The sequence below is a fragment of the Megalops cyprinoides genome, chromosome 1 (assembly GCF_013368585.1).
Source record: "Megalops cyprinoides isolate fMegCyp1 chromosome 1, fMegCyp1.pri, whole genome shotgun sequence".
In the NCBI taxonomy this organism is placed as follows: Eukaryota; Metazoa; Chordata; class Actinopteri; order Elopiformes; family Megalopidae; genus Megalops; species Megalops cyprinoides.
This window is the reverse complement of record NC_050583.1, coordinates 23670986-23900718: the sequence shown is the minus strand read 5'-3', so window position 1 is coordinate 23900718 and position 229733 is coordinate 23670986. Positions and strand designations below refer to the sequence as shown.

The 229733-nt window shown below is 40.4% G+C and overlaps 7 protein-coding genes across 14 annotated transcripts; 4 read left to right on the top strand and 3 right to left on the bottom strand.

The window, feature by feature from the left end:
* The first annotated feature begins 5783 nt into the window (after positions 1-5783).
* si:ch211-176g6.2 (ras-associating and dilute domain-containing protein) lies at positions 5784-41528 on the top strand. The gene is made up of 16 exons (XM_036538915.1): positions 5784-6236; positions 9030-9359; positions 11373-11608; positions 12882-13219; positions 18660-19343; positions 19506-19543; positions 19950-20131; positions 20534-20643; positions 27786-28005; positions 28677-28849; positions 35521-35665; positions 36454-36623; positions 36901-37345; positions 38175-38296; positions 39639-39778; positions 40103-41528. Exons 1-16 carry the CDS (start codon positions 6109-6111, stop codon positions 40194-40196), a joined length of 3555 nt encoding a protein of 1184 aa, XP_036394808.1. The 5' UTR covers positions 5784-6108; the 3' UTR covers positions 40197-41528.
* A 3364-nt stretch (positions 41529-44892) lies between these two features.
* On the top strand, positions 44893-88406 carry wu:fj29h11 (protein NO VEIN). The gene is made up of 47 exons (XM_036529312.1): positions 44893-44979; positions 46480-46734; positions 47695-48012; positions 50416-51015; positions 52711-53144; positions 53260-53388; positions 53700-53897; positions 54107-54247; positions 54366-54626; positions 55289-55472; positions 55641-55807; positions 56120-56248; positions 56554-56729; positions 57264-57433; positions 57821-58048; positions 58520-58626; positions 59144-59344; positions 59658-59811; positions 60056-60233; positions 60818-60965; positions 61192-61369; positions 62629-62806; positions 62898-63024; positions 63144-63275; positions 64991-65138; positions 65306-65418; positions 65898-66051; positions 66163-66411; positions 66611-66805; positions 68024-68202; positions 68362-68548; positions 69115-69257; positions 71700-71884; positions 73669-73934; positions 74163-74382; positions 74897-75077; positions 75270-75396; positions 75532-75612; positions 75893-76081; positions 77226-77491; positions 80369-80514; positions 81041-81125; positions 82638-82749; positions 84194-84331; positions 85515-85691; positions 86463-86664; positions 87815-88406. Exons 2-47 carry the CDS (start codon positions 46566-46568, stop codon positions 88404-88406), a joined length of 9042 nt encoding a protein of 3013 aa, XP_036385205.1. The 5' UTR covers positions 44893-44979; positions 46480-46565.
* A 3640-nt stretch (positions 88407-92046) lies between these two features.
* On the top strand, positions 92047-106217 carry bsk146 (brain specific kinase 146). The gene is made up of 4 exons (XM_036547042.1): positions 92047-92349; positions 100865-101090; positions 102985-103187; positions 103960-106217. Exons 2-4 carry the CDS (start codon positions 100919-100921, stop codon positions 104755-104757), a joined length of 1173 nt encoding a protein of 390 aa, XP_036402935.1. The 5' UTR covers positions 92047-92349; positions 100865-100918; the 3' UTR covers positions 104758-106217.
* Positions 106218-121684: 15467 nt separating this feature from the next.
* On the bottom strand, positions 121685-129543 carry LOC118787244 (transcription factor 20-like). Its single transcript, XM_036542740.1, has 5 exons — positions 127698-129543; positions 127229-127322; positions 126565-126614; positions 124250-124320; positions 121685-122172 (listed from the first exon to the last, which is right to left on the bottom strand). The coding sequence occupies exons 1-4, from the start codon at positions 129420-129422 to the stop codon at positions 124273-124275; spliced, it is 1917 nt and encodes a 638-aa protein (XP_036398633.1). The 5' UTR covers positions 129423-129543; the 3' UTR covers positions 121685-122172; positions 124250-124272.
* Positions 129485-131823, bottom strand: LOC118777902. The gene is made up of 3 exons (XM_036529188.1): positions 131630-131823; positions 129605-130378; positions 129485-129549 (listed from the first exon to the last, which is right to left on the bottom strand). The coding sequence occupies exons 2-3, from the start codon at positions 130371-130373 to the stop codon at positions 129485-129487; spliced, it is 834 nt and encodes a 277-aa protein (XP_036385081.1). The 5' UTR covers positions 130374-130378; positions 131630-131823.
* Positions 131824-133358: 1535 nt separating this feature from the next.
* Positions 133359-184092, bottom strand: LOC118793255 (myosin phosphatase Rho interacting protein). Of its 6 annotated transcripts, XM_036551369.1 has the most exons (25): positions 183181-184092; positions 172978-173055; positions 172323-172388; positions 164251-164402; positions 163579-163663; positions 163162-163336; positions 161560-162025; positions 160013-160139; positions 156378-156485; positions 153710-153766; positions 152335-152403; positions 152143-152232; positions 151815-151924; positions 151088-151661; positions 150799-150936; positions 146315-149077; positions 140959-141106; positions 140158-140275; positions 139223-139382; positions 138114-138224; positions 137907-137993; positions 137571-137733; positions 137309-137394; positions 136230-136295; positions 134320-134370 (listed from the first exon to the last, which is right to left on the bottom strand). In XM_036551369.1, exons 1-24 carry the CDS (start codon positions 183301-183303, stop codon positions 136263-136265), a joined length of 6087 nt encoding a protein of 2028 aa, XP_036407262.1. In that variant the 5' UTR covers positions 183304-184092; the 3' UTR covers positions 134320-134370; positions 136230-136262. The 6 variants fall into 6 exon arrangements, with proteins under 6 accessions (XP_036407255.1, XP_036407279.1, XP_036407262.1 ...); XM_036551362.1 differs by lacking the exon at positions 136230-136295 and having other exon boundaries at positions 133359-134370; XM_036551386.1 differs by lacking the exons at positions 136230-136295; positions 146315-149077 and having other exon boundaries at positions 133359-134370.
* Positions 184093-192317: 8225 nt separating this feature from the next.
* Positions 192318-198437, top strand: dhrs7cb (dehydrogenase/reductase (SDR family) member 7Cb). Of its 3 annotated transcripts, none has more exons than XM_036540973.1 (7): positions 192318-192444; positions 194400-194553; positions 195280-195392; positions 196259-196469; positions 197024-197116; positions 197376-197534; positions 197934-198437. In XM_036540973.1, exons 2-7 carry the CDS (start codon positions 194400-194402, stop codon positions 198140-198142), a joined length of 939 nt encoding a protein of 312 aa, XP_036396866.1. In that variant the 5' UTR covers positions 192318-192444; the 3' UTR covers positions 198143-198437. The 3 variants fall into 3 exon arrangements, with proteins under 3 accessions (XP_036396866.1, XP_036396848.1, XP_036396857.1); XM_036540955.1 differs by having other exon boundaries at positions 194397-194553; XM_036540964.1 differs by having other exon boundaries at positions 192318-192475; positions 194397-194553.
* The last annotated feature ends 31296 nt before the right edge of the window (positions 198438-229733 follow it).

Here is a 229733-nt window from a genome sequence, read left to right as displayed (position 1 = left end):
ATACTATACTACTGTAACCAAACATTTAAATTATTCTAGCTGCACAATGAGAGAGACACGTAAGCTGCCAAATGTGTCTTAATGTGTCAGATATTTGTTTTGTTTTGCAGAAACAACAGTTTTATTTTGAAAGTAATTTCTTTTTTTAAGATGCATATTTATTTTGTGTATAATGTTGTAATTGTATTACAAAAGACTAAAAGAACCCCACAACAAAATATTAATAGTGAAATAACACAGTAATAGGACATTTAGCTTTAATGTTTTCAGTTACTCACTGTGGTTTCTGGTTGTTATTTAAACATGGGGCTTTAAAGAAATATAAATATATTTGAATGCTGGTGTGGGATGTATCAAAATGTACAGGCACTCTGTGCCCATTAAAGTCTAATTTTCTTTTCCATATCCAATCACTAGCAGAATTGCCATGCCCCTGACCTCTTGTTCTGAAGCTGAAGAGTGCATTTACTGTACAAACATAGGTGTGTGCTTTTCAACAGACTCCAAGTAATCAGCAACTTCAGAGGGCCAGGCTTGGTTGGTATGTTAGATGTTGGAAAATTTTATCTTTGAAATTGGGGCAACTGTGGGGTGATCTTCCTCTGGGCCACGTCAAAACCAATGGTCAATTGGTAGACCTGGTCCTGACTCTCCATGGTCATTGAATATGCTGCGGTATTTGTCACAAAGGGTAGGGGTGTTAGTCTGGTGCGCTAGTCAACCTGCTGCTCTAATCTGTCTTTGTAATTATTCCCCAATCAGATTTACCTAACTAAGAATCCTTGTCTTTCCACTACAGCTGATGCCTGGTGAGAGTTCTAGCACAAAATGGCAGCCCTGCAATATTCAGATTGGAGCTTTGCATAAGCAGGTGGAGAGATTTAAAAGAAAGATTTTTTTTTTTATTATGGCAATAGTGATGATACAATTAACACAAACATGAAGTTCTGGGTAATGATCATAATTTGGAAACCCTGCAGTATCAATATAATCAGACAGGTGATTTTCCCCACACGTGACAGTATTTATTTTCAATTTTACCAGATATGACAACATCAAGAACTAAGCCATAGACATCTAAATAAGTTGTCACTTCAGCCACAGTTTCATTAGCAATGCATTTTATGTGGTGTGCAGTGCCAAGCCCTGAACCAAAATGGACATCAGCCACAATCATTAGCACTCAAAGTCCTCAAAACTGTATCAAGTACTGTTTGAGGTAACAAAACAGAATGATAATTGCATTATCACCCGCAGCTGCACAGCGTGAAAGCTGGCTTGAGCTGCATTGGGTATTTCAAGTCATGCTCACTGTTTTCTGTTGGTGGTGCTGGGGTCACCATGGAGTCCCCATGTTGAGCAGCACAGAAAAACTCCACGGATTCACTAGACAGACTCACTACTACAAAGCTTATTCACAGGATTCTCAAGAGATTGATCTCGACATCAATGGTCAAGGTCTCCTTATGAATGTCAGACTACAACATCTTTCCATCTTCCTCATTTGAAAGCAGCTGAACAGAAGAGAGGATGCTTTCACATAACATTCACATAGCAGCTCCTCTGGGATTCTTTTGGCCACTGCAGGACACTTGCATATTTCTGCCCTTTCTTCAATCAACGGAAGCTCAATGAGATCATTATAGCGACTGAATTTCCCCTCAGTGTATGTGTTAGGATTTCACCAATCAAGAGGCAATGTTTATGATGGATGTCCTGCCATTCATAACAGATGTGCACTCAGACGTGCACTTTGCCTGAGATAACGCCTACATGAGTAGAGAGCCGTCAGGCTGTTATCTCAGGCCAGGAGCAAAAAACACTGCCTCTAGGGGCTGAATATTTTCAACATCATCCTTGTAATCTGCCAGGGACATATGTCCTCATCAATGACTCGTTTTTTTTTTTTTTTTTAGCTCAAACTCAAAAGCAACACTGGACAACTTAACAGGTGGATCAAAAAGAGACATGTTAAGGTAATAAGCAAATATGTGTTGATTCACGCTGTTCTATTGTAAATGCTAAATAGTAGAAGCAAGATATAATTTCATGAGCAGTAACAGCTACCCATTGAACTGTTAAGAAGGAAGAAAGAGTGAACTGTAGAGGTATAACTAGAGAATAAAAATCAAAATGTATACTATCACAACATATTACATATAGCCAGTGACCACACCACCCTATGAATAGTAGGATGTCTTCTTGCATTCGCACCAAAGATGAGATGAATGATAGTGTACAGACTGGGACACTGTGCTGTAGGAGATGTCATCATTAAGATGGGATGTTAACCTGATGTAGTGAATTACGCTGACTCAATCACTAAGGTCATTAATGGTCCCATGGCATTTATCTAGGGTTTCCCTGATGTCCCGGATAAATTCCCAGTCATGTTCTTTTAGTCTGCGCATGTAATAATCCCCCAGTTTAATTGGTTGAATAATTCCCTCACTCACCTCCTCAGATGATGTGTGGCGAGTGTTCTGGTGCAAAATAACTGCTGTAGATCTCTCCAGCTGGGGCGACATATCGATGGCATTTGATGTGAGTCACCCGTCTTTCTTGGCAATGTGCTCTGAGACCCTTTAATGATATATGCTATGTATATGACATTACATAAATTATGTAATATATTAGCTTTGTTATTGTAACATTGGGGAGGCTGACAGATGGACATTACTTTTCTGTAATGTGTAATATACTGCCACTGGTATTAATTATATGTTGGCCTAAATTATATGCTCACAAAGAATATGGAGTTAGTAAATGTCTCCAAATGCCAGCAATATGGTATGAATGAACAATTGCATTTGCAGGGGGCTTAGAGTCATAAAATTGAATGATAGCACCACATGTATAAACATAGAAGAGCTGGAGTCTGAGGAAAACAGAAAAGAGATGATTTCCTGTTTCTGAAATTTTTAAAGTGAAATTTTAATGTAAGCATTACTGTTTAGGGGTGGCTAACCCTACCAAGAGTGTGCACGAGAATGGCCACTATCTACAGCAATGTGGGTTACAACATGGGTTATGCTTAACAAATTATTATTATTATTTTTAAATTGTAATATCCCATTCATTCATTGTGTTTAGGTCTGATAATGTTTTTATTGTCCGTCTATAATTCCATTTGTATTTGTAATCTGTTTTATTGTACACTTGACATAAGAGGGAGGAGGTGGAACAGCTGTTCCACTGGTTTACTCCTCTGGTGAGATGAGAGGGATAACCTGAATACTATCTGATCAAGAGCATTCCCTGTCAACAGTGCAACAGACTTTTATGCATTCCATATGATCAAAAAAAGAGACATTTTTAAAAAATACTCTAGCATTAATCCGGTTTGTAATGGATATGCACTCTTTTCAGAATCCATCCACACAAATTTCTGAGGGACTAGGGTCATCTGCAGCAATCATCTGTGGGATGATATAATCCATGATCTGGGTGCCCCTGGCAACACTCAACTGTAATGCTGTGCATTTTATGCTGTCAGGTGAAGTAAACTGTCAAACTGGTCAGCATACAGATCAGTTACTTTAAATTATTTTACAGAGATGGCAGTATGCAGAAAATGGTCTGTTTTTCAAAACATAGTTAATGTTATAACAACATTAGCCAAAACTGAATGAGCTACAGTACTTGTCTCATCTACAGTACCTTGGAAACTAAGAAAAGTGTGGTAGAAACAACTGTTGGCCACCAGATGGGGTGCCTTACATGTGAAAACTTTCTGAACACTTTCCAGGATTTAGTTTAGTGTTGAAAAAAGTGTAGGCCATTATAAATACTCTTTTCCACTGCAATGTGCATGTGTGCGCGCACACGCACGCACACAGACACACACACACACACACACACACACACACACACACACACACAAAGGAAATCCTCTGATTCCCACCCCTTCCTTTTCCGTTTTCTCCACCTTTTTTTTATTTCACACAATAACATAATTATAGTGAGCGATAAAATGCACACAGTTGTATATATTCGTTGAGGTTTAAAGGATTCTCATGTTTTTATTTTTTCTTTCTGTGAAAAATAAACTGTTTTGAGGCTCACACAAGGAATGTCAATAATGATAGCTGACATCATGATTTTGTGCAGTTAACAATTTCTCTTTCCTCTTTTTTAGTGTGTAGAGTTTTAGAATTCTATTATTTTTATTTCTTCTTATTGGTTTTAAGTTAATATCCAGGTTTGGACGGCTGCGCTGTATTTAACAAACAACAGCTGAAAACAATATCCTGAAGTCACAGAAGTTCAATGAAAAGTACACTGGCAGATTATTCACTGTGTATTTTGGATGTATAAAACACATTAGTTACACAGAATACATAGAATACTGAACTTAAAAAATGAGAATGGACTTAATGTATGCATATGGTGCCCAGCAAATACCAAAATATAAATTCCATGAGAAACTGTAGAGTCTCCAGGGGGTACAAAATGTACACAGCAGCAGAAACCGAGAGAATCATCTATATATATGTATATATATATATATATATATATATATATATATATAGTAGGTCTTATAATCGTGATGTGCTTTGCCCTTAGAGTAAGTGGTCAAAAAGTTATCAACGAAAGGCACATTTGAAAAAGAGCCAAATACGAAGTACGTGCAATTTGAGCATTTTGAGAATACTTCGACATTTTATTACAAAAACAGCGCACACAAAATATATATATATAAATACATATTTCACATGAACTGTTTGAGAATGATCTGGTAATCATTACAACTTCAGATTCACTTTATGGTTAATCATGATATCACACGATCTAATCAACGAGCAGATTACCTGTTGCAATTTGTTTATCTTTTTTGGCAACAAGCGAGTGATGCAGGCATATGAAGTGGAAATGATAATGTAAGTTGCCTACTAACAAAAAAGTAGTTTGTGTAACTCGATTGCAGCTGTTGGCAAAGACATTCCTTTACATCTACCAAATGTTTTTTCCACATTAAAGCATTAAAACAGCAAAACTGTTACTACTACACTAAAATCCATTGGACTGCGCGGCTCGGAGTTTTCTCCATTAATAAAATGTAGCTTTCATGTACGACAGAGTGTAACGTGGCAAGAAAGTGAAAAAAAGTTTCTAGGGTGATCAAGCTGTTTCTATTCAGCACAACTTGCTAGGTTTTATCCGCAAAAGTCAGCGGCACAAATAAGTTCATTGCGATCCAGTATTCCTCGTTTCACTTCTGCATCTGAAGTGGAAGCGTTCAAATCCTGCAGTTGGAGATGACGTAAGGGTGAAACCCAGCACATTTTGAACAGTTCTCACCGGCTACATAGAGGGAAGGAGTGGTAACGGGTCGGGGTTTGGGATGCAGTGCCGAGTTAACTTGACATAGTTGCTAGTTTATAACTCCGTGCTGTGGAGGCAAGATTCGAGTATATTACTTTTTGGAACAACGAAGTACATTTTGTAAATAGTCTTATATTTCTTCAGCCTGGTGAGAGGAAAAATGCGGTACATTGGCACGCTCAGCAGCTAGCGAGCTATAACTGGCTCAGTTCTAGCAAATAATTGCTTATAAACGAAAAGAACAGGTTGTAAGAGTAACGCGATGTAACTAACTTTTCTGTGAAACTGTTTTCGTCTGTTTTGGAGACTCTTTGAGAGAGAGTGGACAGTGCCACAGCGTGTATGTCATGGTTTTAGGTTTGTGAATCTGCTCTGCCTGCGATTTCGGCAGTACTTGCATCGATGGATGTTGTTGTAGGCTATAATTACAATTTAGTATGACTAAATTGCTGAAAAACTGCAGGCGAAGTTTTTCTTTTTATCCCCTTTCCTCATATTGGGGAGAGCCACACAGCAAGATAACGTCTATCGATCCTGGGCGCCAATCCATGGATAAAGAGGAGAGTGCTCCCTGGGTGGATTGGTTGCTAACTAACTAAAGTGCTAGTTTGTTTTGTTTTTGTTTTTGATGTTGGATTTTTAAACAATCCATATAGTTTAGATTATTGACAACGACTTTTCGCGAGACCTGGGAATGAGAAAAGGGGACTGTCGCTCCGAACTCGGGAGGCTTTAGCGACTTGCAAAGTAACAGGAAAAAGTACTTGGAATATTTAAAACAAAATGATTTCAGAGGAGCGAAGCACTCACATATCGAAGCAAGCCCTGACCTTTCCTGTGGGTTTACTGATCAACTCCCCGAAAAGACGACTTGCAAAGATAGGAAGAAAGCCAAGCAACGGTTCTTTGCAGTAAGTAATGGGTTAATACACCTGTTCTCTTTTTTGTTTATGTCACTGTCCGCTGTCATGGTAAAAAGCGAACTTGTTTTTAAATCCAGTTTGGAACGCATACAGACTGCGCCTCTGTCCCTCCATTGTAAAAGAAAATATAATCTAAAGAAAACCCAGCACCCTCATAATTTTACCTCAGGTGGCTGTGGCATGAACTTAAAGGAAACATTCTATGACCAGTAATTAAGATGTTTAGTGCAAATGTAATATGACATTTACTTATAAATATGACATCTAACTTAATACAGTGTAATTTCTTATCTTCACTGCAGTGTTCTATATATTATTGTTTTTCTGTGGAAGTGGGAATGTTATACTGTATGTGTAGAAATGCAGTTTCTCTTCACTGAGGATAATGTATAAAATCAAAATGCATTAGAAAACATATCTTAATTGCTCTTTATAGAGTCTTTATTGAGATAATTATCTCTGCTGACACCAAAAGTATGTGAATTATTCACCCAACCCATTCCCTAGACATTAAAAATAGATATCATTGCATCTGTGTGACCCACAGTATAACAGAGATGAGTGGGGGTGTAGGTTCTGAGAAAGAGGGGAGTCCTGCCCCCAGTGTGTACTTGAGACACTTGAATGGTAAAATGCTTCATGCCAACAGAATGAGGATAAGATCTCACCCTGTAAGTAATCCAGACTCAAACTCAGACTGTGGCTTTTGTGTCAAGTGCTGTATTGGAAGACTTGTGACCATGCACATGTCCTGACGGTAGAACAGATGTAGGCAGCTTGATAAAGATTAATTCGGCTTGTCTTGTCTTTCACCCTCAGCATACAGTTAGTCAAAGATGTATAACTGAATTGATTCCAAAACATAACCCCCATTCCACCAGTCTCCAGTCAGTCACAAATCTGAAACAATCAGCAGACCGTCAGTGGTTTGCCAAAAGACATCAATATGACAAGGGTCTGCCAACACATAGGGCCTAATGCTATCCTTTTTAGCCGTCCATAATCTTATATTCAACAAAGACCCTTTATAAAAGGGGTGCTTGGATCATTAATCCTGTTGGATTTTTCTAGTTCTGTAGATTAGTGGCACTCGCGGATTGCCCAGAAGATTATTCACCTCAAGCGGAAGAGCAGTCTGCTCTGTTATGCTTGCATGTGTGTATGAGATTGTGAAAGTGTGAGTGTTTTATTGTGGAGGGTATGCTTGTCTGTATAAGGATGACTTTGTGTCCAGAATCCATTTCGCAGGGAGAAAAGCTGTTAGGGTGTTATTAATCAGAACTATCCAAAGATGCTCAGACACCAGACTGAGGACACAAGATAAGGACATATTCATGACAAAATCCAGGAGAATAATTTTGCTTGCCATTTATCTGAAGCATTGCCGTACTGATACTGCGCATGGGATTTTCCTCTTTGCATTTTACTGTGATCATGTTGGGTGTTCTTAATCTCATTAATTTATTCTCTGTGTTTGGACTCTTTACTGTACTTTCAACACTGCACTCTGTTAATGTAAGGTTAAGAACTGTTAACAGGTTTAGGTTATATTTGGGACCATGTCATGATTTGTTGTGTTTTCTCATTAATGCTGGAAAAATACCTTTGGATTACAGGTGGAGTCTGTAATGGCTTTTGTATGCGTAGTGATAGCCACATTTTTCGTCAGGGTTGTCACCCTGAGACAGCAGCATTGAGGTTTCAGGACTGAGTGTAAGGTATTTCTTAAAGGCCTAAATGTACAATGGCAAATGGGATTTGACAGTTTCATGTTGGCAACTGTCAGCAGCTAATTCTGGGATTTTCTAGACTATGACGTCAGTGTAACAATGTTATTAAATTGTTTTTGCTGGTTTCCTGAATGTTAGGAACTGATATGTGTTGCAAAGGGGGAAATCAGTCAGTTCTGTTTCCTCTTAGGTTACACAGTAAGTCATAAAACCAACGGTATTTGTTTACCAATGTGATCTTTCTTCCTGCATAAATCCCCTCAGTGTTGGTTTAATCTCTGTCATACCTCCTTTAATATCATTAGTGGTCTCCAGACTGATTCTCTAAACTGAGTAAAATTAATGAGCTGGCATCTCTGTGAGCCAGTCTTTCATCGTGTTTCATGATTGACACATGCCGGCTGCTTGCTACAGCCAAAGAGCTTAGCTTCAGATATTTTTCTGTTAAACTAACAATGGTGAAATGAGTAAAATGTTCTGTATGTTCCTCTTGTGTATCCTTCACAGTGTATTAAGGTCAGTAAATGACCCCAAAAGTTGTCCCTGTTTTGTTAGCATGCTCTCCAAAGAATTTCAAATTTTTTAAAGTGAATTGTGTTTTTTCTGTTCCACACACTTGATAATTTTTCTTTATGGATTTTGAAATAAGAGTCTGACTCTGAAGAAGCTCTTTGTCCTGCTGAAATAAACAGATTATTGGAATGCTCTGTCACAGTATATTCTTTGTTTTATTATAAACGTGCGCTGCCAGGTACTGAGAGTATATACTTTTACAGCTCATCTGTTTGAAATTTTGCAGCCTGCTTTCAAAGGGTCCGTATTGCAGATGTTTATTAAGAAGAATTAACCGTTGATTAACGGCTCCAGTGGTGTGGGATAGGCTTGAAATGGAAACCTTTGCCTCCATTTGGAATTTCCAACAGTGAAAACAGCACAGTGTATGGGGCTATTATTGTCAGGGAAAAACTGTGCGGGTGTTTTGGAATATCTGCATCATTCTGCCGCTTTTTTCATAGTTGAATTGAGAAAGCTCTGTTCTCCCCCTCCGCAGGTCCAGCTCCTCCAGTGCCACCACCAAATCAGCAGAAAGTGTGGGTGTCAGGCAACCTGCCAAGAACAAGATCCGACGACACAACAACCGGCTTTCCACCGTCTTCAACCGGAGCCCCCAGTTGCGTGACAGCGGGCAGGGCCATGGCCACATGGCCAGCTCAGGGGACGTGTCAGCGGCAGATGATCCCTCTGAGCTGTCCAATCAGATATCTGCCCCAGGGATCCTGAAGATTTTTGGCAGTGACATATGCAAAGGTGCCAACTACAAGAGCGTCCTGGCCACTACACGCTCCAGTGCTAAGGAGCTTGTCAAAGAGGCCCTAGAGAGGTGAGGCGAGAAGGATGCAAGGATGGGTGTTATTGTGGGCAGTGTATGAGGAGTTTCTTTGTGCTGGTCAATGTAGCATGTAGACGCCATTACGTTCTGTTAACACCATTTCCTTTTTTTATACCCCCATATCAGCACATTGCTTCTTTTTTAGTCTCTTTTAATAATGTGTTTTCAATTTTATCTCGTACTGTTTATTCAGAGAAAAATGGTCTCAGAAAAAGGCTGGCTAATGTGTGCCTTGGCATGTTATTGGTAGTCATTGAGCTGCTCCCATAAATAACCTTCTGGAAGGAGGTAAGCATTGGGCTGTGTGCACAACGTTATGTGTTCTGTACCACACTTGGGGCAAAAAGCCAGTATTCCAGTCTGTAAGGATCTTTTTGTCTTGAGTAGTTGATATAATGTATGAGAACTTGGGTTTTAGGGCAGTAGAAGAAACTATTGCCTTTGTGGCCAGTGGCACATCCTCTCCGGTTATATAAAAAATATGCATGATAAATCACTCACATGTGACACATGGAAAATTCCACACTAACCAAATTCTTGGATGCATGCTAACCACTTTGGCAAACCAGATGTGACTACTATTGTACAGATCAAATTGATGTTATTTTTTTATTTTCATGAGCACACAGAAATGTAATGGGTGTGCTTTCTGGCCCATAAAACAGTTTGACAAAAATCTGGTGTTCATTCCATGTTGTGTCTCAGTTACTTTAAATGCACTTAATTCACACACTAATCTCTTGCTTCTCTCAGAACCTTCCATTCATGACAATGCTAAGAGAACCCTTACATACTTTATCATCACTCTATGGCAGACCAAGTTGATGTAACTTTACTTATGTGATGTAATGACTCTCTAGGAGTATGTCACAACTGTCTTTTGCAAGGGGGCAAGTAATAATCTCAGCATTTTCTCTATGGAAATAGTACACAGTAAGGTACTCTGTGACAATGTGACTTTAAAGGCTCTATACCAAATAAACATGATTGTAAAACTCATTGTGGCTCCAACAGATAAACTCAGAACTACATGTTTCATTTTGTATTGTAGATACAGTAGTTGTAATTGGTGAAATCACCAGTTGACACACAAAAACAAACTTTATGAAGGACAAACATACTTCTTAAAATACAAGTAGTGGAGTTTATGTTTATGTATGTATAATCCATAAGAGTAACATCTTAATTTTGCAGGAAGTATAAATTCTCAAGTATTAATGAAACTGTCCCCACAATTACTGTGAAATGCGAACACATTTTCTGTGTTTCGAAATAGCCACCTTGAGGTGCTGACAAGTGGTCATGAATAAAACAACAAAAAGCCTGATGATGTTGAAATGAAAAATTACATTTCAAGAATAAGATAAAGTATATGACAAGATAATGATAATGATCAATAAAAAATGTATTTTTTTCTGTTCTGTTGGTATGTTTTTAAACCTGTCACAGAGCTTGATGGATTATTGATCTTAACAGATATGGTTCCCTCTCTTACCTTCATTGCTTGGATGGAGACTTGAATCTCTGCTGATACTGGGGATCAGTGTCAGTTTGGAAAATCACGTTTTAAAGGTGTTAGATTGTGGATTTCTGCTATAATGGATATGTATATGGTTGTAGGTACTCTACTGTTTATAAATGTGTATCTAACAATGAAATAAGCGGTGCCTATATTAAGCCAGATAAGCCTGCCTGCTTTTTTAGGATCTTTGACTGGTAGAACGTTTTGAATGCAATTTCTAAGATGCGTGCCACACTTAAGGAAAAATGTGAAACTGAGGATTAACCAGTCCCATCACTAAAATCATTATCATAGTAATCTGCCTGCAAATAACCTTGGATATTTGGATAGATTTATGCTTTGTGTTTGAATTACTCTTTAACTGAGTCTATGGTGTGTATCTTATTACATCTCCCAGCAAAATCTCGCTAGTCCTCATCATATCATTAATTATCATGAATTTCTCATTTAACTGTATATTTCTGCTTGTTTCTGCTTCTTAGATATTCTCTTGACAAGGCTGAAGCTGGTGCCTATGTTTTGTGTGACGTGATTGGCCGCATTGGGGAGGACTGCCAGTGGACGATGGAGTGTTTTCGGGTTGTGGGTGACAACGAGAAGCCACTCATTTTGCAATCCTTGTGGAAACCCAAGGAAGGCTTTGCCCGGCGATTCGAGATTCAGAAGCGAGCTAGTGTGGAGGAGAAGAGTGCAGAGGAGAAAGACACAGTCACTGCAGGTATAACAGCCAGGGTGTGACACAACATGCCACAGAACTGATGCTACATATGGCCTCCACATTTTCACCCACATGGTAGTAATTTTTTTGCTGGAATTTTGTGTTGGTTCTATGTATACAGAATTGTAGCAATGGAATACAAGCAAGTATACATGTAAATACGTTTCATTCTTTTTTCCAGTTTTGCTGAGTGACACAAGCAGAAAATAAAAAATACAATGTACTAAAGAAACCTTTTACATTATTACAATACCTTACAATGCCTACTACTCTCAGCATAGTGATGCAATTATTTATAAGTCGCTCTGGGTAGAGCGTCTGCTAAATGATGTAATGTAATGTAATGTAATTACATTATTGGTGTTTAGCAGACGCTCTTATCCAGAGAGACTTCCATAGGTTACACTATGTAATGGAAATACTACACAGTAAGGTACCCTGTGTTACAGTATTTAAGGGTCATACTGGCAAATGCATACTAGAGTGGTCCGTGTTGGTCTGGTTCACAGTCCTAGTTGGAAAGCAAATGTTTATTTTCCCAGATATCATGCCAGCAGTATCATGGCAGACCACATAGGTCTATTCCAAGAATAAGAGATTGGGATAAATAAGTGAGGGTTTTGGTGGTATGTTTTAGATATGGGGAGACAAATGAAATCAAAGCTGTAAAGAAAAGCTGTTTGTCTTTGGGCCCCCTGTGTTCCCCAGAAGCTCCCCTGAGCGGGATGTTCTCACTGCGCCCTGGGAGCCAAACATGCCAACCGGTGGCTTGTTTTTTTTTCCATCAGAGTTTGCTTCCTGCACATTGGAGACTGCATGCTCCTGTTGACTTTGGCTTGCTCCTATTGTGTGTCTCTTCTCCAGCGAAACTGCACTAGGGAGTTGCCCCACTGCAGCGAAAACGGCATTGTGTCTTTGGCTGAACAATATGAAAAACGCCCATTTCCACTGCAGATAACACCTTACAAGCTGGGTGTGATGCTGCTGATATCTGCTTTGCAACAGTTTGGGGCAGTTCCCTCTAGCCCCAAATTCCCCAACTTGATCATTGCCATTGTAATGTAAATGACAGAAAATTAACTGTGCTGATTTTTGCAAGTGAATACTTTGTTTTTTTTTTCCAAATAGAACATGAGTGTTTTGCAGTTATTTTGATATTCCCACAAGGAGGCTTCAGCTCTCTGGAGACTAGACACAGAGTTCCAAAATCAAGGCAAGAAGTGCCCGGTGTGGTGTTGTTCCTCGTCAGCGTTTGTCTTCCCATGCTCCCCAGGCATTAACGCCCAGGCGCGGAAGTTGCAGAAGATCCGCTCGCGGGTCACCTCGGTCTTCATCGAGGGCAGCGGCTGCGGTGGGGAGGCGGACGGCGGTCTGGGGCTGTGGAAGAGCCTGAGCGAAATGGACTTGTCTGTGAGGGCCAAGGAGGGCCGGCAGAGCCACAAGGCCCTGCTGCAGGAGGACCTGGAGTCCGAGCCCGACAAAGAGGCTCACTGTGTGGCCCATGAAAAAGAGGAGACGGAGAGCAGCGACGACAACGCCACACAGTACTCCATTCACCCGCCCTTCGACTTCCCCTACTTCCTGCTGCTGCAGGGCTACAGTTACAGACAGGTAGGACAGACCCCCACTATGCCTCTCCCTTCTTTCTCCACTGAACTCTCCCCTCCCTGGGTGGGGTGCTCAGACTGGTACATATTTTCGCCAAGAATTTTGTGATGTGAAGATTTTATCGGAGGCCCACCATCTGTCACTGACAGCTCCCACTACTTAAAATGGTAGAGGGTTCTTTTCTGACAGAGGCCTATTGTGTATTCAGGTTGGATGCCCCTAGTATTACAGTGCTAGGATAATGCAAGGTGTCTTTTGTTCCAACAATCTAATCTATAGGTTAAAGCTTTCAACAGAATAGACTTGGGTTTTTTTGTTTTATTTCAGTATTTCGCCCTCCTTGGTAGTTTGTCTTAACTCCCTTTTTCCCAGTCTGAGCATTAGGGATGTTGCTGTGTTTTGCTATTCCTGAGTGCCAGATCACTTTAACACAGACTTTACATACAGCAACCCATTTTACCAGGATTTTCTTGTAAAAATGACAGAGCCCTCTTTTTCACATTAAGTCCTTTTCTAGAGGAGGGGTAAATAATAAGCAACATGCTATTACAATTTCAACCCCACCCTTTACACAGTGGAAAATATGGTTCCTTCAATGTAAATACAGTTGGAAATACTTAAGGACCCAGTCTCCTGAATGCTGCCAAATACTTTTGGTTTCACCACCCTTCTCCTACTTGCCATGAATCCTCTCCGAAACTGGATGTTGTTCCAGTTTGACTGTTTTCAGGGCAAAGTAACATGTGGGAAGGTCTCCATAAATCACCTCAAAATTCTTTGGACAATTGCCATTGAGAAGTAGAGTAAGTAAGTAAAAGCGATTGGTAAATGGTTGAAATTGGATACCACAGTGCTCACCAAACTGACAGTTTTTTTTTAACATAGCATTGTCTATGTTTAGATCCAGAGCAAGAAGAGGCAGAGAATGCTTACAATTGTGTTACTATAGTTTGGAAGTGTAGAGTCAGGGACTTTGCAATGGAAAGTACTGAACACTGAACTGTGTCTGTAAATCTACACACACTGAGAGAAAACTCCCAAACAGCTCATTTAGTGAAATGTTTGCTGTTTTAGGGCATTCCTGACATTGAAGACTTTCAAAAGTCAGCAGTTTTCTGTGTGCCTTCTAAGGATTCACAAGGCTGCTCGAACAGTAGATATGGATAGATGTGCAGCTGAATAGTCTTTAAGGGAGTGGTGAGGAAATACAAAGCTGTTTAAAGGGGTGAGTCTTCAGGTGATATAAAATAAGTTTAAACGAATCATAATTTATGTCTTGGCACAGTTTTTTAGTAGGAGCTTTGAAGCCATTAAATCATTTTCACACAAGAAGGTATTTGTGGAGCTGCTCTGAAAACAATGAAATAATGTATAGTAATGACAGTGGTGTAATTATCTCGTCATTTCTCCCCTCAATCACTTGGCTGACTGAAGCTTTACATTTGAGACTGTATCTGTGACCCATATACAGGAATTCAGCCCATATATTCCTTGTATTCCAATCCAGTGTCTTCCCCACAAGCCTATTTTTTATGAGTCCAGTCCAGCCACAGCAATTTCCAGAGGCATACACTGACAAAGAGATTGTATTTCCTCACTCTGTGGTTTTCTTGCTCCAGTTGGGATAGTAGCATGCCCAAACCCCTACTGCACTGTGTTCTGGGGACACTGAAAAACTGTCATGGTACTCACTTATGTTCTCCCTACTGCAGTGCCTGCTATTCTCTTTGATGTTGCTTCATTATAAGCACAGAAAAAACATCTTGACTGAAGTTGTTAGCTTACCTTACAGCAGGGATGTCATGTTTGATATGTACAGCTCTAAGGAGATTCTGTCTCTTCTCTTTCAGTCCTGCTATGACCTAAACATTAGATCATCTTGTTAGTTAGTGGAGGATTTTGGTATCCAGCTCCTCAGGTGATCAGTAAAAGCCAGGACATTCAGTTTACTCAGTATTAATCGGAATTCTAAAACTTCCGAGTCTGCAATTGAATTAAAAGAAAATGGAGATTACCCAGCAGACTAGAAAATCCCACATGAAAACATCATTGGCCTGGGGAAGGGGGGGGGGGTGAATAGCCAGCCATGGTTTAGGCAATAGTAGGAAACAGTGAAAGAGTTGAAACAGTGGTGATGTTTCCTGGCGGATTAGCGTGACTGCCGAGTGATTCCTACTGGAGTGCAGCAGACAGACATCAGAGGCACAGGTGACCCTCACGGTGGAGGAGGGCCCCTCTTGTCATTCAGGTGCACTCCACAGCTCCTGTCAGCCCCACTCTGTAGCAGCAGCTTAGTCCTCACATGGGAGCGGCCTTCTCTCACCAGAGCGCATTCAACGTGATTATGCTCCCTGTGTTGTTGAATCTCAGCGTGGCCTTGAAGCCAGGAGTCTGCCAATGACGCTGAATGCTTCCTGATTACAAGCACAAAGCTGAAAATATTTTTTAAAAGGCAGCTGTATTTGGTTGCATGTGTTATCACCCTTGAAACTGAGTCCTCAAAGCAAGCAGCACTGGAGGCTGAAATAAAGTTTTTAAGGGTTAGCTGAAAAGGTGAGAGTATTCACTCACTTCTGCTGTAGTGTTGGTGACCTACAGTTGAAACATGTTTTAGATTGCTGTGCTGTAGCTTATGAATGAGGCCCTTAGTATATGTATGTGTGTCTGTGTCCTCAGCCTCATGGCCAGCAAAGGCCTAGCATACACTCTTGTCGAAGGTGACTTACATAGCTTGCAGTTTTTACATTCATTTAAACAGCATTGATGCCCGTCTTCACAACTGCATATTTAATGAGAAAATCTGGGTTAGGTACCTTGCAGATGGATATAACAGCAGTGCCATACCAGAAAATCAGACCAGCAACCTTTCGGTCACAAGTCCTGTTCCTTACCATTATACCAGACTGTGGGTCCACAGCATGAAAATAATTCATAATATTCCAGCACAAGGCACAGATTGATTATCTGGAAATCCAGTATACACAGAGAGACATTTCTGTATTCTGATAGTAAGATATTGTTCATTTCCTTTCTGTCTTGTAGTACATTTATTTGCATAATTTGAGGTCAGGTTGCCAGTGTGTCAGCTGGCCAAACCCACTTTACAGCAGCAGTAAACTCAGCTTTGCAGTTTTTTTCTGCTCTATTGTGTATTCTGCTGAGGTTGCAGAGTAGACGGATTGCCACACAATTAAAAAGTAATGGATTTATTCACGTTGGTGACACAATTGTTGCAGGAAAGGCAGGTGGTCTCCTTGGGGAGATTTTTCATATATTTTTTATATTCATCAGATTTTCAATGTGTGTACAACCGCATGTTAATTATTGAACTGAGAAATATTTAGCATTCAAGTTTTTCAAGTTTGTTGGGTTCTCTTTTTCTAAGACCAGATTTTCCTGATTACTGTACATGGAAAGAACAATATTCACAGATAGTTGCTAGAGACAATTGCTAATGTAGTTAGACAAATAGAATGAGGTAACAAAAAATAAAACGAGCTCAGTGACAATTTATGGTCTTCACTTGGGTGAACTTGGGTACACAATCTATTTCTGTAAAGCTTCCCAACAAGGAAACTTCCCATCCATTTCTTCCTTTGTTTCACTGACATTTCCTCTGTTGGAGCTTAAGGTTTTTATTCATACAGCTCCACATTGTTTACGTGGGTTCTACTTTGTATGATAGTTTCAGGAATTTTAGACTGATTCCATGCCACATAATTTAAGGACTTGATATGGTGTAGGAGGACAGCCCCGAGGAATCTACTTCTCTAGGCCACAAGTCGACTCTCATTGTAGACTTGTGGCCTAACAAAGGTTGAATACATTCCACCAAAGATTTTAAATGTAAAATTCCTCTTTTCACAATGGATTATTCAACAGCATCATGAAGATAATTGGCAATAATGAATTTTAGCTCACATTTATTTCTGTGTCTCGTATTTAGCTGTAGCACTTAAAATGAGATGCAAAGTGGCCTAATAATGGGTTTCAGTCAAAGTTATGGCATGTAACCCACAGTGCTGTGTCTGGTCAAATATTGCACATTTAAAAGATAGAATTAGATCTCTCTATTTAATTTTTAGTGTTAATGATGAAATTGTCTAAGCCATTTTAAACTCCTGTTACACTGTCTTGAGATTACATTATTTTCCAAGCAACTTTTCCTAGTACACACTGTACTAAAACATTCTGTTTGGCATTGTGAAGCAGAGGATTCCCAGAAGTTCATAGAATATTTCCCATTTTTCCAGAATTACCCAAATTACCTGTGGAAATGCACCTGTCTGAAAACTGAGTAATTGTGCAACTCTAGTCCTATCTGCAGGAAGGACTTCGGAGTAGATTGCTTAGGAGCTGCTTGCTCCACACTCTCCACTCTCTGATGTATTGTACAAGAACCCAGCAGTTATCACAGAAGCATTATTTGTGGTGGCTCAAATGACTAATGACAAAATGGTTGGGGTTTCTTTAACAAACTGTAATGACTGGCTCTCCTATGCCGGTGAATGACAAACACTCCTGGTATTGTTGATGCTTAGTCTGGCCTATTATCTGGAACCTGCCTCTCTCAGCCTTTCCTGTGTAGTCCACTCAATCTCCTGTGTATTGACAGTGCAGACGGTATCTCTACTGTCCCCTGGTTCACACGGCACCATGAATCTGAGGAGCCGGAGACAGTACATCCATCAGACAGCATGTAGCACTCAGTCATCATCCTCCTCTTAGGCCCCAGTGCTCATACGTGTGACAGCCTTAATCCTTAAATTACCATTCACTGACCATCATCTTATTTATATATCAGGTCATTAGACTGACTGTTAATGGAACTGTACACATCCTGTCCCCGTACTGTCACCATACTTACTGTATGCACTTTTGTACGTCACTTTGGATAAAAGCATCTGCTAAATAAATAAATGTAAATGTAATTTGGTATTGTACTTTGCCTTTATTTTTCAAAACTGCATAAAAAGGCAGAAAATGCTTGGTGTTTTATACAAAGTATGAATTGGTTAGAAAAGACCTTATGACAAAAGTTGGCAATAGCAGACCCTCTGACTGGGTCTGCCAATCACAATCAGTGAATGGAACTATTCAACCCAGCTGTGATCAGAGTCAGGTGACTGTAATACTTTTGCTTGTATAACCTCACAATTGCAATTATACAACCACATTTGGGAATGAAATATCAGATTTGGAATGCCTTTTCATAAACTGTCCCCCACACCTTTTCTTCTTGATCAAGGAAGACGAAATTTGAATTTGCTGAAAGGAATGTAATATCTTTAAGAGCACTTCAGTGCCCTAAAAGCTGACTTTGCTGATTCGGTGTGTCATCATCGTTTTTTGTGTCTGATTGCAACACACCGTCCCTTTCATTACGCTGTCAGATTTAGCTCGGCTGTTGTGATTTGATCTGGTTTTCTGACACACCTTCCAGGATTTTGTCATCTACCTGATGAGTGGGATGACCACGATCTTCGGACGCTGCAGCGAGCACTCCACGGGGGAGGATGTGGAGAGGCTGAAGGTGGACATTCTGCTTTCGGCTCCAGACATCCTGCCCCAGCACTGCTGTGTGCGTCGTATGGAGGCCCCCAGCCAGGGGGACGGGAGGAGGACAGTCACCCTGATGAAACCTCTCCATGGTGCCTCAGTCACGTGTAACGGCATCCCTCTAAAGGACGAGTCTGAGCTCCGCCCGGGCGATCTCATTGGTCTGGGCGAGCACTACCTGTTCATGTTCAAAGACCCCACCGTGACCGTCGCCTGCCAGACACCGTCCTGGCTGAGCTGGTCATCTTCCTACCCAATGGCGTCTGTCTGTAAAATGTGTGGTTCCTCCCTCGCGGAGACCCAGGCGAGGCCCCGTGTGCAACGGGTCCCTGCGCCCTGTCTGAAGGACTCTGACGGCCAGGATCTCCTCTTGGTCTATGAGCTGGAACATGAGGATCACATCCTGAAGGAAATTATTGCAATGGCCGATCCTCATGGGGAGGACCCCAAATTGACCCCTGCCCTCCTCATGTGTCTGTGCATGCAGCACTCTGCCACGTGTTTCCGAATGGCTGACTTCCGTCGGCTTCTGCTCCGGATTGCCAGCCAAGTGCAGATGACCATGTGGGTAAGTATTCCATCCTGTCCCTTTTTCTCACTTCAGTCTAGCCAAAAGCACCAAATGTCTAGGCTTTGTCTGGACTAAAATTTCTGTTTGAGACAAAGTAAGATTAGCATTTTTTAAATCGGTTTTAAATCTTTAAACATTTGTTCCTTTGTCTGTGCACAGGAAAAGACCAAGGAGCTTGCGGCAATTCAGCCAGAAACGTGAGACATTTTATGTACTGCACTTGTTTTGCATTCTTGACTTTAGGCCAGCACTCATTTTCATTCATTTTATTTCTGAAATGTCCATGTTTGTGACATGTGCTCTGAGCAGCTGGACTTTTCAGAATGGCGTACAGCTGAACACCATTAATCTAGAGAGGAACCGCAAGAAGAACAGCAACAGCACAGTTCTTTTTATTGTGCGGTTTAAAGGAAATTTGTACTATAAATACAACTTTCTTCTGTTTTTTTTTTTTAATATTGATTTCTGAGAAGTAAAACTGAATGCATATGTTGGTGTGAGTATTGAAAGGAGGTCCTGAGCTGACTAAGCTTTTAAACAGCATTGAGGTGTAATGTATATGGATATGGGGGTTCATTGTGGGCGGGAACCTCTATGTTGCAGGAGCTCTGATGCAGGGCAACAGGACCCAGAGCAGCTGCAGCTGCTGACCATAGAAGAGCTGACCCCAGGTCTGCAGCCGCTGCTGCAGTGGATGGCCAACGCCATCGAGCTGCTTCACTTCATCCAGCAGGAGGTGCCCCAGCTGCTGCGCTGGATCCCTGAGGAGGATGATGAGAACATGTGTATGCTTTCTTGAACTAAACACTTGGGAACGATGACACTTTGTCCATTTCATTTTTTGTCAGACTCTTGTTAACAGCTCCTTGGATGAAAAAACATCCAAAATTCTGTACATAATAAAACTCTAAAATAATATTCTACCTAGTTCAGTTTCCTTGCACCATAATATTCCGTCTATGCAATGAAAATGGCAAGACGTGATCATTTGAAATTAGAGTAGGGACTTGAGTAGAGTCATTGGTGTCCAGGTAAGCAGAATCAGGGAGTCCTCAGACATCCTGCTTAAAAAAATCTTGTATTATTTGGTTATGGGCTGGGTTTCAATGGCATGTCTTTATGGTATAAGAAAATTCAGTGATCAAGTTTTATTGAACATATATATCTGTTTTTCTTCATGCTCACAGGCCTGGATTCTGACCTGACTTCCACGCAGTCAGCCAGCGAGGAGGCAATGACAGTCCTGGAGGAGGTGATCATGTTCACCTTCCAGCAGTCTGTCTACTACCTCACCAAAGTAAGTATCTCCCTCCCACCTCTCTGCCACTCCCAGTGGAAAAGAGCAGTCCTCTGCTGGGTCAGTAAGTAACATACCGTGTCTGGTAAGAGGATATGAGGTCTTATAAATAGTACACAAGTGAACTAGTAATGCCTCAGGCATGTCTAAAAACACCAGTGAGAATGTACACATTTTGTGCTATGGTGATCATTTCAGGCTTTGCTCTGGCGTGATAGGCTTTGCTTTTTGTCCCTTCCTTGAAATGTAGCCACAACAAACATGGAAAAAACTCTCTGCTTCTCAAGGCCACATACCTCACATATACAGTGAGTTTGGAGAAATGTTTAGGTGGAAATGTAGAGCAATGAGCAGCATGTGTTACAGCTCCAGTTACAGGTAATGCAATGGAAAAGCAATTGAGATGTTCCGTCTACACCAAGTTTGGTTCCAGCCTGTTGTAGGCTGTTTCCAGATCTACAATGGAAAAGGGGAACGGGTAGCTCCCTTCAGTTTGTGAGTCCAGGTCTGTGTGAAATTTTCTTGCCTTGATCTGAATCCAGTAGCAGGGTACTCTTGATTTATGCTGACCTTTGTCCTCTGTTAGGTAGTTTCTCCGAAGGCCAGAATGGGACCTCAATGGCTAAATTCTAGTCTTCACTGAGTGGATCGCAAACCTTATTTTCAGGAAGCTAGGGCAAAGACTTTAATACAGAATGTCTTTGACTATGTCTACTGTTACTTCCTGTGAACAGCAGACATTAGGTCTTTCTAAAAAACATACTAGTTGTAATTATCATTAGCTGAGAAGGAATTCTTCTTTTCTAAGAAAACCCAGTTGTGACCACTTTGCTAGGTTCTACTTGCTTACAGGTTTCCCTCTCATTTCCATTTTGGCTGGGTGGTTTCTGGTATGTCCTCAGTCATGGAGGAGTGTGCCTTGGCTGCAGTCTGGGAGTCTCGGGCCTGTGAAGTAGGTCAGGGCCATCAGCAGGGCAGGCGGGGGGTGTATTTGATGAGGAGGGTGCGTTGGGAGGGGTGTTGTCTCACTGGAGTCTGGAGAGGAGGGGTTTGTTCTCATTGGAGAGAGAGGCAGTTACTGACTGAACATGACCTGCTGGATGTCAAAATAATGACCCTGTGAGAGATTCCAGAGGGTGCTGAGTAAAGATTAATGGCATACTTTGTTGTTTTTCTGAATTATCACAAGTTTTTATTTTCACAGAATTAAGTGATCTTCAGGTCATTTTCTTTGTTTTTTTGATGCGGAAACATGTTTAACATGATACTATTAAGTATATGCCTGGGTCTTACCTAGTAAAGTGTCTTTTTAGATGACTTTGTACTGGTTAAAAAGGAGATATATCAGATAGGAATTAAAGTTTTGCTCACATTTTCCAAAGGTTACATATTTCCAATGGATTCTCTCTCACATAGCTCTGCGGTGGACAGAAAAGTAAAAAAAGTGACAGTGAATGATGAAAAATGTTGCACAATCATGTAGGAGAGAGAGTGAAATGTGAGGATAGCATGAAAATGTGTGCTTTTGTAGCCATGGGAAACTGAGCCTGTCTGGGCTCGCTTGCCATGTTTGTTAGCTGAGATACTCCGATCTAAAAACAACAATCAGTGGCTGGCCGTTTGAACAAAGAACTCAAGGAAGACACTCCCCAAGTAGCTCCCGAGTAACACTTGGAATAAATGGCGCATTGTTGCTGCCACACCGTGGCCCTGTGCTGAGAAAGGACCAGACAACAGGGGCATTGTGGAGCCCAGCTGCCATGCTGGCTCTGACTGACCCCCAGTGTGCCCTGGTCCTGTTGCTGGTCCTCAACAGGGTAGTGGCTGTGGGCAATAGTGAAAAATAAATAAATCAACAAACAATAACATCTGATTTTAGTTAGGCCTATAGTAATAGTAATACTGTAAGTGTAAGTAAGTATCTCAGCAAATAGCTGGGGTAAGTTTTGATGCTGTGAAGGGACGTGGTTTGGGGTTTCTGTGAAGGGACATGGTTTGGTTTGTGCTCGGTTAGTGCAAGCATTGTCCCCTCAATCTGGATAATGGTGCCCGCTGTGACTGATGGGGAACTTTTTTGTCATACTGGAAACAGTCTTTGGAAATGGTCAGCGATACTACATCCCTGGGGACTCTGAATGCCAAAACACACTGGAACAGATTTTTCATGTGCCCATAGTTATGCGGATGACGGTGGTTGACACACACCCTTTTTTTTTTTTTTACAATGTCGTTTGACCTGCGCTTTGCCAGGCCCAGAGGGTACATGTTCCCACCATATGGGAAAAATCACAGAGCAGTTGGCATTGCGTTCAGTGAGAAGGAAGCTTCACACAGCATTCATTGTGGGTTGATCCAATCAGGAAGCAGCTGTAGTCCAGAGAGGAGCAGAGAGCAGGCAGGAAAAGTGGTCTCACTGTCTGTTTCCTGCACAGGAAGAGGGCAGGAAAGTGAGCCAGTGTTGCCATGGCTCCAGAGAGCACCATTCACGCAGGAGGGAGGATTAGGTGCCTGTGTAGTGGACACAGTGTCAGAGGTCACCAGGCAAGCCTCAGAGTCATGTGGGCAACATGGAAAGGTGCAGCTGACAGTCACCACATAAACCAAGCCAGTCAAGTCCTTCCAGGCCTGTCAGCACATGTTTGTGATGTAAGGTGGTGTTGCTCAAAGTTCTACAGGGTAAACAGGGAGCATCATGTCACTCATGCATTAAAAGTTCAATCTGTTCTATGGATGGTGTTTAATTCACAGAACTCTTTAATGACATCAGCAGCTGCCTTTTACACACCCACTCTGGGGTGGAGGAGGTCATGTTCTGACTCATGCAACGAATTACTGTGGAGTGTTCTTCTCAATGCTGAGTTTACTGGCTGTCTGTGTATAGAGCCTCTTCCTCTTCCTGCTCTTCCTGTTTCACCTGTAATGGTGAGATGAAGGTGGCCTTAGAGACTCCTTAGTCAAGGCAAGGGATATGATGCCAGTGTGCAGTTCATCTACATCATTCTACTATTTGGAACCCACATTTAAGCAGCCATCACAGAGATTTAGGAATCTAGTTTAATCATCATACTATTTTTGTGTAATGTCATCTCCTTTGGGTTTTTGAAGTCTTTAGATCTTGTTTTCCTGCATTGGCTTTTCGTATAATTCTTGCTCTGGGCATGTTGTGTTACTGATATAAGAATGAGATAGAAAAATTAGATTGAGTTAAGTATATGCCACAACAGTCACATAATTATTGTTTATGCAGTTTATTTGTAATTAACATGTCTGTCAGACATAAAAATGTACTCTGTTAGTGCTTTTTAATTCTGTTTTTGTATACACTGGATTCTTTTTGATGTGAATATTTCAAAAATAAACCTTGATGAAGGTGGCATACAAGACAAATTATTTTTAGATATAGTTATTTAACAGAAAAAGCTGTACTTTTGCAGACCATTTGTATTTACAGCTACCTATGGCATATCAGGAAAGCAATGATTAACATTATGTGTAACCAGTGGTGTGTACCTTTTCTTAGAACATAAAATTGGTCTACAGGTAGAGCATAGCTGTGTATCCAAGCTTTAATTAATTTGAACAAATGTCTGGAAGAAATATGATATTCCATCGTTTTTTCTCTTCATGTTTGGCATCGTGACAGAGATTTTAACATTTCAATGAAAATTCCATGTCCACATGTCCTCTCAAGGCGCATTCTTTCAGTGGTGATTCATTTGATTACGTTTTTCTCTCCAGTTGTTCAGACAATGACCTTTGTTTTCATATTATGTGACTCTGTAATGACTTAATACATCACTAAAGGCAAAAAGGAAATTAGATCATTTTTCAGAACATTTCTTTTTTTCTCACCGCGTCACACTTTTTGTATTTGCCCTCAGTGGTTATCCTGCACAGGAATGTATAGTGCCTGCAATTGTATGGCAGTATTTCTTGATCCTCAAAGCTACTTCCCCTGCTGCGTTTGCCATGTGCTTGGCCCACGGATGCCAATGGCTGCAGCCATGACGGCCTCATTGGCTGGGATGCTGCAGAGGATGTGTCACCATTGCAGGGGATGAGAACCAAGCTTCGCCCGCGCACACAGGCCATGTTACTCACTGCGCTCATTCAGTGTGAACTGAAAGAAAAGCCGAGGCTTAGACCTCTCTTTGTGACCGCCCTGCCTCCAAGAGAGCCCTGTCTCCAGCGATGGCTCGGTGGAGCCTCCTCCTTTATGAGGCCAGGAAAAGGCGAGGTCTGAGACGGCGGGTACGTGTCCCACGCTGCTTATGGGAGTCGGGGGAAAAGGTCGGGGAAAACGTCGAAAAGAAGGAAGTGAGAGCGATCTCCTGTCACAGGTGTGCTATGGGTATCTGGCGATTTCTCGTCCACCATGTACCCGCTCACTCCCTTGTCAACACAATGCGTAGTGAAAGAATCCTTTCAACCCCCGATCAGTGGTGAATCCAGGGGGCCTGTCTGTTTATCTACAGTCCACCTCTGCCACAGAGTGGGGGTGGGGCGAGGGGCAGACTGCACCCCCTCCTCCTCCTCCCACACCCCCTCTGCTCTAATGAGACCACCCTTTCAGCAGTGTGACTGTAAAGTTCACCACAGCAGTTCCCACACTGTTAATCCCCCGCCGGGCAGGCTCTGCTGAGCTGACAATGGAACTGAACACAGGGCTGCCAGGGTCCCAAATCCACACTCGTGGAGGCTGGCGGAGGGAAAGGGCCATGTTTTGGGCACTTAAATGGCTGTTACATAATTTAATATTGAGTTCAGCTTCTAAACAGACGGTGCAGGGAATGGTCTGTTGTTTAGCTGCTTTCATTTTTCCAGTGCTTTAAAGGGTCTGCTTTCACAAAGCATGGACACGGTGGTTACAACTCGTGTAGGTACTTGAGTGTCTATTTCCAGTCTTTGTAAATGCTATTTCAACCCTGGGCCCTTCGGTATATAAGGGAGACCTGGCACTGCCCCCTATGTCACAAGCTTGTTTTTACTGAATAGGAAAGGCATTTTGCTGGAGATGGAGCAGTGTGAGTGTCACATGAGGGACATTTTCATCTTGCTTTAGCTCCTAACCCACTTGCAACAACCTCAGCTCCAGCTCGACCCTCCCTCTTTTACATTCATTCTGAAATAATCCTTTAAACCCAGAATTAAGATCGCTCTGTTCTTGGCAGTGGAATTCCTCAAAGTCCCGCCTTCTCTCTCCAAGTTTTAATTCACCATTGTACATGAACTTATCTTTAATTTCAAAGACCATTGACAGAGAGAGGTTGGGTAGAGGGGGGCAAGTTTTTTAGGTCACCGTTGTCACCTCTTTTTCTTTCACCATGTGCTTTCCCATATTTTTTTACAGTTCTCTGGGTCAGAACATGTTTTCATTGTGTTTGTGCAGGCACCATTTTCTGTCAGGATTCACTGTGATTTTTAGAGCAAATTTATATTGAAGGTAAACAGAGCCATGAATAAGGTTAACTGGCTCCGTTAACCTAAAATAACAAAGATTAAAGTCAATGTTTACCCTCAGTGAATTTCACACAGTTCCATCTGGTAGAAGAGGAAGCAGCTGCTAGTATTGCCCAGAAAACAAAAGCGTGTTTTGGTAGTTTGAGTTCCTGTTGAAGGAGATGTACTGACTCTAAGTCCAGGCTTTGGCCTCTTGATAGATGCTGTGGGGTGATGTGGCAAATTTCCTGTCAAGTGTTCTGTACTGTAGCATTCAAACTGTTAAGTAGGTGGTCAGCACTTTCTCTGCAAGCGTTATAAAACTTTACTTTTGTCAAATTTTACTGTTGTCAGATGTCTCCACTATATATCGGTATAATGAGGGTCTGTGTTTCAGTACGTGGTTGTGATTAGTATATGGCCCAGAAAAGAAAGTCAAATAACAACAAAACAACAGCCACAACATGGACTAACAGCAGGGTGTAAAACTGCACCCACACTGTGAACAAACAGCAGTTTGTAAAACTATGCCCACACAAGCAAGGCTGGGTGTCATAGGAATTTTATGTATAGGAGTTTTTCTTGGCAAGAGTTGCGAGTTTTTGGGTGAGAAGGGGGGCAGCTGCCTGTGTACAATTAGCAGGGCCAGGACAACGTTGGTGTTGTCAGGCCCTGCCAACATAAAGAGCCCTTCAGCAGCAGAGAGGCAGGGCTTCACCAAAGCGCCTTCCAAACTGCGATAATCTAATGCTGGATCCACTGCCTTCTCAAATGGCCTGGTCTCTGTAGGCAAATGCCATGGTGCCTTATAGAAAGTTTGATTTCAATTTGCATTATTGCCCTGGGTGGTATTAGTGCAGTATATCAGTTTGTTGTCTAACATGGGCATTACCTTTCTTTTTATCTTTAATTCCTTTCACAATTTCGGTCAGGAGTTTAGAACCATACAGGCATCTATGCCATGACAGAAAGCTGGCCACGAATGAGGGGTGTGTTACTAAAGATGTAAGTGGGAGTAGTGGGGTCAATGGGAGCAGAGGCTTTCGAAGGTGGGAAATGTGTCATTTTTACAGGAATCTGCTGGCATACCCATCCTCAGGGAAAATGGAATAGTACAAGTGGTGTAATCTTATCTCTGGCCCGTGACTCCATGAGATGCATTGACCATCTGCCATCAGAGGACAATGTCCAGACCCCTATGAGAAGTCCTTATCATCTTTATCAGAGGAAGTCAGCCACAGCTTGGTTTTTTTAACCCTCTAGTTGCTGAGTGTGGACAAAGAAGCAGGGAGCACGTCTTCTGTCTGAAATGACAGCTGCAACTCTGTTTGCATGCTCTACTGCTTACGTTATTTGGAGTTTCAACATTAAATGACAGTGGCCATTTACCCTCGATTCAGTGAAGAGCCTTATGTTTGATAAGTTCAACTCGGTGAAATGAAAAACAGTCTATCGACACTTAACTGTAATTTAAAAAGATGGCACAGTGTACTGTGTTCTGAATGTGCCCGCCAGCAAAGATGGTGTTTTAACTCTTTGTACATGAAAAAGTAGTTGGGCGTACTCAGCTAAAAGTCTGAAGGTTTCTTTGGGTAGTGAAGCACAATTAATATAGGGTATCATCAGCCAGTCAACAGTGGTTTGTTGGCTAACTCTTAGTAGAGTACACTGAGACTTTTTCTTCCCTGCCCTTCCTCCTGCAGACCCTATACACAGTGCTGCCTGGCCTGTTGGACTGTAACCCCTTTTCTGAGAGCGGGCAGCTGCTGGTGCCCGAGGGTGTCAGTGCTATCCTGGACATTCTGAAGCAGACATTGCAGCTACTCAACTCCTTCCAAGTGCACGCGGAGATTGCCTCCCAGCTCTTTGCCTATCTCTTCTTCTTCACCAATGCATCACTCTTCAACGCTCTCATGGAGAGAGGTGAGTATCCACCGCCTAGATGTGTTCTTGCTGTAACCTTGCTGTATAGCAGGATCACTCGCTTTTCATTAAAGGGAATAAATGTTGTTCTTGTTAATGGCTGAAAAACGTAACCTTAAAATTAAAGCTTCCTGCATTAGGCTAATATATGGCACATAGCAGCAGTCCTTGATATATGTATAATGGTTGGTGTTGCTATATTCATTATAATATATAACATTATATTGTTTACCTCTAGTCTAGTGCAGTACTGCACAACCAGCATAAAATAAACCATGTAATGGATATGTTGAGAATGTCAAACATAAATATGGACAAATTTCAAATCTGGTCTGTAAAAATGTAGTTGTTGAGGCTGTCTGCCATTGTACTAGGGGTGCCTCAAAACCTTTTTATGCTTAGTGTTTAGATGTTTGCATGTGAGAAAATCCAATAGCTGAGCTAGCTCTTCAATCAGGCTGCATCTGTTGTACTGTATGGTGGTATCTGCTGTCAGAAGCAGTAGAATTTGTAACAAATGTACAGAATTTCCAACAAATGTACCTCTTTACCTCATTTGTGGAAAAGCCTTTTCCTAAAATTGTGTCCTCTTCTCTGCTGTACATACTGTTATGCATTGCACTGTGAAATATTTTTGGAAAGTTGTTTTTATGATGCTGTTCTGCGTGCAGGCTCTGGAGGTGGATTTTATCAGTGGTCCCGAGGGGTTCAGATCCGGGCCAATCTGGACCTTCTGATGGACTGGATTCAGGGCACAGGGTTGGGTGATCTGGCCTCAGACTTCTTCCACAAGCTCTCCTCGGCAGTCAATCTGCTGGCCACTCCCAAAGAAAACCTGCTGCAGGTGGGTCATTAATCTCTGTGGAATTTCCCTCTACCTATGCTTGGTTTATTAGTCCATTCATTTGCCTTGACGTTATGCCAGGCGGTCCATTTTTACTTAATTACTATATTACAGCGCCTTCACCTTGATGTCATGTGTCTCTCAGGTGATAAGAGCTGTAAGAACAATGTGTGTGCATTCACGTGCTGTGTTTGCTTTGCACACCTACATGCCACAGCGCCAGAATTGTTGGGAGTGTGATATCAAGCATGGGGGTAAAAGAAAGTGTCAAGAATAGCAGTTAAGTATGTTGTTGAAAATGTACTTTGTCATGTATGGATTCAACACTGAATACCAATGGGTTATAAAATAAGTTATGGGATCTAGGTTTTCAGTTCTCTGACACATAATAAGTTGTTAACAGCAGATACGGAATTACTGTATTGTGTAGAACATCTTAGGAAATTCAGCTACATTGGTATGTGTTTTCACATCTTATCTACACTTAGGAAGGGCAGGCTATAAAATGAGCCTTCAGGAGTGACTGGCAAGAACTTAAACCTAGGACCCCACTCGTGTAACACAAAAAGAATTTAATTGCACAAATGTTGTTAAATTAGGCCATTGTAAATTGTGAAATTGTCCAGATAAAGACAGCCCAGATGTCCCAATAAAGGGAAAGCTATAATTGTGCATTGCAGTTCAAACAAGGAAACACTTCCCTCTCTGCTACAATGACACTGTGTCCAGTCCATTTTAGATATCTGTAGGCGCAGTCATTTGTAATGTTAACATTTAAGGCATGAATTCACATCTTGTCTACACTTCAACTAATTATGTCTCAAATTTTTGTGATACAGTTTGCTTTATTTTAGTTAAATCCTGCACAATGCAATAGCATTCCAGACATGTAGATTTTTTTCTCATGATGAATGATGTGTCTCAAACATGAATAAATTTTGAAATTTCAATGGCCTTAAATTCAAATTTTTAATTGCCAGCTTGATTATTGTTTCATATCTTATATAAATCTAAATCATATCTAATATAATATCTTTAATAAGATTAATGTCTCACGTAGACATTTTATTTTGTAAACATGCCCCTGCATTCTGCTGTTCCAGTGTTAAATAAAGTCTACTTCATGTTTTTATTTGCTTTATATTTTATGTAGATCTTACTGGCTGCAGTTAGCTATACAGTTTTAGTCTAATTAAGTAACATTATGCAAACATCGACAGGCTCACGCACAGCAGTTTTTTCTCTACTTTCTTCTGTGTTCTTCCTCTCTTTCCTGTCTGATATTGCACTGTCTCTGAAGTGGGCAGTTAACTGAAGAAATCATACAATGATATGATGTTAACATGAGTGGGCTGGCATGCCAGCTGTAAGGCATACATTTCTTACATAGAATCCCACAGTCCACCTTCCAGCACAACCAAGATGCATTGCACATACTCAAAGAGTCAGAAAATCAGGTGTTGCTGTAGTTTACTTAAAGTGCAGTATAAACTTGGTAATCCTCACCTGCACACCTCATTCTGCCTCATCCTGTAAAAGGGGGGGGGCTTCAGGAAGCACAGGATGATGTCTGTGTGATTGCAGTATGTTTGCAGGGTAGTTTGGGCAATAAAGCGAGGAAACCATAAAAGATTCCTGGCTACAACACAAACAAAGGTCAGAAAGTACCACACAAAGCAACCTGCTCTTTTAAAATTTATGAGGCTTGAAAAGTTCTTTGAGTGTTTTTTTCTTTGGGAAGGAGGCTGATGTCATGGTCATTGTAGTGGAAATAAAGTTTGCTGCTTGTACTGTGAATGGGCTCTGACTCCCTAACTCTCCTAACCTATTAACTTAGTGTATTTGACGTATGGCGTGGTTTACAACTCTGTCTCTCTCGACATGCAGATAAAGGAATGTCTTTTGGATTAGTGTGACCTCAGCGGTGACAAGTTATGAGATCATCCAGTAGTCATTCAGGTGCCCAAAAGGCATTATAACCAGGAGTTTTTTGTTTGGTTTTTGTTGTAATAGCATACCGATTCTGTAAGCATTTTACCATTGTCCCTCTTTTCAGTGGTGTGAACACAATGGGTGAATTTAAGTGGACACAAAAATATTTCAGTGGTGAGTGAAAGAATTTCTCCAATGAGGTGGTACAGTGTTGCTTGCATAGTGATTTATCACCACTTATAACAACAGTATTAAACAACTGAATGAAATTAAACTACATGTCATTGCTTATGCATGGTGTTAATGATCAGTCATCCAAGTACAATATCACAATGTTTCTCCTATCAGACCCCTTTGTTTTCTCATAAAATATGTCCATAGTGTATAGTCCATAGTATGCTCATCACAGAATGGCACCACCCTCCCCTCACCCTCTAGCAGTTCCTGAGAACTTCACTCCTCAATGGAAAAAAAAATCCTTGCAGACTGCTCTAACAACACAGACTGCATAAATAGTTGCTAGGAGGCAGGATTTGTGTGTTATTGCTTTGCATTAGTTCGCATTTTGTGGTTTTCTAAACAGAAGTTTTTTTGCACACACCCATGGTCACGCCCTTTAGATTACATTGCCACATGTGTGTCTGTCACACTCCCCGATATGTGCTCTATTCTAGGTAAAACATGTTACGTGGTCATGTTATTGTTCCATATATTAATTTGGAGGCTCAAATAGCCTCATTATAAATTTGTACCGAACCTATGTAATGTATTTTCGCATTCTAGAGAGGAACCTGTCCTGGCCATAGTTTATGAGAATTACATTATTACATTACATTATCGTCATTTAGCAGATGCTCTTATCCAGAGCCACTTATATAGGTTACAGTTTTTTACAATGTTATCCATTTATACAACTGGATATTTACTAAGGCTTTCTGTGGGTTAAGTACCTTGCCCAAGGGTACAACAGCAGTACCCCAGAGGGGACTCGAACCACTCGAACCTACTCCTTAACCACTATGCTACACTGCCACCCCAGTTATTAATTATGAGGTATGTTTATAACCATTACTAGCACTTTGGTGTAAGCATTTAGGTAGTTGTATCATCATCATCCATAGATCATAATTGAAACTAGACTGAGACAGGTTTCCTCATTGATTCATTCTTAATTCTTTCTCTTTTTCTACTTACAATTTTTTTTTCCACTTGTGCAGCCCACTGACATGAAATAAAATCCTGATCTGTTTTACATACCATGATCATCCTGTAATTTAAAAAGCATTCCTTTGGATCTGACAGTGCCTATGTAATTCTATCTCAGTGCATCTACAGTACTTCCTTAAATGTGGATGTGATTTATTTTTGGCAGCTGAGTGGTTAAAAATTAATTCCCTTTGTCCTTCTTACAATGCTGTCACATGAGGTGTGACACTTGTGACTAACGAGCAACACATCTTGTGCACAGAAAAGAGAATCTGCCATCTAATAATGAAACTTGAACAATACTCTGCATGACAGAGTTTCTATGGGAAAAAAACACCACCAACACCCATCATGGGTTTTGAGATAGAATAGCTTGTTACTGCTGCTTTTTTCCTGTTTCCCTCAGTGGGGGGTGAACTCACTCTGGGGGAGACTCATGATGTTTCTGGAGTGGAAATTTAGAGAGGAACCTAAAAGATTTATCCTCGTGTTTTCCTCCCTGCTGCCCCCTCACTCCCACCCTCCATTGCTCACTGATTTCACTGGATCACACAGCAGAGTGGGGCCATGTGGGAAGACAGAGCATGGTCATTGTAACCTTGTAATATTGCAAAACTATAGATGCAATAATTATGTGTTCCATATGAGTTTGCATTTGAAAAAGGTGTTTTATTCTATGTTTCTGTGAATGAATAGTGGGAAGCCAGAGATTTTTCTTGGTTTGTGCCAATTTGCTATGCAAGAGACCACAGGTATCTCTGAGGAGGTCAGCCTGACCAGATTCTGGGGCTGTAACAATGCCTGAAACTCATTTAAATTCACTTAGAAACAAAGTCCTGTTCTGTGACTAATGCACTTCTCAAAAATGGAGTTGAATCAAAAGGCGAAATCTGTGTTTTGAAGCCACAGTAACGAAGACTATAGACACATAATATGAGATGCAACCCACAGTAAAATACAGCATTCATTCCAGTGTGGAATAGTATTAAGTTGATGTTATATCAGCCAGAAAGCAGTGTTTTTTAAACTTAACTGGACTGTGTCCTGCACAGTTGTATCTTGGTTTGGAAAACTGAAATGGAAATCAATATGAGTCAGATTGTATATTTCAGAACATTTCAGGTTTAGCGCCAATGTTACTGTAAAAGTAAATCTGAAAAATAAGTGTGGAAACATAGGCAAAGGAATGTCATTAGAATGCAGCGGTGTAATGTTTTACCTAATGGAACAATTGACCTTAACAGAACGTGTCCAGAGTCCACATTTCTTTCATACCAAAACAGTTTTATTTATAGCCAAGTGGACTAAATTGGAACGTGCAAGTTCTGGAGTCAGTGCAAGTGGTAGAGTTAAAGGCATATAGTGTTACAGTGTTGAGTGGGCTTAGGTTAGGCCTTGTGAGATTGGGCATGGATAAGAAGTCGGGGGTCTGGTGAGTAGTGACTCAGGGTCGTGTTAACCTATTGGGCAACATGGGCTGCAGCCCAGGGCCCTGGCCACTAGGGGGCCCCGGGAACAGCAGATTATGTTGAATTTTTGAATGGGATTTTGATTGTATACCGAAACTTTTTGGTCCAGTTTCCCCAGTGTAGAGTAGCCTACATTGTCCTGTCGCTAATCGTCAGTGTCAGTGAGAGTGGAGTTTGTAGGCTAGTCACTTCACAGCGATGCCTCACGAGGTTATTAGAAAATATGATAAAAGGTTCTTTGGCACTTGCATTGATTCAGACTTGTGCCAATCTTCACTTATGCGTGAGGACTGTGATTCATTTATTTCGTCTTCAGTCTGTTGTTGGTATGTGGGGTAGCCACAGTAATTTGCAATTCTCAAGTATTATTCTAACAAAAACCTCATTATTTACCAAGCCCTTTACAACAGTTCAATTTGATGACCTCTTTGGGAAGTAGGCTACGTTAATCTGCATCAACTCAACCATAAGAAGCCAGCGTGTGTGTTCATCTGCTGCAAGACGAAAAGAACTCATGAAATGTAACCATTTCGCGCGTACGGTCACACCGATGTGATTAGCCGTTTAGCGCGTATGCTAAAACCGGTGTGTTTAGAAAACTAGATTGGAAAAATTCTAGCCAATTTTAGCTTTGAGGAAACAGCGATTTAACATAAAAAATAGCAATAACACAATGAACCATGTGCGCTACATAGCATAAAAAAATAAGTTACGTGCGAAACAGTTAAAGATTCAGTCCGCGATTGTGACAACCCGAATCATGACAACATGTGGTAAACACGTTTAAGAAACGCTTTTAACACGTTGGTATTCTGTCTAAAATCACACCACATAAGCACCTCTGATAAATGTTAGAAATAGGTTTCAGCTACGTTCATTATTTAGCGTTGTGTTTAACACTTATTTAGAACGTGTCAGTCACGTCGGTTATTGGGCTTCCTTGGTTGCTGTAAATTGACACCAAATTAACACTTTTGTTAAACATTGGAATCTGTGTGTCAGATGTGTTCATTTTTAAACTTGTGTTTAACACCCAATTGGAACGTTTAAGAAACATTTCTTATTGGGTTTCTTCCATTGGTGTCAACAAACACGTTTGGTGGACGTAGTTTACTCGTCGGTTTTGTTGAAAACCAAAATACAACCCAAATCAAACATTGGTTTTGGTTCAAATAACATGTTTTGCTACTTGCGTTTTAGTTTTCCGGTTGAAAATCGTGAACATAGGGCCCCGGGAGGTTTAATGCAGCCCTGAGTAGGCCTAGTGTTAATGGTTGTTAGTGACAAAGTGAAAGATTATGTGACAGTTAAGGATTTCTTTTTTTAAACACCTGTTATTTCTGCTCCACTCAAGAGTCATCAGTAGCTTATGTGTTGTGGTTGTGACTCACACCCCTTACCACAGCATGTCAAGCATCTCTGAACATACTGCACAGGAAATAGCTGACAGTATTGGTGCTGGAAAGTGATGGGGCCAGCAGCCCAGCAGTGAAAGTCAGCGAGAGGACCTCAGCCTGCAGTATAATCAAGGCCATTGCGTGCTGAGATGAGAGTAGTCTTGTGTAAATCCTCCTGGTCATGGCAGTATGACTGACTCTTTGGTGATGATGTTCTCCTCCAAATCCTCTGCTGCCCTCCCCTGTAGGGCTTCTGTTTCAATCTTAAAGTGCCAAATGCATGAGGATTCTGTGTGTGTTATTACCTTTGATGGTTCCTTTATTTGGCATTAATAATTTGATGATTCTCAATAATTGATGGACGATTCTCACTTCTTAGCTCTAGTGCTTAGGGCTACATATGAATTCTCTTATTTTTAGATGTTGGTATTTCAACAGTGTCAAAATCAAGATGGTCACAAGACTGCATTTGCTAAGTTGCATTCTACCAGCATCCCAACACAAGTAACAGCCAAAAGCATTTATTTCCTAAGTATAGTTAAAGTACTATTGTTATCATCCTACCAGTTTATAATTTTCCATCAGTAGGTTTATTCTCACAGGCTGGTGTGATCAGTTTGTTGTATTCTCTGTCCTCACTGGCTGGTGTGCTTGCGTCTTCCTGCAGGCCTCGTGGCGCTCTCTTCGGGCTGAGTTTGTGCACCTGAACCCGGCCCAGTTGCACCACATGCTGCGGGAGTATAATCCAGGACGGGCCTGTCCCGCCAGCTGGAGTCCCACGCCAGAGGAGGCTGACGCCGCCTTGAACACTGGTAAGCATGGTGGTACCCAGTACACTTCCCACCACTCTGTCAATTACACACATGCACACATGCATGCACGCACAAACGCACACACCCACACACACATGCACATGTACACAAACATAAACACAGACACACATACACCCACATACACACACTTGCTGTTGTGTACTCAGAATCACATATTGATATGCAAACATACACTCAACTTCTGTAATCACAGCTATTTCAAAGTCTATCTGACATACATTATATTTTAAAATAGTTCAGAAATTATCTGTTGTCCTTGATTTGACTGAGAAACTGATTTTGACGTAGCAAGACATTTTGGGGTACTCCTGAAGGTGACCCCACCATTGGTCTATTTGTGCCTAGCCCAGCACAAAACAGGTTCTGGGGCCAGAGTTACATGATTGGTTCTCACTTTGTTGGACAAACAGTAGGCAGAGATCTCCATGGGCCTGGGCAGGTTCATGGGATCCAGGCAGAACTGTTCATGGGCCAGTGAGTGTGGTTCCTGCATCACAGTATTTAGCCCTAGTCTAAGGCCTCAGAGCCAGACTAGCTCTTCCCACTGTAATCTCACTATTTTGGATGTTTGGTCTTTTTTGTACGCATATTTATTGTTTTGAAGGTTGTTTTAACAGTAACTTGGGTGAATATTAAGAGCAATAGAGAGGGAGTTTAACATACACTTTCAAAAATGAAATACAGAGTATTCAATCTCTTTTGATTCAGATTTTTGGAAGAAAAATCTTTGGTCTTTTTCCCTCTCATGACTTCCCTGCCTTCCATAGCTGATATCCTGGAAAGTTTCGACAACCATCCGCCCCTCATCCTGCCCAGCAGCAACTTTCACCTGGAGCTGGGAAAGCCTGTCAAGGATAGGAGTCTGTGTGGCCAGCTGGCCCGGCTCCAGGAATTTCTCCTGAGTCTCAGAGATCTACCTGCCAGCCCCAAGCTACAGGTAAAGGCCTCTTCGGCCTCAAAGCTCATGTTGTTGTAATCAGACCTCCACTTTTGGACATCCATCATTGTCAGAATTGTTTTTTGGCATGACCAACGCATCACACATTCTTTCCATTTTGTTGCTTTCATGTAACATGTTCTTCCACCTGAATGTTTACACAGCTGTATAAATGAGTGCATACACATACATAGAGGTGCCCTGTGAAGGTCACCCCACTCAGTAAGTCATTGAAAGCAAATTAATGTAATGTGTGTTTTTTTCTGATCTTGCTCAGAGTCGCCACCCAGAGCCAGAGAAGGAAGCCCAGTCAGAGTCCCTTCCTCCCATTGTTGGGAGCCAGGATTCCATGGTCCCAGTGGAGGCTGAGGTCGCCAAAGTGACAGCTCTTCTTGCAGAGGAAGAGGAGTCAGAGCGGAGAAAGACAGTCTCAGCCACACCCCCTCTCGTCAGGGCATTTCGCACAACTGGCACCGGTGACCTCAGCAGCTGTGAGGCGGTTCTGACGCAGAAGCTGAAGAACCTGGAGCTCCAGAGCACCCTGCCGGGAGAGCCGGACCTGAGCTGTCACAAGCGGCTCGCCCTGGACCCTTCCTGCCTCTTGACCCCACCCAACACGCCCCAGGGCCAGGAGCTGGCCGACCCAGAAGGTGACCCACAGGAGGGCACTGCGCGGCACACCCCACCCATCAGCCAGTGTGCTGTGGCCCATCGGGAGAAAGGTAATAGGAGGTGTCTGACTTGTTGAACTACTGAATTGACTACTGAATTGTTTGCATGGATTTCTTTATTGACTGGAAAAAAGATGAGATGCACAGGCACATTATTCGGTACAGGCTTATTTTGGTTCCTTAATTCCTCTGCATCTCCCTTACTTAATATGTCTTTGATGGGTAGATTCTTCCGGAAAAAGGATAACTAGACTCTGACATTGATGGGCTGATGCCTTACAAGTGTGGTGCACTGTTTTGTAGATCTTTCCCTGCAGAGACACACAGTGCTTCAAAGGACAGAGGAGGAGTCCTCTCTTCCTCTCATCTTTAGCTCCCCTTTGTTTCAGACACAAATATTTACTACAGGACGTGTTAAAAGCTTGGGCTCCTTTCAGGATGTAGGCCTGTTCCAAGTTCAAAAGGAAGCCATCCCCTCTTAGAGCTGTGGGTTTTAGAAGTCACAGTCTGGAGGTCATTGTGAGCAATTCTGTGTGAGCAGTTTGCTTTTTATCAACTTCTTTTGGCCATAAGACCGTTTTGAAATTCAGAAGGGAGTAAAAAGAGAACCTCAATTATCTTTTATGAGGCTTAGTACGAGTGCTGTTTTCACACTCTCCCATGTCAGGGTTAATAAGTGCAAAGCAAACAACCATAAAGCAGTGGAATTTTTACAAATCTCCTCCAAATGCCCATTATTTAGATCATGTTTGAGCCAGTGGCTGGTTTTGATCCAAGATATAAGGATCCAACAGTTATAAGGAACCTGACCTCAAATGTTTTCTCCATGCACATAAGAAATACTGTAAATATCCTGAGATGTTGCTGCTTGGATCCTCAGGTGAGAGTCGATTGCGAGACACCCTCAATGATAGGAGTGGAGAACAAGAGGAAGAAGAGGTGTTCACTGTAGAGCTGCAGAGGGGACCTCATGGACTTGGCCTGGCTCTGGTGGATGGAATGGTGAGTAGCTTGGGAATTTGTTTTCCTCTTCCTCTTCTTCCTCCTCCCTCCCATTGCGGTGTCTGTGCCCTTCCTTAGTATTCCGGGCTGTTTGTAGAGCTGAGACATTTAGATGTTGTAGTTAATGCATTGATCATTTCCAAATATAAATAACGGTCTGCGTCATTATTTATACTATTATTTGAAAGCTTCCCTTGCTGAAACATCTATCTGTATGGCTGTTATTCTGATAGTTCCATGCAGTGGCTTTATTTCTTGAACTCTGTGCTATGTAGTTAGAATCAGAAGCTGGCTCTATTCATGTTTCTCCTCTAAACAGACCTGTAATTGCAGATGGAGAGGAGAACAATGGGGGTACAGACACTGAAAGTCAATGGCCTGTACAATTTATGGGCGCATGCAACCAAACACTTTCCCTGTGCTTTATTTTGAGAACCAGCTTGGCACCTTTTACATGTGTCTGTGTGTGTTTGTATGTGTGTGTTTGTGTGTGTGTATGTGCATGCACGTACGTGTGGGAGAGAGAAATATTGCAAACTCATTCAGGGTGCATAAGGGAAGCCTTGATGGCAATGACCTTCCATTTACCTTGTCAGCCCCCTCCCTTCCAAACTCTTCTTTACACCCTCCATTAGACAGGTTTACTCCTGGCTGCACAATAGGAGGTAGATTGTTTATCTTGGCCTCTGTGCAACCCTTTTGAAGTAAGTAATAACCCAAATCTACTGCAGGGCCTCTGATCTACCATATCCTTGGTGGTTAGCAGTATCCCCTCTAGCTGTGCCATTTAAAGCCAGGGCAGTTCAGGTTCTCTGAGTCATTACAGATACTGGGCACCTCAGGGCTAGTCACATATATTTGAATTTGTCCTGATCAAGGTGATATTTTTAAAGACATGCAATCATCACCTTTACCTCCACACACCATCATTTATTGAAATTTCTCCAACAGTGTGCTTCAAGAGATTTCAGTCTGGCTTCACATATAAGAATACAAAATCTCAGGGCTGTATTCTATTATTTCTGTGCATTTTGGTAAATGTTTATATATATAAATATTTATCATCTCACTGTTGGGGAAAAAAAAGTTTTGGTTACTTGAAAAGTAAAAGTGCTTGCCTCAAATACTTTAATGATTTCTGTGGCAGACAGTGCCCCCTGTGGGTAGGAAGGGGAAGAAAACTGTGTTTCTCATTTATGTGAGGTTTACTTGCTGGTGGCTGTTTGCTGTACAGACTAACCTATACATGCGACTTCAGACTGTTAGCATGGTCAGTAACTTCACATTGTGCACTAACAAGCACCAAGCACCTAACAGACTTCTGTCTTTTTGTGATGGATAGAAAACGGCATTGAAAATGAGTGGGATTTACATCAAATCAGTGGTGCCAGAGTCGCCTGCCGCCTTGTGCCAGAAGCTGAGTCTGGGGGACCGCATCCTGGCGGTGAATGGCTTTAGCCTGGTGGGAATGGACTACCACACGTGAGTGCTGTGGACTTCAATCCTCCTTTTTTGTAGGACTGAAAAGAAAATGGATGCTGAGCAATTGTTATTGCTTTGCTTTTAAGTTTGAGAGTTGCATTTCAGCCTCATGTTTTGTTTACACTTTTTTGTATGATGTAATGTTCACATGTTCTGAAGCTTTGTGTCACAATCTTTATTCTGTGCAGAGGAAAACTATGTCAGACTGTGCTGAGATGCTCACATTAGGTTGTTACACATTGAATTCATGCTCAGAACTGTTGTTTATTTTCTCTCTCTTTCTCTTACTTTCATGCTCTCCCTCTTGCTCTTATTTTTTCACAGTGGAAGGGAACTGATTCGGACATCAGGAGACAGGCTGCGGTTACTGGTGGCCAAATCCGAATCGGCTGTCCAGAGCTCGTTTGCGAAATGCTGAGTGGACAAAAGAGAGACTAAGCTGCAGTTGCCTCCTCAGGAACAGGAAGTACACTTACAAGCTCAGGAGGGGCACTGTGTGGCAGCGCACGGGTTTGCCGTGTTTGAGGTTCTGTGATTGGTTATCAGAGATATATGCAGAGACGGATGCTACCTACTGAAGCACATCTGTGGGATGTGTCCTAAAACCAGAGGTACCTGTCTTCAGGAAGAAAAGACAAAAAGGTCACTTTGGTATTTTGATGTTGCCAATTTCTGTTTTCTTCGGAGCCTACTATTTCTGAAGCACATTTGGTGAAAATCATTAAATCCATTTTGCTTCCTTTATTCCCTGATTGAAAACATCAGCATTTTACAGTCTTTAAGATACATGTTGATCTGTTGCCCCTTGCTGCCTGTAACTAGGGTTGCAAGGTGTGTCTACTGGATTTGTTTGTATTACACAATGATCAGTATTATGTGGCAAAGGTAATGGAAGCAGTTTGGCTTATCTGAAATGGATGGTGTCAAAAACTCTCTGGAAGACTGCAGCGGGGAGAAAACAACGCAAACACAGTTAATTTTCGCTCAAGCATCAAGATGGAGTCCACATGAGAAAGTTCCTGCACCTTCCATTTCACGTTGCTATTTTTGCCACGTGTCAGATTTTGCCAGGAGCACAGGCAGCTGCACTAGAAGGAAGGGCTGTGGTTTAGGCCGTGAGAGAATTAAGAGGCCCGACAGCTGCTTGCATTAGTGTGCCATTTCATGGTCTTCCAGGGCACTAAGCATCTGCCACAAATGTATTGAAAATACTGTATGTCTGTCTGGACTGCACTGCCAAGCTTTTAAAACCATGTTTTACCCAGCCACAATATGCAAGCATAAGCAAACATGCATGATCTTTACTGTGTAAACAATAGTGAATCTCTTGTCTGTCCTTATTTAATTGGGAGAGTGCATTAAGAATCATAAAGTGTGTTGAGACTATAAGGTCCTTCTATTTTTGGAAATACCAGAACACTATCAAATTGCTTTTTGAGGGGTGAGTTCACCAGAGACCATTAAAATAACTCTCAAATTGACATTTTGGTATGGGGAAATGTACATTGTATCAAAGCAGTTTACTAAACCCATGCTGTATATGTACTCAAGAAAAACCTTATGCTACTCTTAATTACCATCTGACTGATTCAGTCCTAAGTCCAGGTTTTTGTGTGGAAAAACATGGCCCTTTTTGCTGTTGCCAGTAAGACAGTGTTATTTAATCAGTTTTAATGATAAAAAATCACCTTGATTTTGTCACAGTTATATTCAGTTATATCGGTATGTATGTTACATAAGTATTTCCTTTTTAAAGCAGGATAAGAACTGGATAACTCCCTATGTATCTTTGCAATAAAATTATTATGTTTTAATATTTATTCTTTAAAATGTTTGCGGCTTTTTTTTAACAAGTAGCTTGATGTTTCTCTTCTTGCAAGAACTTGTGTAATGAATGAAGCATTTACCAACATAACTTTATGCAGAATGTTGAGTTTGAGCTAAGCCTCTACAGGTTATCATTGCCATGAGCAATAAAGCTCCAGTGCACACTCCAAAGAGTTGGGCAGAGTCGAGTAGCAAGAACAGGCGAAAGAGCGGCAAGTATGGTCCTGGCTATAATGCTGCTCTCATCCTCATCAACATTATTAACGTCAGGACATTGTGGCCCAGTGATCCTTCTCCAGTATTTCCTTAAGGTCAGCTGAAAGGGGATCAAATGTATACAGCAATTTAATATGAGCCCATCGTGAATGACCACATTCAATACCTTAAAACACATAACTGAAATATGAAACACATAAATACATTTTGAAAAGACCATGTTTGCCAGAGTATCTTAGAACATGAGTTTTTATTGAATTTCCTCTTATGTCTGACATAAGTGTCCAGAACATTTGAGAGCATTATTAAGATGAGAAGAGTTCAGTTAAATATTTCTTTGTATCTGTTATCCTCATACTAATTAATGTTTAATTGAAATTTTGCACTGTATTATTACACATCCACATCTACAATTGAAGCAGAATCTGGTGTGAAAGGATGGGTCCTCAGGACTTATGAATCTGCATTTGCTAGGCATAACTGTTATTAAAAGCCTGGTGTTCTTGATCTTGACACTCACAGATCCTTTTGATCAGGCTCCAGATTTTCAGTTACATGGAAGTGCCTTCGGAAGCTTTTCAGATTCTGCATGTCTGAGCAAGGTTATTTCAATCATACACGTATACTTCTTACAAACTGCAGTCAAACACATATGCTCCCCCCACTGACTAAGAGCTTTCATTACAAAAGTGGTGAAGTCCATTTGAAACTTTTTTGTGTTTATTGTATAGATCAGCCAAGACAAACAAAATCAGACTATATAACACATTAACTTAAAAAGCACCCACAGAACTACCTTCGCATGTGTATGAGATGGTACACCATTATTGAAAAATAGGGAACTTGGAGTGTAGATAATGCCATTTTAGTACCTTTGTACCCTCCCTTAGACAGTGGGACCCAAGGCTGATAGGGAAGAATGGAAATTGGTCACAAAGTGAATAGAACTCAGGGCTCATTTTACCCTAATGTTCTTATCAGCAGCAGAGGAGGTCTAAGGTCTGTGTATTGTAGTCCAGGAACTGATTGCACTCTCCTCTTCAAGACAGGAGGCTTTCTTGCTTTCTCCAGGACTGCTTTGGAGTGACACAGCATCCAGAGAAGAGGCCAGTTTCATTTTGTCAGGCTTAAATGTTCACCATGACACCTACACACCAATATGATACGGTCAATTCCTCATATACCTTTCGTACTGAGTGTATGTTATTAAGTTTCTTATAGTTCTATGACTCATACATTGAACCCTGCTTTGTACCCACATTACGTGTATATTTTCAACCAAACTTGAGCATGGTTATTAATATTGTGGGATTACTCATGACACTGCAAATCTGGGAGCCTGTAGGGGTAGATATCTAGACAAGGTAGTCATTGGTAATTGAAACAGCACTCATCTTCTTCCAGACACAGGAAATCCTGTCTGGGGTGCGACAAGCTCAGTGTGGAGCCCTGCAGGGAGGGGCTCTCTTACTACACCTCACCTATTCCGGACATAATACCATTCCCCACTGGCATGGAGTGTAGCTGATTGTCAGAGGGGAGTGCAGCCTTGGGCAGTGACTGAAAGAGCCTAGATCAAACATCAAGACCTGCCCAACCCAGCTAACATAAAACTGACCTAAGGCAGCTACACAATTGTATTTGTGCTCGGTTTCAGTGTACCACCAGCTCATTTCATCCAGATATAGGCTTGATGACAATCATTTCCAAATGTGAATGTCTTAACTGGTGTTCACATTAAATTAAGACAGATAACTTTATTACCCTCTAAGGAAAATCAGCATACCTTTCACTTTAGAGCTATGCTTTCAGAAAGGAACATCACACCAAGTACCGTAGTCTTGAGGACAACATACAAATAAAGGTCTGTGTAACATCACCTGGCAAACTCAAGGACAGCATGTGAACACATTCTCAGAGAATCGTCAAAGATGGACTTTTTCTATGAAAAAAGTTTCATTTAAAAGTTGCATTCAGTTGTCTCGTTAAAACAGAAATTTTCATCATAATTATCAGATAAATCTTTTGTTGAAGGCACACTTTGTAATTGAGGCATGCTCCACAACGTGAAGAATGACAAGACGTAAAAGCTTTTTTTTTTCTACTGCCGGAGGAATTCATTTAGTATAGAGATCCTGAGTGACCGAGGAAAAGACCCATATGGTTAACAGTGTCACTGTCCATGTAACATCTCATTATCTGGGAAGGTCTCTATTTAATACTTACACCCGGACACGAAAATACATTCATTGTGTTGTCTTGCCACTCCTGTAGTTATTGGGTTCATTCTCTTGAAAATATACAGCAGAGAAAATATCAGAAAAAAACTGTGACAGTAATTGAGATATATATTGTTTTTAATGCCTTTTTTCCCTCAGTTATTTCTGGCAATCTGAATAGTCGTTACGCAGAAGCCCAGACATAATATTAGCAAAGAATACAGTTAGCCAAAAATGTTTAATGTTGAATTTATTCTGGAAACTCCATGCATGAAAACAATGTATTTAATTAACTGTATCTGTGAGGCTACAAATATAGGTAACTAGTCGAGCGATGATTGGTGTCACCCAGCGTGAATCATGCTAACAACTAACTAAAATAGCTACTGGTGCTACATATCGAGCTGCTGCATCAGGAATGCATCTTCCATCATTTTGTTATAAACTCCTACACGGCAGGAGGCGACAATGTTCCTTCTCCCTGATAATACAGTCGTAAGCTATTCAAAGATAGTCTACAGAACCAAGACCATCTGTGTGTCGCTCATCAGTGATTACATATGTGGTTTTCATATGACATACCATCTTTTGGGGATTAGAACGCGCAGCTCCCTCAAGCCAAGCTCCAGATGTGTGATTTTATTTCTTCTCTATGTTATTAGCTGAAAGTGAAGCTTCGCATCATAATATCATCATAATTAAGCACAGAAGTAACTACCTACACTGGTGGCAACACGCATGTGCAGTGAGCCTCAACCCAGATATATCCCTCCTCCCTCCCTGAACTCGTTAGCAAGACATTGTAGCTCTGAAACGAAACGCGGTGTCTGCGTTGTTGAGCCGACAGTTCCATCACAAGATTTTGCCGGAGATAGGAATTGTGTTGTGTCTCTAGCTAGCTAACGTAAATGGCTTCCGAAGTCACTTCCAAGAATCGAGGTACACAATTATCCAATTATCGTTTACAATGGATGCAAGACGCTTCGTTTGTGTGTGAAAAATGCACTTTATCGCCGTATATCCTGCTAGGTATAAATACTGGGGACCCATAGGTAGTTAACTAATAGCTATCTTACAGACACGGGTTTAAAGGTAGCTAGCTAAATGCAGTTAATAGCCATCTCATAATAAACACGGTTGGAATTTAGGTTCATTAGCTACATTGATAGAAAACAGTTCCTCTAACAAGCAACGTCTTTGCGTTTTAATTGGGAGAGTAATTGATTTAGGCAGCTTTCCTCTAGATCGGATCTACATCGCATATGTGAGGATCCACGATTTTTATGTAGCTAATTACATAGACGGCTTGTAATGCCCACCAGTCAGCTAGATACATCATCTGACCCATCACAATATGTGTGGATTAGCACACTTGCGCAGATCAAACCTAAACGAACGCGACTTGGTTGAGGCAGCTAGCTAGCCACAAAGTAGCTACACGAATGGTAGCGAACGAGCAGGTTTATTTAAAGTGCCTTGTGTTGAGCCACATGTAACCCAAAGGCGATGGTTGCCTATACGCATACGGTAAGAGAAAGTGTTGATCTCCAGTGTCATCCACTGTCGAAAAATGCCCCGCGTTAACGTCCCTTGTACATATAACCACAAATGGCCTATCAATTCTGAAGACAGTTATAAAAACCACAGATTGGCCGTGACTTTGTGATTCTGATGCTGTATGTAGGGAGTGCTTTCATTATGAGGAGGTTCTGGAGTTTCAGGGTAACATAAGTATAACAAACAGGACTTACTGCTTTCTTTTGCCGTTCATGCAGCTGTGTTTCGCAAACATTCTGGGCTCTTGTTTTCAATATTGTAACTGTTGATGTGTGCAAAAGAGTTTAACATAATTCTGATTAAAAACAACGTTTACCACTCTCAACCGTGCAATACCTAGATGAAGTGAATGTAATCTTGTAATTTGTTACATGAAATATACGCAGTAGGCGATTTGAGGGGGGATGCTATCCCCCTTGTTAGCAAAATGACCAAAATTCATCCCCCTTGTTAACCTGCCACCCCCCCTCTCCATCCCCTAGTTAGTAGCAGAGAGAGTGCTGCGTGTGCATCTGCCATCCCAGTTAAAAATTAACAAATCACCTACTGGATATACGTATTAATAAATGATAACATACCATCAATGTAGTTAGCACAGTGCATTCACTGTCACATCAGTTATATATTTCTTAGAACCTGCAATGTGGATCAGCTCTGTATCGGCCCACTTGTGGAACAAAATAAACATCCTGGTGGCGCTGAAATGATCCAGGTACTGTAGGGAGATGTGTGATGCAATTAGTGGCGTTTGCTATCAAAAAATTTAAAATCAATGGCAACCCACATCACTCTTTCTCTCCTTTTCACAACAGTTAGTGACCATGCACAAACTCAAAGAGGAGATTTTGAGCCTGTGCCGACCTTACCCTTTGTCCCTTACAGGGACTTCCTGCAATAGAGCAACCACTGCTTTTTAAGGTGGCGTACATGAAACTGGGTTGTCTGGACAGGAGGGACTGCCTGAAGCTATGGCGGATGAGCTCACTCTGCAGCATGGCCGGGTAGGCTTTAGTGGACGGCCTACTCAGTTTCAGCAGCCCCACTGGGATTCATCATCATCCCCCTCTAATCCCAAAGATTCAGCACAGGTGTCAGTTGGGTCCCCCCCTGCAGCCCCAATGGAAGCTTCTAATAAAGGTGAGATATGAAGCACTGTATACCTTCATTTCTGGTGAATTGCCTTTTTAAATGAATGAATAAGTGAATATGCAAGCTATCTGTGCTGATTGAATATTGTGTCAAACCTTTAGAACTAGATGCAAGTTTGTTTTTGGACAAAATAAGTCTAAAGTAGCCTAAAGTGGACACAATTCCAAATAATTGAAACCTTATGGTAGGCCCCCACATGAGTATAGAAAGAAACCATAATGGAAATGTGGATTGTTTCACTTGGCTGCTTTACATTCTGAGTTCCTGTTTAGTTTCAAGTTTTCAAGTGAAAGATAAATGAATGCCTGAGGCAAGTCCTGGTAAAGCACATTCAGACGTCCCTCCATTCTGAGACAAAGTCTTAAAATTATGGGTGCACAGATAGAGATTTTTTTGAGCCGATATCCATTGTCCGTCCAACCAAAGCTGTTGGTACTGCTATTTCAGAAAGGTTATCTAATGCAAGTACAGACAAATTCCCTGATAGCACTGCATAGGCTCTACCCCTATGCATAGGTAGGTTAGTGTAGGTTGTGCGGTTGCTAAGTTTGCATTGCGGTTTCACCGTCTTCATTGATTATTAACTATTGCTGTGTTTGAGCCTTGTTTTATGTTCAAAATGTTAGTGTGTAATACTGGACATTAAAATGGCACTGGCTGATAGCTGGTAGTGGATTTTCATAATGTGTTTTGGTCATTCCAATGTCTGGATGCACTTTTAGTTGAAACATATGGCTTCAAGTCCACAATAACAGTTTGTCTGAGTTTGGGAGACATGACAAAATGATGGAGTTGTTTGGTTCAAATGACAGATAATTCTCAAACTGTGTTTTGCCTGTTTTGCCCCCGTCAGCCCATGTTGACGCCATTTCTCACTAGAAAGAAGCTTACTGAGCTTGCATCAGAAAACATGAAACAAAGCAACACAACCCTGTTGTCCTTCCACAGAGGCTCTGCTGCAGCAGCTGCGAGGGGAGGTCCTGGACATGCTGCGCAATTCCCCAGAAGGCGTGGAGCTGCCCAAGCTGCGCAAACGGTACAGGCAGATGTACGGGCGGAAGTTAACCTTGTCTGACTATGGTCTGACGGGTCTGATGGAGCTTCGTTTGATATTGGGGGACCAGGTTTGCGTGGAGCGACTAAACAACAAGAATGTGGTGAGGGCAGCTGGTCAGGGGAACTGCAGGAACTTTCTGGCGGATACGGGTTTGAGTGGTAACAGGACATGCCTCTCAAAGACTACAGCCAAACCTCCTGACAGTGCAGGTAATTTCTGCTTTTTTTGCATGGATTTTTTACCCTATGAGTTAACATTAACATCTGTGAGATCTTTTTACTTTCTAAGTGAATGTGAACCAAAAAATAAGCACAATCAGAATCTACATTTTGATATTTTTACATTACATCATTTAGCAGACGCTCTTACCCAGAGCGACTTACAAATAAGTGCATCACTATGCTACGAGTAGACATCGTAAGGTATTACAAGAGGTCAGTAAGATACGGTTAAAATGCTAAGCTAGTGTGGAGTTTTTTTTTTTTTTAAACATAACAATACATGACAAACATAACAAACATAACAGTCGATAGGATGGAAAGACATACATGGGGGGAAGGTAGGCTACAGGTAGGCACAGCTTGAACACATGAGTTTTAAGTTTTTTCTTTAAGGCATCCAAGGAGTCTGTTGTCCAAATCTCGACAGGAAGCTCATCCCACCAGTGTGGAGCCAGTACTGGGAAGAGGCGGGTCCGAGAGACGCTTCCTGTAGTAATCTGTAGTGTAGTAATCTGTAGTGGAATGCATATTAAAAGTAACCCTCCCAACCCTGTGAAGGAGGTAATAGCATCCAGTTCGGTATGATCGTTCATACATGTTCTTGATATATATATGTATTAAAACATCAAATAATAGTTTTTGGCCTTTCATCTCCTTTATTGTAATTAATAATTTAGTGAGTTGTTTTGGAGAGAATATTAAAATCCTTTCAAAAAGAAGCATTTTATCAGTCGTTTGGTATAGTCATCATGAATGGTGTGGTGACAGTGAAACCTCACCCAGCATCACCAGAGTTTTTTTCTATAATAAGCTAAGACAGTTAATGCTATAGTAAATGTACTTCACGTCAAAGAAATGGCTGGCCTGTGAACAGAGAGCACTTCTATTCCCTCAGAACAAGCAATACCATAGTTGTCCACTGGGGCAAGCAGTTGCACTGCCAGTTCAGACTAGTGCTGATATTGCAACATTATTCCCTGTTACTGTTCTCTCAGAACTGAGTCATGGGACTTGCTTAGCAACAGCCAATGCCAAAAAGTGTGTGACAAACCAGGAAAGCAAAACCTAAGGCCTCTCTCTGCTCTAAGGCATAGACCACTCTCTCTCGATCAGTTTAAGTTTCTGTTTCGTTTCTGAAGAAGCTGGCTGATGAGTCATGTAGGCTGTGAGGCGCTGGCGTAAGCTTAGTTTTTGTATCCATTCTCTCAGCACTCGCCGTGTGGTCAAAATATGAACTGCAGAGGGTCTGTGCTCACTTACTGTGAGACCTTCCTCATGAATACAAAGACATGTCAGCAGCTAAGGACATGGAATATATAAACCTATATCTACTGATCTGTCTGCTCAGATTTAAAATTCTGTTTGACTGAACAGTGTCTGCTTCAGTTAAACTTTCTGTCATAAGAGAACAAGTACGTTTTTATTTGTATTGGCAACTTGGAGATTATCTTCAGTACCTGCATTGCATGCTTGTTGCATGTTTGTTCCGGGAAAGGGAGGGCTGTCCTCCATTTAGTTTCATTTTTCTTAAATCAGCTTTAATCAGATTGGATATTTATAGGAGAAAGGGGAAGAGAGTGATACACTGCTGTAGTATAAATAGCACATCAGGGGTTCTGCTTCACTTTAAAAACATCGCTTTTCAGACAGACATTCGAATTTGACATTACCTGTTACTGAAGGATTTGATCTTTGGCAAGGCAAACATTAGGTAGGTAGATTGTTAGCTTTAGTTTTGGCTTTAAATCGAAGGCTTTTTGTTTCTATTTTATTTTTTGTTGGTGTTTGTGTGTTTCTTGAGTGTTGGTTTTGACTGTTTTTACTTGCAATATTGTATGGTGACAGCTTTAGTGTGTATCTGTCAAAAAGTTATAAAAAGGTTAATGCCAAATAGCATGAAAACAGCAAATGACTTTTTAGGCTTGATGTCTTCAGATGTATGCCATGTTATTCTCCTTTTTCTTAGATTTGTTGGGAATTCTGTAAAAAAGATACCATTTTTGAATGCACTGACATTTAAGAGCAGAAGGGCTATATGTATTTTATAATTGCCTGTGTTTTGCCTTGTTTACTGATAATGGTCATTGTTTGTCTATGTCCACTTACCCCAGTACTGTCAGATTATGCAGTGTGATTTGCACATTGGAAGCATGTATGAGCTTGGAAATTGTTTTTTGTCTGCCGCAGTGTACAAAATCGTGTTTAATAGTGCTTAATTTTATATGCCTTGCATACTCACATTTTTTAAAGACATTACAGAATTTAGCTGACTACAGCTGAAATAAAGGATAAATAAATCTTTACAATAGCAGTCAGTATGTGGACATTTAATTTCTCTATATATAGAATCTATATCTTCTGTTGTGTAATTATTATAACTCTTGTTTGCAGTTTCAAAGATGGAGAAGGTGCGATCGGATGTCCTGGAGCTATTGAAACTGCATCCAGAGGGTATTCCGATCAAGACCCTGGCCAACACATTCAACAAGAGATATCAGAGAAACCTGGTGGTATCAGCGCTCGGGTTCTCTTCTGTGGCGAAATTTGTGGACTCCTTGAAGGATGAGGTAGTGGTGGAACAGGATATAGTCTTCCAAAGATCACACAAGTCTGACTCCGGCGGAGCCATGATGCCTGGGCCTCGAGGAAGTACACCTGTTGGGTCAGCACAAGCAGGTAATGACTCTGCATTGCCTCTCTCCAGCACACTGCTCCCTCTCCACTCAGCCTCTGGTCAGCCTAAGGAGGAGATGACCGAGACACAGCTTCTGAAGAATGTCACGGAGGTCATGAACGTCTACCCGCCTGCCCGCATGTCCATGGCTCAGCTGCAGAACGGCTACTTCCTCCACTTCCACACCCCGCTCCCTCTGGAGCTGTACATGTCACTGTATGATAAGCACACAGGGAAGAAAATCGCAGGCCCGACGGTCGCTCCCAGTCCACTGATTGCCCAGGGGCCGCCTGACCTGCAACCAGAGTCTCCTGCAGGTAAACAGAGATGATGTGTGGAGACTACATGTTACATAGGTTACTGTAGTCTTTGTTATGTTTATAGCGCTATTGCAGGGCGTGAAAAACTGTTTCATTGTCCCTTGTAAAATGGCCTCTTGGCAGTTATTCCCCTGCAGTGTTGCATAGAGGACCTTGAGAGATATAAAATTTTCTTGACACAGAATGTCTGATTTTCAAATCTATGTTATTCATTATTTATACATTATTGGATTAGTTTTGATTTTTGATTGTCAGATTGGCAAAAAACAACAGTTATGTCAAAAATTCAGTTGTGACAAGTAATGGCAAGGAGTAATAGGGAGCAGAGCTTGTAAGGTTGCTGGTTTAATTACAAGATGGGCCACTACTGTAGTACCCAGTTGCAAGGTGCTTACCCTGATTTGCCTCAGTAGATATCCAAGCTGTAAAAAATGATAACCCAGAAAAACTGTAAGCTATGTATGTTAATCTGGATGAGAGCATCTGCTAAGCAAATGTAATGTAATGGTTTTCATTACTATACTATATGCATGCAGTGTGACCTTTTTACTTTTTTCATCAAGGTTGAACTATTGATCTAATCAGTGTAGATAATTATACTCTTGTCTCTGTGTATTGGTCACGTTTGGAGTAAAAATATGCTACCTTGCAAGTTTTTTTTTTTCAGCATAATGAAAGTGAAGGATTTTTTGGCTGTCATTGCAGGATGCCCTACAAATGGTTATGTCCCTCCCTCACTGCTATGGGCACAAGGAGTTGACCAGTGTAAAAAAGTTTTGGTTATGTATTATATCTGCTCAGCAGATGTCCATATAGAGGGTGATGACTTAAGTATTATTCATTTATTTATGTGGAGATTTGTTGAGCCAAACAAATCAGGCTGAATGTACAGGCATAGCCTCCCTAGAGCATGTAGCTTTCAGCCAGTTGTGTGATGTGTGGTTATCAGTGAGGCACCAGAGCAGGACATTTTGAACACCACCTAGAAATCCATCTTGCAAGGATTTTTACAAGTTGAGCTGTAGGCTATTGAATGCTGAAGTGAAATTTTCTTTAATGAAATTTGAGATAGTTACCACCTTTTGATTAAAAAGGAAACATTTGAAACAGTATTACCCTCTTTTGATGACAAAGTGTTTTAATATTTGCAGTTTTTCCCCCAAATAGTGCCAGTGGCAAAAAGACTATGACAAACTTTGATTTTCATCTGTAACTTAGTGCCACTTGATGCAAAAGGGTATCTGGTGATGGAGTCTGTTGAAGGGAACTTTGGGCATTTCCTCCTTTCTTGGATGGATTTATAAATCTCAAATTACATGTAAAAATTATATAGGTAAAACACAGGAACCATATCAGCAGTATTCTTTTCTCCTCTGTCCTTTTTGGCTGCAGTGACTGTGTTATGCTTTTTGCCCTCTTGTGGCAAAAGGCTGCTATGGGAGCCATTCACTCAGGGGTGGAAGGTTCCTACTTGCTGCTTAAACCAACACAATGAAACTGTTTGAATACTAATTTCAGTATAACATAACCTGTAGCACTTTAAGGCATTTTGTTAACCAGCTTTGATAATTGTCTTCTTGTAACCCTGTCTGAATGAAATTATACACGTTGATTAATACATTTTTGCTGTAATATTTTCTGTGTGGTTGTAGAGTCACTATAATATCATGTCAACTGACACCTTTTCCACAGATGCACAGAGACAGAAACCTGTAGAAGAGAGAGGGGTGGCACAGGCCACGTGCGTGATGAATGGGGAGGCATGGTCTAAAGGAGCCTCTCCAATATTCCAGTTGCAGTCAGCCACCATACCCCCAGCACTTGCCACCGGACTTTCTGGGGCTGACTTCCCAGCCCTGGGTGTCAAACTCTCCAAGAGCCAGGAGAAGAGGCTGAAGGAGGAGGCCCTGAACAGAGAAGGGAACGCAGCCGTATTCAGAGATGCCTACCACTCCCAGCTGCGGGAGGTGCACCGTGCTACCATGCAAGCCGCAGAGGTGCTGGAGGAAGAGGGTGTGTCCAAAGAGAGGCGGAGGGGGAGAATTGGCGTGGAGGAGGTGAACAATCTGGCTGAGAACGTCATCCGCCTGATCGCAGCTGAGGGAGAGCTAGTCACTGTTGAGAAGGTGGGCTTCCCGTTGGCCTGCATCTCTGATCGCTAGTTCTAATTGCTTGCCTTACTCAGAACTGAGCTGAATTCTAATACTTTGGCTGTGCACTGTTTATGTTTGTGCTCCTCAGGTGATTTTCAGAGTCTGTCAGCTTCTAAAAGTTCAATCCTTGGAGTCTTTAAGGATTGACCCCCGAAGGCAACTGTCTGCCATAAAGGAGCTTCAGCGCACCCTCAGAGAGGTCAACATCTTCATTGAGGTGAGCATCACTTGAACTATTTTGCTGTACGCATTAGTAAAGCACTGGGTTCTTTTAAAGGTGTTTCACAGTGTGCAAAAAAAACAAATAAATGAAGCCAGGTTAGTACTCCAATTATGATTGTTTTTCTTGTTGACTGTATCAGGGCAGTGAAGTGCAGCAGCAGTTATCCAGCTGTTCTATTAACTAAAGTTAAAGTTTCCACGCTCTGATATTTTCCATTTAGAAGTCAACTTACAACAATTCAAAATTTAAGCAATACAACAGCTGTGACACTGCTTTGAGTTCAGTGTGTGTATCGTCCTTGACAGTCTGTTGAGGCCGTGCGCACAGTCTGCACCCTCTACGAGCTTGAGCAGGGTCTGGCAAGCCTGAAGAACAAGAAGCGATTTGAAGAGCTGAGCCTTGGACCTGTCTGCAAAATCCCACTCATCCACAAGATGTTTAAAGTTGACTGTAACACCAAGGATGATGACATTAACCAGATTGAAACTGTGGACATTTTAAGGGTAAGAGCTAAATACAGACTGGTTTTATACATTTAGAAAGAGTATAGCTGCAGCCATTCTCCAGAACCCTTATTCCACACAGCCTAAGAGTTATTTGAGATCTATTTGTTTGACTGTAATTGTGGGGGCTTTTATAGATTTGTAATTGTGAATATTCAGCAAGCACTAATCTGTTGCTCTGTTTGTCTGCCCATGTGTTTTATTTGTAGAGTCTGAGGGCATTCCGAAGGAAGCAGAGCAAAGAGAAAGTTGACCTCGCAGAGTTCATGAAGCACCTGGCTGACCAGTACAAGTGTGAAACACCCTACGAGCTCGGGATCAGGATCCAGAGCATTGCTCTGTCCATTTCGGTAAGAAAATTAATGCCGCTTGTGACAAATTTGCAGTGGTAATTGATCCAGTGTTTCCTTGCCTTAACGACACCCCTGGAACGATCTCCCTGTGTGCTGCGTCCACTGAATTCCCCAGACCCTGCAGAAAGCGATGAGGTCTGATCACGCCGCCATGGACAAGGCCCGAGACATCATCCAGAAAGAGATCGAGGAGGAGGTGCTGGGCAGGATGAGGAAGCTGAAGAAAAGCGTGCTGGAAGCGGTGCAGGGCGCCACGCCCTTCTCCGCGGCCACCGGCATGGACCTGAGGGGGATGTACGCCTCCCAGACTGCGGCTGAGGTCGTTCTGCAGGTCTTCGAACGCGCCGGGGGCGTCTTCAGCCCCCGCATGGCCAAGGTGTGAACTTGTGATTTACTGCATGTGTCAGAAAGCCACGGCATTTGAACTATGGGAGGTTTTGCGGTGTCTCTGTCCTGCAGAGATGTCCCATTATTTCTTCACTCTGTGCTTTTTAAAGGACAGCTTAACAGCAGTTTCCATGCAAGTTGCCAGACTGCAGTTTTAATCAGTGTTAGAATTGTGTGCTCTTGTCAGGTTTGTTTTTTTTTTTTGCGTTTTTTAATAAATGCCTAGCATGCCATTTATTTTCTGTTAGATTTTTGTGTAAAAGCGTAAATAATGAATCTTATAGGCAGCGGTTAAGGACAAGAGGGGTGACAGCCAAGTTTAGTGAAGGTATCAGGATGTCTGTGGAACTCAGCTCTTTAATATGATGTCTTACACTGGTAATCTTCTAAGCGCGGCCAAGGCTGAATGAAGGGTTGTTAATGCTCTGCCTCCTGCTGAAAGGAAGAAAAATCTGCCTAGATTTTATTCATTAAAGATTTCTTTTATCCTGTTCAAAGATGAAAGATTCTCTCACAGAATCTTCCCATTCCTCTTCACAATGCCTCTGTCTGATGCGTATGGTTTAGTCAATGTTGTAAGCAGAACGTGATGTTAGGAATGATTTATTTATAATTTTTATAACACTGCTCTTTTTTGTGTGTCATCTCCAGCATGTGCAGGGTTTCCTGACACATGTGTCAGGGGACCGGCTAGCCAGTGCCCTGTTCCAGCTAGCCATCTGTGGTGGGTCCCTGGAGGTCCCCCAGAACCTGGTGGCTAAGGAAAAGTCCAGCAAACCAGCTGAAGAGAAGAATAAAGGAGAGCAAAAAGCCACTATACCGCCCCCTAGTGAGAGTATGTGTAGTGTCCGGTTTTACCGTTTTTATGGATTTCTTTCCAGTCACGCTGCCTAAACTCAAATCTATATAAAATGTATTAAATTATGTATGTGTAATTTGTATTGTGGACAATATAATACGATCATCAGTTTTGACTGTATGCTGATATTCTTTTCTGTCACAGCTGCTGTAAAGAATTACCTGCAGGAGTGCATGTCAAGCTTCAGTGGTGTGCTCACCCTCCCCTACGTGTCCCGACTGGAGAGGAAGGTGGCGGAGCACTTCAAATTCACAGAGTTCAACCAGCTTGGACAGGGCACCTTCCTGGAATTCCTGGTGAAACAGTGTCAGGTAAGTGCTTTTCCAACACCTTTCAGCTGATTAGTGTTTGATCTTTGTAGAGCCCTTTGCACTCTTCGTACATCTTAATTATTTTAAAAACATTCTTAATTTACATTATTGGCATTAATTTGAGACATGTTAAAATAAGTAACATCCTTTATGGGTGCAATGTGCAAAACTGTAGCATAGAAGTGACGATGTGTTAGCATTAGTTAAGGTAACTTGAAGTCATATTGCAGTACTGCTGGGCTTTGCTGATCTGTCTGTGCCAGGTGATTGTGTGTGCGTGAGTGCGCTGAGCTGGGACCTCTCTGTCCGCAGATCCTGCAGGAAGCTGGAGGGGGCGCCCTTGTGCTGGATGCTCAGAACTCCAGGGCCTGCGGCTTCAGACCCAGTCAGCAGGATGTGTATGAGTTCATCAAGCAGTGCGGAGTACAAGATGAGGACAGAGTGAGAGAAATATGGAAAATGTTTATGATGTTCATGGTGTTCCTTATGGAAGATGTTTATGAAATTTAGCCTAAAGATGCTTCAGGCTATTTCAAGCTTGTTCAAGCTTATAGACAGAGACAGAGATGACCCAAACTGCTTAATGCATTGACAATGAACATGTTTAAATAAATAGTTGATTCAGGTTATGTATTTCTAATGCTTACGTTTAAAATCATCACAATTTCAGAGGAGAAAACATTTTGCACAGGGTGACATAAACCATATTGGAATGTGTTTTTGTCATTGTGGTTATTGTTTGGTAGCTCCCGTTTATTGAGTCTGCCTTGAGGAGTCACTACAAGATGAGGGACAGTCGAGAGCTGGGGTACGGCCCTCTTCACAACCTTGTGGCGAACGTGCAGCGGCAGAAACGTCTCAGTGACATTGACAAGGCCAGCCTGGTGCGCTACGAGTCTCCGCTTTTCGTCAAAGACTCCAGGTGAGAGACTCCTCTGCTCAGAGGCTTTTAGGTTTGTCCTTACTAAATAATGTCAGACACTCAGGAATGAATCACACTCACCTGAACACCTGAAACAGTACCGCCTAAAGCAATTTCTTATATCGTAAACTTTGTTTTCCGTAAAAAAAACAGTCCATGGTTTCATGCACTTATCTCTACCAGATGGCTTGTACCTTGTCTGGTCAACTGTTGACACTTGGTTGTTTGCTTGAGTTGTACTCTGCCTCACTTGTAAGTCGCCTTGGATAAAAGCATCTGCTAAATGAATAAATGTAAACATAAATGAAACACACCCCTCCAGTCAGGTGTCTAGCTTACCTTTGCAGTGGATGCCCTCTACTATTTTCTACTCACTACTGTACTATCTATCAACTGTCTGCTGTACTCTTTCTACTGTCTACTGTACCTGGCAGCCAGGTGATCATGGAACTGTGTTCTGGGGAATGGGTAGCAATTCTTTACATTAACACGTCACGTTGTCCTGTGGTGGTTGTCATTTCCCCTGGGTCTCAGAGGGTGTTTGGAAGAGACGGTTGGCCTGCTGGGGCCGGTGAGCCGAGAGGATGCTGTCGCCAGCCTGCTGTCCGCTCCCCTCCTGGAGGACCTCAGCGAGTGGTCTGAGTGGGAGCTGGTGTTCGAACCCCAACATGGCCTCCTGAAGGACTTCGTCGAGAGGAACTATGGTAGGAGCACCACTGCCACACCAAATGAAGAGTCAGAGAGAGAGGCGATCACTCTGACCTTCCTTAGACCCTGGCTTTGCCACGTATAACACACGTTGTAGTGGATGCATTTATCAGTATTGGATTCATGTATTATCAACATTGTTTGTTTAGTATAAATTCAGTAGTTTTGTTTTTATTCAGTATATGATTTTATTTTTATTTCAAGGCAGTATCAAGATGGGTTGTCTTATCACGTATGTGTGTGAACATATACATATGTACATTATGATTTTAGTAAATTGTATTGCCACTTCTGACTTGAATGATCCTGGAAAATTCTTCTTCATCCTTTACCATGTCTTCTGATGGTGATAGTATTAATCTGCGTGTGATTGTCTGTTCCAGCCGCTAATTCCGACCTTGCAGCGCTGGAGGTTAGGCCTGGCGTGCTGCTCCGGGTCACGACCTCCACCAGCGACAAGTCGTTTTCAGAGGCGGCGCTGGCTCTGGACCCTGTCGGCACAGCGGGACACCTGGTGTCTATCGTCGTGGCTGATGGGATATCCAACGCTCCAACAGCCCTTCTGGCCAATCACATGGAGGGCTCGCTGGCAGCGGCTGTTGCACAAGAAGGTGGGAGAGCTGTCATTTCCTGCCGTGGAGCAAAGCGTTTTTACACCCTGTCATCACCTTTTGCATTCTGTGTGTGTATCATCGTGGTAATGAACCACATAGGTAGTGATATTTTCTGCCTTTCTGGCTATTTTTATTTCTGTAGTGATATTTACGATTGGCCCAAATATTGTTGTTTTTTTTTATTCACTTGCATACATTTTATTTAATTCATCTGTCATTATTTTGGAGCTTTACTTCACTTAATACATGGGCTGCTGGGTTTTGACTTGCTACATGGTATGTTTTTTGGGCTATTCCTTAATATGTAAAATCCTTATAAAATATACAATTTATCATTTAATGCAATAATTTGTATGTAATTTGTACAATAATTTGTTATGTATGTAACTCCAGTAGCATTTTTTTCTTTCACTAACATAAGCATATACAGCGGTGTTAAACATGAAGCACTTTTTTCTGTTTTATCAGGTCTGTCAGTGACTGAGGACCCCACGTCTTACAGCAGAGTGGCCAAGTTTGTTCTCGACTGTCTGATCCGAATCCCAACAAGAATTTGCAAAGCCTTTTTGCAGCAGGTGAGCGCTCAGTATGTCGAGCTTCAGCAATTTTATGGCTTAGGTGCAGTGTGCCCAGGATGTGAGCTGTTGATTTAGCAGTGCTGTAGGGTCATAGGTGGGTGTGGGTGCAAGCGGCTGTGTTAGTGTTTGTTTGTTCAGTCAATTCCTGCGAGATCCTAGCAGTTCACTGTACTGTACCATTCAGCCATTTCTCTACTCTCTACTGCAGAGCTGCTGTTTTCAGGCATCAATTATTTAAAGGAGTATACAGTACATGCGTTTTACACTTATTTGGTCAAGGAGGCAAAGAAAGAGCACATTGTTGCTTTTTGGGTTTTTGTCCTCCAGTTATTTGTCTTTCAGGAATCATTCTACTCACAATTTATTTTCCATCTTTATCTTTGCTGATATTTGTGATAAGTGGGTGTGTCACATAATTGAACATCAACTGGTCAAATACACAAATCACTGGTAAACTGCAATATTTTGTGTGTGTGTTTTTTTACATCTGTATATTTTTTTTCTTTACTCCCAGGTGTTCCTGGAACCCCTGACCAGAGTGTTGGGCCAAGCCAAATCTAAGGCGGTGCTCCTGGACATGGCTAAAGCAGATAGCCGCTACCTGAACAGGCTTCACCACATGGGCCTCTTGCTAGGCATGACAGAATGGATGAAGGACTTTCATAGCAAGCTGAGTCCACCAAAGCAGCCTGTGATGCCTTCACAGATCAGAAAGGTGGGGTTTCTTTAATATAATTAACACACACACACACACCATTTTAATTGGATGTTGAGAGAGCTGAATTATGATTCCAACTAATTTTATCGTCTGTTTTCTGAAGGGTTTCTGAAGGGATTGTCATTTAATTTGATGGATTCTTTTCAGAACTAAATCATTTAAGAAATCATTATGGGTCAGCATTATGTTGATTCTGTGTTACATGATCAACAAGAAAGCCTAAATCATACAACCTTGTAAGGTTACATAGAGTGCTGCTAGGTCCTAGAGCTTTAAATGTTGACTACCTGCTTCTTTCTTGTTTCTGCAGCTTGTGTCAGCTGACACCATGTCCATGAGCAGCAGGTCTTCACCAGGGGACTTCAGCGAAGATGAGGACGAGGATGAGGACTTCCTGCGGGAGTCTAGGCCTGAACCGGAGTCCCGTTCAGAGACTTCCTCCCTGAGTCTGCCTGACCTGGATGGTGAGCTTCACACAAGTAATAGTCATTGTCACGGTTGGTGGCAGAATCATTTCACTGTAATTTCTGCGGTCGAATTAAAGTAATTAAAATAACTAGCTTTTTAAATTGGATTGAGTTTCATTCCTTTTTGCATTCAAGTCAATCCTTGCTGCTTGATTCAAAGAGCATGCACTTTAATGCAGTCCACGGCTGTCTACAGCCTCTGCACACCTGGTTTAACGTGCGGTGGTTTATGCTTGTGCAGATGATGAAGAGGAGAAGTATGAGCTTGTGCAGAATGGCGGGAGATGCAGTGCCGGAGAGAGTGCGGGCGACAGCGGGGAGGACGCGGGGGGCGACGAGTCACAGGAGGGAGCAGACCCCGCAGGAAAGCAAGCTGAGGACAGGCTGAGCCAGCACAAGGCCATCATCGATGACATCAGGTCTGCGCTCCCTCCATACACCTCATCGTTTCTGGGTGTTTGTGCAGCCTCTTCACTCTCACTCTCTTTATTCCTCAGTGAGAGAGGCAGTAACAAGCGTAAATAACTTGGTTTAGGCCAACAAGTTTCCCACCCTCTGCCTCCCACAGTTAAAATTAATTAGTCACCTGCTATTCATATGTGGATAATTCATCACCAAGGCAGCACTGGGGCAATAGCTTATGGTGTGTTGTGTTCTGAAGGTTCTGAAGAAAAAAACCAGTGTGACGTCAGGAAAACAAAAATGATTGACATGTTAAGCTTACAAAGCCTTAATATTGATAAAGTACTGATATAGGACACTCACACTGCTGCCTTAATGGTGATTACAGCACATTATAACGATGCAGTTGAACTCCAGATTACACCATTCAGAATGGCTTCATTTCATTGTTGGTTCACCTTAAATATGTTGCAGCTGTGTATAGTGCTCCATCAGAATCACAGAACATCTCCTCTTACTTGCAACTACTCTTTGAACAAGACTTACGGTTTACAGTTGCTTTACCAACTACTGGCAATTTTTTTGGCTGTTAATGATGTAGGAAAACCGAGTTTGGCATTGGGGTGGAGCTAAATGAAGAGGTCCAGAAGCTGATGAAGGTTCAGCAGGAGCGACTCGGCCGGAGCCTGGACCGGCTGTCCACTGAGTTATACAGCAAGGACACTCACTTTGTGCTGGAGCTTATTCAGGTCAGACACCACTGGATTGCTATATTAACATCATTCTGAAATATTCCAACAGACTGATGGGGAAACTTGATGCTTTAGCTGTGCTTGAGGTGAAGAACTACACTGTCTGCATAGAATGGCAAAGAAGTGCCTTAAATGACTTGGACAGATTTCAGGTGGCATTTCAGTTTCGTTTAAAATCCTGACACTTGTGCTGCCCTGTGTTGTCCTCATGCTGTGTATGCAGAATGCAGATGACAACAGCTATCCTTTGGACGGGGATGTCCAGCCAGCGCTTGCCTTTGTGTTGGAGAGGGACTGCATCACCATACTCAACAACGAGTGTGGCTTTGAGGAGAAGAACGTCCGAGCCATCTGCGACGTGGGTCGCAGCACCAAAGGAAAGCACAAATATGGCTACATAGGTAGGCAATCAGCAAAGCTCCCACTGAGTTTGTCCATGTGGCGAGGGTAAGCTGCACTGCCATATGCAGGTGCGTTAACACCTACATTAGTGTCCTCTTCAGATAGTTATTAAATCTTACCACATCACTTCACTGGTGGCAGGGGACTGGCAGGATTAGGCGCTGTTCTTTGATATATCCATTATCGACATTCACACGTCTAGTCAGGTTCTTCTCAGAGAGGCAGGAGAAGTCAGCTGGAGTCCCCCGCACTTCAACCGCTGGGCAGTTCTCATTTTAGAAGAGTTTTAAAGAACCCCGGTAGCACTGGATTTTGGAACAAGGAAAGGAACTCCCCCAAAGTGATATTCAAATCACAAAGTGGCAGAGCATTTTTTGGATTCCTTTTTATGTTCTTTTGATCATTTTTAATCTTAAAATATGGGAAAAGATTCTATTACATACTTGTGTAAGAAGTGTCAAGTGGCTGCTTCATAATCTCCTCCATTTGTCAGATCCCAGGCCTTTGAAGTTTCCTAACACATAGCCCTCTGTAGGTGATTATAAAAGCTGAGCACGATTCCGAATCACTTCCTGATGCACTGCATGTATGACTGTTTTTATGCTAACCTGCATTAAGGTATCCAGTTCTTTTAGTAGTTTCATACTGTACAATTACACCGACCTGCCATTTCCAGAAATATTGCTGTAAAATGTGCCTGGCGTATTTCATGTGCACAATCTTATAAAATTTTAAATGGAGTAGAACATTACTTTAATAAAGAACTGAAATGCACAACATAAGCAAAAAAAATGTAATAGTGACAATTTTTTCTGAAACTGAGTGACATCCCTGTTTTGTCCCATCAGAAAAATGCAGTGCCTCTGCTCAAAAATTGTATTCCATTTGAAGAAAACTGCTCACGGCGGCCATTTAGGAAAGATTACCAATAGGCAGCCCGTACAATTGCAGTGTTGGCTGTTGAGTCTGAGGATTTGTTTGACTGTATTACTTTCCTTTAAAAGGGTGCATTAGACAAACACACGTGCACACCACTGTTTGCAACAATATTTACCAAAGAAAATTGGTAGCAGCTGGCAGACACACTCAGACAAGTCAAGTTGAATCAGCTTTTATTCATAACTTTCAGGTAGCGTTTGTCCTTTCCAGGGCCTTTAGAACCCTTCTGTTGTAGATTTATGGTATTAAATATATGATATGACATCTGCTCCAAAAGGTTTCTATGATCCTCAGTAGGCAACTGCTTTTCTAAATGCAGGACAGAAGGGCATCGGCTTCAAGTCCGTGTTCAAAGTGACTGACTGCCCCGAAATTCACTCCAACGATTTCCACATCCGCTTTGACAAGAACAGCGGGCCCATGGGCTACATTCTGCCACACTGGCTGGAGGAGGAGAGGCCCCTGCAAGCAGACCTGCAGGAGCTCAAGCAGCACAGGTACGCTGGAGGGAGGTTCAGGGCACTGCTGGCTTTGGAAGCACCCAGATTCTTGGCAGTAGACATTCAGATCTCACGCTTGTCCACACAGCTGGACCACAAAGATTTCCCTGCCGCTTCGGTCGGAGAGCTACCAGACTAGGAACCTGTTCCACGACGTGCACCCCTCTCTGCTGCTGTTCCTGCACCGGCTGCGCTCCGTCACCATCGTCAACCAGGTGACCGATCCCCCCCTCGCGTCGTGACGCGACAGCTTAGGAGAACCGTGCTGTCACATCACTTGCTCTGATGCCGCGACCGTTGCAATCACCCGCCCCTGCTTTCTCCTTGTTCTCGGCATGTGTGTCAGAACGAGAAGCGGCAGGTGTCGATGACGCGGAGGGACCTGAGCCACAACGTCCTGGAGGTGCAGCACACGGACGGAGCGGAGCGATGGCTGGTGGTCAAACGCACTCTCTACCCGAAGAAGGCAAGTGACCGCTCCCGCTCAGGGCCTCTCTCGCTAGCTTTCCCCTCCTCCATTTGCCAGGTCTCTGTCTCCTTCTGTCATCTGGCGTGGGTGTTGTTTGGATGTGTTAAGTTTTCAGTTAACTCTTAAAAATGTGGCCTGGTAGCCACGTACCAATGTTCTAAGGACTGAGAGTAGCACTTACAGAAACTATGCGTGGAATAGAGTTGAAGGAAAAAAATGACTCACTCTTGTATGAAGACTGCTTGAAGATCCCTTACGTCCTTTGTGTCTAATTATGTGCTTATTGCGGATTATCAAATACAGGTGCAGTTAACTTTAATATTCAACTCAGGAAAAAAAAACAATTTAGTAATCATTTTAAACAATTGAGTATCCCTTGTAAATTGCTCTCATTGACATCACCTATGTTAAATTACCTTACAGTTTATGCCTGCACTGTCAAGATTGGCAGTGGTCACTGCATTCCCGTAGTGATAGGTCAATAGCAGACAGTCCAGAAACACTGACGATCAGACAGTTTTTGTACAAACCACAATAGTACAAAATTGTACAGTGTCTTAATTTCCCTGCTCTGGCTACAGTGCTCAAAAGTCCTTAGAGCATTCTGCATTCTGTTTAGTACTTCTACTTCTATATTGCTTTAATTGAGGTGCAATGGAAACAAAGCCTTTGCTTGTTTCCTCAGTCCTGGTGGTAGTTCAGGCAAGTAAGAAATCTGTTGGCCCTTTAACATCCTCTCTGTAGCCAGTTATTGCTTTTGTTGATCTGTCGCCATGTTTACATTTTCAACATTTCTAAGCTGCAGATGTGTAAGAAATGTTATCAGCGCAAACTGTACCACAAACAGGTGATCTGTAAATCAAATAATCCAGCCCTGGATAGTGCAACTCAAGAAACTGTTCTCCAAATATGTTTTTTGCCTGTCCTGTTTAAAAGGCGAAAAAACTCGGCAGATAGGGAAAGGAATCACGTAAATAAGTAGATAAATATTTAGACTGTATATTTCATACTTTTGGAAGCAAACAAATTCTTGAAGAGGTCTTTTTGAATAATCCCCATCCACTCTCTCCTCCCATTTGGACGCATTTCTTATTCTCCAAACTGACATGCAGTTGTCCTTGTAGAAAGTGCATAATTTATTTAAACCAGCTGGGTTCATATTTTAGTTTTTTTTTTTTGCAGGTTTGTTTTTTGGTGTTATGTAAGTGTTCCGAAGGCTTCTTCCATCAGAACAAAGGGCCTTTTTGCTCTGACCTCATTTAAACTTCATGAAAGCTGCCTTATTAACAAGGTGTAGTGAATTAATTTCCTCTGCTTGGAGCAAAATCAGACACAGCAGACGCACACAGAACTAGACGAGGGGTTGCCAAGGTAATAGGCTGAGTTAGATTGCTAGGTACCAGATAAGATGCTACGGTTCATTTTTTTTCCCTCCTTTATTCAAGGCTTCAGATTCTGTTGCAGTTCCCCAGAGAAGCCAAAGCACAGGGCTCAGTTAGCATCAGCTTGAACCCGGCGCTTCGGGTCATACCTTTCATGTCATCTCCTTCTTCGGAACATTTCAGAAGTCGGTCGGGTCCAGATTGTTGTCATCATCCCATGCGTTGTGTTTGTTTTCCCTCAACCTGCATTTCCTGAAGGGGGGGAAAACGATGCCAATACTAAAAATAATTTCCAATGCCCTGAGGACACATCCAACGATTCTTTTACAGATTAAAGAGGACGTGGAGTCGACCCAGCTGGCCCTGGCCTTCAAGCTGAAAGAGGACTCTTGCTCTGACATGAAGATCCAGCCTGAAAAGCAGCCCGTCTTTGCCTTCTTGCCACTCCGGAGCTTTGGGTTCCGTTTCATCGTCCAAGGTTAAGAGCCTCAGTTAGGCCTCAGTCCTCCAAGTCAGTTTCCATAGTGGCTGTGCTGAACCTGGCTTGTGTTTGATATGCAGATTTCATTAAGCAAGTACATGGAGGTTAGATAAGAGGTTAACAGATGGCTTTGCTCTGACGTAGCTGTCTTCCTCCCCCTGTAGGTGACTTTGACATCCCCTCCTCCAGAGAGGATGTGGACCGGGACAGTCACTGGAATCAGTGGCTCCGCTCTGAGGTCCCCCAGCTCTTCATGCACGCCCTGGATGTATTCGCTGTAAGTGATTAAAAAAACAGAACATCAAAGGCATTCAAGTTGTCGTTATATTTCATAGGATCTGATTTAGTTTTTGTCCTTTTACATGAATATACAAAGATCCAAGCAAACAACTCACCAGAGCAAGTGTATCAAATGCCAGAATTACAGAATTACACATTAGAAATGTACATTTGTCTAAATATATCAGTTCAAGGGTTAGAAATGCAAGGGTGGCAGTGTAGCACAGTGGTAAAGAGCAGGACTTGTAACCAAATGTTTGCTGGTTTGATTCCCCACTGGGGCACTGCTGTTGTACTCTTGCGCAAAGTACATAACCCATAATTGCCTCAGTAAATATCCAGCTGTGTAAATAGGTAACAAATTGCAACCTATGTAAGTCCCTCTGCATAAGAGTGTCTGCTAAATGCCAATTATCTAATGTAATGTATCTGGGAAATTAATTTTTCACACAGTTGCGGTCTGATTTAATTTTCCAGGAGCATCCAGAATTCACTGGTCTGCAAGGGTTGTGCCAATTCCTGCAATTTGTTCCACTACCTGAAGAGATCCTGGACTTCTTCAGTCCTGTGGCCAGCCAGATCATACAGCTGCTTAAGGGCAGGGCCTGTCTTCCCACCAAGGAGTGCAAAGGTAAGGCTGCCGGAACCCAGTGCTTTCCAGCCGAGACGCACCATATGGAACAAATTCATCAACCTTCAGCTCCGGCTGTGCACGGTTTACTCACTGCATGTTCATTTGCAGATGGAAGCGTGGAATACAAGCTGCCCTCACAGATTGCCGTGTCACATGACCCGCTCATCCAAGAGGTGATTGACGCAGAGCATCTCCACAAACACCTGAACCTGTCCTACCTGCACCCTGCCCTGCAGTCGGCCCTGCCCCTGTCTCTGGTGTCTGCTCTCGGTGTGCGCCGCCTGAGAGCAGCGGACGTCGCAGCCGTCACCTGGGCCATAGCTAAGGAGCTTGCCAAAGGTGATGGCACCCTGTCAGGTAACATATCTGTCCTTCCTGTGTTATGTTGAGACATATTGTGAGAGTGAGGTCGTTTAGCAGCCAGCCCATGGCCGTTGTTATCAATCTTCTTTGGCTTTATGCAAACAAAGGTTTAGCTCTAGAGAGGATAACCTAATTCTCCAAGAGTGTTGATGACTCACTTGAATGGTCATGTTGTGGTGATTCTGTGCTTCAGACTCTGGCCTGAAGAAGGTGGCCAAACTGCTAGTGTGTAACTTCCGTGCCCTGGAGCAGGAGTATAGTGAGGCAGACACCATATTGAAGACCCTCAGAGACATTCCCATCATCCCACTGGCTGATGGTCGCATGGTGGCTCTGAGTACACAGGGTGTCTTCTTCCCTCTAACAGATGGAAAGACTGTACACATGGGTAAGTACATGATCTATCTGCATGTGTCCTTCCATGCCTCAGTGCAGCTCCCATACACTTCCATACAACTTCACTTTTCATTAAAATATGTAATATGCTAAATATTATATCATAGAGTGTAAGGTATAAGAACACAGTGAGAATGCCGGGCTCAGATCTGATCACAACATCATAAAAGATGTAAAAGCTCTACAAAATGTACAGAGAAGGGCACAGTCTGAAAAGGCTGACTTTAAGGGTGATGCAGTCTCAATAAAAGGGAGCTCAAGGATATCTGAATGAAGTATTTTTTCAAAATAGCTTAATACTTTGAAGTTCTGAGGCTGTTTACGGTTATTGTACCTTGTGTAAGCCAATGGACACTGTGAATTTTTAACACAGAAATATAAATACATGACAACACTTGTCACTTGTGTTGTAGGGTCAGGGATGCTATGATCCTTGAAACAAAACTGGTGCAGCGATGAATTCACTCTCATTTATAAGCAAATGAAAAGCTAAGATGGCCAGAATGGCCCTTTTTTTAGGATTATGCTTTCCTATATTCACACGCTCTTTTCAGGATAAGACACAAAAGCACTTGACTGCCTGATGCAGCGACCCTATTTTCTTAGTAAACAGATGCAGCCGCCTCTCTGTGCTATGAATGCTTTACTTTATTTATGGGAACATCATCCAGCCACGGGCTAAGAAAAGATAATTCAACAGGGGTGATATTGGAACAGGTCGGTCACCTGCGTCATCTTTTCATGTGAGCCTGGCAAAGTGTTTTGGGAGGTTAGGAGTAAAAATTTATTTCTGTGCTGTGATCTATAGCGCTGCCAAGCCGTCTGCATTATTAATGAAAACAAAGTTGTTTAGAGTGGTATATCTAACACTTGAAGTGCCCCTGGCATTCCACACCACCTCTCTCACTACACATCAGTTCAGTCACCATCATACATGTAGTAATGCCTGTAGCTTCAACAAGACAGAGACTAAATCCCCACCTTCTGCCTTTAAAAAAATCATGGAAAATGATTTGGTTCTTAAAGAAGAAAAAAAAAAGGTTGACGAATTGTCTTAAGAGATCCCAGTCAACTCGCTCTTGTCGGGTGGAGTCGAAGCTCTCTGCTAAAAGCCCCGGCCTTTATGAATAAAACAGCTGAGCAGTGACGCACGCGAGCCGGAGGAAGTGGGTCATTGCTTTTCACCTCTTTCCCTTCCTCTGGCTCGCAGGCATGGAGGCGCTTTGCAGGGACCTGTGCACCATATCCCCCCGGCTGCTGGAGTGCCTGGACCCCCTGGGGAACTCCCAGGTGCGGGAGCTGCTGAAGAGGCTGGAGGTGCATGAGCTGGAGCCCCAGAAAGTCCTTCAGCAGCACATCTACCCCATCCTGAAGAGCGGGGCCTGGAAGGTGACGTAAAACTGTAAAGACATGGATTACACTGCAAGTGGTCTGAATCCAGTTTATTGTGATCAGACCCTTAATATTTCAGATATCCAGGTTGCAGAAGGACATAAAACCCAGACCCATGCATGTGCCTGAACAAATGTTCCACGTATATTTCCACAGATGAAGCCAGAGGACATTGTTGTGAGCTATGTGGTGTTCATCAAGCAGAACTCTCACAACCAGGACTACAGGAATTTAACTGCAGCATTCCCTGTGTTGACCAACAAGGGCTTCCTGTGCCCCAGAGAGCACAAAGTACAGTTTTCCAAGGAGTATGGCAACATTGACCTACCCAGCAAACTCCCAGGTAACCTGACTGTAGACAGACCTCTTCACTTGAAGTTTCCATTGGTCTTAAAACCGAGTGAGCCGGGCAGTCCAGAAGCATCTGATAATCTGGGATTATTAAAGAGGGCACAGATTCATAATTTATTTTACCCACATTGATTATGCAGGAGCTCTCAGTGCACCTTTACAGGAGATTTCAGTGCACCTGCCCAGTTCATGTCCTTATGACAACATGTACATCTTACAGACATTAGAGTACAGCTGACATGGTTAGGGGGCTGCTACAAATGCTTATGAAATGACCGTCATGGCCCTGGCATGTGTCGCGTTGCCTGCATTATAGAACACTTCCTGTCCCATCAGTCCTTTCAAAAACAGAAGTTTGTTGTTGTCCCCCGCTGCTGAAACCAGTGTGCCCCAGAGAGCCAGCAGTAAAAAGAGGAAAAGAGATGGGAATCCAGAGCGTTACATAACAGACAGAGGGTCTGACATGGCATGGAAAATGTGTTAACTTAGTTGACCTGGCACTGGAGAAGAGAATTGCTCTGAACGAACTGAGTCTCTCGACCGTCCTCTCCCTCACAGGTGTGGACTGGATCCTGCTGCATCCATGCTACCTGCAGGCTGACCGAGACCAGAGCGGCTGGAGAGAGTTCTTCGGCATTCTGGGGGTGCAGGACCTGCTCATTTTCAAAAAGAAAAAGCACACCATGTCATTAAACGAGCTGGTAAGAGACACAAACACCGCCCTGTGCTGTACTGCAGTCAGCCGTACCCAGTTCCACAGGCAAAGTGAATCACTGCAGTCAGACATGCTCAGTCTAAGGTTAAGGAGATGAAGCAGAGAATCAACAGATTAAAAGGGGGGAAAACTGGATGGATTGCGACCGCTTTGTACTGTACTGTGCTGCGCTGTACTGTGCTATGCTGACCTCGTGCGTGAGAGGGAGACGGCGCCAGCCAGTCCGCAACAGCGGAAGACAAGTGGTCAGCCGAGTGTTGCATAACATTCCGCTCTCTGCGCTGGACACATCAGCTTAATTAAGCATGCTGGCACTTAGTTTGGTTCTTTTGTTCTTGCAGAGCAGTGTTCTGGGGTGGGGTGGGGGTGTCGGCAGAGCAGAGCTGCAGAGGACGAGAGCGAGCGGATGGGGGAGCAGTAGCCCGGGAAGGCTTCCTCTCCGGTAGTCGGAGCAGGGTAACTGCAGCGAGCAGCAGTAACGTGCGCTGAGGGGCTGGGTGCCGGAAAGCTCTTCCTTTCAGAGGCCCCGCCTGTGTCCACAGCCGCTCAAGGAGAGAGAGCATTTCCGCAGCCCGGCGGAATCCAGTCAGCAAAACGTGCCCTCTGAATGTAATATTTAAGAGGAACGCGCAACTGCTTAACATTCTACACCCAACAGGCCCTTGTCCCCCCCCCATTCAGCTCTCTTGTTGTACTGCTGTTTTTGTGCTGCAAGGGCTCAGAGAACCATTACACCCACTGTGGTGTGGAGTGGAAATATCAGCTGGGTCTTTTAGGGCTCATGTGTCAATAACTGCAGTGAGCAATAATTCCACACTGGTTTTGTTTAATAGCAGGTAGCCGTAATGTGGTTTTATTTTTTTTGTGTTCAATATCACAGAGAATCAGATTGTGGGTGACAAAAAAAGTCTCCCTTCAGATTCCCTTTGATAAATGTGTTCTGAATACTGTCTTGGGATAGTGAGGCTGTGGACTGGGTATTTTCTGGCCTCGTAAAAGCTGAGGTAAAGATTAGGTTTGTTGAACCTGAGTTTCTGTGTAATTGCACAATATTGACTGGTTGCATAGACACTGTAAGCCTGTCATAAGGCCAGCATTAACTGTGCTTCATGTGGGTGGCGCTTCTAAGCCGTCATGAAAGTGACTGGCATAAACTATGTGTACTTTGCTGACACACGCTGAGGGCATGGCCCCTCAGATACCAGATAATATTTTCCATCGCCTGTTTATAGAATGAAGTGTACGAATGATATGTACGTATGTGCATGTGGTTAAACAATTTCTAAAATATTCATGTCACGTCATGTATTATGTTTACAGAAAATCATCATTATCTTTCTGTATTTTCTGTTTGTGTGGAAAAGATTGATTTATAACAGGAAAATAGTTAAATAAATAAAATGTACATAAAATTAAATATAAATACAAAAAAAATGAAACAATACTAAAAATAACAATGCTCTGGACATATAAAGTAAGCTTACATGGGAGCTCCATGTTATCATGAATTTTGACAGTTGTATTTAGTGTTATTTGAAGATCAAAGGACTAACAGGAAGTCCATAGTGGGCGACATTGGGTCCCTGGGCTGCTGGTTGAATTGGCCTTTTTTTAGGCGATCAGCCACATGTGTGAGCAATAGCACTGTCTCTTTTTCAACACTCTGTCTTCGGTCTCAGTACGACTTATCACAGTATCTTTTTTCTCAGGGAAAATGGTTCAAAGAGTGGAACACAAAATGTCGCTGCCTGGTTATAGATAGGTTTTGATAAAGGTTTTCCTGAGATTGTGAGGTTAGGTTTACAGTGTCTGAAAGGAATTCTTACCTGTGTGTCTGTGTGTCTGTATGTTAAATCAGGCTGATGCCCACATCTGTGAAAAATGATGATTCATTTGGTACAGATTACTGTGTGGCAAGCTGTTGCTGCTTCTCCTGCTGCTGTTCTGATCACAGATGGTACTGAAGGACCGCTGCCGTGCTATAATCCTGGGCCTAAACATCTTATTGGCCTGTTCCCACACTCATCCACCTCCCCTGCTACACTGAATCAGGACAGCGCTGCTCTGACGGCAGCAGGCGCTGACAGGAGCTTTGGTGTGCCCCCTCTCCTGTTTACAGAGAGGGCTTACCTCAGCTTCCTGTGCCTGGGGCTGAGCATGGATCCTCTGCTGGGTACAGAAATATCAATATCATAGGCTGGCGCAGTTTCCATTGCACATTAGATGGACATCGGGTTCTCTCTCTGAGTGTAATGTAGAACGGCTGGGATACGCACAAAAAAATAAAAAAATACGCACAAAAATGCCTCACTCTATAAGGAGCCCAACACTGCGTTTGAAGGAGGATGTGTGTGTGGGGTGCGCATATTTCTCGTTGCAGCAGTGCAGCTAACACTAATTCTGTGTCGCTCCCTGTACTCTCTTCTAGGCTTCCAGCCCCTGGGCTGCGGACAGCGAGCTGTGGCCGAGGACTGTGGATGGCATGTATGTCGTAGAGGATCAGGAGTGTGAGGAATTCCACTCGCTTGTCACAGCCAATCAGCTCCCGGACCAGCAGAAACAGGCGCAGAGGCTGGAGCTGCTGAAGTTGCTGGACAGTAACTGGGTCACTGGGTAAGTTTAGATGCGGAAACTCGCTTTATTAAAAAAAAAAAAAGCAAGGCAAGCGCCCCCACACCTCTGACGCCCACTGGGAGTGTCCCTGTGTGGTAGTCAGAAGGTCATATGGATAAGTTTGGAAATGTCAGTATAGCTGAGTCAGTCACAGCTGCTGGAGCTGGAGTTACCCCAAACTGGTCCAATGTGCGGAGACACCCACGTCAAGCACTTGCGCTGTGTGTCCAAGTTGGAAAGCTGCCTGACAGGCAGTCCTCTTCCCTGACAGGCCGCCCAATCCTGTGGGGTAACTATGGTGGATGAAATCATAAATACGTTTAGACCACAGGAAAAACACACTCTGCCAACTGGAAGACCTAATCCATTCCAATCCATGAAGGAGTGTAGAAATCCATTCGTCACGCGCCCAATCTGCAGATTACTCATTTATTTAATCTTGCACACATACTCACACGTTTTATTTCTCCCCACGCTTTCATTTTTCAAATACACATTATCATATGTGAGAAATTGGCTGTGGCAGTGTTTTAAAAGCTTATGTACCCAGTGCTCACACACAGTGCAGTTCACAGTGCAAAAGACATTGAATTGCAGTCGCAATTTTCAACATTATATAAACTCCTCTTCCGTCCACAGAAGGTTCGAAAAGGCTTTGCTTGAGCTGTCCCTTCATGCAGCTGCCAACAGCACACTGTAGCCTCAGCTTGGTTTTCAAAAGATGGAATAAAAAGGAAGGTCAGGCTGAATAGTGTATGCTTTTTCTTGTGGAAAGGTACAAACTGCACACAGATATACTTGCCGCCTTTATTCCATCAGTTGCATTAAAGGGATTCAAATGAGCCGATTTGGTGTTAAACTCGTGCTGATCAGATGTTCTGTCACTTAATCTTTTCTCTCATTAGACGGCTCCCACTGTCATTACACATGCCCCCTCCGGGTTTCTTCGCTGATACACTCACTTAGCATGGTCGCTTGCGTGACAGGGGAGAATATAGGACATTTAAGTGCACTTATTCTGTAGCAGGGTCTCAGCTGGGTTGACACCTCTGGCACTGACATTCAGTGTCCTATATATCAATGCGAAGCAAAGTTTCTGCAATCATTTTACTGCCTTTAAGAGTTCCGTCTTGTCTCCCTAACATGCAGGTTTGTATTCAAGATCCACCTATCAGATGCAAACAGGAATATAAATCTCCCAAGCATAAACCATCCAAACATTCTTGCTCAGATAGACAGTGATTGCTCATCCGGAGTGTTGCTTGAAGGGGTGTGTGCAAAAGAATCGTATCTCTATTGTCTTAGGAAAATGAGGGAGCTTTATCTAAACTGAATTTTACATGTCATGGGGGTATGTAGAGGGGTTAGAGCTATGTTAGTCATTTGAATTTATCTGGTGAGTTCTTAGCATGAAAAGAAATTATCTGATGGAAAATGATGAATTCCAGGCTACATGTCAGTGGCCTGAAGGTTTGTGAAACTCTGTTTTTGCTCATTTAACAGTCTCTAAGACAACAGCCTAGATATGAAAAAATTACCATTGATGTCTGTAATTTTATCACGCCATATACAGATGCAGGTTATTTGCTGTCAACCATTTTATTGATTTCATTCTCATGCTACATACCAAGTTAATCACACTGTAAATGAAAAGGTACAAAATAAGTTTTCCACTAGAAAAACCTGATGTTACTTTTGGAGAGCAAATAAGAAAATGAAGCTTTTCTCTCCCTTTAAACTCAATGCATATTGTAATTTTTTTCCCCATTCTGTCCTCTCTGCAGGGACAGGTATTCTCAATACCTGAGTGCCCAGGTGCTAGATAGCCAGGGACGGCACCTGAGGGATGCCAAGTCATCCTTCATCCACTACCTGACCACACTTCCGTGGGTGCCTGCTGTCAGGAGACAGCCAGGGAATTTGGACAAGACCATCATAGAGTACCTGTGTCCGAACGCTGTGCACCTGCACTCCCCTGAGCTCTACTCTCTGCTGGGAATTCATGTCAGTTATGTCTTCACAAACCCCAGTGACTTCACCGTCTGCATAGGTGAGCAATGACATCTGGATTCCTCATATGTCAGCCACTGTTTTCTGTATAAGGAATAGCTAGGTTGGCGTTACTGTGTTTATGCTACTTCACTAACAGGGAAAGAAGTTAATTGAGTGATGAGGTGTGACAGAAGGAAGCTTTTTCTGAACCTGATTTCAGTGTAAAAATGTCAAAAGAAGTACACTGGGCAGCTTCTAATCTCTCTTTTATACCATGCACGGTTAGGAATGAAGCACTCTGTCTCTGTGGATGAGATGATTGCACATTTGAAGGCGTGGTGCACAAAGGCGTCGGACAGCTGCCCTGGGGCGACAGACAGAGCAAGCTTCATCAGCACTGTGGAGCATGTGCACAATGTCTACAGCTATCTGCACGTTAACTGCAGTGCACGCCAGCTGAAAGATCTGTTCCAGCAGACTGCAGCTGTCTTCATTGAGAGTGAAAGGTCCGAAGAAGCACTGGGGGAAGTGGGGGGTCCGCACGGCCAGATGTGGATCTGATTTTAGTGTGCCAAGAATTAGTATTCTTTATTTGTCTGAACAGTAGAAGTATAACAAAAATAATTTACATTACATTATTGCCATGTAGCAGATGCTCTTATCCAGAGAAACCTACAATTTTGTCCATTTATAGAGCTGAACATTGACTGAGGCAATTGTGGGTTAAGTACCTTGCCCGAGGGTACAGCAGCAGTGTCCCAGCAGGGAATCAAACTGGCAACCTTTCGGTTTTGAGCCCTGCTCTACCACTACACCACACTGCTGCCCAATTTAAAACAAATATAGTGCATAAACATGGTAAAAAGTACACCATGAAAGTGCCCTTCCTCCCCATTCCAGAATATTTATTTACCTGTGCCATTGAAACAGGGTTACTGATTTTTTGTCCATTTTAGAGTGAGTTTAACATTTTGAGGTATCTTTCGCTGTAAGACTGGACTGTGTGTCTCTCTTTTGCAGAAAGGAGGAGTGGTGTTCAGGGCGATTCTACATGATGAAGGAGGTGTGCTGGAGTGACCCCACTGGAATGTTCCAGAGGTATAAGGAGGAGATCCGTAAATCAGCCAATGAGGTGCAGGAGCCCAGGGTGCTGGCCCCCTTCTATAGCCAGCTGGACAACATGAAGGACTTCTTCCTCAAGGTCTACCATTTGTCCATTTCCTGTTCATTGTGATTGTAATATTGCAATAGTAATACTGTAGTAATAACTTCATCATTACTGTTTTTATTGTTGCTTTTCATACATTCAGGCATTTATAGGGAAGTGATGATGACCTTGAACAATGTAGCCTCTCCACAGCCATGTCTTCTGACTTACATGCTCTCTTTGTAGTGTTTGGAAGTTGATCCCCACCCATCCATGAAGCAGTATGTGGACCTCCTGGAGCTCATCTGTACCTCGTGGCCGATTCCCACAGTAGACCTGCTGCAGGATGTCTCCACCATCTATGCAAAGCTGGGTAGGTCTCACCATCTGAGGTGTGGGTATGATACTCCTCTTTTTCAGTCTCACGAGTTGTGCATCTCAGGACAAGATGTTTCGCTGTTTCTTCTTGTCCTTAATCAAAGGTTGTGTTTTTTGGTCTTTGTATTAGCTGATAAATGCAAAATACCAGCACATGGAGAGCAGGACCATGAAGCTCAGCTGGCCCCTGGTTACTGTACATCTCTTAAGGGTGGGTATCTGGCGAGCTTTCCATTCCAGTTTTGAACCCTAGTTCTTGAGCTAATGGGGAAACTAAAAGTGACTTTATAAATCGACTAAATTAATTTCCACTGGCATACCTTGTACTTATATGCCTCGTTTATCTGTGAAGACATTTGAAGACTAATGTGCAGTTCATTTTTTTGAGGAATGTATTGATGCTGAAACACATTTGTATTATATAATCTAATATGATGTATAATTATATATACATATAATTAATTATGTAATAATTCTTTGTCTGCCATCAGAAATGCTGACTGACAAGAGGGTGTTCCCCACTAAGGATTCCCGCTGGGTGACTTTGTCTCAGAGGCCTCTAATCCCTGACAGCAAGACCCTGGAGAGGATGTTCAAATCACAGAGTGAAATATGTTTGCTCAACCTACCACCAGCTGACAAGAAACTACCCTTTAAGCCCAAGCCTGGATTCAAGCAAGGTACAATCCCATTTAGGGACAGCAAATTCAAAGTGTGCAGCTGAAGTGCATCTAAATGCAAGGGTATTTAATAAGAATATTTCCTTTTTGTTAAAAAGGAACAGGAGAAGCAGTCAAGTTTATTGTCCTGCTTCAGCTGCAGAAGGCCTGCGTGAGCCAGATGCAGATCTGTTCATAATGCAAGGAATTAATGAGGACAACTCAGCTGTCAGTCTGTGTTAAATTTCTCCCGCACTTTACACACTGCTAGTCAGGGAGCCATAATCCCTAAAATATGCGCCTACTGGGAGAGCGCTCTGCTGCTTTGTAAGTGAATAAGACACGGCCCTGTCCTGCCTCGTGATCTGTATACGTTTCTTCGTGTCAGAGTGAAAGATTGAAAGATTGTGTAATTGATTGAGATCAAACCGTAAGCGTTGTCCACCGTTCCTGTACATACCGATATGCTCACACAAGTTTTTCAGGCCTGCAGAACAAACATTGTATTTTTGTTTTGTCAGTCCACAGACACATTGTCTGTAACAACATGAATTCCTTCAGAATTTGAAATTTAAATGTAACTACTGTAAATGTATGTAGATGCATTAATATTGCATTAATATCTATCTGGGTCAAGGGCAACAAACACAATACCTGCAGAGCTTTGGGCTTGCTAGCTTTTGTTCCAACCGCTGCTCTTAAATACTAAATGAAAGAATACTAAATATTTCACAAAAGCCACACAGTTAACTATATGTTTCTTAAATCACTACTGAATTAATTTGTTTCCTATTACCATTATCTGTTTTTTCTAGAAAATATGTAGGGATTTACATTATGTTAATGCTAATTGAATTAAGTTGACTAATGTGGTCGCTTTATAATAACTGGCACATATCCAGCCCTCCAGGTATCAAGTGTAGATATAGTTTTTGTTTGTTTCTCTGTATCATCAAACACTCTGCAATGTTCTTATTTTAAGGATTGGGACAAAATACTAAATGTCTATAAAAGACACAGCTTTTGAGGCATTTTTGATTTTTTAATGCATAGTATCCATCAGTTCATCAAACAATCATGGGGTGTAATGTATATGATATCTGTAATTGGCTGTCTGAGTGTGATGCAGACTGGGCCTCTAAGACCCTCACGGTTATGTTAACAGGCAGGAGCAACAAGCAGGCAACGTTCAGCGAGAAGGACAGGGAGCTGTTTCTGGAGATCTGTGGGGTGAAGAAGCTCTCCCAGTGTGTCACTCAAGAGGCCCAGACAGAGAACTACAGACCGTGTGCCCCTGTGCAGGCCTTGGTCCGCAGAGTGGTCCCTTACATCCAGAAATTCCTTTTCCACCGTGAAGAGTTCAGCGACATCTATGAAGAGCTAAAGGAGAACAATATCACCCAGTTGATCAAGGGGCTGTCTTTTGGCCAGGTACACCATGTCACTCTCTCAAGGTGTCTGAAGTCACCATATAAGAATAGGTGGTGAGTTAGAGTTAGTCACAATCAACCTGATAGGTTTGCAGTCAGCCTTTTACACCATATAAATGATATGATAATTTATGTGCAATAGAAAAGCAAATGTTAATTTAAAATAGTTTTTCATCAGACAAGCTGCAGACCAAAAATATACTTGTGACAGGGCAGTATGAGAAAATGAATGAGTGCATTACATTTAAAATATCAATTCACACTTCTACATATTGTCAGTTCTTCCCTCCTCTTGAGCTTTGAGCTTAGTGGGGGATGTAAGGCTTCTAGCTTAACCCCTGGATTGACAGCCACTCCCAAACACTAGAGACAGAGAAATGGAAAGGGACATGGAAAGGTATTGTTAATACCTTTTGTTATTTTATGTGAATATAATATTTAAAGAATTGAAAACGACTGCGGAAATGTACAGTATTTCTCATGGTCTAGTTATCAGTTATATGACTCTCACTGCAGATTTAAAGCGCTGCAGTTTAAATGTTACGCACACCTTAATGAATGAGACAAAAAAAAATTGTGTTGGGTGTGCTTGGTCTGCTGTTCATGGTGTCTTGGGTTCAATTCAAGCCTTTCATGAACTCTAATGAACTTCCAGATTCAGTGGAAACAGAATGTTCCAATGGTACGTATGGACTGGCTGAGAGCCAGGTCTTTTCAGACCCGGGGCCACTTCAGCCGGCAGCTTTTAAAGCCTTGTAATAACATTAGCTATGGTTATTCACCTTGTGGAGTCCCCTGCCATGCTAACACTGATCAGACGTGAGACTGCTGGCATGGTGTCTGCAAAGCTGAACATGGTCACATTGTTTTATCAAGCCTTTTGATGTTCTAGAACAGGACTTTATGTGTCCCAGCACTGTTTAAATTACAAAAGCTGACAGAATGGGGCGCAACCGCTAAATTATTGTTAATCGAGGCAGCAGTTAGTTGAAAAAAAAAAAAAAATTTTGCATGACTGCAAACATAGTCATAAACTCTTCTGATGCATAGAAACCAGTATTGAAGGTGAACAATTATCAAAGTTTAGCCAAGAATTTATGTAGAAGACATTACTGGAAAGGGATTGAGTCTATGAATATTGCAAAAGGTATAGCAGTACATCAGTGAAAAAATATGTAGAGAATAAGGAGGATTTCTGGGTAGCCACCATGTTTTAATCAGTGCGAAAACATTATAGACTCTGATTTAAAGAGGTCAGTGGAAGTGAACAAAATTGTAGGAAGATACTAGAAAGGTAAAAATGGGGAGAATGCTTTCAGAGGGAGATGCCTGATAAGCATGCTGAAATTAAATGAGGAATCTGAAGATTAGGAAGGGAGTAGAGAGAAGCCATGCAGCACCAGCATAGAAGTGGAAGGAGAAACCATAAGAAGCTCAGAGAACCCAGTGAACAGATGTGTATAGCGAATGGATGTGAATTCAGAACATGGTCCTGAGGTCTTCAGAAGAAAGAGGCTAATGGGTGGAGATAGAATTTCCAGATAAATGTGATTAGCAAAGGGAAGAACTAAATCTGTTCAGGTCACATTTCCCTAGATCAGCAAGAATCAATAGAGGAATTGGGAGACTTAGGCCTATAGAGACAAATGCAGAAGTGTGTATCAAAAAGGCCACAAGTCTGCTAGTAGAGGCCTCAGTAGAGAATATATTTTTAGCACAGTAAGTATACTTAAAATATGTAAATGGAAGGCAGTGTAGCATAGTGGTTAAGGAGTAGGACTCTTAACCGAAAGGTTGCCGGTTCGATCCCTGCTGGGACACTGCTGCTGTACCCTCTGGCAAGGTACTTAACCTATAATTGCCTTAGTACATATCCAGCTGTATAAATGGATAACATTGTAAAGAACTGTAACCTATGTAAGTCACTTTGGATAAAAGTCTCTGCCAAATGAATAAATGTAAATTATTGCTGTTTTGGTATATTGCAATATATTTCTGATTTGAATATATTTTAATTGTATTCCCAATATATTCTTTGGCTGGGCAACATATTGCTTTGTATATTGCAATATATCATTTCTGTGTGGGACAGTTGCAAAATAATTAACTGAAAGAAATTCAGAATTGAAAATATTACTTATTTGTCAGAGTATTTATCAGAGACCAGTGAAAAACATAATGATGAGGTGGGATGATGAGCGACAGGCAACCAAGTTAGATGTTTGTCTGTATCTTCTTGGTTTGATTTTGCCAAGCTGCCTTCTGCTGAGGCCCACATAGAAGTTAGCCAGTGTTGAGAAGAAGAGGCACAAGCTGCACTAGCAATAAGCAGAAAGAGATCTGATGAGAAGTCATAAAGGGTCAAAAGGGAGTGAAAACAGTGCTGTCAGAAGATGGATCCGAAAAAGAATCCTTTTGTGGAAGATCTGAAAGGACAAAGATAGGAAAGGTTGGTATGGATGAAGAGGAGTTGGGACAGTAGTTGGTGGGAATCGTAGAGAAAAAGGAGATAAAGAATCTCAGAATAATCTGACAGAGAAATTTGCTGGTGTGCAGTTAGTAGGAAAAAATGAACCAGCACAGACAGACTACATTAGGAAGATCATTGCCAGAGAGTGACGTCTGTGCCCTTGAACAAGGTACTTGAGCAGAATTCAATGGAATCCCAGCTGTCTTAATAGCTTCTGAATATATGTGAGATGTAGAAAATTGCTTGGGGGAAAGTGGGTCTCCCTGGCAAATTAATCAAAATGAAGATCACTGAAAATGAAACCTATTCAATGTGTGACTGACAGCTTCTGTTGAGTCCTGCAGTCCTTTAAAATTGCTGAACTCTTCCGAAGATGAAGTTATTCCATATTTTTGTGTTGCTGTACAGGTTGGCAAGTTGTATATCCAGTATCAGCTGAGTGTGCCTGATAAGGATCCTATCTTTGAAAGAGAGGATGTCATCTGCCTTTTGAAGGACAAGAAGGAGTTCTACATCCAGAAGGACCACCTCTCAGCCAAACTGGACATCTGCAGGCAAGATAGAGTCTTTTGCAATGGGCCAGCTTATTTAACTTTGGTGTGGTGTGAATGTTAATAAGCCTTTCTTGGGCTGTATATACTTGAAATCAGTCAAAATGCCTCTGAGTAATGGTTTTGTGATTGGTAAAGCACTCCACAGTGATTGTGTTCAAGGCTTCTCATTTGGGATATTTGTAATTTGAACATAATGGAGTTCAAATCTGTCTGTAACCAACTGATGCAAATGATCAACAAGTACAATATTATAAACAATACACTAGAAGTGAAACAAAATAGCACTTGCAATGCAGTCATAACCAAAAAAATATTTTTAAGTTTTAAGTTTTTAAAGTTACTCATATGTCTGCACGTTTAAATCCTAAAAATTTAAGAGGGAAAAACAGACTAAATCTCTATTTCTCGTGAGAAAAACCCTGTGCATCATGACAAGTGTGAATAGGACTTTCATGAACAATGATATTTGGAAATGCAAACTATTTTTGAGACTCCTCATGAATGCTTGTGTTGCTGTATGTTTCAGAGAGATGGTGAAGCTCTTCCGCACAGACAGCAGCTATGGGAAGGAACTGGAAAATTTCCTACAGTGTCTCATGACCTGTCTGGAGGTAAGTAGTGGACCAGTGCTCCTCTTGTCCCCTTATGACCAGTGTCACAGAAACTAGCGATTTGTTTGCAGTTTTGAAGTCAAATCTGCCCTTTTCAATGCTGTTCTATGTATCAACAGCTTGTTATCACCGAGCAAGAACATTGAAATTTACCATCCAGGTTCAGAAAATAAGTCATTATTCATAGCTACTTCCATATTCTGACCACTGACAAGGTATAAAACGATACTGAATAATTACAGCATGCGGCACACTAAAAGTAATTAAACTATGCGTTTTGTAAGGCTTGGGACAGAATGATGCTTAATTTAGCGATTGCAGTGCAGGGGATTTACTTTTTCATATTATGTCAAGCTGACAGCACTTATACCTTGAAGCCCTGCTTCGTGCTCAGATCTCCTGGGCTGGCATTAAGCATTCTGTTTCAATGTGTCATGTGCTATAGGGCTGCAGGTGACTCACACACTGAGCCATCTAGAGATCAGACTAGAAGCTCAGATTAGTGTGCCATTTTACTGGGGATCACTGCCTGAATTTATTAGGGCTTAAATGGCAGTGGCCATTGATACTGACTTTTTGTATGTGCTAAATATGGGACATATACAGACCGTGATTAGCTATGATGTGGGACAAAATAACTTATTGTGAGTTATCACTTATTTGTGATGTAGTAATGGGTTCTGAATGATATCAGTATCTGAAGTATCCCTTCTATGCATTTGTGTTTGTGACATATAAATGATGATTCATCATATGCAGTACATGTACTCAGATCAGGCTCGAATAACGTTTTTTAAAAAGTCGAATTGGAGCACTGAGTGGGAAGCCGCTTCTGTCACAGTTGCTGGAACGGTGATTTACAAGACAGTGTTTCTGTGAGGTATCAGGATGCACAGTGCTGAAGCTTCTGCTGGTGTCTCATATTGTTTGCTCTCAGGAAAGAACCTTGGGACCTCATTATTCTCATTTCAAGGGAATTTATCAAACAGTGCATTGCACCAGAATCTGGTAATTAGTCCCGCAGTACTGTAATTAAAGAAAATGTCTCAAAACTCTAACGCAAGAGAAGAATTCATTTCCAGAACAGCCTTCTGGTACAGTATTTGTATTAAGATTTCCCTAGAACTTTAAAGCTGGCGCTGTTTTATGTGTTTTACTTCCCATGGTGTTCTCCACTCCCGTAACTGAGGGGAGTGTATACCTGTAGCTAATGGGCACTCAGGCATGATGTTGACTTGTTATTGTAGGAGCATTTCATGAATGTGAATAAATCTAATAAATCTAGAACAATACATACTTGCCATTTGCTGTCCCATATAAATACACGTAGGCCCCTTTCATGCTACATTTAAATGTAAGTTCATAATCAAGAGCAGGAATCTGTCTTGACTACAGGCAATGTTTTGATGTGAAACATGACAATGGTGTGTTTTGACTTAAATAAAGGAAATAAGGGCGTTTAGAGGAACTCCCAGAACAGTTCCCTGTGAGGTCTCTGTGTTTGGTAAACAGGATGGTCGTGCTTTAGAACGCTTCCTGAAGAACGAGGACATCAAAGACCTGCCAGACAATGAGGAGAGATGGGAGGTTCCAGAACCTTTGGAGCTGAAGCCAGAACCTGCAGGTATCCCACTGCAACTCCCAGAATGGCAGGAATGAATTCAGTACTAAAACATAGAAACCATAATCAAGGCACCATTTGAACGTGTCATTTTTTCCTTTCTTTAATGTTTTTCGTTTCACTTTTTTTGTCTCCAAAAGGGAAATTACATTTGTCACCAACAGCAGACATCGACAGGTGGCACAGACACAGACATACTTTAGAACACAGAGACATGGTTACTGATGCCTGGGAAATAAAAGTACATAATGTGGCACATGCACACAAATGAAGATACACAATAAAAGAGTGCATCCTCATGGAAAAAAAAACACTGCACTTACAAATGCATAACTAGTGCCACAGTGCATAAAGAATAGAGAATTACACATCACTGTTGTTACAAAATCTTATTTCTTTTTAATTGGACAAGCAGAAGCACTCTGTTCCTGTTCAGGACCTTTACCGTGGGGAAAAAAAGAAAATGTTATTTGAATCTCTCCTGTTGGTGCTCTGCATGTGAAATATTCGCTTGTGCTACCAGAGGTCTAGGCTGCTCGTTTTTTATGTCAGTGTTCTGTTAGGTATTTTCATTCCTCTTCAGTTTTGGTCTGGACTGAGTCAGGCTCATGTGTTGGTCAAACCTGTGAGCTCTCACTGCCTCTGCAGCCTTCTGCGGCATTCAGACGAGCCAAACGCAGTCGTTTGTGGCCATGCCTCCTCCTTTCCCTAATTTCTTCGCACACTTGCACATCCAAGGGATTGTGCATATGCTAATTTGGGTTTGTTAGCCATTCTGTTCTGCAACATGAAAGAGCAGCTGTTGCCGGAGCTCAGAGAGCAACTATAGAAAATCCCTCACTGCATAGCAAAACGAGACTTGTCACAGACACTGACATGGGCTGGGTTATGCGCGTCCTCTTCTGTCTGAGGACACTCTGTACCCTACCTCGTGTTTGAGGCTTCGGCAATGGATCCACACAGATCTAATAAATTCACTGACTTTCCTCAAAGCAGTAAGCCATGGTGCATTTATTTTTCCCAACAAGAACAAATCATGAGTAAGGTATGGCATGGACAGGCATTAGTCTAACTGCAGTAATTACACTGGCAATCTGGTCAGGCGTACATGTATTTCTACCGTATCGGTCCTTCGTGTGGATTACTGCATTGTAATCCAGTTCTTACCAGTTACCTCACAGAAAACCTTTCATGTATGTATTTCTGTCTGGTGGGCGCTTATAGGAAGGAAGGCCTCCTCAGAGTAATTAAACATTACTCTGTAAATAAAAATTGGAAAGAAAGGAGAATTTGGCTTTGTAGCATGGAAACAGGGAACAGGGAAACAAAAAGCCTGCCCATACATTTTGTGATATCATGATGTCTCTTATTACCACTTAAAGACGACCGATACAGAAGCTGTAATGCTGACCTGTGTGTGTCTGACCCTCCTCGTTCATATCTCCAGTGCTGTCTGGGATGCAGTTCAGCCGAGCCATGAGCGTAGCTGAAGAGGAGCACAAAGATGAGCAGGACGATGGGGAAAAGACCTTGGCCTGCTGGCCGCCCAAGTCTTCCTTTCACAAGGTTTCAGGCGGTCACACAGGTAAGCTCATGACTGCTCATGCTGCCATGCAAACAGCTTTCAAATATAGAAGCTATAGACAGGAAGGATATAGACACTCAGTACTCAAACTAAAGACTGATTTGATAATCCTAGAATCAGTGATTCCAAGATTTATTTCTCTTGTGAAAAGCGCTACATGCTGCTAAGATTTTGTTTGGCCACCCAAAGTTATAATAATTTTAGTCTCGAAGATTATATCTTTTCAGCTTCACTGAAATGATAACCTGGAAAAAAATTCATAACAATTGTCATACTGTATGCATGACACCCACTAACTGATCACCTAAAACTAAGAGTGAAGATTGATGTGTAATGTTGCTCTTATGAATCATTGATAGGTTCTGTTTGTATTTTATAAGGAAACACAATATTACTTTTATAATATTTGTTAGGCTCTGTTTGTATGCTAAATTTTTGCTTATATAGTTTCACCTTGTTTTTCACCGTGGTGTGTAATCACTGAATTACTAGTTATTATGTACAGTACCTTAGCTCTTAATGATATGCATTAAATGCCATGATGGCCTTACATTGCGCTGGCATCTTCCAAATAAATAAACAGTAGATAATACAATCTTAGATTATGCAAGTAACATAAGAAAATCATTTTAACTTTTGAAGTCAATAGATAAGGTAATAGAAATATATGTTTACAGATGTTAATATAAAGCATATATAATTATTTGAACATATATTAAGTATATTCATGCTTTTATATTAATTCAGCTATATTCATACTTTTATACAGTGAGAAATTTTACCCAGATGATGAAAGTTTTTTGTTGAATTGTAATAAATATAGTTTTGATATTATATCTGAACTCTGTGGGCTTTGTTGTGCTCATCTACTCTCACTTAATTGTAAGAACACTTATAAATGACACAATGTTTGCCATCAAAGGTTGCTGCTCTTCAGTAATTTTCATTTTGGAGCAGTGGATGGTCATGCAACAGTATGTTTACAAGAGGATTACATTTAATTGCCACCAGACCAGACAGGATTTAACATTTGCCGTTAGGAGTGAGACGGCAGGGGGGGGATTGCAGTGTGTTTGCATAACAGGGATGGAGGTTGATGCGATGTGTTGGAAAGGCTGCAGTAATGATGATGCCTGTTTGCCTGACCTTGGTGTGCTGTGTGTGTGGCTGTGTGTGGACACAGGGCAGGCGGTGGAAGCGGTGATGAAGATGTGGCCCCCTCCGGCCCAGCCCACCGGCGATGGGGAAACCTCGCAGGGCCTCAGCCGTGACAGCGGGGCGGAGCATCCATTACGCAGGGAGCAGGGACACATGCACCTGCATGGCAGTACGCCAAGCGGCTATAGCCCACACTCTACAGGTCTGCCCACAGATCTTCACATCCTTAATTTAATGCATATCTGATTCAGTTAAAACGCTGTAATTACAGAATTGTTCACATTAATTACACTACGGGTACCTGTTTATGAGATACGTAGCTAAACAAAGTGTTGTGAACAGGAAACCATGAAAAGAAATGTGATGGTCTTTGGCTACATCATGAACCCTGGAGCTAACAACTTAGTAAATGGGCATTTAACAAGTAACTTATCCATAACCCTCATGCCTGCTCTCTGTGATAACACTGTAGTTTGGCCACAGATCTCTACATGTGAAGCAGCTTCCCCGTCGTCTTGCCTCTCTCTGCAGACAGGCAGTGACAGCAGGGAGTCAGCATGTGGGTGATACACAAAACAGCAGATTTTTCTCTAGTCAGTCTTGAGCCAGCATTTCCAGGAAATCTCACTCTGAGCATCTATTTTCAGTGACATGTTAATCAGGAAAGGAAATGTAGATCCGCTTAACGCATAACGGCAACAGTCTGGTTGGGTCTCACAGGATTCAAGTCTTATATACAGTCTTTGCAAGTGGCTCCCGTCCCGCAGAATGTATGTTTTCAGTCCGCCTAAGCTGTGGAGTTTATGCATATAATAATGAAACCAAGTATGGCAGAGATGACTTTTCAAAAACATTAAGGCAAACTGCAGACCCGCTATAAAGTGGTGTCCCTTTATGAACCGTGACAGCTGTTTTTCAGAACAGTGTTTTGTTCTGTAAGTTATTTTTCACTTGGCTTGCTCTCTGTCCTCAGAAAAGAGCCACGAGTCTGGCGTGCAAATGGGCCGGTCCTCTAACTCACAGAGGCAGGAAGCAAGTGAAAGTAGCAGTACAGAAGCAAGGCTGGAAGCCATGAGGCCTGAGGCCACAAGGCCCGAAGTCACAAGTCCCCACATAAATAGACCTGCTGAGCACCCTGCAGCTCCAGAGCAACAAGAACCCGACTCCTCGCATCTGTAAGATCCTTCTGCCCTTCTACCGTGTATAACATTTATGTGTACTGGTCCTTATCTCTGTCTTTATTGTCCTGTTCTCACCAATACAAAATGGAAAATTGCATTGTGTAGTATTGGCAATATGCATCAGTCGATCAACTGGTATAGCACCCTTTGCTGTTAGATTGCCACAGAGTGCTTTACAGAGAACTATTTCCAGAGGGAATAAAAAACAAAGTAAGCCTAAATAGGAAGAACAGAAGAATTATTCCTTGACCCCTTGCAATGGAAATGTGTGAGAATAGACATGTTACATGTATATGTATAGTATATGAGTAATTTATGAATCATAAAATGATAGTCCACCATAGTGAAGTGTGGTACGCTGTAAGAACTCTGGTCATGTCCTCAGGGCTGTGAGTGGATGGGCCAGAGAAGGTGACAGAGCTGGATGGCAGATCAGAGTTCAGATCCCTTTTGCTGTTCCAGGTCATTGACTAGTCCTGATTCTCAGTGCAGTCCGTGATGTCCGGGGGCCCATTAGCCAGTGGGAATGCAGATAGGAATGCAGGCATGAGAAAGTCAGAGGTATTCACAGTGTCAGTTGTGCAAGTTTAATTTATGCACATTGCAGTACAGTATTTTAGATCCCATAATGCAACGTGCATGTGCCTGAGAGCTGTGAGATGAGCTAACCATGCTGAAATATGCACCCCCGCCCTGTGAAATGAAGCCAATTTGTTTTGCTGCGGTGGGCTCTTCGTCATTGTCAGCTGATGACACGGCTTGGTTCAAAACCAGGCCATAAGGGTCAGCCTGCACTCAATCCATTCACCTTACTGACTGCACCTTTCAGGAGCCCACTGGCTCAGTTTTAGGACACACAGATACACAGAGTTTTTAATCCAGATTTAAAGATTGAATCAATTTATCATAAACAGGCAGGATATTCCAGAACTGTGGGGCTTTGAAAGGGAGAGTCCTGTGACCTGTTTTACTTTTAGTTACCTTAGGGAGAATGAGGTAGCCAGCTCTTTGTGACTGAAGCAGGCATGTAGGGTTATAAAGAGATAAAAGATAAGTCTACGTCTCAACTAAGCTTGATGGATGTGCTGTAAACACCTACACAGGCTGTTGTTTGCCATGCCTCACTTCTGTCCTTTGTGTCCAGAGACCAAAAGGAGCCTGCAGTGCCAGAGGTGGTGTCCACCTCATTCCAGGGGAATGGGAGCGTTCAACGTGCACCTCTGGTGCTGGATAATCCGGTGTGGGCCAAACAGCTCCCCCCACAAGCGGTTCTGGAAGACCTGGTTCTGGACTGCTCCCGGCCCAAAACCATGGTGTTCACTGAGGACAAGGGAGACACAATGAGCATCGGGGAGTGGGGTGAGCAGCTGGTTAATGCCTTCCTCACGCACTGGAGGGACAGTGGCAGCCCTGACGGCCCCAGGGACATAGTCTGGTACAACCGCAATGGTGAAAGTGGGCACCCGTGCGACTTCAAGGTCACATTTGCTATAGATGGAGATGGGGATGGGAGCTTTCACGAGGTCTTTGTGGAGGTCAAGTCCACGGTGAAAACCGAGAAGCACTTTATCCATCTCTCTGCCAATGAGCTGGATCTCGCCCTAAGGGAGAAGGAGAGGTACCACATCTACAGAGTGTACAACGCCGGAGACTCGCTAAATGTCCGTCTCTGTCGCATCAAAAACCTGGCCCAACATCTACATTCCAAGGAGCTGGAGTTGTTTTTGTTTGTGTAGGAGTTTTTATATGATAATTCATGTTTTCATTTTATTTTTGTAACCTTTTTAGATTGTCTAAGAAATGTGTTTGATGAGTTGAAATTCTATTTGTCTTTTTAGGTAAGAGGTTTTAATATCTATGAAAAACATCTCCTACATGACACTTTTATACTTGTAAACCTATTGCACTAATGTTCTATGGCGTGTAGTCCTTGCAGCAGCATCTGTGAGACTATAATACTGGCTGTATCCTTTTATGTTCCTTGTTTTATACCATTGGTGTTTTCTTGTGATTTAGGTCACCTTGATTTTATGTTACCAATACATGAAACATTTTAGTGGTAACTTGATCTGATTAATATCAATTACATTTATATTTACACTTTTTCTGTTTGTGGTTGTCATGACTTCATATGTAAAATGTTGCAACACAAATAAATAAATGGGTATGGCATTTGGAGATTCAGGTAATATTTTATTTTTTCATTCTTTTAAATGACCAAAGTGTAAACTAAACATACCCTTTTCTTTTCCATGTTCTCTGAACCCAGCCTCTTGTATTAAACTAATAAAAGTGTTACAAACATAGTGACACAATACAATCATTGTTCAGCCTGTGTGAGATATTTATTCTTATTTAAAGTGATGCTTCAGAAATGTTTAACTTTAACGCACACGAATATATTTCTACTCTGTCTTTATATATTCACGCGGTTTTTATCTTCTCTGCCTATCCTGCTTTGAAAAGTAATCACGGACCCTAATCTGTTTTGAAACAAGTCTGCCCACCAGCAGAATACTAAACTAGTGCAGTGACGCAGTTCCTGCGTCTGAAAGCCGAATGGAAGGATAAAAGGAATTGGATCTGGGGAAACAAATAAAAACTTGCATACACTTTTGAACTACTCTTGGTCTTTATCCAAGCAATTGATAGCTTTGGAAGAATAAGTGATTTTAGTCTTTGTTAGTAGTGCACGCATAGTGTCTCGGCATTTTAATATAGCCAGGGCACGTTGTAGTTCATGATGAGATTTATAATGTTGTTTCTCACGGCTGATATGACATGGGCAGTTATGCAGTACAGTTTCAAAGCCGACGCACTTCGCAAGACAAAACCAAGACGACCAGCAATCTTTCAGTGTACTGTCCCGCGTAAAGCGTTCTGTGCATATTCCCCTTATGTACGATGAATCAAAATACACGTGAGCAAATGACACGTTTTCGTTCACAAATATATCTTTGAAAAGGCACCTCTATCCTCGATGTCTTGCGGCTGTTGCTCCACACTAAGCTCTGGATCATCTACGCAGCACGCATGCGGTCGTTTGAAGGAGCCTGTCAACACAGACGCATGGAATGGCTGAGTCATAAGGGTTCGTTGCCAAAGCAGCGCTTGCCATGGATATTGCGATCTATATATTCATGTGTTTAGTTATTCTGTTCTCTTTCTCTCTCTCTCTCTCTCATATATATATATATATATATATATATATATATATATATATATATATATATATACACACACACACACACACACACACACACACACACACACACAAGGTAGGTTAAAGTTAAAAATAAATAGTAAATAAACAGTTCAGGGTGAAATGAGAATTCGTAAACAAGGTAGACTGTTTTGGTGTTAATCTGCAAATTCCAGAAAATACGGAAAGAGGAAGGAGCTCTCAGGAGCTCCCAAACTCCCAAACATATTCGTAAAATATAAAATGTCATATCATAAAAAATGGATATTTGATACTTGAATCGTTGTTAGACTGAACACATACATTGTGGTTTCTAGAAGCACATTCATATTTAGGACAACTTAGAACTGCATAATATTCAACATCTAGAATGAAATACTGGACAGTGTAAACATTAAAGTTAATTCATTTCCTTGAATTCCCTAAAATTAGAAGTAAAAACTATTATGTTTTTTGTTAGGAATAATAGTATCAGGAGATACTGAAATGTGTAACAAAAAATCACAAAGAGCCAGTTTGAAGGGTTCTAGTAAAATCGGTATTAGAAAATAGCACACACCAAGAAAATGCCCCCTTTATGGAAGGTCTATGGCCGGGACCTCCATCCTAACGTTTTCCTTGCATTTTATTTCAAGAAACACAGAAATATTTTAACATGTCGTTAGACTGTGTTTAATAATAAGTAGGAAGAGACCAAACGCTACAGCTATGTTCTTCTCAGTTCAAGAAGATGAGGAGCCATGGATTCCCAAAACAGCGTTTCTTGTGATGACAGCATCTCATTGATAAAGTCCAAGATCACTAATGATAACGCTCGGGAATATGTACGATACGACTTTAACACTGGACGAGGTGTTAGCTTTCTAAATAATTACTCTACACTGGTAGGGCTCAAGGCAAATTCAGCTCTCTGTTGCTGGTCTATGTTGATGATTTCCCATCGGTTTCTGATATGAAAACTTGGACTATGCAACTTTTAAATCAGCTGTTACTCAAGACAAACAAAAAGTTTTAGAATTTTGCCAAATTTTAAACTTCAAAGCTAAAACTTCAAAAAATGTGGGAAATATTAATGGTTATAACGTGAATTTTATCATTTGATTGTAATGCTTTCATTTGTTTATTTTAAAGAAATTATGTGATTGCAATATGGTACTTGAATGTTTAGATTTTTTATTTTGTGTCTATTATTTGCTGAAGTGTGTTATTACGATCAGAGAAAGCCTAGAGTTCAATAAGCATGACATATAAAAACAATAATTAAAGAACACGGATTGCTTTCATATAATTGTAAATGGCTTAACAGTTACCCAACGGTTTTCCAGTTTATCGACAACGTGTATGAGTGAGCGCTGCAGCAGGATGTGTGGAAAACAGCCGGGAGAGAAAGTCTTACAATAAATGTGACGCAATTTATCTGTAATAATTCGCAACAAATATTTGAAACTATATCAAGGTATACAAGGAGAGGACACTGTCTTGCGATTCCACCTTTCATGAACAATGGACAAAACTCCAGTTCGGTTTGACGCAGATCGACGGGTTTTAACCGGCAAGCCTACTCAGGGGAATAATGCCAACCTCTGCTGGCCAATCCCTGGTCAGCGGCTCATGTGGAACACCATAATGTATGTAGGGCGTTTCAGCAACTAATAGCCTTGTACATTAGAAACGAGCTAATGCAGAAGTAGCTGAAATTAAAATCAAAATGCTTAAGGCATGCCAAGTTTTCATAAAACTCATTCATGTTTAGTTTGCATTGAATAAGCACTGCAATATTTGCACTGACATGCTTAGTTTCTCTGTAATCATTATTTTTTGCATGACTGCGAATGTTAGGGTTACCTATCTATTGCGGGAAATCATGTTTTAATACCACTTCACCCATCTTAGTTCCTTTAATTAGTTTCTTATTTCCCAGTGACCAAATTATAGTTCACGTTAATTAGTTTTCATGCTGCTCGGGGGTAAGGGCTGTTTCATTGAAATCGACGCACTGGGTAAGAATGCTGTGTTTTGCATTACATGTTTCGATTTAAATGCCCAGTGCCGTGCAGATTTATTCCCAATTCATTACGCATAGTGATGCGTTGAGCGTTCCTAATCTGGACGGAGACAGAAGACCGTTCCTGGAGGAAGCGAGCAGGCAGGGTTCGCCACTGCTTGATCTGCGCTGCTATTGGCCGACGGACGCGGGGGGCTGGAGGTTTCGCAGCTTCTTTGCTTGGCTGCGATCTTCATCCAGGAGCGATGCGGAGACAATAGGGCAGCGCAAGGAAGCCTGACAGAGGCATCGGCTCTCGAGCAAGGTGAAATTGTGCTAGACTGTGCTTCAATCAATATAATTATCTGGAGCCGCAAAGGCAGATACATGAGAGGGAAGACCATAACCGCCTAATGTCCCTTGTAAATTGGCTACATATTCTGTTTTAAATGGAGAGACAGTGAGAAGCCCCGTGTTTGTTACGGATCGAATGGTAAGTAACCGGGTGAATAACAATCATATAATCAGCTATACTGTGTTATTTTAAATCGCCATTGTTAATAGCATACTCGTATGAACCGCCGCTTGTGAATTTGGTTTGGATTTAATATACATTTACCTGTCCATGGGTTACGTAATGTAATATTAATGCAATGCATCATTAATTCGTAATTTTTATGTTAAGATATGTGGTTGTACCTGATGTTCATTTTGAACTGTTTTTTTTTTTTCCCAAAAAACATCATAATATCAACGATTGGATTTAATTCGTCAGCAGTGGATGCGATTTAAGAGAATGTATCGATGCAGTTTTGAATATTTATTTGGTCTTTATTGTTTGCATTTGCATGCATGTTTACAATGGCAGTGTAAAATGTGAAGCAAGCAGTCTAGTTGAGAACAATGGCTGTCTCTAACCGAAGTTGTGCAACATTAACAATTACACCATGAAAATTATATAGCTAGATTACATGAACTTCCTTGTAATAATTTACATATTTTAATGTTCACAGGGACATAACCTGCAAAAAAGCAAAAACGTTATTTATTGAGACTCGCATACAAAGGTAATCCAGTGGGCATTGATATTTGATGACAAAAGGGTTGTTTATTTCACCATTTGTCACACACATATGTACAAACAAATACCCACACTAGTGCAAACCAAAAACTGTACAGGTGACTGCGTCCCCTGTGACGGGCTGTACATATACACTCAATGCTCTCACAATCTCTCAGTCCCTCCCTCTCTCCTGCTCCTGCTGTCTCTCCCTCTTCCTTCTTCCCCACCTCTTTCTCAGACACACAGAATCTCTCACACATTTCCAATTACATACTTGTACAAACACTCACACTGATGGTCAAACACATTCCCTCCCTACCACCCACTGTCTCTCTTACACATTACACACACACACACACACACACACACACACGCGCACACACACACACAAACACATAAACTGGTACATTCTAATGCAGTGATACAGTCACTTTGCTCTGTATTGTAATTACACTGCATTGACAGTGTGTGTGTGTGTGTCCTCACATTCTGCCGTCTGAGCAGTCAGCACAGCCTAATCAGTAGCTGTCTCCTTCTCCATCTGTGTTTATACCCTGTTCCGGGGACTGGAAATACTGCCAAGCTGGTTGTGCTATGGGCATTCTTGCTCAGCTGCGAGGGCTCTGTCCAGGCCTGGTGGTGGCTGTGGGTCATGTCTGCCCTTGGGGTGGGTTGAGCTGCTTCGACACCCAACAAACAGAGGAAGAACAGAGCAAAGCCTTGGCTCTGAGGAGCTGTTTGCTGTGATCTGTCCTCTCCTCAAACAAGGGGCTTATTCCTGAATGGCCTCTAGCGGACAGAAGCCTGCAGCACACCACACTAACCGATCTGCTTAACACAGGGTGCAGATCGCTGGCAGCACATTTGCTTACTTGTCTACATGTTGCTTTACACATAACAGGCAGGAAAATGAAGAAAAAGAGTGAAAAAAACATGAGTGGCTGACATAAAAAACTATTGAAAGGACAGTGCTTTTCCTTTAAAAAAAAAAAGGACCACCTTTCGGATCATCACATTGATTCTATGCGCCAGAGCAAACATCTTTAGTGACCGCATTGATTGGCTGCTGGTTTTCTATGGCTCCTGTGTCCTTGGTTTTTTGGGTGAACACTCTCTGTGGCAGCAGAGATCAGGCAGAACAGCTACTGTCTCCCCTGATCTGTGACTGAGCAAACACAAAGGAGGTGCAGCCAGGCCAGACCCTTTGATGTGCTTCAGAACTCCACAAATGCTCCAGGGGCATCACCACCCAGAGCCAGCAGCCCACAGGCCAGCACAGACGCCACAGAGAGGAGCAGGGGGACCAGGGGCTTCCTAGACTGGAGGGGCTGTCTAAAGGTCCCCAGGACCCCGGTGCGGTGGTCTTACACATGCTCAGCTGGGTGCAGTGAAAGTGCACAATGTTATTACCAGGAAATGGATTTAATTTAAGCCTAGTAACGATACCTGCACCTGTATTTTACAGAATCAAGGTTAACGCCCCTGCACCCCTAATGATAACATACCACACATGCCTCCAGTAATAAATATATATCAAATGTACTTTTGAACTTTGAACATTATATGAAATTTTAGCAGTTAATATCCACTGAAAAATCTAGTTTATTTGAAATAGCTCAAATTAATTGTTGTTTGAGAAAATAAGTGTCACGGACAGCAATACATTTGTGGTGAAGTAGGAAATAATGAAGATAATTTGGATGTCTTTCTGTTACTTGTTTTTTTAAAGGTATTGGAAATGGAGGCCTGGCAGTTCTGTTTGTCTTACCTGACCTCATACAAAGCCAATATTCCTGTGTTATACTGTACTTCCTAATGAAATTACAATGCATTAGCAAGTCATTTGAAACAGTTCAAGTTTAAGGTGGGGAATTATTAACAGAAGCTGTGGGGAAGGAATGATTTGTATGATGAACAGATCACATGGGTTCTTAGAGAGCCCATTTATCTGAATGCATTAAATGAGCTGCATCTAGTAGAAACAAAACCGAAGTTGATACAAATATTGTATGTTTTTAAAATAGTATTGAGAAAGACTGCATATGATATGCTGAAGTGCATTGAGTGAGATCTGATGTTGCTGGGCAACTCCTTCCATGACACCTTTTATTTAATTAATTTATTTATGTATTCATTTATTTATTTTTATCAAAGCTCTTGATTTCACATTCGGCATCTCTTTTTATAAAACAATATTGAACGTAGTGATTTATGTTTCAGGCTTCCAGAGGAGTATTTTCTCATTCCATGCTCTTCTCCATTATGTATCTGATGAGTTCTTCAGATACATCTACTGAAGAAAGCCCTTGTGCTCTAAATCATTAAGATTGCTAATATAATAAAAAAAAAGGCTTATGACACATTCTGTACTGGATAAGAATCTAGGTCAGTTATAGTGTTTACTGCCACAAAATGAATACACAATGTTTCAGTATGATGTTTTATTTTCCTATTTAGCATCACCATATAAAAAATATGACCTCTTCCTACAGAGTAAAAAAAACTAATTCACCTGCTGCCAAATAGGCGTGTTATTGTAATTGTGTATGTACTATCCTGTGAGAGTGGTGAATTCTGTCCTGTTGGACTAAACTCATTCTGGTGGTTTCCATCAAGGCTCTTCATTATCTGTGTTCTCGCAGTGACAAAGAGTCATTGTGCTGGGCCGCCTCACTGTGGTTCTGTAGTCTTGGTGGCGCTCTGCTTCCTCATTAATTCTGGTGTGTGTTCGTATGAGCACGCTCATCAAACGAACATGGAAGCGCAGGCAGGATTCCTCATTTAGCCGCTCACTTTCACACCCCTGTGGTCTGAACACAGCACAGTGGAGATGAGGCTCCATCCCCTCCATCAAGGTGCTAAAAAGCAGCACACATTGCTGCTAAATGAATTCCACACGATTGGCCGCTGAGGGTCAAAGCCATTTCGCAAATCGCTGTTTATCAAATGGTTTTAATGTAATGGAGGACAAGCTGAAGCATGAATCCTTTTTTTCTGTATACATAGACAAGTAGCCACTGCAGTGGAGGAGCTGTCAGACTGGCTGCTATTTGCAGAGATTTGGGATCAGGGAGGTTGCCTGGAGAGGGAGGTGCGGGTTTAGCTTCAGAAGTGGTGTGCAATCTCCATGACAGGTTTTTGAATCTCATGTGTGTGTCTGTCAATTGTTTCTTGAAAGCTACCTCAGGTGTCTTTAGAGATGGGCTCTTTAGAGAGCTGGAGAGGGAGCCAGCCAGGGATCACACCAACAGCAGGCACACATTAGCTTTTGCTAATTGTTACAGTTGATCACAGACTTGTGTACTTGAGCTGACGTGTTTTTCAATATTGGTGATAACATCATTATGTGGGAGTCTAGTGGATGTAACTATTACCCATGGGTTGAATTTCCAGGTGACAGCAATTGTTCATTGACTGGTATGAGTCCAACCGCCACAGTACACTGAGGATTGCCATTTATTCTCCAATGTGGTGCTAAAGATGTCATAGGTTGTTTCTGGTGACATTACCATTAATAGCATTATGAGGCGTGGCAACTCTTTTCTATGCTGCAGTATATATAGATGAAAAAATGCTCACATTTTAAGTGCTTGTTTTCAACTAACCCACAATAATGAAATGGAAATATACCAGACCAACATGTTTATCAATTCAATAACAACAAATTATGTAATATACTTGAGAGCACAAAAAATAAACCAGGTTATTGGAAAAGCATTAAAAAGGCAATTTGCAAAGAGGACTAGTTCTCCAACAGCATGTTGGATGTTTTGATGTGGATTAATCTGCCTGTAGTAATATTACTGACTGAATAATCCTTACAGGATTTATCCAGATGTATTATAGTAATCTGGAATGCAGTGATGACAAAAAAACTACCATGTCTCATTTCTTAATGGAAGAGAGTCAATTATGAACCTGTTTGAGACACCTGCAGTAGGGTTGTTGTTGTTCAATGCACAGACATTTTCTCATTTTTATTGCCCCAAACAGTCCTGCATTTATTGATTTAACTGTAGAGATGATTATTAGTACTAAATGCTGGTGTTGTCAACCGCACTTGCTACAGGATGGGATTTGGCAAACATCAAAGGTCGATTTGCCGTTACTGTGAAGATTCTTCCAGCATTGTTCCTTTTTGGGTGTGGGGAGGGGAGGGGGGTGCTGGTGGCTGTGAATAAGCAGGAAGCAGACGCCCATTGCTCAGCAGTTTTAGAGCTGGCCCTGCTTTTATCTCAGCCTCATCATGATCTCACCAGAATCTCTAATGAGGCTCTCATTTAATGTGAAGTTTGCCCTAAAATCATGAAGAGAGGCCATAAAACTGAACACAAATGTGCCTGTGTGATGCTGTGTCCACACCCACAGTGTTGATGCAGAACACGCCATGATTCAACTGTCAAAGCAAGTCGCCGCACACGGTCTGTGCTCGCTCCAGCCGCAGTGTGAATGCACATTTCCCTTTCACTGAACGTGACTCATTGGTTCACCGCTGTCGAGCTTCTGTCTTTTTATAAAATATAAACTGACGTGTTTTGACATATTGAAGACCAACAGTGCTTGTTCAGCCCAGCTAAAGCTACATCATAATATGTCAATGTCAGCATCAATACAGCAAATGGGGAGAAGACACACAATGCATTGTTTCACACTATAACAAATGCTGAAAACCTGGTGCACAGCTTCAGCCAGTGCAACATTGTTTCTCCGAAATCAAGTGGTGTTAGGTCAGCTTGTGTGAGCTTACCCACATTAGATTAAATATAATATTAGAGTAAACTCCGTCTTGCTTGAAGAGTCAGGATATGAACAGAATGCCACAGCTTGAAATTGGCCCTCTTTTCAAAGGCAGAGGCACTGGGACCTCCTCACCCTGGGATTCTCGCTATGCCTCCAGCAGTCATTTCAAATGTAAGCGACTGTGTAGCGCTCACATCCTGACACCCACCAAAAAAAGAGCATAGTACAGAACTCAAAGGATACCATTTAGCAGTACACAACTTTTTTTGTGAAGTACCTTCATTACTGCGAGCGCGTGCACTCAGGTACACAGGTAGCAATGCTGTTGCTGGGGTGGCATGCAAATAAGCTGATGCCCATTGAGGAAAACAGCCAGTGCCTCCCTCCGTAATGAGCACAGCTCAGTACTCTCAGAAGCCCTCCTGGGGACTGTAGCGACATGAATATTCCAGTGACAAAGCCATCTGCCAGCATTGGCTTAGTCTGCAGCAAAGACATGCTTTTTAATTGCCTTGCTTGGCTTGCTTTTTTTTTTTTTCTCTCTCTCTCATCTTAAGCCCTTGATTTGTCAGAGCAGCAGTGGCACGGGGTCTGGCTCACAGCTGCGGCTGTGCACGTGTGAGGTTACCTGGCGCTCCTTAATCCCAGTGGGAAGGTGCAGGGCTGAATGAGGGTGGTCTGTGTGTGTGTGTGTGTGTGTGTGTGTGTGTGTGTGTGTGTGTGGGGGGGGGGTGTCAGCAGCCAGCAGGGGGTCCGCAGCTCCATACTCCTTGAATGATCCTCACACACAAACAGCACAAACAGAAGGGATGTGTCAGACACTTCCTGCCTCATTCAGCTCGCGCTCCCTTTCATAATGAGAATTTACATTAATGGTAATTCTGCACAGCCACCATGGCTGTTAATTGGTTGTTTATTCATTCAGAGATCTGTTAACCCTGTGCGCTAGAGGAAGGGTACTGCAGAACTGTCAGCAAAGTGCAGTGTTGTGGGTGATGAAGATCAGTGGGAACATAGGCCAGTGGGTAAATGTCATTGGATACAAGAAGCAGATAGTGACTCTGGCTCCCAGGTCTGTGAATGATGCACGCCCTCTGAATGAAAGGCTGTGGGTGGAGTCCCTGGGTCACACCAAAGGACCTCAAAATGGTACATACCGTTTCCCTGCTTGGCACTCAGCATTACGGAGATGGATTGGGGGTAATGGCCCTGTGACAGACTGGCATCCTCTACTGCTGTGTGAAGTTGTTTTTTACGGCACAGAAGCTGGAATAAGCTCTGACCCTATGAATCATAATGGCAGGAACACAGCTTCCATTTTGTTTTGGACAGAGATGTGCCTGTACACACAGTGAAAGGAGCGCTTATAATAGCTGCCAACACTGTTGGAAGTCTGTTTAATAAGTCCACCTCCAGGTTATTGGATTGTTGGCTTCAAATAGAAAGCGATCTCAAATATAAGAATCAAGATTTTGTTGGTCTGCCGGAAAGAACTGAAGGGTAAGGTTGATGTATTTCTATGGAATAGAAAACAAAAAAAGAGAAAACAGAACAATCTCTTCAAAACCAACATGGCTGTCATGTGCTGTAACCTGCGGTGCAAACTAAGCGCTTCTGATGTCTAGCAGTAACAAATGTTTTCCAATGTACACGGCAGCTGCAGTGCTCACCACACTGTGGCCTGGAGAGGAGACCACTGCCTGTTGCCACCGCAGCCGTCTTTTCATCTTCAACGTAGCCCTGCATCACCTCAATCATACTTTGCAATAGCCAGGTGATATATGGTCTTATGTAACAAGGGCCAGATTTTCAGTTAAAGGACACAGCCTGGTTTTGTAGAAGGTTACAAATAAATAAATAAAACCCTTGAAGATGACAGATTGTTTTCCAGGAAAGGCAGTTATATTGTTGTATTTCTTTGTTTTTGCCTTTTTCTTCCTGAATTTTTCTGAGCTGGAAATGCTTTGAAGTTTCAGCTGCAAACCACAACAGAAGGCAAAGGTTAAATCAGTATACAGGAAGTTGGACTTATGAAAGAGTAGCTTAACTGAAGCTAAAATTTGTTTATTACAACAACAGAAAGAAATAATCATCCACTCTTTAAAAGGAGCAGTGGAAATAATTCTTGGTGATGTGTAGATGGGAAGAATAGAATGTATGGCCTTGTTTTTTGATAGTACTGCAGCTGAGTGAGCTTACCACATGTACAACATTTTCAATGACATAATGCTGAGTTGTACTTTGTCTCACCCACAGAAAAATAATCATTGAACTGTGAGATGCCAGGCTGACGAATAGGTCAGAACATCAAGGCAGAGAAAATCTTGTTCATTTGCAAAAAACTTTCCTCCAAAGCTAAAAATAACTATACTGCAGCATGCAGGGGCAATACAAGGGCAAATGTTGTGTACATACAATGCCCTCAAGAGCATGCTGACTAATTATTCTTAACAACTAACAAATAACATGAAAAAATTACTGTGGTTTGTTGAATGGCAACTAAACTGTATGTTATGTGTACATGGTAAAATATATTTGTGAACAATTTTGTGAAATTTTCTGTTGTTTCATTGAGGTGTTGTGAATTTGTTGTGAATATTGTCCCAATATTGCTTATTTATGAAATATTAAATTCTTTTTGGTATTTTCTTTTAAACCACCTAAATTTTGCTAAGCTGATGGTGCCCTATGATTTGAGAGAGAAGATATTTGCCATTTTGTGTGTGTTTCAGCAGAGTGCATTTTTAGATGTATTACTGAATGAAGTCAAAGTTCTGACTAGTGCTGCTTTAATGATTCTTGGAGGCTGAAGATGAAATATTAATAATATGGTTGTATCAAAAAAGTGCATCATGCACATTTTGTGGGGAGATTTTGAGTTAAAATGTTAAATGCGTACTTTAATAAGCATTTCCCCAAAATGGAAGGTATAATAATAAATACATTATAAATGGATCCACATTAACCTGTAATTTGCTCTAAAATGTAAATGTAGCATTCTCCTGTTATTTCACTATAGTATAGTAAAATGCTTGAATGTATATAACATAACTTCACTATTGCTATGACCATCTAACCATACATGTTTATTGAGCAGTGGATGCCTTCATTTTCATAATGTGGTGACTTGTGCAGTGCCAGTTAAACACCTTTTTTGCCATGATCTTGTAGCAAAGCATGTTTTTTTTTCTCCTTTCCTGCCCAGTAACATCAACCAGCTGATCAACCTCCTCCACTCCCGGCCTATCCTTCTGTGAGAATGAGCTCCTCTCCCCTTGTGTCTCGGGCGTCCATTGACATTCTGGAGGAACTGCAGCTCATTGCAGCCCAGAACCTAGAGAAGCTAGAGGTCAACAAATACTATGAGGTCATCCGAGAGCTGGGCAAGGGCACCTACGGCAAGGTGGACCTGGTTATCCATAAAATCAGGGGTGAGTTTGGTCCATCGAGTGACGTGAAAACACACATGTTCAACATATAACATTAAACATTTTTGACATTTTTGAACATGGTTTTCATTTTGTGAAATTTTGGAAACCTTTCTGTATGCGCGTTTTGTATGCATCAGTTTTAATCTTTCTAAGAAGAGCACTTTCAGGAATTAATTAAAGCTCAAATCTAGGAAATACATAGATGGGTGTTTTAAAGATAGGCACTGATGCAAGAGTAATTTCTAGATTGCATATCACATTATATCAATGCACATCTGTCCAAACAGTGGCAGAGAGGTGAGAAAGAATTGTTATTTGCTGGTTGTGACAGTCTGAATCATAGCCCCTCAGAAACAAATACGTGAGCCATGCTCTGCATTAGGCTTGCTTTTTGAAGCAAATAATTAAAACTGTAGTCATTTGTCCATGAATGTAATTCAACAGTAAGCCATGATATTGACGTCAGGCCAGTGTACAGTATTTAGCAAATCTGTCTACGCTGCTTTCGTAGAGCAGTGAAAGAGCAGGCTTTCAGTTGTGACATGGCTCCCAGCCAGCCTCCGCTTTTACACTGACATGCGCTGTCCGCAGCCTGCTGCAGTCCTGGACATGGAACGTTTAGTGGAAAACCTGGAAGGCTGTACTGTTAGCCTCCTGAATCCCATGGCTGAGCTCTTTATATCCATTCCAGTTGACAGACTCAAAAATTCTCTCCCAGTCATCTGAGATCAGTTGAACTGTATTTGTGGTATGAGCAGCTTTACTGCCTAATGTTTCCATTACGCAGCCTTGCAGTATCACTGAAGCGGACTGGCTTGTAACAGAGAATAACAGCCTTCATGCTAGAGACATGCTGGCTTTATAATGCAAATTTATTATGACAACAAGATATGACTGTGAAACATATGTTAAAGATTTGTTATTTTTAGTTATAGCAACCGCCAATTGCTGTGATATTAAGAACTGATAATATGATAAAAAGATTTTAATATGATTGCATGATTTTAGCTCCCATACAAAGGCAACTTCTGACTCTTTCAAAATCTTAATTTAAGGAACAAAGAATCTAGTGGCTTATTCTTTGATGTATTATAGATTAGCCCATGACATAATTCATCCATTTTATTATGAAGGCATTTGGCACACAGAGGCAATCTAAAGAATCCTACTGTACGCTGCGAACATTGATCGCTGCAGTTGCTTGTTGTGAAGGGTGTGAAGCAGAGACTGGATTGAAGCATGAGAGAAGTGTTTTGGGAACAGAGGCTGACATGAAAAAGCTTCATTGGATGCCTGGTAATTTTCCAAAGGTTCTTTGAGCAGATTTCCTCCCAAGACTTCTCTTGATACGGTAATTCCTAGAGTTCCTGTCACTTTGTACAAAGAGACTGCAGTTGTGGAGTGCGAGGATTTGCTGTCATCTTCTTTTTATTACTTTCCCCCAGTCAATTCAATCTATCTCAAGTTCCCAGAGCCTGTACACTACACATATATATATGAAGCCAAAGAGTTTACTGGCAGAGAATGGAAAAGTGTGTGCTTTCTAGAGTATTTCGTAGTTCTGCAGAGAAGCCTCTAATTCAAGTCTGTGTTTTGAAGAATGACTGATCTTGTGGTCTTATCTTTCAAATTATTATTCTGCTGTTATGTAAAGAATGACTTCTGTAAAGACTGCTGGGTTGTTATGCCAGGGGCCTTAAATATAATTTTACAATTCAATTTCATTTTAATTAAAATATAACAGTTTCATAAAAGTCAGTTTATTTCAGCTGTTTAACTCACTTTATCATTTGTTGTTAAATCATGTGTAGAGCACATTATGACAAACACAATATAGACACTCAGCCATCACAGTGGAAAGAGGCTTGATTACAAAAAAGTTGTTCATTTTCAGGCACAAAGATGGCCCTAAAATTCTTACGAAAGAAAACCACAAAGCTGAAGAGTTTCCTGAGGGAGTACAGCATCTCCCTCTACCTCTCCCCCTGCCCCTTCATCATCAACATGTTCGGCATTGCCTTCGAAACGGACGAGTACTATGTCTTCGCCCAGGAGTATGCCCTAGCTGGAGATCTTTTCGACATCATTCCACCACAGGTGAGGACAGCTGGATGTCAGTTCAGTTCAGTGAGAAGTCAATCTAATAAAGCTCTCTTAATAAGAGGGTAGGAGAGCATATAGATTGCAAGTATTCCTTTGTGTATAATGTATGCCTTCTGTTGAAACCCATCCAGGGGAGCATTGGAAAATAGCACAAGCTTTAAATGCTGTGATACATTGCATTACATTGTTGTTCACCAAATTTCTTTGTTTATATGTCTCCCTGTCAGAACATAAAATAAAAATAAAAGAGTATTATATTCACATTTTTTCATGTTGTTTTAGTTGAGGTAGCTGGAACTGATGATTCCTAGAGAGGTTTCTGTTATATGTTGATGATGACTACTCATATCACTATGAAATAAATTCACACCCGCTAGAGTATTTATAGAAATTTCCATTGTGACCAGGGTATAACAATAGAGTCCACTATCCTAAAGATGAGTTTGAACAGCTGCGTACAGTTTTTGCTTTGCTAAGTCTTGTTTAGCCAAGAGTACATTCAGAAAATGGTTTAATTCGAGCAGCACGTACAGAATTTCTGTGCATGTTTATGATTAAGGAACACTGCATATGGAATTATATCCTGAAAATCATACAGTGGGTCAGTATATTGTGTAGTGTTGTATAATGTTTGTCAGCATTGTCCCATACCCGAAGAGTATATTCCTCCCTTAAATGCAAGGCAAGCCCTGAATTCTGTTTTTACTGGTCTTTCTTTCTGGCATTGTTTCTTTATGTTTTATACTGTTCCTCCATTGCCTCACAGGTGGGTCTCCCTGAGACTGTGGCCAAGCGCTGTGTCCACCAGGTGGCTATAGCCCTGGACTACCTGCACTGCAAGAAGCTGGTGCACCGCGACATCAAGCCAGAGAACATCCTCATTTTCGACAAGGAATGCCGCAAGGTGAAGCTGTCGGACTTCGGCATGACGCGCCGGGCGGGCTCGCCGGTGAAGCGGGTGAGCGGCACCATCCCCTACACAGCCCCGGAGCTGTGCGACGCCTCGAAGCACGAGGGCTTCTGCGTGGACTACAGCACTGACGTCTGGGCCTTCGGGGTGCTGCTCTTCTGCATGCTGACCGGCAACTTCCCCTGGGAGAAGGCCTTGCCCTCGGACACCTTCTACGAGGAGTTTGTGCGGTGGCAGCGGCGTCGGACGGGCTCCGTCCCCTCGCAGTGGCGCCGATTCACGGACGAGGCCCTGCGCATGTTCCGCAAGCTGCTGGCCATTGAGCAGGAGCGCCGCTGCAGCGTCAAGGAGGTCTTCAGCTACTTCAACCACTGCTGGATGCTGGACAACGAGAACGGCAACGTCCACCCGGCTGAGCTCAGCTCCTCCTCCTCTGAAGAGGACCTGCTGGTGGACCGCATGAAGCAGCAGACGCTGTCCCCTGTCTGTGGCGTGGCGAAAGGTGGAATCATCGTGGAGCCAGCCTCCCACCACTTCTCCTCCGTCTCCACCAACAGCTCCCTGTCCTCCACTAACAGCTATGAGCGTGTGCCCCGCGACAATTCTGCCGGCGGCCGAATCCTGGTGGCCACGCCCATTGAGATCTGTGTGTAGGGGCGCGAGTGCACAGAGGCAGGGGGGTCATCCCCCTCCGTGGCTTCTCACACGTACATGTACACGCACACGCTACAGCAGTCCTTCAACCAATCAGAAACAAAATGCCCTCGGAAAACGAAAACAACTTCAGGACCATTCTGTGGGGGAAAACACAGAACGAGAGCAAACGAGGAGACGGGTGCCTCTGATTGAAGCTGGTTTGGCATTGGAATCCATGTGTGACTGTCCAGAAGAAAGAGGTTGCATACAAACATTCCCGATAGCAACGCTAGCCTTTGGACCAGAAACCCAGCGCTACCACTCTGAAGGAGAGCAATCAGCCAGTTCCATGCGTGTCACAATACCCATACATCTCACTGCGTTCAGTCAGATTACATGAGAAACAAACCAACAAAGGAATGAAGAAAAGAAAGAAACCATGGGAATGGAAGAATGAAACAGCAATCTCAAAAGAAATATGACAGTGGTGTCATTACAGCTAAGAGGTTGACCAAAACTTATTTCTTAAAGCAATATGTTTAACATTTTCCTGCAAAAAAAAAAGGAAAAGCAGAATCTGAAATGAATTTAACTTTGTAGAAAGTGGAATCGTGAAATATGATTAGTTGGTGGAGAAAATTGGTGAAGTTCTGAAGGACAAATGTGATAAGACTATTTGTATGTATTTTTGAGGCTGTTTGAAATACAGCACTTTAAAAAAGATAACATTGTAGAATGTTTCCTGATGAAAAAAACACAAGAAGTGAACATCAGTTGTGACGTTTACTGTACATGCAATGTGAACTCTGGTACTAAGTGTGTGTGTGGGTGTGCGTGTGTGTGTGTGTGTGTGTGTGCTTGTGTGTATGTGCATGTTTGCACATATTTGTATGTCTGTTCTGTGTGTATGGACTGAACATTCACTAAGGTAGAGCAACAGTTTTTTTGCCTTGGGTTTAATTTATTTATCTGAATCCTGAATTCTCAGAAATATATTTTTTCTATTGATTTTGTAAAGTAGCTTTAGATGTTGGGCGTTTGACTTATTTTAATATCTAGGTTTGCTAATGCTCTTGTGCCAAATTTATTTGGCATTGTGCAGCCTTTCTGCAATGTGAGACCTATCTTCCCTCTTGGCAATGTGAGTACTCCCCACGGTTTTGGAGATCTTTGTCATTAACAAAAGAATACTTTTAATTGTTGGAGGCATTAGCCATTCTTTAAGAAGGCATTTGTAACACAGGCCGTTAATTATGAGTTGGAATGGATGGGATAATCACCCGAATGTTGTCTTCGTTTGACCGCCAGCACAGATGCCCTGCATGGCTGGCATCACAATGTAATGGATGTGCATGTGTGCTCTCAGATGCCACTCATTTCTGCTGAGTGTGGTGAGACAGAGAGGGAGGAAGTGTTGTGTCCACATGATCAAACATGATTCCACATGATATATATATGTGTGTGTGTGTATATATATATATATACACACACACACACATAATTATTCCATAAAGATAAATACATGTATGTTTTTAACACATATCATAGAGGATGGTTAGAGCTGTGATAGTCCATTTGTATTTACCATTTCATTCCTCTCAGGCTTGCTTCATCACAAATATATTTTTCATCTTTTCTGCATCATTCTGTTGATGCAGTTTTCACCCAGACTTTGCTGACAGATGCTAAAATTGACGTACAAATATTTCATTTGTTTACTGGGGAATATGAATATGTTAGATTTGTTTCAAGTTCTTTATTGGCTTTGGGTAAATCTCCATATCAAATCAGACTAAGGTAAGGCTTGCCTGTATTCTTAAATATGTTTCCCAAAATATGACAGCTGTGAAATTTGACAGCAGAGGTTCCGCTTTTACCTGAATAGTCTTAGACGGGCTAACAGTAAGCCATAAGAAATTCATACTCCTGTTTAATTTGCCTTGCTGCTGGAGGTCTCCCAATTATTTCACTTTTGCTCTCAAGTTGGCTGGAACACAGTATGTGCACCTGAAGTAAGAAGAGCCTTAAAAATCATCTGAAGGCCTCAAGGAGCCAACAGTAGCATTATTTAAGGACTGTTACTTTGTGTTGTTGAACGCTGCTACTGAAATGATGTTTTTTTTTTTTTTTTGCTAAGCCAAATAAAAGTGTCCATATACAGATATGAGACTTCTAAAATTGCAGGCTCATTTCAGACATGTGTGGTGTCAGAAAAAAAGCTGCCAACATATGTATGGCATTTTACATAAAATACTTGAAAGTTGTGAAGTTACAGTGTGCAGAAGCCTTTTCTCCTAAATTGTGATAAAAAAAATTAAATATCACTATTGCATTTCATAATGTTAGAAAAGATCTGCCTCCATCGACTGGAATATAACATAAAAGTACAATCAGTACGGTACGGCATTTTACAGTGTTCACTGGCCATGAGTCACTTCTTTTGAAAGCTACCATCCCGCTAAGACTGCTGTCCTGCCATCTCTTTTCATTGTTTGGCATCTGAAATGTAATTCCTTTCTCAATGATACTTGATGATTAAAGGGGAAGTATGTAGTTTCCATTGCAGAAACACCAGGCTGCACAATCTCTTCTTGTACTTGGTAACATACATATCTGTTTAAAATACGTTTGAAGAGATGTATTTTTACATGTTCTCTTAATTTGTTTGTTTTTTTTTTCTCAAGATGATAATGCTGATTAATGATGCATTGTTGCAAATCATAATTTTGTACAGCAGAAAAGGTTGGTGAAGATGTATGAAAGTGCATTTTTAAATTGCATGGAGATTACCAAACATATCTTTATGAAAATTGAACTGTGTTTATTAAAGATATGTGCAGATTGTTGTGATGTGAAATTTTGCTGTAGCACAATTTCTTGCATAATGTTCCAGAGTGAAAATTGTCATAAAGACTTCTCGAAACAATCTAGGGCTAAAAAAATATAAAAAACAATAATTGTTAGTTTTTATTAAATGTGTTGTATTTGTATGCTGTTGTTCTTGTGTTACTGTCTAACCAAAATCAAGGGAGTACCTGTAGAGATTAGCTGCTGATTGTGTGGGTGTATTAGAGAGAGAGAGAGACTTTCTATTGTAATATTACAAGGAAATGTGATTTTCCAAAAAATGTGCTTTGATGGGATTTACCTTCCAGAAAATCACCATGACTGAAAGAGGTAAACTTGGAAGAGGTGAAGCAGATAAGAGTTTTCTTACTTCAGGAAAAGGCTGAATGAATTTCCTGCTGCAAGTACTTATGCCTCATTATAAAAAAAAGAAAAAAAATGAAAAATGGGACATTTTGGAATAGACTTCTTGTGTTTTGTGTTTTCCAGACATATTTGCATGAATTTAGGATACTGTTCTGGAAATACATTGTGGAAAAATACATACCTTTAGCTGTTGCAAGCTGCAGTACCCCGTTCATCTGACACTGTAGAAATGGGTCTCCTAATAGCAGGTGCACGACTGCATTTTTCATTTTTGAGACTTTTCTCTTCTATGGTGTAGACTATTTCCCAGTGACGGAATCACCATTTCCACATCTACATGTTGCATAGTTGGTAGTGTTCTTCTCCAGTGTTAAAGACAAGGCAGAATACTCCATCTTGTAATGATTCACTTTGACCTCAGTATGTCTCAGACTGAAAGAGTTTTAACAGCTTTAACTGTTCAGTCTTGATGTGAAGAGCATTGCTGATGGTGTTTTCATATGCCGTTGAACGATGGGGTTGAACAAAGAGGTCTCAGCAAACTGTCATGATGTAACGTGTTGCCAGTAATGTGATGAACTACCTTGTCTATCTGTAAAGTGACATATTTTGATGCACCATGTTTTTAGTGGAGTTTTAGCCAGTAGGTAACACAAACGCTAGAACTCGTGTCCAATGCAGTCATTGCAATACAACTTGTCTTCCTGTAAGTTCCTTCTAATTTAATCAACAATAAAATAAAAGAAAAAACTAGAAGTGTTGCTTGAATTTGTTCCCTTTGAAGTGCGAGATGCTCTTGAGGGCTGTCGGCAGCCTGGTGGAAACAGGAAATGCAACATGCTGGCAGAACAGACATTGAGAAGATTGCCACTAATTACATCATATATGAATACAGGAAGCCAGCTGGTAGCAGTAACAAGTACACTGTCACATGGCCTCATCTTTACAGCAGTCTCTGGGGCTTTGATTGCCTGCTTAAATTAAATGCTACATATAAGTGCTTATTATGGCCTCTTCTTGAAAATGTGGCTACCGGTGTCTGCAATCTTAGCAACGTACAGTTTAACTCTTGATCCTCAGTACGAATTTAAATGGAAACACTGTATTTAATTTGTTATTTCTCTCTTTTTAAATAAGAGGAGAGAAGAAGCAAGCCAAGGGAGAGGCCCATAACCCCAGTGCAAAATTACTAGTGTATATATTCCACACACTCCTGGTCTCATAAAATGGAAAAGGGCCCTTCATCCAGCTGGTCTCTTGTATTTAATCAGCAGCTAGGATACAGGGAAACCGACTGAAGCCAGCCACTGCCGTGAAGTTCTGCAGAGCATTGAATACCCCGCATAGCAATTACTTCAAAGCAGTGTGTGCTCTAGCTGGTCCACAGTCAAGTTATTTACACTCCACAGCCAGTACTAATTGGATAGAAGAGACAGGAGAACACAGAATCTGACACACTACCCAATCCATGTATGTATTCACGCACATGCACAGACATATATGTGCACACACCCTCCGCGGGGGAAACAAGAAAAAGGGGAAACGGCACAACCTGGGCTAAGACTGCGCTGCAGAAAAGGAAAGAAAAACTCAAAGTTGGGCATTCTTGCTTGTGTGCTTTTGCACCGTGGGTGAGGACACACCGGGGAGGAGAAATTGAAGTCACTGTTCAAACCAAATGCTTAGCCCTAAAATATTGCATTCTCAGAAATATCAAAATGTATTATTTGATTGTACAGTATATTTATTATGCTGTTTTATGCTCAGGTTTGAACTGTATTCATTTGTCACTGAATTTACTCTTTATTTATTTATTCTTTTTTAAGTCCCATCATGATTGAACTGTTGCAATGATATTACACATTTCCTTAGAGGATACTCATATCCAGAGCTTACTTTTTTACATTACATATCCATTTATACAGGTGGATATTTGCTGAGGCAATTCAGGTACCTTGTACCTTGCCCAAGGGCACAACAACAGTGCCCTTCTGAGAAATCATACCAGAAACCTTACCAGGGTTACAAGCCCTGTTCCTTAAAACAACACAGAACTGGTGCTGTTTGTAAGTGTTAAAAAAAATTACTAGCATAAGGACATACAATCCGACAAGCCTTATTTAGCCTATGCTATCCTTTGCACTTGTCTTTGCACATGAAACCACCAGGTAGTTTATCTTTTAGATGTATAAATTAAGCTTGATGGAATTCGTACAGAATTAGTTGTACCGTGAAAACCGTGGATCATTACATTTTCAGATTGTGCCTGCATGATCCTCAGATGAGGGCAGAAATGATTCAGACCGTCATGAGTTTGAAGAGGAAGAGGCTGACTGAAGTGTCGCTGAGGACTCTTGCTGCTCAGATACCTCCTGGTGTGTTTGTTCTACTGTCGTTGTTCCCAGTGTGCTGCCCACACATTGCGTGTGTATCTGGTTCAAGAGGCTGCAACATTTCCCGCTTATGATGACAGGTATGACTCGAGTCTTATCATTCTTAGCATGGATTATTTTACCTTGATACCACATGTGTTAGATGTGCACTTGATACCCTTCTGAGGGTACATGCCTCTTTGCTCTGTGCTTGCATATACAGGAATTACACTTCCAGTTTGCCTGTGTTTGTAACTCAGAAATGAAAAATAAAAACCCTCTACATGTCCTGGCATATTGAAACATGCACAGCAAAGACAAAGGGTACATTATAAAATATGGTGGGGGGTGGGAGTAGGAATAAAGTCCCTGGCTGCATTACAATCCAAGTACACATATGAAGTGTGAGGGAGCCCTTACATCTTGTGTTTCACATGTATTATGCTCTATACTTAGAAAGAGACACTTCATTCTCTCATTCTGGCGCCTTTACTTATGATACAACAAAAGCAACTGTACGTGCAACCATGGAGACTGGAGAAAAAATGACATTTACTAGAAACCTTACCAAGGCCAGGGTTTCCTGCACTAGGTGCTCTTGAGTGGCTGTGTCAGTTAAGATGCTGGTTCTGGGTGCAGACTGAGCCCCACAAACGATGACACAGAGATGCACATATCCTACATTCAGCACCCACTCTTTCCTGGGGTACTGTAGGACTTGTAACGTGAAAAAAATTCTAAAGACATAATGCCTATTGTGTTTCCTAGCAAGCAGATTATTACAAATGAAAGACACAATTTTAGATGAGTTGTGGCAAACTCAATAAAAAGCCATGTCCATACCTGGGTGTCTGTGTACAAACTCCATTTTCCCTAACATCTCATATTTGACAACTGGTAAATTGTTGAAAAGATTTATACCTATATTTTCCATAGCATTTCATATCATCCCACTCACAAAAGCTTTCAGACTGACTAAACGAATACTGTTCAGGACTGCAATTTCCAGCCTTTTTTCATGTAGTTGGTCTTTCTTTAGTCTCTCTGTAGCCAAACTACTCCCGCATTACATAAAAATGCATAGACTCCTCATTATTTGTTTACCCCTTAAAATCGCTTCAGTTTTCAAGAGTAGCATTTAGCTGAGTGGGTTAGATTGTACCTCTTTATTGAGAGTAAAATTACTCCTGAAGCTAAAAGCTCTACAAGAAATGTCCTCTTAGCTGTCTTGCTAAATTTCACAACTCCTTTTTCGCCGTCCTGATTTTACCTTAATGGAAAAGGCAATGATTCTCTCATCCCTGCAGTTGTGACCACCCAGCAAATCGAGTCTCTAAACACTCTAGTGATTGTGAGTTCCTTCTCCTCAAAGACACTAACAAGTGTGATCAAGTATAAAAAAGCCTTTTTGCATATGATAGCTACCACTAGAGCGTAGTAAGAAGTTGAAACTCATGTACACTAACTGGTCCTTACAGCTATATTCTAATGTGGTATTTTACCAGTTGAAATACCATTTTCAATGTTCCTCTTTTAAATTCACCAGGGTCACAACCTTCTTAGAGACACATTTTCCTCCTCGGCGAATCTCCATTCCATTTAATTTTGGATCCCAATGTGGAAATGATTTCTTTCCTCTTGTCACAGTGTTGATAAACTTTAAAATAAAACCATTTCATTTAATCTCCCTTATAATCTTGATATGCATTACCATATCAGCTCTTGTTTTATTTTGAATCATTTATGATAAATAAGATGGTGTTGACTTTTACTTTGTAGCAGGTAGCAGAGCAAAGTTCTGGGGGCTATCATCTTGCATTCACCATCTGTGGCAGAAGGCAGACAGGTAAGTTTCTGGCTTCCCTCACAAGCATTCACTCCTTACAGCAAACTGACATACTTCGCTATGCTGCATCAGATACACCCCGCTGATTTATCTGATGTAGGCTGTATTCATTGTCTGCTGCTCAGAGGCAGCCGAATAAACATTTGGTAATTGAACTGAACCTGACCCCTCCTTGCCTCCACTCTGCTGTTCATTTTAGAGCTGGCCTCCTCTAGTTACTTGTAGCAACAGTGGGTGTCCCTGCTGTGAACTGTATTCCTCACCCTCCTGGGCAAGGCCACAGAGCTGGGTACTGGCAGTTTGAATCTGGTATCCTTCTACCTTTTACTTGTTGGTGTGTGTCAGCACTTTACTAGCTTGCAAGCTACCTAAAACGGTTGACCAAAACCAGGTTAGTCTAGTGAAAAATAAAATAACAAGCTTACTATTGCCTACCCTGTATTCATTGTAATTTGGCTGAAGGTGATGGTATTAATGACTCAGGAAACTTCTCTTCAGATCCCATTAGTTACAATATGAAGGGCTGAAAACACTACCATGCTCTAGCAATTGAGCGTTGTTTTAAAATAATACTGAAAGCTATAAGCAAATAGGTTATTCACACTAGTTTGTTGTATTTCTGCCTCATCTGAAAAAGTCATTATATGAACCTGCTGTGCTGTTTCAGCTGCTTGATGTATGGATGGATCCAAATTGTGAGAGTCAACAGATCAGCAGTTTGTCAGCAGAGCAAGTTCCTTCCAGATTTCCCCACTGAAATATAACAGTGGTCCATCTGGTATTTGTGTAAACTGGGCCTCCAGGACAGCCTTATTGCACTTGACTTTTCAAATTGGTGTTACCCCTCCTGAAGCTGTAGCCTCTGATAGCCTCATACAAATCATTTGCCCTCTACTGTGTCCCCTTTAAGAGTTGGTACAGTCAATCGGCAAAGTATTTCCCTTCATTATATAACCACCAGAGAAACATACTTGGTTACAGAGGCCTCAGTGGTCACTTCACCCATTTTAATACAAGCAACTGCAAAGTTCTACACGTTCCACACGCTAATTGTAGTTCTGACTTGACCTCTATATGATAATAAGCTGATGCTGAGCAAGTGATGGAACGAACTCCCGGTCTCGCTACGGACAGCTTCTTCACCCCAGTCCTTCAGACGGGGCCTGAAGACGCACCTCTTCAGACTCTACCTGGACTGACCCAGCACACAATAGCTGCCCCCCCCCCCCGCCCATCAGTGCTGTCGTAAATTACTGTGCTTTTTAAATTGTGCTTTTATATTTCTCTTGTTGCCGCCTTTACCCTGACGCTCATTGTGCCGTTTGAAGTTGTTGAATTTTGCCGTTTGAAAGTGTATCGTATTAGTTGCCCTATAGGCTGTAATTGTACAAATCTGATAGTACTGCGTCCTCAAACAGACCTTGCTCTCAGCTGAGAACTGTCTCATTATGGAACTGTACACATCCTGTCCCCGTACTGTCGCTGTACTTACTGTATGCACTTTTGTAAGTCGCTTTGGATAAAAGCGTCTGCTAAATAAATAAATGTAAATGTAAATGTAAAGAAAAAGAACCTTTACGATAAGAATTGCACAAGCATGGATCTGGAACAGCAGCCTATTGCATTCTAATAATTTACCAATACTGAACTTAGTTTTCTTCTTATATGTACTTGGCCTAACTGGGATAAACATCAAATAATTAGGGTTGTTTTTTTAGGGTTAGGGTTAGGGTTAAGGTCTGCTGATGTAGTGGACCATCTGACCCTGTAACTTCGTATAGAGCCCAGGCCAGGAATACCTTCCTAGGGTTCTGAAAATGTAGACTATGCATCTGCTAATCCCATTTGGCAACGATACAGTAATAAACAATATGGATGCACTGCTGGTTGACACTGAGACATTTAGGTTCTTGCGATCAGCTAATACCAGGCACACCTCTGAGTGTACTGATGTGATGAAATGCGGCTTATTTGTTCTATTTATGGCTTCTTTAGTCAAGGTGGGGAGAAATATTCTTGTGAAGAATTTCACCTTTAAGCTCTGGCTGCTTCTCTGTCCAGCTATATTGATCGTAAAAGCGCAAAGTCATTTAATCTCTGTTCCAAACAGGCAACGATGTCAGATGGTGAACAATCTATGAGACAGCACAAGAGCAGCTCACAACTTTATTAATAATCACAATCTTAACCATAATAATGGACTGCATTTTTATAGTGCCTTGCATGGATCTCAAGGTGCTTTACAGTGAAGACAGCTTACTACAACCATCAGCATCACTCAACAATTGACTGCACAGTAATGAGAGCCTGTTTGCCTTTTCATACAGAAGTCCATATGTTTGGACTGTACAAATGAGTCTGTTGCTGTGCATGTTCATGTCTATGTGTGTTGATGTAAGCAAGGTGGTGACTACTCTAGTAATCCCTGACCGGAACTGAGGGATGTCTGAGGAAACACAAGGGTCTGCTGGGATACTTTGCTCTCATGCTGTCTAGGCTCAGCAGAGCATGCAAAATTCAGAATCCCGGGTCCCCATTCAGGTCACTTATTCAGGGGACGGTGCCTTCTAGCAACAAACCTGGGGTGACATTACCAGCCATGAAGGCACACTATGCCATACCCTGTTCCCTTATTCATGACATTCCGTTCTAGATCACGGTGTGGTTCACAGACTTCTTTAACAACCTGGAAGGCTAAAGATGAATTAAGTGTTGGTGGACTTGGTGAAACACCAAACCGACAATGGATTGTGGCGTTTAGCTTTTTTGGAACCAGCAAGATGCAACCTGCACAGAAAAAAAGTTGGATTTTCTTTTAGGCTTGGGCAGTGATAATGATCGAATCAGACTGTCTGACTTCAGAAGGCTGGATAATGCTGTCCCCAGAGGCAATCCAATGTGTACAGAAGAAGGCGTGATGTAAGTGAAAGGCCTATATAGGAGAGCAGTGTAATGACGCAAACTAGGTTTTTATCTTCCCATCTCCTTTAATGCGCTACTCAAACACAAGTGATATGATATCTCGTCATGGACAATAGTGGCACAGATACAGCCAGCACAAAAGTTCCGTGTGAATCAAAACACATCTGAATGAAACAACCTGAATGAAAAGCTTAACTGCTTTTGGGTACTACACACCATGAAATATCCATTGTAAAAATGCCTCTTCCGAGGTAACAACCTTTAGTTTCAAATGCTTAGCAATAACTGCTTGTGGCAATGCTAAAACTCATTAAAATAGTACTAGTCCTCCTACACTTATGGTTATCATTGTTGCAGGGGCAGGAGCCAGCCTACAGTAACAGTTTGAAACTGACTAGGTGAATGGACTTGAAATGTGATTTGGCAGCACGGATTTTACAGCAATACTGCAAGTGGTGCACAGCACTATAAAACAATGGTAACAATGTGAGTCTGGGAGAAAAAGCTCTGCCACCACTAGCTTACACACTTCAATTTGTGGTACCCACTGCTAGCTCTAACCCTCCCTGAAGAGTAGTCAAACATGCCCCTTTTCTTCTTAAATCCCATCAGTTGCTATGCCATCACTTCAATACTGCAGCCACTTTTCTTGTATGCACCATTGGCAAATCGACCAAAGTACAGGGAGTGGCTTTACCGAGGCACTCGCTGTTCCAAATCTGAACACACTCCAATACTATATAAGTGTACTCACTATTCATGTACTGGTACAGTACTTCACATCAGAATTCCTACTATTCTCTCGTTTTTGCATTCACCGCTTACATATCTCAGAATTTACATTTTGGGAATTATGCTGGAAATAACACTAATCTCTCTGACAATCTCACAGCCAAAAGATAGTTCCCTGGGTTGCTGCATAAGACAGTAGTACTCAGTGTCCTCCAAACAAAAATTGCAGATTAATTCCCTTTGCAAGTACTTATGTCCACAGGATGGCGCCAAATCATTCATTACAATGACTGCTGAAGAAACATCAGGTACCTACAGTGGGTTAAACACCCTCGAACTACAGCTTCAGAAACAGCTTGCCAAACAGCAGATCTTTAAAAACATGAATTTGAAGGCAGAAGTCCTTTTCTGGAGGTTATCAATGTTCAACAATTATAACTGCAAACGTATATATTTTTTAAAAAAATAACTCACTGTGAAGTAAAGAGGCTACATGCAAGACACCATTAATGCCTCACAGGGAAGGCTTGTTTTAGTTTTGTAACACAGCTTCACCCTTACAGATATATACGAGACTGAACAGAACTCCTACATTTTCTACAGTACCTTCCCGAACCCGGACCTTTTCGTTCAGGATTCATGGCAAGATGTGAACACTGCAGAAGAAATTGATTCAGAGATTACAAAACAACCCAGTTATTCCTCAGCACCCACGGAAAAATCAATAGAAGTGATGCAAGTTAAAGGGCAGAACCTTTCTGCCTGCTCTGCAGATACCGCTGCATAAATAAAATCCTGTCCTGCTGATGACACAAGACAGTTTAGTGACACTCCGGATCACTGAAGGAGGCAGAATAAGTATCACTAACTTTCCACACATTAACAAACACATGATAACTACTACGATGGTTACGGTCTCTGATTGAAGCTCAACATCCAGATATTACAGTCCCATTTCTTCAGCCTACCAGAGACAAATCACACAGGTACAAACTTGACAAGTGGAAGATTGCGAACACTTTATTTAACAGTACAATGATAATTGTATAAAAAGCAGTAAATTACAATGTAAAGTGATTCATGAAGTGGTTTCAGAATACTCTAAATTTGTAATTCCCCCATTGATTTCCAGCCACAGCATATCCACAATAAGAAATGTGAATTGTACAATTTAACACCTGATTCTTTGCTAGAAAAAGGATGGAGAACCTACAGGGAAGATGACTGTTTGCCTATGTGGGACTTTATCCCATATGTGGTGTCTATCCATGCACAGCACTAAAAATTAACTCTTTCGAAATGAGAAAAGCAAAATGGAGACTAAACAGTACCATAGAGTACTATCTCAGAATCCCAGAAAGGAGGGTATAATTGCCATTTATAGCAAGAATGTCTGTGCTTCTGTTGAGATCCATGTAAGCATATCCATTGAAAAGGAAAATAGAATAAAATTGCCCCATATGGACATCAGAATGCTCCTATTCAAGCATACTGAGCTGATATTATGGACTAAATAAAAGTAGTTTATTCATTATATTATATATCTATATTTCTTCATTTTATATATATATATATATATATATATATATATATATGAAGAAAAAGAATCAAGAGGACTTACAAATCAGCCGAAAAGTATTAATGAGCGAAATGCAGTCACCTTTTTATAATACTAAATGGTATGCAAAAGACGATTCATTGCACACTAAGAATAGTCAATTCCTTCTTCTACTTAAGAAGAGGGGAAAACGTGTGTGTTATGTGTGTCATTTAGTCCCTAAAAAAGCTCTTCCAAACTAAATTCAATCAATTCAATTCATACTCTAATACTAGCAAAGAGCACTGTCCAGTCCAACAGATACTTAAAGACCTAGATATCCCTCACTTCCCAACAGAAGCACAATGATTTTGTTTTCTGAATCCCAAACTGATACTGGGATATAAACTATGCCGCAATTTGTTTTTCTCCAATTATTGTAAACAGCACATATGATCCAAAGATTTATCAGAATAATTTTACTGTAACTTGGTATTAGGGTCACTTTTCAAATTTTGTGTCTTTGGTTGAAAGCTTTAATTACTGTATCTCCCCGTGCACTGTCATCTCAAAATATGTATTCATCAGTTCAAGGGGCAACTAATCTTAAAACCTATGGTGTATCACAATATGATGTTTATTTGTACAAATGGCAGTTTGTGAAATGACTGGCTTTACCGGTCTTAAAAAAATATTTGTTTTAAGCATTAGCATGAGAGATACATATGCCAATGAGTGAGAACCTGCTTCAGTCATAAGCTGGTCAGCAACAAGACCAAAGCATCTGATGCAAAGACAAAAGATGTTGGACAAGATATTCATTTTACAAGTGCTACACGTATTTAACACTTACCTCTGCACATAGCACACAATGCTGGTCATGATTTTTAATTACACACAAAAACAGACATTTGTACAGATGGCTTAAAATAACAGGGAAAACAATGTGCTGACAGCCATTTTTCCAAATATAAAAACACACACACACACACAAAACCAAACAAAAATCCCAATATAAAAAAAGGTAGGCAGGAATGTGAACTGAATAGCTCAAAACAATTGGCAGAGCCTCCTATTCAGCAAGGTTCCAGTTAATAAAATGGAGAGAGAACTTAGCAGGCCAAAAAACAAAAAATGATAATTATTGAGACTCAACCCTGAGTTTTAGATTTGAAGATTTTAGAAATCCATTAAAATATCCACTGGGGGAAAAAAAAAACCTCATTTCCTACAACAAGTAGGCTCTCAAGGGATGAACTCTGGTATGCTATGAAACTACGAAATACATATGCATTTGGATCGTTTCTGTGTAGCTACAAGACTGTTTAAGTCCATTCCACTGTAAAACAGTAATGAAGACAGATGCAACAGGTCTGGTTGAATGTGAACATACAATCAGGGGTTATGACTCAGGGGTACTTAAACACTTTAACGTACATAATGTGTAACACAAGGCTACTGAATGAGAGGAGCAGTTTATGCAGGTTACGTAAACATTTCATCAAAAAGTGATCAACATCAATTTGACTTCACACAGACCTTCACAATAGAAGACTGTACATTGCAATGCAGAATACAATTCAGTTAACATACATGACAAACAACCATTTAAATGCACAAGATCCTCTAGGTACCCTCTTTTAAAGCTGCTGCTGTTTAACTGCAGTGCATCTGAAGAATGGAAAAAAAAAAACAAATAAACCCATGCCACCTGGCAAACTGAGTCTTATTAAATGAATCACTGTTAATTGAGAGGATATACACATCTAATGAAATGGCTCCAACCAGGTTCACATTAGGTTAGAATTCATTCAATTATGATGCAGATCATACCATCATAACCTCCAGTTCCTTTTTAAATGGATAATAGAAGAAAACAGAACACGGCTGGATTGCCAAACATATTAAAGGACAGCAACATACTGTCCAGAGACTGCACCCCCTCACCAAGATACATCAAGTTTGAATGCTGACGCTGAATACCACCTTTCCACATCAGTTTTTTTTTAGGTCAAAATAAAGTGTAAAGAAAACAAAAGGTTTCATATTATTGCCTTACAGCTATTAGAATGTAAGTATTCTACATAGAATGTAAGGACATGTTAGTATTGTTGCCAGTGACCAAATGTTTTGTGGAGGGAGGGAATAAAGAAAACACCTTCTGTGCCAAACACATATGACTTCTCTCCCCGGTCAGGGACTCGAACATGGGACAGCTCAGGGGAGCAACATCAGAATATTTATGCTGATATTGCTGGGGAGTTCGGGTGGTTGGGAAAAGTGATTTCATCAGACAATGTAATGCCACTCTCCTTCTCTTCCATGTTTGTGGTACTGTGGGCATTTTATCCACTTACAGGAGTACAGGACAGCCACACATTCATAAATAAAAAAAACTTATCAGTATGGGAGGATTTTTGCTCAAACCTTCCTCCCACTCAGGGGGGGAAAAAAAAAAAAAAAAAAAAATCAAGCTTGTGCTCTTTTGTAGCACTCCACTGAAGTTAAACTGACCAGCTTTTACATTACTAAAGACATACTGGTTTCTCTTCTTAACCTTCCTGGCACAGCAGATAGTCATAAAGATACATAAATGCATATTAGTATGAATACCCTCTTAGTACACAGGACAATACCAAGTTACCATGAAGACTTACACTCTTTGTCTTATAACATTCCAACAGGAATAGGAACTGCACAGGGAGAAAATAGAAGAATGGTGACAATGCACATTTAGGCCAGAATTTTGTCACTAAATCCTGAGCAAAAAACTGCACACAGAGATACGCATGCACACACAAATGTGTGTGCGAGTGTGTTAGAATTACATGACTGATCATCTTTTTATTAGGGCTGTAGGGGAGTTATGTTACACAGAATGATAATTAAGTTTTCTTTAACTTACTGCATCAGCTTGTGCCATGGCACTGGGGTTGAATTAATCCATGTGTAATTTTATAGTACCATTATAAATGTTGTGACAAATGGTTTTCCTAGAGTGCCAATCTGGGCACCCATTGAAATGTTAAAGGTGGCATATTCACTGCAACATGTGCCATGGTATATGGGTAAGTTTGTATGAGCACACAACCTACCACTACAATTTCATGAACTAATATGTTGTCAAGATAAGCAAAATGACCAAAATACTCAAACACAATGAAACTACTCCAATGAACATGAGTAAAAGGCAGATTGTTAAAACTCTGAGAATATGAACAGCCATGTCTTCTACACAAAACCAGTTGTCTCAAGCAATTTTGAAAAATATTTGAAGCAGGAGTGAAGCTTAATCTACTTGGTACGCAAGATACCAGAAGCCAAAGTTTTTGATCTCCCACAAAAAAGAAAATTTACCTTAGGCAAAAGGTTTTGATTTTCCAAAGTAATTAACTCAACTTTCGTTCAGTTTCTGTTTGAACTATTGAAACTGTTACCACATTAAGAATTAAAACCTCCAATTCATGAAGAGCAATTCCATACATGGTAAAGACAGAAAGCTCTACAACACTTATATTAAAGTTGTTTTGGGCACCGATTGATGGTGAGCCTTTTTTAGTATCAACGCCACACATTAGACACAACCAGAGACTGGTGGACTCCTTAATTTTATATTAATATATAAATATGGTGCATTTTCAAATAATTTCTGGTGGAAGATGAAAAGGTAATGTTATCTGGAAAGGTATGCTGCATCTAATCTTAACTGCTGTTCCCAATTGTAAAAAAGAAAAAAAGTCTACGTCAGAGGAAGTAAGGACATAAGCGGTTTATTGTGTAAATGCAATTCAGTCTGAATATCATTGGCAATAGAATAATTCATTTTGGGATCTTATTTTCTGCCTGTGCAGGGAATTAAATAACTTAAGGTTTTAAGTGCCTCTTCAAAGTGCTTTCAGGTACCCCTCCCTCCATAAAAGTAACTAAAACATTTTTTGTAAGGACAGGAAGTACATTCATGAGGTGAATATATAAACATCAATCAAAGCGTTCCACAGAACTAGTATTTAAACCAGCAGTTCCTGCACTAGTAGAGCTGTAGAACACAGCTGGATGAAAACGGGCAGACTCAAAATGACAATGAAGAGCCCAATCGTATTTTTTCTTTGAAAGTTTTAGCCTTCTGCAGCATTATGATCACCAATCTTTTTAAATAAATGTTCACACAAATACGTATATATATATAAATGTATAAATATGTATATATACACACCTCAATGTATCAACTGCAAATCAAGAGAGGATCAAAGGTAAAATATAAATAAGCCCATGGCTGAAAAACGTTCGTAACTGTACAAAAATATCATTTGTCCAAGTGAGATACAAACTTGGCCATCTAAATTTAACAGGAAGCCTTTTGAAACCATTTCAGCTTCAACTCACCACACATCGTTGATGTAAAATGGCATTTGCTTTAGCCTTTTCTTAAGGTCAACCACGTTCATTAATTTGGGGCTGAGTCTACAATCCTTATTTGCAATTCTGGGGTGGCTGCAACGAGATCCTGATTTATTTCAACCTCTGCTACAGGCAGCAGTGGCCTCATCCAAACATCTGAACGACCTAAGTGGGCAGACAATTCATTGAGGTCTATAGAGAGATGTGAAAAATCCATACCCTGCTCTACTGGAGCAACTAGTTATGAAAGCAGTACACAAACAGTAGATAAAATAAACAAATCTGAATTAAGGTTTGTGGGTGTTTGCATTCAGCTGAACCTTGCTGCCAAACCAAAGGACATTCTTCCAAAATCATGAAGGTTGCAGGACTCACTGGAAAGGAATCCTTCTGCAGACTGAAGTGGAGCTCATCTGGTAGGGGAAGGCACAAGCTTGTTAATGATGCTAGTGTTTGGAGATGCTTACAGACAGATTTTACAATACATCTACAATTTTTAAAATAAATCACCTAATTGATGTCCTTCTACTTTTCTACAAGTAATGAAGACTTAAGTCTTACTTTCTGAATTATTTTCAATGTAATCAGTGGACAAATGTAGATGGAATCAAATTACAAATATCATCAAGTCAAAATGCAGTCAAAAAAAAAAAATCACATTCAGAGGGAATCTGTGTTTTAAAAACAATTACTTTCATTATAAGTGGCAATCTATTCAATAAATCAACCCTTCCAGGCATAAAGGTTGTCTGTCATAGACCAACCCATTTTATTATTTTGGTAAAGTGGATGGTTTCTTGTCATCACAAGTATGCTCATTTGAAAATAACAATCTAACTATCCTCTGTCAATCTGTTTATTATTGTTACTTGGCAGATACTATTATCCAGAGGGACTCACATAGGGTACAATTTTATCCATTTATACAGTAGGATATTTGGTCAGACGATTGTGGGTTAAGTACCTTGCCCAAGGATACAACAGCAGTGCCCCAATGTGAAACATGCACCATTTTGGAACATGCAACATTTTGGTTGCAAACCCTGCACCTTACCACTACAGCACACTGCTGCCTAATCAACACCTGCATGGCTAATAGTAATGACAAACTAAACAGAACCTCCCCCTCAAGTGCTCTTTCTTTACATGTGGAATGATATTAGGTTATTATTAATGTGGGTTTAGAGCTTTCTCTACATTGGGGGAAATCAGAAAGGTGAGATGATTTCACCTCATAACATAAGTAAAAAAAAAAAAAAATCACTGCACTGTATCTACAAACTGTATTAGACAATGTGCCACATAGATTCTTAGGAGGTTCTAATATATTAATTAGGGATGCACCGATTGTGAAATTCTGGGCTGCTGCCGATACCGACGTTTAAAATAACAATTTGGCCGATAGCTGATGCAGATTTTTTTTGTTTGTTTATTTTGTTTTTGTTGTTATTTATTCCCCCTTTTGCCAGGAAAAAAAAGAAAAATTTTTTATAAAAAAAAAAAAAAAAAAAAAAAACTTTAAAAAGTCTTTCAGCCCTTCATCACACTATCTTTGAATGAGCACAAATTCAATCATACAAATTTATGAAACAACCTTTAATATATGAGGCTTTGTTAGTTTGACAGCTAGCTGGCTCTTAGTAATATGACAGTTGAGCAAAGTGCGTGAAAGCCAAATTACCTAGCAAGCTATCTAGCTTACTACGTGGTTTTTATTGTAGCTAGCTAGCTAGATTTGTCTTTGTAAGGTGCTATTTGTACTTTTCAGCTGAATGTGCAAGTAGCTACCTAGCTAGCTAATCTGGCTTTCATGCAGTTTGCTAGCTATCAAACTAATACAGCTTCATCATGTCTCTTATGAACAAATAGTTAATTTTAACATTTGTATGGCAAACCAAGGTATTGACTTCTGATCTTAAGTACTGTTTGCTAGCTAGCTAGCAACTTAACGTTAGTTAGCTGACTAGCTAGCGTTAAGTGCGCCAGGTCATTCATTCATTAGCGGATATAACTTTAAATCCAGCATCTTTATCTCTTGAATTCTTTTAGGGATCTTTGCTGACCCATCTGGGCATTTTTTGTTTTATTTCTTCAAAAGGTAGATACAGACACGTGTCAAACTTTTCATCCACTTTGCCATAGATGCTGATTGAAGAGTTACCCTGCTCCCACCCTGAGCGTGACGTAAAAGCAAAATGGTCACCATCTGAGTCAGACTGCAATAACCCACACAGCATTTAGCCAGCGCAAAATTGATGCGACACAACAGATAAACATCGCCCACGGCCATCGGTGAATGCCATCTTATTTGCCGATAGGCCCATGGCAGTCAATACCGGTCAGCCAATACCGATGTACAGCCGATAAATCAGTGCATCCCTCATATTAATGTGTTTTACACAGTTATAAAAACAAACGCAACTGAACCTTTATCTCTGTATTCATAAGACAATGACATGCATGCAATAGGCCTAGCTGAAAACTACAAACCTTCCACAGCATCTCCTCTCCTGTCACCTGTCATCCTGTCTGTTCACAGAAGAACCTCTGAATGATTTATTCTGCAGAAAAAAATACATGAAAAAAATACTAACATTAGGTGATGCCACAGAAATTTGTTTATATAATTAGAAATCAACAGCCTGCATTGCCTATGAACACCAGTAGACAGATCTACATTGGTTAAATTACCTTTCAAACAAAGACATGAAAAAATGGTAAGCGTAAGATTCAGCATGGTGGTAGAGTTGCCAATAGAGCTTTATCTTCAGAACCCAACAGATCTTTAAATGCCTCTCTCTGGATTACAAAATACTTGGCTACATGTCAAAATCCACTGTAATGGTGGAATGTGCTTCTCCTGTTGTGAAATGACTCTTTATTACTGAGGTTAGAACTAAACTTTGCATAGCCAGTGTATTCACTGATATTTTGGGTCTTGCATTGAGTAAAACAAGTAAAAAAAAAAAAAAAAAGCTTATATGGACAAATGACATATTCAGAAGTGACTGCACTACAAAGCAACCCAGGTCACACAGAGATCAGGGCCCCCATCTAATTTATTTGTCAGTAAAAAGCCCAATGCCAACACAAGGTACTGATGGTGCACAGCAAAGCCCTGGGTCTGTTATCTACATTCATATATGGAGAATAAGATTCATCTCAAGGGTTGCACAATCAATGGGTAGAAGAAGCAATGTTAGCAATCTTAATTATATTATTTGTTGGACTTGAAAAGACTTCAAAAATCCTCTCTCATGGGACAGAAAAACCCTGACCTTCTCACAAGAACCAATCAGAAGAGAAATGTAAGCAATCTATGCTCAACAGCCCAGGACCTAATGGAGCTGATCGATTTACAGCTGTGGAGAAGTAGAAAGGAAAGATTGTTCTGTTGACAAAATAACATGAGCAATTATTAGGCTGAAAGTCAAGTCCCAGCTAATGTTCCTGCAAGCAGTAAGGGAGGCAGCCTCTCCCTTTTTCCACCCTTTTTCATGTTCTCTTCAAAGTCTATGACAGTACATCCTCTCTCAGTGCCAAATTTAAATGCACGCCACCCACTGAAATGCAAACCACTATTATCTCAGTTAATGCCTACAAACTATACGTATATATATATTTGTACAACATGACTGTAGCAAGTCATCTTATTTAGCCACGTACACATCCTAAATGTACTCAGCTATGACTCTGTACTAGCATGACTTTCATGTAAGTCTTGAGAGCTAGCTACACTTGGCTGCAAGAGTACAAACGAATATCTTGAAAGTTACCAAGCCTGTTTCAAGCCTGATTCTATACCTGCAACTATGGCAGCAGAACTACCCTGTGTTCCACCTTCTGGTCAAGGCTACTGAACCAAATGTAGTCACCACACATTTCAGTCAGAGGAAGAGAGCAGACATAAATGGAACAAAACAATAAAAATAGAAGTTGCAAACACAGGGGGATAAGCAACAAAAAGGAAATGAACATATTCCACTACAAATAACTGCCTATTTTAATTGTAGTAATTTTTTTTTCCAAATGGAAATAATCTGTCAATGACTTGTAAAGAGGGGCCCCCACAAAAGAAACTGTATGTAAGGATGTCAAGCAGTCCAGACCTCAAGCGCTACATGTAACATGTAATAACAATCAGCAAAACAGATTAAATACAAAGGCTGATGGTTGCCATACTTCTAATAGTATCGTCAATAAAATTCAAAGTGTTGGCTTACTGCGACTAGAGTACGTATGTGTGGACAAGGAGGAACAACACCGGCACCAGAGGAGCTGCACACAACAAATCTGTGTCCTTTTCTGGTTAAAATCTCCCAAGTGCTGGAATGAATGACCTACCAACAGACGTGTGCACTCTATATTCTGTTGTCCTACAGCAGACCTACAGGAAACATTTTCCTGGCAGAGTCACTACTTGGGTGTTTAAATATAATTAATGCATCTTAATTAACTGGTCCCAATTTACTGAACATTATTCTACATTTTACATTGTGATTTGTTACACTCTTACTCTAGTTTTTCCCCACACTCCTTTTGCGATTTTCTGAATTTCCAGGAAAGTACAATGCAACATATAGGTATCCAAATGTATCATGATCATGACTGGACTATACTACACTTTTGGTGCTGTATGTTTGTTATGCACATAATTATTTACATGCAAGTCATTTGCAAAAGAACGTTCTGCAAATTTATGATATAAAAAAAAAACAGACAGATAAGGGTTAACATTATTTCTAATGCGTGTATAATCTTAAACTGGCATATAGGTAGCATTGCAAATAAGACTGCATTTCTACCTTGTGCTTTGTACATTTCATGGAGAAGTTGTCCTCATTGAGTACACAGTCTGCAAAGATAAAAGCATGAATCAATAAAACTGCACCAAATGGCAGCACAGTTTCTGCACAGATTGCCATCAACAGCAGGCATGGGAAGTCAGATTTCCCACATGCAGGAACAAAGAGCAGACAGGAACAAAAAGCACTGGAGCTCAGGACATCTCACATACTGGTTATACACTGAGCAAACAGACTGAGCGCCATGCCCATGGCAGAAATATTCTTCAGAAACAAGCTCCTGATCAGGTATGGCGCAAGACTTAATACTGTGATCCACAACACATAAAGCAACTTGTAAGTCTGCTTCTTTCAAACTCCCAGTTCTGGTAATACAAACAGTCTGCTGTTAAAATCATATCAGTGCATTCTTGTCTCTCTGCATGCTGCCAGTCTCAAGCTTGAACATGTTTGCCATGCAGAGCCAGTGAGTGCGGCAGCTGTTGACAGGCTGTCGCATGAAGGGGCAAGCAGGTGTTAATAACCCCTGTCTCACCATTTAAATACATACAAAGTATCCACCTTGTCAATGTCTCTCCTATACTTTGTCCAACAGAGCAGACCAGGAAGGGTCAAGTAGGCCCATCTATAAACACAAATTAATGGTTTGGATGGTGCCACTCACCTGACTGTTTTGCACAAGTGTAGTGATATTTATTTGGGCATCCTTTGAAAAAGCATCCCAGTGTGGCACCGACTCTCTGGCATGTGGAACAAGACTGAAAATATATAAAACGTATTAAGAATTGGACAGCACATTCACTGGTTTGAGCAACAGAGCTCTGCAGAGGTAATCAGCTTTCATGAAATATTGCAGCAAATCATTAAAATAATTATACTGCAGCAACTGGTAAACCCAGTACAAAACATTACATGGAAAATCATTACTGCATCTGAAAAACATACAAGGTCCACAAGAATAAAAAAAATTAAATTTAAATTTATTAAATTCAAACTGTAAAACTAATGTTTATATATCTTATAATATCCTGTATTAAGTGAGAGAGCCTTTATAGAATTACAGCATAAAGAAACAACTGGCTAAATGTGTAGCTGCATATAAAACACAGTAGTGCCTCAAGCTGAAATCTTACCGTCTCCTTTGCCTGCCTTACAGCTTCTTCCAGCCCATAGAGCTTTCCTTTCACCAGAAAGACACCTGCCGACCATATGCAACAGTCCTCGTGAACCCAGTACTCGCTGGTGTCTAGGGGCACCACAGGGGGGCTGTACCAGTCATCTGCCACAAAGTCTGCCCGGGGCTTCTTGGCTAAATGGCTCTGGGAGCTGTCACTGTCACTGGCCCATCTGTGGCAAGGCCCCAGAACAGCCTCCCGCTTCACCCTGTGACACGGTCTTTGGGGCCAGCTACCAGCAGCCCGGGTGCGCTTCCTGCCTTGCTCACTGTAGGACGAGTCAGAGTCACTGTCGTCCTCTCCCTTCAGGCCCTGCAGGTTGCTGTGGGGCTTGAGGGCAGGCTTGAAGCCCTCAGGATAGTAAGGTCCGTGAAGGTCCCCCAGATCCAAGGCGTTGGCCGACCTGCCGCACACGCAGCAGACCAGAGAGCTCTGTCGCTTGCTTTCAGAGCTGAGGCGGCCCAGCTGCACACAAGAGGTCGTGGGAACCGCGCCGGAAATAAAGCCAGGGCATACCTGCTGCTGTCCTTTCTTGAGTCGTGCATTCTCCTCCTCAGGATAGTTGATGACGGTGCAGGTAGAGTACTCATTGACCTCAAGGCGTATGAAAGGTGAGAAGGTGTCTGCTTTAATATCCCTTTTCTCTTCCTTATAGTTCACATATTTCAATTTGATCTCTGGCTCCTTTGGAGAAAACATGCAGGATTGCCCAGATTTGCGTTTCTTTCGCTTTCTTTTCGGAGTATGGGCTTTCTTGGCAGGGGGTGTGGTTTTGCTGCCAGGTGAAGCCCTCAGATGCTTAGCAGGGCTTTTGTTGCATGCTTTTGGCATAGGTGGTGTCCTCAGTTTCTCCTGCCTTAGAGAGCACTTAGTTGGTGAACTGAAGGATTGTCCTTTTCCTGTTTCCTTTACATAAGCATCTGGTGACCCAGATGGTTTTGGAGATGTGCTGCAGTGTTGAGATTTGGAAATGATTGTGTGTTCAGAATCTGAGGTAGACTTGCTGGTGTGATGGTCCTTGTGAATGTCATCTGCGTCTTCCTGTAAGCATACTGCCTTAAAAGTTGGCTCCTTTTCTGAAACTGCTTCCCTTTGGATGCCTTGGTTGTCCCCAGAATGCAACATACTGTGGTCTAAACTTGCAGGATGAGTTTCATTGGTTTGTGTTTTAGGAGCATAGTGTTTTTTTGTGGAATGGGTATTACTTGTCACTTTAAACCTCGAAGGGGTGATATTCTGAACAATGGCCTCTAATCTCATTCCCCTCCTGGAACGAGGTGGAAGTTTTTTCCTTTCAAAGGTCCTGTCATTCACCAGTGCATTTCCATTTAGAAGGGGATCATGCACCCTTGACTTTTTCTGGACACCAGACATCCTTCCCTTGCTTTTTGATGGACCGTCACTTGGCTCTGATGGTGCCGTGCACAGTTCCAGTGCAGCTGCTGGCAGTGTGTGTATTCCATTTGTACTGATGGGCATTTCTGAGACATCTGTACTACTACAGTTGTTCTGCAGAGAATATGACCCTCCTGCACATGCAACAGTAGACTCTGGCAAAGGGACAGCAGCACTAGGGTCCTCCTCCACCAGCTTCTCCCCTGTGGTGTCAGCTACTTCATCACAGAAAGAATTCTCTCCACTGGGAGAGCTTAATGTCTGAGGCAAAATGAAAACATCTTCCATCTCATCCACTGAGGTAGTAGAGGGGGACAGTGGATCCTCTAAAGGACTAACATATTCTCCATTTAAAGAACTACACAGAAAGTTCCTAGAACCTCTGTTGTCTTGTAAATAGACTGGATCGTCAGTTCTGGAAATCATTAAAAGCACTTCAGAATCACTCTTTTTCTGGTCCCCCTCTGTACCTGCAATCAGGTTCTCAGAGGATTTTTCCTCATGTGATCCAAGATTCCACAGGCCACTGCCTGTACCATTTCGAACACAACCATCTCCATCCCTTTCCTGAGATGGCACGCACTCTGTGGGGCTGCCTCCAAGTTGTGGCTCAGGTTTGTCCATACCCCAAGGATCGGCATCATGCTTCCCATTCACCTCAGGAACTTGCTGCATAAAGTGGGCTACTGTTGCACTCTCTAATAACTGAGCCTGTGATTCAGTCTCACACAGGTCGGACTCTGATGCCAATCCAACAGACCTAGCAGTGTTATGCAAGAGGCCCTGGTCAAGGCCCATGCAAAGCCCCCCTCTGCCAGCCTCATTTAACATTGTGTCTGCTTCACAGGAGGGAGTGTGCCGCGAGAGTTTTCTGCTGATGGACGGGACACCGCAGAGTGGGTGCAGCTGCGAGAGGGAGTCATGGGAGGAAAGGACATGAGACCTGCTCACATAGGAGAGTGTGACAGTTGTGTTGGAGAAGGCATCATCCGGCTGGATTTGCTCACTAGGCTGGGGAGCATGGTCAGAATCATTCTCTGAGAAAACTATTCCCTTGTTGCTCACAGGATTAATGTTGTACCAGCTGGATGCCTTGACCACATGCAGGGCATCCATGGAGTTAGCTTTCAGCAGACTTTCTTCGCCTTTCCTGCTCAAGTCGAACACAGTGGTGAGGCTGCAGGGGGAGAGGTCTTGAGGATGTACACCACCTGACTGGCTGGGAGGTGGAGGCTCCATTTCAACTATAAAAACACAAGCACATGCAGAGATGGTTTAAACCATTCTGACCAGAATCCTTCTTTAAAATCTGTGCTGTTAGGTCCCATGAAATCACACAAGACTAATTAAAAATTATTGTAAATGAGAGCACAGGGCATACGCAGAATGATCCACTTGATGTCATCAGAGGCTTGGGTCATTAATACAAGTACTAATTAAGATATTTATACTTTGAAATAAAACACAATTCTTACGAAAAGTCACTTTGTGTAACAGAGATTGCTTAGAAAGTTAGTTAAACATACCAGATAACCCTATCCAAAACGTATTCAAAAAGAAAGCTGGGTAAGAGTTCGATGCGGCTCCATCTAATCAGTAGCTAACTAGCTACATAGCTACTGCAAACAGCATGGATGACCTGGCAACCTCACGGGACAATAAGGTTTCTTCTGTGATCATTTAAGTGAAATATAAATCTAGCCCAGCCAACAGAACTAAAAAGTAAAGAACACAGTGAACGTCACTGTCAATTTGAACACCACTGCGTACAGTGACTAGCTAGGTAGCTCAAGATAACGCTGCTCTGGCTAATGAGCTAGCCAGTTACTTTACTATGGTCCTATCCTGTAAATAACCCTTACAGTGAGTTATCTACTTGGCAAGCTACACAGCTATCATTTGTCTGCCTAGCTTGTTAGCTAATATTACATTGACACGTCACAAATTAACATATCTGACGAAAATAGAACATTATATGTAAGGCTAGTTAGCTAACTGACGTTTCATCAAACGTAGCTAAATCTGATACACTACGACAGCGAGCTGGCTAACAGTAGTCAGATTACAATTACCTAGCTAGCTTCCATGTTCGAAGACCTTCAAAGTACCTAGCCAGTTAGTGAGACCTAGCTAGAAAGGTACCTAACGCTACCAACTGTCTCTACTGCGCTACTTATTAGCAACATCGTTTCTTGTTAGTAAATATCTAACGTTAATTATTGTCATGTGGCTCACAAACTAGCTATACGTTTCATACCGTTCAAACAACCCAAATCTCGGCGTGAAGACAAACGTGAGGAACTCTCCTCACACTAGCGTGCTAAGCGTGAGCTGACAGGTTAAATAGCCTATCTGGTCCCCATCATCCTTCACAATCTATATAGCTAGCTAGTTAGCTAGCTTCCTTGGTCTCGGATCCACACTAGCTAGGCCCTTCGTCGCTGAAACAAAAGAAGCGGTACAGTGTGTGTTGACTAAGCTAGCAAGAAACTTACCGAAACGAGGAGGGTGGGAGATTCTAAAACGCACAAATTAACCAGGAATCAGTAACACTCCACATCTCGTAAGAGATCCATTCTCCACCTGACAGCCTAGACACCACTACCAGGTGTGTATCATTTATCTCAGTTCAGACAAAGAAAATACGTAAAGGATTGAAAACGCCGCACTTTTTCGCACCCTTTTTCAATCCTAGCGTGAGCCGCACTTCAAGAACAGCACTAGTCAGCTGGTAGCCACAGTGAGGCATCATGGGAGACAGGGGAGGGATTATTGTGAGAAAACTAAATTGAGATTCATATCCTAATAGAATTTGATATCGGTTTTTATCAGTGTTATGCGCATTTAAGTAACATTGCAATAAAACAAATATATAGCCCACAGACTGCAATATAGATCGTAAGAGTTCGAAGAATCAAATGCGTAAAGGCTGTAGCTATAGGGGCTGAACACAACCTGAATTGCGATTTCCATGAATCAAAATATGTCATATGGACTTATGTAATCGTTTTCACAATAGGCGGATTTCATGAGGAGAACAGTACTGCAGGGGAAACAGGCTAAACTGTGTTTCTTATTGTTGCTGTCTTACAAGAGCTATGTCCCACTGGCCAGTGTTTTCAATGCTAGAAAAATACAATTCCCATGAGGCTTCTTGATGACGCATTTGCACGGACTCGGGAAGTTTGAGGTGAGGTGCTCTTAATTCAGAAATTTACGTTTTAGCAAATTGCGTTTAAACGACTAGGTGTTTGAAGTCTGAAGCAGAACACACCCTGTTGTTTATAGGGTGCAATGCAATGCAATACAATTATTGTATACGCGTACATTAACCTACTAAAATAATCCCTTTGCTCTGCCAAACGGAGACGAAATTTACTAAATATCACAATTCTGCACAGTATGATGCCCTCACTTAAAACACACCTTACACCTCCTACTGACCATTGTCAGTTCACTAGAGGCTTTTCAGATTCACCGATGTCCACGCTGTTTGGATGGGCTGACGCTTAGCATACAGATGCCTTTTGGTTAATTTTTTGTTCCTGTAATTCTGGGGACAATTGCACACCGGTCAGTGTTTTCGATGAAATATTCGTTCATAACTGAATTTTCAAGTCATATTGTTTAAAATGTATATTAATGTTTAATAATATAAAATTTAAGCAATGACTTAAATTGACTTAATATTTAATAGGTCAATTTTAAGTCATACTGCTTAAATTTACAATGTTTGCCAAATTTTAGCAAAATGTACATTTTTCACTGTACCCTTTCATTTTTGGACCTCATATTCTGGAGTTTATGTAATGTTATGCTTAAGTGAATGTGTTAGTGTTTTGCAAACAGAGGCTATTGAATGAAAAAGTTACATTGAAAAGCATATGAGGTGGTGATATGATTTTTTAAATAATAATAATAATAATAATAATGATAATAATAAATTTTTTTTTTTTTTTTGGGGGGGGGGGGGGGGGGGGGGGTACTTTTGTAATCACAGGCATGCCTTGAAGAAAAAAGAGGAGTGAAACCCCTTTAAATGGGATCACATCACCTGTCATCATGATCTATTATGACATACATGACATGGAATTGCAAGCATGATTGTGTTTTACAATGTGCAACGCAGTAAAACAAGTAATCTTCTGGACATTATGCTTGTAGTTTTCCAGACCTGCATACTAATCTGAAACTGTCCAAACACAACAAGAGAAAATCAGGGTGCAAAAATATTTATTGCTAATAAACCTGTAGTCAGTTGGTGTACATTTGCTGTATATTTACAATGACAGAGTACAGAAGAATGAGAACGTGAGACAAAATCCAAAACATTTAAATAAATACAAAGGGACTGCCAACGAAGGACACTACAAACATCCAACTTAAAAAATGTACTCCCATACAGCTGAGCGAATCATTATGATTACAGAAAGAAAAAATATATATAAATTTTTATATATATTATACCAGCAATTTCAATCCATGTGAATTCAGCCATTGCCTTCATGGGTCCTTATATTTCTGAATTTTATTTATTTTTTTCTGTGAACCTCCACTAAGACGTTAAACACCATATATGTACAAGCCAATACTACCCAGGCAAACAAGCAAAGATCAACCTTAATATGTTAAACTTGTAAGATGATGCACGCAAATGTTTTATTTTGAAAGCCTGTTTGTAAAGCTAGCAAATATCTGCACTGAAATGATAAGGGGCATGGAGAGAGACTTTAAAAATGTGCATACAGTCCAAACCTACCATTATACACACTGGGCCGAAGGCAAAACATTGCTACTGCTGGCTATGAAGTAATATTCAATCATCAGTATTTTGTCATGTTTAGCCATTACAAACTGACTTATTCCTTTGGCTATTCACACATACTAAGAGCATGTTTAAAACAGTAGCTTACACAGTAGTGTTTAGAATATGCATTATAGATGCTTAATTAAAAACAATATAGAATATTTACAGTAAGACGTGGCAATGAAAAAAGTCACAGTAACTGAAGTGCATGAAATGCAGACTCTAGACATAAAATTCAAACTCCATACCATGTTTAATATAAGACTTATGTGACCAGTGTGTCTCTAGGTGATTAATTACTGGGCTAAAATATAGTGTGTCTCTAAACATGCAGCAAGGCTGGTTGATGTTTCGGTGTTAAAACTCCTTTATTTCCTTGTTGTCAAACAAGTGGAGTCTTTGCTCAGCAGTCAGGCCCTCCTTAAGACTCTAAAGAGGGAGACAAAAATATACAAAAGACCATCAGCATTCATAAAAAAATTCTTTGACGGCCTAAATGCCTTTCCTGTGATTTCAGAAATAGTAACATACTTGAAGATGTACAGGTTATAGCAAAGGCTGAATTAGACCTTCTGTGATTCACAGTTGTTGTATCACCTCATGGTGCACTTTCATTGGTCTCCAGTTGTAATTTCATAGCACACTGCATTCATTACATTAACTGGCCCCCGAGACACAAATGTGCCAGAAGCTGAAGGAAATTCTTTTATAAAAACTAAATAGTATTCAGTTTCATTGAAAAGGTTTTTTTGTCTTCATGCCTCCTGTCTGAACATCCAGTCAAAACATGATTGCATATGGACCAAAGCAATTCATGTAATTGATTACACGAGTCAGCCAAAATGAAACATGAGAATCCATTCTGCACAGCTATCAAGATTGTGATAGTTGTCATATTAGTGATATGGTACAAATCACCATTTTTGCTTTGTCATACTTGATCATCCATCAAAAAAATAAACAAATTAATGAGAGAGTTAAGAACTGTCTGGCATCAACACATTTCCCAGATATGCACAGGATGGCCCATTATAGGGAACAGCATAAAATGTGCATGCCCTGCCTCTTGTATAAAAGTGGTGTTTATAAAACACAGGTCTTCAGCTCCTCCATTACTGCTGCTGCAAAGACAGGATGTGAGTCTTGCTCAGACCATTCATAAATATGATGATACACCTAGTAATTTCAAGTCTAGACACATACCTTCTTTCAGAAAGCAAGCGTATGCCAAGTTTATGATGAATGTGTATGCTATCATTGCGCAATAGTTAATTCTATAATCATAACCTAAGAGACTAAGACCAGCCAGAAAACAGGCATGCACATTTAAAGCCAGAGATGCTGAAACCTCCACACACAGTTACTCACACAGTACATTGCTTAATAAAATCTTGCATGTATTACTGGCAGTGACTCTACACTGAGGTTGACCCTGTTTGACAGAGACAGATATGTCAGGCAAAGAATACGAGAACTACTGTACAGTAGCTTGACCTTGCTGGTTTGTGGTGCATGACACACTTTTATTCCTCCTTACCTTTTGGTTTTTCCTGGAAACTTACTAAACACATAAAACGTTCTGCACACGTAACATTAAATGTTGTGTGAGTTGGTGTCATTAAAGGACTCTAACGTAAATGAAGTACAAGGGCACTCGTAAAACCACACCAGCACCACATGTGACTTCAATAAAGCATGTTAGCCTACACAAGTCACATCCTCCTCAGCTGTGGTTTTCCTGGTTGTGACGTATTCACAGGAGCTGTATCTGTGTTAGTGAAGAAATGTACACCATAGATCCAATGAAACTGGACATAAGAGAATGCAGTGCATCTTTATGGTACAGATACTGTGGCAGATGGGAGGATGTGCTCTGTATTAATACACCTGAAAGCCCAACACTGTGTCAAAAATACCCTCTGTGAAAGAAACATCAGACCACAAGTGGTGACAGCCTTCAATAACCTTCAATTAAGAGGAGTGTGAAAAGGAATGGCACCTGCTTTTATTTACATTCAGTGATACACATAAAAAACTGGAGTGACCTTGAGGAAAGACTGCAAGCATTGGACCTGTGAGTTTTGCACAGACATGGCAGCCCGTTTGAAAACCTATACTCTTTTATACAGGCAGCTACCTTATGCAAATGATAAACCAAAAGGAAAATGGAGAAAACTCAAGTGGATGAGACATTCCAAACACAGCCCTCATAAAAAGAACAGCATTCAGTAAGCAAATGGATGCACGGGTCTCTCCAACAGGCAGTGGTCTTTTTCCATAGGATTTACCTAAAGGAGGAGTCAATAGGTCTTCAGGCAGCCTTAGCTGTCCCAGGGCATGTCACGATTCACAGACTGAGGACAGAAGGAGGAAACACACCAGGGTGTGTTAGACAGAAAAAAGCAACATGCCTCTCCACACTAACCCCCGCCTTTTCCTGTCAGATGTAAATAGGATGCGTATCCTTTACACTCAATTTCTATATTCAATATTCAACCTCAAAACTGAGCATGCGGGATTCATGCACTGAATGTCCACATACAGTTATATTCATAGGACATAGGTGCTCTGTGGTGACAGATGTCTCCACATTGGAGATCATGTCCCACTAAACCTCCCAAGGGCTTCATGGACGTCACAACATCCTCATCTTGGGCGAGTTTCTAAACCTGAGCACCAGATGGTGCTTATGTCAACCCACATTCACATAGTACCAACACTGAAGCCAATGCTTATCACACTGAAACAGCTGGTTACAAAACAATGTCAAGATCCTCGGAAAAAATACGTTCTGTGTGTGAAGGTACACTAAATTAAACATAACCTTAATGAAAACTATACTGCTCATAAATAGAGGAAGTCTCCATAAACCTATTAAAACTTCTCTTGCAGTCTGTACTTTCATAGAGTTGCAGTTGCAGGCTTTGAGGATTTAAAAGCAAAGCAGCAAAGCATATTGGCAGTGTGACCTCACTGCACTAAAAACAGGAGGTAAATATGAGGTGACGTGTATGAGACCTGCAGGTGGAATGGTACCATTGACCTGTAGGTGGCAGCGTGACAGCACTCTACAGGAGGTAGAAGCTTCTGCCCAAATATGCTGTTGGAAGAGTGAGGCCTAGGCAGCACTGCTGTTACATTAAACAAACTCTTATCTATTTGTCAAGTTTGCATAAAAAATGCCTTAGCCGTAGGAAGCACACATCAGTCCAGTGCCTTGTTAATGGAACTGTTTATATTACAAAAACAGTGGCACACCACTGCCTTAGCTTCTGGTGTCTTATTTGCCATTAATGAACATTTTCATGCCTTTGCTTAACATTTGAGGGCTAAGGTCGTATGGGGACTGGTGCTTTTGGATGCTCACCTTTGACCTCATTGTGCGCTCCGAACGTTTGGCTGCTGCGGCTGCCATCTTGAGGATGTCTGGGTTGCTTTTGGACTTCATGATGTCTGACGGGAGATGAGAGCCATCAGAACACATTCAGGATCCGTAAACTGCAAACTCCTTGCAAACTGTGATGCGAGGAAGGCTCTATGCGTGTGACATCCATCAAAGCTGACGGATCAAACGGAGGTGACCTCCTGCCCTGGGCGGGGCACAAGCAGGGAGAGGCGTGCGTTCATACCATAGCCGCTGCGCTCCACGTCCTCCATGGAGGGCTCTCCCAGTGCCTCGTGGGCGAGCTGCAGCTGCTCCCGAAGCCGTCCCAGATCCCGCTCCGCTTTGGCTCTCACGATGCTCAGCTCTGTGTAGATGTCCTTGTACTTGTCTGTCGCATATTTCTTGTCCTGGAAGACACAAATAGGTCATAATCATATCTTACTATCCAACTCTGTGCCCAAATGCCTGATTAAACCTTGACTCAGTCACAGAAGAATAATGGGTGAGTGGAACAGTTAACAGGCAACTTATATTTCCTCTGGGAAATAACGACACTGTTCTTTCGTCTCTCAGTACTCACTCTTTGGGCTGCCTGGAGCTCATCCTTCAAGGAGTTAATCTCCTGCTTCAGGTACTGTACTTCTGACTCCTTCACTCGCAACATCACCTGAGCACAGAGGAACAGGGTGAGGTGCAGTCACCAGTCTACCAATTACCTCAACACACGGCTGTGTGCCGACAATGACCAACGATCACAGAAACAAGCAGGAGGGAAGAGACAGCTAACCTCCAGCTTGTACAGCTCCTTTCCCTGGATATGGGTGCAGGTGTCACCCCCATCCTCGCTCGTCATCGACCGCAGCTTGGTGATCTCTGCAGCAAGGCGGTTGTTCAGCTCCTGTGAACACAATAAACATTGGTCTCTTTGAGACAGTAAACACAGAGGGTTCATGCGGGAGAAGAAAAAAATTAGGGAATCAGTTCGTTTATACCCCTGGGGAAGTAGGAATTCTAGTCATTGCAGACACCAAACCACATACAGGATGTATTTGAAAGAATAGACACAATATGAACACAAAACATAAAAATAATTCTCCTGTCAAAGTAAACACTCGTCTCTATTTTAAATGCAAAGCATGGTGCAATGCTGCCACCTGCTGTGCACTGTTTTCCCATATTAAGACATATTCAGAACTTCAGAGGTTTTAAATCATAACAGGTTTTACCTGGTTCAGTTTATCGTGCCACTTTTATCTTAAAATACATAGTCTAAGTAACTCCCCACAACTAATCTCATTAGGTCAACACAGGTCTCCTTGGCATACAGTGACCCTTAGAGGTACTGCCTCAATATACCTCACTTTCTGGTTGGTGCTTTTCCCCCCATTTTTTATGTGACCTAGTTTTGGAATCAGCTATTGTACATCACCTCACCACAACAACCTGAAGTTAGAAGAGTGCTAATCTCCAATGCACTCACATGCAGCCAATGGGTATTCTTCCCACTACACGTCACACAGTGCACTCCCATGGAGTGGATGCTCACTGGAGGACAGGTGCTCCTCCACTGCTGTCACCTGAGTAATTTGGTGGTGTCTGACAAAATGCAGGGCACCCGAGTGTGGTGATACAAAGAAGCCCTGGCTGACCAACCCACCCCTATCTCTGCAGAAAGAATCCAATTTGTTCCACCAGTGTAGGATTCCATGGAAACAGGCCGGTTTCAAACCCAGGCCACATGCTCAGCCTGCACTGAAAGTGAACATCTAGCCCACCAACAAACTCAGGACTTGTACAACCAGTGTTTTAGTTCTCAATGTCAGTGCCTTTACTGTAAGTGATAGTCTTTAGCGTTACCCCCTTTAAGGCCTAGTTAGAGCTCAAAGAGGTGCTCACCTGGTTGTGCGAGTTGAGGTCCTGGTTCTCCCGCTGGCACTGCCGTAGTGCCTGTCTCTCAGCCTCCAGTGCCTGTGCCAGGTGCGCATTTTCCAGGCACTTCTGAGAATACTGCTCCGACAGCACCTCAATCTCCCGCTGAAAAGAACACAGCTCCTCTCTGCCACACAAAGAAAAACGGGGGGGGCACACTATAAGCTACAACTTGTTGTTGGTTGACTTTAATTTACACACCATTTCTCTTTTTAAGCCTGAGGTAAAAAGCTCAGCTGCAATGGCTAGACAGAGCAAGAGCCAAGATGGCATTTGAGGGCAGATTACATGTGGCCAAGCAAACTGTTCTCAAACCATACAGCTTTGTGCTTCCAGGTCAAGCAAGTTCACCACCACTGTACTTCGTTGGCCAGGCTATAACTGGCAGCCAAGCCCAGTCACACTCAACAGCTTTACCCATTCATTTAAAGCCCTCCATTCAGTCTGCACTGCATTCCAGAGCGGATCTAAGCACTCTCTTAGCGCTGCTAATTTGTTAAAATAGCTGAGAAAAACCTGCCTTACATTAACACCTGCAGTTACACTCGCGACACAAAGCAGTGTCTCATGTGCGAGGATCCATTTGGAAGAAAGACGCAATGCATCAGTAACTGTATTACAACCTGATGGAGTAAGGATGATCAAATGCTATGAAAACTCATTACATGTTCTTCCCACTTTGCACTGATACAAGCACTCTTTCCCCCACACAAATTCCATTTGTTTTACTAATCTCCTCGGTGTGTTGTGCTTAGCAGAAATCCAGATGTCACAGAGAAAGTAAAGACCCCTCTCGGTCGGATTAGGGAAGTTCTGCTTGTTAGATGACATTCTTAGGACGACAGAGGCCACTGGAAAATAAAGAAAGGCCTCAGGAGCGACGAGGAAGGGGAACGACTTACTCGTGTTGCCTGCGGATTTCTTCGATGTCGGCATTCTCTGTGTTGCTGTTGGCTTTGCGGGCCTTCTCCAGCTCCCGCTCGAGCTCCGTACGGTGTGCGTTTTTCATCGCCTCAATCGCTGAGGCAACAAAAACATAAGGGCCTTAGTTGAGAGGAGGACATCTGGTCTGGCACGCCTGTGTGTTCTTTGTCCATCACTGCTCTTTCAAAAGGCACATTCCTCTACTGTATACTTAAGTCCTACAGACTGAAAAGAACATTTTTTTCTTCACGCTTAAGAAACCTACCATAGATCTTGCATTGCAATTACATGTGTCTGTAATCCCAACATGATGTTTATCATTAGAAGCTTAACTGTAATAACCAGTCTGAAGATTTTTTTTTCCCCTCCCCATCTCACTCACAGCTAGAAACCAGAAAGATCAGGTCATGTACAGACACTGACAATGGCTGTATAGAAGAATGCACCACAAAATGACATTAATTTTGAATAGACCATCAACACCAGAATAGCATTGTATTCTCTCATCCACAGAATGAACAGATTCAATGGCAGTATGATCCAATACATGAGAGAGGAGCATGATAACCTTTAACAATATGGCATGGCCAGGCTTTATATAACACTGATTGGCTGGGGGAAAAAAACATAGTTGACTGCTGAGCACCCAGAACAGTGGGCAAAGGATATAAAATTGGTCAGAGTCTCTGATGAAGCACAGCATCTGAACACCACTGTTTAGGTGTAAACTGGCACTTGTAGACCACCTACACCCCAAAGGGCTGGCTCTACCCCCTTACCAGCAATAGTGGCAGCTGTCTCCTCTGCCAGCAGCCTCTCCTTCTCCTCCTGCAGGTTCTCCAGTTCCCGCTGGTGCTTTCGCTGCAGCTCATCGATCACCTTCTGGTGCGACTCCTCCATGGCGGCAAAGCCCCTCTCACATGTGGCCTGCAAGGGGGAAGCGGGGCATTTCAGGACATTTAATCCCTGTCACTTTACTGTAAGAGTCAGCCATCCCAATTCCTCTGCAACAATGACAATCGCGAAAACACCACGTCACATCTACAAAATAATCTTGTGCAGGGGGTGCCTATAACAGATTGAAGGGCAGAAAATACAAATAGGTATAAGTGAACAAATGAAAGAAACAAATAGCTGATGGAGGGAGTTACCAGGGGAAGGTTGGCTCTGCTCTGATGGCTCTGCTTCCCCCAAAAAGAGAAGAATGTTTTGTTCACACCCAGTTACTCCACACATTCATTTTGGGTATATCCACATGACAACTTTATCTGCATCTCTACATTGTATGTATAGAGTGCTGCTTGCTGCAGTCTTTATAATCAAGTGGAACATAAGAATGCAAAAAAATCTACCTCTTCAGTCTTTAATGGAATGCAGGGATCAGCTGAGATGTTTGCAAATGAATGAATGGCTTGGTTTTCCAAATGGTGGCAGGAAAAAAGCACTACATATAATGGGTAGTGGCTGACTGAAATCACATCCCTCTTACAAATCTCAGCCTTTTGTTTGACTGGTGTATTCTGACAAGCAGAGACAGCCTGGAATAATGTATACACTGCACTGTGACCATGACCATTTCCAACAAAATATAACAGGCACTCATCTTGACAGTTAAGATCAACAAGGTTTTGGAAAGGGACATTTGCACTGCTATTATAATTACCGTGCACGTTTCCACAAGAAAGGATTTGAATGGCCTTCCGACTGTGTCAAGCCAAATCGACTTCCGTCCTCCATTCAACTACACTAATCTCAGTTCTCTGTCAACAGTGCTGTTGAACACTCTCTGAATCTGACCAAACAAGCTCACGGCGACATGTTTTCACAAGGGTAAGTCCCTGGGCCTGGAACTCTAGTGTGCATAACCACAACTCAATTCCAGCACCCACAACACAACACCACCTGTGCTTGTTTATAAACCCCCACCTCCGCATTGGAAACCTCATTTCCTTGCCAATTTATGCCATGATTAGAGAGCCTGTTAATAATACTATTTCAGTGTTCAATTCTCATTTGACATAATACATACAACTATATGTTGACATAAGCAGATTTCAGAAGGCTAACTGCTACCACACTGCATCCAGCAGCTCAAAACTTTTCACACATGAACACAACACAGTTAAAAAACACATAAGTATAACTATCAGGAATGCAAGTGGGATAAATATTTGTCAGACAATATGCCCTAGTTTTTGAGTTTTTTTTTTTTTTTTTTTACTAAGCACCTTAAAATGTACAAAGCGCATTACCGCTACAAGCGTAATCTACAAACGCTGCTAAACAAATGGTAAAAGCTGTCACACAACACTGTTGCAATAAAATTTATAAATATGAATCCCAAGCTCAAAACCCTGGCACAGACTAATAAAGACTTGAGGCTTGATTAATTCCTTAAGTATCCTTGCATACTTACATGCTTGCATACTGTCTGATATTTGTTTTAATGATTTTATACTTTTGTTTACAAGTTAAATACTTGTTTGTCAACTTGAAAGTAAGAAAAAGGTACATGGTACAGATACGGGTACAGGCGGATCTAATCAGCTCTATGCCAAAACATTAACCTTCTGAATAGCCACAGCTTCCTCTGAGACAAGCAGGCTCCAATCTATGAATAGGCAACATCAAGTGTAAAATATTTAGAATTTAAGCTTTTGAGAGTTTCTCCAAAAATGTAGATTTCTACATTGATTAGACCCGCCCTCAGTAACTGAATTTAATTCCAGTAAGTAACCAGTATCATGTTCAATTTCTCACATTTATAACAAACCAGATTTCATGAAAACAGGTTCAGTATTAAGCGAGTTACAGTAGATTTTGTAGAGAAGTCTGCATCTCTCAATACACATTGTATTTGTTTACTAGCGGATCTTGACCGCTCCAATATGGCGACCACGCAGATGCATAGCGGCGACATACAGCAGCAGCCAATGAGGTATCTATGTTTCTATATCTATGGGTGTAGCCATGCTGTCGATCCAAGTCAAACCCACCAATAGAAACTCTTCTCTCATCCATCAGGATAGACCCCGCCCATTGCGTCCAGTTCAACTTGCAAGCAAAACTTTTTGACCCATAAGCAAAACTTTTTGACTTGCAACAAAAGAGGACTGATTCGCAATCAAAACTTTTTGTGATGCAAAGACAAACTTCATTTTTGATTGCAGTGCGAGAAGTTTGCTCTCAAAACTGTCTTTTATGCTTGCATTAAAAAGACACAAAAATAACTTCATATACTGCCATTTCCCAGAAAACAGACAGAAAAGCGCTCAATTATGGCAATGGTTAGCGGATAGGTCAGTGAAAAGGCAATGTAGGTTTTCATTACTCCAAACAGTTCTCCATCATACAGCTGCACAAATATTCAATATTTTGCCAAAACATGCATAGGTAACTTGAGAGAGACACACCGGTGTAGAGAAATCATTTTTATAATTTATCTGCATGCGAGACCTAGGGTTCTAGAAAATACAAAAAAGGAGAGCCATCTTTACATTTCAAAACATTTTCGTGTACTGAAGAACATTAATCATTAGATTGTGCTTGCTTTCCAGCAAACGCACATTGTCTTTCAAAATTAGGAAGCACTGAGGTGTGTTTGTGATGCCATGTGTTTACACAAAAGCTTCCATTTTCACTATCCATTTCATTTCTGGCCCTGATTTCTGAGCACTGAGAAAAATGAAGCCTAAGCTGATGTATGACATACAAACAAATGTACATATTTTAAAATGAAAAGGCTGCACACTGGAGATTCTTTTATGGATTATTCTGCTGCCTTTCTGACCGGTGCAAGCACTTTCACTGGTGGGGCACTCTGTCTGTGAGTGTTTCAATTTAATCTGTTAACATTAAAGAAAAAAGTCTTCACGTTCCTAGTTTTGAGCATCTTGGTGTCAACTGAATGAACAGTGACATCAACTACATTTCTCAACTTACAGCAAAGCTACATGTGCCAGTGTAGGTATAAATACCTTGCACATGCACAAACACAACCCATTAAACCACAGTTTAAATTATTCAATCTCCAGTGGCTATCTGATTATTCTCTTCTTTAGCTGCACTGTGGTGGAATGAACAGCCTGCAGGCACCATTACCTCTAAATTCTTATCACTGTTCTGCTGTCTCCTTAATACACAATAAATATCATGGAGACAAAAAAATTACATTTTTCTTCCACTCTGTAATTATGACATATAGCTTATAGAATGTGATCCTACACATGCATGCACACACATACGCACATGCAAACACACACACGCACACACACCATATGCCAATGCTTTTTCAACAAGAAATGTTTTAAACTGCTGGCTTGATAAGTCAACATGTCAACAACATACAAGTAAAAAATAATGTCAACATGAACACTCATATCGACATTTATCATTATAGTTCTATTATAATAGTTCCATACTAATGAGAATACGCAGTAGTAAAGAAAGGAGTAAAGCTATGAATACAAATAACAGAAATATGGTTGGAGGAAGAGGAAGTAGCAGAGGATGAGAAAAAAGTGGAAGTAAATGAGGAAGAGGAATAAAGATGAAAAAGAAAGAAGGTGGTGGATCAGGTTGGTAGAGTGTCTGGCCATATTTTCAAGTTTTCTTTTTTATATTATAACATGAAATGAACAAGAACAACAACTACGCAGATAATTTTACTCTTGTCATATGAAATTAAAAGCATATTACTGTTTAAAGACCAAAGATATGCCTCATACAACACAAACTTCTCAAAGAATAAACTGCAAATATAAAAAGGATCTGAAATGAATGTGATGTATGTACTTTTTTGGCAAGACACAGTGGAGAAAATGACCAAAAGAGAGGAACGCAAACAAATCCTTACTTGATCATAGGAGGTCTACAACACCTTACTAAAAATCTTAAATCACAGTACAAATAGTTCGCTGATGGACACTGATGACATATCAAATACTGTGAAAAATATATTGAGTTAAAAGTGTTTTTGCATTACTTAAACTTCACTGTAAATACAAGATGCAACACTTGCAATGAGCGGATGGCAATCTGCTTGATGTTAGAATTTATGGTTATTTGCTAAGACTTGTATTCAGTTATACCGAAGAATTAATTCAATGGCAGAGACAACTGCTTTGAACGGGGTAAGGTTGCATGTGTTAAGCATAACAGCACTGAAATCAAAAACATAACAGGTGAACCCGTAATACAACTGCTTATTCCGATATAATTTGTTAAATTATATTGGAATTAAAAAATTACTTCATTAAAACATAATTTGTAGGGAAGTTCAGCTTGAGGTTGCATATGGAAGTTGTATCATCTTAAGGGGCCATAAGACAACAGATCATAAAGAGAACAAAAAGTCATACTGTTACACTATATCTGGGTTCAGCTGCATGTTTTTGAGAATTCTGGTATACACAGTAGCCAAGGAAGGAGTTAGTGTGCTCAGAACATAGATACAAAGCATACTGGGTTGTGTCTGTGGAACCCATTTCACTAGCAGCAGGACTTACACAAGATGTGCAACCAAACACAATATGTTCAGTTTTAAAACTGTGTGACAGTATCACTAAGATATACTTTGATTAAACTACTACAACTATGTGTACTTACTGTGGTACAAAACCTAATAAATTTCTTCCCTTACATGTCACCTGTGGTTACTCTCTGAAGAAATAGTTTACTGTGTGAATATTACTTGAAATAGAAATCTACTGGGACCTTCTAAATGATTTCAAGTCATTGGAAAATCAGTAAGTATTTGAAATAAATCCCTAGTGAAAGTGTCTAACTGGATACATCAAGCATGGGCAAAGTACAGCCCACATACAGCAGCTTGGCACTATATCTCCAAGCAAACCTTTTCAATGCCTTTGACTTTCTCATAGCAAAACGCTCCTTACAGCTCAACAATAGAGTATGCAAAATGTTTCTTTGTGAAGCCAGTCGAATGGGTTCCTCAGTGAACACTAAGAGACATCAAGGACTATCACGTACGTGGAGCGTTAAACACATGCAACACCTCAGGATGTTGGTTACAGAAGCAGAGCTGGATAAGGGTGAACGGGCACGGGGAAGGGGGTTAGCACAAGGAAGTTACAAGGCAACACGAAGAAAAGCAGAGACAAGGAACACCTCCACCTTCAGGTTTTCAAGGTCTTTCTCGTATTTCATCCGGAGAGAGGCCATGTCCCCTTCCCGATCACGCAGCTTCATCTCCTCTGTCATGACGGAGACCTGGGACTCAAGCTCCTGTATGCGCTCTTTCAGTGAGGATACGGAGTGTGCTGTGCCGTGCTCAGAGGGGCCCGCTTCCTCAGGTGCTACCGTGCGTCTAAGCTCCCCCAGCTCCCTCTCAAAGCGCTCCTCCAGGGCAGACCTCTCCATCTCATGCTTCTTCTTCATGTTCTCCATGCAGATGGTCAAAGAGTCTATCTCCTTGATGTTCTCCTCAGATCTAAGCCTGAGGGTCTCCCCTGCCTTCACCACCTCTTTCCTTAGCTTCTCCGCCTCTTGTTCATAGGCATCCTTCACCTCCCGCAGCTCTTTCTTGTGCTTCGCAACCATGTCCTGCAGCTGGATGGCCTTATCCAGGGAATCAATGGGCTCTCCCTCAATCTGGATGTGTGTCATTGGCCTATCTCCCACACTCATTGGGCTTGGGTGGTCTGACCCCTCCCTCTGCTTAGTCTCCAGTTTGATTCTGAGCTCCTCGTTCTGCCTCTTCAGTTCTGCGCAATTTCTGCAGCCCGTTTCAAAGGCACGTAATCCTAACTGCAGCTCTTCCACCTCTTTTTGATGTTGAACATCAAGTCTTTTCAACAGATAGCATGAGTGGGCTTCCAAAGATGCCTCCTGAACATACGCAACCCAACCTTTCTTCGGGTTCCTAGAATCAAAAAGCCTTAGAACCAAGGACTGGAGCTCCTCATCTGAAGAGGCTTGAACAAGGGAGGCAATCTTGTTTAGTAATGAAATTTTACCTTGTAGAGTCTTCAGGAGATCTTTCCAAATGAGAGCATTGGTCTCATTATCAAGCCAGCTGCGCAAATTCAAAATGCATTCTTTTTGAGCTTCTGTTATTTCATCTCCAACATTCTCCCTGACTTTTGAATTAACATGTGTCTTGCTTGCTTCTGTCATTCTCTCCATATTTTCAATATCTTTGTTGCTCATCTGTAATTCCATCTTAGACAGAGGGAAGAGCCTATTTGCTAAAAGTAACATTCTCTTGTCAATTACTCTGCGCTCTGCCACATCACGCACAAAACTACCAATACTCTCGCTGTCATTCAACTGGGTTGGACTCTCCTCAAAAGCACTCAACAGTCTTCCCCAAAACTCTCCTTCTAGGAGTAACGTTCTACATACCTGCAGATTCACATCCACATTCTCTTCTTCAGAATGCACTAGGCTAGATATACCTCCACAGACAACATTCATCCACTCCTCAAATACTGGCTCAGCATTCACATCCACCTTCGCTATCACCTCAGATACTTTGCGGAGGGCCTCTGACTTCATTTTTATCTCTTCAACCATTTCCTGAATACTTTTCTCCTCTGAAAAGAGTCTTTCAGAACTAGGCTTTTCCTCCTCACACCCATGCACGTCTCCTTTCCCTCTGTCTGACTTCCTCACTCCCTCAATGTTCTCTTGTAGCATCTCAACAAGCCTTTGATTGTACGTGTTTTCCATTTTTTGGTTGCTGGCTTTGAGCTCTGCATTCTGAGCCTGTAGGTCTCTGTAGGACTGCTCAGCAGAACAGAGCTGCCTCTCCATCTCACACAGCCTGGCCTCTGCTGCCTCCAGCTGTTGACAGAGCTGTTCCTTCTCCAGGAGAATCTCATTGTCATCGTCTTTAGCCACCTGGAAGCCCAGCCCCTGCAGAGTGGCCTCCTTTAGGTGCAGCTTCCTCTCTGTATCCTTCAGACTGCTGCCCAACACCTCCAGTCTGATCAGGGCCTCCTGAAGTTTTTGAGACTTCTTGTTTAGCTCCCTCTCATAAAAATCCCTGTCAATGGTGTCAGCCTCCTTTTCAGCCAGCTTAGCTTTGACCTGGTTCAGCTCCTCCACCACAAGCAAGTGCTGCTGACCACCTTGCTGGTTGAAGAGCTCAGCCTTTAGCCTCTCTATCTCCCTATCAGCCTCTGTCAGTTGATTTAATATCTCTTGATAACGCTGGTTCAGAACCTCATTCTCGTTGGTCAGCAGCTCTACCTCCTGAGACAGCCTCCTGATCTCATTTGTTTCAGCATACTCATCAGGTTGGTATGGTGGCCCACAGTGGCTCTTCAAGTTTTCCATCCTCTGGCGCTGTGCCCTTCCCAGCATGCCCTCCATGCTCAGTATTCGCACTTCATAGTCACGGATGCTCTCCCCAGCCTTGGTCAGGTTTCTCCTCAGGGACTCATTCTCCAATTCCTGCTGATATTTTAAGTTCTCAAACACCTTTTGACAGCAGGTCCTATCACCAAATTTGCCCTGTTCATGGCCTTCCCTACTGTGAAGATCTTCAGAGCGGAATTCACTGTGAGAGCCCAGCAACCTCACCAGCCCTCTCACAGTTAATGGGCTATTAGAAATCAAGTTCTCTAACTCCTGAAGCTTGCTCTCACTATCCTGCAGCAATATACTGAATGCTTTTGTACGAACTGGTTGAGAAGGCTGGGTTTCAGAGAAGTCTGAGCTTTGACCTTTGGTTAGATAGGGTTCCTTGCTGGACAGGGGTGACAGAGAAAGGCCAAGCTGTGCCTGCATGCTGCGCTTTTTCAGTTCTTGCTGTTGCAGGAGCTCTTTGGTTTCCTGGTACTTCTTTTTTAGGGTTTGAGCTTGAGAACTAACCAGTTCTTGTCTCTTCTTCTGGGACTCAAGTTCAGCCTCAAGACCCAAAGGGGACTCCAGCTTGGAAAAGGGGACCAGACAGTTGGTTAACATTTGGCAGAGGTGAATGATGCTCATTATATTGTAGCTTATTTTGCTATGATTTTCCCCCAATTTCTTTTTTTGCATTTGCAGTAATTTAACATTAAGAAAATTACAATTCTGACCAACTTCAAGAAGTCTGAAATACTGTAACTAAGAAAAACAAAACGAAGTTTCCAGATTCTTTCAGAAAATGCTGCAAACACAGAAAGTGCTGGAAAAAAAGAGATTTAATTGCTCAAGTTAGTAGATCACAACAGAACATGCACATTAATTGTTAAGGAGTTATTTCATGGTGTAAGTAATGCAAAATTAGTACTCAGTAGTTTACTTTGAGATGGGAAGCATACCGTAGTTAAGCATGTACAGCGGCGCTGAAAACGCGTCTACTTTCTTTGTCCTGAGTCTTCCATGTCTTATCGAACAATCAAAAATAATTACACTTCTCCGTTTTCATTACTCAATAGTTGTGGTGCACAAAGTATTTCGAAAATGTCATACCAGGAGAATCAGGATCAGGAGCATCTAACAGCACATAGTTTGGCATTGTAGCAATTGCAGAATTCAAATACAATGATCAAGAGGTGAATGCCCTTACAAAACTTGATCAGTGAGCAGAAAACCATGCATGGCACATACTATAGACTATATAAGCCATTTTCCTGGCCTTCTTGAGGCTTAATAAAATACATTTCCTTTCAAATTTAATAAATAACACTGCCAGCACAACTGTAATTTATTAGAACGCACAGACTTTGTAACACAAAAGCAGCCTTTTCTTTATTAAAAAAAAAAAAAACTTTCAAATATGGCTGCCATAACCTTTTGACAACAGACATGCCACCACACCTTCACTGGCATAACTCAAGTAAATCCATAGATGAGATAATCTACATGCTCTTACTTATAGTCACTTTAAGAACCTTCACACACTGTGGATGAGGATGACAACACATTCAGCATATCTAATTCCACTTGTGGATGACAACATAACTTAGATGCTACTACAGAAAAGGCTTTCAGGATTCATAAATTAAAGATAAAGACTATACAATATCAGCACACAAGATGTCAACAGCAATGACACCACGCTGAATGTGACTTGAACATTATACTCAGATATGTCTAACAAAGCACATTTACGCAAGTATGAATGGTCTGTCTAGTTGTTAATAAACATGAATAATCAAAGCAGCATGCAACTTTCCAAACAAGGTTCCTAAGTATGGTTCTCATACATTTATTCTATACCACACTTTTTGATATTTCCACACATCAAACTGTTGTATGGGGAAACTCACCATGCTCTTTCAGTGTTAGAGCAACCGCTTTCACAAATGAGTCTATTAATAATCACATTAATAATTAATGTATGTAGCATGTACATTTTACATTTTTAAGTGCTGGCATGACTTGTCTGCCATACTCATAGAAAATGGCAAGAGGAGATGAACAAATAGAAGCCAAAAGCTTAAAAAAAAGATCCACATCTTTTCTTTGACATGCAACTGGCTCATGCAAGCCAATTTTTGTTGGTTTGTAGCTTCAATAAGATGTCAGTTTGTTTTTCTTTTAAAAAAATTAAAGCATGCAAAGACTGTTTTAATGGAAAGAATGCCAACCCATCCCCAAATACAAACACTACACACTTCTGCCCTTTGAGTGACAGTGGAAATGACACTGGAGTAGCTCCAGCTTACCGGTGAGATGTAACCAGAACGGATCTGCTGCTCACGCTCCAGCGCTGTTCTCAGCTGGACCTCCAGCTCCTGCTTGTGGAGGTTGGAGTCTGCCAGCTGCTGGTGACAAGTCTCCAGCTGCAGCTTCAGCTCTTCTACCTGCAATAAAAAACATATGGTGCACATGCATCCCACCAACAGCCCATGGTCTCATCAGAACTTGTCAGCAAGCATTCATCTTTTAGCTATTCTGATTATTCATTCCCTGCACAGTTTTCCTCTTGCCAATGGAGCTGAGATTCTGACTCACCCCTTTCTTGTAGCTCTCCAACAGCTTCTCCAGCTCTGCAGTCTCCCTGCCCTGCAGCGTGGAGGACAACGGGACCCTCCGCTCCTCCCGAATGGGAGTCTTCTCCACCTGCTGCCAGTGCTGCTCGATCTCATCTTGTACCCTCTGCTGTCTCTCCAGCGAGGGAGGTTGAGCGTCACCAGCGCCGCCACCGCCACCGCCACCGCCTCCGCCTCCGCCGCTCTCAACATCCATCTTGCTACCGTCGGTGCTGGGTTCAAGCGAGGAGCCCGTCACCGACTCATACCTCTTCCGGCGCTCCTCCCTCCTCTTGCTGCGCTCTAGGTCGCCAAGCTCGCCATGAAGGACGTCTGCTTCGTGCGCCCTCTGCTGGGCAAGTGCTTGGGCGATGGGGCGAAACTCGGCCCAGTCAAAGGTCTTTGAACGGCCCTCGCGCCGCCGTTCCCGCGCCCGGCTCTTTTTGGGCCCCGGCTCTCTCTCCGCAGAGGAGGCTTCAGAGGAGGGAGAGTCCTGCGTCACATCCGGCTTCAGCAGGGTTTCCAGAGGTCCACAGGGCCCGTGATCATCTGTCAGGCTGCATAACATACACATGCACGCTCAGTATGCTGTCTTTCCAAGCATAATTCCACCTGCCCAAATTTTCTATGTAAATCGGCTCAAAACTTGTTTTTCTACTCATGGCGACATAAACAGAAGCACACGTGAAGGTGGTAAGTGGACTGCTGACCTCGCCACATCTGGAGCAGTGGAGGGCCGCACATTCTTCATCACTGCCTGTATCCAGTTCCGCCGTATACCAGCCGTCATGGCAGACAATGTGTACACTCCTTCCTGGGTCTAAGGACAACAACAGGGGGAGGTGCCAAATCATTTACAAACATAAAAACATGTGGTAAATTACATGTATCATGTGTGGAACCTCTTGTCAGCAGCTATGATGCAGCAAACTATAATCAACAAAGCGGACTCAAGTCTGCACAGAGCATAACAACATTTCTCAGCTGCGTGTAGTGTTCACAGTATTTCAGCAGTTTTTTCATGTGTTTTCCTCTTACATGTATCTGGAATCCATAGTTCCTCTGGACCTGGTATTCAGTAACATTGTAACAGGTAGTCAAGTCTATCTCCCCATCTAAATCTGAGGCCTGAAAATATGGGGGGGAAAGTAAGATTAATTTTGTGACATTAAAATTAACTGTTTAATTGTAATCAGGCATGTTCAAAAAACCACACAATTAACAATTCACCTCCTCTGCAATTGAATCCTTGTAGTATCGTAGACTGTGGTCTGTAAGCACAAACCAGTACTTCTTCCACTTGAGAGGGAAAAGATAAAGAAAACGGTTAAAGAGAGGTCACAGACATTACACAAACACGTGTGTTAGCACATCGGTATGAGATGCAGATATTCTATTCCAGGGAAATGGCACAATGATTTAGTGAGACGTACTGGTTTGGAGGAAAAAGGGGAGACTTGATCTCAAACGTTCATTGGGGAAAAGACGGCCTCCACTGGCCGGCCCGTTTTCAGTCAGAACAGTATAACAACGTGCAGGAGATATGAGGCTGAGACATACGATGGTGGAATTACTAACATACATAAACATGCCCTCCCATGGGGCATCATTCAGAAGGCTTTCCCACAGCATTCACAAGCTCAGTTTTCTATGATCAAACTACTCAAGTGTTTTGGTTTCTTAAGGGGGAAGAGAATATATGCAAAACATCTTCTATGTTTTTTACATCACATATGTTTTGTTACAATGCTTAATAAGTAACCAGCATGGCAAAGGTACATTTTTTTTCTGGTGTCCGACACATGAAAGATCTCACAGCTAAAATCTGAACACTACCATTTGTACCACAAGCCAGCCTGACTGGCTGTCAGTCATGAGCGATCTCTTGGTGGATGGGGTGGGGGTGTGCTAGAGGTACTCCTTAACACAAGAAAAGTCGTTTGAATGTAACTCAAAAAAAAAAAAGCACGTAAAAGGGCAGTGCTGCCCTTTCAGCCACCACCCCTTGAACCCTTAGCATCAAAGCCACACTCCGAACTCCAAAGGCTAGTGACAGCCACTTCGTGCTTTCGCGTACAGAAGCGATGGCCGTTTGTGCACACATCTTTGCTTTGATGCATTCACCCAGGTCAACTGCCCCCCCCTTCCTACAAGGAGGAGACACGACGGTGGAGACTGTTGATCACCTTCATTTGCTGTATAGTTTCGAACTTGGTTAAACTTGGAAAATTATTTTAAATTGGTAACACTGACCTCAAAGAGCAGTCAGTAATGTTAGTGCATTTTTGCCCTATAATGAGGATTGTTTTATTTGTTCTCTGGCGCTTGATCTGCTCTGGTGTATTTATTGGACAACAGTAATAGTCACAGTAAGGAGGTAACTGATTCTGCCACAAGTGAGAAAAATTGGGGCACTTTTCATAATCCAGATTTGCTTGCAACTAAGCAGACAATGCACGCATTTACTGCAGCTTATACGTTTACAGACCTTACACGCACACACACATACATAATTTGAACCTATGAGAAAAGAAAATAAGTGGGGAAAATGTATACAAACAACATAGATTCGATTTAGCTTTATTCTACCCTAAAGATTACCTACCTGCCCCTGTTCATCCACCTTCACCATCCAGCCTTTCTTGAAGTTTAACAAGTCCGGCTGTAAAGAGAAAGACAACAAATGAGCAACTAGTCTACTGGGCTGGTGTTTACTGCAGAGAAAGTTTTAGAATTCTGATGTCTCAGTATATCACACAACAGTGCAGGTAAAAAGGCTGCAAGTTAGTATGATCACACTTAAGACACATGCTCTATGAGAGACATTTGAGATGCTGACCACAGAAGTAACAAGTCCCAAACTTCACTTCATCATCTGACGCCCCCCCTCCCACTGTGCCCAATAAAAAAGGAAGGATGTTTACTTACTTGAAAGAAAGGCTGAAAAGAGTGCTGGCATAGGAAATGAACCACTGTAGACCCAACTATGTATAAAGTGCAGTAATGGTATCACATCAAACACAAACCTGCTTACTGCAGACTTTATTACTGACTCCACACATCTAAGGTACAACATTAATAATCTGGAAATTGTAAAATAAATAATTGAGTAAAATAAATGTTAAAAATAGTTTGGAGAGTTCATTTAGTTAAAGCAACATTTTTTCAATCATTTCATTTCTTTCTTGGTTAAGCTGAATCCATGTTAGGAGAAAAAAAAATGAAATGACAAAAGAGAGAGAAATGCCACATGTTGGAGTCTCTTATCTTTCCAGACAAGAAGCCTACAGGAAGCATAGCTGGTGCTTAGTATCTTTCCTGTGCAGTGATCCACACTGTGGGAACAATCACTACACACACATTCTCTGTGAGGGAGGGATGCACCGAATCCATGTCTAAGGTTTCTCTGAATACTGAATCCAGCACAGCCAGTTCAGCAAAATACAGAACCAAATACAAAACTGTACTAAACTTTAGATTAAAAAAGCTTTTATGTAGCTTACACGGTGAAATTGCACGTCTGTTATTCTCATCGTTATCAAGCTGTTACGAAACAGTGCATGTTAGGGTTGCCACCCGGCCAGTATTTTTCCAGCCTCGCCACTATTTTTTTCTGTTTAAATTCTGTGGACTGGTTACATCTGGTCTTGAGTGCATAAGCCTCAAATTCAATATTATAATTAGCGTTGTATGACATGGTGAAATAAAAATCAGACTTTGATCATGACATGAAATGGGGGTGAAATGCAAATCGTCCAAAGAAAAAAAAGGAGGGGATTAAAAGGGCAGCTACACAGAAACATTACTGACAAAGCACAGTCATTCTAGTATGTAAGCTGGTGTTGTACAAATATTAATACTGTGGCAAGGTCAGTGAAATTATTGCCACTGTTACGGGTATTTCTTCCTAGCCTCGCGCAAATGGTAAAATCACTATACTGCACAGAATGCTGCATATGCTTGTATTTGAACAACAGTGATATTCTAAACTGCTTCTAATCATAATCACTGCGGGATGATTCTGTTTTGTATAAAGTCAGACTCAAGCACATGGCTGAATCCAAAACATTCTAAACAAAGAAAGATATTTGCCTAAATCCAGAACCGAATCCTGGATTCTGTGCATTCCTACTGTGAGGTGCCATGGGGAAGCTGCTGTGAGAGAAAGTAACTCATCCACACAGGCACACACGCACACATACACACTGGCACGCACAAACATGCAAAACACCCGCACATTCACACCTACAAACACCCGCCTACAAACATACACACAGGCCCACAAACCTACATTCACATGTGAGTAAATGTCAGTAATGAAAGCAATGGGCAAACACAGGACAGACATGGAAATGACCTGGCCAGCAGAAGAGGGATGTATGCTACACCCAGCACCATGGAGAGGTGGTTTAGGACGTCCATGTTCTCAGAAAATAAACAGACGCCACAGGAACACAAGATGGGTAGGGTACAGGACAATTACTTTCACTGAAGAAATCAGGAACAGACCTTGTCTTTTCATTTCTACATGAAACAAAGCCTTTTGCCATTCCGAGTACACCATTTTTCTATTCACTGTCCATATCTAAGCTGGACTAAATTCTCTTTCCTTTCAGAGCATAAAACCACTCTCTTTCTGGTGCAGTCTAGAAGACCAATTAGTGGAGCCAGCAGAAAACGTCAATAAGTAGCCTGAGAAGACAATTTTGGATGCAATAAACCTTTTGAAATTATTTTCTGAAACAAGTTTCTACGTTGCTACAGCTCTATCAGTCTCAAGAAACAAGTATTTTTTTTATGCTTGTGTCACAGTCCAATTAGCCACGGACTATGAAACATTTCTAGATACTGCACATGCAGACTATTAGGAGTAAACATCTGTAAACAAAGGGCAAAGACTTGTGTTATGGAGCCCTGCTGCTACAAAAAGGTAGTTTAAGAGCAGCAAAAACCCACCGCACTAATGAGTACTCCAAAACACACTATCAGTCAGAGGGGTGGTTAATAGCTTTGAATGACCTTCAGCCTTAAAGAAATCCTGTTTTGACTAGAAGCCACTGTTTAGCCATACTGGCGATGCTCCCTCCACTCACACCTTTGGTACACAGCATCCACTGATAACTGCACTGCCCTACCAATCATGTTCAAACTGATCTCCAAGCTCTGAACTGTGCCCACGGGACTGGAGACTCCTGCTTCAAGGGCCACGCCCCAGGTGCTGCACTTTACACAGAGAGTTTATCCCAAAGCACTAGAGAAAAGAATGTGCTTACTGTCATGACAGATTCTGTGGTCCGTCGGTCCAGCGACTTGGCTCTTCTCAGAGGTGGGAGGGAGGAATGGTGAAAATCTAAACCTTGTGCCGGGTCACGCTTCTGCTCCTAAAATAAGACAATTGCAAACGTTCATGAATAAACGACAGTTCCATTTTAAACCTTTTTCAGATGGAGGTGAGACTCCAGTGAGCATGAAGGGGTTTAATCAGGCATGCAGTCCTACTGGTGCGTTTGTGAAAAGCTGCTATTAGACAAAAGTAAAAACATTATAGAACATTTGCTGCACCTTAAAAAAGACTTGAAGTAGATTATTGTGCTCTAGAATTATGAGGAAACCATGCAAAAAAAAAATCAGACAGGAAAAAAGCGAGACTGAGAGTTTAAATAATTTTACCAACTTGAATATTAAGTTATATTTGTGTTTAACTTTTTGTGAAGATTGCAATGTACTCCTTCCATTTTTAAATATGAAACAGGGCAGCACTTGGCATTGCTGGGGAAGGAAGGAAATCTTTTTTTCCCCCAAAAGTCTGTGAACCTTGGTTTATGTGTCTGGATCTAGGCTTTGTTTCTGTGTGCAGAGGCATTTTGAGCCAAGCTTTCCCATTGTCATTTATGTTTTATGCCCATGCTACAGTCTCCCTTGTTTGCCTTATTCAGTCTTGTACAGAGGAATGAATTTTTACAATCCAGCTGGCTTGGATTCTCCATCAGAACTATGAACACTGATTTCAGTGATGGCACACAAATGCTCATAAATGCATACAGAGAAACACTGGGTGCAATGGATGTTGGGGGTGTGTCGGCACATACATGTGCTAAATAGTGCTGCCTCTACTAATCTGTTTACTAGCAATCTATTGCCCCAGGTATGTGCCTGAAATATCCCGCTGGTCTAGCAGTCATTACTTCACAGTACACTTAATGAGGGGGAGAAGGTGTCTGGCAAGAGGCTGGAGTGGTACAGCAGAAAGCAGTATTCACATTAGGAATGGCCTGCAGCAGTTAGAGGGAAGCAAATGGGATATGGATTTTCAGAGACTATGGCACACTGCCCATATCACAGCATAAAACCCTAAACCTTCATTGCATATAATGCAATTCTCCCTTTCAACAGTGACTGAGGGTAATACCTCACATTACGTGTCTGATTAGAACACGCCTAATGTGAGTCTCTTACACTTGTCTTTCATCTTAAAATGTCGGTGAGAAAGCATTCAGTTATGTAAATAATGAAATCACAGGGCACCAGAGGCTTCTCAGGGAAATTAAACAAATTGAAAAAGGCTGTGGAGCTGGCAGTGGTGTTGGCACAGGAACCAGGTGGGATGTTTAAAAGGAAATATTTAGGGTGTGTTGAAAAGGCCATATGCTTCTGTGGTCTGAGGAATGGTTCTGGGTCAAAGGGCTATGTGGGACCTCCACTGGCTCTTATGCAGTGGAAAGCAGGGTCTTCCTCGCTCCTCACTGCATTCAGTAAGCATTAAAAGACAATATGTCTAGCAGTAGGCTGTACCCGATGTTTCTTTTCAACAGACTCTGTTTGGCTGTGTTTTATCTTGCCGAACCCTGGGACCATGCCAGGTCACTGGAAAGCATGATGGAGACCTCGAGGCCCTGTGCTCCCAGACGAAGGGGAAAAAAAAGTCCCCGGGACAATGAATCCTCAAATGGGAAATGTTTCAAACACTGTGACCCTGCTCAGCCAGCTCCACAAGCCTGTATCTGCCAGAAACCTGAATCTCTGATCAAACAAGCGGGGTCACCTTCCGGATTTGCTTTTTTTTTTTTTCAGAATTGCTTACAAGATAAACACCACTGAACATGCATTAGTCTCTGCTTTTGGGCCAAACACAACCTCTGAAGAAAATGAAAACCAATACACAAATACATACAGTGCAAAGCACACAGATAACATCATTCACAGAAAGTCATAGCAAAAAGTTTCTTTATATTTTTCTGAATCTGTTAGGCAGTGCTAAACCACCATCATCATTTCACTGAACCAAAGTGGCACAGAGTAGCAAAGGGTAAGGGATATTTCTATCCTTGTGAAAGCGAAAACGTGCCCCTATCTGACTGCATGCGTAAGGGACTGATGATGATGTCACTAAGATACTCCCAGGCATCTGCGCCCATCCTCCACTGCCCAAAAAGCCTGACAAGCTAGGGAGGAACATTCTGACAACAGGGTCAACAGCCAATTTTAACATAGTTTAAAAAAAGGTTCTGTTTTTTTTTTTTTTTTTTTTTTTTTGCTTTTCTGAAGAAGTGTTTTCCCCAGGATTGGGTGGGAAAAGGAAGTGCAATTATCTAGGGACTCCAACCACAGAATGGAAAATGGAAATTAATTCAGCACACACCTTTGACCTCCACTCACAACCAAAACAAAAACAGAAGGACAAGAGGAGTGTCTGCTTGGGGTGTAACGAGTGTGTGTAAGAATACTCAATCACTTGCAGACACTACCATCCAGTTATTTCCACTGCAGTCTAACACTACACAACTATATACAGTGTTTTAGTAGCACAGCCCAATGTTACTTCTGTCTGTACTCCTTCACTATTGTATGTCTAGATGGAAAAACTGTAATGAATTTTTTTCTTTAACTCTTCTTAAATTAAATAGTTTTGCATTCATCAACAAACTGTGACATAGATGGAAAAGTTCAGCATGGCGATCTCTTAATGTGCTCAATGCCCACCATTTATCATAGAAGTCCACCACAATTTTGGCTGTTTGGAGTAATAATATATCAATGTCAGCAAACAATGCCCATCTAGTATTTTTACTTACCACAGCATTGTTGTCTTTGGTTGCTCAAAAAACATGGTAATTTTTTTAAACAAGACACCTCCGTAACATGCTGAATTCATCACACTGAAGAATAAGATGTTTTCAGTATGTTCTTGTCGATAACTAGCTAGCTATCAACTGTAGATAGGCCTTCTCACTCAGTATACAAGTAGCTTGCTTGGTAATTAGCCAAATAGCACAGATTAAGTGCTAAGTGTAAACGGTTATTCTAGAAAAAGAAAAAGAAAAAAAAAGATGACATGACACGCAGTTTTAGCTAATTAAGCCACTATCAGAATATGATCATTTGGGTGTATATCTTGGATTGGCTGGAATTTTTTCCCCAAATTTTCAACAGCTATCAATGCTTTAATTTATTTAGATTTAGGTTTGACTATTTTTGCTATAAAATACTGGATTTCCACTTTCAGTAAATTGCTGAAATTCTAATAGGACTTAATTGTTTTAGGAGACAGCATCAAGGCTGTATGGCCTGATTTGGTTGCCCTCTAGCAGTCATTATCCAGAACACCAGAAATTCCAAAGTATATGTACTCACACTTTCACAAAGTAACCTTTTAGAATCTTTTGCAATTTTGCAGGTTTTTTTGTCATCCTTACAAAACACTGCTTCCTCAATGTCACAGAAGTGGAAACAGGAGTGCAAAAAAATATGGGCTGGGAGAAAGATCATGAAATAATGTGGATTTGAACTTCACAAATCCACAAAACAGTCCATTTCAAATTGCTTAGATTTCAGTGCACCCCTGTTGAAGGTAAAAAGCACCGATTTTGCTGCTCATGCAGGCTTTCAGGAGAGGAGGGAGGGAGCATACCTCCCTCTGGAAGCGCCTGGTTTCGCTGCGGCCCTGCCTCGCGGCACTTCGACCCGCCTCTTCCACCTCCATCCTCTCCGCATTCTCCAGCTCCAGTGCCTCCAGCTTCTCGATCACATTGGAGCGGCTGCAAAAGCGAGGAGGGAGATGACGCCACAAAGCAACGCTTGGGTGCAGGCCTACAGGGTAATGACAGTGATATCACCGCCATAAACAACTAAGAGGAGGTGAAACCGGCTTTCCCGCAAACCTCAGAGAGAGAGAGGTCTTTGATACTACTATCTCTTTCTCTGTTAAGGTCCATCCATCATGCCTATGGCTGCACAGGACAATACTTTTACTTTTCTCATTAGGTGGGAGAGGGGGGGGGGGGGGGGGGAGAAATCTCTTTTAAAATGCTTATGACTGAAAGGAAATAAGACTGAAAAAGTCAGAATACAGAAAATCCCATATATGTATACATTTATTGGGATATACACACACACACACACACACACACACACACAACCATGACAGCACACACTACACTATACACTATGTATTGCACAGTAAGAGATAATAGTTGAGGTATACAAGGCAGCCGTTTGTTGACCCCCATACCTCTACTCACCTGTGGCATAGTTTTAGGCCTTTATTTATGATAAAATGTGAAGCACTATGCTGTCAGCTGAGATGCCTTTCTTTGATGATCACCTCTTTTCTTTCCCTTTTTGTTCAGTAGAAGACTTTAGTTTACTGCGGGTCAGTTGGAAATATTAAATGACTCTCTTTGAATTGTGACCTTATATGGGGAATCCACTGCAGTGTCAGTGCTCCTTAAAAGGCAATAAGCGAGACAGTCGGTGAAATATTTCTGTCACATGACTGTTAGCGGCTTTATTGGCTGCTGGGCATAGAATGGCACAGCTCCCATAAACTAAAATTAAAACAAACGTACCCCTTATCTTTCCACTGCACAGGTTTTCATCATTCTAAGAGCAGTTTGCAGTTTAAATGTAATATTAAAGAGGGAAAATTTTATCTGGTGGAAAAAAGATGAAATACCCTCATCTCTTTGAGGGGCCGTGTTTGAAGTGCCCCATTCCTAGGCTTGTGCCTCCTGACCTTTACGAAAAGGGTGAGCAGAGGAACCCGATGGACAGTACAGAGAAAAGGGCTACAGACACAGATCCACATTTTGTTCACTGTTAACTTTTACACCCTGTTACTTCTGAAGCCAACAAGCAAAATCATAAACATCAATTATATTTTGCATGCAATCATCTTTACTAAACTAGAATCACACAAACGTGGGTCTGTGGAATTGACAAATTATATATTAATATAAAATGATTTCCTCATTTTATATATATGTATTGTTATAAAGTGATAAATTCACTTCTTCTAAGCTTTCCAAAACTGTCCTGCAAGTATGAACCTAGGATTCAGAACCCACTTCTGAATCTGACAAGCCTCTCGGGTGAAAGCTGTGGCACGCTGGACTGTGCGTATACCTTTAAAAGACTGCTGGGAAATACCCTCCAAACTGTCCTTACAGCAAGGCTCACCTTCTCTCTGGGCTTAAAAGCAGCTCCGCCTCCTGCCTCTCGGGGCTGCGCACGCGGCTGCGCTTCTCCGCCTTGCGGGCCTCGGCCTCGTGGCGCCGTGAGCGTGCGGCGTCATGAAGGCCGGGCGCTCGCTGGCCGCGCAGCAGGGGCTCGGCGGGGTGGCTGTCGGTGCTGGTGACGGTGCTGCCGCTGGCGTCCGAGTCCAGAGAGCTCATGGAGCCGCTGATGTGGGAACCATTGGAGAGCAGGCTGCTGCCCGAGGGGAAGGGGTCGCTGGGGGCAGGGGAGTGGCAGCGGGGGATGCCGCCCAGCTCCCCGCTGTGCCGGCTGGAAGAGCTGCCCGTTGGTGACAGGATGTCCAGTGGGGGCTGCGGGGCAGCGGCGTGGAACGGGATCCCGCCCCGGTCCAGCTCGTCCCCGTTCACCGAGCCCTGGTCAGAGTTCAGGTCTACAGGCGCCACATCTCCTGGAAAAAAAGACAGGGGTCACTGGTAATAACAACAAACTGGCAGGTAACTGAAGGACTCTAACCTGACAGCAAGTATTTGCTCAGACTTTTGTTGTTGAAACTGCTTTGCTTTATAATTTGAGGGAACCCAGTCTTTTGCCCTGGAAAGGAATGAGACTCATGCATCTGACCAGACACTGTTCAAACCTTCATCAATCTGCTACATAGCTAAGAGACACACGAGCCTCAGCTGAAGTGAGCTCCATACACTGAAGCAGCCACTTCCCTTGGTTTCAACTTACACTGTAAATTTATACTGTGAATGCCATTGTGTGAAATCTCTCTCACCTGCTAGCACCGCAAAAGCAAAACTGTGTGAAAGCAGTATGACCAAATATAGGTTAAAAGGAAAAAAATGTACTTCTGCATCTATAGTTTATTACTTCTGGCAACTTCATTCCCCACAGTCCGTGCCATTTAAACAATACTGCATCCAAGAGAAAATACACCATTTTGTTCTGTCACTCATAAGTGTTGCACTTCACTGAAACCTTAACGTCTTGGCAGAAAGTGTACAGTTTATCATGTCTGAGAATGCATCTGACATTTCCAGGGGCCCTACTACAATTTCTACACTGTTTTTTTTTACAGTGCACCGCAGACAAAAATGACAGTTTATGATATTTTCAATACAATTAGCCCGGCGAGACTTTTAACCAGGGATGTTAAGCTAGTGTAATCAACCTCATTGCTTCAAATAATGACAAATACTGGAGTTTACATAAGGACTTAAGTTCATTCAAACCGCCTCAATGTTCCACCCGTGGCTACAGAATACACTGTAAGGGAACCCAATACCCAAATGTGGGTGGGTTGGCTGATGCTGCCAAAATGTCACCATTAATAGCCAATAACAAACAAATATGCTAAATGAAATGTGCCGTTATCAAAAATACATTCCTGAAAATGGACAAATCATTGATAAAATCTCACATATCAGAGCATTTCATCAGAGACACATTTTTGAAATAATTCAAAGTCTTGCTTTGTTCTTGCACGTGGTGTTACTGGGAATGCCTTCTTGAAGTTAAAAGAGGGAAGGCGAAAGCTACAGTCTAACAATTCGGTCAGCAATGGCGCTGTGTCCTCCATACCTGCAGGGGTCAGTGGTGAGCCAATGGGAGCAATATCTGCTGAGGGCCAGACCTGTGCCACATCTGCCTCCCTGCTCTGCAGCTCTTCCTGCCATATGATGGACCGTGAATCCGGAACCTTCTCTGCTTCTGGAATTCCAGAGCCGGTCACAGCCACCTTCGCTGGGCCCGGCTCCTGAAAGTCAATGAAACATTGTAACATGAAATATAGAATAAGACAACAACAGAAATTCTACACACACACACAGGATGCCTTTTCAAAACTTAAGGAATCTGATGTTTCAGAATCCCCTAAAAGACAAATATGGAAGAAGGAAACAAAAAACAAACGAAAAAGCCAAATTTGGTAAGATTTGCAGTTGTTGACCAAAAACAGCTTTCCACAACTGGAAAGAGTGACTGTTGAGATTATATCACCTGGGAGGTTGTAGGCTCCACCTTGCGTTTCTTCTTCTGGTTCTGCTTGTTGGTACGTGGGTATACCACTAGCTGTTCACTCCATCTAGTAACAAGGAAACAGTATATATTCAATTTAGACACAGATTTCATCTACCTAATCTATGATTGGAAGTAGAAGTCAAATAAAGGTAAAAACAGCCAGGGAAATTTTTTGTCTTCTGAATTGCAGGGAAAGTATAAAATGTATAAAATTGTGTAAATAGAAAATATGAAGTGAAACGTGCAAACAGAAACACAACTCCCTTTTTACCAAGATGTTTAAATGAAAGCATGAGCAAATACTGCTCACTGCATGAAAGAATCACAGACATTTTGATCATTTTAAATGATATAAACTAATAAACATTTCGGTCAAATTTGGTTTAAATATCTAATCAAGGGACATTTGCCTCCAATGCAAGCTTCTTGGGTGTGCAAACACTATCATCCTAACTTTAATACCATGACACATCATCATAGGGAAACATGAGACAAAGAGAGGGGGAAACTTTCTCTTTAATCAGCTGTGCAGAACATTGTGACGGATGAACGACAGCACATACAAGGCCTAAACATATGCGGGCTTCTATCCCCCCCCCCCCCCGCAGTGAAGAGCTAACTCACTCGGCCCGGTTTCTGTCTGGCACGTACCCGTTGATGATCTCTTTGTTTTCGCCACGGATGAAGTACTCCTGCTCAGGCGTGATGATGCACAGTGCGTTCTTCTGCCCGGTCCTGGGTTCCGCGTCAATGACGTCTGTGCACTGGTTCATGTTCACCGTTCCTTGTGGCAGAGTGCTTGGCTGAGGGGATATCAGGAGTTTAGTGTTCTGAGCAAAATACAGGTGTTCAATATGTTCTATATGCCCAATTGAAAAAGTTGCAAAATCAACAGCAAAATCAATGGGTGCTTCCACTGCATTTCACACAAAGTCATTCACAAACAATATCCATAATATTTTTTCCCCACTCAGTTCTGCATTACAACCATGATATAGTTGACTGTATTAGTCTTATGTGTTGTGTGCATAGTGGTGCACCTACCAAACAGGGTGAGAATCAATTTAAAGTGAAAGGTCTTCACTGCATCTTATTTGCTGAGCTGGATGACAAATATAGAAAGGGGTACTCTGATTCTGAAGAAACCTTAGGCCATTCCTCAGAATCCTAGAGGCAATTTTGTTTTCAGTAAGTGAAGGCAGGTGTGCCATCAAATTGTTTTCTTCCATGCGCTACAGATTTGAAGTTGTTCTGAAACGTATTTGGCCATGAATGCAAAGACAATCACAAAACAAAAAGGCAAAGAGTAACAAATGTAATGAAATTTTATCTGACAATCACATAATCAAGCAAAATATTGTTTTGATTTTTAAAAATATTGAAAACCTGGGAAGTAATCTTAACTAAAGCTAGACTAACTGACATGACTAAACTGATTCAAAATTATACGTGACAAAATATGATTTTATTTATTTATTTATTTTGCATTTTCAACAAAACCGCAAAGATGTCCTACTTTGCGAAATAGACACATGAGGTAATAGAGAGGAGGAAGCGCCCAGAAAACCATGGCCCAATTTTTGCAGTCATGATTTTTGTCAAAACCTTTAACTGGGCAAAAGCTATGACAAGAGTGAAACTGGAGGGTATTTTCACTCAGCCATTTCACAGAGGAAAAAAAGCATCTGCTTTCCAGCTTCCTTGTCACTCTGCCTCTACAGTAAGGACAATGCATGGTTATCGAAATATTGTCATGGCAACAAGGAAAATCCTTTTGGTTCCAGTGCTGGGGGATTGAATAGGGGAGGCAACAGCCTAGAAAGCTAGGACTAAGCCTCTTTTGTAAGCATACGCAAGCAGTTGGAGAACAGATAAGTAAGACTGAGTAGGTGCGTCACTGTTTTGCACGCCCAAAGACAGGAACAACAGTGAAAAATAGGAAAAACTTCAAAATGACTAAAACTCCTTTCCCATTTAATTTGTCAGTAAATGACTCGCTTGTTCACCAGTTACATTCTGAATTAGTGAAACAAAGTATCTCAGAAATGTTCCTTTCCAGTCCCAAGCAAACAACTACTGCATTCCTCTGTGGAAACTTCAGTTTTCTTCAACTTCAGAGAGTTGAAAAAACACATTAAAGACGCTACTGCTTATAATATTCTCTTTTTGCTCACAGCAACTACCAGATAAGAGAGTGCTGTTGCATAATATCTTTACCTTCACTTGTACTGTAGAACAACTCCCACAGAATAGTAGGAGGCCCTTCAGTATAGTGCTGCTTTCAGCCTTGGCTGTTATCAGGCATTCTGCTGCCTCTCGATGTAAAACAGGTGCTCCCTTTTTCCTGATGCCTTTTATGGCCATTTCAGTGATCCCGCTTTATTAAACGCTGCCAGTAGACCCGAGGGGCTGCCAAATATGGCAATTACAGTGTGTCATGGTAATAAACTGCAGCGGCTTTAAAAGCTCATAAAATGGAGATACAACAACATACGTTTTTCAGAACATTAACTAAGACTGTTGTGAAGCAATGTATTGAGTTGCGATATCAGTTTTGTTTAAAGAATGACGAAAACACAAGGAAACAGTAACATCTATGATTATAAAGGAGGAAATGGTTATTGATATCTCTGCTGTTGTTGCCTATAAATGGTGTGTCTGAATGTTTTCAGTAGATAATTTTCAAAAGGTTTAACTTTATCTAATCTACATATTACTTTTAGCTCAATCATGACTGCCTCAACAGTCAATCCGATCGTTTAGGTTTACCTTTGCCAGGCACGTTTTTACTGAGGCACACAAATTGCAATGCTGCTGTTTTTACTTGTTACGGTCTCAGCTCTGTAATTTCAAGAGAATGTAACCTAATGCATTTAGAACCAGGCCTACTTGTTTCACAAACATTTATTGAGGCAGTCTGGAGGGGTACACAGAGAATGCAGAGGTCTTCTCACTTGCACTGTAACAAAGCAGTTGTTTAAAGCTAAAATTTCACAAACACAAAACTTCTTAAATTGAAACACAAAACAAATGCTGGCAAGATCATTTATCAATCCCACAGTGCTAATGTTCTCGATGTGTCCTTCCCTTGCTTATTTAGGTCGTAGCATGCACAGAAAAGGAGACAGCTGTCCAGTAGGTGTGTGCACGGACCAAAATTGGCAAATGCATAAAGGCTCTTTGTCTGCCAAGTTTTTGCCCTTCATATGTTTTATATTACTGTGGATTTGACTCCAAAACAAAATCGAATTCCATATCCTTCAATTGTTTGAGACTTTTATAGGTTTGCTATTTATAAGTCAGACAGAGGTTACAAGAGAAATAATGCTTTTCTTACAGATATAAATGCAGCACTTCTTAGAGAGTGAAGAGTGCATGAATGGGGTGAGTAGTTTTGTAATATCAGATTACAGACACCTAAAAAAATGTATTACAATGCATTTTTATATGCTTTCATATACTTTAATGAGCCAAAGCCAAGCAGATAATTTATCAGTAATTTTAAAATAAAATAAAAATATCACAACAAAATCAAATATGGTGGCTGAAACATGTAACCAGTCAACACAAAGCTCATTGATTTAAGCAGATACTTGACAAAGTTTTATGGTTTATGACTGTCAGTCTTCTTTGCCTTGACTGTTATATGCTTTAAAAGAAAAATAAGTCTGAAGTGAGATGGAGCTACACTACTGTATCCTATTGTCATAGTATGCTATACATTGCTATAGAGAAACTGTTATATATGCCTTAGGATTAATCTGGACTAAGCAGGTCAATTATTGGCCTGACCTTTTAAATCAGAAACTTTGATTTTTCAGTGGTTGGATATCATAAAATCCTGGTAAAAGCTTCCCTGCATGTTGGTCTGTAGTGTCCATATGTTATTGGTTGATTTTAGTGAATTACATATGCAGCTAGGAACTCTTGTAACTTTCACCTTAGATGACATGAATATCTGCAGTATGTTCATACTTCTGTTGCTTGTGTTAGTTGGGTTAATTAAACACTCTGCAAACAAAAAATATGCCAAAAAATAAATGCACATCTTAATATAAATATTAATCAAATTCACCAGAGGAACACCTGTTAATTTAATTTTCTGCTAGAAAAAGACAATAAACATGGTCACACAAATTTTTTAAGTTACTTTCAAGATAATTTAAGTGGTGAAATGGCACGCAACTGAGAAAATGTTGACTTGATCCCTCTGAACCCTCTTCGAAGACAAAAATACAGTAAAAAACATCTTTATGTAAACAAGACGTAATTTTGTAAGTAAAAAGTGCTAAAAGTTATATACTGGGGCACTTACAGACTAAACCATACTTGAATACATGCACCACTTCACCAACTGCACAACATGAACTACGACAGGTAAGACTGTTGCTGTAACTGCAGTTTGAAACATTTTAACTGTTTTAGAAAAATGCAAACTATTAGCAGTGTGTATTAGCAGTGAAGTGATGCAGCCAGGGAAGTAACTGAATTCCACTGGATGCTGTTATGATTGACTGAACTTTAAACCAGTAAGGAAGGTATCGTACCACAAAAAGCCTGTTTGCTTCCTGACTAACAATACGTTTATCGTTCCATTCCTGGCCTATATAGTTTCTGGCTGATCCCATTCTTAACCTAGTAGGCAAGCTTTTGCAAGCTGAGTTATAACTACAAGTGATACAGATAATATGTGTTATTAGTCATTTTGTTTGTGAGTGCTTAGAGAAGAAATCTTATCCATGAATATTTACTTTTACTATATTTGGCTTCTAGTTTTACCTTCATCAACCAAAAACAAGTCAAGCAAAAATGAACACAATAAAATAAAACATAAAAATCAAACCATGAGCATGCCAATGAAGTTTTTTACAGGGTCTAAGCCTTAACACAGAAATATCATTCAAACCACAAAGAAACGGTCTGAAGGCCAGAAATGGCTATTGCCATTTTCGTTTTGACTTCCCCACAGTAACCAGCAATGAAAATTTCAAGCAAATCGTCAGAGGCCATAAACCATTATACTCTAACTCAACACCTGGCAGATGAACAGGCAAACAGAAAGCTCTACAACGTATCTGCCAGTGTTTCAGGGTCTGCACTGTGTCTATCGAAGGAAGGAGGACTGGATCAAACCGTCCCTTTAATAACACACAAATGATGGTCCTCTGCCCCTTTTCTTCTTTGAACTGTGTGATTTTATGTTTTAAATAATCCTATCCAGTTTACAGAAATAGACACCAAGACAGGCAGCCCGTGGAATGTAAATCTCAGACATATTTTACATTTCCATGTGGTTTTGAGGACTGAAGTTCTCAGAGTATAGCATAGTCATCCGCAGCCCTCGGTAGTTCACCAAATATGGGCATATTAGAGGAATGCTGAGCAAAGCCCAGACTCCGCATTCAGAGGATTTCTGTCTAATGGCTAAAATAGCTTCTTTCCACCAGTCCAGCTCCAGCTTCTTCTCAGACAGCACACTTCCAGTGTTTCCATCTACCCCAGGTATATCCAAGGGTGGCCAAAAGTGCAGCCCAACTATGAACAGTTGACCTGGTAGGGCTGCATATATTCAGCACGGATAAGTAGAGGCAGGATTCCAAAAGGCATTACAAAAAGAGGAAGAAGATTTCAAGATTACAGAGAAAGCCGTAGTTTTAGCTTTAAAAATGGTTCAACAGTTACAACCATGCAAAGGTCTATAAAATTTAGTACTGTTGCTAATTCAGTAAATTGTCACTTTCTATTCAGTTTAGCAAAGCCAACTTTAAGACAAATTAAAAATTTACTTAAGGTGGTTACTGTTGTATTTGAAATTCATACGAAGGATACATGAGAAATCTATTCATAATCCTCATTAACAATTACAATATAGTAATGTATTAAACCAGTTATATTAGCTAAAAAAACACATACAGGAAGTAGTAAAGCACTCTCTTTTGATTGGTTGTGATACTGACACCATGTTTCCAATAACTTCTTTTTCAAAAGTATGACAATCTTATCAGTATCTAAACATACGAGTTAGCAAGGTACCAAGGTTTCAAGGGCCAGCTCTGATTTTAGAGCATGAACCGAAATTTAAATTTTCCTTTCAAAGACAAGTCTAGCTCTAACTAATACTAAGGTCACGTTGAGCTATTTGAAACCTACCTAGGTATTGATATTCTGATTTTCCATATATTATGTGGTTCACTACAGTTGGGGTCTAACATTTCAGACATATCAAATTCACATAACCATATTCAAGTATACACTGGAATTGAAAGTAAACACACTTAAAACACATTAGAGTCCACCTATTTGCCACTTTTAGTACTAAAAGCAGCTCTGTCCAAATATATGGGAGTCACTGTCACACATGACTGTTAAGACTTCTCTACCACCTTGGAGCCAATACTAAAAATTCTTTGTCATACAATTTTCCTTATTTGGAACATATACATATGGTGATGTGATTAACTACTGTGCCAGAGACATTACTACACAATGACATTTACTACGCAAGTGATCCTTCTGTTATACTTCGCAATCCCCATATAAACAAAGCATGGGCCTGGACTGTCATGTTAAAAACCATTCACATGGAATTTAGCGGTGCTGTAAAAAACAGCACCTCTGCTGGTTCAGAACAATCTGGCAAAGGCAATGCTGATAGCTGTCACGCTGAACTAACTCATGTATCTCTCTTATGATTGCCATGTTCTTTTTCCATGTTCTCTGCCTGAGGAAAGGTTGTTGATTTGGACAGGCCGGGTCTTCATTCCAACTGTAAAAAGTGTGTGTACAAACAGAAAAACTTAGACCAACGGCAGTTTTAATCCTTTAGTTGAAGTCAGTTGAAACAAGTGTGACCACACCATCTGCCAGCAATATGGTTCAGGTATATCTGATCAAGCCAATATCCCCATGGCTAAGACAAACATGCAGCTGACAATTGATGGCCAATTGACTAAAAAGGTAACCAGAAACACTTCTAAATATCAAATTAGTATAATTTAGTCAAACATTTTAACCAATGTCATGTGGGTCACCATAAACCACTCACAACTACATGAACAGCTTCAATGAAAGCAATGTGAACAAAATACCTCTGCACACCATATTGCATCTTAGCAATCCTGGAACATATTCCCACATGAGAACTCTTCTCAAGATATGACAAATCAGAGTAAATGTCTCAGAAAAATATTGAAAAATAACAACAACCACCATTTCTACTTCACAGACTGGATGGAAAACAATGGGGAAAGGAGAACATGAAAAACCCTTATCTACCTCCTCTCTCATGATGACACATCTGGATAAGACAATTTTAAGATCAGACAATCATTACGGGGAATTAGAAATTAGTGAACAAATAAATGGGGTATATCTATTTCTTTTTGCTTGTTTGTTTCGGTTTAATTGCCCAAACATCACAAGCAAACCCTGTGGGCTAAACTCTCCAACATGTTTTATCAGTCAAACGTGCAAGAGTTACTATTCTGGGGTGCACAAAGAAGCTGTTTCCCTGACCTAATTTCCCTGCTTTCCTCTGACTGTTCCCAGAGCAGATGAAAAGACTGCAAAGACAATGCAGCTGACAGCATTTTAATAGCCATTACAAAGGAAGGAAAAGTTGTTTTACACTGAGCGAGTATCGATGGCGCATGCTGAATATCACTCCTCACTGGAGGATGAGCCACTGCAGGCCCTGAAAGCAAGGGGGGGAGGGAGAAAGGAGAGGGAGAAGCGATGCATCGCTTTCGACGCCAGGGCCTCAACCACTCAATCTTCATGACAGGGAGTCAGTGTGAGGGCTGCACTGTTTACATACAAACTGCCTAATCTTCGGGCAGATCAGCCGGCTAATTTGGTCACCCAGCTTGCATTCCTGCGAAACAAACGGGTCGAACTGGGCCCTCGTAAGCCCCGACTCTCTGTGACGCCGATCTCGCCACCTCAATGGTTCCTTTCTCCTTCTCCCCATCGGCTTGTTTACAGCCTCGCTGTGGCAGGAAAATTCTACATGTGGGTGGGGCGGTCTGAGCACATCATGGCTCAAACAGTCACTTCACAGATAAGAATGGAGAGAAGTTCTCATCCTTCTCACACCATTCTGCATAACTGCTGTTTCAGTTCCTTAGCGTCTTGGGAGACGTAACTTGTTCGTTGGAAACAGTGCACACATATTTAGCAAAACAATTTTTAAGTATTTTGTGTCAGCAAAACAAGCCTGCTGTTTCTAGATGGCTATACTGGTACATCGTATCATGTAAAAGTGTAAGGACATGCACAACATGAAGAAGATTCAGAAGCTCTTAAACTGACCTTCTGAATCTGAGGACTGGATGTTGAATGTTTCTCAATGAGGATACCACTTGAGGATACCACTAAAAGGTATCATCCTTGTATAACTATAATGTAGCCAAAAACGTCCATCTTTTTCAGAAAAAAGAACACACTCAATGGCCAATAAAAATATCAGGTCAACAAATGTGCCTAGACATTTTGGTTTCCTGTATTAAACTATTTTGCAGTTCACCTCTGTTCAAATGGGTTGACTGAAACAGTAAAAAGTTTTACTGATGTTGGGACATTGAGAAAAGCTTTTGGTGCAAACTGTAAGAGAGCATGAGAAATGCAAATGCTGATTTGGCATAATTTGAGGTAATGGGAACAGTTACCCAAAAAAGAGCAATGCCATGTCTTCAGAAAGATCAGACGAAATGTGATCTGCTTACCGATTCATCCAAAGCAAAGCGCAAGCAGCCATGTTCGTACAGGACAAAGAATCGCCGTTGCCATTTCTGCAGAGATCAAAACAAAGTTACCGATTTTTGAATTTAGAAAATCCTAATGAAACTAAACATATTATCAATGTCAGATAAAACAAACTGTTATCATAGCCATGTTTTGTGAAGGGAATATCATACACTAAAGCACACCCACAGAACAAAAACATATGTAAACAACAGGAAGATATCAGTCTTAATAAGTATGGTTTTAGTGTTTTTTAAACCTCTACAATGATGGGTCCCCCATTTACTGGATGCATCTAAATAAATGTGGTATGATGTTTGGCATCTTGTGCACCGACACACAAACAGTGAGCTCAGAGGTAAATCTCAGAGGTAAAGAGGGAAAGGTCCTTTGCATGTAAGCATCCTGTCTCCAAGTTTCCCATCGTGCTCTGAGACAGAGGTCCCTGAAACAATCCTTTCAAATCCTATTATGGACACTCTGAAAGTTAAAATACTGCCCAGGTCCTCCTCTTAATCTTTAGCTGGTTTTATGGTCACAGAGTCAGAGCTGCACAGGCTACCTATGACCCATAGGCTACAAGACATCACGCCCCACCCTCACACTGTAGTCCCCAATCCCTAACCATGGCCTTACCCTGGATCGCTGCATTGGATTGTCAAAATCCGTCCCCTCCGGGGCCAAACACAACCAGCCTCCATAAATAGGCTTGGCCTGCAAAAGAAACCACAGCATTTTAGGCAATTGTTAAAACTGAGGGAAACAGAAATGGTGAAAAGAAGGGGGGGGGGGTAGACGCCCTTTGAGGTCCAGATGTAATTGGGCTGTTCGGCACAGTAAAAGAAAATTAATTCAAGCCTTCCCAGCAATATACCCAGGAAACCAAACACAGACCCATGTTGAGCATGAAGTCGCTCATGCTCTTCGCTGCAAGCAAAACATCACAACGTCTGTGTACTTTATGAACAACAATTAATTGCAACAAGTCCAAAACTGTAAGCATGGTTACATAAGTAGTTTTGAGGCTGTCTCACTGGTGGAAATAACTGTTGGGGAATCTGATTCAAAGGCATCATTGTAAACAATGACGGTCTGCCTTTGAGAAACCAATTTGAGAAAGGCAATTACCAAAGTCAATGCACATGAAAGTTCAGCAGATGGAAAAAAAATCTTTGACACATTCCCACAAAGTAGAGGTGCGGCGGGCTGTTTAAAATGACTGCCCTGAGCACTTCAATAAAGCTGAGCATCTGTCTGCTGAAACGCTAACATTAACATGCAACTGTCAAAGTCCCATAATTTTTTCCACATAACTACAGAAAATCTGCCAAGTGTCTTCCTTGCAGTTAAGATCTGTCAAAAGATAATTCGTGTCTCGACCAATAATCATACTACATTTCATCCATGCCGCTACAGGTTAATCGTAAATTAAATAATTTCTTGTTTAAGCTTGCAGACACCATCTATCTTGCGAAGGAAAGGTGAATGCAAAACGGTTTTTTGAAACTAATGTGAAAAAAAGAAATAATGTCCTGTGGCCTACGGAAACATTACCTTGACTTAAAGGAAAAAAAATTTTATACTGACAAGCATTTGCTTTCCTGTGACATCAAGCACACACTTTTTTATATATACGGTAGATATGATTTCAAACTCCAGAAGATACGGTCACATGTATTGAACTTTTGTCTGGTGAGAAGCCTCCATTTTATTACCATGTAGTGGAATAGTCTGTAACATGGTGGAAAATCTACAGTGCTGTTATTATCCTGTGTGAAAGTGTGTGCTTCTTTGCTCCCCCCCTCCCCCTCCAAAAAAAGAGAGGTCCAGCTGTGACTTTTGCGTGCGCTGTGTTGGAGCGCCAAGGTTCCAGGAGAGGACAGACACACCCCTCCACTTTTCCTCCACACATTGCAAGTCGGCTTCCTTTCCACTGCGTCCCCCGTAACCCCGCGGCCCTCCCCTCGGCATCGGGCTTAACTTTCAATTTCCTCCCGGGCTGAGAGGCCTCGGGGTCTGGGCTGTTCCCTGCGGGCCGCTTTATCCCTGCGTCCGCCTCACCCCTGGATGCACTCTACTGGCCTCGCTGACACTGGACCCCCAAGGTAGCGCTGGAATTAAAGAGCCAGGAACGACCTCTGGGAAACTCTGCTCAACTTTCCCAAACCACGCTTCCTTTCACAAGCCCCCCCCCAATCTTTTCTCTGCTGCCATCATCCCCTGCCTCCCACCTCTCCCACAGCGCAGTCTGCCTGATCCTCGGGAGGCTCAGCAACAGGCCCGAGGAAACGACTTTATAGGGCCATTTCTCAACTAAATAAAAGCCTGGCCCATCGCACTACAACTCACAAACCACCAACAAGAGAACATATAAAAAAAGCCACTGCAGTGGCATTCACAAAAAGCCCTGCGTTTGGTGAATGCCGCTGCTGTGGATTTTTTTTTTTTAGCATTCACAAATTCTACAACAGGAAGACCACTATCCTTAAGAAATAAAAATGAGCTACAAACATTTGTCACTGCAGGAAAGCCATAACCAATCAATAATGTCTGCAGTCAATACTGTGTTACTGTGCTGCACATCTGTTCACCCCCCAAAGGCTATTCATCCTCCATGCTTTTGTACACTTCCTGGAAAAGCAATGTCACTCCGCTGTAGTAACATCCTCTGCTCATGAAACAATGAAGTAAAAACACTTAAGGGCCTACCCATACAATACGGGTTATTTTAATTCACTTCAGTCGACTGATCTTGGACCACCACTTTAAATCCTCTCCCTATTTCTTTCTTGGTTCGACAGTGCTGGGCCAAGAAAGTCTGGCCTATTATTCAACCAGGGAAGATGGGTTCAGATCAAGACATTTGCCCAAATTATAATTACCAACAGACTGAAGACAGTATGGAAAAACAATCAAAAGATGACTCCACTTAGGACCCCAGCACATGGCAAAAAAAAAAAAAAAAAAAAAAACTGTACACTGAAGGTTCCTGCATGGTGCCTGCAGGAGTGAACAGCAGAAATTAGCAAGCTGATTCAGAGTGAAGAAAGAGAATAGTTCTCTTCCCTAGCTTCTAATTTGTTAATGCAAGCCATTTTTTTAACCATTTTGAAGCATCTAGGCATCTACACACATTTAAATCTTGCAGATGTGCTTAGTCACTTTTTTTAAAGCACTCAGCCCCTGGCTCATTTATATAAAAATAAAATACAAAAAGAAATCTTCCCTTTGCCAATCAGTTGAGCTGTTTAAATTATGTGCACTGGGAGAGAGCGCAGCACTTCAGTGTGATACAGTAACAGGCATCATAAAGTAAAGGCACTCGCACAAAAACTCAGTCTGGGCCTGCCATTTGAAAAAGGCTGTTCAAATCTGTGTTCATTGTCAGCGTGTGTGAGTCATCCCCAGAGGGACCTGGATGCTCTGAAACTCTGCCAGCTGTGGGGGCTTCAGCACAAAGACCTCCGAGGCCTCAGTTCCACTTCCTCCCCTGTAAAAGCACAGGCTCTGTCTCTAGCACTCTTGCTGAAGAAAACGATCCCAGATCTGTGGGGTCTGATCTCCCATCACTGCTCAGAAGGTCACGATTGTACTTTTCATCCAATGAGGAAAACAGAACAGAATTATTTCCAATTTTCAATTGTAATGTGCTGTATGTTTTATGTCAAATCAGATCTCAGACCACTAGCAGCTTATCAAAGGGCAGTCCTTTCCAGTAAATTCACGGCACTTGTGAGCAAGTCAAGCTCGCAACCACAAAGATGATCGCGTAAATAGTGTGATCTAGCTTAATGAAACTGTACACCGCAGAGCTTATAGCTGTTACTCAGTGGACGTGAGAGACAGTTAACATACATACTGACAATAATAAAGCCATAGCAATCTACCCCATTGATAATCTGCTCTAGATTCATGGAAGTTTGCTCTGATCAGACCTCATGTGGAGAGGAAAATTCTGTCTTTTTTACTTTTCAACTTCAAGAGTTTTGAAAATGCAAAAATCTTTCCTTTTTTACAGCAGCTTTATATATCACACACATACGCACATGTGCACTGTCACAATGATTATTGGTGTATTGATCACTCAATACATTACTATAAACGTTCAATATCCTGGGAGGCAATTTGTTCTGCAGCAGAAACTTCTACAAACCAATCACTGTATAAACGTGTCAAATACCTCAATTAAGTATTACAGACACACTTTCAGAATTCTGCTCATGTTTTTGCACAGAAAGTTCAAGAATTTTACAAAATACAAGACCTTGTCAGCACAGTGAATTCCAGGACTTAGTATCACAAGGGTTCCATGTTTAATGAGATGTTCTTCAGGAGAACTCTAACTTTGAACACTGAGGAAGATCCTGTGTTGCAATATTTTAATTTAACCTTACAATGCTTGACAATCCCCACCACAAAAGACAGACATGTCATTCGTCTTTATAAGCACTGCACTTTGACAGATCCTTGTAGCAACCAATGGGCATGCAAGCTATCATTCTCTATCTGACTTCCTGGCATATTCCTCTAAACTGACAAACGCACTAAAGTAATGATGAATTCATTTCAAAATGCAAGCCATGGACATGGTAAAGGGTTTAGGGGTGAAACAGGTCAACATTCCTTCATTTTTCAACTGCTATGCATTCTTATTAAGAACACTGATGAAATTTTACTACGAGTGCAAACTGAATGAACTATATCCATGGACACTTTATTAAACGAGAAAGTAGCCAGGTTAAATCAATCGGATCACTGTCAGCCACAATGAGCAGGCTATATTATGACTCAAGTTCAAATTACTTATTATCTGGTACCATACAAACATTTTAATTTGAGATAACATTGTGCCTATGCATTGTTGTGAGGCTCTATATTCACTTTAGTATGATGTAAGCATCTTGCTCTTATTGTTAATTACAATGTTTTTACTTCTACATTATTTCACTTTGGTTTTCAACTTCATACTTGTAGTAATTCTGGCTGTTCTGTCCTCATTCCTGTTCTTGCTGCTCCTGTAATATGCATTAAATGGCTCATGCCATGTTATCCTTGTAGGTCACTCTGTATGATTGCATGTTCCAGACAAACAAATACATTTTACTGATGAAAATAACACTCAAAACGTAGAGTGCAAACAATGATACTTATTTTTCAATTCATTTTACTTTAATCCTCATCAGTACACCTAGCTGTAATAGCATATTGTGTCAAGTAAACATAGGATTTGACTTGCGTGGGGTGCTGTGATGAATTTCCATCAGAATTAAATTAATTTGTGAGATTATACCTTGAGAATGTTACTGCTGTTCCTTCACAGCAGGTCCTTGCTCCCAAATATGAAGCACAGAAGGGGGGGGCAAAAAGGAGTGGAGTTGTGTGGCAGGTAATATATGTTGGCAGCAGAGCAACAGTTTATTTTGAGGAGCACACAGGAACTGTGATGTTTATTTATTTTTAAAGTATAGTAGAATTAATATTTCTAAAATATTTAAACTTGGCACAGAACCTTTGGACATACCCAACCACACAGATTTTAGCCATTTACTCCAGTGATGCTGTCCTGCAGTTTAGACGTAGATTCTCTAAGTACAGATCTGGGTTATTAGTGTAGGAACACAAAAAGACCTTCAGTTACAGCACTTTCAAACAGCTGTTTTGATCAAGGCAATTTTACAATGCATTCCTAAAAACAGATTACATATTGGAGCCTTATTCTAAGTACTGGTAGAAACAAATTCCCAAAATATAGCACATATTAGCAAATCCAAATCATTTATCTCCCTTAGACTTCAATATTAACAAAAAGACCACTACAAACAAGCTTACATCATACACTATAAGATGACCAAAATACAATTCCCAAGTTCTCCATGAAAAGGAAAATTTTCATCAGTGTAGGAACCACACCACTAAACATAATCAAAAATCGTAGCTGATGACAAAAACTTGGTACAACATGAAAATAACTGATTGTAAGTTGTGTACTAAGTGAAATACAGAGGGGTTGTTCTTATCATTTAAATTGAACTGCTTTACAATCTTTTCACAAGGAAAATCAAACCTTGAGAGCCTAATCAACTTCCAAGCACATGCCCTTCTTTGCAAATTTATGAACAGTTATGAATTTATTCTGTTACTTAGAGGATTTCAGTCCAAATCCCCATAAGCAAGGAAGTACACCTGTCAACCTAGAGCAGGGAAAAAATATTCTTTGCAGCAGCATTTGTCAGATGATCTAAACCTCTGCAACATGAAATTACAGGCACCCTGAATCAACGCATCCACAAAATAATAATAATAAAAAAAAAAAACATTCAAGCTGTAGTGACTACATTAGCTGGTACAATGCCTTAAATCTGGTGTACATTTGAGGCTGTCAATTTAAAACTCATCCGCAACACAAATGCACAAATAAATTGTGCCTTCACAACAAACACATTTCTCCCATTGGTCAGAACACAGACCAAAGAACCAAAGTATGCCTGAAGTGAAAGGCTAACCAACACAATAAATAGTCATTCACAACATTTTCATTTACGTTCACTTCCAAGCATGCAGCGAGATGCATGATAAAGTAATAAGATTTTGTTTGGGCTTCTTTCCATATTTCACCAATGCAGACTTCCAGGAGTTGAAAATCTTCCTTTTTTGTGAAAGAGGATCTGGTTTATAGCTTCACATACAGATATTGTCATTCTTTTTTCCTATCAAGACTTACACTTGTGCAAAACGATGACCTTTGTCAAATTAATGAACCACACACAGCTTTCTGAGTCCATTGAGCCCTTGGCAGTAGCGTGAATATGGATAATGAGGATAAATATATGGAAAACTGCCTTACAAAATGTAAGGCAAAAACAGAACAAATTCCTTGCTATCCCAGCCAGTTTATGGTAAAACTTAAGGAACATGGGCAGTTGTAACATTTTTTTAATGTTTACTTAAGTTTAGACTGTAAAGTAATGACAGGTAAGGAGTTCCTCCCAGGTTTAGCTTTTGGAGGACGATATAATATGCAAAACTTACCTTCACTCAAGGTTACAGGATAACTGCTTTATAGGATGGTTGAATCGGGGCAAGTTAAATGAGTTTATAAGAACACTAAAAAGAAAGACTGCACTGGTGAAGGCAGTGAAACCAGTTAAGGATGGAAATGAAATAAAAAGAACACAAGTCTGTTTACACCCCTTTTGAGCCACGAAGCTCTTGTTCATCACCCAAATATGGTTGTGTCTTTCCCTTTCTGCTCTCAATCAGGTAAGCTTCACACACTAAGCAACAACTAAGTTAATGTGTCCCACTAGAAGTTGGTCCCAATGAAAGAATCTGTCCTCGTGAAAATATTGAAAAGTAAAACTTACTATGCTAATAAGCATTAACTTGTGTGATGAGAAATGTAGCTGACTACTAGCAGCGGTTGCACAAATGACATGAACTACGGTGAGACAGCTAAGAAGCAAAGGTGCCATTTTATTTGGGAGGTAACTTTCAAAAAAACCCAGCCTGTTTTGTAAAAGTTTAAGAAGAGAATGTTGTAAAAAGAGTTTACAAAAAATGTCAGTTTCTGAAGTTATAACAGCAACATCATCATAAGAATTCAGCAATAAAAGTTCAAGGTTTTGCTTACTAGGAACACAATTAGGAATAAAGACACCATTCTCATTTGTTTTGTGAAGCATATCAATTCTGCCTGAAGTGAATGTGATTAGTTTGATGAAAGAAGAAAAAAAAAAAACAAAAACAAATAAGCACACATTACCACGCTTGCATTAAAACAACTACAGCTTCGATTTAGTAAAACTCACTGAAATTCTAGTGAGTTTTATTCTTTCTGCATATCGGACGTGTCCTGCTCTGGTAAGAAGTGTGCATCTGAACAAATACACAACAGCACCAAGTAAAGGTTGTTACTGCAGTTATTCAGCCTAAAGAGATATGTGTGAAAAAAGTTACGTGACAACGCATCCGTCCTGAACATACACTCCTTGACACAGGAGAATCAGTGAATGATGTAATGCAAAAAGATGACTCAAGAGTATGGGTGTGAAAGGGTTAACTTGTCTTAATCACATACAGGCTGCACAACATTTAACTGAGGGCTGCTGACGTTGCCTTGCAGCTCTTAAGCCATGTGCTGGCTGCTTTCTCTGGGATCCTTCAAAGGACCGTCTGGATTAAGCAAATGGGATCAATTAGAAGGAACTACAACAGGCACTAATGGTCTGAAAGGCTTCCTCTCATTCAAAATTTTAGTGCGTTCAGGATATAAATAGCTAGGCCTATACCCCTCTTTGTCTGTTCATTCAGGATGTTTGTTTATTTATCGAAAGATTTTGGTAGGGCAGTCCCCCCAATAAATGCTGTCATCTACTTCAAAAGAGCAAGCTCAGTTCTGGCTTCTACTAATTTAACAGATACTTCCCCCTATAAACTGACTGTAAACATGTAAAGCTCCCTGAGCATTCATTAAGCTCAATATAACTTAATGAAGAGCTCCCAACTTTATATTTTATAAACAGAAAACTGAGGATTGTACACTGTCTATGGGACAATTTGAGAAGAACAGTCATCAATAGCAAAATCCACCTTCATGTATCTTCATATTTGATGAACAGGAGATCTGAATATATAGACAAATGCAGCTATGAACCAAGTGATCAAGATCCAGTTAGGGAGTTTCTTCAGTCTCTTTTTAGTGATAAAAGATGAAAAAACAGAACTACTGATGTAAAGGGGTGGCATCCTACCACCGATGTTGCAAACCTTGCAAGGTTCTTCTGTTAAAAGTTTAGTCATTTTCAATCTTACATAACTTTACGAGCAGAAAAATCTGCAGTAAAATTGGACCTTTTAAACATTTACATATTACCATTTAAACAGGTTACACTTGTGCTTAGCAATCATCCGATGCCAGAATTTTACAATAATAACTATTTTCGAGTTTCCACCACAAAGACAACATTCATTTTACTTGTGTTCAAACTCCTTCAGCTCACAAATTTTTCAAATAACGCACACAGTTGGTCATACATAATTATTTATCTTACACAATATGTCTTTGTTACTTCCAAGCAAATTAGATATCCTTAGCATCCCTTTCGTAATTGTGTTGTTAAGGGCATGGCTATCTTCACAAATGTTTTAAACATTGGAAGTAATTGTGAACATGCCAAGGAAGACATGGTGTATATTAACATCTACATTGATGTTTCGAAGTTTTAACAGCATGCACACCATTGTTCTGTAATAGCTGGTCTGGACTGTTCGGTACTACAAGAAATAGACCGAAGAATAAATTAAAAACACAAAAGAGGAAAAAAACGAGACCTTTTCAGACAAACTAACTTCTCTATATTGGATACATTTTCATTAACTTCTATGTAATCTAAATTCCAGATAACTGACGTTTTGGTGACTCTGAGAAACAGTCATCTTTTCTTCAGTAAGCAATATTCTGCTTGTTATTTAACGCACTGTAGGAAAACTGATACGACAGTCTATGTTGGATGCGCACTCTTAAAAACATTTCTGAAAAACACAGTACTGAGGCATTACATACAGAAATATCTTTGTCTAACTAAAGGCACAGATGATAAAGGTTCTGAAATGAATACTTAACATCTACATGTACATCAATATACAAAAATCCTGTTTTTTTTTTTCTATTACTGCATTATTTTGTATTGGTTGGATACATGGGTGTTACAGTAAACAGAATATGAAACAACATACAAGTCTTCTACATGAAATTAGATCTTACAGAAACCTCTTAATTCTGGTGGCAACACTTAAAGGTAAATAGTCTTAGTAGGGTGTGACATTCCCCATATTGATAGTGGCAAACTTACAAGTGTATGAATTATAAATCAATGAACAAATACTACACTGGTGGCTATAATGGTGCCTGTAAATATAAAAACAGCAGAAATCCTCTCTAATGTGACACGTACTACGGTGAATGTTGAGAAAAGTCAGCACAAAACTGTTTCGTAAAGGAATATTTTAATTTTTTTTTTCTTCAGCGAGCGACATGTCGCTTCTTACAGAAGTGTGGAAACAAACTGGATAGATTAACAGGGCGTATTTCACAGAAAAAAATCCCAATGGACGTCAAAAAGATCTATCATCGTTTCGTGTTTTATCTTCTATAGTACTGAAACTTATTCAAAAACATACAATTCATTTTTACAATAAAATCAGCACCGGACCTATTATACATCTAGGCTACTTCGGAAGATTCCAGCCTGTTAAATGTTAGGGTAGTTACACTTACAGTAGTCTAGTCTAGTAGTCAGTACTCTAGATAAGGATTTCGGTTGACCTAACACTCCCATCGAATCGAGTTAATGTGTCACATTTTCTTCACGTACATTTATGTTTATTTCTCACAGTTTACAACGAATCTTGCAGAGCTTCAGTGCATATACATAGCTGTGTCGCTGTTTTACGACCGTCATGAATCAATTGATTTGCGATTGCTCACTGATTAGGCGAGGACAACAACCAGAAACAGCTGCATCATGGATAACATCCTCCATCAGATGCAACCCAGGATAAAGTTTTCAGAAAAGCACTAACTGTTGGGTAGAGGAAAACTTGAATGTGTGTAATGCAGCTCACATTTAACAACAAAATGATTCTTAGCTGCGCTGTGTAGCTCGCTAATTGTTAGCTTTCTACAGTGTACAATAGCAAACTGACAGATTTCAGAGCTCTAACGAAGCTAAGTAACGTTAACATTAGGATCGCTACAATTTACGTAGACTATCTACCATTGTCAGACGCCACAAGGACAATCACTGCAACAATGTAGCCACAATCAATGTCATTATTTACCTGATTCAGATCTTGATCAGTCAAAAGATGCAGCTCCCGGGGTTTAAAGCAGTTTTGGCATTTGCTTTTATTGAAAATGTTCGCCTGGAATTTTCTGCAAGGATTCTCTTTTGCGCCAGACATTTTAGCTATTTATCTAACTACTGACTGTTCACTTTAAAATGTGAATACTTCAAAATTCGATGATACCAGACGGGACAATCCTGTTATCTTCACAGATCTTCATCCAATTTGGAACAATGGCCTCACGATCCAATACATGATCCATATAATGTTTCAAGCTCCATTTACTTTGCTAGTTTACACGTAGCTAGCGTTGACTTTTCAGTTTACCTAGATGTACTTAACCTTTTTAACAGTTTCTGATTTCCTCTGCATTTAACTGGTAGGTAGGTATCGATAACCAGCGACCTTTCTATAATGATCGCTGTTTAGTCCATGGCCTGTTTAAAGCCGATAGCAATTAGCTAGCTGGCTAGCTAACGTTAGTTCGATAATAAATAATGTTAGCTATTGTACTGTCGGTAAACAAGACAATCGCTTATATTTAGCTGCAACGTCAACCTCAGAAGTTTCCGACTCCACGAGGTAAAGAACTGATCCCATTTGTAAAACAACAAGAACGAATGAACTGGAGGTACAATCCAGGTCGTAGCAGTTGATCTTAATGAAGTTTATCCCTGCTTTTCAGCTAGTCAGCTAACTGGCTAGCACGCTAGAGAAATTCCCACTCCTGAATCTGCAAGCTATTTGATAAGGATTTTCTGATTTGAAATTCAGATCCTCTGGGTTCCCCGTTGAAACATGCCATGAATGGGGAGCGGTGGTGAGCGGTCTTGCCGAAAGATTTTGATCATAAATGTGTTTTGTTTCTGTTACTACGTCCCAGAGTCTACCTTCTCTCTTTCGGGCAAGATCTTTTCCAATGGAGGGAGGTCGCGAGCTCACAGATTTGCTGCTGGAATTTTATTGGCTCTCGCGAGACTGCTTCAGCACGCCATCTTGCTAATACTAGTAACAGGGGTCACAGCGATTTCATAATAGAGCTCGAGTTAATTGTAAAGACCATGTGATTCACAGGTCCCGGGTCTCTGTGCTTACCCAATCGTCGGACTCTGGGGCATCTTCATCAAGGGAGAAACTACGAGGCAGGCATCGGAAGTACTGTAGTAACCTGCACAGAATGGAGAAGTAACCACAACCGAAAAGATAGGCGACTTTCTGGATGATTCTATCAAAAGCAATCCAGAGAGGAGTCCAACCATAAGGCGCAAAAAGGCATCCGTCGTCTTCAGACTTTTTGTTGTATTTCACATATTCCCATCTACAGTTACATCTACAATAGCATATAATATGTAATTAAGTAAATTCAACTGTGCTTGTCCTGAAAATTTAGAAAATGCTTTTTCTACAAGTTAATCGTATGGCTTGCAGAAATATAAGCAAAGGCAAGATATTGCTTCATTCATTTCAAAAAGTTTCACCTGGGAATCAGGATGTCTGATCACTGGGATTGAGCATTGTTTGGCCACCATCTCCAATGGGAAACAGTTGTGACCTAAGGGCAGCCATAGACATGCAGCAGTGAGTTTGCAAAGACAGTCCAGATTCAAGTCATTGTGTTGTGCTCCTGGTCTGACCTGGGTCCGGGTATGCTTCCTTGTGCTGTCTCTTATGTTACAGGTCTGAAAAAATGTGATTTAATATAGAATTTGTTTATTCTGTAACTCGGTCAGGGTCACACACAATCATATGACTGTTGCCCCCTGTACCTTCATTGCATTCAGATCCTGTCTCTGATCCAAATCTGGATCACAGTATGGTAGAAATAACCCTGCTGGCAAAATTGTCCTCTGAAAATTTGATACTGATATATACAGGTATGTCCTCAAAGAAATTCAAAAATAGTTACTCCTTCATTACCAGAGACCAGACTTTGATGCATCCTGGCCCAAAGGCAAGATGCTCCCTTTGTTACAATACAGTCAATTTTAACTAGTGCTCTGCTTTTAGCTTTTTGGTCTGGTTCATCAGACTGGGGTGTCTCACAAAACATCTGAAGACACAGCTGTTCCGCTCTCACCTGATCACCTAAAACATTACCACCTAAAACAATTTTTTTTTATGTCTTAAACTTTGTTTTCCTTTACTAAAAAATCTGTGGTCTAATGCACTTGTATCTCTAGTAGCTAGCTAGTACCTTGTCTGACCAACTGTGGAAACCTGGTCATGCAGCACTTCTAATATTATTGGCACCTTATGTGGCTTTTTGCTTGTGTTGCACTCTGCCTCATGTGAGTTGCTTTGGATAAAAACATCTGCCAAATAAATACATGTGTAGCAGAGCTGAAGTGATCAGCTCGTGTGTGAGTCCTACATGTAAATGTAAATGCAATGTAAATGTCTTTGGAGAAGCCAAAGGCAGAGTTAGCAGATATTTTTAAAAGATAACTAATCTGAAAGTTTGAAATTACCGCTTCTATGGCACCTCACAAGCCATTATTGCACTATGATGCAGGAGAAAGACAAGGAACCATGTTAGTACGCATACCCCTATGCAGGGCAGAAAAAAGCCAATTCATTCCACTGCTGTAGGCTCAGGTCATTGCTGTCTGATGGCACAGCTAGGCTCAAACCCAGGCTGTCACTCTGAATATGCCAACATCAGAACTTAGCTGACTGAGCCACTCAGGAATCACATTCAGAGGTACATCCATTACCTAATTGGTTTGGCACTGTAGACTACTCTTGTGTAGTTATACAAACTGGGAATTGAAGTGAAATGCTATCAAGATATTACAGGTACAAGGATGTTATTTTACCATCCCACCCTCCTGTCCAAAAGCCATATGAAGGCAAGTATGCATGTTGTATGCTTGTAATGTACCCACAGCCTAAGAGCTATTTCTTTCCTATTCCTATATCAAACACGTATACACTGGCCTGTAGTGATCATGGTTGCAAAATATTACTAAGCTTTGTTAATTTTTCTGCAGCATAGCGAAACCAAATACATTTAAATATTCCCAAAAGGCAAAGGTTTGGGCAGTAATGTGGTACTGATCTTTTGAAAGCCTCAAGAATACCTCTACCTGCACAATGTCTAAAAACATGTTGAAAGTGATGACCCTCATAATTGTGGAAGTAGTCTAAAGTGTGTGGAAAATTATGTTACCAAGTATCATAAAATGTAAAGAAAATGGCATGGTTGAGACTGTATCATGAGCTAAAGTGATATACAAGTATATGTGGTATTGAACAAATCATAAATAAAGAAATTATTTGTTTTGAAAAAGTATTTAGATGATCAGCCTTCTATATGTACCACATTCATTACACAAAACCACAGTGATTTTATATGTATGACCACACCCCACCAATCTAATTTCTCAAACAGACCCAAAAACAAACGTGAAATTTGTTGATACGAGTATGCAATAACATCATATATTGAAAATATATCTAGAGGTAGACCTGGTGCTACTCATGTGTCATATTGAAATCCTTTAATAAGGTTCTTCAGTCCTTCCTGGACACATTCTGAAAAAACAATTTTTACCATTTTGTCTCTGCAATTCCACTTTTGTTTAAAGTATTGTATTACTTTTACTTTACTTTACTTTACTCTAAACTGAGAATTATATGAATTCATAATGTTGTATAAAAAACACAAACCACCCATTTGAGTAACCAATGGGCAAGCAAAAACTGTCAGCTGTGAATGTATGTGATAAGGCATGTTTTACTTTTTTATACTTTATCATTTCAAGACATGTACCCCATGAAACATAGACATGGGGCTCAGTGAAACCATAGACCTCTATTCAATCTAGTCATCAACTGCAGAGGTCTGTGTTGAATATCTAAACACTTGCTTAGATTCATCTCTGCATTTCTTCTTCTAAATTTCAAGCACTTTAAAAGACTGCCCAGATTGCCAAACCTATAAATAATGAGACTTAAATTATAGAAGTTCTCCAAAGCATGGATTTAAGATAGAATTGCATCATAGCTAAATGAACGAAAATAAAATTGTGACTGACACTGTATGTGTTGTAACATTCCAGTAAATTATTGCTAGTTGCAGAGTAATATACGCTGGATCAGGGCTTGACGTGATGAAGCAAGAAAGGGAAACTCCAGTTCTCTGACACTCAAATGCTAATACCTGCATTCACAGGTACAAATCCAGCATCACAGTTTAGGACCTACCTTTACATGTTTTGCAGCGACCAAACCTAAATCCCCAATGCCACACGCTTTGTATTGTGTTTTCACTTCCAAAAAAGCCACTCTGCTGTCTGAACATGCTCCAAAGGGGTGACACATGGAGAGAAGATGAAAGTGCATCCATTTAAGTGATCCAGTCTTACTTGTTTTAGTGCTCTTCCAGGCCTGGACTAAGTTGAAAAAAAAAATGTTAAAGCACTGTCAAAACACTGGCAGTGACAGAAACAATAAATGCCATGGGACAACATCAGTGTCCATTTGACGTATTTTTAATATCATTTAAAAAATCTGAATATTACAAAAAAAAAAAAATGTAGCATGTCACAACACAGCAGAACAATGACACTCCTCAAAGTCCCTTCCTTAGGAACAACAGAGCCAGAGTACTCTGATGTATATACAGCGCTCTGCTGTACATAAAATGCTAACAATTTATAATGAACAACTTCTCAATTACATATTATAGTTAACAATGCAATCAGTGGTATGCATTTATGTAAAGAAGTTACATTAATTGTTTGAGAGTGGTTTATTGTATGGTGTTAAAATATGTTACACTTCAGTTAAAGTTAAAATTTGTACCAAAATATTCTGCAAGGAAAGAAGTTAATAAATTAAGAAATGTATAAATACAGTAAGCCATAAAGTGAGCCAAAGACTGAAAAAGACAAAAAATAGCTGTACGACATTCAGATAATGCAGTATTATTATAATCAGTTATACAAAGTCTGTTAAAAACCAATTGAATAATTGCAGTATCTTTTAATTATTGTTTGTTATCGTTATGTATCATTTGCTTCTTTAAACGTTTCAAACCATTGAGCATAGTTATATGTACTGATAAAAAAAACAATAGGTCTGAATATCAAAACTAGAATAGAATGGCTCAGTTTCAGCACAAGGAATGTTTTCATAAAGCATGTTCAGAACTATAGAACTACAATAAAAGCTGTTTAAGTATTTTGTCCAGTTTACTATTCTAGGGAAAGGTGACTGGTTGACTCAGACATCATGAGTAGTACATCCTGATTGGCTTCCATAAAGTTGCAATGCTGGTTGAATCAATCACAGATGAACAGCAATTGATTAATTCATCTGAAAATTTAAATGTTATTTTGAATGTATTCTTATTAGCTAGACTCAAGGGACATATCACTGAAGGGAAGGAAAATCTTCAGCTATCGCCTGATTGCACATGATTTGCATCCAGAGTGCATTTCCAGAAGTTCAAATTATTTTGAGTGAGGTATAGTTTTGCAGATAGCTGCTGTGCTGTCATCATCATTGAAAAGAATAACATTGCACTGATCCAGCAACCTGCAGGCAGGTTGTCTAAACTCGTGTAAGAGTTATCAATTACAAGTATTCCTGAAAAAGTATCATAAAGGATAAACTGTTTGATTTTCATACAGGGAGACCATGCTTAACAAATCTGGATTTCTCCAAGAAAGTCAAATCAGACTTGATATCATATGTGTCTTTTAAAAAACATTCATGAAAGTTCCTTGTGACTTATTACCAAGCGGAAATCAGTAGGAATTGTGTGAAATATGTTGTGTTAAGCCATGATATTTTGTTGGTTAACAAATCTGATTTACACATTTATGTCAACTTGTCCTTCCAGTACAATCAATAAAAAACAGTTTCTTACTTGAAAGTACATCTCTGTCGTGCCTGTCTAGTCATTTGGCTGCTAACTATAGGCACTTAGGTGTATGTTATTGGCACTTCACCTACAATGGAAGTTGCCAGCAGAGCTACAAACACACCAACAGACATACAATGCTATGAAAAACACAACCAGCATATTTTATTTCACTTTTTGCCAGTTATTATGTATGACTGAGACAGTGCTTCCTGTCATTCAGTAGTGTCTGCAGTTTATAGCCAAAGTGCTCACACCTGGAATGAGCTAAGCTGAGACCAGCTGGTTTCTGTATCCAGTGCTGTTGAGGCAGAAAAAAGGTGTCTCCCAGGTCAAACACACGAGTTAAAACATGTTATGAAATGAAAACTATGAATTTACAACATTTCGGATGTGTTGTAATTTAGAAGATATCTTAAGATCTTGAGGGACAGCACAACTCTTTGGATTTTTAATTGACTTATTCCTTGTGATTGCCAAAAGTCAAATTAATATTCAACCAATGTTGCGAACTCTCTGCCTGAATATTACTTTGCTATTTTGCCACATCAACAGCAGAATGTCAGGCCTCAACATCCTGTGTTAACACATTATAGAGTACCTACATGTTTACAGTGATATAAGGTGTAAGCGTCCAGCTAATTAATGTTGGCAAATGAAGGTGGAAGCAAAAAGCACATGAATGTCTCTGAAATGCTAATGCTTGCTACTGCAGTGATTCTTCTCTAGGAAGTGGGGAAATTTGATGAGCACACATATGTTTCTGAGGATCAAGAGAGTCACTCATCTTGACTCAACTCCCACAGCATTAGCAATGACTCTGTGTGACACAGCTGTGACTTTCCCAGTCTTTGGTCTGTGACTGTGTTAAGTTCAACAGCCTCTTTATGCTTCCCTTTTAACTGTGTGATGAGCCTGTGAAAGAGGGGAACATGATTCCTCTTATTTCCATGCTATTAACCCAACACCTCATAGCCTGTCATGTTTATGTGCCATAATTATGACATCACTGGCCTGCTATTGGTGGTGAATAGACCAATAAAATCTGATTTTGTTATACAGCACAGAATTGATATAGACAAATTACAAACAGTTTGCTGTCATTGTTTACATTGTTTAATTTCTTGAATGTTTCCACTCATTCGTTTTAACAGAAATATTTCAAAATCCCTTACTGGCAGTTGATTATACCAAGTCAAGGTTACTATCATCAATGTTCTAAATGTAAAAAATTTAGCACTTAAAAAGAACAGTTTGTTTTGCACAGAGAGGACAATATCCATCAACATGGAGAACAGCTGGATCCTTTCATAGTCAGGGAAATTCTCAGTCTAAAACTAATGAACCTGCGTGATAAACAAATGGATGATGCTTTATTGGTGGATTATGAACAGTTAATAAAGTAGACGTCAGTGTCACCAATAACTTACTTCAAAATGGCAAGATTTTACTATTTTCCAAGAACATGTGCATTACACAACATACTCTTCTGAGGTGAAGGAGCCAATGTAAAATATAAGCTATGAAAGCTGTCCAGGCAGGGGTTTCTGTTGTTATTAATGTGTAGTATTCTACACATTTATAGACATACAGTCTACCAGAAACATACATTGCCCTCCATATTTATTCATGTCTATGGCTAAATAGGAATAAAGACATGCTTTAAAAGAACGTATTTAATAATTGCTTCTACTTCAATAAAATGTTGTTCTGATGTCATAATAGCATTGCACAGAGCAAATTCAGATTATTTACAAACAATGAATTTTAATCAGAAAACAAAATACTTCATGTAGTTTTTATAAAGTATGTGATGAGTTAATTATGATATGCTTATGTTCTTATTTCAGCTCTTTCACCCTGATGATGCAGGTACAAAGATATATCTTACAGTTTATCATTGACTGTGAGACATTGTAAGGTGACCTTTTGTTTGGAACAGACACCAGTGGGAAGTTTGTAGGAACTTTTCGTGATAACTGTGTTTTAGTGTTACTTCCCCCTAGTGTACATTCATGGGCTTCTTTTTGACCCCAATTAGTTTCAATGGGAATTCTTTTCTAACCATTTACATTTACATTTACATTTATTCATTTGGCAGATGCTTTTAGCCAAAGCGACTTACAAGTGAGGTACAGTACAACACAAGTGAAAAAACCATAAAGAGTCAAAAATATTAGAAGCACTGCATGACATAACCATTGATTCTTACCTTGTTTATCTTCGAAAAATAAATTTGACCACTTAATAATCCATGTATTCCACAACAATATAACTCTGAACACACAACACATTGAATTTTGTGATTATCTTTCTTACTTTTTGAGATGTATGGTGTTTTAGTATCACTACCTGTTATTTACCTATTTCCTATGGGAATTTTTTTTGGAACCTATTATTCCTATCTTGTTATTTTCAGAAATTTATTTACTGCTCACAGTCACATCACAAGAACATCTGCACAGGGCATCAGGCAAGTTTTTTCTTCAAACTACTTACATTTCAGTATGTTCAACATATATATTTCACAATGCGATGACACTTTATTTAAAAAGTTATTTATACAATTGTTTGAAATAAAAGGTTCCAAAAGATGATTTGTGCAACTGAAGACATGTTTATTATGTTCGGCAATGGATTGCTTTGTCAATTTTTGAAGAAATGTTGTTAAATATTTTCCTGATATTATTATTATCCTGATAGGTAATGTACATATTATCATTCATGAAGGAAAATGCAAGTTTTCTGCTTGGGGTCACTGGTGACCTCAACCGCATAAATGTGTATGTTGGGTGTGCCATGCATCTAAGGGTTTAAGTTTAAATCATTTTCAGGGTGACGCCAGTGATGTCCTTGAAACTTAGGGTTTCGCTGCAGAGAGTAATTTTCCTCTAAAAAATTGCAGTACACAGTATATATGTTTTGATAAATGCAAGTGACCTATCTAGCCAAGGCTTTCATTTTCAAAATAAAGGGTTATAGCTGCTGTTACCATCCACCAGTCTTGAAAGTTTTACCCCGTGTATTCCACTTTTGAGTTATCTAGACTCTCTATAAACTGTAATAAATATGGTGAGATGGCGCACTGTGCTTTATTCAATAGACCCTGACCTATTTTAAGTATGCCATGAGAAACATGACACCAAGCTATTTTTTTCCTTCTTGGTGGCTGCCAGGTTTCATTCTAAAGATACCCCACACAACATACATGAAAAATGACTGACTCAGCTGCAAGCTATTAAAAGAACTTGAGTCCCAGGGAGCTGCTTTTGAAGCCATTCAGAGGGGGTCTGTGAATGGCAGCGAGAGAGAAGCTTCTAACCGATTAACTAATTAAACGTGGAAAACAACAGCCATTCTCAGCTGAGGCTTAACTCCCTACGCACACTGTAAGTGTTCTTAAAATAACCCAGATTACAGGTATGTTGTTGTGTTAGCCAGAAAACAACCCTCAAAGTTTGTGGTCTTCTGTTAACCTTGCTTGTGCAGTTGAAGTTGAAAGTCTGAAATGTGCAGTGCTCTTGGGCTTTTTAACACACGTTACTTAAATATGAGTGTCATATGATAGCCAGTGGAGTAAATGATTTATGATACCAGAGCTGGGGGTGGTTCTTTGCCGTTGTTTGTGTTCTGGCTTGTTGTTCTTGGATATCAGACTGTATCCTAGAGGTGACACTGTTAGGAGCTTGTGTAGACAGCTACAGTGAGTCTGGCCCTGAGTAAATTTAGACCTTGTCCTTAGACACTCTGTACATGGCAAACTGTAACAGAGTTACAATCTAACACACAAATGCCAAATAAAATATGCTAGCAATACACAGACACTTTAAAGAATGTGTATTTCATATTTTCACAGCAGCCATACTAGACTGAAAGGAATATTTTTCAGTATTATTTTTCAATCAAAAACTTGGTTGAAACTGATAGGTGTCAACGTGAATGTAAACTTGCTTGCAAAAGGGTTTTTGGATTAACATAGCATAACACATTGTTGTGTATATGTTTGGTAGGCACTGCATGTAAATGTACGTTCTTAACAAAATGTGTCTTTACAGTATCTGTCGTTTTTTTTTCTTCTGCAAAATCCGTCGCTCCTACTGGATGACTACCTAAGCAGTTATTTTAACATTTTAAACATTTGCAAATGTTGATAAAAAGGCAAACTCTATTCACTCACTGGTATGCACACTCAGGTTGTAGAGACCCCCCAAAATAATATAAACCTGGAAACAGTTTACAATTGTTTACAAGCCTTGTAAACAGCTTTGTTTGTATAGATCAATCTTGGAAGGACCATCTCCTTCGTATGTGTTTGGTATGTGCAACCACACATATCCCTCTTTAATTTTTAATTATTATCTTTTTCATAGAATGCCAAATTAATTTTGAGTTATATGTGTCTGTTGAGTATCAAAAAGTATAAAGTATCACAAATCTGGTCTTTGGTTGTTTCCAACCAATACTAAAAAGGAATGCTTAATATAAAATCTCCACTACAAGAAGTACATCTGATTTCAGTTCATTATTTTTACAATATCTACAAAACATTGCACATGTGAAAGAGGCAATAATTTATATTTTTCTACTACATGCAGTATGTAACACATTCCTTATGTATTCACGTTTGTGTTGTACCATGTAATACATCAATATACATTACATGTTAATAAAATGTCCAGGCGAAAGGGCAGCAGAGGAGAACAAAGATGACGTGGTTTGAGATGTTGAGTGAGGAGAAAACCATTCACACATTTGTAAACTGTTTGTAAAAAAGCATGTTTTTGTAACACTGTCCTGCTCGCTTTACCGTAAGCATTGCAATTGACATCATTCTCAGTAAATATATAACCCCACAGTACAGTATGTTTAGACAAAGTATGATTACATACACAGAGACGTAACCCAATTCCTTTGTTGCCTGATGTCACATCCTCCCAAGTTCAAGTGAGGGAATTTCCACACCAAAATGCCCTATTGTAGGCCAGCACCACACATCTATCTTAGTTCAGAGGCATGAGACACAATTTGTTGAAGAGTCTGAGCCTACAGCACTTGTTCATCCTATTGTGTAATACAAGAATAAATTAAAACTGCCCATGTGTCACATAGATGTTGTGCATACGCTCATATGTTTGTTACCAGTGCATGTCAAATGATTGTTCATGTTCATTAATGCATGCAAATTCTTCATGGTTTCTGACAGATTTACCTGTTTCTTATTTGGCCTGTTTAATAAAGACATAAAGATTGCGTGACTACAACAGTGTCTTCGAGACAACACAAATGCCAAATCACTTGTTCTGCCTAGTAGAGTTGGTCACCCTGTGTGTTTGTCTTTCAGAAGATGGGATTCACATCTGTTCTGGCTCTGCCAATGCTGGTGGTGGTGGTAGCAGGGATCTATTACCTGTACAATGAGGTGCTCAGGTTTATGTCAAAGTCTGTGGTGCGGAACAAAGTGGTTGTGATAACGGATGCCGTGTCAGGAGTGGGAAACGGTAATGCTTTTAAAACCATGATATTCCCTTTTAAGTTGCGTGAGACAGCAAATTGTGTATTTTTGTTTCAGCAAATTATATCATTTCTTCTGATCAGGCTTTAGGCTGCTGAAGATTTTTTTCACTTCTTTTTCATGTCTAAACCATAACAAGTGTTCACTAAAAGCTGAGATTCTGCAAATATCAACACACTACCACACACAACTTCTCATACACTCAATTGAAAGAACCTGAAAGATGAGGGAACATATCTGAGGATTGTGGGCATGGGTTGAGGTGTAGTGTAACCCTGGCATGAACCACAGAACAAAACTGCCCACAGTAAATTGTGGCTACGTCCATCACACCTAACACCATGTCAGGCCAATCCAAATGCACAGTCACCCAGCTCTGCCCGTCTTCCTCTCAGTGTGGACCTCTGCCAACCAGCCTTTCTATCCAAGATCTCTATCAGGGACACAAAGTCTGCGTGTTATTAGCTGCTGATAAAATGACATTGTATGGAACAGTGAACGAAAAACAAAAACTGAAAACCCACAATGGAAGAGGGCAGGGAGTCGGGAGGGAGTTATGCAGCATGCCGCCATAGGGTCAGCAGAATGCTTAATGTCGTGGCATTCCCACTTGCTGGGATTCAGCAGATTGTTTTATGTGACTGAATAAATAACGCAGTCCATCTCACCCGTTCTATGTCCAGCGTGTCTTTATCTTTCTCTCCTCATGCAGAGTGTGCCAAGCTCTTTCATAAGGGAGGGGCCAGGCTGATCCTGTGTGGGAAAAGCTGGGACAAGTTAGAATCTCTCTCAGATGACCTAAGCAGTGCGTCAGACCCCAGTGTGGTGAGTGGGTCCTGTACAGTCTGGGGCCTCACACTAGAAACAAACAACTTCTCAATCAAATATGAAGCACAGAAAACCCAGCTGCATCTAATGTGAGGCAGAGCTCCTTTTATCCCTGATCATAAAGCCCTGGTCCACCAACCTCCATCTCCAAGTCACATTAACACTTCCTGCTCATCTGATAAACAAAGGCAGGATTTCCTCTCTGACAACTGTCTGTCCATTGATGCCACATATTTTCAGTTCCAAGCAACCGCCTATATGAGACTGCTTATGTGTAGCTACACTGTAGCGTGTGTTGAATAGTGGATTGACAAAGTGCTGGCCACAGTACACAATGGACTTTTTTAAACTCATGCTACCACTTCTTTCCCCATAAAAAAGAAATAATATTTTGTGGGAACTTTGTCTGTACAGAAGGTCGCACAGTGGTTTTGAGGAATTCATTGTTTACACAGTCCATAAAGCGGGAAATGTAAACAGATCACTCTACAACTCAGACAGTGATTTCTCAGTCTGAAACAAAATGACCCACAGTGTCACTTTTTTTTTTGATAAACCAGTTCAGGAATGGCCCATTCTCTCATCACATTTGTATTACAAAGCTGGATTCAGTGAACATTTTCATATCTTTTGTAATTACACCCACAGAAAATATAATAGTAAAGCATAAAATTTGTATTTACACCACTTCAGTTCTTATTTTTGACATGACAAGAGTATGGTACATCTGACAACAAGAACAATTTATATCTCATTACATTAAACATGAAAATTGTCCCATTTGAAGTGAAGGTGTGTTTTGTTAGGTATTCCTCACAGTGGATGAAGAATCCTGCTAACCCAAGACATTTTCTGCTTTGCAGACCTTCACACCCAAGCTGGTGCTGCTAGATTTCAGCGACATGGACAGCATGCCAGATGTGATCACTGAGATCCTGGAGTGCTACGGCTGTGTGGATGTGCTGATCTGCAACAGCAGCCTGAAGATCAAGGCGCCTGTACAGACCATGTCTCTGGAGTTGGACAAGACCATCATGGACACAAACTACTTTGGCCCCATCACTTTAGCAAAAGGTATACAGTGCTAGACAATCAACAAGAAAGAGTACAGCTTCTAGGACAACCACAAGGTGTCCTATTTCCTGAGTATGCAATTTAATTAAACACATTTTAAGAGGTGACTGTTACATTTTGCATAACAATCTGAATTTTCTACATACAAAAATATATATTGAAAATATAGTTTAGAAAATATATGTTTAACCCAATCAATTTATTTATTATTTTGATGAAATTACAATATATTTCTGCTTATATTATCATATGTTAAATGTATTTGCAACATATTCTTGGGCAGAACAACACATTTCTTAATACATTACAATGTATTTCATTTTTGTAAGTTTGCTGAAGTCAACAAAAAATGTGATTACTGAAAAAAATTTAGAGCCTGATTAAATTTATGAGGCAATATTAAGGACAAATTGTAACAAGATTACATTGAGATCTAGCCTTGGAAATATTAACTTCAGTCAGCATTCAACCGTTGGTTCAACCCAAACTGACATGAAAGCCCACAGCTCCAGTCATTATGACAGAGGACTTAATCTGTCTGGGTTCTATTTTAGGGGTACTGCAATCCATGATCTCTAGGAGGACTGGTCACCTGTTACTGGTCAACAGCATCCAGGGAAAACTGGCTGTACCATTTCGCACTGCCTGTGAGTTGACGTGGCACAGCTTTAGAGTGAAATATTTGGTTTTCCTTGGTCTGGAACTTCCATGAAACAGAAAATGTTAGTTTAAACTGACTATGTAATGAGCATTTAAAAAAAAATGCTGAGCTACCTCATTGAATTAAAATGTCACCAAAAAAACAAAGATTGTTAAGCTAACAAGAGTGCCCATAATTACAATCTCTGTTTGGTAAATTGCAGTTTCGATGAATGAGTTGTGCTCTGCACTGTGTTTGTGTTTGAGACGCTGCCTCTAAGCACGCCGTCCAGGCCTTCTTTGACTGCCTGCGGGCTGAAGTGGAGGAGTATGGGATCTCCGTCAGCACCATCAGCCATACTTTCATCAGCGCCTTACCAAAGGAGGGCACGCCATCTTCCAAACCCAACAACTCCCTCTGGTCATGTACGTAAAGCAGTGAGACTGAACAAACTCTGTCTTTCAACGGACATGAAAGGGCCACTATTAATGCTGCTTAGGGGACCCTGTAGGTAATATCCTCCATTTCAACATTTTTTTATTCTTGAAAACTTTATGTATGCTTGAAAAAAGTATGATTTAAAAATTAGTGTATGTTATGTTTTTGTTTTGTGAATACATGCGAAAGAAATACTGATAAATATGAATGAATTCATTTTCATTTATAACTCTCTAGGGTTAAGCTTTTGGGACAGTCATTACTATTCTGTTTCATGCTACATATATGTTACAAGTCACGATCACTTCCTGGTCACTTTTTCACATTGTTGCTGTGCTAATTTGGTTGGTCTAATAGGCATCTCTCCATATTCCTGTGTTTCCCAGTCCTTTCCAGGCACCTGTCCCACGGAGTGTACCCGGTGGATCTGGCCGATGAGATTCTGAGGACAGTGAGCAGGAGGAAGAAGGAGGTCCTTCTGGCGCACCCCATCCCAAGGGCTGCGCTCTACATCAGATCCCTCTTCCCGAGCCTCTTCTTTGCCGTGGTGGCAGCAGGAGTGAAGGATGTGGCCATAGCAGAGCCGTTGCAGTAGAAACAAATGGACGCGAATGTGATGTGGAGGCTGCTCCGGAATAAGTGTGCCTTGTTCCTTAATGCATGTACCTATGTGTTGGTCTTCAGTTTAGCGACTGCTCAAGGAAGATGACTTTATTTGCAAGAGGAACAATGACATGGTTTTCGCAAATTAATGGAGTATGAGCAACTATTTTGATGTGGCAGATTGTTTTTTTAATTTCATTTTACAGCTTACTCCAAAATGTGGGAATCATTGGGATAATTCAAGATTGAGCCTTGCTGCACTGTGTGTAATTGTGAGCAAGTAAAATAATAAATTTGTTTTCAAAACAGATGCAATAATAATATACTGGTTGTGTTCATTAAAGTATGCATATTCATTTACATATTACCTCCTTCATTTTTAGGGAACACATATACTGTAAAACTGCACATTTCATGAAATTTGATGCTTACAGACCCAACCAACACACACAATATCCCATATAAAAATTAGAAATAGAGTATTTTTTCATATTCTATCTTTCATTGTTTTGATTTTTACCTGAAAATCTGGCGTGTCATCTCTTTTGTGTGGAATATGTATGAGAAAGAGCAAATTGTATATTCCCCTTTGGCCAGTCAGTGAACAATTGATCAGTGGGGTGGAATAACCTGGCAACAACGGTCTGTATGCCTTTTTGTGCTATGGCTCCATCTTCTGGCATTACAATTAAATATTTGTAGCCATTGAGCCATGGAGTTGTATGTTGTCTCAGTGCTGCCTCCTCTGGTAGGTTTGCATACAGCACTGATGTTACAGTTATGAGCCCCAACATCAGTTTACTTTCACCATCATATAATATGTATACAGTACACATATGCACACATGCGCGCGCACACACACACACACACACACACACACACACACACACAAACAATATTTTGTCCTGAATCAATTACAATAACATGACAAATAAACAGCTAAATGTTTATGCGTTGACTTCTGTGAGTCAAAATCCCAGTCATAGCAGTTCTTAAAGAAAACATCATATTAAAATACACAACGTATAACTTCACGATAAAGAAACATCAAGCATGAATGTTTATCTAAGGTTTACCTAGACCCAGCGTATGCTGATGGGATGCATTTGTCACCTTTGTCAATACTTTTGTGAGTTGTAGCTTCATATAAATAATAAATAAATCAATAACTTTTTTAATTACAGTAATGCTAGCTGTATGACGTTGGGATGTACAAATGTTGTGAGAAGGAATATAGATATTTAACTTCTCTGATGTTAGCCTGGTCTGACACTACTGCTAATTCAACTTGAATGGATACACTTATGTTCTGTTGTGCTGGAAGTCACTCTGGATATGAGTGTCTGCTAAATGAATGTAATGTAATGTAATGCAATGACGGAGTGGGGTGCTTAAAAATGTATGTGTGTGTGTGTGTGTATGTGTGTGTGTGTGTGTGTGTGTGTATGTGTGTGTGTGTTTCTATCAGATAGCAGAAGGAAGAGGAGGGCATTGTTGAAACTGTAAATTCATTGTGGTTGATGAAGGGATGAGGAGCAGTGCCAAGCCTGGTGCTTACAGACTAGTCTGTCCTGATCATCTCTGAGGAATATGTCAGGGCACATCATGACACGTCGTTGCAAAACTGACAATGTAAAACAGAACACAGCTGTGTAACATACAAACAATCCACCATTTATTCTGTTCAGGATTCCCCCCAGCACACAGAATCCATAGTGAGAAATATCCAGCTGAAAAAGTCTTTGTATGCCTTTGAATTTGCATGTTTACTTTTGGTTCTGCTGTTTTTATTTTACATGCGATTTGCAGTATAAACATATCCTCCTTCCTCAGCCCAACACGATATCAAAACTAACCAACCAGTCTTACCAGATTTTATATGTTTCATTGGCCTATAATTTTTTCTCTCTGGTTCCATATTCATTTATCGTACCCCCTATCAGACCTGCTGAGACAATAGCTGCTTATCCTCAGGGGTATTTAATTATTGTTATGTGTATTATATGTATTTAAAATTATTTTTATTATTTGCATCTTATGCACTTAATTTACAATACCTGTTTGATTTATCACAATTATGGGATGGGCTAGAAGAGACTGAAGAGGAGGCTTTGAAAGCAGTAATTGTTTACAGGGAAGTGGCTGCAGGAAGGGTGGAAAACTTTACTCCAGCCAATGGAAGAAAAGAGAGATACTACTTCCAGACCAGTGTGGGTTTGGGACTGGGTAGTTTATTGCCGAACAAATACAGGAAACAGAAGGGAGAGGACCTGGAACATGGAAATTATAACACTGAGACAACATTGTGATAGCTGTGGAAGTGAGAAGGCTGGTGGCGTGAACTGCTAGCACAGACATGGGTCTGTTAACCTGATTGACACACAATTCGGAGGGTTTCATGATCAGAAGCAGCTGGTGAAGCACAGACCTTTACTGTACAGCCAAGAGCAGCAGCTGCACTGGTGTGTCAGATAACAAAAACTAAGAACAACTACCAAGAACAGCTACTTTGACTTTACACCTTTGGGACTGATTTTTCTTTAAAGTAAAGCAAAACTGGATTCCTGGACATGGTCTTAGGATCAGATCCACACGGTAAGTAAAAATGCTCTTAAAGGAAAAGAAAAAAGGAAGGTCTGCCCACCTGTCCAAAACTACATTTACAATCATGCATCTGTCACTGCTGACGACAGCTGGTCCAGAATCAGATATAATGCAGATGATTGAAAATGTTTTTATTTTTTTTCCAAATTAATACGCAAAGGAAGGGAGTAAATGGAGGCTACTTTGACCAGAAAAGAAAGATAATACTTTATAAACATTTTGCTTGACGGACGTGACGAACATACTTCCCACCATAACAAGGAAGTGAACGTTTTCTCTGTGTGAATGAAAGGTTTTGCTCTGCGTGAAAATTCTACAAAAAATATTTTGATCCTGCGCTGCAAATGTATGTACCTTATGCCTAGGTACTTAATGCTCTTCATTAAAAATGTAGGCCCAGGGAAAATGATTGCTTTGTTAGTGGTTGTTGTTTGTTAGTGGTGAGGAGCAGGGCCTATAACACAACAGACTGCTGCTGCAGTACACCTGAATTGCTTCAATACATAGCTGACTAAATAACACATACATATTATAAGTCTTTTCATTTGCTGAAGCTAATGCCATAGTTATTTATTTGTTCATCATGTTGTTCAAAACGATGTTGCCCAAATCCTTTATTGAGACATTTTATAACAAATTAGTTTGTGCTTTATGGTAACTTCTGAAATCACTACAGTGATGGAAGTAAAAATGTGAGTCTTGGGTTTAAATGCATGTCAAGAAAGAAATTGAATTAATTTTGACACTTCTGCAGTGTCACATGAAATATAACAAAAATCATATTTTTTTAAGACTGAAATAAGCCTCTAATGTCTCTTTAATTTCAAATGGACTTTCCCATTGTATTGCAGAAACATGCTCCAGAAAGGTTTTTGGCTGGTGTTGACAGCAGCTCTCTGCATAACAGGTAAAGTGCCATTTAACTTAATAAATGATAAATATTTTATTAAATACTACTGTCAAGATCAAAGATGAAAGTGTAGTTTACATAATACAAAGCAAGCAGAATGCTGTGTTACTTTTTATGTTTGGTTCCTTTGTCTTAGGTGCAGAGGCTGAGAAGCTGATTAAGAAATTGTCATGCCCACCAACTAGCTGCTTTGAAGTTAGAACTGGAAATGTTCCATTGTGCACTTCCAGTGAGCCAAAGGAACACTGCAACATCTCTGCAATGTATGTCAAGTGGGACTCCAGCACACACCTGGAGTGTCACTGTGACCAAGGTTCCCCAATTACAATGAATGGTATTTGAAATGAAGAGCTTAAATTAACTCTATATTGTCTTGCTCCCTGATCTTGTCTTTCCATCTGTTTAACAGAGTCTGGCCCAGTCAGTTCATATCTAAGTTCAACTCAGATATGCTTGGCAAAAGGCGTCTATAGTATTGACAAAGCAAATGAAAAGCTAATGCTAAAAACTGCCAGAACACAATGTTATTTCATGAAAATGATTATCTACAATAAATAGTAACAATAATAATGATGACATACCCAGTCACCTTCAACAAAATCAGCATCATCAGATGAGCAGCTCATTTATAGTGATATGTTGAGGAAAAAGCACATCTTGAATGGTTGTCTTTTTCAAGCATAATACATTTTTCTACACAAAGGGTTACATATTGTCAGATTGCTGAATTCAGAATGAAACAGAAGCACTATTTAGATTATGGTAAGTGCTTTAACGCAGATACAGATCTCCTGCAGGCCAGCACTGATCCTTGCACGGTAAAAACAGAACTCAGGAGTAGATGGAGAGAAAAATATATCCCAGCATATGTTGGCCAGAAAGCTTTCAGAATACTGTATGCTTTTCAGTTTGTGTAGTCCATTCTTTCAAATTGACTTACAGTGATACTGATATTTCCTGAGTGAAATTGTCTCAGGCTTTCACTTCCCTTTCTTTTCCAGGAACACCTGCTGAAGACCAAAACAGTGAGTAGAATGGCATTTTTCAAAATGAGACATGATGAAAATAAGGTGATATGATGGTATCATACTCAAAAATCCTGAAAAACCCCCAGGTTCAGCATTATGTTGTTTGGATGTACTTAATATCCAGTTCCCCCAAAGTCATTCAAATTTTGAACTGTGTTAATAATTATGTATAAATATGTATATAATAAAATGAAATTCAAACCTAATATACAATTATTAATGTCAATCAACTGCTACAGGTGCCATTTTATATCTTCTATCTTCAATAAGAATGAGTAATGTGTACATCACAAATGATTGCTTTTAGGTATGTCATTTGAAAGGGAGGCTAGTTTCCAGAGACCTATGGTCAGAAAAGGTAAGATATGGATTCAAAAATGTTTCCTCATTATTATCATTATCATTGAAGCGCACGTTTCTCACAGAATATTCCATTTTACATTGACATGATATATAAAATTAAAGACAATTGTCAGAAATAAGTGTATGTATACACTGAAGATATGTAAATAAATAACAACAATAGAAACTCTTCATAAATGATGATTACAATTTCAACTGTGTTCCAACTGCAGAAGATTTAGGGTTAGGATTAGGGTTAGTGTTAGGGTCATGTTTACATATTAATTGGTAATCAATAATGACCTGACATTGCCTAAGATACAACGTAAAGCATTTTTCAAACTTCTAGGCACAAATGGGTTCAAAATTTATAGTTTTCTGCTCCATAACATTTCATACCAAATCAAATAATACCACCACAAAACAGTTTCAGCATACAAGAAGGCCAAGATACCTACTTTTATTAATTCCCAAAGAATTAGCATTACACATGCGCAATTAGGTCTGCCGTTCAAAGCAACAGTAATCATTCTAAGCACCTCCAGTAATGGTGCAAATAGCACCATTGACTGGCATTAACATAAACGTTCATTTAAAGAAACATCCGGATTGGCCAGTGCACTGTAAAATCTTTGTGACACCTCAGAACTCAGAACTACACTACACTTCAACTCAGAACTATATACAGCTCACTTGCTTCTTGCACTCCATATTTCCAGCCAACCTGCTGCATGTACTAGTTCTGTTACACCAACTATGAGATAATTTAAACTGGTGTGTTGAACTGAGGCAAATAATCTATTGTGTAAAAAGTCAACTGTCAGCATTATTCATATCTGAATATTTCACAGGTGTGCAGGCTACAGCTAAGGTTCCAGAGAGGACTAACTCAACCACAGGAGGACATCTAGGTAAACTTATTAATTTATCATATTTGTTTCATTATGGCACCTATTTCATAGGTGTAGGTCATGACTTAAAATTGTCTTATCACATTTGTAATTAATATATTTTTATAATACTTCCAAGTATTCATCACAGAATCATGTAATTTCAGGCATGTGGAGCATTGTGAGCATTATGGTTATTCCCGCCAGTTTGGTTATTTTTAGGAATTGGCATTTTGTGCTCATTTGAGTGGTAAGTATGCTGTATTTTCATTATGTGGCTGTAAGTGGCAGTCTGTAGTGATAGGTTCTCATGATTTCTTATCCCCACTTAACTCAGTTTCTAATTATTATAAAATATCATTTGTTAGTTAGTTAATTGAACCACTGTAGTAAGTTCAACGAGTACAATTGTTTGTATTTTCATTGTATTGAGAGAATGTTTCAGAAACTCTTCAGACCCAGGGTCTATTCATCTACACAAAATTTGTCTTAAGAGTCACAGAGTCAAACACTGAATCTAAATGTGAGCTGAAAGAAGTCTCTTTGAATACTTAGTTTTTGTCTGCAGGTGAAAGACATCATGAATCACAGATATGTTAAAATATGTGTGACCTTATATGTGTGTAACAGCTACCTTATGGATTCTGAAAACCTGTAGGAAAAATGGCATGCTTTTATGTGTATAGTTGGTATTTTCATTGAGTTTGTGGATATAATTGCAGATCTTCAAAGAGGGGAATACAGATATATGCCCTCAATGCACCCTCAACACAATAGATTGTTATTATCACTCTTTTTGGCAATGCACACCAACCCAAAATTTCTGGCAAACTGTAACAGTTGAACACTCCAAATTTCTAGGCCACAGCATTCCACAATCCCCATCTCTTTGCCTTCTTCATTGACCATAGCCAAAAAAACAGTACTCCTTAACTGGAAATACAGGCATAAACTCTCAATGTCACAATGGCTTAATCTGTTAATAGACTATATCTCAGAATGAATCTCAGCTAAAAACAATAAACAATCCAAACAATTCAGTGATACCTGGGAACCCATCCTTGTAAGCCTCAACTTGCAGACAAATTGACCCCCCAGCATTCCTTTCTTTCCCTCTTTCCCTAATTATTAACTTTTTTTTCTCCATTACCACTATTCATTGGCTATCATTATTATTATTTCTCTTCTTAGTATTGTTGTTACGGTTATCACTTATTACTCACAATCACTACTATTATTATTATTATTGTTGATGATAACAATGATGACGATTATTATTATTACTCTTACTGTTATTATTACTGTCATCATGTATGATTATGTACTGTTACAACTAGTATTATTGTTATTATTATTATTGCTGTTGGTGACATTATTATTATTATTATTGCTGTTGTTATCATTATTATAATTTATCATTATTATCATTAATATTATGATTGATGACTGAAGATTGTTAGACCCAGTGATGTTTTGTGTTGTATGCGATGTTTGTTATGTTTGTATGTTTCTCAATAATTTTGTGTTACACATGTTTATCTGTCAATAAAAAAAGAGGAGAATACACTGTATGCATATAAAGTAAACATATTGTATGTGATCATACATAATATCACAGCATATGAATCCAAAAGAATGAAAATTAGAACCAGATTATATTTACAGGGCTAATCAAACAGAAACCTGCAATATGATATTCATTCATTGAGTCTGCCATTCATACTATGATGTTGACTATAATTACTTTTGTATCACAAGAATCCAGTTGAAACCTGTAAATTCATATGTATAAAAGATTATCTGTAACTTCAATCAATGGGCAATCTTATTTTTTTATTTTTAAAGCAGTAAATGCCAGCCTGTTAATCAAGAAAAAGGCTTATGATGGAGGGCACATCATCAGCACCTGAATAATGAAGCAAGTGACTTGCAAGTGCCACAAATTTAGGAGAGGCCTATGAGAGGCCCCTTGACAGATAATTCATACTTGGTCTCACACAAAGCATCATAATCTCACACGTACACCACTATACTCTTGCACAAACACTACTATACCCTCTTACATGCACAATCATACTCTCTTATTTACTATCATACTCTCATATGTACAATGGTTGGAGAGTTTAAAATGTTATCTACGAGGCCAATGGCTTCATTGAGCTCCCGGTCCACCGTCTTCTCAGATCAATCATGATTGGGAAGGCGGGCCATGTCCGTGAAATCCTGCTTCTTCTATAACCTCTCAGGAGCTGAGAATTTAGTACTATTTCCGTTTCAATCAAACTTGCTTCCGTTTCAGTCAAACTCTCTCACAAAAACAACTATTCTCATTCACACGTCCTATCATTCTGTCTTACATTCACTATCATTTTGTTCTTTACACATAATGATTTGCATTCACATGTACTATTTATTTCTCTTACATATGCTATTATTCTGTTTCAGATATAATATTATTCTCTCATACATATATTAGACATTTGTTTCACATACACTATTAACTTCATTTACATATACAACCATACTTACATACAAATACTATTATCCTCTGTTACACAGACTATCATGCAAGCATATACAGTATGTGTGTATAAGTAGCTATAGTTCTATGTGGAAGAGAGAACAGTGCTGTGTGTATGAGAGTATGATAGTAAATAAAAGAGTATGATTGTGCATGTAAGAGGGTATAGTAGTGTTTGTGTAAGAGTACAGTGGTGTATGTGTGAGATTATGATGCTGTGTGTGAGACCAAGTATGAATTATCTCAGGGGCCTTTCATAGCAATTTGCTCAATTTCCTTGCGAACAGGCTGCCGGATGTCACACAAAATTTTCATTATAATGTTTTGTTATTGTTGTTTAATTATTCATAATAAAATTCAGTAGGTCTAACCCTATTGAATGCACTTTTATAATTCGATCCAGGTAAGAGCATCTGTCAAATACCTAAATGTATGCATAACACGAGGAGATCATTTGCATGTTTGTTTTTAACCAGCAGATGGCGTCAATGTTATAACTGTTGACCAAATACATGTTTTCATCTCATAGGCAATTTAAAATTTACTTATTGCTGTGAAAGACTTATATTGTGTGTTTGCCTGATGCAATATTTTACAGAAAACATTTGTAGAAGTGACATGCTGTCAAGAGCCAACTTGATAATTGTGTTAATGTGCTATGAATTTTGTGGTAGTGTCAACTGTTTGCAGGGCCACATAATATGAAATTTACCCCTTTTCCCAATTCTAGTCTTTTCTAGTCTAATATACAATTATAGTCTATTATTGAACCTACAGAAACAGCACAGTGGGTGATTAATCTAGCACAAGGAAGTGTATCTTTTATTAGTTTTACTCAGTGAAATACAACCAGACAAAAAAGAAAGAAGAATGAAAATTACATTAAAATGATATTAAAGATAAAGATTGGTTGGAACATCTGTTACCCAGATTTACTGTGCAGAACAATACTTGAACCTTGTTCAGATAAATTGTATTGTGGTAAATGCAAACTTGTAATAACAACACACAAGACATTATTACTGCCATTATTGGTACTGACTATGAGTATTTAATGCAATTCAGGCATTAAAAAAATTATAAACTAACTTTCCCAGGGAAATAATAGAATGGTTAGACCCTAGTTTATAGTAAATGCTCTATGACGCAGTTTTTGAAAATCCAAAGGCAGGCAATGGGAGTTTCTTGAGACACTGAAGAGATTAACAAACACCTTAAAAGCAACACTTTAAAACACTTTAAAAATCTCCCAACAGTAAACTAAGATTGTACCATTTGATTTTCTACACAAGTCTTCAAGGAAAAGAAATGAAACTGACTGCAGTATCATCTTGTACGAGACGTTCATACCAAAAATGGAGCCGCATAAATGAGTCTGGAGCAAGACTCATGTGGCTGTCAGTGGAAGCTCTCCAGCCTTTGTAGTGACCTTTTAAGAATCGTGTAAGCAGGGACGTGACATGCTCTGACAAGGCATTCATGAAGTGCTTTGTTCTTAATTTATTCAGCCATTTCTGTTGTTATGTAAATGAAAACGGCAAGAGGTGTTCACAGTGCAAGGCTAAAGTACATCTGGCCACCGTGGATATTAATCCCACAGGTCACTTGCTCCTCTGGGATTAAACCTTTTCGCTGTTCAAGAACAGGAGTGAGATAAGGTGAACTCATACACAAGAGTAAAGCGTTTTATTTCAGTTATGTGTGACTGTAAATTACTCCTTCAGCAAGATGGTTAGGGTTAGGATCATGGTTAGGCTTAGGGTTAGATGCAAATAACACTTATTCTTGCATATTTAGATTATTCATGCATTTGCTCACAGTCGTTGCCAGACAATGTATTATGCATATTAGAACAGAACATACACTTTTCAGGTATAGCATTAAAAGAGGTGTAAATGTCCCTAGATGAAACTTCATATTGCAGTTTCTCAAATATGTAACTATGTGTTATGTGTGCAGCACTGAAATTAGATAAGATTAGTTAAATGTGTCATATTGTTCATTAAAAAATGAGCACCACTTATTAATATTTAAAGGCCATGGTGATTGATGTTAGCACGATTTATGGGGGTTGTGTAGAGTGCAAGTTAATGATTTCTTAGCCCCAGCACAGACAGGTTCAGTTCATCATCTACCAGTTCAACATCAGCAACTTCCTGCTTTATTTTTTCATTAAAAACAGATTCTCATACATGTATTTGATATCTCATATCCTTTCTCTCCCTCTCCCTATCCCTAAATAAAATATATTTATAGGATTTATAATCTTCTTTCAAACTAAACTATGTATCAATATAAAGAATTAGACCACTTTGGTATGTTTTTATGTGTATCTACAAATAAGCCTATAGAGACTAAGTATCAGTATAATGTAGTGTGATTTAAGAGCGTATGGATTGACACAGCAGTGTTAATTCATTTGCATTTCCCCCTCCACAAAGTTGTCCTTACTTTACAGTTTTAAATGCCAGATATGCAACCTATAACTGCTTACAATGAGGTACTGTACATGAACATGCCTGGTTATTTTTCTTACCACGTTCTAAAGAATGTTTTAAAAAAGTAGATTAGATTTTAATCTATCAAATAAAGCTTGCTTTAATCGCTTATAAAATCTCACTGAACACAGAATAATCTTTCTTTAAAAAGATTTTCAGAGAATGATAGTAGCTTTAAGGGCTTTAGTTCCTCCAATAAAGGGGAAATTGTCTTTGTGAGACAAGGTACGGTATCGTAAGTCTTAACATTTTGTAATCTCATAGGGATTTTGTAAAAATCCAAGTGGAAATTGTTTGTAAACTTTAAGAAAACAGTCCATAGCTGTAGGCATCCTGTTTTAACATTCTTGTCCTTACAGAATACTCTTTGTTTGTCTTAATGGCTACCTTTATTGAATAGTTGATATAATTTATTCCCTCTACTTTGTTGCTTCTACAAGAGAAGCAATAGTTTAAATTGAAATATTATGAGTTAAGTAAATGCTCCGCACAAGATTACCACATAGGTAATCATTCTTCAGAAACCAGTAACAGTTCACCTGTTTGTGGTGTGCTCAGTAAGGCAAAATGTAGGCACAAAAACCTGCAAGCAGTTGTCAACACTAGGGACATACTTTCACCTATTATATTTTTATATATTCACAGTACTACTTTCTCCACATTTACTTGAGATCTTTTTCAAATCTGGTAATATTGCTATAAATGAGAGTTGCCTTTGTGTTTGAGTCAAGTAATCCACCAGCAAATCCAAATGTAATTATCACAAGCCACAAGGAGGATAACAAAATCAGCTGAATTCAAGTTTTATATGTTTTTGATTGATTCATCATGCGTTTTTGAGAAGGCTGGCAGTTCTGCTGCGTGATGCCTTAAGGATTTACCTTTCGACAAATAAGCAACTAAGTAATTGACAGAATATCCCTCCCTGTAGCAGGAATGGATGCATGCTTCAGTGTTAAAGAGACAGATAATGGAATTTGTTTAGGCCTGATTAAAATGGCTGTTAATTATGTGTGCTCAGTTGCACCTTAATAATGGAAACAACTGCCAATCATTCTGTATCCCAAAGTCTCTCCCTCTTTCAGGCAGTGTGTCACTCAACAGTTTAATGCATTGATCTCCTGTGCTTTAACTGGAGATGTTAATAAAGCGTTGGGCTATCCTCTTCTATTGATCAGCCTATTCATTATCAATTTATGTAAAAGATGTAGTCAATGTTTGATGCCATCTGGCACGTTTCTTTTTATAAGGTTGTAAATATGCCCTATTGTTATTTTTATTAGAAATAGATGTTACAAAATGTGATAGTTTAGGGTACCCTATAGACTGGTTACTTTGGGTTTCTGGGAATGACTTTGGGCTGTGACTAAGCAGCTACTGGACAGCAGCACCCTTTAGTCACTCATTCACTGAATGAGCAGCTCCCCTAAAATTATTGCAGTGCCTTTGTTTTAATATTAGATAGACCAAAATGAGGTTATTCGTGAAAGTAGTCTCAGATGCAGATCAGGGTGATTCTTATCAAATGTAGGAATGTTATTTCTCTCCTTTCAAGGGTTACAGTCACTGAGCATTAAATATTGGTTGTGATCTTGCTTCAGTAATTCTGTCTTGGATGCATGGATGTTTGCTGACGTGTGTCAGTGTATTGTAATCAATAGTGTATGTTCTGGAGTGAAAATGGTCTATCACTAAGCTGCAATTAAACACAAATAGACTGGATGCAGAATATGTGAAAGGGCTGGTTACAATATGACCTGGAATTCTTTTTGTTGCATTTATTCAAAGCCTGATTAGATGTGTTTTCAGGTTGGCACAGCCAATTTTAATGGTAAACCTGCAACAGCAATGCAATTAAAATGCAACAATATTGACATTGTGTAATTACTGGAGGGGTCATTAGGTTGCTGCTATTTGGGTGTATAAAAGGGACTTCATTCCAGGGATGTTGCCTGGATGGCTTGCTGGCATGGTGCTTACCTTCCTCCAAATTAAACTGTAATGATTATGTGTAGTGGGAGGGGGCTGCTAATGAAACAGAAGGGGCCCCAGGCAAGCAGGGAATTAAACACAGCTTTGGGGGAGCAAGGAGGGCCTGTGTAATTACTACAGGCACACATCCTCACCCAGTCACTTCTTCACCTCTGCATCTTCAGGTTTACAACATTACCTTTTCCTCCTACTACTGTTGCTCATACACCTGTCTGCTCTCCCACATTACTTATTGTCTGCATGTGTTCCAGTGCTGTGAATTTTCTCTCCATTACTGCTTTGTAAGACTGCCACAATTTTGCAAGGAATTTCCTCACTATATACAAAGTGCTACAGTCAGAGGTGGACATTAATTATTGACCCCCAAGTGAATGATGATTGTAGTGACCTTTATGTAACCTTTATGTGTCCATGAGGTGTAAGGAATGCCACCCACCAGGTGTTTTGTATTCCTGCCTTTGAGGAAAGCCTCAGCGTGTGGGTAACAGTACAGATACTATATTCCTGAGTTGCGGGCAACTTGTTATTCAGTGTGGTATGCATTTTTTCATCACTCGTTCATGTGCACCCACCTTTACAAATATGCTTTAAGGCTTGAACATATCTCTTGCAGAACATGTCCACTCAACTAAGACTCCTACTGTCCGTGGGCATTGTTTTGACCATGAAAAACATGTTAATGATCTGTTGTAAAAAATATATTTCAGTTGGATGGTGGATTTCAATGAAATGTACTTCTGTAAAAAAGCACAACCATCCTTGAAAAGTTCTAGAGTTTGACATAGAAAGTAGGCTTGCTCCCACTCTGAATCTCTTGGGACATACAATTCATACTGTACCTTCCATGAAATTGAGCCATTGCCTGGCAACTGTGGTTTGAAAAACTGGATTAAATTCAATGATAGGTAAGACATTTTATTAGCTTGAGTAGTTTTTGAGTAGTAGTTGGTGCACCACCTTAGCAATGTGGCACTCATTAAAAGAATTTTTAGTTGACCAGTTCTGACAAATCTGAGCTCTACTCATTACAATTTACAATGTGGGTTCTTCTAACCACACAAAGACTGTAGGTCTTGTCTGTGATGTCTTTCATTGAACAGTAGGACATTTACTGAAATAAAAACAAACCAAAGATTATATATTATGGACATACAGGCTGCAGATGTACAGGCCAAGGCATCATCAGCAAAATTTCTAAAAAGGAAAAAAGAAAGCAAAGCTAAGCAATTCAAGCCAATATTCTCATTCCAACAGAGGTCAGGATATGAAAAGAGTATATATTGCAGTTAAATATTACTAATCTTTTGTCTAAATATGATATAGAATAAAATATCCCATTCTATGTTGATTTTTTTCAGTTCTTAAATGTTATTGTTAAAAGCTATTCAATGAGTAGTGACTGCAAGTGAGGGCCATACATGTGCATATTATTTTCTAATATGTCTAAAAGCTCAATTTAGACTATTTATTAGGATTGCACGATTAGAATAATTATTATAAAACAGAATTGTAAATAATGTTGTGGACAGTATCACATGGTGTAAAGACAACTGTTGATAAAAGATACCTATTGAAATCGTGTCTATTTGAAATGGTCACACAATTGGAGAACAGAAACTAGCCCTCTGTAATGCAACCAGAGCCACATTGCATTTAGCATCAGACTAAAACAAGGAGAAAGAGGAGACAACCTCTTCTAATGGCAATCAAGTCATGATTTTCACAAAGTAAAAGATGAGTAGATACTGTACTTTGTTCCTCCTTGTCAAATACAGTGGCCAAGGGCTGCAGCTTAGTTTTGAGAACAGACCAAGATTAGTGGATCAAGGCTGTGCTTTTTCAGTATGTCCAGGGAGGAGTTTTGATTGCTCTCTCTGGCTCCTTATTGGAGTTCATCTGCATGGTTCTCTTGACCTATTGTTGTGTGTGATCAAACTAAAAAAACCAACAAGAAACAACCCCATATGAAAATGAAATTAATTATAGTATAAAAATATGTTGTTAAGCCCAAGAATGTATTGCAAATGCACTGAAAACACATTCATGCAAAGCAGAAAATACATAGTGAGATACCAAAATGGCAATAATGGACACATTTCAGATACACTGATTGAGCTAAAAAATACATACACATATACTGTATTATAGAGTAATAACACAGAGCTACAACATAGAGATACAACACAGCAGTCCTGTCCAGTCCTCTCCGGTCTCACACACAAACCCTTCATTAACAGAATTAGCACATTCTGTTTTTTATATAACGCCAGCAGCACTGGGGTGCTATAAATTGCAGAGTGCAGTACAAAGTAGCTTGCTCTGCCCATCAGAACAGTGTGCTTGAAAAAATGCTGAAACAATGCACACCCCCCTCCTGTGTGGTGGGAGGAGTAGAAGATGTGGTAAGTGATGAAAGACGAAATCAGTGGCCTTGTATAAAAGAGCTGGTGGAAAAGGGAGCAAAGAAAGTGAGCGTGACATCAGCAGTAGAGATTATTTAACAAAAAAAACATCCTTCAGTAGACCTGCAGTTTACCTGCTGTGGCAACATTGAAGTTGTGGCTGTGTTCTCTGATGGTTGATTTGCATGCTGATAAGGTCCACTGTTCAAATGAATTTCATTTGCCGCTGCAGGCAGCAGAGGCTTTTAATGCAACCAATAAGATGCTGCTGCTGTCTGTACCTTCACTGCAGACCAACAACAATTTATAGTTTCATGAGATTAACATGCTGTGTTGATGATGCGTGTGGGTTTGATGTTCATGGTGTGGTTAGACTTCACAGGTCAGGGTCTCAGAAATGCATTTGCGTATGACTGCAGGTGATCTTGTACCTTGTGCAAAGTATCTTGCCCTCTGTATGGGGTGTCTCCTTGGTCCAGTTCAGCATAAGAGATTAACAACCCCTTGGTCTCCCTGTGGCTTTCATTGATCCCTGCAGCTCCCCAGACACCCAGCTATAATAACTGTCCCTTTGGAGATCTCTAGATCTCTACCGCATTATCAGCCAAGATCAGGAAGTACACTTTATCTCACTGTGTATTCTTTGACTTTATTAACCTATTGATGTCCAGCACTGAGCTCTGTCATTACTGAAACTAGCCACACTTCAACAGGCTGTGATAATATACTTATTGTAGTTTTTTTCTTTTGCATGCAGTGTATCATTTTATAGATAGCTGTTCATAAAGCTGTTCATAAAAAGCCTCATCAGGAAGATGAGGCTTTTTATGCAGGTGTAGAATATTTTCAGATTGCCACATACATTTATGGATGCTATTGCATACAATTCTGACAAAAATCTCTGAATTACATGGATAACATGAGTCATGTTATAAAGTACTTCCTGTGTAGTGGTGTAGTTGTAAGATGCTTGTGAGTGAAGACATCTGTATCTTAATTTGTTTAAATTTTTTAATTAAAATTCTGAGCCATAACTTATGCACTGAAGAATGGAGACCACTAATTTCAAATCCCCATTGCTGTTAAAAGAGCTGCATTGTGGACACTTTTTACTGCTCTGTTTCTCTTCTTTGCTGAGTATTTATTGTCTCCATTAAGTAAAAAAAAAAAAAACATATTAGTCCAAAAAACTTCTAAAAATGTAGATGAATATGTATATATACCAAATACATTGCCTCAGGATTTTAATAAGAAAAAAGAATTGCATCATCTCAGGATTTCGTATTGTTCTACATTGTTATTAAAACAATTTAGACACATTTTTCCAACTGTTTTATCCCCCCTCCCCCCTCCTCAAACAAAGTAATTATCATCATCATGATAAAAATAATGTGACAGTCATGTCTCTTCATAATTCCTGTCAAACCGCCCCATCATGTTTACAAAACTGACACTCAATGTTCTCAATTTTAACAAAACTCACACTGCAATGTTCAGATGAGCTTTCAGGGATACTGTTGTCAATATTATTGTCAATGCTGTGTGGCTCTAAGACCCCCCACTCTTTTAATGAAATCACAAGATAATCTGTGTCTACAGTAGCATTTCCAATGGACCTTAGAAGGAGCTGTGAGGAACGGAGTGGGGTCAGTAGCATTCATCTACTTCTACTGCACTTCAATGGAGACCCCTAACACACATAACCAGGTGCTAATGTTCACGGCATTTCATATTCCTCAATATAACTCCTTTTCTTAGAAAGAAAATATGTTTTTGATTGGATGAGATTTGTATCATCTGTCATCCCATGTGTCATTCAGCTGGTTGAAAGGCATCTCTAAAACTCAAGACACCTGATGCAGCATTCTCAGCTGTGGTCCATGCAACATTATTCTGAAATACTTAGGTTATTTACACAATAATCTGGATACAAGTCTTTCGTATGATGTAGAATATGTTGTGATCTTGACACAGTTATTTGGTAATTCCCAAGACAATTATCTTGTGAAGTGATATTATCATTAATTCCCAAGATAATTATCTCGTGAATTATCTCAAATGCTGTGTTTAAGGTGTAAGGATAAAAAAATGCAAGGTTTCATCATTCAATTATTCATACAATATAGTTTTAAATGTACAACACAGTGCAAGTTGATGTTGCCTAATATATGAGGGCTGACAGCCCATGTTACTCACACATACTATATACAGTACTTCTCCAAGTTACCAAGTTATGTGGAAAAATGTAGGAAACATTGGGTCTGTTTGCTTTGGAGCAGTGCTTGTCCAGTTTGTGTAAGGTCATGTCACTCAAATTACAATTTTTATATCAATTATTTGAATGGGAGAATTTTTAAAAATATTTTTGTGAAGATAAAACATACTCATTGATTAGTAATTCATACAAATTAGTCATTAGTTCACTTAAATAACCAATTTGAGAAAGTTGAATACATTTTGTTTCTACTGCAGCTGGTCCTAGGTCCCTGATCAAAATTACCAAATTAAATTCTGGTCCCTTGTTGAAGTATGCATACCTATTTAATCTCCTAGCAGGACTAGTTCCACCTGGATAATACAGCTTTTATGGTTCCCTTTGAACTGCTATATTTTTCAAACAAAAATTTGTCTGTTTTTTTAAGATGCTGCAGACTTTAGAAAGATGGATATTATGTGGACGTTTAATATTGATGGACATTAAACAAGAATGTAGCAATAGTCCTATTTAATATTGATGTAAAGAAAGCCCTTTTGAAACAGCTTAGACAGTGGAAGGATGACAGTTGCTCTGCACTCTTTTCTGGATCAGTGGTCCGCAACCTGTTAGAGTCTGCATAAAGAGCCAGATTTCGGCAAGGCGGTGGAAAACAAAACCTCTTAACAATTGAAGGCATTCCATCCCCACGGGTTTCAGCACTGAAGCTGTCATCTCTTGTGAACACTTTGGAAATTGCATAGATTTTGTGTATGTTGATGTCAAATACAGTTTTAATATCACTCTGTATTAACATGGCAAAAAAGAACTATAACGGGTATGGAATGTTCCACATAGGCAGTATTTATGACATGACAGACATGCTTGTGTCATGTATCTCTGAAGGGTTGTGTTGGATGTACAGTATGTGAAATATTATCTATCTATCTATCTATCTATCTATCTATCTATCTCTATCTTTTCACATTTTTATTTATTTTTTTAATAATTTTTCAGACTTGTCAACTGTATATCTTGCTGCAACATCCTTTGCACTTGCACTTTATCAGATGAAATCCTCACCTGCATGCCAACAATGGTCATGATTCATGAGCAAAAAGGCTTACTGCCCCAGGAGAGCTAATGTCAAACAAAGGATAGGTCTTCCCATCTTACTGACATCGTGTGAGCTGGATACCAAATTAAGAACTTTTAAAGGGTAAAATAAGTGTCTCATCCATAGCTCCAACTCGAAAGCCCCCAGTGATCAGTCCATTTTCCTGACACTGCATCTACATTGCTGCTGCCACTTACAAGATGATTACAAGATATTTACAATCTTAAATGATAGTGACCATGTAGGGTAACACCATTCATCAGATGTGTCTATATTTGTTATTATGACATTAATTTTATGTTTTAACGTGGGACACATGTACCTGGTATCATAATAAGTGTAATTTGAAATTCATTAACTGCCTCATACATTTCAGATAATGGATGAAGTATGAAATGGATTCACACTTTTGGGACAACATTTAAAGAGCACTGAGTAAATGAATTGAACCAAGGGAAACCAATCTGATTTTAGAGTGATGTCTGTGAACATAAGAGATTATGTGCAAAAAATTATGTTGCAGTATTATTATTGTATTATGTTGCAGAACCGGACATAAATGAACATACCACTGTAAAGTGGCGAATAAATCTTGTAGGGTTTCTGGCCCCTATGCCCTTTAATGTCAAAGATGGTGACATGGACTGGAATGTTTCTACTTGTGTTATTGATTAGCATGTCATCTTAGTCACTCATAACATGACATAGCCCAGCACTGCCATGTTACAACCATTACAGTTTAACACCTGGCCATGTCTGGTCTTAAGCAGGTTTAGAATATTGTGTAATTAGAGAAAAAATAATTGTGTTGACAACTGACAACAAGATGAAGTGTTTTTTTTCCTCTTCAAAATTCACCCACATTATGCAGTGGGGGAACGTTGGTGTGATGCAGTGAGTGAAATGATCATGGGCTTGTTTAATTAATGGGGTAAGTCCAACTCTATTAGCTTAAACAGCAGTCGCATTGGAAAATAACACAAGGCAAAAAGAGGGTAGAGATTAATTGTAAGGGACTGTTAGAAGTACAGTGCCTGTAATGGAGGGGAGACTTATCTCCATAAGGACTTTGGAACATATGTTGGGGCTGGGTCAGATGGTGTGTGGTCTCAGAGGAGAAGCAGTGTACAGCAGGCCTCAAATGGAAAACACATGGCAATGCTTCACCCATCCCACCAGCTTCAAATGGGAGGCAAATCAGTCCAATTAGCTGGCCAGAAATAGACTGCCAAGGACTGCTAGACTATACTTGAAAATGTCAGCTCTGTCAAACAGCTGAATGGAAATAATGATTGCTGTTCTTCATTTTCTGTGGTGGGATGCAGTGAACAAGAAAGGGAACCAACCAGCTCACAGACTTAAATCTCAGCAGCTTTGTTTTGCAACAACAGCCTTTATTACAACTGGTCCTGTATTTCTCCATATACTGTATTTCATTTCATTCATGCTTGATGATGGAAGAAGCACCTTTTCCTATTACATTCAGTTGTATAAAATGACCAGGCCCTACACTTCTGTGAATCAGAATTTGTCTAAAGCACATTTTTACTCAAACACATCAAAAGATTATATAGCTGTGTTTCATGAAGTCAGAAGGCTATAGGTGATTTCAGAAAAGCATACAAATATGCAAATCAAGCAGTTAATAACATCCAAATACACATGTACACACATATGCTATTTTGACCTATACAGTATCCTTCATATGTATTCTGTTGTCTCTTTGTAAAGGGCCATTTACATTTTTTCATTCCATTAGATGCAGGACCATCGCCTGGAGAATATCTACAGAGTGCTTCTTTTTTTGATCTGAGAGAAAGAGGAATAGTGGGGTTCAGGGGGTGCTTTTGTTTTGCATTCACTCATTATTATGAAAAAAGCAAAGAAAATGAGATGTGGATAGATTCAGCTGAATGACCTCACGTTGATCAGTTCCTATTAAGAACAATGAAGAGAAAGCCCTGGGGACGGGCAATATGAAAAGGGTCATCAGTCTTACGCTATTTGCTGTTGTCAGAGCCTGTGGGAGAGGGCCAGCAATTAAACAGCTCTGCCGTGGGTGACCTACATGGACTGATTCACCACACAAGCTGAGTCTCTTTTTCTTCCTTCCTTTTATACCTCAGAGTAAAGTTTAGTTTTTAATCTCCTTTATTATCATCATGTCATGTTTCATTTCAGCCTTTATCATATAGTGCCCACTGTGCTTGCCTAGCCTAAAGTTAAATACTTTTCTGATTTTTTATTTTTTCATGTCTTAAAAGTATCGACAAAGACAAGGCAGGTGAATTTGCTGTATTCAGTCTACTGGTTGTTATTCCCATCTGAAGTGAAATCTGAATCTCCCTCAGGGAGTATAGTTAGTTATTTTTAAGCACACAGCTCCATTACCTTCTCGGCTTTCAGAAATGCGTACTTTTGTGTCCTTAGGAACAGACCACTTTCTATGTGTAACCTGACGTTAGGTTCAACTAAATGTACTGACAGGTATGCTGTCCCCCTGGGTGTGAATGTGAGTAATAGATGAATAGATTCTCAGCTAAATCTAGCATTGACATTTCAGGGGAAATGGGGGTGAAAATATATGGGCATGAAATAGGAAGGTGGGGGAATTAATGCCTACCTCCACTGACACAAAACAAACAACACCAGATTAATGTCAACCTCCACCACTATCATGACCCAGACTTTTAAATTAATACAGAAAGAAGAAATTTAACCAATGCCTCACTGACTTCAATTGTAACATTTTTATTAGAAGTATAAATCTGTAAATCTGTTTACATTGAATATCAAATTCATAGTTCAGAGGACCACACCACCAAAAAATATATGTTTTTCCTAACCTATGAGATGATCACATATAATCTGTCATAAACTGAACTACATCATGAATGTGCATAAACATTCTGTGATGTGATGTTATATTCTGGCAATTTAATTTTATGCTGTAAACACTTGTAAACTACAAAGAAGACTCACTGTACAATAACACTAGACAGTTTAGAATAGTGACATGGTTAACTTTAATCACCAGGAACACATATACCTCAACATCTAGTAATGGAATTGAATGGAGACTGGGAACTGCATATGACGTGTAGTGACATGTAGATGCACAAAATGCTGATGGATCAAACACTTTTCTGGTGCAAAAACCTCATAAAATTAGAAGGGGTGTGAGGTTATCTGATGTTCCATGTGATATGAATATGGAAAAGCAATTTCAATCAGGTCATTAGGTATTTGGGAAATTATATGCTTTGGACGTTGACCAACTGTCAGAACCTTCTGAACCATCTACTTGTGATGCGACCGGTATCATATGGTTAGTCAATATTTTGGCAAATGGTACTCACTTGTTTTTTTGTACTGGCTAGGCAGAGGGGGAGTATACTTGAGATGATTCTTTTGGGTTGTTTTCTTGTGTGATTGTCGAGAAAGAATTGTTGATGGATCTGATTTATGGGGTTCACCATAACATGGAGATGGACGATAGGAACAGATATAGGAAGCATAATGTTTTGAGAATGGAATCAGGAATGGCATTTTGGTGGTGCTGTCGCACTTTGATGGGAAGTTTCCTGCAGATAGGGTTTAGTTTATGTCTGCCGGAATCCAGCCTGCCGCAGCTGAATTGATTTCACAGGGAAAAGCATATTTTAGACAGCTGTGTGGCTTGTATTACAGGACATTAGCCTTGGATTTCTTTCTGTGTTTCTCATACAGTGAACAACCTGTTTCAGAGTCAGTTTTGGTGCAGAAACGATGGGGTCATTAAAGGATCAGACCACCATTTTATATGTAACAAATAATATAATAGATGATATGTTTTTTCAGTGGAGTCCTCCTTTAACCATAATGAGAGAGGTTCTTTAGTGCTTATTGTCCTAAGCCTGTGTAATGGTTTATCTCCCTCAGAGACACCACTTAGAGGAAGTGGCAGGGAGTGAGGGTGGGGCCACTCTACACTGAGACACCCAGTGGGATGAAAGGTGAAGTCAGGAAAGCCAGTTCCCACTGACTACAAGCCCACATTTCACTACCCATTAATCCCATGCGGTAAGTTTCCAGAACAAATGTCGACAGCTTTATCGGGGATAACAGACGGATTGGACATAATGTCTCTCCTACCTGACGTGATCTGTAATCCCTGCTATTTACAATGCACTGGGTCTTATTAAACAATGATCCCAGATGCATTCTGGCTTTAAAGAAATCAGGTCATCCGTACAGCAGGTAGTAATCTCACTCTGAACCAGTTGTTTTCACCAGTGCCTGTTTCTATGGCCATGGCCAGTTTTCAAGACTGAGACTTTACTGGTTTATTACAGTGTTTGAATGATTGCAAGAATTTAACAGATATATTAAAATAATTTGAAAAAAATCACAAATAGTTATTCTTATGCATTTTGGACTTGAATGCAAAGCTGATTTGCTTACCTTTGATATGGTCAGGATAGATCTTGTAACTTTATATTTAAAGTCTTAGGTTTTCATGCAGTAATCTCTTCAATCACAATGCATATGTTTAGTTTGCTTGCACCTTGAGGGTTATTCAGTTAAACAAATTTCATACTTCCATAATGGTTAATCATTTAGCAATTCAAATATGCTCAAAAAGGACTCTGAATTTCAAGATGCATTTTCCCCTCAGTATTGTCAGACTGTTATATATTATTCCCTGAGCCTGTTTCCCTACCAACAGATATATTTGTGTTGTCTGTTGCATCCTAAAGTTCTCTCAACATTTTTAGCTCATTAAAATAGGTACTAACAATTTATTACCCATGTGACTATGATTTCATTCCACATTATTGACATTTTTAACATTATGTGTAAATTGCTCATTAGTGGCTCATTTCAAGCCATAATCCATTCAAAAGCTATTTGCTACTGTCACCAGGGTTTTTCCAATTTACAGGCGGCACAGAACACAATAATGAAACATTTATACTGCACACTCCTTCTGGGCATATAACAGAGTTACCATTTCATGCTCATTAGAAAAAAGGACATCTTAAAGTAGCCCGGAAATGTGCATTCTTGCATGATGTTGTGAGCTTCCTGTTGTTAAAAAAAAAATCCATCATAAAACACTATCGTTTTAGTTAAATGGATGCTTCCTGTAGGGGATTATCTTTTATGTAACAGTTGTGTTTCACATGAAAAAAAGAAGCTGGTCATAGTTACACATGTTCCTGCCCTTCACATTATATACCATACCCAACTAGAAAAAAAAGAGTCAACGAGGGTAAAACAGGGTGTGGAGTGGGGTATTCTGGAGTCTGACTGTGGTAGTTAGGGTATGCTCTGCTACAATGGAAATAATATATATATATATAAATAATATAAATAAATAATATATACTGCCTTTTATTGTTACCGTTTGCTTGCTAAACTCTTTTGCTGCCTTTTTGTGATACGCTATCTATCAGCCTCAGTCTCATCATACATTTGTAGAGCATATACTGTTGGATATTCTGCATTATGCACTAATGTTGTAGGTAAGATATGTTAATGAAAACAAGACTACATTTATATGAAGAAATGAAAATGAGATACTGCAGTATTATGAAGAATGCAGTATCAGAATGTAGGGATAGCAAACAAGCCCAAAAGGTGACATGTCACAGAGACAGTAATGAACAATAACTGAATAAGAGTACACCTTTTCTGGAAACAGAGAGATATGGATTGACCCTAATGAACTTTGGTCCAGAGAAAGGGTTATTTCGAACATCTTTGGTTCATAAGAATCATTATGCTATTATGGTATACTCCATTATCCCTCGCCTATACAACTAGTGCCATTTTAGGTTGAGCTCAGGCCACACGCATGTATGCATCTCTATGAGAGACTGCAACCCGTATAGAGCAACACTACGTGAGACCTGAGGCTACAGTCCCTCAGTTGCATATATAAGCATTCTGTCTTAGCGATTAGCAGAGAGGCATTTGAATGATTTGGTTACTAAATTAAAATGTGTTAACAATTACAAAATTTGGAGTCAGATGTATTAAAAGCAGTTATATTTAATAAATTTTGTTACTGAACCGCCAAAGGTAAGACAGCACGCCATCCTTTGCCACTTGAGCACTTCGTTGTTGGTGTGTTTGAGTGAGAGCCCTACGGGTAGCTCTACAGGATTAATAGCTGTCCTCTATGTTAATCCAGCTCTTTAACTAAAGGAGTGTTGGCGTGTCACAAAATACACAATAAATAACATGATTGACTTTAAGAATTGAGCCACTAAGGCAGTATTAAAGGTGATTAGTGTCTACCGTCTGCCTCCTGCAGATTCCGGGAAACCAGGTTTGGTCACAAACACCTGTTTGAAAATCCAAATATAAATATACTCGTTGCACGTTGCTGAGTGAATATAATTATTAAAGAAAGATGACATTTTTGAGTTTGACACATTACAAACCATACTGTGTGTTGAGTATGCTGCAAGAGGTAAACATACGATGAAGACACCTTTTTTAGTGAACCATTGATAGAGCCATTGTACTGAATTCTCCCAAAATGTTGAAATAATCAATTGCTTTCATTTCTAAAAAAAAAAAAAGAAAGGAGGCAGATGTAAATAAGCTCTGATTAGGAGTTGTATATGATCAAGCACTTCTGAGGGCCTTCTTTAGTCTGGCCAGTTGTGACCATGCAATTCCGTTACAAATTAACACATTCAGTACATTCAATTCCAGCACGGCACTTCATAAAAAGAACTAGTTGCTTAGCATCCTGGCTGTGTTGAAAAAAAAACACTGACTCATTAAAATGTCAATACATATTTAGTATTTAGGTACTAGTAAAACCAAAGCAGCATGTAAATACACAGACATTTATTGGAGCAAAAGATGAGGGGGAATTATTGTTTCAAAATTTTTTATGTGTGCACTGAGTAGCTGTAGTAGAAGTTTTCAATGTAATTAATAACAATGTGGTGACTGAATGGATTATTAGAACTATAGAACAGCTGAAAGAATATCAGTATGACAATTATTTGAACCATAGGTTTTGGAATGGACAATAATTCTTTGCCAGTTCCATTAAGCTGTGGAAAGACAAATAACTGCATTTGCTGTAGATATGTGTGTATGTGTCAGTAGTGTACAAAATTCTCTCACCGTCTTCATATGATTCGGTTACGAACCTGTGAACACTTGATTCAAATGATGTCATGCACTTGTACCTAGGAGAGGTTGCACATGTTGGCTTAGCTTTCCTCAAGGACGGAGTAAAGCAGATGATAGTTGCACTCTATAAAACTAACAAACAAAAACCAGACTTGTTGCAAAGCATTGAATGATAACAGGAAGACCTATATGTGTTATTCAGTCCTGCCATTCAGGTTTTTATTTCCCTTTATTCAACAATTAAGAATGAATCAGATCTATCAGGATCACCAATGATACCATGCTTTAGGGCATGCTATGATGGTTTAAGCCTTCTTCTGCAATCTACCACCAGGTAAACTACCCTGCGCTTCCTGTAAAGCTCCTAAACTGAGCCTTGGTAACTCTCTCTAGCAGAGCAGTTTGGCATTTGTCCGATTCCTTATAATCCAATGTAAACTTAAAATAGGGCTTCTGCACTGTCCCTACATGGTAAAGTCCCCCTCAGGACCCATGGCTCCAATCCTGGGGCCATCTGTTCACTAAGAAGCTATAGACACAGCAGGCGCTCTAACAGAATTAATGGCTGTTCTCACTTTTAGAAAGACATAGCACAGATAGCTGTGAATGTGAAATAACTATAGTGCAGGCTAGGTTTATGCTAATTATTGGTCCACTAGAAGCCACACTTACATCAACACCAGCTATACCTGAGCTCTGTGAAAAGCTATAGCTATGTGATAGCATGGACCACGGTAACTGTAGTCAAATAGGATTAAATCTGATACGGATTTTTTTTGCAAATCTTTTTACAGTTTTTCAGATTTTTGGAAGGGGAAGACAGGAACAGTAAATGTACATGTAAAGTGTTTTATCAGACTAAAATAAGGCCAACAGTCAGTATCACGTTAAACAACTTCCAACTGCTATTTAAATGATCAAAAACCCAACACAGATGAATTGTGAAAAGTCCCCAAAGGATGAACACTGGTACACCACTCTTGACCCCCTGTTTCAAACAGGCGCTTTATCCAACAGCAGTGTTTGCCCCCTAATCTGGTCTTTCCTTTCTGCTCCAGTTCACACCATAGGCATTTGGCTTGTGCCCAATGAAAAGCCTCTGGAAGCCCAAATGGACCTTTTTAAGCATTAGAAACCAAATGGTGGGAATGTTTCAGGAGTAGGTCAGTGGAGGTCTCCCTATATCTTTAATTAATAGCAGATCTCCAGTGCTTATCATAATTCTGTTCTTTGTAGTAGAATAATACTATGTACAGCTTGATTTCTTTAATTCCCTTAAATACTATTGTCAAGTAATGCAGATGGTGTGATAGAGTTTTCATTTATTGCCTTTTCAAGCCCTATCTTGTGTGTGCAGTTTAATCCTTTTCTCTGCAGTGAAAGTGGTAGCATCATGATGGGGCACTCTTCCAGGCTTCCAGTCTATTCTCTACAAATACAACAAGACAAAGAATAAGTAATCAGATGAAGTGAAGTTGCTGCTGTCATCTTTGTTATCAAGTGGAGATTTGTGGTACAACTTAAAATTTGTTTTAGCTGCATCCCTCTGACAGTTCTACTGATGTAGATTGCGCTCCATTTTCATACTGAAACTTTTTATTCATTCAATTCTTCTGAAGTATAGTTACAAGTGTCTTGAATAGAATTAGCTAACAATGGAGGTGACCATTGCTATAATATTGCTATAATATTTGTTATAATATTTGCAATATGTGCCCATACTGGTCAATATGATAGCAGTATCACTGTATGTCACAAAGGCCCTGCATACAAACACATATAAACATTTATATTAATTCTTAGATCAAGAAAAAATTTTGACTTCTTAGTATGTTACATAATTATTGAGAACAGCCCATAGACTCACATAAACTGTCATGTGACAGTTTATTGCACTCCACTGCTTCACAGGTGTCCTGGGATTAGAGAATATATTTGCATACAAGAAGAAATAGGATATGAAGAGAAGAGTGAAGAAAACAACAAAGAACAAAAAAAAACAGGAAAACAATGGCTATTGATTAGGATTTATTAAATATGGCTTCACCTGCAATTTTTATTTTGTGAGCTTGCAACACAGGAAATGGTGCAGCATTGTCTACTCTGGACACATTTGTTTCCTTTTTCCCTCTGTTGGATAATAAATCACTTGTACTCCTCACTGCCCCTGACCTCAGGGTCACTCCTTTATAGATAGCCACTTCATCATCCAACAATCTTTTCTCGGACTGCACACAAAAGACATGCAATTGCCTAGAATGACTAGACTGACCTTGCTTCCTGATGCTAGGAAACAAGTTATGAAAAAAGTCCCTTGGAAAATCAACATAGTATATGGTTTACATACTTTAGAAATCTTTAGATAACTTCTTAAAGATCTATTATTGATAAAACTGTACAGTATTGTTTTAATTCATATTTTTGTGTCAAGGATACAGTAATTGATTTGGTGCCTGCATTGAAATATCGGATTGAGGTTTACTTGGTCATTTCAAGGTCAATTGAGCATGGCTAAATGCATCCATAGCATGACAGGAGACCAATTGCAATTTTCATTCAGCTTACAGAAACACACAAAAGCTTTTCAATGCTTTGATGTTTTTTTTTAATATTTTTGATAATATACAAGAATGCCACAAGGTGAGAACCATAGAAAAGTTAGTGGAGATTCAGTACAAGAAGGAAATCTGTGATGCCAGTGAAGAAGAAAGCAACAGGAATTGGAGATAATTTTACACGAGTTTCTCTTCCTACCTGCCAACATTAGGCCTGATAAAGATGTGACAATTCAAGGACACCTGGACCATATTTTAGCTACTGTAAGATCCAATAACATACAATGACATTCACATGATACTTACACTATAATGCCTGGTAAAGGAAAATAGATAAAGTATGACTTAATACAGTAAAGACACTCTAGGAAGTTTTTGTGAACTTCAGTTTCACAAATGTCCATTCTTCATTTTCTTCTGCTACTTGCTTGTCTCCAAGAAAATCATCTACAAAGCAATGCAGGAATGACATTACCCTTAAACAAAGCAGCATTTCAGTTCAGCCAAAATGAGAAACCTAAACTGTTGTTTGTTTTGTATTTTGTATAAGCTGATAAAGTTTGAGAGAAACCCTGTCTGGAAGACATTTATCCAATTGCAGCTTGTGTGTGTATCTTTATAAATGAATTTTAAATTATAATTATAAAACTAAACCATGGCAGACAGGACTACATCAAGATTAGTTAAGAAAGAACTGAATAGTTTTACAAGAAAAAGAAAATTAATTCATGTGCTTAAAAAATGAATTTGTTATTAAAGCCATTAACAACAGAATAGTAGAATAGCTTTTTACCAAATATTACTAAATATATTTAATTCATACAAATTCACAGGAAAATACAAGTGCCTTCATCCAGTACCTAAAAATGATTCACAGGCAAACAGCTTGATTCAGCTAATGGCACACACCAGCCTTTTATCATACTTTTCTGTGTTTGGATGATGACATTTAAGGGTAATTAATGTCTCACCCATTGTAACTCTTTCACCTGAATTTTGAGATTAGGTTTTCATCTGAATCCCACATTTTTGTCTCTGAAGAAGATCCTATTGATAAACCTAAAGCAAGCAAAACGTTTTTTTTTTTTTTAAGTTCAGCCCAGCTATTGTAGCCCTTCAAGGGTGTTTAGCACAATATTATTGACATACAAATATTGTTTTTTTGAGTGCTGTTGGACATGTGGAGAGACTACATCGCAATGGTTAATGCAGCAGGCAACCTTAATATTGACAGACCAGTGCACAGATGGGACTCTGCTGTGATCCACTAAGACTTAATCTATTGAAACAGGACCAATATAACTCACAACTGCTCTTCTTTCCTCTTGCTTTTGACAACATGCAATTTGAAGTTAGGGAAAACATTTATTACACTACATTTTTTAAGCATTATCTTGCATATTTCAATCTCTGCAATGCTTCGGTCAGAAAACATTTGGCTTTAGGGCACTGGTCACATCTGCTACAGGCGATTGTCAGCGACACTAACATAAATCAAGGGGAGAGGAAAGTGGACAAATGATACATCTGTCTTCTGCTTTGATTATGACCTGCACTTCCCAATGATTTATTATTGTTTCGTATGATTAGTTCCTTCAGATTTACCTGCAATAGAGATGCATCCTCATAGCGGCTACTGGTTTATTAATCTCTTTTCAACTCAGAGTCAAAGAATGGGTATGAATTTGTGCATCCAGCTCTGCAAGCCCGGTAATACTGGTTAAGGACTGATAGTTCACTCAACACAGAATTGCTGGAAAGGGCTGTTAAAGCCGATGTATATTTTCTTGTAATTAGAAAATCTGTTTAATTGTGAAAGTGTCTAAGGTAATGATGTAAACAAACAATTTAATATGTAACCAATTGAAAATACAATGATGTAACATGAATGGCTTCAGATACTGTTTGGAACATTTGCACAAATATGTATTGAACAAAATAAATCAAAATACATTAAAAAAATCTACTAAAAAGCAGTTTATAATCATTTAGCACCATACATAATCTCTACAGAGCTGAACTCTTACAATGGTTTTGTAATAATAGTCATGTTCTTGATATTTCACGTACCGTACCTCTACAGTGCATTCATCTAGTTGCATAGCAGGTACTCTAGTGTGGTTTAAATTTAAAAATTTGTTTTGTCTGACTTTTGTAAACTATTTTGCCCATGTTTATATAATTACGATGGATAAATCCTATTCTCTTGGGATTTTTGCTAGTGCCCCATTTCCTCCATGTCCTTATTACTATGTTTGCCAAATCTTTGTCATCTTTCATCCGTGCATTATTTTCCTCAATATCTTCATTCTCCATTTAAATAAATTATTCATCTTGCATATGTTATTTTTTACATGGCTTTATTATTATGTTAGCTAAGCCTTATTCTTCCTCTTCTGTAGCTCCACAGTGGTTAGGTATCTTATTCCTTTTTATTGTCTCATAAGGGATGCATATGTATTTGCCTAAACTTCCCTTATGTATTCTATATCACATAATTTGTTTGCCTGGTAGACACTACTCCCTAGCTTTCTTTAACTTAACTGTTATTAAATTACTGCATACTAAATTGTATTAACACTCAACAACATGTATAATATGTTCAATATTTATTATGTGCCACATTTTGTATATGCACGTGTACTTTACATTTTATTGTATTCATCTCATGCATCGTATAATAACCTGAATAAGCATGTGTACTAAATGGAAAGAACAGCAGCAGGAACTAAAAGAAGAAGATGAATAAAAACAACAACAACAATGCAAGTGTGTTTACACAGCAGTTATTAGCATTCATGCTGTATCTACTTTTGTAATTACAGTATAATTATATCACTATACAGGCTGTTGAATATAAAATGGAACCAGTTATTATCAGGCTTTTTTGATCAAACCATCTATTTATGTTGACTGGACCAGTAATTGCTCCAGGTCATGCAAACCTTGAGCTGTCCATTAGTCATACATCAAAAGCTCTGCCTCCATCTGTAACCTATAAAATATCCCATGGAGTGAGACCGAGCTGTGCCAGTACAAACCAAACATTGCCAAGACTGAATCTGTATCCAAACCCCAAAGTCATTTTGTTAAATGGGATTAAACTGGCTCAGCATCTGCACTGATTTTGCTTTTCTGGAGTACAACACACATGCACATGATGAAAGTGTGATTCACAAATTTACTGTGACAACTCCTAAACCTTAACCTGTCTAGTTGCAATGCACTCCACACAACTAAAAAGATGCTTTGTCACATTAACTAGTTTAATCTCATGGCACAGAATGACCTTGCAGTGTGACTTAACCCCACAGCAGTGGTCTGCATCTCACCAGAGCAGAAAAACTGTCTGTATAGGAAGTGCAATATTCTTGAGGGAGCTTGACAGGG

What these genes read in the sequence shown, in the direction of transcription:
- si:ch211-176g6.2 (XM_036538915.1), top strand. Translation starts at nt 6,109, where the DNA reads ATGATTTCAGAGGAGCGAAGCACTCACATATCGAAGCAAGCCCTGACC. An exon ending in GCGGCAATTCAGCCAGAAAC is followed by an intron (nt 19,544 to 19,949) that starts GTGAGACATTTT and finishes TCTATGTTGCAG; the next exon opens with GAGCTCTGATGCAGGGCAAC. An exon ending in CTGCCAGCCCCAAGCTACAG is followed by an intron (nt 36,624 to 36,900) that starts GTAAAGGCCTCT and finishes GATCTTGCTCAG; the next exon opens with AGTCGCCACCCAGAGCCAGA.
- wu:fj29h11 (XM_036529312.1), top strand. Translation starts at nt 46,566, where the DNA reads ATGGCGGATGAGCTCACTCTGCAGCATGGCCGGGTAGGCTTTAGTGGA. An exon ending in GCCATCATCGATGACATCAG is followed by an intron (nt 60,234 to 60,817) that starts GTCTGCGCTCCC and finishes TTAATGATGTAG; the next exon opens with GAAAACCGAGTTTGGCATTG. An exon ending in TGGAAAGACTGTACACATGG is followed by an intron (nt 66,806 to 68,023) that starts GTAAGTACATGA and finishes TCTGGCTCGCAG; the next exon opens with GCATGGAGGCGCTTTGCAGG.
- bsk146 (XM_036547042.1), top strand. Translation starts at nt 100,919, where the DNA reads ATGAGCTCCTCTCCCCTTGTGTCTCGGGCGTCCATTGACATTCTGGAG. An exon ending in GGTTATCCATAAAATCAGGG is followed by an intron (nt 101,091 to 102,984) that starts GTGAGTTTGGTC and finishes GTTCATTTTCAG; the next exon opens with GCACAAAGATGGCCCTAAAA. An exon ending in TCGACATCATTCCACCACAG is followed by an intron (nt 103,188 to 103,959) that starts GTGAGGACAGCT and finishes ATTGCCTCACAG; the next exon opens with GTGGGTCTCCCTGAGACTGT.
- LOC118793255 (XM_036551345.1), bottom strand. Translation starts at nt 183,303, where the DNA reads ATGTCTGGCGCAAAAGAGAATCCTTGCAGAAAATTCCAGGCGAACATT. An exon ending in AGGTGGATGAACAGGGGCAG is followed by an intron (nt 152,404 to 153,709) that starts GTAGGTAATCTT and finishes TTCCCTCTCAAG; the next exon opens with TGGAAGAAGTACTGGTTTGT. An exon ending in GAAATCCGCAGGCAACACGA is followed by an intron (nt 139,383 to 140,157) that starts GTAAGTCGTTCC and finishes TTTGTGTGGCAG; the next exon opens with AGAGGAGCTGTGTTCTTTTC.
- LOC118777902 (XM_036529188.1), bottom strand. Translation starts at nt 130,373, where the DNA reads ATGGAGCCTCCACCTCCCAGCCAGTCAGGTGGTGTACATCCTCAAGAC. An exon ending in CTCTGAGAACCTGATTGCAG is followed by an intron (nt 129,550 to 129,604) that starts GTACAGAGGGGG and finishes AATGATTTCCAG; the next exon opens with AACTGACGATCCAGTCTATT.
- LOC118787244 (XM_036542740.1), bottom strand. Translation starts at nt 129,422, where the DNA reads ATGGAAGATGTTTTCATTTTGCCTCAGACATTAAGCTCTCCCAGTGGA. An exon ending in TAAGGCAGGCAAAGGAGACG is followed by an intron (nt 127,323 to 127,697) that starts GTAAGATTTCAG and finishes ATATATTTTCAG; the next exon opens with TCTTGTTCCACATGCCAGAG. An exon ending in CACTTGTGCAAAACAGTCAG is followed by an intron (nt 126,615 to 127,228) that starts GTGAGTGGCACC and finishes TTATCTTTGCAG; the next exon opens with ACTGTGTACTCAATGAGGAC.
- dhrs7cb (XM_036540973.1), top strand. Translation starts at nt 194,400, where the DNA reads ATGGGATTCACATCTGTTCTGGCTCTGCCAATGCTGGTGGTGGTGGTA. An exon ending in GTGCGTCAGACCCCAGTGTG is followed by an intron (nt 195,393 to 196,258) that starts GTGAGTGGGTCC and finishes TCTGCTTTGCAG; the next exon opens with ACCTTCACACCCAAGCTGGT. An exon ending in CCCCATCACTTTAGCAAAAG is followed by an intron (nt 196,470 to 197,023) that starts GTATACAGTGCT and finishes GTTCTATTTTAG; the next exon opens with GGGTACTGCAATCCATGATC.